Source organism: Ammospiza nelsoni, chromosome Z, assembly GCF_027579445.1.
Source record: "Ammospiza nelsoni isolate bAmmNel1 chromosome Z, bAmmNel1.pri, whole genome shotgun sequence".
Classification (NCBI taxonomy): Eukaryota; Metazoa; Chordata; class Aves; order Passeriformes; family Passerellidae; genus Ammospiza; species Ammospiza nelsoni.
Window position 1 is genome coordinate 37,414,644 of NC_080669.1, and position 284,279 is coordinate 37,698,922.

General features: G+C 37.0%; 1 protein-coding gene across 1 annotated transcript; it reads left to right on the plus strand.

Annotated features, from left to right (window-relative positions):
• Positions 1 to 1,618: 1,618 nt before the first annotated feature.
• Positions 1,619 to 228,923, plus strand: BNC2 (basonuclin zinc finger protein 2). Its single transcript, XM_059492466.1, has 5 exons — positions 1,619 to 1,785; positions 117,460 to 117,562; positions 134,550 to 134,785; positions 205,176 to 207,142; positions 228,074 to 228,923. The coding sequence occupies exons 1-5, from the start codon at positions 1,690 to 1,692 to the stop codon at positions 228,732 to 228,734; spliced, it is 3,063 nt and encodes a 1,020-aa protein (XP_059348449.1). The 5' UTR covers positions 1,619 to 1,689; the 3' UTR covers positions 228,735 to 228,923.
• The last annotated feature ends 55,356 nt before the right edge of the window (positions 228,924 to 284,279 follow it).

Genomic DNA, 284,279 nt, shown 5'->3' on the forward strand with positions numbered 1-284,279 from the left:
CTTTTTTTTTGTACTTAATGGTGCTGAACTGAAGGAAAGTTTAACAGAAAAGCTTTCAGGAGATGTAGGGTCTAGAGGGGAAGGCACATTTGTGTCAACATAGTGTACATCTTCTCATCTTTTCTCATTGCACACTAATGACACAGAGCTGCCACTGAAGCTCTCTTCTGTTTCTTTTGTTGTTTCAGAGAGTGAGGTTTATTGTTATTCCTGAGTTAAGAAAAAAGCAGTGAGTGGTACATTTGTCCTCCTAAATTTGTAGATTTTATTAGAAGATGAATGTTCCTTATGTTGGAAAGGATACCTTTTTTTTTTTTTTTTTTAAACTCTGGACATTTTTTATAAGGTTGCATGAATTTTGTTTTATTTATGAAGTTTTTGCAGAGTTATGATTTCTTTTCTGTATATAAAGGATGAAATGGGTAAGAGAATTTTTCAAATAAGATTAATTTTAGAAAGCCTTTGTAATTAAGAGCAGTATTGCAATAGTATTATTTAACTTGATGTATAGTACTGTACCTTAAGTACAGGAGATCTTAAAGGGAAAACATTGGGTTTTTTGCATTACTTTTTAGCTGTGTGGGACCAGATCTGCTGTGGTTAATTTCTTTGTTCTTTACTATTTGAAAGGTGTATTGTATCTGCTTCAACCAGCTTCTTAAAAAAAAAAAAAAAAAACCAACCAAAAAACTACTTTTGATCTTTTGGGGGAGGGAAAGGAAAGGCTAGCTTTGTCATTTTTTCCACCCTTTCTTGCTCTCGATCCTGCTTAAGACTCTTAGCAGTGGGCAACAAGAGAGAGGGGTGTAAGAGATGAAATGAGTGTGTGACTTTCTAGTTTTATTTCAAAAGAAGTTGGATCATGTCTTTTTTCCCCTCTTGGGTAAGAGTTTCTTTCGGGATAGAAGCTAACTTCTGCAATTCTTTTCTGACTAGTATTTAGAAAATAATCAGGCCAACTTTTATGTTTTATTTGTAAGTTAATATTGAATGCATTTAATTGCTTGCTTTCTCGCTTTTTCTTTTTTTTTTTCTTTTCTTTGGATTTGCTAATCCTGTGTGGTAGGCAAGTGTCAGATATAACATGCTGTACATGACAGCATTGTTGAGAAAAAACAGAGAAAGACAGGGAAAGGGCCACAGCCTTTTTTTTCCTCCCAATTCACTCTAATCATTGTGCTACTTAGAGAGAATGTGCGTGTGTGTGTATCTGTGTATCTGTAGACTGAAGGGTTAGTGCAGGATGTCATTTGGTGCCTGACAGAGGAGCAGTGCAGTTGACTCTTTGCTCTGCTATCCAATGACATCCAGTGGCTGAGAGTTTGAAGCTGATGGTTGGGTCTCCTTAGTGCTGCATGCACACCTGACAGGCAGCTGTTAAACTGAGCAAAGGCGAGCTTGGGGAGTCACAATCTATGCATAAATGATAGGGGTCTCTCTGCTGAAGGTGCGAAAGAAGCTCTGACCCTCTCCCCTGAATCCCCCCTTCCCAAATGAAATGCACAGTGCAGCTAGCTTCTTAACTACACTACACTCCTGCTACTCGCTGCCAAGAGGCTCAAAAAATCCACCTTCACTTTTCAGTCAGAAGAGGCAGAAGTGGATGTGAGAGACAGACACACACAGAGACACAGAGAGCGAAAGAGGGCAAGAGACTTGACTTTAAGAGACTCCTGCACTGACAACTCCATGCAGTTCGGAACAAGAACGGCAGCGACCGACTCTGGTTTCATGGGGACATGGCAGAACACTGACACTAACCTCTTATTCAGAATGTCCCAACAGGTACGTTACTTTCGTTTATTTTAAAACATGGATTTTTTGTGCTTTTTTCCTCCCTCCTTTTTCTCTTTCTTTCCACGTTTCATTTTTGTTTCATTCATCACTACATAGTTAGCCTCTGAACTGTCATAACTATGTCATTGGAATGTGCATGGTTACTTCATTTCTTCCCTAAGGGCTCCTTTTTAAAAGAAGAAAAAAATATTAAAGCCTTAAGTAAAAGCAGAGCATTTGTTTTCAAGTTTCCAAATGGAGCTTTGCTCTGAGTAAGATTGTTTTTTCTTTCTTTCTTTGCTTTTGTTTTGTTCCAGCATTTTCCCCTTTGCTATCCCCCCGTCCCATAAATAAAAGTATCTGCTATCCCAGGAAAACTCCTTTTTCTTCCTGAGTGCATAAGCCCCCAAAATCAAACTGATACTAAATTCAGGGGGCCCCTCAGAACGGCATAATCGACTTCATGTGGCAGAACACAGTTTTATTCGGGGGGAAGGAGCGGCGAGCTGTCCTGCTGGAGCTGCTGCCAGCACGGAGCTGAGGGTCGTTAGAGGAGACAGTTTCAGTGCTCGGGTCTCTCCTCTCCCGCTGCCTCTCCCCGCTCGCTCCCTCTCTCGCTCCCCCTCTCTCTGCCGAGCGGAGCCTTGGCGTCCTCCCCAGAGCTGCTCCTTCACCGGGGGCCGCGTTTAAGGCAGCTTGGTATGCCGGTTCTGACGGGAAAGCGAAAATGTTACTGCAAGGCCAGTTATAACTGATAATTAATCACAGGAGCCAGTGTCTCTGTACCATGCACTTGGTGATACGCGCCTTGTGTGTTACAGTAAATTTTGCACAATTGCTTGGCTCTTCTGGGTGAAGGGGAAGGGAAAAGGGATTAAAAAAAAGGGGGGGGGGGAAGGAGAGAAGAAAAAAAAAAAGAAAAAAGACAGGGACAAACTTTCAGCTTGGATGGGGCTCAAGCAGGGGAGGGAAGTTCAACCTGGAGGTTTTTAACAGGGTGACTCCCTACCAGGAGATGTTTTGCCCTTCTGAAAACTAGTTTCCAATTATGGTCTGACGCTGATGGATAATAATTGAAATATTGTGTTAGCCAGAAGAGGAGTTAATACATTTTTGTAGTAATATTTGACTTTCTTTTAATGCTGGATACAAAATTGAATTAATTAATTTACCTGAGAGGCGTTGTACAGTAAGAAAAGAGAAGGAAAGTAAATAGGTTTTTCTAGTTTAAAGGAACAAAGCATGCCTGAATACTGACCATAAAACAATATTTTAATATTAAAAAAAAAAAAAACAACTTTAAATCCAAGAAAAACTCCAAAGCAGTTAGTTTTTAACCAATAGCGGTTGTCTATGGGTGACCATTTAAGCAGTATAGCTCAGGACAGGATGAAGGCATTTGAATAAGGAATATTTGGATATATCCTGTAGAGGGACCCTGATTACTGCTGATACAGTATGCTGGTATAGAATGTAATCAACGTAAGGCAAATAAGCAACTCTGTTCAATTTCCCATTCTTGAAAGCAAGAAAGTTCATTTCCTGGTAGAGATGCACATTTCAAAAACACTGCTTGGCACTAGGAAGTGTGAATTGCTACAAACACTGCTTACAAACATTATCAGCTCTATGCCTGTCTGTGATACATAACATGTTTGGTTTCACTGATATTAGGCAATGGCATGGCAAGCAGTTATCCTAATTACCTGCTGTATTCTTTTAGCAAGAAGTCGGATTAAATTTTAGGGGTGGAGGATAGGTTATTTACATTTCAGCCACAAAAGAGTTAACATAACTAGATCCAGATAACAATCAATTGATAAATGATGATTGAACCACATAGATAGCACTAGATTGCCTGTTTAGTATTACATCTTTTTCAACAGATTTAGACTGTGTGGTCTTTTAAATACCAGAAAATGTTCAACACTGACAAAGAAAGGAAACAAAACTAAATAGAAGAGCATCACAATGTGTAAGAGGGTAAAATAATTTGAGACAACTAGCTTATTAAACCAGACCAAACATGTATGCACTCAAGCTAGGCTATTTATGGTTGCCATTTTTCTTTTTAAGTAATATTTTTATGTACTAATTCTTGAATATTAACTGGATTTTGTACATTATTGAACATGAATGCTCATATATTCTGTATAGAAAGTAAGTAATGTACTAAGTGACTAAATGTGTGGTGGATGCTGCATCAGTGTGAATTGGCATACATACACAGTAGCACTGAAAAGGTGGTAACATCGAACAGATTTATTTCTTAAAAGTCTGCTCATGACACGTTTGTATACTTGTTAATCTCCTGTCATATTTTGTTTGTTTGTTTATCATGTGCTAAACAGATCCAGTGCAAATATGCTTTCATCATGCTTTTAAAAGGAGGGTAAATTATTTTGCTAAATGCATTTCTCCCCTCTTTAATGATAGCATTTTTGCCTATAATTTCTGATTTGTTGGGACTGTTGTAACTTGCTGTCTTGCACATACAGTGTGCAAGTGCAGTTGCAAATTTGTGTCTAACTGCCAGTGTTTCTTTGTAAATCACTAAAATTTTGAATATTGTTTTCTATTATCTATTTTCATTCATTTGCTAGTCAATTATTTTCAGTCCATCTTCTGGAAACGTAAGTATTTTTTCAACTTTTCCGATGCTTTGACAAAAATTGTTTTCACAAGTACAAATAAGATGAAGTTATGAAATGTGTATAAGTTGCAAGCAAAGTTTGGCATGGTTTGAAAGAACTGTTTAGTGAAACTTTTCCAGCTATACACAGTAATGCTAGGGACATTTGTCTTTAAAATTTCTAAGTGTAATGCTGCTTTTCCACATATTTTTAGAAGCAAACAAACTCTGAGCACCATTACTTTTCCTTGGAACTGTAACTTAATCTCAAGCAGGTTTTTAGTGGAAAAATTGAAGCATAGCAAGAAGACTTATTTAGAATAAAACAAAACCTTTCAATCCCTCCCTCCTCTTACCTCTCAACTCACACTGCATTGCTATTTGCATAATATAGGAGTGAATAACTTTCTTCAGAATAAAATCAACTTCATTGTGATATGTGTCTTAGAAAACTTAGGATGGATTGTACAAGTTTGGGCTATTAAAAACAAGTGTGATGGTACTTACTTTTGGACTATTTTCGTTCGCAAATGAAAGCATAAAAAATGGTATGTCCACATTCCAGAGCAAATTTAGATTTTGGTGGGGTGAGAGGGGAAAAGGAATACTATCCTAAATTACCTGTGAGAAGTTTATGACATGGCCACTTGACTGCATTGTTTTGCCTATGTACCTTTTGTCAATGTAAAAGTCTGTGATTTGCTTGAAAGGGGTCATCCCTTCTGTATACAGAAGAATGTCTGATAACCTCAAAGGGCGTAAATCTTAACTTTTAAAAAGGAGTGCTTCTTTGGGTCACTTTGATCAGTGACAGGTCGAGAATGAGCAGAAACCCTTGGCTCCTTTTCCATGCTCGTCTGGTTAGGTCCAGGGCACGCACTGCCCATTCGAGTTCTGGCAAGGAGTTGTTAACAACAGAAAAGAAGGTCTGGGCTTGATTGATTAAAAAAAGAAAAAACAGGCTTTTGTGATTGTCTGCTTTCATAAATGTTTTGTGCATTGGTCAGAATAAGAAATGCCATTTTTCTTCATCCACTTACCTTAAGGGCTGTAATGTTCTAAAATACTTAAAAGTCATTTCAGAAATGACACTGTAAGAGAAATGGCTGTAACCCACAGTGACACAAAATGCCAGAACCATCCACCTTTTTGTTGAGAAAAAAGTATGCTTAATCCATTTCAGATAAAAAGGTAATAGCCTTTCCAGAAGCTATTTTCAACATGAGAGTGAAAAAGCAGTATACAGAATTATAAATGGATCTGTGCATCATTATGTTGTAATTTAGGATTCACTCAATGATGTAACAAAATTAACAACATAATTTCATTGTGTAACTGTATCTTATTAAAGAACAACTGTCTGACATTCTCTTACAGTTGCTTTATTTAACTTCATGCAAATATTATTAGTAGTGACATTTCTCTATTGTACATTAGATTCTCTCATTAGCATGATGTGTTAGTTATCACCAGAGAAATCACTTCTAGATAGGTGAGCGAGAAGCCAAGAAAACGAAAAATTAAATCAATGATGTATATTAATATAGACGCATCTGTTCACAAGAGATATGGTACAGTAAATTCAGCTTTTTTTCCTTGCATAAATGCATGCTTATTCCAAGGAAAACTAAATAATACTTATAATATTTGGCGTATGCGCTTATATTACTAGAAATATTAAATTGCAGACAACGTGCACTGCCTGTTTTGAGCTGTGCTGTATTCTTGCATCTGATAGTTCCTAGCATTGATGTAGGCATAGGCACATAAACTGTTTATTGAACCTGTATTTAAAAATAGGAGAGTAGTGTAATGTCTAATGAATTGAAGGTGAAAGTTTTTTAAATGTTTCTGGGTTGCTGATCATAGAGGTTGTATGCAATTTTAACATTTATTAAGTAATTAACTGTTTTACTGTAGCATATAACTACGTACATGTGAAAAGAGTTCAAACTTAATTTGACAACAGGCTGTAATACCATACATTGATTTACTATGAAAATTTTGAGAGGAAGATTGGCTTTGGTAAAACGCGTTTCATAGCTTGAAGTAGCTAACAATCACCTGTGTAAATAAGAATCAGCAAATATAATAATGTTATAATTTTATATATATATATATCTCATATCTAAAGAATCTCACATTCTAAAGATTAGCTGAGCCCCGGTGGGGTTTTCTCCTTTTTTATGCTGTTTGTGATTAAGTTCATGTGCTAATATGAATTTAGAAGATTTATCAGTTACATTGTCTTATTTCAGACACTTGCTTTTAATTTTTTTGGGTATTTTGGTAAAGTGTGGTTTAAACATGTACTTGTCCTTTTATCAAATAAAAAATATTTGCCTCAAGAATTTCTTGCTGTTTCCAATGTACCTCAGAATAGAAACATTGGGAGATATTGTACCTGACAAAAATGCAGGATGTTTTGTGTAGCATAGACAACTAGACATACAATTACATGCAATGATAGATACATAGCTATGTGCATGATACATGATCAAAAGTAAAAATCCATTGCAACAGCTTCTCTCACTGTGTTCAGTATTTTAAGGAGAACTAAAATACAGCACATTGTTTCCTATTCTTTTCTATACATGTTAATCTTGAACATATACACATACAGTGTTTGAACATATTTGAGCCATTCTGTATCTGTTGATGTGCTAACACTGTCAGGGCTTTGAGATATGTATGCACAAAACTGTAAAATCTGCATGAATCATTGAAACATATTAAATCACATGCTTAAATATATATTGTGCAATAAGTACCAGTGTTTAACAATTTAAAATACACAATTTCATATTTTTAATTTTTATTTTAGTAGTTATTTATTCATGTATAGTTTTATAGGGATTTGATTAATGTAGTGACGGAACAGATTTGGTATAAAACAGCAGCAGAGTCTCCTGCTCTTGTGTCAGGGTTAAGAGCCAAGGCAAATCTTCCCTAACTAATTAGATGCTGAGTAAGGCATCTTAGTGAAGTTGGGGCAAAAGTGAATGGGTCACAGCTGAGGCAAGATTGCAAGGACTGTAGTGATAGTGAAAGCATTCGCATTTGCCAGGTCATTGTGACACTGTGCTGATTCCTAAGGAACACCCTGTTCACTGATACAGAACTGCCGTCATAAAGTAGAATCAGAAACAAAAGCTTTAAAGAGCATTTGCTTCTTACTAGAAATGCTCAAAACCTGTGCTGTGTGTAGCTTCCTTCGCTCAGTTATTTTTCTTGAACAATAGTGCTTGTGCTATTGTAAGAGGATTTGCTTTGTAGACTAATGTTTCTTCACAGTTTAAAAGAATTTCCAAACTTGGGGCTCCTAGTATACCCAGGAGGTGATGAATCATGCTGGCTCAAACAGGAGAAGACTGAAACAGAGAAGAGGGAGAAAGGGAGAATTCCACTGTTACTGTCTCAATCGTTTAGTTCAGAAAGAGAACCAGTAATGCAGCTTTTTGCTATGATTTAGAGAGTGTAAAGGCAAAATTTCAGCATCTAGAGAAACTCTAATCAAGGGGTTTATTTTATGCCCAGCTCACCTGAAGAAAAGAGTAAACTTAAAAAGTATTTTTATATAATGAATTTCTGTGTGTTTATGTGCAGTTTTTCAGTGAGTTTAAATGTATTCTTTAGTTTAACATCAGTCTGTGTAACAAATGTCCAAGATAAGAGACTGTACATCAGCCAATGGACAGGCATCTGTTGCTTTACTCTTCACCCCACTCATTATCGTAATGCCCTAATACCTCCTTTCCTTTATTGAAATATTTGACAACTGTTTTCTAAATTATTTTTGTTCACTGACAGAGAAAACAGTGCCACTTACATGACTGTGTCACACAATATTTTGTCACAGAAAGGCCGTCTCTTTTGGAGGGTGGGGAGGTGAGCATCTCAGAATTGCTTTGATCAGTGTGAACTTGCCAACAGTATACCATTGATGCTATTCTGACTCTCTCGGGAAGCCACTGCATCCCCATCCTCTACTAATGATGCGTATCTGTGCACTTGTGCAAAGGAAAGGAGAGTGTCATCTGCCACTTAGAGAACATGGGAGTTTAGAAAAGAAAATGTCATGATTACGATCGTGCTGTTCCCTCCCATGCACCACACAGAACTCAGCAATCTGCTCTTACAAAATGAATAATAAGCGGTACCTGGAGAAGTTTTATGGGAAGTGAGAAAATTGATTCTGAGCTTGTCATTGAAGTTGAAATGTTCTGTAACTGGCAGGTAAACTTACTGTACTATTTGAGGTGGTGTTTATCTGAAAATGGACCACAAAACAAATACACTAGTAGAGATTTGTGCTGCAGTCTGCCTACCTGTGGGATCTGGAATATTTCTCTTATAAAAGAATTTGAGTGACATGGTAAATGCCTGTCTATTTTTTGTGATACCTACTGCAATTAATGTTGAAAACAGTGCTTTAATTGTTCTTTTCTTCAGTAATTTTTAACAACCCAGGGAACAGCAAGACACACCTATTGAACACAAATTGTTTATTTGTGGTATTTCTTTTCAAACTTTATTTTACCAGAATTCTAGGGAAAGAGATAGATTATCTGAATCTCATCATGTGTATTTTCTCCATGCATTCTTTAATGTATTCCTTAAAGATTGGTGTCTTTAAAATGCAATCTTCTAGCTTTGAAAAGTTTAGTTCTTTTCATCTGAACAATTCAACACTTGGTGTACTAGTAAGAGGAAATCAGAATATAAAGGATCACATCCTCACTGTGACCCAAGCATGTGTTTTCCATTCATGTCATTGAAGGCTCTGTCATGCATCAAGGACAACATATAGTTTAGGTACAGAATCACAGATAGCAGTGTGCTAGCCTTCAGAGCAAGCTGTAAGTGGAGCTCAATTCTATAAACCTTCTGTACATGTGTAACTTTTATGGAGCTAAATGTGCAGGTATTTTGCAAGACAAGATTCTGTGGTGGTAGAGAAGGTTGCTCTTGTGTATTTAAATCTCTTCTTTTACTTAGACACCAAGGAAAGGAACAAAATTAAAAAAAAAAAAAAAAAGAGCAATTGCACTTTCTTAAGGAAATCTAAACCTGCTTTCCTGGTTTATTAAAATCCAGAAATTAAACAAGGTTCTCTGTTAAAGTTGGGTCAGGTGTGAGCTTTTAGACATTATGGGCTTCTGTATGGCTTTATGTCTCTTACTGAAAGCTTAGGTTCTTTGTGTGTTACCTTGGAAGCTACCAGTGCAAAATTATGGTTGCTCTCTGTTTATCTGTGAACTTTTGCATTTTTCCAACCGGAAATCACAGAATGAAATTTGGGCAGGATAATTCAACATGAAAAAAAATTGGAGAAGAAATGTTTACAGGACTCTTTGCTAACTGAAATTGCAAACTTTTCCAAAGAAAAAATAGCAACAATAAAGGGTGATTTAATCTATAAGGTAGCATTTTGACAGGAATTATTCTAGTTTACATAAAAATTTGGCTTCCCAAAGTGTTCTTTCTTCTCTGTTTTCTCATTAGAAATATATACGTGTAAAAACAAACCAGAAGATGTTATTGTCAGATCTTTTTATGCAGATTGATTTTCTTTTAGCATATTCATTGCCCTTTGCTTGCACAGAATGCAAAACCTTGTGTACTGTACTGCAGTTTTATTGCTGCTTTCAGAGGGATGTCTTGTGAGATGTTACGGCTCCTGCGGAAGTACAACGGCAAAATGTCATTTTATGATAGATCATTATTGATACCCTTTATTTATTTATGTCTTTCCTCATTTTTCTTTCCCTGCAGTTTTTCTTCCTCTGTATCTATATCTGAATATGTATTAAAAGAAGACCTCTTCTTGCTAGTAATTGAATAATTAAAGCAATCTTGATTATAAGGGTCTGTAGGAAGACATAAGGGGCAGAGAGGAGAAGCATCACTTCCAAGGATGGGTTGATGTAAATGCTGACATGGAGAGTTCAGTGTTGTTTTACTTTAGTATGTCTGTATGCAAAAAACATGGTCTAAATGTGTGATGCTGGATTATCACATGGAAGGTGGTGAAAAGCATTTCAATTTGATCTCTACTTTGTACAATTTCTTAGCCAAGGCATTGCTAATGTTTGAAAAAAAAAAAACCTCTTTGTATTTTTATTCTCAATATATCAAATATGTTTATTTTACAAAGAAAATATCAAGAAAAATGGGAAAATTAAACTCATGCAATACTTGAATACTATTTTTTTCCACACAGACCTAGTAGACAAAAATAAATCAGAGTGGACTTCAGTGAGTTATTCAAAAGCAAATTAAGCTGTTCAAATCAAACCTACAAACCTCTATCACTGTGTTCAGACTTAGTTCTTAATTAAAAATGTGCCTTTTCTTTCTTGCAGGAATTCTCTAAAAATTTTATGGCAATCTGTAAAGTGCAATTCATAGGAAAACAGTCTCCTCGGAAGTGGTAGCAGCAGTTTTTCTGAGTAGTGGATGTGTTTTCACACTTCGTATCATAACTTTTTTTAGTAGCTGTTTGTTCCCTGAACAGTTTACTTTTAAAAATACATAAATTTGATAAGAACATCTGAAATAGATGTCTTGGGGAGGGGGGAGGTAAAAACTAATGAAGAGTATGCAAGGAAAAAATAATTGCTTCCAGCTGGCTTTATATAATAAAACTACTATTAAAATGAGGAGCTCCATTAGCAAGGCTTTAATTATATATTTTCTTACATTTCTAAATAAACAGTATAGTCTTTAAAAAAATAACACTTAAATGAGTAAAGTGTGACAGCTCTCGCAGTAGCCAGGGAAAAATATTAAGAAGTACCAACTCATGTACCCTGCCTTAATGCCCCACAGCAGTTGACATTGCTGGAATGCCTCCTGCAGCTGGTGGCATATGACTGTCATTTGCAGGCAGGATATACGGAGAGTTTACACAATGGAGGCATTCATGAAAGTGTTCCTCATCTGGGACTCCTGCAAGCTCTCATTTTATTGACCCTGTCAGAATTTAACTGGTAGGCTGTCAAATTATGTGTTGCTTTATCTAATATTAGTTTTTCTTTTAAATTAGAATGTGCAGAAGAAAGGATTGTGGAAAACAGGTATGAAAAGTAAAACCAGCTTCTGGGTTACTGTGACTAAAACAGGAAAAACATAACTGTGTAAAAACTCTATCATTTGTTCTGAAAATTGTAGGGATTCTGTATCTTGCTCATGATTAAATAATGTTGCTTATTTATACATTTTTTTCAGGATTTGGAGTAGAGTGGGGGTCTTTTACCTTTCAAAGCCTTGAACAGAAATCTGTTTTCTGAATTACTGTTCCTCAAGTGTAACTCAAACATTGGTGTACAAACAGTTTTATGAAACAGCTCATTTTAATTGCTCATGTTCTTAAAGATGGCAGGAAAAGTGCTCTTTCTACAAACTTCTCCAGAAAGAGATTTATTCATATGCTTTTCTGCATCTTCATGCAGAATGGCATAAAGAAATGCCCAGCGAGAGCTACCCATTAGCAGTTTTGATTACGTTCTGTAAACAATGTAATAATCTGAAAGTTGATGGATGATTTTAAATATGTTATTTATATCACAGATTGGCTGCTTATTAATTCAGTGGTGTTGAGACATGACCTCTCCAAAGCCATAATTTGCATAAAAAAAAATAGAATGTATGCACAGCTTCATTGATATCTGGGAGAGAACTAGTTACAGCAGCAGACAGCACACCAAAACATTGGCTTCATGCAGATGGAGCATACTGCAAAGGAAGTACCTTACACAGTGAGTTACTCATTTTAATAGAGCCTCCTATCCGCTAGTCCATTGTTAATGCAATGTTGAAGTTCAGTTTAGGGTGGGGAGGGGAAGAGAGAGAAAGGGAATGAGTGTATGGTCAGATCAGAAGAAAATATATTTTAACCTGGAGTCTCTCAATGACTTGCTTTCTGCTAGGAAAAAAGCCCTCAACTCACCCTATATATATTTTTTTTTTTTCATGTATAGAAATAAGGGACATCTGTCTGTCTGACATGGGATCTCATTATGATACATTTTACTTACAGCATTTTTTTTATAATTGTACTATTTTTTAAAAAAAGTTGGATTTTTACTGTAATAGTGACAGCTGAATAGTAAACACTGTTTTAAATTTGTAAAATGTGTATGACTGGCTGTATTTGCTTCTAGTGTATAATATCCACTGTATTCGTACTTTGATTTCCTCCTCCTATAAAACAAAATAATTTTGTCACAAAAGACAAAAATCATCTAAATAGAATGTTATTATACTATTTCAAAAGACCTCTTAAAATATTGCTTGGGAATCTACTGAGATTTTGATTTTTCTCTGCAGGGATAAATAAGAAATACAACTGAAACATTTCTATTTAGTTGAAAATGTGGGGGGTTTTAACCTTTAGATACAGCATTCTGAAGACATTGTTTCCCCTAAATATTACAAAAAATTGTTTGTATAAGCTGCAATATTAAATTAGTGCTTAGATAATTTATTTACAAGATAATTTATTTACAAGAACTTGACAAATGTATAGTGTCTCTCATGAGTGAATTTTCATTCAAAGGAAAATGGTACTTCTCCAGTTTTGGCATTGTAATTATTGTAAAGTGGCATTTTTTGTTTTCTTTTTGTTAAAAATTGAGAAAAAATAAAGCTGGTACACATGCTAATGTATTTTTTTTAATGAGGGTAGTTTCATTAGTGGCTTTCCAGTCTGATTGTCTAAGAAGTGACGCAAAAGCTGGGGTTTAGAACATGGGTGAGAATATGGAAAATATTCAGACAATAATAAACATGGCTAGTATTTTTTCAACATTGTCAGACCCATCTGAAAATTTATTTAAAATAATTTCTATCTATTATCTTGTGGTGAAAGCTTCATTGAGTTAGTCACCCTGTCAGTACACAATTATAGGTGAAACCCCAGGTATCTCAAAATTTTCTGCTTATGCAAAGGTTTTCTGTGGAAAACCAATTCTTGACAACACTAGAAGATTGTAATTTTAAGTGCCTAGTTCTTTTCTTGTTAAAATCAATTCAAGTATACTTCTATAATCACAGAATTGTTGTGAGGGTTTTGCCCACTGTCTTTCCTCAAGAAAAACATAATTCAGGTTTTGCTTCTTCTGTGATGGAGCATGTTAAATATTGAATGAAGAAATAATTGTAGAAGTAAAATTTGGGGAACAAATTAGAGCATTGTACTCTAGTTTCAGATAATGTGTTATTTGTAAAAGCATGACCTTTAAAGTCTAGATTCTTCAAATTTTTAATTATACACTTACAAGAGACTGTGTGGTATATCTAGTTTAAAAAAACAATCCTCTGATAACTCAGTGCTCAATAGCTCTGATAGTTAATACATTTTAAAAATTTAAAGTGCCATTTTAATCTTGCATAAAAATGTATGGTTTCTTAATCTATTTCTTCATTTATGAAATCTTTCAGAAGGCAGTGGAAGAAAATTATTTAACTCATAGCATAGACAGCAATGATGTTAAAAAGGAAAACATCACAAACCCCCGAAACAAAACTCATCCAAATTTAAATATCTTTAGTTGATATTTATGTAACTGTTGCATGAAAGGACTTAGACATAAAATTATGTCTTTCTCCACATGCTTATTTTATTTTACTAATTTTATTGCTTTGGTTTAATGCTGAGGATAAAAAAAATCAGGTGTGAAAATGTTAAAGCAATTCTATCCATAAGCAGTTTTATAAAGAGGAAGTTGAAATTTGGTTTTCTACAAACAAACCCAAATAAATCATGATTCCTATGATTTTTAAATTTATGTTTTTAATGGCTTTTGTAATGATACCAAACTTAAATAAAACTTTTCTAACATGTAAAGTTAATGAAATACCTAAATTTTTAAATGCATAAGTAACACTTTAAAAAGGGGACAGATTTTAAATGATTGTGTGTTTTGTTTTTTTTCCTGAGCCTGTCCTTTTTATACCACATCCCTATCCCTTCCAAAATTCAGCAGTGGTCAGGTGTGGCATTTTTTTTTTTTTACTGACTTACATATGCATGTTTATACACCTACAAACTGTAAAAAGAAAACTGGCTAAATGTGGCTTCAGGGAAAAGAAAGGAGTGGTGGGCGCAGATACCAGCTGGAGCTTGATGCATGTGTTCTCTTCTGTGGCACCGTTTTGTTGTTGATGTGGGAATGTAGCTAAACAGTGGCTACAGATGCTCCACTAAATAAGGATCCACATAAATTCCAGCTGTGAACTCGTGATTCATCCTTCCCTGCACAAAAGATATGTTTCCATATGTCCCATTATGTTCCATATTTGATTTTTATCACACACTGTGTGCCAGTCTGAATCTCGACTGCATGCTTTTTCTGAATTCTGTAACCCTTTCTTTCTTTCTTTCTTCTTTGAATTAATTATAACACACTCTAGTCTCCATGCAAAAATCCACATTGCAATCATACAGTATCGTTGCAAATATTTTTTTAACTAGTAAAGTATGTAAATAATGTATTCATATAACCACTGTAGCACTGAGACTGGACATATCTAAAAACATTATACTTTCCGCTTGGAAATTTCTCCAGAAGCTAACTCTGCGATGCTTACAACAATCAGAGTTCTAAATAATTCAATCTTAAAAATTGTCTGTATCTTGCTTTACCTACTATAAATGCACTTTTCTTATATTATCTTTAATAATTTCAGGTAGCTAACATACATAGCCTCTTTATATTTTTAAGCATGTAATTGATTCATAAGGAATTTCATGCTCTTTGAGACTCACTGAAAAGAATGGCAAAACCATCAGTGGTGCCACAGAACCAAATAAAATATGTAAATACATAATATTTTAAAAATATTGTTCTTATTCATGATGTACTTCAGATTAGAATTCAGGGTATTTTTTCTTCTGCTACCATATTGTAGATATGGAAATTGGCTTCTAGAAATTTAGGTATCCAGGCCCCAAGAGTATAGAAATTCCTGTAGTTTAAAATACTGAAAAACAAAGTGAGGGTTTGAAAATGCTAGCTGAATTTCAGTGTAGGCTTTTGGGTCAACTTACTATAACTATATAGTTACAGGAAACATGTTCCCAGAATTCTGCTTGGACTGAAATATGTTTGCTGGTCACCTCTATAAGGAACAGTACCGCAAGAGCTTTGCACTAAGTTTTATTTGTGGTAGTCATTGACTACCATGAAACCACTCAAAATGTGAGGCAGAAGTCAGCATTATTTGCTAGATAGATGTGGTCTAGAAAGTCACTATCTTTGTAAGATAAAACCTTGCTGTAATTATTAAAGTCATTATTAAAGCACTAAATTTGGTCATTGGTTTTTGCAAGTTGTCGCAGCCAATGCTTTTAGCTCCAGAAAAATTCTAAAATTACATATCTGGAACTGGATGAAATGATCTCCATCTTCTGAAGTGAAGTTACTGTGCAGATGCTACAGCAGTGCTGTAATTTCCATACAATCAATTACAGCACACTTGCTCATATAGATAGCTGATATTCTGTTGACTGAAGAAAAGTGTTATGAGAGTACAGTTTTCTGAAACAAGGTGTATCAACGCAAATACTGATATATGCTGTGAGCAAGCACCATTTAACGGTGGGCAGAATTTGATGTCCAATGCCTTTTTGTTTATTGTGTTCAGGGAAAGATAAGTTCTGTTCATAATTGAAAATCTTGAGGCAAGCCAGGTATCAGCATTATACCAACTCTTTTAAAAGGAATGGATAGTTAATTAGTTTGTATTTTAAACTGAATTTGTTTGTATTAGAGATTTCAATAGGAATGAAAGGGAGAATATCTAAATAAAATGATGAATAAGTGGGGTCTGTTCTCAGCCTCACTACCTCTGTCTGAGGTACCACTGAGTTGAACCACTGGTCATTGTGAAATTCCAATCAAAATGCAGATAAGTTTAAACATAATAAAGTTTTGCTGTGTTTCCAGAACTGTAAAGAAGACTTTAACTGACAAAGAAGCTGGAGACTATCAGTTTATTTTACAGCTAGTTTAGGAATTTCAAATCAAGTGAGTGGTGCTGCTTGTAACAAAGCATCTGCAAAGTGTGTTGTGTGGAGTTGATATTCTGTGTTCAAGAAGTTTGCTGTCAACACAGCTGTGACTTACAACTTTTAGCAATCTTCTCAACTGGGAATTAGATAAAATACTTTTAATTTGGGCATGAGGTTGGGTGAGAGTACTGGGACAGGAGTATAATTTCAGATGCTATTAATTTTCATAAAATAACATTTGTGTGCTTTGTCTTGCCAGATACTCTACAATGCTTTTCCTCATTTCACGTGCCAGGCTGTTTTTATATTATCATTTCCTTCTCTGCTGTGTTTATCTTTTCTGAAAATGGTGAATGTAAGCTATTACTGACTGGGTGGGTGGCACACATTTTCACAGTAACTTTTAAAACACAGAGCAAGCATTTTATTTGGGTTTTAAAAACCACTGACAGAACTTAATGCAGCTGCTTTCATGGCATCAAAGTGAAACATGTAAAAATCTCACTTTCTATTCTAAATAACCTTAGGGCTGTTGAGTCAGATATTTCTGGGTTGACATGTTTTGCTCAGAAGTGACAGTGGCATTGAGTATATATAGTAAATCCTAGTGTTCCACTGAATCTCTTCATTCTTTCATGAGCTTCACAGGGTACTCATCCTTAACAAAATGTCAAGTTAAAACATGTCACTTTGCCATAGTTGAAATTACTTACTTGTTTTTAATCAAAAAACAACTCTTAATGGGCTGTTTTACTGTAGGCAGTAAGGAAAGGAGCTTTTCAGTTTAGCAGCAAGTAGTTCCTCTGATCCATTATTTGCTGTCATTTCTACTTCTCGTCCAGCAATGTGAAGGAGGTTACATGATTAAAATCTGAGCATGCTGAATCAAGATGCTGGTGCTGCATATCCTACACCAGATAGGATTAATGTTTTTAGGGAATGCTAAGGCTTTTTTTAATGCATGTCTTTCTATGCTATTTAGGAGTAGTCCTGAGTTTCCTAGGAACTTTACTGTATCTGTGATATCTGTTGACAGAAGATACTGCTGATAGTAAAGGTGATTTGTGGTATAGTGCCTCTTTGATTTTAGTTTTCCCAATCTCAGGATGAATTTAAGATGAGAGGTGCCATGTATTCAACATAATCCTTGGATCATATCCTGTGAAGTGGAAGGCTTTCTTAACCAGTGTTAGTCACATGCTCAGGCTGCACAGGTTCAATGAATTTAGTTCATATTATTTTTAAGACTGAAATGGCTCTTCAGTTTCTAGGCTAGCTAATAATCCTCCTCTTAACTATGCTGTACATATCACAGATGGTGCTTGACAGACTAGTCAGTGTCTCAAAGGTCACCACAACACTATTAGCTAGATCACTATGCCCTTTGTTTCTTGAGGATGCTTCTGCTACAGTTCTTGTTTCTTGAAAAAATTATAGGAGTAAACTTTGGGGTTTGTTCTAAAGGGAAACCTTAACCACTTCTCTCCTCACCAAGTGCTTCAAATGTGGAATTGTTTGTTGTCAGTGAGGTGCTCTGAAGTTTAGCATGCTAATCCAGGTATGGTCGGTGGTCTAGTCCTGTTCTTTGCCGTTCTTTTGTGGGAAGATGTAACACTGAGAATGATTGATATTTTATTTTTTTATCATAGTTACCTTTTAGAGCTTTCATTGTGTTTCGAGGGCTTATTACAGCAGCTGACAAAGAGGAACATTTAAAGCCTTCTAGAAATTTTGGTGTCCAAAGCTGTTTGTGTTCATTCAGTGTAGTTTGAAAACACTGAAATGTTTAAAGGGTGTTTTCAAAGCAAATAGGAAAAAGTGAGGCTTAAACACCATTGTTGTTGCTTTATTGAAATATTTACAACCATAGCCATAAAAATCAGCACACCTTTGTCATAGGTGCAGAAACACACAGTGAAAAATCTCATTTCTGTTTTGGATAATGCATGTTTATGAATGTATTTTACAGCAAAAAAAATATATTTCTTCTACTTTGTAACTAAAAGTTTGCACTTGTGTGTTATATTATTGAGGTAATACGACTTTTCAAGACCAGGCTCAGATTCGGAGAGATAACTTGCAAATTCCAAAGCTACGTTTTTTTGATCTGAGATAAAGGCACTTCCTGAGGCAAGTTCATCTATACTGTTAATATAACTCTTACAATTTTTTTGCTTAAACTGATTGTGCAATGTGAGGCTTAATTTTAAAGTTTTCATAGTATATGACTCACATGTTGCTTTTTCTGTTGCATTTAAGAAGTCAAGTGAAAGTATGGTCTCATAGAATTGTCTCCTTGAAATATTTTGTAATCATTTGTGCGTTTTCAGTAATACATGTTCAAGTATTTATATGCTTTGGTTTTTTTGGTGGGCACTTTAATTTATTTTGAATGTCTTGTTTCTGTAGTCTCCTTTTTCCCTAGTTTATTACCTTTCATACCAGCTGAAACTCCATTTTTTATACATTGTTTTAATTTGTTTTGTTTTTATGTTAGCATTATGCAGTATGCATTTGTCTGTTAGTCAACAAATACTCAGGAAGGACTTGAGCTCTTTATGGGATTTCCATTGGTTTTCAGACAGTTAAACTATTATTAGAATTTAAAATTATTTTGCGAAGTGAGGAGTACCATCCTGGATGAAAGAAATTTCCCATATACTAAAAATGAATTGAATACAATGGATGTAATTTCCAAACAGAAACACAAATGTTCTTTTGTAGTACATGATCTTTGTCATACAGGGAAGCATGCTGTAGAAATGATTTTTTTATTTACATGAAATATACATTAAAAAATGCAAATTCACTTAGCAAGCAACTCTGTAAATATTTTTAAACTACTTTTCCAGTGTAGGAAATTTCCATTTTAATTAGATTGCTACAGGTTAATAGAGGGATGTGAGAGATGCTGGAAGTTAATTTGTATCCAGGCAAACTCAGCTAATTTCTTATATCTTTATACTGCTGCATCTCCTTTTCCATCCTCTTACTCCTTTAAATTTCAAGGTTCCAGGAATATCAAGAAAATACTTAATATTTCAAAAAATATTCAGTCTTCACACAACTATTTGAATTGGCATTTCTTAGTGTCCTTGTCCCCACCCCCCGCCACACAGCTGTCACTAACAGAGGAAAAGGACTGGGGGGAGGGAATGAGGGAGCCCTGCTAAAATCGTGTCACGTAGCACTAATTCATCTGCTCTCATTAGAGTGAGCGAGGGACAGCAGTGATGGCCAAGAGCTGCACTCCACACATGACACACGAACAGTTTGGGGAATAGAAAATTGCTTTCTCAGGAAGCCCAGCCAATTAAGGACTTGACCATATTGAATGTCAAGTGTTAATTTAGGTTTTTCTTCATTTTCCCAGTAGTAATGCGGGTCCTGTGATGAGCAAATACATGTCAAGTAAAAGTTGATTGCATGAAGGACCTGGGTATTATATGTCACTGACAAGTCACAAATGTACTCTAGTCTTTTAACCCCTTAGGTGAGTCCAGAAAGGAGGGGAGGGGAGTAGCAGAGGGGGATTAAATGTACTATAATGATAAGAATAGATAGCTTATATTAGGGATAAGTCTGGATGGGACAGACAGGATTAGAAATTTGTGCGAGAGGCTAGGATGCAGACTTTCTGCAATCAGTGCACATATGTGGTACCTTTCTGGGTTATAATTAATAAACAGACCTAAAGACCCCCTCAGGATCTTTTCAGGTTTTAAACAAGCCTGTGAAGCATGCATGTTATATCCTTCATAAGGTTTCATACAAGGAGAAGGAAAAGAGGTACACAGTGCCAAAAATATGAAGTGCTCCTTAAGGGATTTCTGTTTTGCAAGAAAATAATTTTGCATTCTTCATGGAAAGGAAAATATGTATTTCCAAGTTCTTTGTTTAAAAAAAAATAACCAGAAAGAAAAGGCAAAGCACCCATACGAGAGAATGAAATTATGAAACATTTTTCAGTCAAAACTAGATTTATTTTCCAGCTTGTGTACTTCACCAGGTTAATTTCACAATTATCAGAAATCCCCTGAAAGGCCACCTGCCCTTATCTTATGTGGTTCCTGCCTCTACTAAGGAAGCAAGGGATGGCAAAGGCGGTAGTACTGAGGTCCATTTAAGTGAAGTAGCATTTCCATTTACTAGATGTGGCTACTTATGTATCATCTATAGAATCTAATTTCCATTCATCAGCATATTATTTACATATGAATGTTCTAAAATTAAGAGAGTGTCTGTTTCTATTGCAATTATATAATTGACCAAAAAAAAATTCTTACAACAATGTATGTGTTGTGTAGTACCAATATAAGGAAATATAAATGGCAATTATGCAAGCACCTAGAAAGTTGTCCATGACTATTTAATTTAATCTGAAATGGTACAAGCCACTTATGCTTTCCAGGAATTTTTTGAAATTATTTTCGCTGCCTAAATTTTGTTTTGTTTGTTAATATCTAACCTACAGATGGGTAACTGTTTGAAGCTGGTCAGAAAGCACTATATCTTTTTGTAAGATATTACTGAGCTGATCCTAATTAGTACATTTTATCCCTATTGCTCCTTTGGATTTTGCTTCTCTGCATTATGATGAAGATATTTATGTGGCAAGGTACACTGCCACTGTCCATGACATATATGTTCAATTGACATAAACCGGACTTCATTCTCATGCAGGCAGCTTGACACTTTAAATTAATGCAAAGTTTACCAATAAATACATAAATTAAAAAAAAAAAACAAAAAAAACCAACTTGAAACAGACAACCAAAAGCAATTTAGGTTTGATCTGTTTTCTGGGCTGACATTCACTTCTCTCTGCATATCAAATGGTGTTGTCTCTGTAATTGAAACAAACACATCTTTTGTCAAGAAACAGTTTCAAGAACCCGACCTCAAGCAAATCAGTAATACTTTTCTTATGACAGTTCCACTTCAAGATTGCATAGAAACTCCTCATACATACATGCCATCTCAAAATAAACCCAACTTACTTCTCCCTCCCCAGCCTCCTCTCCTTTGTATTTCAGGTAGCATCTGTAGATCTCAGCTGGCATTTAGAACAGCATTTTAATCGTAGCAGCTTCTCTTCTGCTAGGTGTGCAGAGGGATTTTGCCAAGTTTCCTTAAACTAAATTCCGATGATGGCATCTCAGGTTGCTGATTCAAGATTTTGCTGCTCTGTGGTGTCACTTTTGACGGATGGCACCTAATGCAATCAGCCACCACTAAGGCAAGGCCTTCGTTTGACCAAAGGGTCCAAAGGAAAAAAAAGGAAAAAAGAAAAAAAACCCCTCCAGCCGTCCACCCAACAGCAAAATAGGGCAGACTGTTCCTGAATCGCTATTTCCCAATGCTTTAGCAAAAGATGCCTCCCTTTGCGCATGTTTTTGATAAATTTAAGAAGTCAAATCACTGACACAGATGGATAATCCAAGTGTATAGGGTGAAGAGTTATAAATTAACACATTATTCCCTCTTAATGTGAAATACTTGAGAATGCATTTTCTCAGTCCCCTGACATCTACCCAGTGAGGGCTCGCATTGTACTTTTCAAGTGGCATTGATTTGTTAAAGCGCTGAATTAGCATCTCAGGCCAGCTGCCTGTTCCACTGTTGTGTTGTTGGGTTCATTCTCTTTCTCTCTGCCTTGCTTCCCGCTGCCTTGGCCACACACAGGGCTTCAGCCTGCTTACCCCAGCTTTTCCCCTCTGTTATTTTAGCTAATCCACACTCACCAAATGTGCCTTGCCGTGCTAAGTAAATTAACATATTTCTCATTGCATAAAGCTGATAATATGCACGTGTGTGTGTATTTGTGTGCACACGTGTGTAATATTTTTGGTTGGTCTGAGGAAGGAATGAGCAGGGGGCAGAGGGGAGAAGGCTGCAAGGATGAATGTATGCATTTTCCAGCCTAATTCTCTATTGAAGCTACACATTGTTCTTGTATTTAATTTGTGTTGTGACGAGGTCTTCTGTACAGCAGCTGAGTCAAAGGGAAAACAGAGAAGAAGTAATATATGTCAAGTCAGAAAAGCTATTGAAATGCAATATTAAACTGCATACCTTAGGTCTGAATGTAAGAACCTCTATTACTTTGTCTAGTTGATCATTAGTGAAAGCCTGTTTGGATCTAAAGGCAGTTTGTGCTTACATGTTTGTATTAAAATACGTTATTTATAACTGTGGATTTTTTTACTCTGATTGTTATTATCTGGTTTAAAGACTTTCTTATTACCATCCTTCGTTTCCTCTCTCAGCCTGTCCCTATTACTGCTGCCTTGCTATTCACTTTTAATATTTTCAGTGTAACTTCCCATTTTATATTTCTTATGGTGGCACCTGATTTGCAGCTTTAGCGTAATTGACTTAATTGCACCAGTTATATGTATGTTGCAGTAATGGAGATTATGTACATGAAATTAATATTATATTTCATTTAAGATGGCTAATGAAATGCTCATATTTTTATCTGTTGTTCCTTGGCATAGATGAATGAGACTTCTAGAGTTGAGTGGTGAAATGACATTCTTGCACACTGCACATTCATTATTCCTGCATTATTTTGATTATTGTTTCCTTAGAATTTTTTTCTGGTGATAGCTTAAGGTAATTTCCTCACAAAGCTTTGCTTCTGATAATGGGAATTTCAGGAATAATCAACAGAAATTTTCCTTTCTGTCTTTTATAGCACGACAAATTCTGTTTGGAGCACAGTACCTCTGGAAAACATTTTCTTCTTGCAGCAATACATTTCTAGACATTGCAAACAGAGTGTGAGCCAGGTTTGAAGTCTCAAATAAACTGAGTAAGATCCATATGGATCATCTATTTTGTTAATATCCACTAGCATAATCTTCTAATAATTGCATAATATTTAAACTAATTAAGGGCCAAGTTTTGTTAATCTTAATTGCCATTAACCCAAAGAGACATTTCAACTGCATGGAAGTCTGGATTAGGTTTGTTGCCTATTTATCTTTTTTATAGGTTTTGCATCTATTGGGCTTCCAACACAGTCAAACCAGAGTATTTGCTATTTGCAAAACGTATATCATGTTTCAAATATAGATTCAAAAGTGTTTTTTGCCTTGAGGTGCTTACATTTAAAACCTAAACTCAACAGATAAAGATTAAAATAATGTCCTTTCTGAGTAACCAGTCCAGATTCTATAGAGTTATTTTCTGGTTGATGGGGGTATTAGATTTATGGCTTCATAGAGATGAGGGGATTAGACAACTATTGTCTTTTAAACTGTGCTGTCAGATGTGAACTGAAACCACCAATAGAATAGAAACAGAAGACAGTGGGTCTCAGTAGCACGTTATTACTTTCTTCAGAGTAAAGTGCAGCTCCAGTATTGCCACTGTAACTTCGTGCAAGCTGCAGAGGATGAACCAAGTCCTCTGGTTTGTCACTTGACACTTTAAATTAATGCCCTGTGTGCAAACCAAGTGTGCCCTGCTGTATTCACTTTATGTAAATGAGGGGTGCTGTGCTGATGTGCATCTGATACATTCTGGATGCAGACAGATCAATTTCTACTTTTTTAGGCAAAGACGGTCTCTGCACCATTGGAGACTGGTTTAATTGTGCAAGTGGCACGCTCAGCTTAGGCGCCCTGCAAAAATTAATGTTGCGTAAGTGATCTCAGAGCACCTAGTTTCAGTTAAGGCATTATTTAACCTTTAATAAAGGTTTTTGTGGAAGCTTCTGGGTGCTATTTGAGGAAAAGACGAAATAAGAGTAACGATGTACAGAACGACTAATGAAGAAGTGAACAGCTAGAAATAAAGCTACTCACAATGCAGATACCAAAAGCTGAAAGAGATCAGTTTCTCCTTCATTGTCCCAAATTTGGTTCAAATCTGCAATATCTGATCTTTCATATCTGCATGTCATATCATGGGTAAAAATAATGCTGCAAGAAGTACACATACCATCTTGCCATAGAAAAAAGGGTAAGAAGTCTGGCATTTGTAGCAGCCACAGATTTTAAGCAGGCTCTTTCTTGAGGCTGTGGAGCAGTGTCCTGATTGCAGTTTCCTATCTTCACTAGGATTATTCCTTGCACTGGTTGAATCGAAACCTCAGTTGGTGTTCATGCCTTCTGTTGTCATATTAGAAATCTACGCAGTCTTGTCGGACTTTACAATTCAATGGGAGCACAATAAAGGAACAAGAAAATGTGGAGAATGGATGACATCTGTAGATAATATGACTATAAGCAAGGCCGGAGTGGTCATTCTGTACAATTAAAATGAAAATTTTAAAAATTGCAGTTTATAAGAAAGACTTCAATTCAGTCTTGTTATTATTTTTATGAGACACACATTAGAAGCTGGACTTACTGGAATGAGTAGGCTACATGCATTTGACTGGAGATTCATATATATATATATATATGACGCATTTCACTTTTAAGAAAGAAATAGTGTTAAATAAATCTCTGTCATAGTACTTTATTTCTTGTGGAAATAAATAGAGAACTAAGTAGAGAACTAAGTTACTTCCCTGAGTACTATGGGAAAGTAGAAACTGAATTTCTACATGACACACCTGTTTGTAACCAAAGGAACTGATAGGTCTTTGTAGAGAATTTAGTATGAGGTATTGCTATTGCTCCACAATTAAATTCTTCTGGTTTTTAATGTATTTGTGCATCATTTTTTGCCAAAGATGCCAGGATCACTATGAGTTCCCAGTAAGGGGAACAGTTCATAACCAGGGCTGTTAAATAAGAAAAAGTTATGAATGACAGGTTGAACTGCAGCTCTTTTCTCAGACTTTTCTCTACATTTTAATTATTGCACTCCACAAACCTCTTTTCAGTAACAATGATTCTTTACCCGCCTTCTGAAATGAATGTCAGTTGTGTCAGACCGTGATCTGGTTCCACAACCCTTAGTGATTTGAAATAGATGCAGGCATGCTTATTGACTAAGTTTTCAGGTTAAGACCCTGATCTAATGTCATGATAGAAGGACTAAGGAAAGGAGGGCTGGTGGCTAGGCTTCAGAGAGAGTCTTTCGTATGAACTGTCTAATTTCCTGAACACACTGTGTGAATGTCTGTGTAGGAATCAAAGGGGTAGTTGATGGAAATAGCAGAGTTCATGTAGCAGTCTTTCTGTGCCCAAATTCCCTATTCCCAATTTCCAGAGCAGGCAGCCATTTTCTAGCATGTCAAGTAAAAGCTAGTTTCTTCCAGAATTATGCATTTGTATGGATGTTTCTACTAATTTTTCCTGGGAAGAAATCTGTATTGAACCTCTTGGGAGGACTTTTGTGCATATGGTGATGTGGGAGCCCCCAGAGCCAGACCCTGGCAGCTGAATAAGCTGCTTCTTCCAGGTCTTTGGAGGAACAGAAGAGTTGTACTAGTTTGATACCTCAGCATCCAAGCCCTATGAACTCAGTAGAAGACTGTCATTTCAGATGCTTCTCCAGAGATACAGGAACCCGAACAAGCAGCCAGAAAACCTTTAGCTGAAGATGTGAATTCACTCATTTTGCTGCCTTTTCAGGACTCTGCAGCTGTCTCCTCTGGCACTAGCTGCTCCATTGATTCCAAATCCTAAATAGCAAAAGATTCTTATTGTCGTGGAGGAGGAGTCAGACAGGCACCCAGATGTTAAGTCTCTTGCAACTTTCACTGCATTTTTGTTTGTGCTAAATGTCCATCCTCCGTGAAGGCATTAATGTGATTTATATTTCTTAGAGATACTACCTTAGCTTTTCAGTTCCAAGGAGTCTGTTTGCTTTCTTCAGACCACTATCTTACTTTCTCTGATTTTGTGCCAAACTCGCAATACTCAAGGCAACCTCCCTCAGAAAAATGGTTGAACTTTTTTTCCCCCACCCCGTATAGCCCTGCTTTCCCACATATCCTGTATGGGCAGAATTCTGATGGACTAGGTTGATTTTCTGATACTCTAATATCTCTTTTTTACCCTGTCAGCAGAATAAGGGCTAGTGGAGCACAGATATTTCTAGACATTTAGTACCCGCTTGCTAACTTCATTCTGTCATTCAAGGATTCATCAATTAACTTAGAGAAAACATAGCATATAAAATGCAAGGCCAAGAACAGAACTTAGAGAATATGTCAGGATCACAGGATGTTTTCTTTCTCAGTGGAAAGAACAGGATTGTTTGGAACAGCTCAAACCAAACCTTTTGTGAAACATTTAGGAAATAGTAAGATTCTTGGTATGCTGGGGAAGTGTGTACACAATGGGTACCTTTGATGATCTTTCTACAGAGAGGAGCTTCGGTAGATATCTTTCGTCTTTCCCAGATGGACATTTTGTTGCCTGTCAGAATGTGCAGTGAAAAATCGCTTTTTTTCCCCTATCCTACATCATGTTAATTTTAACTCCTTGAGAAATACTGAGGGACCTGAAAAAAATAGATATGGTGCCTCATAGTAACTTTCTAAGCATTTAGTTTTGTTTTGGCTGGCCTAATGGCTTCTTGGCACTTCCTTGTATTACTTCATGATGTCTAGAAGGTCAAGGGCAAATAAACCACTCCTAAAATAGAAAAATCAACTGATTCTGTAATTACACTGAAGTTGTATCTAAGTCAGTCCATAAGAATGTCTGTCTGAAGTGAAGGCAGGAATGTATGACTGAAATTCTTAAGGTATATCACTACCTATAGATGTTCTGAGCTATGACTTAGAGAGCCATCAGCTTGTGCTGTATATACATTCTTAAATTTTTGTTGCAGTACAGGTGTTGATATGATAAAAGTCCTTGTTTCAGTAGTTGCAAACAGACAATTTTTGCATCTTTACTCAAAATTAAATTGTATTCTTCAACTCTGCAGCCCTGAAAGACCTCTTGATCCCTCTGCAGCATAGTTCTCTCCATCTGTAGTCTACATGCTCCTTGAGATTTGTGTCTTAGCTGCCTGTGAAAGAGAATTAAGGGAGGCATATCATATATCCTAGAGAGCAGTCTGTATCTGTTTATACATTCACGTAAGAAAATTTTAGGCATCCATAGGAAAAAAAAATCAGGTTCAGTACTGGTAGTCTAAATTACTTGGATATGTATTACAGCCAAGCGACAGTTTTGTCACAAGCAAAATCTAAACTCTGCTACCTCTCAAGTAAATTTTACTCCAAGGTGTTGTGTAAGCACTGTTTGTTTTGCTGCTTTTTTGAATGGATGCTATACAGCAGAACTGTATGAAGCAGGGGCAAATCTGCTCTGCTGTCTACCCATTACCCTCCTGTCTCTCAATGGATATAGTACAATAAGGAAGCCCCTCTAGCTGACTAGTCTGTGCTATAGTGAACTGTTAACAGAATAATTTAATGGAAGAGCAGGGATATTTCTTTTAGGTGAAAGACCATTATAAAAGACTCAATAGAGCTGTATAAAGCAGAATTTAGTAGAAATTAGCAAGTGCTCATTATCAGAACTGCATGAGAAGAAACCTTTTTTAATGAGAAGTGATTATAGGCACAGACAGGTCATATTGAGCACTAGAAATCCAGGGCTACTTGTCTGTGTATGAGCTTGCAGGTTTGTAGAGTCTACAAGCCTTCTGTATAAATGCTGAATACACTTATTCTAGGCGAAGTTAAAAGTAGGTCTTTTAAAATGATGGCAGGTCTTTTACAGTTCATGGGTTTGGGTCATTTAGCTGTAGAAGATTTTCTGAATTGCAGAGTATACCTCTAAAAGAACAATTATGGATTTCTAGTAGCAAAGCTAGATATTTCAGAACAGAAAAACAGTTTCTGGGAACTCTGTGTTCTGAGTCACTATATTATCAACTATAGACTAAATTTAAAGGATTGTTTACCTTCAGCTGTGGAACAGCTTTGATTGCATATATGCCTGCTTAACTTCTGTCTTTGCTTCAAATGAAATTTCTCATGCTGAACAGTTACATCGCTGTGTTACATATTCACGATAAGCATAAAGCAAACTTGACTCTGTACATCCAAGCATATTGGAAAATACTTTGTGTGTGTAAGGACGTACTTCTTTTACTTCCATATTGCCTAACACAAGTACTAATTGCAATTTAAATGAAGATTCAAGATTATTTGCTGTAATCAGAAGGAAATTCTGCAGACACCAGAACAGTATTTGCAAAGCAGAAGTTTTTCTCCCCAGATTATCTACATCTTCACATCATGCCATAAACTAATCCATAACAGGGTGAAGATTATAAAAATCTGTTCTGGGGGCAACCTAGCCTATGTTTGTCCAATAGTGGATTTCTTTCTGTGAAGTATGTGATACTAACCACTGTTCGCTGTGGTTACTTTGGCATTTATAAAATCTCTGATGTTCTAGAAAACAGCGAATCAAACTTGAATTTCCTGTAAACATACACTTTATTCAGACAAACCTGGAGTCAAGAGGAATTGCTGCTTTCTTTTCTATTCTGGAAACATGATTCTCCATGGAAAATCACAGAAAAAATATTTTAAATGCCAATGACACAAGGCATTCTTCATCAGCAAAGCTGTTAATCTGTTGCAGCACTTGGATGTTGTGAATTGATGGAATATCTTTCTAACCTGTGTTTTTTTCCCCTGACCTCGGTTCCAGATGTTATGATATAGGAATGAGGTACTATCTGACTAAAGCATGTCTCCTGGGCCTTCAGATGTGGTAACCACTTTCTCTTCCTCCTCCTCATCTATATGCACCCTATACTTGGTGCACAAATGCTAATGTCTCATTCCCTTTGTAAACTCCTTGGGCAGAGGGACCTGTCCTCTTGGGTCATTCTGTAAAGCATCTGTGGAACCACAATGGCATGTCAATAATTATGATAACATTATAATCAGTCACGAGGGAGTGCTAGTTGACTCTCATGAGTTACAATCAATGCTGTGTACTGCAGAACTAGGAATGCTTTTATCTCCTTATATGGTTTACAGACATCTGTAATAATGGAAAGACAACTGCATAAGGGACATGACAAGAACATATGGTATTAGTGGTATCAGTTCCCATTTTAGAGCAAGTGCCAAAATGGTTAAAGGTATAGGTCCAGTTTTCTGAGATGTTTCCTTGCTTGTTTGTTCAGTGCACTCTGTCTGCTTAAAGCAAAGGTAGTTCAGCTGCAGAGGAATTAAAGGGAGTAGTGAAGAAGGGTAAGGATCACCAAAATTCTTTTTGGTGAAGTTGTCTCTGCTGCTTGTCACTCAGAAGTAAGTACAATAAAGTAAGTAAATTCAGGTCTTAGAACTCTGTGTTCACTGTTTCAAAATCAAAAACAGGTAAGGAGTTCTTGAGTTTTGCCCTGGTGCCTTACAGTTTTTGAAGCACTAACAAAAGGCAAATGAGATACTCAATGTTTTCCTATTGACATCATCATTGTTTGTAAATCATCAAGGAAATGCTTCTGTCTTTTCTTCTTTTCTTCCGCTTTTCTTGAATTACCAAAAAAAAAAAAAAAAAAAAAAAATAGGCCTAATTATCGCTGGCAATTGGAAAGGTTGGGGGGGGTTTGGGTTTTTGTTGATTTTTAATTTTTTTTTCCTTGGATGGAGAAGGGTGTATAGTTGCTGAAAGGTCTTTGGATTTAAAGAGAAGACATTCAACAGTAACAATAGTGTATATGTTAAAAAAACCTGCTGGAAAATGTAGGAAAAAAGAAGACGGGGGGAAACAACCACCCTCTGGCAGATGTTCAAGTGCGTGTTGAGACAGAGCAGCAAGTCAGTGAAAGGCAGGAGTTGCCTGCTCAGTGTTGTGACTCTGCAGAAGTCCTGAAGTGACACATGCATCACAGGGCTGTCACAGTGCTGACACAGGCCAGGGGTCATGGTTACGAGCTGGGTGTTGCTGGAGAAGGCTGAGGAAGCAGAGGTGGCCCCTCTGTGCTCTGTGTGTGGGTCTGTGTACTCCTTTCCCGTCAACGCTGGCCCAGCACAGCCAAAAAAGCGGTTCCTTGGCAGGGCTTAATGGCAGGATGATGTAGTCTGTTGTGACTAGTGCATTCCTTTCAGGTTAAACTAGGGAAATGGCATTGTGTTAAAATTCCAAGTCGCATGAATGTTTTATTGCCACAAGTGCATTCAGGCCTCAAGGGGAGTGTGTGTGGTGGGGAAAGGAGGAGGGAGGGTGACTTAGTGACTCGAGAACTATCAGAAGAGCACTTCCCCTGGAAAATTTTACCCGGCAGCACGAAGCTTACGGGCTGCAATAGTCACTTAGAAAGGTTTCACTTTTCCTAAGCTGTGGCTGTTTAAAATCTCTCAGTCCAGACAATTAGCAGCTGAAGAAAATATGACAAGACACACGCAAAGAGGTTGGGAGGTAGAGGGAAAGGAATGCACTAGGAGGGAGCTGGGTTGCCTTCTGTAAACTGCCAGACCTCTCCCCCGTCCCCCTCCTGCTCTGCTGCCCCAGCCTATGGCCTGGGACAAGGGGGGGAGGCTTTCCCCTCCTTGTCTGTTGATGGCCAGGAATGATCTGTTAACTGTACACCCCTGGCTGAGAGGCCAAAGCAGCTCATGGTACTGTATGTTACCATTACTACTCCCTCATTCCTTTTTACATTTTTTAAACATCTCTTTGTATTAACGGTTGACATGACTCAGGAGGATTTAATTTTAGACTGCAAAAGGACTAAGTAACAAAACATAACAATACTGCACATTTGTGAGATTTTATTTCTTTAAGGGAATAAGCTTATCCTTCCAACTGGCATTAGTTGTAGTAAAAACTTTTAAGCAAAGTTTTAAACAGGACTGTTTAGTAGAGCAAGAATAGGCAACTTGGAACAACAGTCCTGCAGATACAGTCCTTGGAAAGAAACTTTGTCTTGAGTCATACTTGATTTTTTCAGTGTCTCTGTGTTTTTATATGGTGTCAGGCTACTCAAGTCATGTGCCATGTGTGCTTTTTTTATGGATTTTAAAAAATAAATTACTGTGAAGTCTTCAGAACTCTTTGTGTTATAAAATTATAGTATATGTAGTACATTAATTGGTTTTATGTACAAATTACTGGTGATTAATGTGAAAGTATTCTGTGTGGCTATGTATATGGAAGTGGAGACCTCTGTGACATTTGTGGGTTATCTCAATATCTAAAATTCAGACTATTTTTACAAAATTTAGACATCTGTGTTTGGACAATTTTGCCATGGAATTTGTGTGCATGTGCACACAAATAAGCCAACTCCATTAGGCTTTTTGCATGTACTCTTGAGAAATTGCTGAAGTCAAAGAAGCAGCAAGGATGTAAATAAAGACTTATTAGGTCTCCCATATGACAAAATGTTCTAGATATTTATATATATTTATCTAAACATCTTAGGGTGGAATAATTAATTATGCATATTTTTGTTTACAGAAAAAATGACACAAGTGATGTCATGGGTTTTGGTTTTGCAAGTGAGAAATGGTCACAGAGGTCACAGAGAAGATTTAATGTCTTGCAGTCATTTGCAATAACCATGTCACTTCAAAGGTTGTCTATGGTCTTAAGTTTATTGTTGCTCATGTTAGCATTTTTACTGCTAGATGGCTTCCTTTCTTGCTAGGGTTCATTCAGGCCATGTATTATGTAGATATATAATTGATTTCTGAATGATATGCTGTCAGTGATATCAAACTTTGTATGCAAGAGTAAATGAAAACTAATGATGCTTAATACTGACAGGTTAGCATGAAAGCAGTGAAAGTAAGCCTGTAGTATTAAAATAAGAAAAAAATTAATGAATAAAAATCAGAGGAACTTCTTTCATTTTATGTAAGTATGTATATTGTCTCTCTGTACAGATGTACAATTTATTCTTCCTGAATTTTGGAGGTAAAATTTAGTGTAGTACATTTTAGCAGCAAAGAGAAACACAAGACTTGTTTGAAATATTTCACAGTATAGAGCAGATGCACACCCTGTAATTTCTTATTTTTCCATGTATCTCCCAGACAATCCAGTTATACTGGACATTTTTCCTTTAAAGAATGTAGCACTAGGAAAGAAAAGAAATCTCCAACCAACCTAAAATAAACTATATCCTGTGTTATATATTGCATAAGAGCTGTTAGGACATCTGTATTTGGCTTTACGCTTAATTCTTTTGCTTGCATAAAATGAGAAAGATGTTAATCTGATTACTTCCCATTTATGAAGGTTTAGGGCTGGTGTGTTTAAACAGTTAAACTGACAAAGCTTATGGAAAGTTATAAACTCAACAAGCAGTCAGCCATAAAGGAAAATAATGATTCATAGATAGAATAATTACTTCAAATTTCAGAAACCCTTATTAGCACCTTTCATAAATTCTAAACAATATGCAATTTTAATATAATAGAAGTTTCAAACTATATTCAGTACAAACTCACTAAGAGTTTGCACATGATGGCCTGCAAATTAAAATTTTAAAATTACTCGTATTGAAGATATATGGTCAGTGATCTATGATCATATAATCTATGTAAATATATTTATGCTACTATAGGTAACTGTTAAAAGTAGTTTTCCAAGTCAATTGCAGTGAATGGTAACACACTTCTATAAACTATGGTGCGGAAAATTTTGGAAATTCCCTGCAATCAAATTTCTCATATCATTCTAGAAAGAGGTAATTTGACAGAATGTCAAATTTAGCTACAGGTCTGATGTTAAAAAAAATAAAGTTCTTTGATAGTTTTTAAAATAGAACATGCATTTTCTCTGTATGCAAAACAATGTGAAAGTACAACTAACTTTCTATGTAAAGCGGAGCTAGCACTACATTCATTTTGCAGTCTTGTCTCAGGGTGAAAAATGATAGAGAACCATTTTAATTTTAGTGTTATATTTGTTATAATATGAAGGGAATAATTGCACTACACAACGGTTGGGAATTTCAGAGAATGCTAAGCATTCATTGCTAAGCATTTTTTGGATTTCACAAAACAGTGATACTGGTGTAAAAATGAAGGCATTAAAATATTGCATTTTAGATGAATATTTTTGCCTTTTGATACTTTGAAATACGCTAAGTTCAGACTTTTATACTTTGGCTTGCAAATATAATGTAGAAATTAACCCTGTATTTTACACTGATGCTTCCAGTAGTTGGGTCTTCGTGCCCCTGCCCTGTCAACCCCCAACAAAAAAAAAAACAAAAAAAAAAAACCCAAAAATTCCAAAAACTCAAACCAAAAAGAAAAAGGTAATTTGAGGAATATACATGACCTAGCATCTATCTGTATATACACATCTGTATACAGATTGGTAAGGTCTGTATATCCATGTACATACTCATCTGATTATGCTACTATAAGCTCAAATGTAGACCTACTTGTTTAGACCTGTTTAAATTTTGGTATAACTACATTGAACTAGACCAGTAATTCAATGAACAATGACTCAAAATATGATCTGGTCTTGTAAGTCTGCTGAGACACACAAATTAAGTCCATCTACTTAGCACAACAAAGGTGAAGTAAAACATGTAAGCAAAGCCCCTCTGTCACTGAACTTTAAGTCCACATTTTACGTCAGGATTATAGTGGGTGATAAATGCATGTGCCTTTAGGTATCATTGTTAAGCCAAGATGCAACAAGTTTTTAAACCGTGATAATGTGTATGAACTCAAAACTAGATTTAAACTAACATGAGTAGATCTTATCTAAATATGTCTAAATTATGGTTTTGAACTACTGTAATGATCCATTTTTAGATGAATTCATGTATTTTGATCCAACCTTCCTAATAAAGACAGACCTCAAAAGATGAAAACTTACATTATACCTATATTAACTTATAATCATTACAAATGGTATTATTTCTAATAGTAAGACAGCTTATATTGTCATTTTGAGCATTTTTCTTAAAGGCTCTTGAGATATCATTTAAGGATGAGTTTTTTATCTCTCTCATGTTTGTGGTTTGCATATCATGTCAAGACAAGTTGATCAAAAGAGAAAGGTCTTGAAGGCACAAACCTGAATATTACCAGTTGTAGAGTTATTCCTTTAAGTGGGATTTTAAGTTCAGTCTTCATATACCATGCTCTCACATGACAAAAAAAAATAATTTAAAAATCAATGACTTCTTATCACCTAGGTATATTTTTTTTTCCTGATTGCATCTCTGTTAAAAATGTGGGTTGTTTTTAGTGTTTTCAGTATATTCTTTTACACTTTGGTTAAATTAGTTCCAGCTGGTTTATAATGTCTAAGATTTGCTAATTTTTTTCCCATATTCAATCCCCACAACAACATATAACTTTAAACACTGTTATGTAAATAATTCTTGTTAGCAGGTTTTTTCAAGGCCAAATTTGAAAAAAATTATTTGTATATTTGGACTATGAATAAGCAAAGCATTTATGCATAAAGTGATGTTTCATATGTTTACACTTACATACTTGGTTTATGTATGTAATCTGAATTAGGAAAGAAAATGAGAAATAGACAAAGCAATATGTACGTGTATTTACAGAAAAGTTTGAAATTATTTGTTGTTTCATTGTTGACTTTGTAGCAATATTGTTAGTTTGTTAGCTTTGTTAATTAAAAAAATTACCATCTGACTGTGGCTGCAAAAATCAGTGGCAAAATGAAACAGTTGCAAGGCCTAGAAATAAAATGTAAACCAGGGCAAGCATATATGCTTTAATTTCTTTTAACTCTATTTGTTCTTAACTCATTCAGAAAAAGAAAAAAAAAAGACTGCTTGTAGGTATATTTAGAGTATTAGGAAGATAAAATTTCCACAGTAGTTTTTGAAAGTTTCCTATTATTGCCTTGTAGAATTGTTTCCAAAACTGCCTTAGAATGTAGACTGTTTGCTAGTGAACTATTTTAGTTACTTATTTGGCCTGTTTCTAGGTGTTTTCTTGTAGTTTTAGGTGAGCACATAACCTCAACCAAATAATGGATTTTTAGAACCCCATAGAGGACAACGTGGGCAAACCTCAGTGGTATCCTTTCATACAGGCAATATGTTTTCAGCATATTAGTGCTCTACTTTCTAAGCCTTGGGTGTGAAGTGGAAGACAGAAATACATACATCTGCATCTTCTGAATTTGGACTAAGCTTGATGCTCCTTGGCACTAGCTGACAAACTATTAAGGCCACTTTCAGACACTACTTTTTACCTGCACAAACCCTGACCCCCACCCATTCCTGTTTTATTAAAAGGCCTGTAAAAACATGTTTAAAACAAACAAATAAATAGGTTTCTCCAGGGAGTGGGCTGTCTTTAACAAAGAGAGAGAAGCAAACCAACAGGTTGCTCATTCCTTACAGGGAAATTGAAGAATGGTAATAAAATGCTTAGAAATAAATTCATGTTCTTGTTTTGATCTGTACATGAGATGTTTTTCCACAGCCGAAAGGTTGCATAAGCACTGCCACTTGATTAGTGTTATCTGTGGTGGGATAAGCAGGGGTAAGGACAATAAAACATGTGCCAAGTTGCACTGATTTGCAGAGTAATGTATATTCCTCCCTTTTACAAGTCTAGTGTTATCTAAAGGAATAAATTGCATGTTGAAGGACTCAGGGTATTAATATTTAGATCATTTATCTAGCTAGCCTTCCTCTCCTCTCTGAAAAACAGTGGATGCTTACCTCAGTCTGACATTGAGTTGGTTGACTGGCACAGAACATGGGAGCCACCACATCTATCATGCTAGTAATTTACACTAGCCTCTTTAAGTTCAAATAAATTAAAATAAAATACTTTTATTTTAAATCACTTAATAAATCTTCAAGGATTTTAATTGAAAAGAGCTATGTGTAGAGCTTGGAATAACAGAAACATAGGAAAAATGGAAATACAGAGAAATAAGAAAGAGAAGTGTAATCTAACAGCTTATGTGAAGATTCTGCACAATACTCACAAAAAAAAAAAAAAAAAAAGAGAATCCACTGGCTGTACTGATGTACTGTTGGAGAATTTTCCTGCACTCCATCTGATAGCATTTAATCTCCTCAGCCTGTCCAGGTGTCCCATTAAATTTTGACCAAGAATATAATGACAATTTTAAACAAGTAAAATACTTCTGGTTTTAGGCCTGAAAAGTTTGTATAACAGAGAAGAAAGAGTTTTTATATAAATGGCCATATTCAGTAATCAAGAAGTGTATTGGCAATGTTCTTATTTCTTATAGAGCAAATAATATTCACTCTCTTTTTTCTTCCTTTATCCACAACAAATTCATTCCTCCTTCCTATGGAGTAAACTACCTTAATTTATTGATCTTGTTCTAAGGACTATATTTTCATATTCTGTCACTAATAACTTGTTGATTTAATGTTAGGATTTTACTTATATGCTGCCCATTTCTTAGAAAATTGCACTAGGAAGGAAGTTGGAAAATCATCTATTGAATTTTCTTGCAAAGTATGCTTTAGATAGTAACATTTTGTAATATTTTATATAACACTAACATGTAAAATAGTTGCATATTTGGAACAAGCTGGAAGTATAGCCTTTAACAATATATTTGTCACAGCAGTGTTTCTCGAATCAAAGATTCTCTTTTTTTTTTTTTTTTTTGTCTCCATGCTTTGTCTCATGGGATTTTTCTCTTCCTCCAGGCAGCAACTTCTGTTGTAATTTTCTGGTACCGATGGAAACATTATATACTGCATTCAGTGGCTCTCCATCTCAGTCATTAGTGTGTGGATATCTAAAGTGTCATTGCACTACTGGTGAAATGGTAGTCTTGCCAAAGTCCTTAAGCCTTACTCGTAGTTGTACCTCAGTTCTTTGGTCTGCACAGGTGTCTTTTCTGACTGTGTGTCGTAAATGTCTGAACTAAGTAAAGTAAGTGCTGCAAGCTTTGCCTTCTGCTTCAGAAATCCTCTTCTTGAATTTTTTTTGTGCTACTCACGTGAGTGTATGGACCATCTGCTGATTTATCCTTATATTTGCTCTGTATTTCTGAAGGCATGCATGTCTCTCAAGGGTTCTGTCAGTGCTAATGAGCCACAGCAGAACCTTTAAATGGGGAAAAAAATCCCACTAGCATCAACCTTCATTCTAGCATGTTTTAGGTAAAAGAATAAAAATTGTTAGAGGGAAAGGACAGAAATTGCCTTTCTGAAATAGGGAAAAATATTGAAAAGAAGACTGTACTTCCATCTTTTCCTGAACTTTCATCTGGTTTCAGTATCCTGACTCTTGGCACCATCTCTGGGACTGAAGAACATGCAGTGCTTCCACAAGAGTTTCAGGGTTGCCTTCTGGCAGCCCTCAAGTCCCTTTGAACTACAGAAAAATTTCCACAGTGTCAGTCACATTCCCGCACTGGTGACATGTCTTTGATCTGTCCATTGCCTGTTGCAGATTTTCCCTATGACCTGTTAAAATTCCATAATTCTTAACCTTTCCTTGACAGTCACTGGCTCTGGCCTGAAAAGGCATTCTGAGTCTCATTGTTATTTACAAGAAACATCTGGCTCTGGGCGCTTTCCATTAGCTGCACCAGTCATTGAAGTTCTTTCACGTTCTACCTCTTGTCACTTCTTCTCTCCCTTTGGCCTATCTTTTCAACTCCTGGTCAGAACAGCATCATTCCTATTTATTCCATGTTCTTATTGCCCCTGGACAGCCTTAGTATGGAAAGGCAGTGTGTATATGTGCGTTCATATCAGTGTGAGGAGGGAAGGAGTGAAGGATTTGGCAGATATTTCTCCCATAGCTCAGAATAACTCTTACCTCAAACATCCCTAGTTTACATAAAAGGGCCAGGCCTCTACTTTCCTCTCCCCTTATTTCCTATATGAGTGGGAGGGATAAATGTCAGGAGGGATAGACGGGGCGAAATGCCTTTATGCTTCTTGTATCTTTTGTTTCTGCTGATGATACACAAGGCAAGTTGTAAATAGCTCCTTCAGATAGAGTTGTTATTCCTTTGAGAGAGATTCTACACAGTAGCTGTGCTCTCAGCACTGCTGTGCCCCAGGGATCAGAGAGGGACACTTTAAAGATCTTTTCATTCTTTTTGCATTTTTGACAGAAGGAAATTTAGCTTTTTATCAGACAAATGTCATCCAATCATTAAAGCTTGAACATTATTTCAAAATTTTTAGTAGCAGTCAGCACAATATCAAACAATGTCAAACTATGAATTTGCATGACACTCAGAATCCAAAGCATTTGAATCCTCGTACACTGCCTGCCATGTACAACATAGCACACAAATAAAAAGCACCAAAGAAAAAAAGACAGCTCAGGTACAAATTTTATCAAAATAATAATGGGGTTTTATTCCATTTATTCACCCATCATTCAAATAAGGTTCAGAGACCTGGATAATATTAGAATTCATGAAGTGAAAGACACTAAATGCTTGGCTAATTATACTTGTTCTGAACCTGGTTTTAATATTTTTACCACTTGGGAAAATAGATGACAAAGCAGATTGTAGTGTACATTTCTGTATTACATTTATTAGAGAATACTTTTGTCATTCCTGAGAGATCAACTTTATCTGACAGCTTCTTGTGTGACTTAAAATGTGTTGAGGGAGCTTCTATGTATACAGGTATCTATTTGCTAACATTCAGAGTAATAACATTCTTGTCTTCCTTGTTCTTGAAATATAATGTATATGGTTGTATATTTAAATTTTAAAGTTGAAAATTTAAATCCTCAGCATTCAATATATTTAAAACTGATGCAAAACTTATCATCTGCTACCCTGGAGTTCAGCAGATACCAAGCACCTTTCTGGAAAATTAGGTCTAGTTCAGACTCAAATGGAATGGATCATTGCATATAATAATCTGGAGTGGAGGGAATCCACTGAGCCTGGAGAGCTAAGGTGAAGAACAGGTTCTAGAAATTACTTTGTGCTCTCATTTGTTGTATTGCTGTTTATATTGATTTGAACAGTTACGGTGATGATCATGAGCAGAAAAGTAAGATGGAGTAGCTTCCAGAGTCATTAATTTTTGATGATCTGTGGAGCACTTGCTGCTGGCTTACAGAGATCTGACTAGTTCTGTGGTGTTGGCTTCCTTCTTTGATTTCTGCTGCTGCATTGCATGCACATTTTCCTGCTTGTAGTCTTCTAGGTATACAACCACTCTGGAACATTAAGTAACAGCAGGTGAGAGGGGATCCACATGACCACGAATGGGAGGAAAAGTTGTCCCACACAGCATTTTGTCTCTTAAGATGTTGTCCAAGCTCTTAAGCAGCAAAAGAATCCTTGAAGCATAGGAGAAGAAAAAGCTTGACTATAAATGCAGACGTTTACATAGGATACTGCAGTTATGGAAAAACAGAAAGATGCAGAAATGGAAAATAAAAAGTCACTGAGGTTGAACTGGCCACACAGAAGAGGAAAGAAAAAACTGAGACCTGGAGAAAGCTGATTTAATGGCTTGAAAAAGAGTGAAGAAAGTCCTGCATTCATAGAACAATGAAAGTAGAAGGATAAAAGGACAAATAAAAGAAGTCAGGACTAAGACCATGCTATTTGCTGTTTGCACTGTGTTAAAATACATTGTCAAAATGAGTCATTGGAGTAATTTCAGGTCCCTGGAAATTCAGATTTCTGCCTCCATGAAGACATTTGAAAACTAGGATGGCAATTTCAAATCAGATATAGGTCAAAAACAGAAACTGAGAACAATGATGCAATATTAATCTGCTTTCTGTTTGGGATTCAGTGTTTTGGTCCTTATTAGATCAGAATGCATTGAGCTAGACTGTGACTCCAAAAGTGGGCAGGATGATAACCAAGATAACCTAAGATTTAAGACTCAGAAATAAATCTGTGTCATATCAGAGATTGAACTGACTGTGGGATGATAAGGTACAGGAGCTAATCGTCGTGCTAAAACCCACAATAGTCTCATTCTGAAGAGAGCACTGCTTATGACTCTGAGGCTGTGAGAGTTGACTAGACAAGAAAAATAACAACATCATATAAAAGTCTGTTGCTTATTTAGGAAAAAAAGAAAGCAACTCAATTTACTTTTTACAATTAATAGTGGATCTAAAATCTTCTGAAGGTCTTGGAAAAGATATTTTTTAAAATAATCTATGAGGAAATTTTAAATTCCCCAAATGCTTAATTTCAAACCTGGAATTTTGTCTGTGCAGTATTTTTCTGGAAATTAAATACATTTTCTAGATTAAAGAGGTCAGTTTTAGTTGCCACATTTGCACTTAATGGTGAGCTGCCATTGTCAATGTTTCAGACATGTGACTCCATTCTGTGATATGTTCTTGGATTTCAATTGGTAGACTGCCCAAAATGGAAGGGCTTTCATGTGAATGATGGATTCTCTATCCTTTTAGATGAGTCCTGAAATGAATTTTTTTAAGCTGTGAAATGGAATAAATGGTGGAGAGGGCAGGTGTTTCACACCATTTATGCAGAATAACATTTCATCCATAACAAAGGAAGCTGACTTCTAAGGCTGGAATATTGCAACGGTTTATCAGGTCACTACTACTTTTATGTCCTTCTGAGGTTAAGAGTTCAATGTAAACCAATGTTTTATGCAGAGAAAGCATAAACATTCAGATAGGACCTGGTACTTTGTTTTAGCCTTCTTATCAAACTGCATTTCTGCTTTCATTTCATTGTGATAGCTCTGGAATTCCTTTATGTCCTTGCCATCTCTGTGTAGTTTTCTGTCCGTGTCTCTGCTGTATAAAATCTCCAAAGCTGATTGAGACATGTTATCCTTGTGTAAGTGCCTTCCTAAAAAGCTTACAAACTCAAAGAAACCCCCAAAATTATCACTACATGAGAATGCAGAAGGAAGTTGCCTGAAGATATTCTCACTTCAGTTTCACAGTGTAAATTGTCTTTGGCTATTTTTCTTCCAGACTTTAAAATTTTTTTGACATGACAGTGTCTTGCACAGTTGATACTTGACAAAAAAATGACAGTGAGAAAAAAAGCTATCTTGCTTTCAATATTTTGTTTTATTTTTCTTTTAAAAAGGTGTAACATTTCAACTAAATTTGGTTCTAACTTTATTTTCCAAAGTAAGGACTCCCCAGTCTGGCTCTTTTATTTCAATCTTCTGCTTACAGGTGGAACTAAGATTATGTTCAGACCATCACTTTTTTCTCTTGTAACATCTGCCCAATAATCCTGCTGCTAAGGACAGAAGATTGTTCTGCTTTGATTGTTCTATATTTGATTCTAAATCTCTTAAAAATCCTAAACAGCACAGTTTTCTGATTCTTGAGAATATTTCAGCATAAATATTATCTTGTGAAGGCATCATTTACATTTAAAATTATTTTAACTTCTACAAAAAATATAAAAATGTATAGTAGCAGCCAATGATAGAAAGATTTATTTGTAGAAAAAGGATTTAAAGCATTAATGATGATTTTAAAAGAGTGTTTTATTGAAGGGTAGTTAGTATACCTAGCACTGTGTGAAAGAGCAGCAGTAGATGGCCCACTCTTGCAAACATTCATAACTGAAACTGATGTTCAGAGTGGTCCAAGTGCGAAACACTGGCCCCAGGTGAATGTCTCTCTGAGCTCCGCAGTTCACATTTTATGTAAGACACAGGCAACTTTTCTATGTGGCTTAAAGTCTTTGTGCTTTACATAAGAAATCAGGTGTTTTAAAGGATGAGTGGATTGCAGGAGAAGAGGATTGCTGTACAGGTGTGAAAAATGACATGGAAGACAAGAGGTAGCTAAATAGGCAAGAGAGGAGGAAGGCTATTGGCTGCAGGGAGTAGAGTGAAAATAATATGATGCAGAACAGAAACATAGCCAGAAGCAGAGTTGTTCACAGCCTTGAAGTTTAGGATGAAGAGCCTGGACTTGAATAAGTTTCCTTTACCTTCCACATCAAAGAAGGGAGTGACATGATCCAGGCAATAGGTGAGAAAGCTCTTATATTACAAGTTTTCATGCTACATTAATAAGAAACATACTTAAAAACTGAGGCATTTAAGAGAGAGGGGGAAATAAAAGAGTATTAACAAAATTGTCTATAGGTGAGAAATATTAATTTGACAATCAAAATGCAGTTTAGTTAGTATCCATCTTTTGTTTAGCACTACTTTTGTGGCAAAAGCAGGCCTGCACAGTAATGTTAACTACTGTACTGAGTGTACAGTGGAGAAACAGATCCACAAGACATTGATTTTATGAGGTGAAAAAGCATGCAATGCACTGGCTTTGGGAACATGGTGTGTTTCCTGTGTTGTTATATGCTCAGAACCAGAAAGAGTAAATCATTAAAAAATGGACACAGCCTTCAGTTTTGTTTTAGCAGCCACTGGCTTTTAGCAGGTCACCAGCTTTTTGTTTGTTTGTTTGAAAGCAGCTTGAATAGTGCAAGGTGTTTAAGTTTGCTTGTGTGGTAGTGTGCCTTGTAGTGGAGTGATTCAAAATAGCTCACAGCCCAAAAAACAGCCCAACAGCAAGTTCACAAAGCTCTGTGTGGGCTGCTTTTCTCTAGAGCAAAATTAAGGAACATATTCTGCCATTAGAAGGCAGAACTCATGGCTTCAGAGTCATTCAAGATGTTTTCTTTGCCCAAGTTCATTTCTGTCTTAGCTCTACTATCCCTGCATGGCAACTTGCAGTGTAGTGAACGCCAACAATAACTTTAAAATATGATTTGAGATGATAAAAAGAAAATTACTGCTTGGGACACACATGGTTTGAATTTTGGCAAAATCTGTATGTTTCATTATTTCATTCAATGGAGAGGGTTTGTGCTGGACATTTGGAAGGATCTCTCAAGCAGAATCAGAGCTGGCAGTTTTGAGTGGGTCGGAAAGGAAAGCAGTGGGTTAGAACCTTATTTTCTCAGAATCTGTGTTGGTGTTGCCCAGTGAACATTGTGAGCTGGGTCTGCAATTGTTGGAAGCTGGCATTCTTTCCACTAAAAATAACAAAATATTTTTAGCACTAATGCAGATGAATGTTTCCCTTGATCCAAAAGTCACCATAGTTTAAAGGCTAGGTTTTGTCCAGCCCTCTCCTTGCCCTATTTGATACTTTTATGAAGAAAAAAACCAACGCAAATAAAGCAAGGGGAAAAAACCAAACACCACATCAACTAATAGGCACATATTCAGTTAACTGGAGACTATTTGATTTTGTGAACCTCCTCAGGTAAGAGAATGCCATCTCTCTGTTCTCAAGCACTGATCGAGAAAGAGTATGTTCATAATGGACCTGAGACTTTCAATAAAGATGCCACGTTTACTAAAATAAATGTTTGTGTGGGTGGACTTAGAGAGTGTGCTCCAGGCCTTATTTGTTTTCCTTAGTGGCTTAGGAGAGCTTGGAGATGATGCCATGATAGCTAGTGGCGTTTCTTCCTGCTTAGAGAATACACAGGACAGCAGAGAGCAGAGTAAGAACCACAGAATCATTGAATGGTTTGGGCTGTACAGGATCTTAAAGACCATCCAGTTCCAACCCCCCTGCCATGGGAAGGGACACATTCCACTAGATCAGGTTGCTCAGAGGCGTATCCAACCTGTCCTTGAACTCTTCCAGTGATGAAGCATCCACCACTTTGAGAAACCTGTTCTAGCGCCTCACCACCCTCACAGTAAAGAATTTGGAAAAAGTGTATCTTCATTATCTTAGTATGTCAGTGATTGCCTGTATAATGTTTTATTAGTGTATAAAAGCAAACATAATCCCAAAGTGCAAGCAGAATGGCAGACTTGCAACAGTCATTAAAGTTTGCTTCCAGCTTAAATAGTAACCCTGCTGTCTTTACAGGACATATCTGGTAGAACAGTTGTTTATTAATGTTTAGACAGTTTTTTGAAGATGGAATGCTTTTGTTAAGTGTTGAATATTGTCAGTGTTACTTATCTCTTACTGTTATGTGTGGCTTTATGTACAGCTAGACAGGGTGATCTACCAGCAAAAAATAATTATTCCATTTGTATTTCTTACAATCTTAATAGTGAACTTTTCGGTGTAATGTATTTCTAATGCTTTATTCCTGCTTGCTGTGAAATTTTCAGAATTTTCTCTGATAGAAAACACATATTTTCTCCATCCTGGCTTCTGTATGGTGTAACACCTTTGCTCAATCACCATTCCATTGCTACTAACACATTTGTTCATTGGTCTATGCTGCAAACTTGATCTGTAGAATGATCTGAGGTGAAATCACCTTCTTTGATGTTTTGGGAAACCATTTCAGGCTAACTCATCCCTGGAGTTATCTTTTGTCATATTTTGTGATATTGAAGTATTAGAACAAAGTTAAACCTGTTTTTGAAGCTCCCTATATTGCCAGGAATAATGATTCATGTAAATTTACACTCTGAGGCCTATATTTGCAATTGTAGTGAGAGTGAGATGATAGCTCAGAGCATAAATGGGATGGGTACAACCACCATCTGATATATAGCTAATTGGTGGAGGAACACTGAACGAAAGCTAAATCAGCAGATTTGTTTATACACACATAGAAAGTAAAAGAGAAAAAAAAAAAAAAAGAACCTCTGTGCCCCAATGCTTAGTAAACTGTGTATTTCCCTACCCATACCCACATGTGTGGAAGCATTTTCTTCCATACTGAGGAGCTCCCTGAAAGCACCTCCATTTCTCTGGCCCTCTTTTCTCACTGTCTGCAAGTTTGGAGCTTGAAACTCCATTGCACTGTGGAGGGTATCAAGGAGAACATGAGCCAGTTGTAAAGGGTGGGTTCAGTTTGTGCAACAACATGCACAAAAATACATATGTACATGTTTTAGATGAACATATTTATCTGTCTATCTCTTTGTCTGCCTATATCTTTATAGCCACAGGTTTGAGGTTTTTTTCTTTTTCAATCAAAATACATTTAATAGCATTTTGCTGATATTTACAACCCCTATGAATAAACTAAAAAGAGAACAACATTTCATGGCAGTTTAACTCAGTAAATATAATTATGGCTATGTCTTGATCTAAATATCAAGGCAAAATTTTTCTTCCAGTTTGTAGGTATAGCATCTTGAGTGTTTCAGATCTTTGAGGTCCTTCCTCGTGTGACTGGAGTTCTTTTCCCAGGCATACTGAAGTACAAGTGCAAATTTCCATAAAATTTAAATAAGGTATTTCCTGTAATAATGAATAATTGTGGCTGCTCTCTGGTCTGCATTGTAATTAACCATGATCAGACTTGTTAGGCAGAGATATTGCTCCTGTTATAATTTGGCAGGCTACTGTGATTTTGCCAGCTTAAACAAACTGCAGCTTTTACTTGCAGAATCACAGGGACAAGATGTGCTTCTGCTGCAGCAGTTTCTCCTTAAAAGCAGAGGAATAAAGTGATAGCTAGGTATGAGAAGCCACCAGTGGTACCAGTAGCTATTCAATTTTTGTAATGATGGTTTCCCTAGGAGTATTTGTAATATTGTATGGTGTGATTGCTGTGAGTTAGTTAAATCTGGCATTGTGGTTCAGGAAAGAGAAAGTGACCCTTTTATGTTTTATTTAGCAGATATTTCTGCAGGGTAAATCTCTATGGACAAAAAACAAGGGGGCAGGGGAAGGTAGGGGAGGAAGCACAAACAAAATCAAACCCAGAACTATGGAAGAATCATAAAAATAGCCCTAAACAATTTTTTTTTTTTTTTTTAAAGAAACAGCAAGTGACCTTGTGCTCAAATACACAAGGTCTGCTGCTTGCGCTAGAATGATCTCTGTGGACTAAGTAGCACTGCAGCTGGACACTTGGTCAGCCTCTGTTTCTCTGTCTTTCTCTTTTTGTGTTAAGAACTGTTTGAAACATTACTGTCTAGTTACTGCGGTGTCTTTCATTTAGATTCTGCTTATTGACTAAACCACAAGGATTCCTGCCCAAAGTACCAGGCAGCCTACGCTTGAATGATTTTGATTTTCTAACATCAGCCCTGGGGTTTATTTGAAAAATGTACATACACTGCAGCTTTAACAAGTCAAGTGACTGCATGATTTTGACCATGGATTAAAGTATATCTGAAGATCATTAAATTAAAAAAAAAAAAGGTGGTGCAGGGAAATAAATGTAGTAGTCATTGTACTAGTACTGTGCATGTGTGACACATGTTTTTCGTCTTTTCATCTTCTACAAGAGCCAGAAAGTTTCCTGCCGTTCTCTTTCCAGCTATTGACAAATGATTGCCAGATGTGAGATCTTTGCTGTGCTCTTTCCCCTTCACAAACCTGCAGTGATGGGATATTCAATTCTCCCTTGCCCATTTCATCTCCTTTCCACATCTGCCAAAGATACACAGGCTATACATCCCTACATGAGAGTTTAAAGTTTATTCAGCTCCTCCGCTTCCCCCAGTAAAACATTTAGAGACAACAGAATGAAGTCCGTGTGACTCTCCATAAATCTCAATGCATTTCAGGGTAGGTTGGTTTTTTGTACATATCTAGGCAACTTTGCTTTATTTTTGGCCTGTATTTCACATATAAACTTACACCAACATATGTATATAAATGCACATATTTATGTGGAAAAAGTAATGCCAGTTTAAGACTCCTCAGGAGTTCCTGCCATTGTCACATTATATGACTCTCTCCTCCTCCTGAAGCTGAAGCTAAAGTGTAAAATTTACAGGATTGTCTGATGAAGTTATTGAAATAAGCAACTAAAAGAAACTCATTATGATAGCTGTGCTGTGAAAGATTTTAAAACACTGAAAAACGTAGATGGAAAAAAGTATGTCTGTTACAGACTGTAAGATGATGCGTTAGCTCTCACTTTCCTCCAGTTTTACTACTGGATTTCTAGGAAAATTCTGAGGAGACTTTCCTTCAAAGTAACTTTTTGTAATCTAAGGAATGAACTAATTTTTATCTTAGCAAAAATAATTCTGGGGTGACCACACACATAATCAGACTCACATACAAAAGTTTTCTGGCACTGATGTCTACTGTTTGTATTGATGGGGGTTATTTTTCCCTTCCAAGTCTGCTTTTACAAATGTCTAGTGAAAGGGGAAAAAAAGAAAAAAAAAAAAAAGAAAAAAAAGAAAAAAAAAAAAGAAAAAACTCAAAGCAAACATGCCCCACCCCCAAACAAACAAACAAAGGAATGGAAACAGGGAGAGAGACAGAGGGACAGGCTTTCCAGCTCCTGACCTTGCTATCAGGTGGGCCAATGCAGGTGTCCTTTCTGTTTTAAGACTGTGCTTTCTGGCAAACTGAGCAGATCTTCAGTCCCTGAGACAGATCAGCAATTTCTTTTTAATTAGAAAAAAAAGTCAGTAGAATGTCTGCCATATGTGCTCAAAATAGTGGATGGAACTTCAGGAACAGAGCAGACTTACTTGGGTTTTAATCTTAAAAATGCAAGATACTTGCAGTTTTGTTATTCCAAAGATTGTTGTTGTACAGTTGTTACCATTTCTGCCTATGCCTGTTGAGAAATGATGGTGTATCCTCATCTTTAGCATGTCCAGACTCACTATTTCACTTTTGCCCCTTCTAAGATCTTTAGATACCTCCCATAGAGAAAAATACCTGAACTTATGAGAAGAAACCTGTAAGGGAAAATCATCTTCCCACTGAGCAAAAGAGAACCCAAAACCTAAGCTGAATGTGACTAAAACTTTTCTAAGACTCCAAGTTTTTTGCATTCTGCTTTTGAAGATGATTTGATAGTGAGATAACATTGTTGGTTAGAGATCATTTGCCATGTGGTTACCATTTAAATTTCTCCTTTATTTTTTTCCCCCATTAAAGAAAGGAAAAGTTATTTTTGAAGGAACGCAGAAAACTTCACACCTTGAAGATCAAGACAAACAGTTGTCTGTCTTTTCACGAAACAATCAGGATTGAAACTCCAGTAGGAGGAGATGAGATACATCAAGTTCAGAACGCTTCACTTAATTTGTCCTTACTAATGTGCTGACTGGTTTCTCATGTCTTCCTTCTTCTTTCACCATGGTTACTTGGGGAGGTGGAGAGGTGCTAAGCAATGGAGGTGTCATCCGGCCTGTGTGCTGAGGGAACGTCCTTCAGAGGACGACTTGTCACTAGCCGTCAGAGAAGAGAGTGGCTTTGTGGTCTCTGAACATCTGGCAGCGCTGCACAGGAAGCTGAGGGGGTGTCATTAATTGTGATGAAATAATTTAAACCATCAGGAATAAATGAGGCTGTTAAACTAAGTTCAGATTCCATTTGCTGTGCACATGTGTCTAGCAGCCTGTGTGCAGTTAAGAAAAAGAAATGAGTTATATTAGCTTGTGAGTAGAAGTGAAACAGATACTGTAAATGAAGTGAGTTACAGTGTGATGACATCATGTTGAACAACATTCAGAGAGTGAGTTTTGTAAAATCAGCATGCAGGAAGGTGGCATGTTACTTTGATAAAGTTTTGCTTAAGATCTCACCTGATGATGATAATGGGTAAAGCAAGCAATGGTTTGGTGCATGATTTGCAAAACTTACCTTGTAGTTTCCAAACAGAAGCCTATCTTGTGAACAGAACTTTTGCCTACAGATTTCAGCACAACTTACCCATTATTCTGTACATATCAGTCAGATACATTTAGAACTGGGCCATAGCAGAGATATTTACCAATAAGGGCTTGGGACCTCTGTATGAAGGGGTGCTTTTAAAATTTTGTCAGCTTCATTTTGCTGGAGGTAGAAGGGGCATTTACTGACATGATATTTTCTTCACTTTTTGGCAACTGTCCTAATAAATGAAGAAATTATACTGCACCAGATTTCAGAGAAGTTAGAAAACACATAATCTTGAACTTGTTGAAAAATGAGTAAAAGCATATTGGGTGAAAGGTCTCAATTTCCTTTTTACTTGAATGTTCCTCAAATAAAGAACATTCAGCATTCATAAAAATGTAGAGAAAATGTCTGTACAAAGCCAAGTTATTTCAAATAGATGTTAAATTCAAATGCAATTGTTTCTAAAAATGGGCAGATACAAACTGACTTTTGCTGAGCAGTGGCCTGAGAAAGCAGAAATAGTTGAAAGTGATAGTTGTGGGCATCTCCAAAGTTAAGAAAGTTCACAAATTTACATATTCATCCCAGGCAGATTTTTGGCATCTGGAATAATTCTGCAAGACTCTAGCTGAAGGTAGGACACCCAGCCAGAGGTCACAGCCCATGCTTTTACTACCGTCAGCATATGTACTGGTAGGCTGCTTGCAGTGATACAGCTGGAAGGCTGCTTTAAATTCTGACAGTTACCAGCAAATTATTGTTGGGCTTTCTTCCTGTGAGCAGAAGAGACCATGGATGCATGATTGGGACTTTCTTCTGCCTGTATTACAGTCAGCTTGTAAAATTGTGCTCACTTTTGTTCCATTGTCCAGTTGCCTTTTTGGGAATTCCAGTTTTCTTTGGTCAGTTCCTGTTTGGAACAGAGACTACTATAATATCTGAGTACATGAATTTGCAGTGGATGACTTTTGGTTAGATACGTCTGGCATCCCTGGTAAATTTTTCCATTTCCCTTGAAGGAGTCAGTGTCAAAAATAGTAATTAGAAAATAGACCTTTTTAAAAAAAATTAAAATTGGTTATTTTTTTGGTCTTTAAAACTATTTTCATTGCTAAAATTGGAAGTATTTCGTGTTAGTATTTTGTGTCTAAGGGTGCCAAAACAGCATGCAATGGTACAGCAGTTGGTGAAAAATAATATTTGGTGACAGGAAAGACCGTGTATGGAGCACCAGTGTTTCTGGAGTATAAACCTCTCCTTGCATACCCTGTAGGTGAAGTAACTGTTTATTTTAGTATAGAAATACTAAGGAAACACTTGTGATAAAAAAGTTATATACATACAGCTTTGACTCAAAAGATTTTAAAATTTTCAGCCGGGAGTTCTGTACCAGTCCTTCCTTCTGCCTGTAACAAGAAATCTGTGTTTTGTTTATCAGCAAATTTAGGCTCATATCAGGGCAGTCTGTAGAATGCTGGGGAGCTGTTTAAGTGTGTAGGAGCAGGAGTCAGAAAGTGAGTGCCTGGGCCCTGTAAGGAAACTGGCAGAACACTGGGACCTGGAGGTGCTCAGCACTTTCAATCCCTGCTGAGACTTCAGGTAAGATGGAAAAATGGTGCATGTCAGATTAAGGGATTTTAATATGTCTGTAGGTGCTGAACTGCTGGTCAGTGAATTTGAAAAGTTTGGTTTTGGACAGTTAAAATATTACCATTATTTCTAAATTAAAAGCATGTTAAATGTTTTTTCCTTAGAGTGCTTTATTAGCACAGAATGTACCCCACTTTAAATATATTTGAAATGATTTTGCAGTATATTTTGGTCATGTAGTTTGCTGACATGAAGTTGCAGAAAAAATGAAAAGTTTTGTTTTTAGATGATTCTGCCATATCTGAGATACTGGAATTCTCTACTCATCCTTTTAAAAGAACTTTTTCCTTTTGCAAGGCCTTTGCAACCTCTGCAATTTACTTGCTGGCCTTCTAGACTGTCACTTTCTTTCTGCCTAATCCCGGTCATACATCAACCACATTTGTTTTCATCCTGCATGAAGCTATGAAGAAACAATTCTTTAGTGATGTCACTAGAAAATGAATAAATAAAAGCTTTCTGTTCCCCAGACTAGTTTCTTTGAGCTAATATACACCGAGAGATATTTCTGTGAAACACTCTGTGTGTGTATTTTAGATTACTTAAATAATTGGGTTAAAATATGACACAGTAGAGGAGGAGTAAGAAGGAACAAAATAACTACAGAATGAACAGATAGTGCTCCAGACATTGTTAAAACTTAGGCTAAATCTGAAAGTAAACCCTGAGAACAGGAGGCAAGAGTGGCTGTACTAGATGGGTGTAAATGTTAGTGGGCTAGCTGCAGTGTAATGGAAACTGCTCAAATTACTTTAATATTTATAAAAAAATATTTTAAGGACCCTGTTTTCTCTGACAGAAATAAACAAGCCACCCCCTCATTCTAGAATCATGTTAGGTTAAAAATATTCAGAGATTTAAATTGAACCCATTTTGAAAATGGAATATAAATGTGCTTTTAAGACAACTTACCTTGTTTTGTAAAGCTCTTGGATGAGGTTTTTGATATTATAGCACAACTGTTGTGATTATCAAACAAGTTTTCGTGCTATATTTTTGTGATCTGTTAGGATCTTTTTTTTGCCACTTCTTATAACAGAACTCCGAACAAAGTTTCTCAAACTTTTGGGTAAAACAGCTACATGCTCTACTCAACTACAGTTAAGTTTGTTTTTATTTTTCTATCCTAGGATGGGAATTGTACTCTTTTAACCCATTGTCCCCTGCCTCATTAAGTACAAATACCCTCCAGACACTGCTTTCTCAAGGCACTTCAAAGTTTATTATAAATGCAGCTCAACCTTTGTGGGCAGTGCTGTTTTGTGCTGCTTTGGTACAAAAAATATTTCACTGGCATGTTAAGTTTATTAGATATTCCTTATGTAAACCAAAGAGGTGTTCTTTGATGTTTAGACAAATCATGGTTTTAGCAACTAACCGTAAAATCACTAGTTGTACAAGAAACTTCCCTCAAATGCCCCATTAGTTGATTACAGAGTTCTTTTCATTGCTGGAAAAAACAATAAGTAGAAAACAAAATACATTAATTTGGGTAACTGAGAGGTTCACAGAACATCTCTACATTTGGCACCAACATTTAGGCTCGCTCAATTACAGGTTGGGAGCTCTGCAAGGATTGGGGCCTGACTTTAAACTGGAGAACTAATGGGTGCTACGTGGGTCCTGAGTTTCCTGCACAAGACTGATTAATTTCACTGAAATTTTGGAAGCCAGGAATTTATGAGAACCAGACCAGTAGGGTTAATCCACATTAAAAATAATGAAAATTTTTCTGAGTGTCATTTCAGTGGCAGCTAGTAGACAATAAACAGTGCCACATTTTTCTACATCCCTCTATGCATATTTTGTGCGTCTGATGACATCCTCCCAGTGCTTTCCTACCATGTGTATATATTTTCTTTTGAGAAACTGGTTTGAAACGTGCTGTTTTCTATGGCATCAACAGGTATCACAAAATCCATGTAATATACTCACAAATATTATTTTTATGAATTGAGCAATTAGTGTCTGATGTAGCAGGCACTTGCTAGACTTGTCCTTGATTGTATTTGATTTATTCCAATTTACAGTGATCTGATGCAGTAGAAATCCGTACATAACATGAAGGGTTCTTTTAAATTTATTCCGTGCTAAGAAATAAAAAAAAATGGCTAAACTAATGCTATTAAAAAAATAAAAAGTAGTTACTGGAAAATTTAAGCATTGAGGCTATTGCATCTGTGTCTAGATTTTCTTCAATGAAGCAACATTTTAGTAATGATCTCTTGCAGAGCACCATCTTTATTATTAAGAGTATGTCTCATTTGTGTTTGTGAATCAGGATGAAGATTTCTGAATAAAATATCCGTGAGTTATTTGTTCAATGTTTTCCTAATGAAAAGAAGAGGATAATAAAACCACATTACAATAAGGGTACAAATTAATTGTGGCATTATACCTGGACTTCCGTTGAAATACCTTAAGCATGCCAGTGAAAAAAAGCATACATTTTTCATTTGAGACATGTAGACAAATCTGAATTAGATTTCATCTGCTTTCTAGAAGTTGGTGAGTCTAGCTGTTATTTTGCCTTTCCTGAAATTGAAATATATATATATATATATATATCTACTAGAGCTGAGGTTTGTAGTGGAAAATAGAATGGCATAAACAAGAAAGTGGGATTGGCAAAGTGGTTTTTGTTAGATCTGTGATTAAAAGTTAAGCAAATAATTGGATAGATATCACTGCTAGAACTGGGAAAAATAATCATTACTATAATATTTTTTTTAAGAAGGAGTGAAAAAAAAAAAGGGAAAGAAGTCAGTCATTTGCCCACATAAGCCAGTGTCTTTTCTTTGAATCTACTGATTCCCACCTGGTTTTCAATTTTTTTACATGTTTTCAAAGCTGAATAGATGTAGATGCTTGATCTGTATGGTGCATGAGTTCTCTTCCTTAGGTATGCTTTCTCACACATGTAGGTGTGTTTTGTTGCCTGGAAGGGAGGTTTGAGGGAGCAGGTAAACCAGGATGGATAGGTATCAAAATTATTTTCTAAAGAAGTGGCTGTCACTCTGTCACAGCGCGGCAACAACCATGTTGTATCTCTCCATTATTCTGAGACTTGTAAGTTACCACCAGTAAGAGACAGAGGCTCATTTAAGCTGAAATTGTCTGAGGACAAGATTTTCTCTTCATAGAATCATAAAATGTCTCATGACTGAAGGGACCTATCAGGATCATCTAATCTAACTCTCTTTTTGCAAGTGGGGATGCTGGAGACTGGTAAATAACCTGGGATGTTCTACTTGGGGCATGCTTTTGGGATCATACGGTAGCTAGCTGAAGGGGATCTGCATATGATTTTGCATTTCAGAGGTGGGTGATAGCTGCTAAATTTTGCAAATGTCTGACTTTGAAGATGGAATTATGTAAACACTCTTCATGAATTATAAGGGGAGTGAGGCAACATGATTTTTTTGTGGTTTATTTTTTGTTGCTTATTTTATTGATTTCATAGTGGAATACTTTTATTTATGCATTTATTTTCATAAATTAACAGGTAAGAGACAGTGGATAAGCAGATGAAACAAGATCAAAGATTAAGTCAGAAGGCCTTAGGGTGAAACTAAATTCTTTAATGCTGTATTCACTTGTGTAGCTGCAGAAACCACACAGTGCTTTTTCTGCTCTTTTCTGTGCTGTACAAGGAGCAATAAGGAGTAGCCCAGAGTCTCCAAAACTGGAAACAAAATGTCAGTGCTGGATGCTGTCATCAGCTTGAATAACTGAGAGCACTAGTATAGAAATAAGTTCAGCTGCTTTATAAAAATGTTATTTTTCTTTATTGTTATAACTGTGTTCATTATTTGTATTACAGTGGTGCATAGAAGTTCCAGCTATGGGCCAGGAGTCTGGGTATTGTACAAGCATAGAACAAACCTTATTTTTACAATTAGTCAGTTCTAGGGTGGGATGCTGCAAGTACTGTAAATCTTCATCCCAACAATTTGTGATGATTTATCAGGGACTTTATATGCTCACTGATCTAGAAATAAGGAGAAGACTTCAAAAGAAGTGGAGCAACATTGGCTAAAATTGCATGTGCTTGATTCAATTTTCATTTTGCTATGCACATTATTTGGAAATTTCTTCTGTCATGTCAATGATAGCCAAGCAGGAAGATGCTGAGGAAGGAAACTAGATAGGAGACAATATAGCTGAGTTTTTGGATGTGTTTGGGAGTTTTCTGGTTGTCAGTAGTAGTATATGGTGGTTCTGTTTGTTTTATTCACACTGAAATTTAGTAAGTATTTAGAAGATCTATGAGAGCTATTTCTTATCAGATAACAGAGTCTGGCAGCAGAACCAAATACTGGTAAGAAGACATAATAAAATGGCATCAGAGGCTTGTGATACAACTTTGTCAGCAAAAGCTTCTGCAGACAAAATAGAATCTGATGTGCACTTGGGAGGAGTAAGACACTTCCTGGCTTCAAGTGTACTGTGGGGAGATGAGATTGAAGTTTCCTTTGAAAATTGTTGACTCTCAGGTTTAAAAAAGTGAAATCTGTAGCTTAATGTTTGCTTTGTATCTTGTTCTCTGCCATCCTTTATCTAGTAATAATGACTTACCATATTCAATCAATCCAGTCAATATATGAAGCATTTTATATACATCATAATTACTATATGACCTAAAAACGTGAAATGTGGTTTTTGAAGATCTGATAAATTTGAAAGTCTTTTAAGTACTGAACATGTTGATACTGTGACTAATTCTATTCCCTTCAGCACAGTCAGATATTTTCCTTTGTATGAAAATTCTGGGAGAGGTTGGAGAGATACTACAATACCATAAGCCACTAGTTCAAGTTATTTAGATCCAGATTTCATCCATGGTCATATATTTTTCATTCATATGGTTGTGAAGTATCAAATCATTTTGGCAGAGACCTGCTCTGATTTAAAGTAATTTTTAAAATCTGAGAATCTATCAAAACCATATTTCTAGCTGTAGAAAAATGTATATTTACATTACAGTCTGTCCAACATGAGTAATGTCAACAATATTACAGTGTACATTTTATTCCAGCTAACAACAGTAGCTTTATCCAAGTTCCAATCAGAGGTACAGTGTAAACACAAACCTAAGTTTTATGTCTTTCAGTGGTAAGCCAGTCATATTTTGTTGTTTTTTTTTTTTTTTTTTTAAGTTGGAAGTATGTGTGTATATAACTATTACAATGCTTCTTGCAGATGCATTTTAGTTTAATTTTTTGTAGCCAATGACTTACTGTCAAATCTTTCTGCATTTTAGTTGTAAGCATAGAAAGTGTGGGTTTTTGTAGTCTGCTCCTTTTTGAAACTACCTGTGAAAAGACCCTAATCAAGAGAAAGAGTGGAACACTTTTTGATAGCCCTCTGTAGTCCATTCCACAGCAGGACATAGACTTGGCTCAGGGCAGTACACAGAAAGATAGCTGTAATGATTGTAGCATAACCTAACTTTCTAGTAATAGCATTAGCAAAATTTAATAGGATGTGATAATTTTGCTCACTGGTTATTGACTAAAAACTCATAATTGGGCTAAAATTATGTGGTATTGCAAGTCAGTTATATCCCCTTTGGCTAGCAGCTGCTAGAAATGTCTTCACTCCTTAACTTTCTTAGTGCTTACTTGCTAAAGGTTATGTTTCTTAGAGAAGCAACAATGCTCCTTGCATGTCTTAGACTGAAAATCATTATGACATTAGACAAATATAAGCAAACTGTCTAGCCCGGGTAAAATAGTTTTCTGAAGATTTGTGGCTTGATGTAGATGATTCTTCTGTATTTTTTAATATCAATTTTGTTCTCATCTAGTTGGGACAATTTTACAAAGCTCAAGTTCTCGTTCCATCATGAAAAAGTCCTTTTGAGGATGTTTCTGTGTGGACTCTGGAATCTTGGTGCATGATCTGACTGACTTAGTGTTTCTCTGAGCCTGGTAAACTTGGGTTCTACTTATGATTTACACTGTAACAGTAGATCTAAAGTGAGCCTAGAATTAGTATTTTAGCAATACATAATATCTGTGCAAATTTAGCCAGTGGAATATTATAAAAATGCATAATGTCAAGTTTAGTGAATTAGGAGCTTTTGATTTAAAAAGGAAATAAAAAAAAAAGAAGACTGGGAAAAGCGTCATTGCTGAAAATATTTTTGAGAAGTCTGCTTGGGTTAGATGAGAAATGTTGTTCAGGATGAAAGGTTACCAATGATATTTGGAAGAAATACAAATTTGATATCTACTATGGTAACATCTTTGATTGTCAATATAGCACATACAAATTCAAATGATCTGTTAATCTTACCATGTGTGTAATTATTTTCTTATGTTTTGAGATCTGTTACATAGTAATTATATCTTTTTAGTATTTTTGATTTGCAGCTAATAGGAAGTATGTCCCCATGACATGGCACACACGTACATGCACACAGATTAAGAGAAGGAGGGGTGGAAAGAGAGAAAGAGAGGGAATTTCAGTAAGCGACATAAGATCAAGGGGATGCCAAAATTACTGGAAGGAAGGAAAGCAGAAAGCAGAGAATTGAAGATGAGATAAAAATTAGGGTAACATGTAGAAATCAGAGCCCAAGAGGAAAAGTACATCTTCTGATGCAAGTGTCCAAGAACACTATAGTGATTTAATATCTAACTTAAAATGAAATGAAATAAAATAGAATCCAATAAAAGCAAAAATGAATATGTAAAAGAAATGTGAATCTCTTAATTCTAAAAAGTGGAATAATATATCCCTGAAGTAGAAAATAAAGTGAAGTGAAATCCATAGTAATTATGAGGTTACCAAGTGATACAAATAAATCTATAGTAATTAAGGTTTCCACATACTAAAAATACACACATATATTTCTGTTTCTGAGAAGCATTACTCATACAGAAGACTAAGGTCCTTATCATAGACAAAAATTCATAATAAGAATGCATAGAGCCTTGAGACCTGTACTGTTATCTTAGTGTATAAAGTTAAATATGTTTTTAAAGCTTCACAGTATTGAGGCCTGGGCATGTAAAAAACAAAGTATAGCAAGAAAAATACCATAACAGATTTGCCAATTACATCAGAATAACCTGTATTAAAATAGTTTATTCCAAATTTATTGTTCAATTTCAATATAAAATAAGTTTGGATCCTGACTACTATTTTTTTTTACAGATTTACAACTATCTGTGGTGTTATGGTTTGGGGTACTATCTGCCAGATATCACTGGTGCTAATTGTAGAACAATATGCTGTGGAAAAACAACATGCATGAAAAACGGTTACAGATTAACGCCTACTGGGATTTAAAGCATGTGAGTTACAAATAGCTAGAGATGTGCTTGTGCATATGTTTTCTGCAAACCAAGAAAGTCTGCTGCTGTATGAAATGTGAGTTGAATTTGCAGCATGCATGTATGGCACATTTTGAAAAGCCAGTATAAAGCCTCTACAAGTTTAGAGACACTGTACAAAGTGCTGTTGCAGTTTTATTGCACATTGTGTGATGCACATTTCTACTGCCAGTCTCTAGACCCTCAAGGTCCCCTTAAGCTGAATTTTGATTGAGGTGCATTGTTATCAAAGACTTTAAATGGGGGAGAAGTATTACTCATTTCAATCTGTAAATTGGCTTATTTCCTAGGAAGACCATGAATGGTTTGGACAAATTATGGAAAACCTTCTTCATTTTTCATGTAGTATTTGTCTTCTGAAAATCAAAAGCAATACACTGATAGTTAGGAAGAGCAAGATAGAAAAGTCCTTCACCGGACTTTAATTGGCAACCAGTGAGTTCCATCTATTTCAATGAAAAAGAGCATGTGGGCTATTTTGGTATATTCTTTGTGAAGTATCATACTTATGACTTCCATGGGACTTTATGATAACTAAAGTAAAAGAATGTGAGAATTCTTGTTTTGGATCATTTTTATTTGTTTATTTGGAGGACAACCATATGGCAAATACAGTTCTTTCCCAGTAGACAACTCCAATTGTGTACAGATTCACAAAGCTTGAGGAAAGAATTGGATCCGTTGTTGAAAGGGTCACAGTGTGTAGCTAGTTAGCCAGATTTCTGAAGAGTAAGGGAATCATTAGGAGTTTGACATTCAGGGCTCTAATTGTGGTTTTGAGTATTAAGTTAAAGGATCAAAAAGTGATATTCTCCTTGGACCATCTGGAGTTATTCAGGCCAGCAGTAAATGTTCAGCAGATTTAGGATTGTTGTTAACTTTCTAACATTGTTTTCTGTGGAGTGGTTTGGGGTTTTGGGTTTTTTTTTTTTTTTTTTTTTTTTTTTTTTTTTTTTTGTTTTTTTCCTCTGTTTATTCAGGGGTGGTCTTCAGGTCAGTAATAGTAGGTGCTTCATAGAAATATTGGTGTTTTGGGACAGTGACATCATTTCTGTTGTGTGTGGGCAAGCAAGAGTGATAGTCCTGTGCTTTCCTCAGTGGGAGAAATCAGCAAGTATGGTATGGGCAGAAGGTCAGTTGTTCCTGGTAAGAAAGTGCTGACCCTTTGCAAGCTCATCAACATGACTTTCATTTGTAATGACTGTGCTTAAATAAGTCTTTGTTCATTAAAATATGCAAGCAAAGCTGCTTGTTCTTTCTGTGAATAGTGAGATGCTGATTTAATAAGGAGCAGCAAAAGGATGTATGTGGAAGCTTGCCACCGTTCAAAATGGTGGGAAAGTGCCAAGGTGAACAATGCATAGAGCAGATGTGGTGATCTCACTTCTCCAAAACCAGTATGAATTAAAAACATTTGCTCCAGAGTGTGCCTAATCCTTGATTGTCTTTCCTTCCCCCTTATCCTGGGCTTCTTCCCAATCAGATCTCATCCCCCAGCATTAAATCCAGCATAGAGGCTTTGATCTTGTGACCCAGCCAATCTAAAATGTATTTTGCATGCAGACATGTTTCAATCCCTCACACAATGATTGGTGGCTAACTGTTGTTAAACCACAATTATTGATCCACTGCTTTTGCATTATGTGGATGAGGATTGGCCTCTTTGTTGCTGACTGGATTGGAAGGAAATTTGGAGCTTCTCTAACCAGTGTTCTTTTCATGATGTCTTTACAGTGATGAGTTACTCACCCTGCATTACAAGGTGTTTGGTTTGACTGAAATGGCTAAATTAACATGAATGGATGCATTTAATGTACTCAGAATGGGTAATAATTGTCCATTGCACTTGTATCTGAGTTGGCTAACAGGTTAACTGCTGAGAAGTACCTGGAAGAACAAGCCTGGTGTAAAACTCCTTCCAAGGCAAATATACCTGTGTGGTATATGTTAAATTTTACTGAGGAAATGTTTCCACACAAATGATGCTGTTAGACAAAACAAATACATACTGCATAAACCTTGATTAGTTCAAGACTGTCCAATTAATTTTGTTCAAATTATATTCAGTTAACTGTTTTGTTAGTTCTGGTTTTGCTTTTGGGTCATATTTATAGTTTTAACAGAACTAGCCCTGTAATTGACATTCAGAAATTGAGGAATTAATACTGGCACTGACTGTGGGTGACAGTGACCCACAGAATAAAATACACTGTTATTCTTTTATCCAAGAAAAAGGGGGAAAAAAAAAAAAAAAAAATATATATATATATATACATATCTATATATCTATATCTATATCTATATCTATATCTATATCTAGTATATGTGCTTATATATAGTGTATATATTTATATATAATTTTTTAAAAAATAGATCTAGAGATAGGCAGATAGATAGATAGATAGATAGATTAGATAGATAGACAGACAAAAATAGGTCATCTCCCCAAACTTTGTGTTTTAGCTTGGAAGGATGATGAACAAGAGAATCTAAGATGGAAAATTTGTTAAAAATGAAACCTGAAGGACTGAAACAAAACTGCAATTCTAATAACATTTTATTAGTGCCTGGGAGCCCGTGCCTTTGCTACAACCCCCTGAATGTTTTATTTTTGTTATAATTACAGTATCTTGCCTGCACTTTGTCCCTCTGATCCTTTGTTAAAGCCCAGATCACTATGTGCAGACTGTGCTTGTAGGTGTGATTTATTGAGTGACAAGTAGCTGTAGGGTAGAACACACGCCTCTGTACCTGAGTAAAGTATTAGACATCACAGAGCTGGGGGGGGTGAGAGAGAGAAGAAAAGCACAGAGCAGTAACACAGCAGCTCCTGGATACAGATCAGACAAGAGGTTCTGCCACAAATCACCTAGAAACATGTCAGACGCTGCATGTTTGTTGTTTTACACTGAGGGCACAGCCGTAGTCCAAAAGTATTGATTCTTTTCTTTGTACAGAGACAGAAACTGTCAGCTCTAGCAGGCTGACCTTGGTATGGCTCAGACAACTATTCCCCACCCTGCCTACCATATGAACCCCACAGGAAAAGTCCAGGCAAGATATGCCAATGTCCGTTTCACATAAACAGAGAGAAACCCAAGCCTGCCGAAACAGCTCCCGTCTCACCCTCCAGAGGTCCATGGTAGCAGTTCTGCACCACATTCCCTATGACAGAGAATTTGATTTTTTCCACTTTTTCCAACACTTTTTTTTCCAACATTCAAGAAACATTAATTCTACTTAATAATTCAGGAATTCAAGAACTGTCTACAGAAAATAACAACAACAACAACAATAATACTAATAACAACAACAATAACACCTACTTCTTACAAAGAAAAAGCACTGGCATTGTTTTTATGGGCCTGTTGTGAAGAGTGAGAAACAAGCCCACTTTGCACTAATCACAGGCAGAAATGTTTGAATAGAATTATAATTTTTTTGTTAGTATAGTAAAATCACCTAGACATATTGTACATATAAAAACATCACTGTACTTCTGGGTAATATTTGAGTTGACTTTAAACATTCTTTTGCATTTTCTTACAATGTATGTCAGTTCAGTAGAGTTATGTGGTGTCTTTATCAAGGCTTCACTGTTTTATCGATATTATTTTTCTCCTTTAAAACATCTTTTTGTTCCCTGCCCCAGCCCTAACACCCTCATTCATTTCTTGATGAACAGAAATCAATATTAAGGAATACTATCCCTATGCAAAAGGCTAAATTGAGTAACAAATTTGATTCCAAGTATATGTGGTTTGGTATCTGTGAAAGTAGGAAAGCTTTGTAAAGCCTTAATCTATCTGTAGTAAACCTTCTTCATCTGAGTTTTAATGCAGATCCATGTTCTGACATTACACATCACCAGGTTCCATCATCCTTTGCTTAATAATTTTTTGCTGTGGGAGCATATAGAGTATAAAACTCACTGTAGATATCTTGGTTAATGCTATTTTTATTTAAAATCCCACCTTAAAACAAAATGCAGTTGGTCCTTGGACTATTTCATAACTTGAGCAGTATTTGCTATCTATATTTAAGGTGTTTTATAGAATGGAGAGAAAGTACTGTGTACGAGCATTTTACTTAAATTTACTTAAATGGTTTACTTGTGTTTTAGTTAAACCAGAAAGTTAATGTAGTTAACAGACAAAGAAAATCCAAAAGGATAAATGAAGAAAGGAGCATATAGAGCTTATATGTTATTAGAGACTTGCTTTACTCTATAAGAGTTGCTTATTTTCATATGGCTGTTGTTTAGTTATTTTTTTAACTTGAAGGTACATTCCATATTTTTGCAGCTTTCCAAGAAAGAGTCTTCATCCAAACAGAGATTAATTCAGCTTTGTATTGTAAACTGTAAACTACCTAAATCCATGTTTCTGCTGAAGTCTGTCTTAACCATACTATGTGATACAGAAGCATTAAATCACCAAGTTAGAGTGGTTTTGTCATGTTGGAAAAAGGTGAAGGAGATTGGTAATAGAAGTCCCTTAAGGATCTGAGCATATTACAACTTTTTGTAAGTCCTGCTAAACAAAATAACTTTTGAAACTTGTGAGTTTTAAAAATTCATACTATGTTGTACACTTAACTGAAACCCCACAGATTTTGGGAAATGCTATCTGACATTTTGTGAGCATACTACCACATTAGTATGGCTCTTCATTCGAAAAATACGTTATTTACACAGAAAAAACCTCCTTGCCTCCAAGAGACATAGGGCCTCATCATCACTGTCATTGATCTGTCAAATGCTAGCTATTGCAGTAATGAAAATATATTGGCAGAAAATAGTTTTCTTCTTTTGGTATTATTTGCTTTGTGCTTTTTATAGTGGTTTTTCCATGTTTATTCCCATTTATAGTTATTTTCCCTTTTTCACTCAGTAACTGCAAAGAAGACATTTTAAACAGTTTAAAATTGATTGAAATTTATGTAATTGCCTAGGTTTTTGAGAGAAGGATGCAAATGAACCTTCCAAATTAGCTGTCTTGCAGACTGTGTCATTTCAATGCTTTATGTAGCATTCTGAAAACCTTCCAATCTTAAAGGAAATTTTCAAGAATTCTTCCATACCAAATTACTTCCTGTCACCAGGAAAATGGATAATATTGAAGTGGAACCTATGCTTTCTCCTCTTTAAACTGTTTCTATTTATTACAAAAAGCATAATTAAACTGGAGAGATACCTTTTCTATTCCTTATGCCCTCTCTAGTGCTACTGTAATTAAATTTATTTTTCCATATTCTAAACTGGCATTTAAATAAATCTGTTTTCACTGTAATAAAAAACAAAAAAAAGGTGATAAATAATTTGTAAGTTTTTGTGCCTATAGAATAATAAAATTATGTTATTTTCAACTTGTTTCCAGGTGGAAGAAAAAATTATTTAAAAACATATGGGGTTTTTTATTATTCCATGACAAAACATTGAGTGGGGGTAGTATTCAGAGATGTAAATGATTCCTAGATAAAACAATTTCTTTATGGTGACATGGATTCACAGGCTGGGTATGCAATAAGAACAGTGTATAACTCAAGTATTACAGCATAGACATAAAAGGAGCAGAGACTATATTTAATTTTTCTGGAAGACCAGTGATGCAAAACTAAAAATGGTAGTGCACTGGATATTGCCAAGTCTTGTGAAACCCGTGTTACACTCAAGAACAAGGTAGTCTTCTCTTCGTGTACATCACAGTCGCATGATGTATTTCGCTTTTCAGTACTGTCGACTGGGTTATGCTTTTCCTTGTTAGTATGGTATCAGGACAGGATCTATAAATCACTAAGTAATATGCAGGTCTTTTGAAAATGCACCAAAGGTTTATTGCCAGTAACAGACCAGTGGCCTTATGTGGACTTTACATGAATAAAACAGATTGATGAGCCATTTTATAGCATTACAAGCTGTATTACAAATATATCACCCTTTTCAGTAAATTAACGTGAAAAACAGTCTAATGAGCTACCAGTTGTAATCTCCCAGAGAACTGAAAACGCCACTAAGCTCATAGACCAAGTGATTCAATTTTAATTAAAGGCTAGAAATGTAGAAGTTTCAAAACGCTTTTCCTTGTTTTGTGAGGTTTTTTTTTTTCCTTCATTTTTGAATACTATATTAAACAGGATAGAAATACAATACTATCACAAAACTGTGTATAACATCTTGTAAAATCTGGCAGGTGTGGGGTAATGAGAGAGGATATAAGGAAAGGTTTCATCTTTGTTATAACTATGAAATAGATTAAGTTTTTTGTTATATTTGACAAAATTTGCCAAAAGTCCTCAAGACTTATGTTGAAATATATGGAGTCAAGCTATTAATATTTAATAAAATCATAAGACAAAGGGAAAAAAGGAATTAATAAAAGGAGAAAAACCAATGAAAAATAGCGAGTTTCTATGATTTTTTTTTTTTTTTGGAGTATGGCTAGCAAACACACTTCTGCATGAGTGCATTTTTTACTGATTTCTGCTTTGTCCAGATTTGTGTAGTAAGAGCAGGAATTTCTGCAGAAATATATAAAATCAGGACTTTGTTTTTGTAGTGACTGTTCGTAGGCATAATAATTTTGGGCAAATGAGTATTCATACAGTGCATGGGAGAAATTGCTTAACAGCAAACCTCTGACAATAGGAGCATACCACATACCAGGTGTTTATTTTCGTGTATGGAAAATGCCAGTGAAAGGAAGTAGAAAAATTGTGAGTGAAGGAGAAAGGACAAAAACAAATTGGCAAGACCCTTCCACACTTGTTCTGTAAATTCTTTGTTGTTAACAATCTTTCTGTCCTGCTGGAATTGTTAAGTAATATGATCTTTCCAAACCTTTTTTTTTAACTTCTCTTGATCTCTAACTTTGCTGTCAAAGATCTGGTATCAAATCTTGATTATATCAAAGTGACAACAAAAGAAAACTTCAGTGGAGTTAGTTGGTTTCAAAACTTATGCACAAATGTTTATCTGTAGGAATGATTTGCTTAGATCATATTATTTTAAACACAACTTTAAACTCAGAATTTAAACTTAATCTTTAAATAAAGAGATAAATTAATAATCCTACATCTATTAGTTTAAGAGGTCCTTGAGAATTTTTGAAATTGGACTGCTGTTTGAAAACTTTACTTTTATGGCTTAAAACCAGTTTAGAAACTAGTGTACCATTAAGAACTCACAGGTAGATTTTTTTTTTTAATGTGAAGCAGACAGGCAAGCAAGCAGTTCAGCAGTTCACACATAAAAAAAAGTCTTGGTTACATAGTCTAAAAGGCAAAGCTCTGAAAACACTCTTTATAGAATTTATAACAGAATTTTGCATGAAAAGCCTAAACATTTGAGCAATGGCCAAATCCATAAGGGTCTTTGCCAAGGACTTATATACTGTGGATCCATATTCTTCACATAATTCAAAGGAGATGCCTCATTAATATCCTATTTACCCCTTTAAAAGTGGTTGAAAAGTAAACTCCCTTTTTTACAACAAATCCGTGCATATCATTTATGTTTTGGATTTAAGACAACCTTCCAGTTTTTATCTCAATACATATTTTGTATTCCAGTCTGGTTTACAGTACAACTACACAGGGTATATGAAGGGTAAGGATAGTTTTCAGGTCTAAGTAAATAGGGCAGATCCTGAAGCTCTGTGACAAACCCCATGTTGCAGATTCCAATTGAAACAATGGGACCATTACCTGAGCAGGAAAGCTGAGACTGGGAAACTAGGTTCAAGTCTCTCAACAAATAGTCTATTTAGTCCTTCAGACTACTGTTTGAAATGAGGACTTCAGGAGATCTTTAAATTAGTCAAGATGTTTTCTGTTATCCATAAATATAAGGGTCTTCAATCTATATTTATAAAAATCTTGTGCCTGCTTATAGTAGCTCTGTTGGCCTGAGCTACTCACCTTGCAAAAACCATTAAAATACAAAAATCTCTATTAGTACTTTGGACAGGTCAGAGTCCTATAAAATTTTACACTAATCCTGTGTGTATTAGAGGAAATTACAAGTCTTAGCACGATGTATCAACATTTCAATGTTATGAATATATAGGGTGGTTGTGAAAAGTTTCAAGATGGCACTAAAATGGGGGCAGTGGCTGATCCACCTGAAAGCTCTGCTGCCATTCAATGGGACCTTGATCAGCTGGAGGGTTGGGCAGAGAGAAACCTGGTGAGGCTCAACAAGGGCAAGTGCCAGGTCCTGCACCTGGGCAGGAACAGCCCCAAGTGCCAGCACAGCCTGGGGCTGACCTCCTACAGAGCAGCTCTGTGGAAAAGGACCTGGGACTCCTGGTGCATCACAAGCTGCCCATGAGCCACCAGTGCCCCTGTGGCCAGGAGGGCCAATGTCATCCTGGGCTGCATTGGCAAGAGTGTGGCCAGCAGGTCAGGGAGGTGATCCTCCCCCTCCACTCAGCCCTGGTGAGGCCATTCCTGGAGTGCTGTGTCCAGTTCTGGGCTCCTCAGCACAAGGGAGACAAGGAGCTACTGGAGAGGGTCCAGTGGAGAGCCACAAGGATGATCAGGGGTCTGGAGCTTCTCTCTCATGAGGAGACACTCTGGGAGCTGGGATTGTTTGGTCTGGAGAAGAGAAGACTGAGAGGGGATCTCACCTAAACATAGAAATATCTCAAAGGTGGGTGTCAGGAGGATGGTGCCAGACTCTTTTCAGTGGTGCCCAACAGCAAGATGAGGTGAAATGACCATAAACTAAAGCATAAGACATTCTACCTCAAGGTAGAACTTCTTTACACTGAGGGTGGCAGAACACTGGAACAGCTGCCTGGGGAGGCTGCAGAGTCTCCCTTTCTGGAGACGCTCCAAAGCCACCTGGACAAGTTCCTGGGTCACCTTCTCTAGGTGACCCTGTCCTGGCAGGGGGCTGAGAGTAGGAGATCTACAGAGGTCCTAACAATTCCATGATTCGGTGACACTTTGCAGTAAAGGGCATTACTCTTTTCACATTGTGTTTTTTCTTATTTCTTCAATATTTATTTGGCTGAAATCATAGGAATCTTCTTTGTGATGTATCTAGACTGTGTAAATAGGGAAACTTTAACAGACTTGTATGGAAAAGGCACAGAGCTGCTATACTTTAGAAACTTAATAACCTGTTACAATCACATTTCCTTGTGATGTCATATTTTTCCTGCAATGATTCCTGCAAGTGTAGATTCCTGCATTCTCGGAAGTTGTTCCTAGAAAGCTGCCCCTTAAGTTTGTTGTTTCTGCAGACCTTGATGGCAGAAAACAGTCTTCAGAAAGTTAATACAAAGGAGACATGAACAGACAGAGAGAATGTTCAGAACCATTTTGAGTACCTGTTCATAAAAACCTGTTAATAGATACCCATCTAGTTTTGTTAAAGAGGATTTTGAAAAATGCAGTGCTGAGGGACATGATCCTCCCTAAGAATTACTGTGTTGCTTGGACAGTTCACAGATAGCAATATCCACAATATTTAGTGGAAGTATTTCTTTCAACTTTTTTTCTGGTCATTAGTTCTAGTAAAGTGTTACTACTGATATTGTGAAGTGCTATTATAACCCATTTGTGTTCAATGACTGTTTACCTCGTGACATATGATCCTAATCCTTACATTTCTAGAAAAATAAATTGTTTCTGTGTTACTGTTTGTGGTGGAAACAAACAAATGAAACCCCTGTAAATCCCAAATTAAATAGCTGTTTGACTGGATGAGGAAAAATAATTTAATGTGAACATCTCTCTAGAGCACTTATTAGGGTATGTTTGTCTTTCTGAGCAATGGAGGATGAGGAAGAAGCCATGTCTCCATATCCAAAGAAGGCTTGGAACAGTTTTTATCTGGAACTGTGCACATAGGGGACTGCAGATTCCCCTGCCCATGACATCCCTTTGTGAAATGGAGATGCTTTTTAACTCTGTCACTGGTTGTCCAGAATGAGATTATTATCTCAGACTTCCAGTGCTCATTTTTTCCCTTTCCCTTTTTTCTTTAAATTAATCTTCTTATTTCCCACTCACTTTATGCCATCTTTGCTTCTTTCTGTTGTGACATCATTATTCTTTCCATTGCTGTACCATTTCTTGTTACCCCGTTGGCCACTGTTTTATGGCAAAAACCAAAAAAAATTTAAAATTTAGGAAAAAAAATCAAAACAAGTCTGATCTAGGCAATCAGCACAAGAGAGCAACCAGTTTCCAGCACAGTAGTACTGCCTATGTTCCTGAAGACTTATAATGTCTGTTTTTCTCCTTGACTTAGGTTTTCTCTCTTCCTAGCTGAGACGCGAGACTGTGCTTCCTTTGTGTTCATGCAGTATTTTCTCAGTATGAGGCCAGGGTCCTCTTTGGGTAGGTTCTGTGAGATTTCACTGCCTTGTTTGCTACTACCCAGGTACTACCCAGGTTAAAGAATAATAGTGACAATTTTCTTTTTACCTCTGCCTTCTTGCCCAGCCGTGCGCCTATCACCGAAGTGATGACAGAAGTGATGGTTATGCAGAGGGGCATAGTATTTAGCAGAGCTGTAATTTACTTCAGTCATTTATTTCCACTACTGTGAATCAAAGAGGCATCTTGGTTTTGTTTCAGAAGCATCAAGACGGCTAAGGGATGGCTTAGAAATAGGGGGAAATGTTAAGAAAACATTTCAGTCATGCTGATTGCCTAATTTCAACATGTTTATCCCAGTTACTGAGTTCTCACTTCAATAATGTTTTTACAAGAGTTCTTAGGACCTTAAGTTCTTAGGACCTTAACAAAATCTACTCCTTTTTCTTTCCTCTTTAAAGCACCTGAGGAGATGGTAGAAAACATAACCTAAACCATAATGTTTTCTAATCATTGTCATCACTAGTAAATTTTAACAGAATTTATTTGTGAACAGCTTGCTCTCTTTTTCATTTTGATATTTAAGTGTCTAAACAATGATAATTAATCACTTCAGTTTTTCGATTCACACATTACTGTGCATAGGTCTGATTGTTTGTGTGTCCACTTGCTTTTAATCAAAACTTGTTTTGTAGAAATGACCAGAGAAGCAGAAAAGTTAAAACTACTATGCTAAGAATATAATACAATGTAGAAGTGATCAATGCCCTTCTGCTGACTGTAACTGTGAGAAGAGTGCTGGCTGGGGGGTCAGTGGTTTTTTTTGGCTTACGAAACAATTAAGATAAATCTTAACTGCGAAAAGCAGGTTTAAGCCAAATGCTAGATGTTGCTAAGCAACGTGTTGCTTTTAATGTTTGCTTATGGCACGAGAATACTTGGCAAATACGGGAAAGTTCTCTTTCTTTCTTTCTCCCATATCTTTGAATTTTAGTAAAGGCTATATTTTTGCTTAAAACAGAAGCAGGATGTTGCTATGGGGCTAAATGCAGTTGGGTGTACAGGTAATAATTTAATGAATTAAACAAAGGTTTAGATTGTACCTGGTGTTTTTATAGTATGGGTAGATTTCCTAATTCCATTACTTTGTAAGATCTAAGTCTCAGTCTTCAAGGCAGTATCTATGGATAGTTTTCTGCAACCGTATTCATCCTGATGTCCCAGCCCATCTGAGAAGAATGGGTAAAGGATAGGCTGGAAAAGGAAGTTGTGGGAGTGGGAGGGGCATATATATATATATATATATATATATATATATATATATATATATATATATATATATATGTATATGTATATGTATATGTATATGTATATAAACATCTTCAAGTATATAGAGGTTCACCACTTTTTACGGCTGAGGTGTCAATGGCTTCCATGTAGTCACTCTCTAGATGTACTGAATCCCCCAAATGAACTTCAGCACTCAAAGGAGAGATTTCTTGAGGATTTTTTTGTCTCTATACATTTTGGGGTCGAAAAGAATGCTTCCCTTCTTACTATCCAGCCAGAGACATTGACAGAGAGAATAACTTCAGTCACAGTTTTTGGAGTGTTCGAAAGTTAATTTCCAAGTATCTGTGTTAAATCTCTTTCTTCATGGGGGAAAAAATAGCTGAGTTGTTTTATTTGTTTGTTTGTTTGTTTGTTTTTTATAAAAGGCTGCAATTTAAAAATATTTCTTTTGATTCACAGGATAGTTTCTGTAGAAGGGAATGCTGACAGTACAACAGTTAATAATGCTTAAATACCACACAGATTATAACATGTAGTATTTGCTTAAATGTTTAAATGTTTTAGATTTTTTCTTATCTGAAAATATTTTTAATATGCTAAGAATTAACAAGGCTATTTAGAAATATTTAAAATTGCTTTTCAGATTGGTACAATCAACAGAAATTGTAGCACTGGATTATTTCACATGGAAAAGATCTCCCAAGGAGGTGCTTTTCAGTAGAACAAAGGTATCATTATCATGTGGGTAACCACTCAGTTATTGTAACTAGTCCTGTTTATTCTACATAATTCTCATCATGAGGACAAATAATCCATCAGCAAGCAAGCAGATTTCTGATTGCCTCGTTGAAAGGCTGATGTGGTGTGTAACTATGCCCATTGTATTTTTGCCTAGGATTTCCTGGACATAAAAATGTCTTCACATTCTCTGCAGCACATGCTCAATGAGTCTCACGCTTCCAAGAAATGCCAGGCCTACTGCACGTGCATTGAGTCTCTGCAAAGTGAGGAGGGACAGTGCCTGTGGGACCTGTTGGGATTAGTGCACGTGAATAGACCACCTGTGCTACTGGCCCTTCCTGAAAAGTCAGAGCAACTATGTATGAGTTGTGCAGTGGTTTTTGAAAGCTTGCCAGAGAGATAAATTGTCCTAAAAGCCATCTGTGAAGTACGTGTAGAATTGGGTTGATCCTACCTGGAGGTGCAGGACATGGTTATGATTTATAGGTAACCAGGTGGCCTAGCTGAAGCGCAGAGGTAACCAACTGACTTTGGATTTATCACAGATAAAATGGGATTGCAGGTGTTATGGTGCTTGTAACTCCCAAGTTCTTATAGTGATACCTTTGAATAAATCTCTTAAGGGTGACAATATCGACAAATAGGGGGTAAAAACAAAGCAAGATCAGAAAATGGCTGCTGTCTTCCAGTGGCCTTTGTGTAGCTGGTGGGAATGTGCAGCTGCAGTAGCTTTACTCTAGTCAAGCAAAAAGTAGGTCAGGGAATGTGAATCAGGAGAGTAATATGGAGAATTTCAGAAAATGGCCTTCATAGTACGCAAGCATACAGGAGACTTAGTTTAGGCAGCTGCCTTCTGAAGTCCCACATTACTTCCAGAGTAATATAGGTAACAATTAATTCTTGGAACTTTCTAATGCTTCTGTGCTTTTGAGGATTAGACTGTTCAGTATTGAACTGAATAATTTTAGGAGGTACTGTAAAGGGAATGGCCTCATACATCTGTAAGTGATTTACCTGCTCTCCTTTCATGTACTGCCACAGACTAGTGGAACTGAGGGGTGCTGGATATGAAAACTATCCCACCCCATTTTAATTGTGAGTTTGACATCAGTGCATAGCTGCTTTCCTGTGCTGTTTCTGTAGAACTTCTGCATTATGATATGAGGAGAAAACACTTTACAACAGCACATGTGAATGCTAGCTTACAAATATGGCTAGGAGAGACTGAAGTAAGGGTGCAAAGCCTGTGATGGTTTTTCTTTTATGGGTTGAGTTTATGTTAACAATTTCACATTTCTGTTACCCTAACAGCTAATCTCAGCTTCTGCAAAAACGGTGCAATTCTGAACTTCATAAAACAACAATACATTTACCCCATTTTATAGCCATATGTTATTGAGTATGTAGAAACTGGAATGTAATAATTACTATTTTATTTGCTTGAAAGAATTATATTACAGTAGAGTGACTAAGTGCCTAAGAGTGACTAAGTGACTAAGAATTGACTTAAATCTGCAGGTTTGACATTTGTTAAAATACAGTTTTCTAATGTAACAAAACATTGTGCTGACTGAAAGGGGAGATCATCATTGTAGTTTCCCACTCTGTAATGTTCAGTTAATGCACATATTAAATTATCTCCCATACTAGTTTTACATCTCTCACACAGGTAACTACTTCTGTTGCCCCTTTGCAATTTTTAAAAATTGACCAAATTAGACATTTTGAACAGAAGTAGATAGATGTCTATACATCTCTTTCAGAAGATTTCATATAGAGAACACATTATTTCTATCTGTCTTGAGAATTAGACTTTATTTTATGGTAACCACTTGATGACATGCTATTCATCAAAGCAGGTTTATATTCATGGCTTTTTTTGTCCCTGACTATTCTAGACTCCTGGATTTTTCCTTTATACTGTATGTAAGTGTAAAATTAATTGGAATGCATGCCAAATTAAGATTTTGGTTTTAACTGTACTTTGTCCAGTAATGAACATGCTAATCTGAAAAGAATCAATAATCAACAGCCCAGTTTTGGCCATCTCTTTGGTTTTCATCACCTTGAAATCATTAATGAACTCTGTGTGTTTGACATCTGTGTGCAGAAGTCAATGAGCCAAGCAGTGAGCTTTTGTTCTGGTTTTGACATTAGTAATTAGTAGCAGAACACTGAAATTAGAAGTTAGAAAAGTATGAACATACTTAAATTTTATGCCAGTAGTAACAGACTCACACAATAACAGTGAGAAGTCTGCCAGGTTTTCTGTATTAAATATATCTGACCCAAACTGTACTTAATTATCTGTGAAAACAACACGATTTTATTCAGAATTTAGTAATAGCTACACAAGGAAAAAATATTATTGTTTATTGATATTAGATATGTAGTCTCTGTGAATAGGAACTCGCAAGAATTCAGATTGCTATCTGAAAAATAAGTAATCCCTGTCAGTGATAACACCTGGTTTTATAAAACAGAATGAGGTTTTCATCTGGAAACTAAATATTTTTTGAGACATTTGCCTGAACTGTCCATGTAAATTGCCCATGCTAAGTAGCTTTCTATGTACTGCTCATGCTAAGCAGCTTTCTGAATATAAGGAATCTCAACATATTATGAATAGCTGGATTCAAAGCATCAGTAAAACAGGAACCAAAATTTTGTGAAGTTTTGGATGAGAAATTCTTAGAAATTTCACAGGATGCTTGATTTAATTTACTCAACCCAGAAATTTAGAGCAGTTTAGCTTTAGATAGAGATAATTTGTATATGTTTATATAGTGTGAGGATCATTTTCTACTTGTTATATTAGAATTATAAACCCATTGCAATGCTGTTCATAGGTCTTTTCGCCACCTGTGTATAAAAGAAATTTGTTGAGTAAAAGGATCCACAAGAATGAGTAGTACCATTTGGTTTCTGGCTGTTCTCTCTCACTGATTTCTGAGTTTTCTAAATCTATGTAGTTGAACTTTTTTAATGGGACTTTGGTTAATTACTTCCAATTTCCATTTGGTATGTCAAATCTGTAAATTATGTTTGTTTTTGGAGCATTTTCAAGCTTTGAGTGATGCATGCTGTCTAACTGTAATTTGTTGACATAATACTTTATCCTGTTCATGAGATTTCTCATTTAAGAAAATGTATTCTTTTATAAGAAATTTTGAAAAGTGCCCTTAAAGAGTAATTTCATTGTCTTCAAGCTGTCAGCACTTTTCTTGCTATTCCTCCCTACATTTTTAGAATAAATGCTGCTGTTGGTATTTACCAGCTCCCTTTTGCCTTGCTGGAGTGCAGATTTCTTAATGGCCCTCAAAACATGAGGCTGATGACACAGCCCGTGTTTGGGGAAGCTGTCGGTCTTTGATAGATAATAGTCATGTCAGAAGGCAGGTTTTGAGTAGTACCTGGATTCTACACCCACCAAGTATTGTCTAGTCGCTCATTAGGTTTGTGAAACAGCTCCGTCCTCAGGAAGTGGCCAAACAACTCTGGCTGTCCCAAACTGTGGAGCACACATCAAAGTATTCTGTGCACCTGATGGCAGATAACTGTTCAGTCTGCTTAAACAGGGATTCTGCTTTTGGTGAATCAGTTGGTCTGGAGAGAAATGCTGCCTCTGAATTATGATAGTATAAATCACTAAGGCAATACAGTAATGTTTGGGCAACTGAAAGTCTGTTTTGTTTTCATAAACATCACCACCTCATCTGCACCTAGGAGAGGTGTTGTTCATGTCAGTGTTGGCTGTCCCTTGTCCTTCAAAACCTTCCTCTTCATACTGAAGTGTCTGTGTTCAGGCAGTGTGAAGTAAGCCCTACAATTAAAAAAAAATTTGTGCAAGTATTTATATAGTGGTCAGTAATTCAGTTATTAATCCTTGTTGGTCAGAAAAGTAGGCATAAAAATATCCCCATTTCTGGAGTCTGTGAAAGTGAGGCAGCTGGGAATTCTTGACTTACCAGAAATCTTAGATAGTCCACAAATTTGGAATTGGAACAGGAATTCCTGGCTCTCCCTCATGTTCTCAGGCAAATAGATTGCATCTCACTGAGAAGTGTGCGAAAGCTGATAACATTATAGTCCAACTGATAACTCTCTGGGGAGAAGGAGAGCTCTGCCTTGAAGTTCACCAGATGTTTGGAAGTTTACATTGTATGTGAACTATGAAAAATTGTATCCTTAATACAAGCTTTCTGAGTTGTATGGAATTATGTTATAGGTAGGAATTATGATATACATATTTATACACAGAAAGACTAAGTTTAAGATTTTAGCAATTTTGTAATTTTCTATGAAATTAATTCTGGCTTTCTAAGAAGATTTCATCTAAGTTGGCAAGCACTACCTTAAAATAGCATTTCTTTTTTAATTTCCTTTTAACATTTGTTTTTCTTAGTTCATGGTTTTCATTAGAGTTCTCTGACTAGCTTATTAAGGTAAAATCCTTAAGCTTTTTTCTTATATCTTAAAGATTTAAATAAAGAACAGAAGAATGGGGTAGGCCTGGTCTTGCTGTAATAGTTTTTTTTTTTTTTATTTTTCTGGAAGTGCTTTTGTTAGAACTTGCTTTTTCTTCCTGCTAACTGATATATTAAACACTTTATAAACTTGAGAGTTTAATCTGGGCACAGCAAAAGAATAAAGTTGCCATGAACTTCAAAAGGATCAGAATTGCAGCCTAAAATTTTACAGACCTGATAGAAAAATTATCTCTTTTGCCCTTAGCTTGGTAGAGAAATCTAAGTAAGCTTGAAATGTGCAAGAAGGCATTTATGCCTATCATTAGTATATAGTCCTCCATGTTTTCTGCTTTATGAATACCTTTTATCATGTCTAATGAAATGTAGAAGGTACCATCATTTTTAAACAATAACACTGAAATGCTACAGAGGTACACAAAGTTATGATTAAATGTTGGACCATTTTGTGATTGTATTTCTTTGTGATCAGTTGGTTAATTAATTTTATATGATCGGAGTAAAGAGACTTATCATAAAGTAAACAATTAAAAGTCATTAATAACTTAGATAAATAATGGTGTTCATGCAGTGAATTGTTGTTATCAGCCTACGTTTGAAAAAACTTTTAGATGAGGATAATTTAGTGTACTAAATTCCAAAGAGGCCAGTCATCTTGTTACCAATATGGCATGGGATAAAATTAATCCCTTTTTAACTGCAGTGTGAATATTCAAATTGCTTGTTTCATGAGCTAAGTATCTTATTAAATCACAGGAATTGCACAGCCAGAGAGAGGCGAGAAAGAGCCTGCCTGTGTGAGAGCAGGGCAGAGTGTTCATTATTAAACACTGGTTGCTGCTAAAATATGGTTTCCATATGGAGCAGACTACATGTAATTTATGTAAACCACATTGGTAATAGTTTTTATCAAGTGGTGCTAAACACGAGCTAAATCCAGCATAACTGTTTATGTAGACTATGTGTAAGTAAATTGTGGGTATTACTAGGACTGGTGAGATATTTCAGGAAAATATTTCCTTTGCTGTCCCCATTATATAATAGCACAACTCACATCTGCAGCAATGCCTGCTTTGAATAAGATGATTTTGGAGCTTAGACAGGAAGTGAAAGAAACTGATTTGTAATAAACCACCAATAGCACTGATCTAAAATATAAAATACCCAAACAACCCATTGAAAAAAATAGCAAAAACACAAACCAAAATAAACTGAAAAAACCCCACCTCCCAAAACTAATGGTGTATATATGTTACCTAGTTCTGTTCTTGGGCAAAAGCACAAATTTCTTCCTGAAAACTTGTATTTACGCATTTACAATTAGGAAGAAAAATCTTCAGGGTTGATTTTTTTGGGTTTTTTTTTTTTTTCATTTAACTGTGAAGGAGCCATCAAAGTATATACATAGGAACACACACACACACAAAAAATCCCAATTGTATATTTCATAGCATTCTATGGCTACTGTTTGCATGCCTCATTTTGAGCTGCCCATTCTGCTCCCTTACTAACATGTCCAGAGCACTGCTATGTCTGGGTCATGTTGAAGAAGAGATAGCCTCCAAGCATTCTCTACAGCCTTGGCTTCTTACTCCTCTGGGAGAGAAGGATAATTATTTCCAAAGAAACTCAAGGTAGACCTGAAGGTAGATTGGTTGGTGATTTTGATAAAAATCTGCCCCTCAGAGAAGCAATGAGTAGTACTGTTGTTTCCAAATCTACAATGATTATACTTATTTTTCTTAGAAAAAATAATATGATTTTCATGTATTGAGTATTATCTAAGTACCAAAGGCAGCTACCACATTTTTGTAATTGCTGCTCTTGATTATACTCTGGCTTAGTCAAACTGGTAAATTGTACTATAAATTCATTCCTTCCTTTCTATATAAAGGGCATTAATGATTTGCAATTTGTATAAATCATGCAATTGCTGGGGAAAAAAAAACCCCAAAACTGTAGTTTTCACTTCAAACAGTCTGACCGTCTCTGGAAATTACAGAATGAATTTTGCAAATGACTAAGTTGCATGATACTGTAGTTGAATCACAGTTGATTGGATTGATGATTCAAAACTTTTTGTCGAGAAAAATATTTGGTTCTTCAGTTTAATTCTCAGAAATTCCTCTCCTGTAATTTTTTAAACATCTGAATGTAGAAAAGTGGACCATTAGTTATAGGGTAGGACAAACAAATAAAAGGAACCATTAATTGAATTAGGGCAAACAGATTCAGATTTTTGTTCAGGGAAGTGTGCATGAATACATTTTGCTCTTCTCAGGAAATTATAGTGAGGTGAGCTGACATATAGGGTATTGTACATTGTACTGTTATTTTTGAAATAATTTTATATTAATTCTTATTTCCATAATATATAAATTTCAGAAAAAGAATGAAAATAAAAATATTAACTGAAAAGGTGAATTGTATGTTTAGTCAGTTCTTATTGTAGTAAAATGTAATAGGGAATTAGAATCAGCTGTACAATTGTACATGAAATTATAAGACACTAAGCAAAAGGGATTCCTCCTGTGTTGATGCTGGATATTTCTAGTTGTCCTCTCCCAGCTCTTTCTTTGCTGCTTGACTGATTTTGTATTCTTTTAAATTTTTTAAAATGAATGAGTCTCATTTTTGTACTCAAAGAAAAATGAGGCTTGCATTAGAAAGTAATGTAAATAGTAGAGCTAATTCAGTGATAGCTGCTTATTATTGTTATGACTATTCTTCTTTGGACTCTCCAAAGACCTCCTGAAGACCTTTTCCATTTTAAGAGGAAACATATTTTATTAGTTTTTAATTTGAGGTAAACCAGTAAATCATTAAAACAAAACCACCTTCTGCCCTAGAGTTAAAAAAGGTGATTTTTAAGTGTGTAAAGAGCTCAAGTTTGTTATTTCCTTTTAGTTTATGTTCACTAAAAGGATTAACAATTGATTGCTGCTGTTGCAGGGCTGATGTTAGGCTAATACACAGGATACCTTAAAGAATTTTTCTATTCTTTTCATAACCTGCTATACCTATCCCACCCAATAACACCCCTTACTATGCAGACCATCCAGTGTACCTCTTTGAAGGGCATATGTCTGAGCTGTCTTCAGTCTATCTTATCAAGAAGGAGAGGATGGAGATGAATTTCAGCATCCTTTGATCACTCCTCCCCATTCCACTGCTGGTGAGAGCTTCAGTTGTAAAGAACAGCATCAGGATTATATTGGATACAGGAAACTTGACTACAAATAGATCCACAGGCTGATACACATATAGCAGAAAGGGATGAATACAAATATCATGAAGGGGATTTGTATACCCTCTGAAAATGGAGTAAGTTCATGTTTCCTTGTTGAATACATGGCTCACCTAGGAGTGAACAGTCGGAGCAGTTCTTAAAATCATGAAGCTGTTTGGTATGTAAAAGCTGACTTGAATAATTTTTCATCACTTCTTAGTACTGTGAGTTGAAATTCTTTTTAGTTGTTTAGCTCCCTGATTACTGAAGCAAGTCTGTATAATTTGACTTGCAGTTCACGCATTACTCTTTGTATGTCAGCGTGATATCACAGGTGCATTCCATAGGGAGAGATCACAGTCTGTGTATTTGTATACTTCAAATGTATATTTAAGTACACATATTTTATATTATATTTGTACTATAAAAAGTATATGTGTTTGTAAACTTAAAATAGTTTTCCTACAAAGTATGTGTATACAAAATATGTAATATCATACTGCATTGAAGTGTTGTTTGCTCTTGATTGGGAGTCTGAATAGCTCACTTAATGTCTTTACTGCTTGGGGAAATATGACCATCCCCAGTGTGAAACAAAAACCTGAAAGCTGCTAAACATGCTCACAGTGCTTGTGTGCACATGTAGGCTCTGTCAAAAAACCAGTCACCACAGGTAGACAGACTGCTGTGGGTTTTGGCCTTTCTTACCTGCTTCCCAATGTGTATGAAAGGGGGGATGTCTCTGTCTGCTGGAAAATCCTGTGATAGATGTGTGATGTACTGATTGCACTGTTCTCAAAAATCCATCATGAGACAATTACTTAAATCTAATTTCTTTCCAAAATTCTGAAAATTTGTGGTTAATTTAAAATGTATTCCTTTAAAAATTTCACCTTTTGCTTTGTGGATACTCTCTAAAATGCATACCTATGTGAGCTGTAAGATAAAAAAATACCAGTCCTCCACAGAACGCTTGAAATTTTAAAGAATATTAGGATTTATATCATGCATTTCTGCAGGCATGGAAACATGAACTAGGTTTTTGTTGAATGTGATAGGGGAGAAACAGGCTTCCCAATGTGATGTTCAGTACTTTTTTTTTAATCCTGGGCTGGGAACACCAGACTTGCATTTCATAACATTTCTACTTCTTATGTAAAGGAAAGCTACTCTAAGCCAATTATTTCTTGTTTTGGGTTTTTTTTTTTAATTGCTTCATTTTTTCTCCAACCTCTCTCAGTCAGCTACAGTAAGTTTATATTAATTTTCTTACCTGGGCTTTCACAAAGAAGAATCAAAAAATTGTCACTCTGAAAACTTGTAAAAATCTCTGAAACGCTGCTGGAAAGTATTCAGTAAAGTATGTGGCACTTTCAGCACATAAGATAGTTTAGTGGGCAATAGCTTTTACTGGTTTTCCTGTCGGGGTGATGTATGCAATTAGAGATTAATGAAATAATTTGTTAGTTTTGTGACCTTCCAGGATTTAATCTGATGAAACCTGAAGATCTCAAGCAGCATTCTTCCCCAGATCCCTCTACATTTGTGCAGAGAATTCTGTGCTTTTAAGTGCAAACACAAATTTGTGGACATCGTGTGTTTTAAGTATACACGTGTCTTTTTCTGTGCTTTAAGCTGTTGTACAAGCAGAGCAGACGGGTAGATGCATACTCTGTCTCTTTAAATTTCCTGACTCGGGCTGGTTTGACAAAGACCTCCTTATCATTTTCTTGAAACGCAGTTTCCTGAATCAGCGGATTTTTTCCCCCCCTTGAAACTTCTGAAACTCTGAACTCTGTCAAAACAACATGGCTGGCAAGTTTTAGGGACAGAGCAGAGACATAGACAGAGACAAAGAAGCCCCTGAGAAGGCAGACGGACTTAAATTGCTTGTGGTTTTTCAGTACAGCTGGTTTCAGATGTGTCGGCCTTGTTCTGCACTGGTTCCACTGCCAAAGCAAGACTGTCACAGCTGGTAGTACTTACTGCACTTGCGGGAAAGTATGTGATTCATTAGTTGGAACCGTATGTTTTTCACCAGTTCTGGTCATGTTTTTGTTAGGATGTGGTAAAAGCATAAGCAGGGGGTGAAGGGACAATGGAAATATGTGACTTGTTAAAGATTGGCCCCAACCAGTTATTAGCTAAATTGTATGCTGTAATAAAAAAAAAAAAAAAAAAAAAGAAAAAAAAAACCACCAAAAAGCAAAACAGCAAAACCAAAACAGAAAAAAAAACAACAAAAAAGAAAACAAACAAACAAACAAAAAAAAACCCCAAACCAACACTAAAACCAAAAAACCCCAAACAACAAAAAGCTGTTGCTCTTATGACAAATGATTTCATTTTTTACTGAGAGTCACTTAGTCGTATATAGTAAAGAGAAAAAAGTATTGTCACCATCAAATTCATTTTCTCACCTTTTCTGTGGAGTACCACAAACTTTTTAAATGAAAACTGTAGTACAGGATGAAGACATGCAAGCAAAAAACACTAATTTAGTAAAAAACACAAACAAACAGGCCAAAAAATTTGTAATTTTTGAGAGAAGGTAGTTGCTTCTACTGGCATGAAGGCTTGTGGCAAATGTCTGGTGTATTGAACTATTTGGTGAAAGGAGAGCTGTAAGTGGCTGTTGCTGTGCCCACAAATGATAAAACTGACCAGAATTGTAGGTGAGATGTAATAAGCTCTTTTGTTTATTTTTTTTACTGAGGTACCATTTACACTATTTTTGACTGCTGGAGAGGGTTTTTGTACTGATGTTTATTTTATCGCTGTTTGAATCTAAACATAACTGATGAAAGGAGAAAAAAAAAGAGGGTTGTGGGAAAAACAGTTAATTTGAAACAAATGTTATTTTATCATCAAGCTGTTAATACAGCTCCCCCCACCTTCATAGCACCAATAACATGAAGACTTCAATTCCATGTATTTTAGAAAGTACTTTCACACTTTCCCACTCCCCCCATCCCATTTTCCCTCCCAGCCTCTTTATATGTATACACAACCACTGGACTTTATAGAACTAGAACCAGGTCTGTCTCTGATAATTAGCTCAGCTGGCTGCAGCATAAATAAAGAAATGCACTTAGGGGCTGTAGTCTGTGACATGGTTTAACAGAGCATAAAAAGGTGCATCTGTTAACATGCCTGAATTCAGTCACCTTACTGTCACCCACAGAAAGATACCACCTCTGAAATCTGCCAATGCTATTTTGCAAACAAGAGGCCACTGTTGTATTAAATTAACCAGACTGTGAACGTGCAAAGTGCTGCCTCTTAAAAATCGTGCTGTCTTGGCTTACAGTGGTGTTGCAATGAGTCCCTCCAGTATCTATTAGGATGACCTGTGGCACTGAATACTTCAACACTCTTCTGGCTAGTATTGTTGACCTTTGTCAGGTTGATAAAAAAGCAGAGCCCAGAAATGTGCTTGTCATTTTTAGTGAACCAGGAGGCTGGAAAGTATGGGGAAGGGGAGGGGGCTGCAGGGAAGCACAGAGACGCCAACAGCCTGTTTTTGCTTAAATTAGGATGCTGAATCCCGGACGAAATTGCAGTCTGCTTCCCTTCTCTTCCCCAGCAGCCCCATGTCTCTCACCCCTTTCTTCCCCTGACTGTTGCTACTTGATTTGAGGTCTGAAATAATGAGGAATGTCTGCGTGATCAAAGTTACTGTCTGCCTCCTGATCTCCAAAGAAGCCCTGCTATATGTATTTGGTAGGCGACAAACAGCTTGTTGTAATGTATTTGAAGGTAATACAATCACACTTTTGTTATGTTCTTTAAACGTTTATTTGCTTTTTAGTTTAGTAATCCTAATGAAGAAAAAATTAAAACTATGTAGGGTTTGCTTTTATTTAGCTGTATAAAGATTTTCAAATTATTTGCAGGGAAAATATAACTTCAACAGGGGATACAGGCAAGCATACTTCACTGAATTGATAAGTTCTTAATTTCACAGACATGTAATTCCTTTGAAAATGTTGATTAAAATCTAGTTAGCTTTGTCCAGATACTTTACAAGATAATAAGGTATCTGTTTTCAGTACACATTTGTGCTATACATACTTTGATTTTCTATTAGTATGTATTTTATATATATATATATATATATACATTATATACATACACACACACACACACACACACACATATATGTGTATATATATATATATATATATATATATATATATATATATATATACTAAAACGTATTATTCAGATGCTCCAACTGTGTGTCTTATCCATTAGAAAGTGATGTAATGCCAGTGGGAGCTAGTCCCACACAGCTTGAATCAAAATTTATTCCACTTGGCAGTAACAAAATGTGAATGACCAGGAGGGGTGATGCATTCTCTACTGTATTTTGAAGTTGTTACACTGGAAATATCCCACCCAGTTGTGCTTGGCCCTTTAGTCCTGACATTGGGCCACACCTGCATTCCTGCTGTCCAGACCCATCTTTGTTTTTGCCAACTGTCTTTACCAAGGAATATCTCCATGGAAAAAACCTAAAAGTCTGAAATAAAAGAACCCAGAAAACCCACACATTAGCATTTACCTTACTGCTTGTAGAGAGAGAGACTGGGGAGGGAATGAAGTTGCTATCAAAAGAAATGATAGTGCTGCAAAATCCCTTATCTGAGCGCTGTGAAGTTATAATAAGCCAGCTGTAAAGCAGAAGAAAAAAAAGTCACTAAGTTCTCTTCAGTTCTCTTGATTTTTTTTCCGCAGTTATGACTTTTCCCTCTTTTTTTTTTTTTTTTCTCCTCTCTTTTTAAGCTCTAGGGAATTTTGAGAGAAGCAAACCTAAAGAAAAAAAAAAGCTGAGGTTTATGTAAGAAGAAATTAAGGTTAATGATCATTGGCTCATTTTCCTAGTCCGTGGGCGTGGATGGAGGAGTAATCAGTGCAGGTGGCCTTGCCAGTTGGGAGTTTTTCTTTGTCATCAAGAAAATAAGGAGAGTGCAGGGATTGAATTACCACAACTATTTCAGGGCTAACTGTATTTTGTTTCCCCATTGGCTCAGATTTAAGGACAGAAAGCTGACATTAATTTTATCTGAAAGAAAACACAGTTAATGTTCCATATATTCTGAGATAATTTGACTGGATATGTAAGAATCTGCTTGTTCAAATGCATATCTAGTGTAGTCTTACAAATAATTTTGCATATAACACACTGAAAAGCAAAGTACTTTTCTTAATTTGCTCAGACAATTTATTCTTCTGTACCCAATTATCACTCACTTTATTGAATTTTTTAGAGCTGCTTATTAAAAAATGTGCTCCAACTGCTTCTGTTGGCTTCCCAGGTGCCTGTTATTACATGTCAAGATGCTCCCTTCTAACTTCTAGAGGATGTACAGAATTGAAGGAGTTCTAAAGAAGTGTGTGCCCTGAAACAATATCTAGTGGGCATTCATATCTTCTCAATGGAAGAGCAGTTCTTTTAAAAAAAAAATTATTGAAAAAGAATGAAATGACAGATAATTCAGGCAAACACTTCCTTGATAAATCCCACTTGGACATCTTCTACATCAAGGATGTTTTGTGTACGCTGTTGCAAAAGGTAATGGTCAAGAGATTTCAATTTCAAATACAGGAAAATGAGAAATAAAAGTCAAGGGGAGCCCAAAAAAGTTATTGAGCAGAGAAAACAGTAGTCAGAATGTTTTGATACGTTTGTGTGTGCTTATAACACATGCAGTTGCCTATCCATGCCCATCCATGCATGTTTGACTAGAAGGGGATTGTAACTACCAAATAGATAGTCTCACTTTCAGGACATGATGTAGCAACTTGCAGGACGTCAGTAGCAACTGCTATTTTAGTGCAAAATCTGTGTGAATTTTACATTACAAGTAACGTTGTTCCAGTTTAAAATAAAGACTTAAAACTGCTATGTGTTTTCATTGTTATGGGGATTTTGGTTTTAGTTAATAAAGCTGATAGCAATCCCCCATTCACACCGTTAGAGGAACACCAGTGTTACAAAGTTAGTTGCTATTATTCACAATGAATTACAGCATGAGGAGGATTAGCTTCAAGAATAGGGGTCCAGATTTTGGTTCCCTTGGTCCTCTGAGGTAAGTGTCAACATATAGCTGAATATTCATGAGACATTCATTAATATGAGTAGTTGGTCTCCTGCTGCACCTTACCATGGTTTATTAATAACTTATGGACAGACCACTCCCAGGCATACAGAGGGCAAGAATACTTTAATGATTGAAGCATCCCTTCAGTAAAAAAGAAAGAATGTTTTATTTCAGCAGCATCATTTGAAAAGCTGTAGTTAAGATGTGTGTCATACACTGTGATTTAGGTTGTATCAGTAACACTTGAACTACATATCCCAATTTTTTTTCAGTGTTTAAAGTTGTATATAAAATTTTCTTCCAGGCTGAAAGATGACATAAAGAAATATTTGCCCTTAAGGAACTATTTTTTTGGCCAAATATTTTATCTTTTTTCTTTTTTTTTTTTTTTTTAACTCCATGAATGGAGGGGAAATGAAATGAATGTTACCATTTCAAGGCTTTCTTCCTCTTTACTGATGAAAGTCAAAGGAAATTAAATTAAAAGCAAAAATGTTGGCATATAGTCCATAGCAAGGCCTAGTGTTTCTGGCACTGAAAAACAATGTTTCTTATTCATGCAAAAAGAAGTTTTTAAAAACTCACCTTGTGTTAAGTCATCCTGCTGTTGATAGATGATTGCAGTTATGATGCGTAGATAATCTCACTATAGAAGGAGAAAAAGGTAGCAAAGATGGTGAATTTATAAATTGTTTTTTAAAATTTTCTGCTCTTGAAAGCATTTAACCTTGGGCATATAATTTCTTAAGGTTTTTGAGATACTCGTAGCATACTACTCAATAAGACTATGTAGTCGTATTTTGTAAATAGTATCTACAGAATAAGCATTTCATGCTTTCTTTCATCATTTCCTAGTCAGTTAGAAGCTTAGCCATTTCTCAAGTAAAAGTACATGCTGGGATTCTTGATTGTTATCCAGAATAATACAACTTCTGTCACTTCAGAGAAGTAGTCAATTTTATTTTCCGTGTTACACTTTTACTCTAAGTTAGTAAGTGCAAAGCTGTGTTGTGAACCCTCCATTAAACTGAGAGTTGACAATGTTGACATCACTGTTCTTACATCTTCAGTGCACATAATTACATTCCACAGCTTGTACTAAGACTACTCAGCCTTTTTCCCTTTTCCCCATTTTTCCTTTTCCCCTTTCTCCCTTTCTCTTCTCCTTCTCCTTCTCCTTCTCCTTCTCCTTCTCCTTCTCCTTCTCCTTCTCCTTCTCCTTCTCCTTCTCCTTCTCCTTCTCCTTCTCCTTTGCTCTCTCTCCCTTTTGTTTCTGTGTGTCTTTTAAAATTATAATCCTGAAAGACCACTGAGTAAATAAAAACTGAGTCATGAAGTGGAACTGAAGAAATTTCATCCATGAATTTTTATCCAACAACAGTGGGGAAAATATTCAAGAATTATTAAAAAGGTTCTTTTGTTTGGTGTTTCTCCCCCTAACTTTTGGCCTTGATAAAGTTAAAAGAGGATCATTTGGTGGAAGAAACTGCATGTTTTTTCATAAGCTTTTAATTTTTTTTTTAGTATATAGCATGCTACCTTCCAATGAAATCTCTTCTGGTACTGTAATGTTTCTTTTTTGATTAAAAGCACTGAAGTACCCTGGATCAGGGGATTACTAGTTAGATACAGATTCTTGCTGCTTTAGGTCACCAGTTTGAATTCAGTCCAGGCCATCATCAGACTGCTGTTAACATCTGAGAGCATCATGGCATTCTCAGACCAATTCCCAGTAGGCACTTTTTCTCCCTTCTTCCATTCTCTAGTCTTTCTCTCCTGGGTTGAATTCCTTGTGTTGGGAAATCATCCTGCCAAGTTTAAGTGAGTTCTGTCATCCATGCTTGGATCCAGTTTTCTTTCACCTGTGAATAGTTCATCCACAGTCACTTCTTTTATATTACTTACTTGGGCATGACATTACCATCATCACCATCATTGATGTGTCCTTTTAATGTTTTAAGACAGTGTGAAGTAGGCAGATACTTGCTGCAGAAAACTGAAAAGGAAATAAACAAAAAAATGCCCTAAAATAAACAGTTCTTCCCTCCCCTCACTCCCCCCCTCCCTGAAACACAGCTGTGCTGTGTAGGGTTTTATGGATTAAATGCTTGGCAGAGGTGCTGGAGTTGATAGGATTTCTGTTTACAGTACGACAGCCTCATCCATGGAACTCACTTAATTACATTTGGCTGCCAGACTCTGGGCTGGCTACCCTTCTGATCATTCTTATCACTCAGGAAAGATGAGAGGGTAAAGTTAATATTAATATCTCAAGGGGAAGAGGCAATGGGGTAAAGTTAAAATTACCAGTTTTTTTTTTTGTATAGGGCATGGGAATATTTCTCTTTGGATGCTTTTACAATCATAGAAATTTACAGAGAATTTTTTACTGTATCTTTGAGGAAGAAGTAAGCACAAAGACTTCTGGGTGATATTTGTGTAGGGCCACCCACTGCAGCCTTTTTATCGATATGACCATTATATTATGTGCCTGTATCTCTGTATTTGGGTACAGAAAAGAAATAAAAATAAATAAATACATTGGCTAAGTTGTCAGTAATCACAACAGGAGGCTGAAGGATGAAATGAGCCATGGAGGCTAAGCTACTTTTTCAGCCGTGAAATTGACCTTCTTAGGTCAGGGTTATGACATGCTGGTAGACCAAAGAGTGTATAGAAGCTGTACTGCTGCTACCTGTGGTGGTAGAAAAAAGGGGACTTGTAGTTCTGAGGTTACCTGTTCACCTCTTATTCAACCATTACATTTGCCCTTTACAGGCCGATTTTTTTAATGCTAATGTTATTCTGAGCATTGAAGACATCAGCAGATTATTATTGGAAATGTTTTGTACAGGGCTAGGAAATATTAGGGAAATAGCCCAGTTTGGCAGCAGGAAGGCAGGGTGGTATAATTGTCCATTCCTTTCTAGCATTTATATGATAGATTTTATAATTACTGGGTATACTTCCCCCCCCTCCCTTCCTCCCCTTGAAAAAAAGAAAAAGTTACACCCTTTAGCATTAAAATAAATAATTTAGAGCAAGACATAATTGTGCTCTTAGATCTGCAAAGCAGAAGTCGGGTCCATTACTCTGCTCTGCCTATGTGTATGTTAACAGTGATGCCTAGACAGGATGGTGGGATGATGGAGAGTGGGAGACAAGTCTTTGCCCTGCAGGTTTAAGAAGAGTGCATTTCCTTTTATGCAGAGTTTATTCACATCACCTATAAGCAAAGGTAAAGGGCATATGGGATAGGTAAAGTTCTGAGGTTCCTGAAGTGTGACCATAATTTGAGTCTTAGATATCTACTTATTTTCTGGTACATATTTTGAAGCTTCCTAAGTAAGTACATACTGCCTACCATTTATTCTAAGAGTACGAGAAGACAGAGGCTGTCCATAGTATGTTTGTCATACAAGATTTGTACCTGACTTCTTTGTCATGAATGCATATAAAAACCTCATATTTTTCCAAGCCCTTCCACTATCGAGAACTGGAAGTTATCACACATTTTTCTGTAAAATTTGTCGTTTCATGTCCCTAAGTGTTGCACAAATATTTTGTCATATACACTCTATTCTCTGATACTCTGATACGTAGTCAGACTCTTAGGGGTCAGAAGTGGGAGTATAGTAGTTTTACTTAAAATAACTAGTCTTAGAATTGCACTTGCACCACTGCAGGAGTAAATTACATATCTAAATAGATACTTACACAATTAAGCAACTGCACATTTAACAGTAATTTGCATAGGTAATGAGCTTTTTTTGTAAGCAAACAGAGTAAGAGAAAGAGGATGAAGGGGCTCATGTCTGGTGCCCATCTTTAAAAATTGCTGCCAGAAATGTCTCAGTTTGCTTAGTGAGTAAGATTTAGCAGGATTTGTTTGGAATACTTGAGAGACTGTAAACATACTACAAAACGATGTTAACACAAGATTATCTTATTAGACAAACCTCTTCAATTGCTTTGGAATGCTTAGTTTGCTAATACAAGCCAAAGTCTCAGTTTATTTATTTTTTTTTTTTTGCTTTCCATCTTTTTTTTTTTTTTCTCCCTCTTGATACTGTTTTAGTGAAAGAGTGATTGAGGAAGGGGGAACCTCTTTTTTTCCTTAGGAAGAGGAATCTTGTCCTATTCCCTAACCACAAACAATGTTACAGACAATACTTTGTGAGTAGATAAAATTGCTCTCATGCTTTCTTTTTGAGGGTAAAGGCAATTGTGCATGGAGTTGGCCAGCCTGTGGCTGTCCACCATCTGTGTAAGGAATTCACAATCCCAGACAAAAGAAATTGGCAAAGTCTTCTTTCTGTCTGTTCTCCAGAGCCTCGAGATAGCCATAAAACACCTGGACAAAATCAGCAGGTGATGGCAGGGGAAAGAGAATGATCAGTCACAGGCATTGTTGAATCCTTTGAACATTACTTATAGCTTGGACACTGCTGTCACCAGACACAGTTTGATCTTTGGTGAGCTTTCTGGAAGTGTTTTTTTCCCTGGCTTTATGACAACAGGGGGAACCAGATAATACTGTGGAGGCAAAGCAGAATTTCCCCATCTTGCAATTTTTGCCTCACCTTGTAACTTCATTTTTTTTGTTACCTGTATTTGTGCTTAAAAAATCTTGCAGGAAAAAAGGCAGATTTTTATATGCAGAAAAAAAATGTATCATATCTTTTTACCTGTGTTTTCATCCTGACAAGCAATGTTTATCTGTGACCTGAAATGTAAATTTAAAAATGTCTTAAAAATTGACGTACATTACTGTCTTTTTTTTCCCTTTTATGTTGATTTACGCAAAATTGGAAATAATGACAATTTTAAATTTTCTTTCAATGTTCTTCTGTTATCATACAGAAAACTTACTTTCTTATTTATGATTTCTTAGAACTTTTTGTTGATCATTAATTATGATCTTTATGTAACTTCATATTTCACAGTATGAAGTTTGTGAAAAATCTCTGCTTTCATTCACTTAATGTTTTCTTGTACTCTTTCCACACCATGGGTATGTTTTTTGACCTGTGCAGACCTGTGCAAGCATAATAAAATTAGTCTTGAATTTAAGAAGAGGTTGAAGTGTGGTGACAGGTTAATATCTATAGAAGAGCATCTATACATGAAAAAAATACAGCCACAAGAACATGCCCCTTTTAGCAGGAAAGGAAGAAGCTTCCTGCCCTTTAACTTGTTGAATTGGAGTCAGAATTTCAGTGCAGGGGTACTTAGCATTGAGACTGACTGTCTTCCCAGTGTCATGGGCTAAGTTTCTATCTGTTGTTTTGTTGCATTTCCAAAGTGAAGTCTAAACCATATCAAAAAACTTGGATCACTTCACACTTCAGCTGTCCCCTGCATCCTTTTCACTCCTGGTGTTTTCTCTCTGTTGTCCCCTCTCTGTGCTCCTGCAAATGCAACCCTTCTTCACAGAGCTGGCGTCAAGCTTCAGTGAATATAGCTCTGTCTTGCTAAGTATATTAATGCTGCACTCTGCTTCAGACATGAACCTCATTGCTCACCATAAAGCCTCTGTGTGGGTTTGTGTGTGTATATGTGCAGGCGTGAGTTGAGGTTGTTTGTTAAGGGAGGGACTGAATGCTGCAATTGTTTCACTGTTTCTGTAGCCCATATTACATGTTTTAAACAGTGTGTACGAACCTTAGGGAAATAAGGGCCAAGATTTAAGGTTAAAAAAAGTTAATTAGAGAAGATTCTGTTATTTAACTGCAAGACAATTTGTGGGTAACTAAAACTAAGAAAACTTTGTATTCGTTCTGCTTTCTCAATGTGGATAGCATCTGTAGAATGAGTTACCAAAAAGTGTTAATATCTTTTAAAAGCAGTAATAATAATCCTTTCACTTTAGTTAATCATGTGCTAATCTCTTGGTAAGTCAAAAGTATTAGACCATTTTAAATTCATTGTGTCAGCTCAACTGAAGTAACTGGAGCAGTGGTGTAAACATTTGGAAGAAACATCCTTCAAATTAAAATAATGTCATAAAGTAAAGAATTTGCTAGTTCTGCACAGGAATTCTAAAGATGTCATTAGTTTCAGGTGCTGGACAAAAGTATTTGAGTTTATACTGAAACAAAATACTGCTATTTTTTCCTAATGTGTACTATTTCTGAATTGAATTCACCATTTACTACTTCTTACTAAGCATAATTATTATCTGAAAGATTTCTCTACTTGTAATGTTTTTTCCTGTAAATGTATTACTGATGTTTTCATGAAGCTACTTGTTCATGAGATTTTTTAAGTTTGTAACTAATGAGGGAATTTAGCATCCATTATTTTCTTTTAAAATTTGTCTTGGTTGTGTAGCCTAAAAAAGCCAATACCTAAGCTCTTATCATAGAATCATAGACTTTTAAGGCTTGGAAGGGACCTTAAAGATCATCAAGACTCAACCCCCCTGCCATGGGCAGGGACACTTCCCACTGGAACAGGTTGCTCAAGGCCTTACCCAAGCCAGTTTTGAGCACTTGCCAGAGTTGGGGCATCTGCAACTTCCCTGGGCAACCTGTTCCAGTATAATGTGCCAGTTCACCACCCTCCTAATAAAGAATTCTTTCTCAATATCTAGCCTAGATTTCCCCTCTTTCAATTTGTACCTATTCCCCCTTTTCCTATCACTACAATTCCTGATGAGGAGTACCTCTCCAGCTTCCCTGTAGGCCGCCATCAGATAGGGGAAGGCTGCTGTGGGGTCTCCACACAACCTTCTGTTCTCCTGACCAGCCCCAGCTGTCTCGGCCTGATTTCATAGGGCAGGTGCTGCAGTCCTCTCAGCAGCTCTGTGGCTCTTCTCTGGGCTTGCTCCAACACTTCCATGTCCTTGTTTAGTTTGGGACCACAGAGCTGGATGAAGCACTCCAGAGAGGAGGAGAGGAGGAAAATCACCTTCTCCAACCTGGTGGCCACACCACTTAGGATGCAGCCCGGGATTCCATCCTTTTGCTCAAGCTTATCTCCTTACAAATTGTGTTTGGATTTGGTTTTGTCCCATCTACCGCTCTTCTTTACAGTATTCTTGAAATCACTCTCTGAAAAGCTAAATCAATTATTCAAAACCTTCATAATTAGTCTATTCAGTTTAGACTCAAATATAAATAGTGATAAAAGTTAGTAATTTAAGAATAATTTTTGCTCCCACTATGTCTTACATTAAAAATGGCAATATATTCTGTTTTATGTGGTTTTGCCTTTTGTGAAAGACTTCAGTGATTACCCATGTAGCAGTGAAAATTTCCTTTTTGATAGGTATCAGAATTGTTTATACACAGGCTCTTTTCTACCGGTCTAAAACATTTTCAATTAAAATGCACATTCTGAGAAGAGAAATTGTGTTTCATATTGAAAATGTGAGTATATTATCAGAATACTGGAAATCTCAATAGACCTGTTACTATGAAGTTATTTCTATGTTTGAAAAATTGGTTTTATATAATAAAATTGAAAATTCATTTTTTAAATTTTAAGTCATAAATTTGAAAATATAATTTTAATTTCTTTTTATGTTCACCTAGATTTCTTACTTCTCTGTTGAAATCATTCATATCATGTGCACAAATGAAGTTTGTGTATGACTGTAAAGATTTAGTGATCTTTTAATTTCTATTTTGTGGGAAGCATTTTGTTTTGTTGGGGTTTTTTTTGTTTTTTTGTTTTTTTTTTTTTTTTTTTTTGTTTTGTTTTGGTTTTTTTTTGTGTCCTGAGTATGTCTGAAGGGGCCACAAGTTAAAGCTGACCTCAAGAAAAGAATAGATAATCATCTTACTGCTACTTGACTTAGCACGGGTGTGTACTCTGAGTATACCACAACAGATAGTTGTATGTTTTGATTAGGTTTGATTGCTGAAAGCAAATAGAACCCACAGCTTGGACATGGTGCTTTATGTCTGTCAGGTCTGAAGCACTCTAGGAATGAAGTCACTTTAGTTATTCTAATTTCTAGATGGGAAAATTGAGTGAAGGAAAGTAAGTGACTTGCCCAATGTAATCATGGTGGAGCGTATCAGGCATTATCCTTTGTGAAGCCTACAGTCAAATAAAATAATTGTAAACTTTCAGGTTTCTCTGTTTGCTGATCAGAGGTACTGTTTCGATCTGGAGGTTGTAGGTGTAGTGACAAATGCAGAAGATCCTCGGAATCCATTTTGCTATGATAATACTGTACATGAGTGTTCTAATTCAGACAGAGAGTAGCCTGAAGTATTTTTCTGTTTCCTTTAATGTCTAGAGTTGCATTCTCCCATCTCTCATCATTGCTCATTCATTTGGCCGAAAGAGACTGTTGATGGAGCCTGATCACTCCTGCCTCAGTGTGCATATCTCAGCTCTCTCAGTTGTGTGAGAGGTTGACAGACAGAGATACCCTTTCAGCTTAGGCATGTTATGTTGCTCAAATTATCCATTTATTTTTAAAAGCAGCATTTATTTAAGGGGTATGGAATTATGTATTTACACAAGAATGTGAGTTTAAACCAGTGGATATCTAAGAAAGAAAGAGAATCCCCTAAGCTAGGTACTTGGGTGACTTGTGCAAAGGTTACCTGGATTGTAAACTTCTGTGTATGTGAAGTAATGGAAAATTATTAGTGACAGAATTACTCTTTGCAGTGTTTACCAGGAGGTGAATGTTTGTAGTATGAGGGCTTCAGTTCGTAAAACATTAAATAAATGTACTCTGGTATATAAATATTTTTCAGTAGCTGTTATTCCCAGTTGATTCATGCTGCTGTTCAAGTGTCCTGTAAACAGCTCTAAATGGAGTGATAGTCAGTGTAGGATGAGCATGGAGGTTCAGGCACTTCCCCTACCAGCTGTCTCTCCCGACAGCTTCCCCAGAGCCACTGCAGCCAAGTGGCAGAGGGAAATTAAACTCATTGATCAGCGGCTTCTGTTCATGTCTTGGTGAAAAGTGGGACACATTTCTCCATCCTCAACTCTTTACTAGGACAGTAAATTATGGGAAAGTAAAAATGGCAAAATACGGGTGGTGGCAATATTGTGTCACAGCCTTTAACTAGTGAATGTGAGATGGATTTCTATAAAGCTGTATTTACCTTTACTGAGCGGAAATTATATTATGTAATATATTATAATAATTATTATAATAATATTATGTAATATAATAATAAATTATATTATGTAATATATGTTCAAGCAAAGCTGTATCACAAAAAAAATCTACAGGTAACATTTTTGAGACTAAAAGATGAGCTGAAAATTTTTTTCACAAAGCTTTCTTTACCTGACAGCAGGTAACACATAAAAAATAAGTGGTATGGAAAGAGCAAGCAGTGTTTTAGTATGATCTTTTGGTCAGAAGTGGTAACCAGGATTTGTTAAGTAGCCGATATCTAGCAGACATGTAACCTGCCAAATTGAATATTAATCATATTGAACAATTTTTCTAAGTCAGACCTCTGCACTGTAGAGTTTGTTTTTCCACCCTGCATTGGATGGTCAAATTACAATATATTACAAATGGTCATAACTTCAGATATCTTCATTTGTAATTCAGAGACACAATCACAAAATAATACAACCTAGATTTGAAGTGTGAAGTGTGGTCCAGACAGTGATTTTTGGTGATTAAGGTGCAATAATTCTTTAGTTGTCCTACTCTTCTTTTGTTTTGCAAATATATTTATTTTTAAAGTGGAATCATTTTTTCTTCACCTTTGATTCCTAGTTAAATTAAACATGAATGGATATGCTTTAAAAAAACCCCTTATATATCTGTAAAAAGAACAGCACTACCATTAATGTGGGCACTGCATCATGGAACAGCTACTTAATTTCAGGAAACAGTCTAATGAATATGAACACTTTAGAAATTAGTTGCCCATTTCATTAATTGTTTATCTGTGAATGAAAAGAGCTAGTCAAGCAAAGATACTGTTTGGTTTCTGGAAATTGCTCCACCAAACTATCTCCAGATGTTGGGGGAGGTGGGGAAGGAGGAAACTTCATCCACGTTTTAATACATTAAACTTAAGTAGCATGCTCACAATTCATGATCTGTGTTTGGATGCCATTTTTGCTTTGTTTTCTGTGAAATAAAGAAGGCCTTCTCTTTTTCCAACCTTTTCCCAGCAAAACAAAGTTTATAGCAAGGAGTCTACAGCAATATGTTCTGCCGAATAGGAAGCATTAGCTGGAGAAAAGAAACTGGTTGTTACATTTTCAGTTTAAATCATATAAAATTTGAACTTTTCTCTTACCATAAATAATTGAAAAAATAATTAAACTTTATAAATGATATTGTAGTGGAAATGGTACACACCTAACAAGAAAGGACAGATATTAAAATAATGAATTTCAGCAAAATACATGGTAGCAAATGTATTTCTGGAGTGCCAGTATGCTTTAAGATGGTCCCCTTCCAACTTCTTATTCAAGTGACTTCACTCTTAAAATAGATTTCTTTCTGAATATATGTAGGTGAACAAACAAGTCTGTGTTCTGTTTTCGATATTTCATTTATTTTTTCTCTTCCTTTTAAAAACGGAATTTTTCTGGACTGCAGGCTTAGATTTTTTGTTACAATTTGTTTGCTCTTTTTTTCTGAGCAGTATCTCACTCCTTACACACTTTACTCTTCCCAAAAGAAGGAATACAGCTTCTCACAATTTTTTCTATTAAATATTAGGGGAACTTATTTCTGAGTGATAACCAGCTAAAAATAACACAGGATTTATGTTCAGGGCTGAATTTTTCATATCTGTTAAAAAAAGCAACTGTGACACAGTTCACTTTACAGTTATTTTCCAGATTACTTTAAATAATTGAACATTAGAAGAATCTGTCTATTCCCACAGGAAAAACTGTCCAATAAGCCTCTCCCTTCATCTAAGGGTCACAGAGGAAACCCTGGCTAGACGTTTTGGTGACTAATTTAAACTATCTGGCAAGACAATTGATAGCACCCTTCCTTTGTGTTGTGACAAATATATTTCGACTGCAGTTTATTAACATAATCCAGCACAACCACAGACATATTGTATGTATTATAGCATAGAATTAGAAACATTTTTTGCACATCACAGTCTTTATTCTCTCTCTTTTTTGACAAGGATCTGGATAATTGCCTCAGCAAATGAACTGCTGTGTTCAGTCTGTTTCTGTAATTCCATAAATTGTTTTCCATGCTAAAACTAAGCAAGCTTTTACTGAGTAAGTATAAAGAACCACAGTGCAATTACAGAGGCAATATTATTAAAAAGTGTGACAGAAATGGCATTTTAACTGACAACTACTTTTTCTTTGCTTTATTACTACAAATCAAATATATTATGAAGTGCCAGTTAGTGAGCAACAGTGTCTTCTGTCTCTCTCTGTGTCTCTCTCCCTTTCATGCACACATGCACACATATACACAGGCTTTGAACTGAGATTTACCATAGAAGATTACCACGTAATGTGGATCATAAATTGCTAGGTGAAGTTCCCACCATTCCAGGAAGTTTTATTTAAAATTTAAAGTAAGAATGTTTGTCTCACACTTACATAAGTTGAATATTTAGCTTTTGAGCTTTTGTCGGAATGTATTGGTTCCCTTTATTGGTAAATGGAATTAGAATTATTCCCATTACATGGATGGAAAAAGTGAGATGCAAGAAGTGATTAACTTCCCCCAGACTCAGACGCAGTGAATGACCAGGCTAAGAATGAAACTTAAATTTGCTGTCTTAATCATTGAACCATACTGCCTGCAATCAATATGGCCTTGATCCAGAGCCCACTGAAATCAATGAAAAGGAAGGGTTTGACCAGGTCCTGCATGTAATGTAAAGTCCTTCCTTTAGTTTATTTTCCTTCTAATGATGTGGTTATTAAAGTGCAGTTTTTCCATACAATACTTTTGTAGGGAGTAATTAAATCAATCAGTGACAGTGATAGAATTTGAATTAGGAGTAGTGGCCAGCTTCCCTATTTCTGACTCCTGTTGTCTTAACTTATTTTACGTGGGACACCTTTTTATACATGAAATGTTTATATATTTAAAATCCATTCATTTTATTTAAATATTTAAATATGTGTGTATATAAATGCACGTGTTTATATACATATATACATACACACACAGACACACACACACACACACATACATATATAAGTAATCTGGTCTGCATTTCTTTATGGTTTCCAGGGCTCTGTATTCAGTCCTTTGCATTTCATAGTCCTCAAATAAGCACACATGCTGGTATGAACAACCCTATGTGAAACACTAGCATGTATCATTGAGTTTATAAAGTGTATGCAGGCTGGAGCAATGTGGGTTGTGGAGTTAACTTTACTAAGGAAAAAGTAAAAGGAAAAAAAATAAAGAGTTTTGAGAAAATATTTAAGTAAAAGCATGATGTAAAATTGTTTTTACTGATCTTCTGATACCTTAGAACATAATTATAGTTGTGAAGTCTATAGCAAGTGTAATTTTTTCAATATTTTTCATAGCCTTTTTTTACTGTCTTTGGTGTGATATGTCCATAGGTTTTTATTAGATTAATAGAAATGCTGCAAAAATGAGTGAGATTGTCATGAAGGAAAAAGGCCATTTCATTTAAGTTTTGTAGTTCTGAGAATAGGGAAAAATGAGAACAGCTGCAGTACGTATTGAACTGAAACATAGTAATGGTATTTAGTTAATCCCCTCACAAAAATTAACTGCATGAACACTTGCCTTGATTCATGTACTGGTCATTTGTGATCTTTAAAATTGGTTCACCTAACAGCTCAAGGTCTCTGAAAACCTGAAATGATTGATCCTGTCTCATTGGTGAGTTCTGAGTTCTAGTGGCAGTACTAAGGAAAGAGTTTAAACAGGTGTTGCTTCCAAGGAGCCTCCTGGTGAAATATTTTTAAACAATTTTTTTTGAAAATAACCTTTGAAACTTATATAAACATCTCATATACAAGTCCATAAATCTCTCTGTTTTCTAGTAGGCTGCTTCAAATGTGGTTTTAACATGTCTGATTTTACAGTTATATTTACCTTTTTTTGCACAGTACTCAGAAACATATCTGAGTGCTCCACATCTTGTTCATGTCTGGCAAAGGACCTGTACAATATCATGTACTCAGGTAGTTTATTTTAGCATTTTTCTTAGATGAAGTTTGAGGTATTCTGAGTTCTTAGATGTACAATAATTCTTAGTTCCAGGCTTGGCATGATTAAAGGGATTTTTCTTTTCCAGAGTCGGAATTGAAATTTGAATTACCTGTATCAGGCATACTGTTGAGTGAACAGCAGTGTTAGTGAAACCAAATCTACCGCTTTATTATTGTGCTGAAACTTATTACAGATCTCTGATCTCCCCCAAAGCTTCTCTCCAGCCCACCTTCAGCAGCACTTGTCATCCAGAGCTACCTTTGCTTGGTTAAGGAAGATGTGCGGTGTGTCTAGGCAGGAGCTGCTGGTTGATCCGCTGCTATCTCCCCACTGTTAAGTAAGTGCAGTGGAATTCCCTGGCTGGAAGTACCTGTCAGGCCAAAACAAAAGGGTCTAGGGACTGCATGTAGCTTCTGGGCTATGTTTTGTGCTACTGTATTATAAGAATTAGGTACATTTACAAAGCCTACTTTTCTACCAAGGACAGCGAAAACACATTCAGAGATTCAGAAATTGTGGAAGAGTAGAAGGATTGACTCATGGGCTCTGTGACTGCTTAACTAGTGTTTCCCTTGAAGACATAGATAGGTTGACAAGCCTTTTTACTAAATCATACTATAATTATTTTCTTAATTTAGTAGGACAAACATTTTCCACTTTTTGTCATACCCTGGGCACAAATGGGAGTTAAAGTATCCCTCTGTCTGGCTTCCTTTCACCAGCATGCAAGCTGGAGTCCAAGGGTCTTCTGGCTGAATCTAGTGGTTCATGGGGTATATTTGTCCCATCTGCACTGCATGCTGAGGTTTCATGCATGTGGAGTTTTGAGGAGTGTTTCCTATACCAGTTCATTATTTGTTGAGAACCTACTGTTCTGTGAAAAGCAATTCCTCAGAAAGCTGCTGATGTTGCTCCATTTTTTATATTCATATTTTGTGTTCTTGAAAAGATCAGGAGCCTTTTAGTTTATAAAAGGAATAATGTTTTATGAAGTAAAGATAAAGAATAAAAACAAAATACTTCTGACCTTTATATATTTTTTTCACAAAATGTGAGTGTTTTTTTGACCTGGCAAGTTACAAGCCTTTTTGAAAAATTGTCCATCAGTGATGCAGATAAATTTTCAGTAGTTAAACTCTTCTTGTTCAGAGCTGCACAGGTGTACCTCAAGAACTTGCAGGTGCTTTACAAAATAGTCTAAATTAATTTGAGCTCCTAACATTTTGCTATAACCATTAGCTATCAAGGTAACATATGTACATGGAAAACGCTAGTAAAAGGTATTTGAAAGGGGTGTGTGTGTTTGGGGTATTTAGTCTAGAAGTCATTAAAGTGAGTTTCAAACTTCCTCTTTTGGTGATTAATGTCTGTCTGGATTTCAATAGGATGGATACACATGATGTGCAATGGCATGTTTTCACATGTGAGCTTTGCAGGGCTGTGGCAAACTGATCAGTTTGTTATTATGCCCGTTACTCCCAAAAATGTAGTACTTAACCTTTAACATACCAAATTTAAAATTCTTCTAAATCTGAGGTCAGTATTTCTGTCTAATTTTCTTCTAATATATTTTTTTCATTTTTTCATATTTGCATCTTTGTCCTAGTTATTTTGATTATTTCTGTCTCCCTCCACTTCTGCCTTTGTCCCTCCCTCCATGTTTTTTCTCTGAATCTGAACCATTGCTTTCCTTCATGTTTTATTTCCTTCACTGTTGCTGGTCAGGTAGGTGTTCTGCTTCTCTCCACATATTTTTCACTTCCTTGAATTTTTACAAGGCAGTGGAACAGCTTTGCAACTTCTCCTTGTATAAAGTAAACAATCGAAAATTCATCCCTTGCTCATAAGCAGTGATTTTCCAAAGCATGTCAAATATTTAAGATTTGGGCAAAAAGGAACAACTCAGCAAAGATGCAAAATCTCATTTGACTTTAAAAATTGTGCCTGGCCAAAACCCCCTGAAAACATTAGAAAAAATCACAGAAGTAGCAATTTTGTTTTGGGAAAATTATGTGAAAGTCTGTTCTCATCTGCCAGGATTCCCTTCAACAGTATTGAATTTGGATGCTGACTCTAATGAAGTTTACAGGGCTCCCAGAATTACAGGTTTCTTTCAGTGGCATTTAATAATATTACTATCTAATCACTATTAGATACTGTCCTACTCAGTAATTGGGTGAGTGAGATGCCTTCTGAGTTAACAGTTTTGCCAGTCTCCTAGGGAGCATCTGCTTTTCATCTTTCAGTCCTTACTCAATGGGGCCACTGTTTTAGAGAAGGGAAGAAATTTTTAAATGAGGTGAAGAACATTACCATATATGCTTACAACTGAAAGGTGTATTTTAAACTGCTATACCAACAGACTTGAATGATAATTTTGAGAAGTAATACATCTGCATGAATGTATGGATATCTGCCAGTCACGGCCTCCAATGGTTTCAGAGAAGTAGTTTTACAGAAGAGACCTCCTTTCTGCTGTTTAGTCAAAAATGGTTCTAAGCTTGCTTCTTTACCCTGCCACTGCCACTCACCCTCTAATGCTGCAGTGTTTCTCCGGTTCCTCAGTCCTGGTCCTCAGTTACCCTTTAAGCCAAGCCTAGCAGTTTTTACTGATGACTGCTGCTACACCTGATTTATTCTTTCTTTTAGCTAGGCAAAATCCTAGCCTGAGAATTTCTCCTAAATCACATGAAAAAAGCTTTCAATCAAGGGTTCTGCTAGCTCTCCTTGTCTAATGAGCTCCTCCTTCAAACCCTGCCTCCTGGGAACAATCCACACTCTCCGGTCCCTTATCTTGTTCTTCTCCCTGCTCAAAGGAGCCTCACGTCCAGAGTCCTGACACCAGCCCTAGGGCTGACCAGCCTGCCCTGCTCTCCTGGGCAGGGTGGGATGTGCTCTGGGCAAGTTCAGTTTCCCAAAAGATGAGGTGTTTGAGAAAGAGGAGATGCCCTTAATGTAGCCAGAGAGATTGCCTTTGGAATGTAGCCCACTGTAGCCCATGGTCCCCCTCGCCTTGTGTTCCCCTGCCTTCTGGCACAAGGTAAATCTCAAGATACCAGGGAAGGACAGAACTTGCATGTGGTGGGGAAAATGGGATAAGAGTGGAAGAACAGCATACACAGCAATGCCCTAGATGTAGCTTTTCAGACTTTGGTCTCCAGGGTGTACATGGCTGCTTTTCTGCTGTCTCCTAATTTGAGAATTTCTGCTTTCTAGATTTAATTCTCAGTCTCTCTTCCTGAGCTGGTAATTGTCATTGAAAGGTAGAGGAACTGAAGAAAAGATGCATTAAGTCACTCAGGAAGTCAGTGAAATTGTTCTAGAAGCAACACCTTCATGCAGTCATGTGAGGGCCTATTCCTTGTATTCATGTTTGGCTTCAGAAACATGAATTGGCCTTTGTTTTTTTAGTCACTGCAATTAGTAGGTGGAATTCAAACATGAGTAACAGAGGCTTCCAGTTTCTGTGTTGAGGACAGACCTGCTGGACTGATATTTTGTGCTGTGTGTGACGATGGCATCTCAATGCACTGGTCCTGTGCTGCTGGGAAATACCTGCCCTGCTTTTATAAAAAATTCTTGGGTGCCAGAAGCAATGTGGCCAAATGTGTGTGGTGTGCTGCTTTTGCAAATCTCTGCAGAAGAGCTTTAGGAATTTCTGTATGGCATTCATTCCACTCTGCAATATGGACATCACTGCCCCCCTTCCTGCCTCTGGCCCAGCCAGGCAATGAATCAGTGTTTTCATTTCTCAGAAGTATGCTAACACCATGCTAAAGGCCACTGCCATCTTCTTGTGTAGTTCAGTCTTTGCCTAGGAAAACTGAGGTTATTCTCTGTACTTGGTGTTCTCACTCATTTCAAATATGTGCAGATATATATACACACAAAGAAAATAAGTGGGAAGGGAAAATAATATTAAATATCATTAATTTATAATTTTTTGGTAACAAACAGATCAAGTTCTTTGACTCAAAGACAAGAAAAAATGTATCTAACATAAGTTGGTAGGTCTTCTGTGACAATATACTTCACTTAAACTGTTTAATGTACACTTTAGCATTGAAAAAAGACTAAAACTCTGAAGTGCTTATGTTTTCCTTATGTTTTATGTGGGGTTTTTTTTTTTCAAATTGAAAAGGATTTACATTGATTTAAAGACATTTTTCTAGATTTTGCTTTGAAAACAAATCATGTCATAGAGCTTTGCCAAAATAAACTTGGCAGCTTACATTTTCTTTCCCTTTTTTTTTTGAGTGTTGGCATGTAATGAATATTAATGGAGCATCACTTCCTGGTTTTTGGAATGATACTTTCTTCATGTAAATACTGCTTTTTGAAACACCAAAAGCCCATGTACAGTTTAAGTCTTCAATTAAATTTAGATGAATTTATGAAGGATGTTGATTTTTTAAATTGTGAATGTGTTGAAAATTTGTACTAATTTTGTTGAAAATTTAGGGGAAGGCAATTTCATTAGTTTGAATTCCTTAGCTACTTAGCACATCTTGTTCCTCTATGTTTGTGTTTAAACTCCTGAATTTAAACTCCTTTTCTTTTTGAGGATTTCACAGCAGCAGGCACATTTTCAGTAACCAAATAATAATACTGAGAAGTGAATCAGTCTGAATAAAATGGAACTGACCTGAATTTGATCCTCAAACTGAAGCTAACCACAACTATTTTTTTTTTTTTTAGAAATTACTGTCACACACCTCTGCACCATCTGGCTTTTCCTAGGAGGTGAAACAGACTTATCAACATACTGCAACAGACTGTTTTTGTGTTGTGTCTGGCAGAACTGTTACCCAAAAACTCTGGAATTCTCACCAGAAGGGTGGCTTTTAAGCAATTTCCAGACTAGTTTTCACACCAAAGAGTATTAGGTGGTAAGCAGAGTGGAGAAAAGAGCCTGTGGCTTGCTTAACATTATCATGTAGGTCTATCATGTAGGTTACCCAAGGTCTACACAGAGGAACGCATTCCATCTGGCCTTTGCTTTTGTCCCACAGGAGAAAAAAGTTGCAGTTAAGGGTGGTGATCTAACTCCTTCTGCACACAGACAGGCATTTACAGTGCAGCTAATAATGCTGTACATGTATGTGTAGGTAGATGACAGCAGGAAATGGCATTTGTGATGGTGCGGATGGCAGCAAGAGCTCAACAGAACTGCTGCTGAGTTTGTCTGGGGAGGAAGGGCACTAGGGAGCAGCTACAGCGGTGTCTGCAAATAAAGAGTACCAGCCATTTATACCTGCTATGATTACCACAGGTTTAAGCATCCCTATGCAGCCTTCCTGCCCTACAAGCAAGCATTAAAATGCTGAGAGCAGGATTTGTCCCCTCAGTTAAATAGTTAGGCTGATAGCTTTGTGCTTTACTCTCTTAGGCTGATAAATTTAAAGAGAGTTTAAATTTAAAGTTTCAATTTAAACTCTCAATTTTAAACTATAAAATTGAGAGTTTAAATTTAAACTCTCAATTTTATAGTTTGGGAGAGGGTAGGTTGTTACTGACGCATTTTCCAGTCACTATGTTTTCTCTTATTTCATAAAACAATGAAAAAAACTATAAAGGGCTTACTTGCCCTTCAGTGAAACAGGAGAAAACGTCTCATATTGATTGCAGTAGGAAGAGACTCTGGGTCAGTGTTTTGCATACACCAAGCCATTTCACTTTCTACCAGCCTGGTCTGCTTTTTCCACAGATGTGCACAGTATGTATATGTATTTTCTGAAAAGCGTTTGCATATTACACGGTCACCAAAGTAACTTTTGTCCTCTGATTAACTGGAGGGTGCTATGACAGGAGCAAATACAGGGCTTAGCATGAGCACAGCATGTTCTCATAAGTATACATGCTGGATTAGAGCCTACAGGCTGGACTTTGCATAGGGAGTGAGAACATTCCTCTTTCTGCCGACTACACTTTGCGCTTGTGTAGCAGCAGGATTGCTGTAGCTGTGTTGCACTTGGCGAGGTCTAACACCAGCATGACAGAAGGCAAATGAAGGAAATATTAAACATGCAAAGAATATTGTATTCCTCTGGATGAAGGTGGGAGAGAGCTTGTAAAAGAAGCTGGGGATGCACTTAATTCACTTGACTTTGTCTATGAGGATATGAGTAGATTTTTAGATGTGCTGAACACTGACAAATCAAAATGGACAGTCAGGATTTGATAAATATAAGGTGCAAATGAGCACACTGTTTGCTTCTTTTATTAAAATAAACTAGAAGATAATTGAGTTCAAATACAACATATGCTGCCAAGTGGCAAAACTTGCTGTTACTTTAATGCAGCATATTAGAATACATTCTTTTGGATGGGGTAGCCTGATGGTTGCTGGGATATCTGTATAGCTGTTGTAATTTTTGGCTGAATGCGTGTGTCCAAATAGATAAGTTTTATTTAATAAAATAGCTGATGTTCAATTAAGAAGAAAAAAAAAAAAGAAAAAAAACAAAGAAAATGTTCTTCATTAGTTTGTTTACTTTTTCTGCAGAATTTTCAAGGTTTAGATATGCTGGGAGTACAATTTTCCTTATTCCAAATCTGAGATACAGGAACAGATTGTCAAAACCAAGTCATAACTCCCATTGCCTAATCTGTCTTAGATTTGTAGATAAATGACACTTCAGGGTCCAGAGATAATATTTTAACATGCATTTCAAGGTATAAATTCACTATTGGTGAAGAACAAAAATGGATAACATCCAAGTCAGACTAGTGACCACTCCTGTCACTATATAATACACAAAAGCAATGGAAAATATAAGCAAAACAACTATGATTCTTTTCCTTTGGTCCAGTGTAATATCTGAGTTCTCAACTGATTTCAAATAAATATATGAAATTGCTAAGCTATTATAAGAAAATATATTAGAAGAAAAACTGATTCTGTATTTAAATGTAAAATGTCCTGTGTGTTTATATGAAGATGCCTTCCTAATTGCAAAACCAGGAGAGAGCACATTGATCTTTCAAAAACAATTTGACATTCATTTGGCCCAATTCAGGTACAATAACTGTGATCTGTGCAAGACAGTAATACTAAGGAGTTCCAGAAGCATTTGGACAATGCTCTCAGGTACATGATGTGACTCTTGGGGGTGGTGCTGTGCAGGGCCAGAATTGGATTCCATGATCCTTGTAGGGCGTTCAGGATGTTCTCTGATTAAGTGACAAATTTGTAAGGTCAGAAGCAAGAAGTGTAGCATCTCTTGACTACCGACTTTGGTGCTCAGGGCACGTTACTGTTACAGAAACTGTGGTAGCAGGCTAGCATGTCTTACGTAACACAGCAATAAATATGCAGGTGTAAAACAGGAGGCAATGGTATTTGTAGGACTGATGACAAATATGAAAAGCATTGCAACACTGTAGGCTTTGTTGTTCATCTTCCTGGAATTGTGCTTAAAAATGTGTTTCTCCTTGCTTACTGCTTCTTCTACTTTAAACAGATACAGAATTTTCAGACTGCCATCAGTTAAAAAAAATAAGAAAGAAAGAGTTTCCATTCTCCCTCCAACACTGCTCCTAACATAAAATTTATTCTAGCTTCATTGTCAGCAAATTACTTCATGTTGTCTCAGGTATCACTCAGGACTATTGCCTTAAACTGCAGCCACCTGATTCTAATTAGTTTTATTTTCTGCATACGTCATCAACTGTTACACATAACATTATAAAAAGGAGGAGTGATAAGGAGAACGAAAGTTACTTAAGATCAACATCCTCAGAACTTCTGCATGTATTGAAGGTCCTTTACACTTCCCAAAACTGAGTCCCAAATCAAACCGGATACTAAAAATTGGGAAGCATCGAGAAATAAATAATGAGGGTCGCTGACAATGATCTGGAATGTTTTCATTAGATAAAGCCTTTATCTCTAATTGTCTCACATATAATCTTTTTGCACCCATTTAGTACAACCAATTTTAGTTTTCTAATTTTTTCTTTTTATGGAAAGTTGTTAAAAAGAGACATTGCTCACATTTGCACGTGACCCGACATTAAAAGGAAGCACTGTCTTTTTCAAATTGCTTGGCATTTCCTTTCTGTGACTCTTTAGAAATTAAATGAAGGTTGTAGGTCAGGAAGAGGAAAGCTGCATTGCTGCATATTCATTGCAAAGATACTGTTTCTTCCATTTAGAATTATGACTGGGTCTGTTGTCTTCTACAGAAAAAGCGTCATAATCTGGGATATTTTGTCTTTTGTTCCTCCTCACACTGCTTCTGAAATCTAGAAATAAAGTGATGTTTTAGCATAAGTTATGGATTTCAAGTCAAGACTGAGCTTCTGTGTATCTTCTCTGCCCACCCTGAGACAGACAAAAATCACTGTGACAATTATGATGTACAGTGGTGAAGGTAATTTCTGAACATGAGTTTGTGTTACCTCCCATGTGCTTTCAACAAAGACTTGCTGGCTGAGCGCATCCTAAGGATTGCGTCAGCCAGGGCCACATGTCATATGGAATGTAACTCCTATTCTGTGAAAATTACTTTTGTTACTGTGAAAAATGTTTACACTCAAAGGTCGGCTGGCACACGTGTTTCTCACTCTCCTAGCAGTTTGTGGATTTTAGAGTTAGTAAAATGTCTACCATGCATACACACATCAAGTTCTGTGCCTTTCATTAGTGTAGCACCCTTCCTCAGTCTGATCTTACCAAACCTCCTAATTCTGAATGAGAAGGAATCTCTTCACATTTAGTCAAGATCAGATTTCTTTGATTTAAAAAAGAAAAAAAATTAGGTAATTCCACAGTCATTAACAACTCCCTTTTAAATGAAGTTATTTCACTGCTGAAAAAACACCTCTATAGAGAAGATGGCTACCTCTGTGAGAAAGCTACTCTCCAGCAATAAGGGAAATTAAAATTTCCAGCTCATGTGAAATTCCATGAGTTTTAAGTAAGACCTCCATGGAAGGTATCTTTAAAGGTCTTACAGGAGAGACCTTCACCATGGTTTTCATTTGGCCTATGATCCTTTTCACAGGTAGATTGTGTGTCCACCAAGCTAGGTGGTGCAACCTGGTAAAAATGCAGCTCAAAGAAATGCCAGGTAGTGTGGCTTGCTCTTCTGGCAGTTTTCAAGATGTGTGTTTTTACAGAACTCCAGAAATGGGAATTCTTAGCTGATTTTTTGTGTGTTGTTCTTAGTGCACACAATGGTTTATTTAAAGAATTGTGGGATATTTTTTCCTACCTGTATAGAATGTCAATATGAGAATATGTAGAGAGAGATGGTGCAAGTATTTGCAGAATCAAGTGGTGTGGTTTGTTGATAGACATTAAGAAATAGTGGTGCAAACCATAAAAGACCTGGAAATATGGGGTTTTTTGCAAACCCTTACTTGTACTTTGTTCTTGTTTGTTTGTTTGCTTGTTCAGATATTTTAACATATAGCTGTATCATATCATTATTGTATTAAAGATAAATGTTGTTGTATGTATGACTTGGCAGTAGATCTTTGATTTCACATGTCCACAGAATAAATTAAATCTCCCTTTGTGTACACTACAAACATGTTTTGCCTGACAAAGCATGTCCTATCTTATATAAGCTGGACATTGTATGTTGTAAATCTGTGGAATTAAAATAGTGCTTTTAAATGTATGTCACAATGATTTAATGAGACATGAACTTGATGATCAAAATTGTTTAAATTTTAAGGTTGTGTAGAGGGGAGGCCTGGGAGAATAAAGATCTTCTGAATTCATACATGATAGTGTAGGATGGAAACCAGCTTTGTACCAGTAGGTACATTAGGAAAACAACAACATCAACAACAAAAACAAAACAAAAGACCCTACCTTACTTGAAAAAAAGGACAGCCTGATAAAGGTTCTGCTTCAGATTGCAAAAGCAAATAAATATATGTATGTTATATTGTATTATATCTATTTCTTTAGTATAGCTAAAGGACAAGTTCCCATGAAATAGTGCATTCCTTTAGAATTGCAGATTTTCATAATTTTTTTTAAACATTCCTATTGTAACCTACATCAAAAGGGCAGCTATGTTTCTTGTGTCTGACTATACATATGCATTATAAAAAAGTGAGTCTACTGTAATTACCAGTTTGCAGAGCGAATTCCTGCAGGGTTTGTACTCTCCCCATTAGTAAAAGAGATAAGTTGAAATGTATTAAAATTTCACTGTACAACTGGGAGTTTTTGTTCACAGTAAATGTGGTAATGTTTCTTCATTGCTTGACTGTTTGTGTTTAAATTTAGGCAGTGTGCCCAACAGGGACAAAATTATAGGATAAATCTATGTATAAAAGAAAATCCTTCTGAGAAAACCAATAACATTTCTCCCTCCACTGCCTGCCCCCCTTCTTCCTCTTTTCTTTCTCTCTCTCTCTGGTTTTATTACATGTATGTATATATGTATGTATATATATATATCTATATTTTTTTTAATGTTCCATTCTGGCCAAAGAGACACATATTTCACACTTACTGGAAATCTTCCTCTCCTAAATAAGGTGAAGGGATAGAATGTACTTTAGCAAATATTTTTGAAAAAATATCCATTGCTTTGTTTTCAGGAAATACCAAAGAAGCAAAATTTAAAAGTTACAATAATAAAAGAAATGCATATTTAAGTAATTAATTACTTCATTCATCTAATGAGGAGAAAATATTTTCACCTATTAGTCTGGCTTTTTGGGGACAAGACAAAAAGATTGGGTGTTTTTTTCTTATTATTATTTGCTTATAGTATCAGGTTAGTGGCTGACAGGGTTGGTCACTGAAGGAACAGTGCAGGATTGACTATTTTATTAATGTAAATAAGAAGTTATTGCTTTAGGGTATAACTTAAGAACAAGATACATAGTATGGAGTTTTGACCTTGAAGAGAGAGAAAAGATTATTTTCTTTTTGGAATTATTTTCAAAATAATCTTTCATCATAATTCTTTTATTTAACTTTTGTAGAGCCCATATTTATCTTCCGTGGCTAAAATGCAGAACAGTGCGGTGCAAATCCACATAATTCTTTTTGTCAAATTGAAAACCCATCATTTAGAATCCAGAAAGCAGTAACATCTGAGAAAGAAAAAGAATCCTGAAAGGAAAACCTTCCTGAAGAGCAGATTAGACAGTAAACAATTTATTTGTGATATTATTTAAGGAGAATTCCTGAATACACGGACAGAAAGAAATAGCTACTCCATGGGCCATGCTGCATTTTACTTTGTTTATATCAGATCTTGCTTATTCTTTAAATTAATGGAAAAAAAAAAAGGCGGAAAATAAAAAATCTAACAGATTTTGCTAACATAATTTTGTGTGTACATTTACATTTTTTTTAAGGTTCCCTATTTACTTGTTAGAAGTGATATATTCACTTGTAATTTTTACTGGACAGACTAACTGAGATTGATTAAAACTAGTCTAGAGATTATGAGTCATCTGATCACCTTTAAGACTTTTAACATTCTCATCATCTTCTGATTGATTTGTGGAGAAACAATAGATGAATAATAGGTATTAGTCTTAATAGATTTGTTATTTGATTTAATAGATTGAAGTAACTCCTTTTCAACCACTTAGTAATTACTGAAAAAAATCCTCTTTTGAGGATTAATGACACAATAGTCCACATAATGTTAAGAATTGTTGACAATTTCCTTCCATGTTCACGCTAGATCCACAGGTTCTATGTCTTTTTGAAGATACTAGAGGTAAAAAAAAAAATTTTTTTGAGCATATTTATTTCCAATTTTTACATCACAAGTTTTTAATTATTGGTTCACATACTTTATTCTGAAACATCTCCTATAAGGTAGTTGAAGTTTGTTTTGAATGGCACGGCTGATACCACACTATAAGAATATATATATGTAATACATATATATAATATTACTTTACAGTAATCTATATAAAAGAATATATATACTTTATAGTATATATATATTCTTATAATGAGAATATACTTTCTACAATTTAGTTGCCAGAAAGATCCACTTGTTTTCTGGAAAACTATCACCTGGACTTTTCATCGAATCATGGGCTGATGGAGAGGTTAGGGGTGGAAGGAATTTTTAAATATCACCTAGTCCAATCCTCTGCCATGGGCAGGAGCATCTTCAACTAGATCAGGTAGCTCAGAGCCATGTCCAGCCTGACCTAGAATGTGCCCAGGGATGAGGCATCCACCACCTTTCTGGGCAACATGTGCCAGTGTTTCACCACCCTCCTCAAAAAAATTTCTTCCTTGTATGTAATCTAAACCTACCCTCTTTCAGTTTAAAGCTGTTTCTCCTTGTCCTGTCACTGCATGCCCCTGTTAAAAGTCCCTCCCCAGCCTTCTTCCAAGCCCCTCTAGGTAGTAGAAAGCTGTTATATGTACTCTGTGGGGCTTTCTCTTCCCCTGTCTGAACTACCCCAATTCTGTCAATCTTCCCTCATAGGAGAGGCATTCCAGCCCTTTGATCATTGTGGTCTTATTTGGACTAGCTCCAACAGGTTCATGTCCTTCCTTTGCCGAGGATTCCAGAGGCAAATGCAGTACTCCAGGTGCAGTCTCACCAGGGCAGAGTATGTCACAGGTCCAGGACAGGCCAGTAAAGCCAGGGAAAGCAACTTGCCTCCTGTGGTCTCCAAAGGAGACAGTGAGTTGTGGTTACTCAAGATGAGTGCTTGGGCCTAGCTTGCAGTGTCATTCTCTAGAAGAGTCGTGGTTAGAGAAGGGTTTGTGAAACATCCGTGCATGGATACCTATCTGACACTGACTGCTGCCTTGGCAACATATGTGGCTGAACTCCAGTGACCGACAATGTTAGTTTCATAGCAGAAACTTGGTTTTCATCTATGAGAACAAATATCTGTATTTGCTAACAGGCTCTTGGGCACAGGGAATCTCATTCTTAAATCAACTGTGTTTTTTCTTCAAATTTTAAGTAAAGAAACTCTTGTCAGCCTTAATTTTTTTCAGTGCAAATAATTTTGATGCTTGTGATGCTCAGGCTAGTTTTGCACGCTATAGAAACGTAGGGTGATACTTACCTGTAGTCTTTGTATAGTATCTGTAGGCAGCCCTGTGAGAAGCAGCATAAAAGCTCTACAGACGCTTCCTGAAAAACAAAACATATATTCTGAGTTATATTTCTCTAGAAAAGTCCAGGTAGCATTCCTTAACACAGGTTTCTACTTTTTCTGGTGTGTGGGGTAGAAATGAAGAGCAGCTCCTAAATTAATGCAAGATTGCAAACAATTTTTTTTCTCCTATTCTTATTCCCCATTCACTTAACCGTTCTTTCTCAAGAAGACTTGAAAACAGTTTTTAGCATGCTTAGAGACTGGGTTTTCTTTACTCCAGGAAAAGCTGTTTTATCCTATTAACAGCTTTCTCTCTTGTTAGCATGCTTGCCTTCATATTATATTAGTAACTGTTTTCTTGAATGCTACAGAGAAATATAACAATATTATTACCTTTCAAATTGTATTTACTGAAAGTAAATACAAGTAAGAAACAATACTAATGTAATGTGATGTGAAATTGCTAATAAAATACTGCAATGCAGTGAATAACTCAGAAGATATTGGAGTATCACTAAATGGGAGAGAGATTAAAAATATTATAGCATTACATGAATGTTTCAGACCATTCAAATGCAAAGTTAATCCCCCCTTACTGTTTTTTGTTTTGGGCAAAGCATTGTTAGGCTAGTAGTATTGAAGTATTGAAGTTAGTAATGGTCATGTATCACTTATTGTCTCTAGGTGAGTCCTATGCATAAAATCATTCATTTCCTAATCATAAATCAAAGTGAACTTTTATTATAAAAAAATCTGTAACATTTTTGTGCCAACAGAAGAAATAATAATGCTGAATGTTTCTGCCTTACCTGCTTCGTCATTTTCTCACCATGTTGTGTGAGCAGCTTATTAGCCTTATCCCAGGAAAGGTATATATTAGCATTATCCATTATTTTCAGATTGGGCAGTTATAGGTTGAGTGTTTAAGTGCATCTATTGGAGTGACAGACCTGGGTCGGTATCGGGGCATTCCCCCTCTACCAGTCCAGTGTTTTGGCATTTTAACTGAGTTTCAAAATTGTTATTTTTGTACCAGAATTGCATGATGGAGGAATAGTCATCCTGCATCATTCTGTCATCCTGCAGAGACTGAAATACTTCTGCATATTTCTGCTACATTCTGGAGAAAGTGCAGCAAGCTCTTCCACCCCAATTTTCCCTCTTTCTTAGAAGTTAAAATGTAGGTGAGAAGCGGGATAATGAATCCCTTGTTTAATTTTGCTTGTGGGCTTTTTGCTTTACTTACCAAACTGTCTTTATCTCAACCCACCAAGTTTTTCACTCCTACTGTTCTGATTTCTCTCCCCTATCCCACTGTGAGCAAAGTGAGCAAATGTCTGTGTGGGGCTTAGATTTCTTAGATAGCTGGGTTTAAACCAAAACAGTTCCCTGTAATATAATATTAGTCTTATTACAGGAAGGTGACATAGTGCATTTCCTAAATGTCAGTATACAAATGATCCTCCTTTTGGTGTTCATTTGAAAATAAATTGTATCTGCCCTTGATTTGCCAGCTATTAAAAATCGTGTAATTTCATTTGGATCTTTTTGCTATCTCTACAGCAGAATTTTTGCTGTGATCTTTTAAATAACTACTTGATTGGCAGGAAAAAATGTTTATTTAGATTCATAAAGTAGTAAAGAAGAGGAGTGATAGATCTTATAGGAGCTTTTTAAAGAACATATATGTGCTCTGAAAAAAAAAAGAAAGAACTCTGAACCTAAAACAGTGGTATGGTACAGTCCTGTCATATAGATATTATCTTCTTAGCTTTATAACAAAGAAGCAGAATGAAAAAATTAATGGCATAGGAGACTTTTTGTTAATAAAGTTTTGGAACATTTGAAGAACTTTTCTGTTGTCCTCTGCTTCATAACTTTTTCTGTCATGAGTCTACATACAGCAAAACAAGTGTGGACCTCTGTCATACTCATTAACTTTGATTATTTTGGTGTGCCATCATGTATCAAGACCATCTACTTTATTTAAAAGCTTAAAATTGTTCTTCTAATGACAGTGTTATTTACTTTCAATAAAATGTTAGTTCAAAATTATGTAATTTTTTTATTTGCAATAGAGAGTAAAACTGTTTGACAATGGATAGAAAATGTTGATATACCATGTTGTGTTTGGGTTTCTCTTAAAGTTGAGACATAAGCTGCAAAAAGTGCTTTTTGCTTCTAACACTAATCATAATTTCATGCAAATATTTCATTCATTGGTATACAATGCCCGAACTGTTATTAGTTTTAAAAACATAAATGAGATTATTTGCTCTGTCAATTAAATGCGGAAAGCTCTTGCCTGTATTATAAAAATACATAGAACTTTGAATTGTCTTTATACAAAATCTTTATTGTACAAAATCTAAATTTCAAGTATACATATGTGTATATGTATGTGTGTGTAAAACCCATGGCATCTTTGCTAACTAACACATTTCTGTAGACTTCATACTCTCTTACTCTTACAGATTTTAATGCAGCTGCCAAGAACTGCACTTATGCACCAGTTTGCTTGTTTGCAATCTCACAAAAAAATTTCACAGGACTAAATTATCTTCAATCCTGATGCTTCTGTGGCTGATAACAGTGGATTTAGATTAGGTGAGCTCTGTGGTGTAAATCTACAGGAGATGCATTAGAAAGGTAGATGGAACATCAGTGTGGAGAATGAGTATACTTTACTCCATTATGTATTCAGGTGCACAGTGATGTAGATGTAGAAAGAAGACATTTTTAAATACCTTTTTAAAGGCATTTGAGAAAGGTGAGGCAAAGACACTAGGAATAAGACTCTTTAACCCTGCCACTGCATAGAAAGATGTAGTTGAGACTTGAGTAAGATGCTATTCAACCTCAGAGAACTCTTGAAGCCTCACCATGAGTTACATTACAAAGCTTTGTTGCAAAACTTACCCATCTCTCCATAATGTTGCATCCCTTAAAACAGCCTCCATCTATTGAGTTGTAAGTAATCCAGAGAAGGAATCATATCTGTTCTTTACATGTTCTCCTTCTTCTCCCACACTGTCATTCCTTTCATGGCAGCTTATTGACTCTCAACTCTTGGAAGCTCTGCAGAACAGCCAGAAGGATTGATTCTTCCATTACTGCTGTAGGCTATTTCTATTAAGATGTGAATAATAATTATTTTTTAGAAATAATAAAATCACCCAAACTATGTTAAATTAATATCCTTGGTCTGGGAGAAACCCAGAGAAGTCAGATCTTTTAATAGCCATACAAACTTATGCATAGGTATACTGACATCATGCTTTAATATTAGTAAAATTTCCTTTCTTTTTACATTATGCTTTACAGGAAGAGCATCTCAAAGAGAGCTGCAGGATATTTCTCAATGTCAATTTTAAAATTTTAGGATTTAGTCAGCAATATAAACTATTTTAAGTTATTCTACTGAAGTCAAGCCCATTTCCTGCATAGGTCCTCAAGGACCATTGTAGTTTTGATACAAATACAAGAAGCAATATGTTAGGAACTCAGTGAAAGATATGTACTCCTGCTAACTGCAGGCCATGACATGGTAAAATATAACAGCATGTATGTTTCAAGGAGGTGTATGTATGAAACCATGTTTTGTGGCATACTTAAGGTGTTAACCTGCAAATTGTCATCTAAATACACGACTGCCTATCAGCTAATACACAGGAGACTGTGTCTTCTGATTTTAGTATTCCTTTCACTATTCACTGGTTTCTTTTCCTTTTGTTTTCTTTCTGGCTTTCTTGGGGAAGCTCCTGAGGAAAATCTCAGTCAGGGAAAATTTCTGTTTCTTTTCCTAGAAAATAGTGTAGTATGGAAAGTCCAATTGCATAAACTTTTTTATAAAAATCGTGGGAAGGAAGAATTACAGTGCACGACTTGTGGAACGCCTAGCTAAACTCTTTCAGAAGCATTTTCTGGCAAAATTCTAACATTGGTACACCCTTGGATTTTTATACCTACACTTTAACAGGCTAGCACAATGATTGCAATATTCAGCTGCTACATCGAAGATCTTTTTATCATCCCCACTTCCCACCCCATCCCTTTGAAATTGAGCAGTACCAAATGTCCAACCACAGTTACACCAACACACTCAGCTACCTACAGGAACACCAGCTAGTGTACCTTAAAATCCTGCTGCTGAGGAATGGAGGTCTGCATGCAGACTTTGGTTTCTTACATTAATCTATGCCATATTCAGATTCAGCTGCCCTTCTGGCCTTCCTGAGCCTGTTGCCATCAGTGACTTGTATTCCCAAGTTAAGTCGTATTGAAAAACAGGTGAAAACACTGTTCATAATGGTGGTGCATATGTTTGTAAGGCTCAGTGAATTTGCTAGTTGCATTGTGAAGGTCTTAAAGCACAATAATTTCTTTCATGTTAATGAATGTTAGCGTTCAGATGCTGTGTGTACAATCACACACTGTTTTTGGCATCTTGAATCTTCCTGTCGCTGAGTTCCATTGGCTTCATGTTGGGTATTGTAGAGATCTCAGGTAGTTACAGTAATTCTGAATTAACTAAGCAAAGTGAAAAAATAATCTCTGAAATAAAGAAAAAATTCTATTTGAGAGTTTCAGTAGCCTCTACTAGGTGTAAACAACTCTAGTTGTTGTTTAGGGAATGTGGGCATCACAAAAACAAAATAATTTGTCCAAGATCATGCCAGAACGTAGGTTAGAATGAGTATCTCTGGTCCTAAATGAGCATCTTCCAGCTTGAGGGGTAATCCTTGTCATTCAGAAGTATGCATGGGATTCTCTGTAGTGGATTGGGAAACTACTGAAACCAAATTACATCCTGGCATCAATATACACCCTTGGAAGAAAAAGCAGCCAAGTAAGGCCAGGCTGAATACTTTGGCCATGCTAATTATGTTTTGATTTTTTCATACCAATTGATATGAATTTATAAAAATGCATAGCTCTTTTTGAAGACTTTCTAATTTATTTATTGGAGGAAATAAAAATAAAAAACGTGGGTGAATATTTTCAGCAATATGTATAAAAGATAGAAATCATACCAATTAATTAGTTCAACACATTACATCATCAATACTCTCTTTAATTCAGAGAAGAGGAAAAGATATATGTAACCTCTAAACTTCCCCCCCCCCCAAGTTTATAATCTATAGTGGCTAAATGGGTAATTTTTGAATGGGTGTAATGAAACTTACTCTTAAGCTTCAACACTATATTTCAGGTCCAAACTGAATCAAATTTTTACAGGCAACCTGTTGACCTCTAGGCCAAAAGTGGATAGGGTTGTAATAGAAATGCTGATGAGCCTTAATAAAGCAACTCTTCCAAATGTCAGAGTTTGATCTAGTACATGTAATGCACTATATTACACCTTTTGCATGTAGTGCAAATGACACATGAAGAAATCAAAATATCATCAAATACAACCAGTGTTTGTCATGTCGGTGCAGAGATCTGAAAAAAGTGGTGATTGTGAGAAAATCTTCTATGGTAAAATAAAAATATCATTTTGAAAGACCTCCTTTTGCAGTACAATTAATTACTGAGTTCATTAATTAATGAACATATTAGCAAAAGAACACCATTACTGACCAGTGTAGTCTTGATATATTACCAGGTCAATACACTATTGAACATGAAACAGGACCTTCCAGGAGATTTTTTTTCTCATAACCCACAAACACATATATTATTCCTGCACGGTCAGCACTTCTCTGGTACCCTTATATTTCGTATTACTAATTCTTTTAATCACGCATCCATAGAGCAATGTTTTATAACCTGGCTAATGAGTAATTGGACAGGTGACATTGGGACTGAGGCCCTGAAGTTCAGGCATAATAGAGCAGGATTTTTTTCCCTCACTAGATTTTTGAGAGTAAAAGGTTGTAAAGGAGCAGACAGGATAAGAGGAATAAAGGACTCTTTAACAGAAACTTGTCAGAGAAATACAGATATTAAATGTATCCATGAACTATAAATGTCTTTACATATATTCTGATGCAGATAAATAAGTGAAGGGATCAAATATTTAAAATAATTCTGAGGCTTTTTCATTTTCAGCAGCCAAGGAGCTTAGCCAGGCCAAGCTAATGCTGAATGTAATTTATTTAAAGTCACTACAGTTAAGATAATATTTTTTGTATGGAAAATATGTGTATTAATTCTTCGTAAAAGGCAAGAGTCTTCATAATTCTTTGGTTTCTCTGCGGCAATGCGTACCAAGCACCCTTCCCCCACCTTAGCCCCCAAGTAATCATTGATTGCATCTAAATCTATAGAGATATCTTTTCCTGGCAGCTCTGGTAGTTACAGTAGATTGTTAATCTGTGAATGATCAGAATAAGCCTCTCTGTCTCAGAAATCTCCATGCAAATTACATCTAAATGCATGCCATAAATTTATTAGTAGCAGTTTGAAGTGCACAGGTCATCTTCTACACTATTTAAAAACATATGTTACATTAGAAAGAGTCTCATTCAATTTATATTCACTTTTCTGTGGCTGTAGCTAGCCCTTGTCAAAGTAAATCTGTGTAATTTTTGAAATAATTCTAAAAAGGAAGATGAGAAAGTCTGTTATTAAGGAAAGTGTCTTATTAAGCATATTTGAGATCTCTGCATGGGACTGGAGTTTCACTATTCCTACTTTAAAACAGAGAAATTCTTGTTTAACAAATGAGGAGTTTTAAGAGGTAAAAGGCTATTCCTAGATATTGGAGAAAGTGAGAGATGTAAAGGCAAGTTACAGGATGTTTTTTGAACCAGTCCTATTCTTGTACCTTGATCAGTTTATTGTTTTGGGAACACATAAAATCCATGACTTCTTTTTGCAGAGTTATGTGTTAGGTGAACCCAAAAAGGAAATTCAAAAATAACCTTTGGATTCCATGAAGGGGAAATATATTTGTAGATTTCCTTTCCATATGTTTTTGTTTCCTAATTTTTATCTGGATTTCAAACTGGTATGCTCCTATGGTACAACATCCCTAGTTACTTTCTTTCTTTATGAAGTCAATAAAAAATATTTATGGAACTCCTACAGCATCCTCCTGCTCATGCTACCAACTTTTTTTTTTTTCCTAAAGAAAATAGAACAATTTTTTTAAATATTTCAGGAATTTATTCATCTCCATGGGACATACTGACATATGTTTTTGAAAGAAAATTAATTTCTACTTCAAATAGGAGCTAGGCTTTAAATGTTAGAAAGCTGGGGTTTTCTGTGTAGCTCATATCATTCTAACTATCACAGCAAATTTGTACACGCAGGAAGAAATACATTAACATGTGTCTTCTGTTTCTTTTCCCAGGCCATCCGCTGTACACTGGTAAATTGCACATGTGAATGTTTTCAGCCAGGGAAGATTAACCTGAGAACCTGCGATCAGTGCAAACATGGCTGGGTGGCACATGGTAAGAAATATCTGTTCTGGGTTTGTTTTTTCAATCCTTTCCATCCTTACCAGTATCTTTAAATAATAACTGGATTGATACATACAATAGTGGTACCTATTTGTCTACATATGCATGTGTGCACTATCTGTGTTTATCCTTATGTATGCATGCACATGCTTTTTTTTAGAGCAATTTGTAGGATGTAAGAGTCTGTTATTCTGGCGACAGTTCCAAGTGCCACTTTCAAAAGCTTGTGTACAATTCAAAAGAATATTCTAGCCTCCAGAAAATAATGTATTTCCTGTAGGACTTAACAGAAAGGCAAAAAGTTTACAGTGTGGTTGCACAGCAGCCAATAAGTCATGTGGCCAAATGGAAATTTAAATTTACCAGTGTCAAACATTCAGATCTCACATGTTGAGAGTGTATCCTATATCACAAAGAAAGTCTGCATATGTGATTTGTGAGCTGTACCTCTCTTCCCATGTTTAAGTATCTTAATAAAGATAGGAAGGATTAGAATTCCCAGATCAGGCATGAAAGGCATAATAGGCATAAAAATTCACAGAAAACCTTCTATTTTATTTATCCTTTTCTACTTAATGTTCTTGGAAGGGTTTTATTCTTGATAGTCATTATTAAATTAGCGTGAGAGAGCAGGAGAGAGCTATATACACCATTAGAAAGCAAATAAGGAGGATACCTAAGATGATTTAATAAAAGAAAAATAGGGAGGGTTTGGGAGTGGTAGAAAGAAAGATTACTATGTGTGGTAGAAATTGCTGTTGAAGTTTTCTTCTCATGATGTGGAATATTGGTACCAAAGCAAGCACAGCCCTCATCCCCTATTTCTGCCAGACATTCAGGGGCTTATATTCTGTGAATTTGATTTTATTTTGATGAGAACTTGAGTGAAAGGTTAGTACTTTCCTCCTAAGATACATTTGATCTCTATTTATTTGGTTCATATCTGTGTGGTTTTGTGCTTGAATATGCTAACATACGGCAAGTATGAATGCTCAAAAAATTCAACAGCATAGATTAACATAGAAGTTTTTATTCACCTGTATGGAAAGAAAAACAGGTATGCAAGTACCATGGAGTCCCGTGTCACTGCCTAACATTGCCTCCAGACTGCCTAGAAATGCCCTTATCTGGTAGCTGGTTAAAAGTTTATTGTATACAAGATTATCTAGGGACATGGTATATATTTGTTACTCTTATTTTCCAGAAAATGATATTCAGTCACTGTATAACCAGATTGAACTTTCTTAGAAGAATCACTAAACCTCACAAAATTTGTATAGTTCAGGCACTCTTCAGGTTTTGTGTAGAACCAGCATCTGAGGTTTTGGTGATTGGAAAATAGGGAAGCACTGTCTAGGTATTTTCCAGGGTGTCCTCCTGATGAGCAATAGAAACTGAGAGTCTAGCACTTAGATTCTGGCTCATGGCCATCCTGAATTTTCTTTTTAAGGAGTACATTTTGGAAGAGTTTGGAAGAGAATAATCAGATTTTCCTCTGTGCGACGTGATTCTTCTCTGTGAAGTGATTGAATTCAAAATCAGAATATTATGACAGCAATCTGAGATTACCACTGTGTATATAATGGAAATGTCTCTGTTTTACAAATCCAGAAAGTTGAAAGTGGAACATGATGATTTGGGATACACCACCTGCTCCCATGCCTAAATGCTTAACATAACAAAAAGAAAAATTAACACAGCTATACATTATTAGGAAGTGTTTATTTTGCTATTGTGCCAAGTGAATAATGCTCTTCCTTTTTATTTTTTTTTCCTTTTTTTCTTTTAGTGCACTTTGTGTACAATCATCTGGAGTACTTACATTTTATGGCAGAGTGAGACAAGTCAGATATATGTTTCACATCCGTCAAGCATGGTCTTGTAAATTATTTTCTGGATACAATTATGTATCTACTTAAATTCTTGATCTTAGCTGTTTTTGAGGATTATGAGGGCAGCATTCTGGAGACAGGTCAATTCACTGCACTCTAGTACCTGGATTTCAAAATTACTAAAATCAGGTTGCAGCTCAAAAGCCCTTTACGTTAAAAATGGTAGCACAGTACTTTCAGAATTTGTTTCTTGAATGCAAAAAAAGTATTTCCTGCTGCTTTAATTAAAGGGTTTCCATATAATTTTTATTAATGAATTTCAACTCAGCTCCTTGACACATGATGTAGTGCTTTACTGAATGCAATTAACAAAGAATAGGTGTTTCCAAGAGGAAGCACTGTGCTTATTCCGTTCTGATAACCTAGAATCATAATTAACTGTATAGATCAAAAAATACCTTAGAACTGCATTCTACTCATGCTGTACCTGACTAATCTGTGTGGAGTTAATTCATTTTAATAGCTGCCATTTAAAACTTTGGAATTTTTAGAGGGAGGAGGAAAGGGCATACAGCCACCACTGTACTATTGCACTTAGCAACTGATGGCCTGTTTTTTTCTCTCCTGCTTCCATTGGCTTTCTCACATTTTCCCTCACTCATCTAAAATAAGCTGCACACGTCTTGACAGAAAAGGTTTCCTACAAGTTCAGATACACCTGTCTGGAGTTGCCAAACCAAGAATTGCAATTATATGAACAATATTACATTGGAAAGTACTTTTGTGGCCAGATAAATGCTGCAGTTGTTGAAAGTTCAGCTTAACAAGTTTTGACTCCTTTACTACAGTAGCAATTCTAGCATCAGTGTTTTTATCACCAAAGCCAAAATTGCACAGAGCTTTACAGCATTATCAAGTACTGCTGTGCATCGTGGAGAGTGGGTTAGTCCCAGGAAGAATCTCTGAGTATTTTAAGGGATTTGGGTGACTACACTGTTTTAATTTGTTTTCAGCTAAAGTGGAAACAGTGTTTTCACACAGTGTTTCACCCATAAAGTGTTTTCAGCTGTCTTTCATATTGTCAGGTTGGGTGGGAGTTTATTTTCCAAACCAAAAATTAAATGTTTTAAATTTGATAAGCCATTCTTAAACTTTAAGAAGTCAAACAGATAAGTGTGTGACTTCTTTTTTTTTAGTGGTAAAGATAGTTTGTATATTCCATATGGAAAATAAAATCTCATTAAAATCTTAATAGTCATTTTTTAACCCAGGCAATTGGGTATTTTGTGGCTTTTAAATAATATGGCACTTAGGTGACTACAAAAAAATAATACTCAAGTGCTTGATTTTTTCTCCTGCTATTTTTTTTTATTAAAAGAAGCATACTATCCTGTGAAGATAGTAATAAAATTTTACTCTCTTTATTGGAAATAATGAAAAAGCCTCACTCTATTTGCCATGTATTTCCTCTAGCTGAAGTATCTTAGCCTATGAGAAAAGAAATTAAGCAAGTCTGCAGTAAAAAGACATTAATTTCATTGACTTAGCATTTTGTCTTTTGTATTTGTCATTGATGTCAGAATAACAATTACCATACTGCTAGCAGGAACACACTTATTATATCTTGTCCAACAGATCAAAAGACACAGTGTAGTATTAATCAAGTAAAATCTTACCTACTCTCATAACTCTTTTGCTCCAAAAAGATGTGTTAAGGTGACATAAGTTATAGTGGACTAAAGCTATTATGTCTGATATTTATTCCACTTATTTTAGTTTCAATACCCTCACAAAACCCCCAAACAAACAAAAGAAAGCAAAACAACCCCCCAGAGTATAATAATAGTACTAAGTTTGTGTGAAATCATTGTAATCTTGTTTCAGATACAATCAGAAAATTAGAAATGACAAGTTTTTTCTTACCCTGAAATGGGTCACTGGTAAATCTCAGAGATCAACAGCATGTTTCTGGTATACTGTGCATACTTGGACCAACTGAATTTTACATTAATCAATCTACTCTAGGAAACTTAGCATCCTCTAAACATTTTTGCTCTCCCCCTTCTTTAGTTCTTTCTTTTTTGTTTTCCCCTCATAGAAAAATGTAGTCTTTAGTCTTCTAATGATCTTGGATGTCTTTTCATTTGCATCATGCCAATCAGCTCAGGTCAGGGCTCAGCTACTCATTCAAGTAAAGTTTAACACCTTTATAAAGTATGGTGAGGCCATATACAGTCCCAAATAAGATTTGGTCAGATGTTCTCTCCAGTAACTTTGAGATTAAGTTCTGTTTGGTTGTAATAAAAAAAAGATGAAAGAACATTAACTAGTAGATTTTGGCACATAGGGCCCATCCATTATTTTTCTGATTAAAAGCTGCCATGCAGTGAAGAGTAGTAGTCGGAGACTTGCCATGTGAGTTACAATTTCACCTTGTAAAGGAATTTTTCTGGTGGTAGTACTTATATAAAGCAGGTGCTAGCTTGCTGTTAATGAGACTAAGAATTAGTCTCCACTAAAACTAACCTCCATTAGAAAATGGAGAATGTTGTAAATGCATTACATGACTGTGCATTACATGATGCATTACATGACTGTGACTACTTCATTTAGAATGGTTGAGTTTTCTGAATTTCTGCATGTTAGATCATGGAATTGTCAGTTAAAAGGAACCTGAAATGAAAACAGAAGGAAGGATAGGTGGAAATAAATAAAGAAAAGAAACAGAAGAATGCTGTGGAAATTTTAGAAATCACATCTCTCCCTCACCCTGAAATTTGGACTTGATATAGGACTTGATCTAGGAAGAAGGTTTAGAATTTAAATGTGAGTTGCATAGGAATGAGATGGGAATGAGTGCTGTGTTGAAATAAAATTAATCTGAATTCCTATATTTGTATCAGTCCAAAGATGTTAAGTGAAAGAAAGGTTTGCAAAGTCAAAGATCATCTCTAGCAAAGTAAAACAAAATGAAAAGATGTCACTTATCCTAGAGTCTCTCTAAAAGCTGGCAGAACTGCCATGTTGTTCTTTACTTAAAAATGGAGATTTTTAAGCAGAGAATAAAATTTTTGAAAGGGGGGAGGAAGGAAATAAGAGAGAAACGTAATTATAGTTGACTAGTAAAATAATTGGGTCATATCTGCATCATCTGGTAGGATATAAAAAAATTGTCACCATTTATAATATCAAATACAGTTGTTTCCTTCTATAAAATTCAATTATTTAAAATTACTTGAGAAATTTTAATAGTTATTTTTAGATTATTAACAAATTTATTTTTAGATTTTTTAAAAATCTAAAAAAAGTTATTTTTAGCAAGGCAGTTCTCTGCAGCTCATTGATAATGAAAGCTAGCCTTTCATTGCTTTTAAAGTAAAACTGTTTTAGATGTAGTCTGGATTTTCCTGTCTTTTACTGACAAGATCATTTTAATCCACCTGTTATAACTTTCTTTTGACCCTGAAGGTAGAGGCATAATTTTCATTACTGAGTTGCTTCCAGGATCCTTACAAGATTAGCCTTCACTAGTGGTAAATACTCTCTAAAGTGCCCCCCTCCTGCCTATGCAATTTCCTTCAGCAGGATTTTCCAAAGCAGCCAATGCAGGACAGAGAAAATACACTCTGTTATCTTGTGGGCACTCTGACCCAGCATCTGGTTTTAAAGCCTGTCACATTGATAGGAATGATGGGACATAGTATTTGCTTTGTTTTATTCTGGTATCACCCTTAGTGTTAAACAAGCTGAGGTGAAACCAAATCCAGATATTAGGGCATCCAAGATAAATAATATTGTTTCAAAAGTTTATGAGACAGAAGTGACGGAAAGGAAATAATGCTTACATGCCTCAAGAACAAATAAGAAGCCTTCCTTTTCCATCCTTGTATTTAGCTGCTACTTACATAACCATGTGGTCAAGAGTCTTAATACTCATGCAAATTTGACACCCTCAGGTGTCAAGTAATCTTTTCCTGAGGGAAAGCACAGGCACTACTCTACATGTGCTCACACTTGCACCTCCTTGCATTTCCTCAGGAATCTGTTCAGTTTAAAATACTTTTTTCTCTTCTTCCCTGCCACCCCCAGGACATCTTAACTCAGTCAGGAAGAAGTTAGACCTTTCCTTTTTTACCCAACTTCATTGGTTTACATTCCTAGGTTTGAATAAGCCAATGTCTTTTGGAGATGGCCAGGTGAGACTTTAGCTGACCAGGCCCTAAGCATTCAGCTAAGGAATGAGTGAGTGTCTGCTAAGCCCTAAACAGGCCATGACCCATTCTGAAGCACAGTGCCTGTTTCTGCTGGGTTGCCCTATATTCACAAGTAAAAGTGAAATCTTTTCTCACTGTGAACATTTCATATTCTGAAAAACTTTTAAATTGAATCAGATACTCATTGGCAATCTGAAATACATTTACAAAATTATTGTTGCCTTTGCAAAACTGTAAAATGCCCACCGACATTTAGACTAAAAGTATTTCAAAACTGCAAGATATTCTTATTTTGGTGCCCATCATTATTGAATTGACATTTTACAGAGAAGGCTAATTTTCACTTAATACACCCAATACCATGGGACAGAATTCTAGGAGATGTCTCAGGTGGTGATGTTTTACCCTTTCTTCTTAAGGAGAGAGTCCAGAAGGAAACAAATAGACTTGCTATGTGTAAGATGGAAAAAAGGCTAAAACAATGATTTAAAATTGGCACCTGGAATTCTTCTTTCCAGTTGCAGTAGAGGCTGCCTTTTGGAAAGGTACTTAGTGAAATCCGTTATTTTGAGCCCCTTAAGTGTGATGGTAAAAAGTTTGCCACATGGTGAAGCTTCAGATGGGAGCAAAAGAGTGTCTGGTGATTGCTGTTTGATTCCCAAATGAGCAGGATAAATTCTGTGAGACGTGGGAGTTCAAATCACCAGCAGGTTTGTGGGGAAGCAGTGGTGGACTTCTGCAACTCCAGGACATTTGGGTGACAGTACCTGCGTACTTGTCTCTTTCAACACCTATGCTACTGCACATGAATTGCTGTGATGTGCTAACCACTTTATCATTTTATTACAGTTTATTACATCATAAATTTTTATATCTTCTTAACGATCCTACAAGAAGCTTAATTGTTTATAGGAACGTCCTAATTAACTAGAGTTCACTAGGTTAAGCAGAACACAAATTGAAACAGCTCTAAATGAAACAAACCCTACTACTTCATTCCATACAGCTTCATAAGGTTAAAATGTGATTTGACTGCAAGAATAAAAAATTCATACTGCTTTCAGATGTTTAAATTATAATACCGTGGGTAACTTTACCTCAGCTTTCCCTTCTGCAAATGTGAAATTGAAAGGAAAAAAAATTTTACCTACTAGGAGGAATTTTATTTTGAGCTGTAGCATTTTGAGGACACTTGCCCCAGCAGACAATAGTGTTACTCAATTATCCCATTTCTATCTGGATTTTAGAAAGAGAACAGATTATACAAGAAATGTACAGCGTGAGTCTCTGAAACTTTTCTAATTCTATCCTAATTGATTACAGTCAATTTTTCTGAAGTATATTTAACAGGAACTTTGTGAAATGGCAGAGTACATGAATTGGAATGGGTAAGACTGATGTATGTGCATGGTAGAACTAGTTTTAAGAACCAGTCTTCCCAGGGTCTGAACACCTTCAGCTGTTAGCAACCTTAAGACAGCAGATTTTCCTGAAAAACTGAGGTGCTTTAGTACATGTGGGAGAGCATTTAATATGCTTTTACCAGCGTTACCCCCTAAAGTGAAACACCACCATGGTCTTGACTTACCTTTGTGAAATACGTCTATGACATGATTCAAACAGAATGATAGTAACAGGTGGGCAGTGCATATTGCATTTTCATCACAGTTTTCAAGGCCGCATAGAAGATGGAATAGGTTGTCTGAGAAGAGGTGGAATTTCCCCTCCCCCTGTCACAGGTTTACATATAAAAGACACATCTTGGCAGAACCAACTAGTCTAAGGCCCTGCTTTCATTAGAAGACTGCACCAGATTTTCTGTAGAAATCCCTTCCTGCTTAGAATTTCTGCAAAACTGTGAATCACAATTAATGGAATCTTAAGATTAAGATGGAAATCCTCCAAATCCAGACCACAGGCCAGGACTCCCAAATGTGCTTATGTCTTACTGTGTATAATATGTCAACCAAATGATGTTAGGATGATTAAGATACATATTAAACCCCATCTTACCATAATTAAGGGACAGAATAGTTTTAAGAAGGTGTTAATGGTTGATAGGAAGGGGACATTTAGCTTTGGAGGCAAGAGACTGGAAAGTTCAAAGTTGAATGATTAATCAAAGTAATAGAAAGAGATTACTTAGCATCTTCCATTATAGATGATAGATTTCAACAATGACATAATTAATCTATGTTTCAAGGAGCAGCAAAAGTGAACTGTCCAACCAAAGGTTCTAAGCCAGTAGTCAAAGGCGATGAGAGCACTGGCCATGCCTGCACCATGAGCACAATTCCTTAAAGTCTGACCATGGTAGACTGAATGAGAAGCTGGTAGTTGTGTCCATTGACAGTCTCAGGCCTGGCAAAGGAATATAGTCAGGTCAAGGGTCCATCTACAGGCTTCAATCAGGAGCAAAAGAAGGGGGGCCAAAGGTGGGATAGAAGACCAGGCTGTAACATGAATGTGAGGGTAATCTAGAGGACAGGACTACAGCCAGACACACCTACAATGCAGTTTAGGAGGGGAGCGAAGCTCCAGGCCTGGGCTTTAGCAGGGGCTCTGTACGCCGGGACTTGGATTCCAAGCTGGCGGGCAAAATTGGTGCACTGAGGACTGTGACACCATGATCCACAGCTGCTGTCTTCAGCAGAGGAGACTGCTGATACCAAGACACACAAACGCAGCTGTTTGTTGGAATGCTCACGTGATTAATCTACATGTGTTTCTCCATCACTAATCATCAGACTAATCAGCTGAAGTCCTCTTTTGTGTAGGCACCAATGCACATACTGATGGAGAGTACTACAAGGTCCAAAGCCCACACAAGTGTCTCTGTCTCATCTTCTTTACCCTGGTCCCAATAGTTAGGTGTCTTCATTCCTGCTGTATGCCTATGTAGGAAACTTCTAGCCCAGATATTTTTCTGAGAACTTGGTATGAAGGTTCTTTTCAGCATGTTCCTCTGAATATATTAGTTGTGAAAAAGAAGGGGGGAGAAAAAGCCTTCTATTTTATTTTTATTATTAATTTAGATGGGCAATTCTGGATCAAAGACATGCTTTTGAGGTACCACTACATAAATTTAGATATAACGTGAATTTCAGGGGAAAAGCATTTGGGGCTCTTTTTTGTCCCTTTATTTTTTTTTCTCTTTGCAATCATGTTTTCTACTATCAAAGAAAAATGTTTTTCTACAGAAAGAAAGCATAGAGGAAGACACCTGTTTGGCTTGCAGGAATTGGCCAGGGAGGCTGTTTTCCTGACAGGCCAAAAGCAACTAGCATAGGGCCCCTTTAAAAAAAAAAGGTCAGGATACTTCCCCCCCCCCCCATCCATCCATTTCATGTGAGCATTGGCAGAAGCTCTGACAAGCAGTTCTTCATATTTTATTATGTTCTTGTCTGGCAGAATCTCTGTCAGGCAAAAACCTTGTCAGCGGAAAACCTGTCGTAGGATCAGAGGAGACAAAAACAGGTGTCACAGAGGCAGTCAAAACTGAAGAAAAAAAAAGATTAGGCTAAAGAGAGAAAGGCAGACAATTACATTAATGCCATTGCTTTTATCTTATAGATGTGTGTTATTATCTCGGGGTGCTGAGTGCGCAATTGCCTCAAAGAAAAGTAGACAGGAGACAAGGGGAAACTTGATAGTTATTAACTGAAGAGGCAGTGTGTCAAAGCTGGATGGGGTTCAAAGTTTTGTAAAGGGATAAAAAAATTGCAGACAGCAAGCAACGTCTGTGAACAAACTGTGGTTCTGCTTTCGGCTACATAAACCTAGTAGCATTCTAGATATTTTAACTTGGAATCAGATCATAGGCAGAAAAATTAATGAAAGTTTTCATTCAGTCTTTTTTTAATAACATTTATTTTGTGTTCATGCAACTGAAGTGCTGGGGGGGTTTTTGTTAGAGCATGAGGCATGGTGAGGCATGAAAACATATCAGTTTAGTTGCTGTGTTGTTTGGGTTTGGAACACCTATTATCAACACATGTTTAATTTTAAAATGCTATTAAGAAGCCTTTTACTAAGTGTGAACATCTGTACATGCAAGCTGTAAATTAGCAGATCACATATGTGTCCCCCAGTCAGAGACTCAGTGTGTTTGGCAAATGGTTTCTGTTATTAGTTTTTAAATACAGAAAACGACGTTACCCCAAAAAATTTATTTTGCCTATGAACTGGAATTTCTTTACTTGCTCTTCTTCAATGATTTTTGTCTTAGTGAACATTTATCTTCTATATGGAATTAATTATGAAAGCAATGAAAAGAGAGGTGAAAAAGAGATTACGAAAGGATGCTATGTTGTAGCTGGAATTTGTACTGAGGATTCAGGATGTTAACACACTGATGTAAGTGTTCATGTCCCCCACTCTCTGGCTCCAGGAATGAACGGGATCATTTCATACACCATGAAAATATTGGAGTCCTTCAATAGATGTGGAAAATTTTTCTTATCCTTAGTCACTTTCTAAGCATGATATTTTTGAGGAGCAATTTTTTTCTGCCTTCAAAATGCACCACATTGCACCATGTGGGAGGTGGTATTAAATCTACGTATTGAGGGAAGCTACTTTAGACCACCTCTTATGGTTGTGATAAGTGGTCCCTACAGTGTTTTAGTCATTACTAAGGATTTGTTGATTTTTTTTGTGTGGTTGATGAAAAAGAAGAAAATCTTGAACTCTGAAAATGTGATGCTGTTCATCTTCACCACTAAAATCAAAAGTAAACTGCATTGCTCAACATTGCCATTAATAATACTGCACCTGTTTTACCACACTCAACATAATATTGTTGCAATGATATTATGGAATAATTTTATATTGGTATTATATCTTTCATCTGTCTTCTAATTTTAGTTTCTTTTGCTGCAAAAAGTGACCCAGTTATTTAGGTTTTTAAAATGTCTGGTAAGGTTTTTGTTATTGTCTAGACACAAACTACTTTTCTTTTTTTTCATCTTCTTGTTCTTGACCAGATCTAGTAATCTAGAAAGAAGATGATGGTTGATAAATTTTGTATCATCATTTGTATGTGTTTGTGTACTCCAACAGTATTCAACAATATCCAACTTTGGCAAGCTGGTAAACTGGCTAGCCAGTATGTCAGAAAATCCAGAGTGGATATATTGGAGAGCTCAAAACTAAAACTGAAATGGAATGAGATCCATAATGCCCTCTTGCAACCTATAGACTCTTCTCTGTGGTCTTCTGAGATACACAGACCGGCAAATCAGCCAAGACCTTTCACTAGATCTTTTCATCCCTCTCAGGTTAATAAAATATTTATCTAGGATCAGGAAATTAGCAAGAGGTAAGTGTATTTGCAACTCCAGTTGCATTAAAACTAGGATATTTTAAATTCTTTTCTATTTAGTAAAGACAAAATGTCATGCTTTCATTGTAGCTGTTCAAAAAAAAAAAATCAGACTTCTAAAGTGCAAAATTCATCACTGCATATTTGTATTTCTTTTACTTAGCAAAAATGGAATCTGCTCAGAGGCATGGCTTTTAATTTGGTTGACCTTTTTCACTGCATATTGGGAAGAAAGGGGTCTATGGGCAATGAGTAAATTTGCAGAGCTGAGCCTGTAAACTGGACACAGTACAGATGAAAATAAAAAGTCTCTTCTTTGTTTTCTGTCTTTTGATAAATTGAAAAAAAAGTTGTGCCTTATTTTAATGTATCCTTTGTACTTAAATTCATTTGAATTACACAGTCTCAAAATTCCAGTAAAATATAAATAAGGTACATTTCCCCTCCTTACTTTACAACATTAAAAAACACTGAACAAACCAACCAACAAAAAACCCCCAAAACTCTACAAATGGAAAATAAAAGTTTGTTCATTGATTTATTGCAAAGATGTCTGAAGCTTTTTTTTCTGAACTATTGCATAATAAGAATGCTGAAGGCCTTAATATTAATATTGACATTGAAACAATTCCAAAGTTTTTTTTGACATTTGAGATTATACTGAGCAGAATCTCAGTAAAAAAAATCTGAGGGATTTTTTTTCTGTTTAAGAAGCTAAAAAGTGAATAAGCAAACGGGGAGGTTCAGGCTTGACATTAGGAAACACTTCTTTAATGAGGGGGTGGTCAAGCCACAGACTTCCTAAGGAGGGGGTCAATGCTCCAAGCCACTCCATGTTCCAGAGTCATTTGGGTAATGCCCTCAATATGGTTTAACTGATGATCAGCCCTAGAGTGCTCAGGTAGCTGGATTAGATGGTCATTTTTGGCCTCTTACAGTTAAAATGTTCTCAGTTATTATGGTGCATACTTGATACTTCAGAGTTGGAAAAACTGTTGAAAGGTTCCTAATTCCTGTGCTAATTATCCAGTTAGTGATTTTTCATTGTTAAAGGCAATCTTTAATGTCCTCTACACAATCCTTGCTACTCCCCCCCTTTAAAACAGTTTTAATTTCTGAAGTACTTGAAATTGGGAATTCACCACAGAAATGTTACTTGACTGAGTGTTGTCAGAGTAAAACACAGGGGTATTTTTAGGCCACTCCATGAAAATGTTGATTGCTCAGCAACTATGTAATTTTAAGATTACTTAGATCTCTTCTTCCTGTATCAGAGAACACCTTTTCACATAAACTGAATTAAAGAATATTAGTCTATCAGGGCAGTGCTAACAATTAAATTGCATTGTTAAAAAAAGGTACCTGTCTTAGTTTAAATACTGATCTCAGTCATGGTTTTGGAAAAGATTGTGCAGGTTACAACTAAAATGTCTCAAACATGCAGAGGTGAACTTTTGATCCCGCTGGAACTGTACAAAGGGTCAGTAATACCTCATGCTGCACCAGGACGGGACTTCTTATGTGTGCTTTGTGGTATTCAGTCACTGATAACTTCTTAATAAAGACACATCTGTTTATGTCATTTTCAGGTGGGATAGAGCACATTCTTTTGTTTAGCATATTTAATCTTTAAACCTTCTTAGTGCTTATGAAACCATAAACTCCTGCAGATATTGTTGAATGTACTCACCTTTAAAACAGTTCACTGTTTACTAGCCTGTATAAATTAAACCAATGGTTTAGAGCAGAAAGTGATGAGGAATGCATGATCCACATGAAATTATGTGGGCAATTCAGGGCATTAGAATATAGCTGTTTATGCAGAGATTTGACAAGAATCAGAAATTTGTTGAGAAGGCTAAAGCTAATACTCCTTTCTTTACAGAAAACCAACAAGATAGATACTTCCTTACCTCTTACCTGAAAAAGAGTCTATCAACATAAATGGCCTCTTGAATCCACCTAGAACACTGGCATTAGTTCACTAAGGGTATCAGAAGAGAAATGAGAAATACTACAAAAATTCTGTCAACTACATTCGTAGCAATCTTTTAAAGAAACACAAAAATGTTTATAAATTGCAAATTAGAGAGAGAATTTTCATTCTGACAATTTGAAGGGATATCAATAGTTATTTTTCTGAAAGAATTTCAGAATTTTACAGTAATTTCCCATATGAACACAACTCTGTTTCCTTTCATTTAATATACAACCTTTTTATTTTCATGTACCAGGAGGTTTGTCTTTAGCTTGCAAATGTTCTTATGTACCCATGCAATAATGTATGCTTTGTTGTGTTATAAATTCCACATTTTAATGCATATCCTGACCTGTACTTGAAAAGGATAAAATTTGCTGCTTGTTTATTATTTAATACATATAATAAGGCCACAAATCAAAATTGGAGATAATATCACTGTCACTTGGAATGTTGTTCCAATATTATGCTAATTAGTATTTGTGTGCGTGTGTGTGTGTGTGTGTGTGTGTGTGTGTTGAGAAGCAGGTGTCTATGGATAATGCTGCTAAAAAATTAATATTGCAGTTTAACGGAATAGTACAGGTTAGATTGCAAAAATTTCTATCAGCTGGTCAAAGAGTATGCTTAGTTATTTAAAAAAGACTTTATTGGTTTTTCCCCTCTTCCATTCCACCTCAACCTTTCCAAAGCTATTATATGGTCACCTTAAATGAAGTCCACAGAGTTTTGTAATCCTATTGTTAGAGAAATTAAAAGCTGTTAGATCTTTCATCCACCTGAGAATCCTTAGATAAAGATGTCTTATAGTCATTCTCACTTGGAGCACAGTAGAATAATGATCTTAACATCCTCAGCATGACAAGTCTTCTTTAAATGGAAGAACTTCTTTTTCCTCACTGCAGGCGTGGTATTTGCTGTTAAGAAGAGAGAAACAAAAACAAATATTTGGATACATTAGAAATACAGTATGATTCAGTCATTAAAAAACATAAAGTGTTCAGAAAATGTCCATTCATGTCTTGGTTCTAGTCTAAATTTGCATAAACTTGGAGAAGCCAGTTAATATCTTTGGGCCCTTTTCTGTAAGACTGAAGTTGAAAAGCTCAGGGTGATCCAGAGCAAATTATCTGCTCAATAATTTCAATAGTCTATTAGAAGATGTTCTTACAGAGTATCTATTGGAAACTCCAAACTATTTACACCTTTCCTACTGTGAGCAATGCTAGTATTAGAAAAAAAAAAATCCTTATTTTATTGCTTCTAAATGGTTGATTAGTCCCTCAGATACACATATATACATATCACCACACATCCTGCTCAACCTGCAGAATAAAAATATCAATTTTCTTGGCTTTTCTAGCCAAGAGCTTTCATTACACATCCATTATGACAGTAGCAAAATAACCATCTTAGCATCTTAGAAGAAGATAGTACGTAAAATGGGGTGGGAAGAAAGCAGAACAGTATTTAACCTGCTTAAGCTTCAGTCAAATCTCATTAATTAGACCTTGTAAAAAAATTAGTCCTACATCATGAAGCCTACATAGGTGTAGTAGTTTGGAAGAAGAGCTTTTGGAAGAAAAGATTCTGTTCTTCATGTTCTGCAGTGTAAATGTCCTGTGGAGAGACATAGGACTGAAGTCCTAGGCTTGCCAATTTCTTATCTTGTTTGAATGTGAAATTAATTTTTAAAACTATTTATTCAAAATTGACTTAGCCAGTAGAATAGGAAAGATCAGACAATTCAGTTGCAAGAAATGAAGTATGAGGAAACTGGAACTCTTTGACAATGTAGTCCTTGGAGTAAACGTGGTGAATGAAGCCAGCAAGTAAATGATAAGGGCCTTTGCGCTCTGGATGTAAGAAGGCAATTTATCAACAGTACATGAACTCTCTAGTGACCCTAAGACAAGAAGAAACCAAGTACAGGAGAAGTCCCTATGAGATTGTTTTAAATGCTCAGAAATTTTGTGTGGAGAAGAAGAGAAGCTTAGGTGCTGCAACATAGTTCATAAAGTAGAAATAAAATGGAATATAAACATTGATACATCATAGAATGCATGATGTCATATGCAATTCCATCTTTTTTAACTTCACGAGGGGATAAGAATTACCTTCCTCCTGCAAATTTCCCTTATCGCTGAATTATTCAAATCACAGTGAATAACATGGAATTCATAAAGCCAGGTGAAAAGAACTATCCAGCTCTAGTAGCAGTGAATTAATGATCAAATTTTTGGTAAATCAGAAGCCTTAGTTTTAACATGTTTAAGAGACTGGAGTTAAGGGAGTATCTGTTTTATTTTTTTCCTCTAGAGATTAAGTATCAAATCTTTAACAGTCCCATTCAATTTGGCATTGCTTCGGTCTTGGTCATTAGTTAATCATAAATTTCTCTTGAACTATGAGTACTGTAGTTTCTGAGTCTCACCTGAGAACCCTTCTGCCATAGCAATTAAAATTACGTGTGACCTTTGGAAACTAGGGCTGTTTTGGACTGCGTCTGTGAAAAAGGATCCCTTAGTGATGACTGGCATCCATCAGGAGTCCATACCGGGACCAGTACTGTTTAATATCTTCATCAATGACATAGTGAGGCCATCAGCAAATTTGCAGATGACACCAAGCTGAGTTGTGTAGTTGACGCAGCAGGATGCCATACAGAGGGACCTGGACAAGCCTGAGGTAGTGGACCCATATCAACCTCATGAGGTTCAACAAGGTCAAGGTGTTGCATCTGTGTCAGGGCAATCACAAGCCCAAGTACACAATGAGAGATGAACTCCTGGAGAGTAGCACTTCAGGGAAGGACCTGGGAAGCTTCAGTGGGTGAAAAGCTGACCATGACTCAACAATGTGCTCCTGCAGCCCAGAAAGCCGACCATACCCTGCGCTGCAACAAAAGCAGCATTGCCAGCGGGGTGTGGTAGATGATCCTGCCCCTCTGCTCCCCTCTGGTGAAATGCCACCTGGAGTAGCAGTGCCCTACTGCTAGTAGTAGTCTGGGGTTCTGAGCAAAGGAAAGACATACACCTGTTGGAGCAAGTCCAGGGGAGACCACCAAGATGATCAAAGGGATGGAGGCCCTGTCCTTTGAGGAAAGGCTGGGAGAGTTGGAATCCTTCAGCCAGGGGAGAAGTTGAAAAAAAAGCTTAGGCAAGGCTCCTTGATGACCTTATTAGGCTTTCAAAAGAAAGGGGGCCTACCAAAAAGCTGGGAAGATACTTTTGGCAAGGGCATGTAGTGGTTGGACAATAGGTAATGGCTTTAAGCTGGAAAGAGGAGAGTAGATTTAGATTACATATAAAAGAGATTTTTCCAGAAATGTTGAGGCATTAAGGCAGTTGCCCAATGAAGCTGTAGATGCCCCATCCATGAAAATATTCAGGTAGCATGAGGCTTTGAGCAACCTGATCTAGTTGAAGAAGTCCCCATGGCAGAGGAGTGGATTAGCTGATCTTTAAATCTCCCTTCCAACACAAGCTATTCTGTGACTCTATGCTTCTATGAATCATCCAGGTGATATTTCTCTGGAAAATAAGTGTATCTGCCACATGACTCTTTGGAGTTGTTTTCTTGTCTTTTTTTTTCTTTGCTCTTTCCTTATACTTGACCCCTTTTCTTTCAGCCTTGGACAAACTTAGTACTCAGCACCTCTACCACCCAACCCAAGTGGAGATTGTGCAGTCCAATGTTGTGTTTGACATCAGCAGCCTGATGCTCTACGGTACTCAGGCTGTGCCTGTGAGGCTGAAGATACTGCTTGACCGACTCTTCAGTGTACTGAAGCAAGAGGAGGTGTTGCATATTCTACATGGCTTAGGCTGGACACTGCGAGACTACGTTCGAGGCTACATTCTTCAGGTAGGAAATAAAGCAAAGCATGCTTTCAAACCCAGTAAATTGATTTTGTTGTTGTTGATGTATGGATGTAGTGATGGTGCACCCAAGGTGGAAAGTAGAATATGAAGTGAATTTAGTCTGGCATGTTGAAGCCTAATGATGGTGCTGGCAAAATAAAATATTCAATTTTTCCTGAGCTAAAAAAATACAGGTGCCTTCATACCATAGTATTTATTTGTACTTGCTTATGTTTATTGTAGGAAATGCCTTAAATACTGCAAATACTGAGGTTAGCTACCTGCAAGCATGATCTAGCCATCAAAGGCAGCTGGCAAGTTTTCAAGGGCTACTGTTTGACTTGGGAAACTAAGATGCAAGTCAGCAGCTCTGTCATCTTTTCTTTCCGTCTTTAGAAAGATACCTAAAAATGTATAGATGAAATTGGGGTTGTGACCATGACTATATTGGAAAGTATCCTTATGTATAAACAGGAAAATCCTTTTAATAAGGCCATTTTTAAAGTATAGCTTTAAATAAAGTATTGCATGCATTTTAGTTGAAATAGACAATCAGAAGAAAAATATGTTCAACAAAAAGCTGGACAGGCTTGTTTTATGGGTATGGTCATAAATATACATATAGCTGCTTATATGAAAAATTTCATAATCTATTAAATTCCATAGTAAATTTTTACATTTTGTAGGACTATTTCTGATTAGTAACCTAATACTACATAATTCTGAATTCTCTTAATTGCTGTTGACTTTGTAGGAGCTCTTCATTATCTAGAATGCATCCAGTTATTGAAGTGGACATGCCTAAAGAATTTTGAAAATTTTAGTTGCTGATTTATTTCTTTATTTTGTAGGCAATGATAGCATGCTTAGAACTTTATTGAAAATATGGGATTTATACCTGCTCTGAGAAACCCTGACTCTATTTCTTAATTTGTCTTCTGGTTTCTGTTCTTTGTGTATAAGAAGTAAATTAGCTGTATGTGGATTCCATGGAAAACTTCACCTTCTGTGCTTGTAAATATTTTCTTAAATGCCCTATATTTTGGATTTTTGCAGAAAAATATAATGAATTTTAAAACAGCCCTAGAGAAAGAGAACTAAAAAAGTTTACACTTTAATAGTGAAATTGTTTTATTCTTGTTAGGGCATATATGGAATGGAGATCTTTAATTGTTTCAGGGTTCTCTCAGGCATCTGTTTTGTAAAGGCTAAGTGTTACACCTATTGAAATAGAACAGAATCCTTTTTTTCCATTACCAATTTAAAATTAACATATAAGGATATATCCATCATATATGTACAGCAGATATCTATGATGTTTGTATGATATAAATGTATGATCTTATGTATTTATACATTTTACATATGATATATAATTAAGATGCATACATGAGGGATATCTACAGAGATATGTACTGTTATAATGTGCATATTGCATCATATTTTAGATTCCTGGATTCTGAATGCTACTGATCTGGAGAGCTGAAGAAATTTGATTTGTAAAGGAATTAATGTAAAAAATACATCATTTTTAAAATATAATACTAGAAATCTGGTTACTAAATGTGATTAATAATTAGGGTTAATATATTCCAAGCATGGAATGTAATTCTTTGTTTCTTACAGACAAGAAGACAGACTGAAATCAGTAGCTTTCTTGTTTTAAAGGCCGTTGAATCATGCTCATATTGATTTTTTTTTAACTATCTTTTGGAATGACTCAATGTATGCAAGAATGGCTTGTGATATAATTACATAGATGTTTATACAGACTGAGACTGTGACCTATGAATCTGAAGGTGTAAAGGCCTGTAATCCCCCATTAGGTCACAGTTCAGTTTATCCAGCTAAAAGTCAGTCACACTGTAGCCCCCAAGGCATGAATTTTGCCATTACTATATTCAACAACAGTATATTGAATATTATGCCATTTAAATGAGAACAATTACCAGTGAAAGTTAAAGGCAGCTGTTACAGGCTTGCCACATATTAACTTCATTAGCACTCGACTGTGGATTTTCCTAATGAGTGAATGAAGACCTATGATAGGTGTGTAGTCGAGCATCCCTGTTAATTTAGCTGTCTAATTTCAAAAAATCACACACTGCTCAAGGTTAGAAGGGAGGTCATCTTGTCCAAACCTTCTGTCCAAGCAGAGCCACCTAGAACTGTTTGTCCAGGACCTTGTCCAGATGGCTTTTGAATGTCTCCACAGGGTCTCTAGGCAAAAAGTGTTTTGTTGTTTCCATTAAAGCTAGAAAACTCAGTATACAGCAGAAAAGGAAAATTCTTAGTAAAACATACATGCAGAGAAATGTTGGAAAAATGAATTAAATCAATGATAATAAAAATGTCTTCTTTAAAAATAGCTCTATTGAAAGTATCTGTTATAAAGGAGAAAGAGCTGTGCAGGGAAATTTGAAAGGAAATGTGTAGTAACACAAGCACAGTAAAAGTGCATACAGGTAATGTCTTCTTTGGGCAAAAGACATTGTTCCATGAAGCTTATCATTATAGACTGAAACTTTTCAGACTTGTTTGAGGCTTTCAGACTCAGCTTTTGCATACAGAAAACTGAATAAAATGTTGTAAGCATCGTACAGGAGTTTCAAAAACATCAAGTACCAAAACAAATTATCCAGAGTATCACAAACTATGGGACTGTTGATAGGCTATCATGCAGTGAACTGAGGAACATTTGACTCTCAGTCAGGAATTACAGTTCTTTTTACCTTGTCTGTCCAAACCCACCTAAGTTATCACCTAATTGCAGTCAATTCTAGTAAATTTACCATACATTCATACATTCTCATTGTACACCAAATGCAGAAATATATATGTGTAGGAAAAGGTTTACTATGGTAGTGTAGTTAGAGAAGCGCAATCTAGTAAAAATATTATTTTTCACTTGTAATTTTACAGAATCACTGTTTTCCTGTTTTTTTCCTCAGGGTAAGAAAAACAGGAAGCTTAGTAGCAAGGACTGAGAGAAGTAATAGATTAGAAAAAGGTAATGGTTGTAACAGATTCCAGAATACTTTGTCCAGGTTTGAGTTCCAGTGTTTATTGACCACCATGCAAGAGATTTGTTAAACTGGCCCAAAACTTGAGTTTTATGCTTTGGGATGGTCTAAGACATCCACTTGTGCTGAATGTGCCCTCAGTAGGATGAAAGTGTTAAAATATTTTAACATTTTCTCTAAATGGAGGCGTTTTGAGGAGTAGGGTAGATGTATCCACTCAAAGTCAATTACTGTTGTCTGATGATTTCCACAACCAACCAACCATCCAACCAACCAATGAAAAAGACCTTGATAACCAACAAAATGAGCAACCACCCTGCAAACCTCACAACTTTTTCCATGTAACTTTAGAGAAAAAGCTCATGGTTTGCTCCACTGGAGAAACAAGAGAAAAACAGTTGTTTATTAATGCTGCACAGTGGATCGGATTATTTTTAATACCTTCATTTTGACTAATAATGTTTCCAAATAGCAAATTAAAAAACAATGGGCAGAGAAAAAACCAGTATTTATGCCTTCATTCAGTGGATGCGTTTATAGAGCACAGGACGTCAAGGAACCCTGAAGCCACAGAGGTAATTTGATAACGCCTTTCACGTTTGGGCACAGTCACAATATTGCCAGTAATGGCTGAAAGGCATTAAGACCTGGCAAGATTCTCTGGCCTCCATGCAATAAATTGAGTTTCTAGTGAATAGATGCCTATCAATGAAGTGTTAGTGACAATTTGGTCACCAATCTCATCAGACCGTCACAGGATTAATGTCTTGGCAGAGGAGCTGTTCTCTCATCTTTATAACTGATCCTCAGAAAAACTTTATGGCATAAAGGAACATTCTGGATTGTGTTTGCTCCATAGGAATTCAGAGTGCCTCAGATTTTAGAGTTGCTTTTTTCTACCTCAAGGAACTAATTTACTGTATTTGGTATTGACGCGTATGCAGTCGATAGTGAGCCTGTAAGTTTCCTCTTTTGGGAAAACCTAACTTCCCATGTCTTTTACATGACAACAAATTTTGTCAAAATCAGTGGGTGTTTTGGGTCAGATACTGCACATGATACTCAAAGAGATGTATATGACTAGTCTGTCTGTTGATTTGAATGATGTTACATTTTCTGTAAAGAGCAGCTCAACTGTGAGTCTCCGTCCCTGGTTTAATTCCAGCTAAGCTGCGAGAAGAGGTAACTTTGCCAGCTGTTGTGTGATCCACCAGAGATCACAGGGCTGGGGAGAATGCTCTACCCCATCCATGTGCTAGTGTAGCTACATGTGTAATTGCTCTCTAGCCAGGTTCTCTTTAAACAAACCAGGTTAGAAAAATCCTCCTTCTAAACATGTGTAAGTTAATGCTCATTATTCCAAGAGGAGAGGGCTAGAGAGCAATTGTGCCACTAGCAGTGAGCAGCTGGGGCACTCAGCTTTTACACTGGTCCAGCTGCAGAAGACAGGACATGTGATTACAACTTAGAGGCCATAAACTGACTCAGTGCAAATAGTGATTCAGTGTTTGAGTAACAGCTCAACACTTTTTTAACTGTTTTGTGGTCAAATAATTGTACTCTCTTAGTGAAAAAGATGAAAATACATATTTTCTTTACAATACAAAGAAGGAAGCAGAGACACAGAATAGAACATTGGCAAAATTAGCAAAAATGGTCTAGAAGTCCCATTCTTATCATCATGTCCTTGAAAAAAGTAGATTAGTCAGTAGCTCATAGGCAATGTTTTAGCTGCCAGACTCTCTGGTGCCACCCACAGCTATGAGAAATTTTTAAAAATAAAAAACACAGAACAAAGTCAAAACTAAAGCCAGCTGGAAGACTGTGGATATTTTACAGATCCAAAAGGAGACTCACTCACAAAAGTTCATTTACTGGACATTGCATGGGGAATCGCTAATGCTAAATGAAGGTCTTATCTGTAGCAAAATCAATTCTGAAAAACGGCAAAATTCAAATTTATGAGTTTGCTTTAGGAAAATTAGTCTAGTCTTTTATTGTTGTGCTTGTTCTGTAGTCCTAAAGCAACTGTACAGCAAGAAGTCAGCTAAGAAGGCATGCTCTCAGAAGGTATAATGGTTCCGGGCAGAGAGTGGGGAGGTGCAGGCAGTTTAAGACATCTTTTCAAAAAACCAAAATCCCATTAAGTAAAACAAACTCATTGAAATTATTAAATAAATAGCAGTGTTTAAGTAATTCAGTTCTGAGATTTTAAAGTAAAAATTAGCTAATTGCATATTCAAACTACCTGCTCACATATATTGATATATATATATATCAGCATATATATACCAGCATATATATAACTAATATTGTCAGTTATATTTGGCAGTTTCTCAAATTTTTTTAAAACGTTTTTTCTCTTGGCAGTATAGGTAATTTTGTTTCTGTACTAGTTTACCACCACTTGTTCATGCATACTATTTTTACATCCAGATTAAATGAAGATATTTGGGTAGAGACCAAAGATGGAAACTTCAGCATCTTCAATGCTATCATTCCTAATTTCTTTTCTTTTCTTTCTCAAAGTAATCCCTTAGCACTTCACCTTTTAAATATTAGCCATTTGCACAGACAGAAATTGCTTTACTGTTCCTAAACTTAAATATTGCCCACCATTGGCTTGTCTGTGGAGGATTTCAGAAAAGGATGGGTTCTGTTGCTCTCTAGCCTCTTTTAGAGACTTTATAGAGTCTTAGTTTTTCTGTCTGAAATAATTTAAGATCTTTGAACTTTTGCTGTAGAACCCAATCGCAAGGACTATTTCATTTAACATCTTGTCAAACAGCCTCCAATGCTTAAACATAAAGAACATTAGAAGGAAAACAAATAAGAAGAAGCTCTAATATGAGCTTTTGCAATGTAGATGTGGAGTGTCAGGCTGCTGCAGTGATGATATCATGCTTTCAGTTCAATGTAGTCTGCTATCTATAATCATGAGTCATGAAAATTTTTTTCAGTTTTTTTTCCCCAAGTACTGTCAAGTTATTTTATTGTTTTTGTCTCTCACAACAGAAACACCATTAAAAGGTTGGTATGCTATATTATTTGTTAAAGAAAATTAAGAGAAATAGGCAACTAAATTACAAAAAAAAAAAAAAAGTTGACTGTTGTAACCCCGCAAATATTAATTGACAGTTACACATATGAATAATAAAAAAAGAAAATTTATTTGTGAAGGTTTTGTATCTATTTTATTGGCATTGCTTCCTCATTGGTCTATTTGCCAATACCTTACTTAATACTTTACACTCTTTTAGCTGTGGCCACTGGAGGATTTCCATGTGTTTTAAAGAAGTAGTCACTTTTTCTTTCCATGCCTCTATGAGTAGCATGCCTTTTTTTATTAAAAAACCCCATACTTGTAAAAGTGATGCAGATAAAGATTAAGAAGTTTATCTGGTAAAGATTTTAATGATGCCAAAGTACAATCTACGATACATACAAAATTGTCTTACCCTTAATAACTGCCACCCACATTTAATTACTTGATAATGAAGAGAGCTGCCTTTTACGGATTAATACGGGTTTTTTTCATTTTTGTTAGATACAATTCTGTCTTGTGTTTTCTTTTCTTCCTTGTAGATATTGTTAGCACTCATGTGTGTTCTTTAGTTCTGATGTTTTTCAACCGGGGCCTCAGAGCCACCAAGACTCAAAGCTGGGTAACATTTATCCAGACATGTAGTCCTGCAGTACACACGGGATTTAAAAGTGTCTCTTTTGTTGATGCTCTGACTGTTTCTTTTTCTTTGAGCCTCTCTCTTCCTTTGTTCCTCTTTTTCCACTTCAACTTCCTTATCTTTTCTTTTGTCATTGCCTCCCATTTCCCTCTCTTTTTTAGTTCTTCCCATCTTGAGCCTCACCATAGTTTCACTTCCTCTTGTTCTCTGATTTTGCCTCTTTAGCACAAGAAGATGAAAAGGATCTGTTAGATGTCCATCTCCTGAGTGTTCTATTCCTCCCATGGCATCACTGTATGCTAATATTTGACACTCTGGAAGAGTTTCTCTTCTCCCCTGTGTGTCAGTTCAGTATGATTCCCCTACACTTCTGTGGAGAGAGATTCTCTTCCATGCCCCTTCCTCTTCAGTATTCTTCTTAGCTGCTCTAATCTAGGTGTGACTATTCTATCTTTACCCTAAACAGAAGGTGGAAAAAGCTCAGATAAACCTTAAAAGACTAAAAAGAGAGATAGGAAGCACTGTTGTGTGTTTGAGCAAAGCAATGCCACTTCTTCTGCAGTGTGGAGTACTTTCAGATTTTTTCTGTATCTGCAGTATCTTGCCTAACACCTCTCTGATGCTTTTGGTGCTGTACCTCTAATAGTAACACTACTGATCACACTAGTACCACATCAGGATATTTATCATGATTCACACTTTAACTAAGCAACAACAAAAATAAAGTCCAGTTTGATGGCTGGATCACTTCTGAATGCCAGCAGAACAAGTTACATGACAACAGATGTCTGAGTACATGCCAAGATCATTGGGTTTTCCAGAATATGTGCAGCCGGAGAGCTGTGCTATTGCTGCTCTGTGTCTTGCATCTTGCAAGGGTAATGAAGCAGAGGGCTGTATAACCCCTGGTAATCAACAGCAGTATGCATCATGCTAGTTCCTAATGACTACTCTGCAATAGTTAGCCTTTATAGCCATAGTGCTTCACATTGCTCAGAAATGTAAAGGTGGCTGTTTAATGGAAAACATTTATGGCTGTCAGTCAAAAAAAAAAAAGGGGGGGGGGGGGAGAAAGAAAGAGAGGGACTTCTGTGTAGGTGTGTTTGTTCTATCTGGAATGTGTACTGACTAGGGTGATCCTACTAGCTGTGATCCTACTGATGTACTTTTTGCACAGCTAATAGACTGCAGAGCATGGAAATGTCTGTTACTGAAGGTCTGTCAGGCATGTGCCAGGACCATGTGTGCTTGCTTTTTAAAATGGAGCTGAAAATCTCTTCACCTGCCAAGGCCTGAGTTCATGATCCTGTGTCTCTCTTGTGATAGTTGATGAAATCACAAACACCCAAAGCAGAGTGAAGAATGAAGGAGGTGGGAGGAATAGTTCATTCCCTAGGCTGTTTTAGGTGTGAGTGATGCCATCAAGCATTTCAGAAGAAACAGAGCCCTGAACTTGGGTCTTGGCAGGTAACCCAAGGAGGAAACTATTTCCAGCTTTCTTGCTTCAGAATGTGGTTGAATTTCTATTAACCATTTACAATCACATTTTCCTTCAAATATGTATGAGTGTCTATATGTGTGTGTGTGTTTGTGCATATATATGTATATTTGTGCATATATACATGTACTTTCACAATCTATAAATTGTATTTATATTTTTAATTGTTTGTGTTTGTGTGTCTTTGACAAAAATCTCTGGGTTTGAGATTGATTCTCTGTGGATGAAGGGAGGGGAGAGAAGGGCTTTCTGGGTAGCCTGGAAAATCACTTTTCTTACTCACAATGCCATGTTGAAGCCTCTACCAGAACATATCCTGCGCTATGTCAAACAAATATCACCACTGAGTTGAGGACAGGATCTTGGGGTTACTGTTCACCTCAGTTTTCTTGTAGGAAATGCAGTGACCTGTTACAAAATAAAGACACCCACTCCCCTCCTGCCTGTGGAGGGGAGTGGGTTGTGCCAAGAATCCGAGGAATTAACATAATTCTTCTCACAAAAAGCAGCTCAGAGATTAGAACTTCTTCTTTTTATAGGCTACTTGCTTTGCAGAGAACCTTGGGCTGAATTCAAATCATGGTCCTGGAGGTGATAAGGTTGTGATATTAACCATTCAGCTACACATCAATGGAGATTAACTCAATCAGAGAGTATGGAGTCCAGACCATGACACTTAAATGGATCTAATATTTTTCCAGTTTAGAAACCTCTTGCTTCGAGTTTAGATGTGGTTTTGATTGTCTGTGTGTCAGCCCTGACTTCAGGCACTTAGGAAATTCAGGTCCACAGACATTTAGGAATCAAGAAGGGCCACAGAGAATCAGACTTGTCATCTGTCCAGCATCAGTTGATTTACTGTTTTTCTTGAAGTCCAAGGGATCTCAAGGGGACTTTTTTCCCTTGCAGCACTGATCTTTCAATGAGGTGCTAGTGCCTGTCCTGAGCAATAACAAGGAATAACAGTGAAGTGTGAGTGACTCTTATTAGGAGGGGTAAATGTCATGAACACTTACTGTTGCCTTCTAGGCAGTAAGAGGACAGCATTGAATGTAGACAGACAACCCCCTTTTACTTATCAAGGTACATTTTGATTCTAATGAAGATGAACTCCCATATTTTAATTAAGAAATTCACTTTTCTTTCCTGTGCGGAAAAATCTTCTCTGATTCGCCTGTAATTTTGCACCATGTTCTAGAATTTTGAATACTTAGCTTGAATCCAAGAAGTGTGTATTATTCTACTGGCTCTGATATATTAACTTGCTGCACAAGTCCTTTGTGCTTCAGTTTGATTTTTTTTCTCCTCCCCCACAGCTTTAACAAAATGTTCTAATCATCCCAATTTATACTTGGATGTTGTTAATTAATGTTTATGAAGTGCTTTGAGATCCTCTAATGAAATGGAATGTGTAATTATGATTATTCTTTAGTAAAATTCTAAAACATCACCATCACTGGAACAGTAATTTCAGGAAATTTTTTAAATAATTTTTTTATCAAATAGAAGAGAAAGATTCCATGTCATTAGTTCATTTTTATCTTTTATAGTAGGGCAAGGTATGTCTTTTTCTATCCAGTCTTAGTGGCTTCTTCATGATGAATCTTGCCAGAATTGCACCCTGAAGTCTTGCATTCCATCTACTGGAAAGGGTGTGGAAAAAGGTTGTGGAAACCTCTGTTACTGAGTGGCAGTTGTCTGCACAAAAGGAAGTAATTTGTAGCACAAGTAGATTTTTGAAACTGCTGGCCCAGTATATGTCAGCTTGCTTGGTTTGTTTGTATCTCTGTAGCTTGAGTAGTGATGTAGATATGGTCGTAGAATTAACATAATTACACTTTTATCCATGCATTCTGGATTTTGAATGTCCGTAAGTTGTGTCCAAGTTGACATACGGTGCTGAAAACAGGAATAGGAGAAATAAGGCCACTCATCTGGTTGCTTTTAATGTAGCTTATGTTGCACCAGGCTTTCCATTAAAAGCTCTCAGACTGTTCAGAAGTAGATAGGGCAATGCCTGGGAAAACTTGCTCTGTTCATGCTGAGTATGTAGTGTTGTGACCTACACAAATGCTTTTGTCCAACCCATCTCTTTTAGAAAGGATTTCATAAAATAAAACTAAATTTGGGGTGAGAGAATTTAACTAGTACTAATTTGGTTGCTTTCCATGTGGGAACTGGTTTCCTATTGATAGGAGCATTTCAAACTGTACCACAGCATGCAAAACAGAGCTCTTCTCTCTCATTTGTAGGTTCAAAGGGTTGTGAGGTAATGCATATAAGACCCATGACATTAATTTTCTCCCACAGCTGGAGGCAGAGATATGTTTCTTGGTACAAAAAGAGTGAGAAATTAATAAGGTCTGTAGAAGATTGCTCACAGTATTGTATTTGTTGTGAGGCTGCAGAGAACCTGGATGTTAGAGAATGCAAGAAGCTCTTCTGGGACAGCAGACATGGGGCTGTCCAGAGATAGAACAGCAGCCCATTATGGCGTTTATGCAATCTCAGACCTAGTCATTTCCAGTCTTCATTTGGGGGCTGAGGCATGAGAAGCATGTGTTCCCCCAGCCACGTATGGCTACGAAATTGATTGTACAGGATGAGCCAAAGCTTTTTAGTTTCTTTGGTTTGTTGTTTTTTGGTGAATATTACCCTGCAGGATAAAATAGTTCAATGAAAATATAATACCTTAGCATAGAACTGATTATTGTATCAATAATAACTGATAATAATAATGAGATTTGTTGGGAGTGCGAGAGAAGTGCATTGGAAAATTTTATAGGCTTTGAAGCACATTTGAAAAATTTTAATGTCAAACCAGTTTGAGGTGCTTAAGTCCCTCAACCTGACAATTCAAAATTAAATTATACATATGCTCACATGCCTGAATAATAACTTCAGAAAAACAGTAAGAATTTCCAGTACTAGTTATATCAGTCTTTAGGTGTGTGTCTGTGAGGCTTTTCCCCACCACCAGTCTGCTTTATGCTGTAGCACTCTGTAAGTTCTTGACAAAGGTACCCATTTTTACTTCAGCACAGTGTTTACCTTCAGTTCATACAAGATAATTGCATTAGAATTTCAGCAGCTACTGCGCTGTAGAAAGTTTTTTCTTTTTCTTTCTTTCTTTCTTTCTTTCTCTTTCTTTCTTTTTCTTTCTTTCTTTCTTTCTTTCTTTCTTTCTTTCTTTCTTTCTTTCTTTCTTTCTTTCTTTCTTTCTTTCTTTCTTTCTTTCTTTCTTTCTTTCTTTCTTTCTTTCTTTCTTTCTTTCTTTCTTTCTTTCTTTCTTTCTTTCTTTCTTTCTTTCTTTCTTTCTTTCTTTCTTTCTTTCTTTCTTTCTTTCTTTCTTTCTTTCTTTCTTTCTTTCTTTCTCTCTTTTCTTTTCTTTTCTTTTCTTTTCTTTTCTTTTCTTTTCTTTTCTTTTCTTTTCTTTTCTTTTCTTTTCTTTTCTTTTCTTTTCTTTTCTTTTCTTTTCTTTTCTTTTCTTTTCTTTTCTTTTCTTTTCTTTTCTTTTCTTTTCTTTTCTTTTCTTTTCTTTTCTTTTCTTTTCTTTTCTTTTCTTTTCTTTTCTTTTCTTTTCTTTTCTTTTCTTTTCTTTTCTTTTCTTTTCTTTTCTTTTCTTTTCTTTTCTTTTCTTTTCTTTTCTTTTCTTTTCTTTTCTTTTCTTTTCTTTCTGTCTTTCCTGCCCTAAGCTGGGATTCTCCAGGGTGAGTGCAAAAACGAAGTTGAGCACAAGGTCCTTTCCCACCCTGCCACCCCCTCCCCAGTGTCTGTTGGTCAGCTATGGATAGCTGCTGCATCCCCAATTCATTTCCCTCTAGCTGGGTGGCTCTAGGCCACCCTAGAGCACAACTCTTTTACTCTGGCTGCACAGTGAACCAAGACTGTGACCAGCCTGCTAACCTGATTACGTAGTACATACAAGTTAAGGTATGAGTTTCTGTTCCCTTTGAAACATGTGGACATCATTTACCAAATACCTTCTGTGGAAAAGGGGACTTGCTTGCAAGTACTTGTTAATACATGATGAACTGGGGTAGCATGAGGAGTACAGCACATCTAGAATCAGATACAGGGAAGGGAAAAGTCCTTGAATCTTACATTTCCAACAAACTTTGGCATGTTTAGAAACCAGCTCTCCTTCCTAGTATCCTAGGTTTTATTTCTGTTGGCAGCTTGTCCTTTGTGTCACACAAGAACTTATAATGAATCCATAAAAAACCAAATAGTACTGCATTAGGTTGGGAGGAGAAAAAGGAGACCTTCTTTGGTGGACGGACCAAGTGTGTGGAGGTGAAAAAAATACAGTGTTCTGTACAATCCTTAGAGCATTAATTTTGACCCAATAACATGGTAAATAATGTAGACTGAAAAAAACCCCCATACTTATGGTTTGCACCATAAGCATTGCAGTAATCCTTGTGACTTTGTTGGTTTGTTTGGTTTTGGTTTGTTTTTGCTGAAAGGTAGACAACAAAATCTTGAAGTTATTCTTTTTGCATTTACAGTTTTTAAAAATAAGTTTGTTTTCCTTTTTGGTGCATAATAGCAACAGGCACTGATATCTTCATGCAAACTTGGGTATCAAAACACAGGCTTCTAAATTCAGAGGCCTACCCCTAAAGAGAAATTAAAGAAATTGATGTTTCAATTTCTATCTATGAATACAAGAAAGAAAATTCTCATTCAGAGGCAAACTGCTTGTAACAAATGGAAAAAAACTTGTGCAGTAAGACACTGTTTAATTGAAATGTAGGGATCAAAACTAAGCTCACCTTGCTCACTGTAAATTCCATGCTTTTTGACAGTAAAGCTTTGGGAATTAACTTTTCAAATTTCACTCTCTGAAATTTGACTTGGGTTTCCTATGCCTTTAGACTAGGTTCTCTAGCATGCAACTTTTAAATATTAAAAAAAAAATTAAAAGTAGGATGGAAAAGAAACAAAGATTTAATCAATATCTAGGGAAATAAATGTAGTATTTTCAGAATTATACTAATGGAAAATTCAACTAACGTTCAGTTCCCGAATCTCTTACTAAACTTTTAAAAAGGATGTCGTGTTTCTTTTATGCTCAAAAGTTGTGTGAAAAGCAGTTTCCACAAAGCATAGTATTTAATAAAAATAATGATCAATTGTAAAGATAAAATGTAACTATCTCACTTGCTTTGATAATATATTTAAGTATTGATTCACAGTGTGAGTTCAGACACTGAGGAATCATAGCAGCTTTCCATAAGAACCAGAATGAAACAGAGAAGGAGAGATATTTAAATATTATGAATATCAGGAAGAAAGTAATGAGTAAGTTTTACTAACGTCACATGCACCCCCAATACACACATGTAGAGGACTATTTGCCTTTTAGTGATGTTCATTTTGGAATGCTAAAACTGAAAGATTTGGACTAAATCCTGAAACCAGTTACAATGCAGAATCAGTTTCTGCCTTTATATTTTAAAGCCTTAGAAGCTTCTTGAAGTGTGAACCTTTTCTGGCTCGCATATCTCCCTCCTCTAGAGCCTACAAGAGCACAGTGTCCCTGTGGTATAGAAATGAGAAGAGGCAGTAACCATAGATAAAAACAGTTTTCTCCCTCTACCTTGGAGGAACCCAGGTGTCACTGACTAGCCTTCTTTTTTTCTTACTTTTCTTATTTTAGAGTGTGTGTGAGACGCTATTTCAAGAAAAACTGAATTTTAAAGTTTTAAGCTTAAGCATTTAGATTGTTAATGCTTTTCCTAATTTTCCCCCCTTTTTTTTCTTTTTTTTTTTCTTTTTTTTTAAGATTAGTCATTTGGCACATTTTGTTGCAGGGAAAAGTTGTCTCTGTTCAGATATCTAGTGGGTGATTTCCAGCCTGTGCTTTGTGCAAACCTAGAAGTCAGTGAACCACCTGCTTATTGTCTTGGAACCTGGCTGATCTTGCAGGTATTTAACTCCTCTACTGCGTTAAAAGCCCACAAGAAAAGCTATCAAATTATTTCTTAGGTTTTTTCCTTGCATGTAAGCAGTTACTGCAGAGACACATCTTTGCAGTGGAATAGGAAAGGACTCAAAAACAGTTTCTTTCATGATCATGTTCACATTATGAAAACATTTCCAAATTCCTAATGGGGGGAGGTGTGTTTGTGTGTATGGGGGTTTTTGGGTGTTTTGGGGTTTTATTTGGTTTGTATTCTCTGCTTCTTTTGGTTCAGAATTGTACTAGAGAAATAGTTTATTAAGGTTTTTGTTCAGGCCACTCATAATATACTCACTACTACAATGCTTCATTCCTTTGGGAAAAAACTAGGTGACTATATTATTGTAGGCATTGTAAGAATGTTATATTATAAGCTTAACAATGTGTCTTTCAAACCTGGGAGGGGGCCGGAGATAGAAGAAATTATCTCCACAATAGAAATATATTACTTCTCATTTCAAAAGAAAACTTCTTTGAAAATATTTCTTTTGCATATTATATTTTCCCCCCATTTATTCATGTCAGTACAGGACATATTCAGCATCTGTTCTCTTCCAGAAGCCCTCAGGAAAAATTAAAAAGCTGTTCTTGTAAATTCATCATTATTATTAAGAACCATATTTCACCTCATGGTTACCTCAGCCCTTCTCTTGCTCTTATCTGCACTCTGTGATGACATTGCCTACTTGAGCAAGGCAACATTCCAGCCTCGTCTCGTCTCTCCCACCTTAATTTGTACCGATGCGTTGCAGTTTGGTGACAGGCAGTTGTTCGTGCTTGAATAACCCAAGATTTGAATTCTACAGTTTGTGGCATCCATGTAATGCTTAGCAGTGGGTACAGCTGTTAACTATTCGCTTATAAATAATCTTTTTCCCCTCTCAACCTGTCTCCCAGGTAGTGTACCTGTCACCATTAATAACTCATCGGTAACTCCCCAGTGATTTGGCCCATCACTTGTCATTCACAGTGGAGCACTGCTCCTGCCTGCTATTGAAGCTCACACAAGCTCCTTCAGCTATTCACTCATCCCAGCAGCTGTGCTGTTTCATATTCCTGACTTGCGGGAAATTGCGCTGATGGTTCCAGCGCTAGGCAGCTCAATTGTCCCCTCTCATCGCTGACTGCACGCCAGGCCTTGCCTTCAGGAAGTGTAATGTTGTCTGCTGCACACACTGAGACACCTTACAAACTGTCTTAAGTCAAGTCTCACTCAGCCATGTTGATTTCACTGAAAGTGTAACCCTGGAATTATTTTGAACTATTATATGTAGTAAGTATGTGCACACCTCCATTTAATGCTAAAAGATTGATCTTACTCTTTCTTTTTACTGTGGTAGTAAAAACACCCTCAATAATGTCCATCCTCCAGAAATCTGTACAAAAAGAGAGCTGAGACTGTACCACCTACCTATATAGTGGAAGGGGAGGGAAGGTAGAATTGAGTTTGGTTGACACCTTATTATAAAAGGTTATGTTTTTACTCCATTACTCTACATAACAGAATATTAAACCCTTTGAGAATAATATGCTTCCTTTCCTAAGAAGCTCTGACTGGGGAATTTACTGTTACCTGATCTTCTTCTGTAGAAGAAGCTTAACTGTAAGCATGGTGCAGTCTGTGAACAGGAAATCATTAGGGTCAAGGCAAAAAAGTGTCAGGTCCCATGATCAAGGGTAGTGCTTTGGAGAGGTGCTCTGAAGTGATATGTAGGTTGCCACATTATTTTTTTAGGTGTTGAATAAATACAGTTTCTGCTTTACTTATTTCTTAAATAAGGAAACTGACAGAAAGCAACTTGCACCATTTAACAGCATTAACATGGTGATATTTGGAATACTGAACTTTAATTATTTGCTAATGTAAAGTTACTTGCAAATACTTGCCATAAGTGGGGACATCTTTCACTTGAACAGGTTGTCCAGGGTCTGATCCAACCTGGCCTTCTAATAAATCAATAAAAAACAGAGTTTTTCCTCAGGAATGGCTCTGGAGGATTGCCTTGAGCAAAGCATTATTAGGAGAAAGTGCCTGTATTGAGTTCATTTGGATGGTGATTAAATGACAACTCTTAGAGGGAGGCGTCCCATGCAAAGAGACCTGAAGGTGGAATACTCTTTCAAACTCTTTGTAGTAGTCAAAATCACTGATTCTATGGAGGCACATTATTAATCAATGAGCACCACTGATTCTTCACATGTGTACTTAAGACTTTTCATCTGGGTTACAAATTGAGTGATAATATCCAGTGAGGAACACTAACTTAGCAGAATTAACTTCCCTAAAGTAGCACTTCAGTGAGGTGAACCAGCAGTGGACTATTTGACCCCTAGTTATGGCATCTTTTAATACTCATTATCCTACTAGATAAATTAGATTGCTGACTTTATTGGTTTAGGTGCAGAGCTCACTGAAGTCGCTGGGAGCAATTCCACTGCAGGCAGGAAATCACCACAGAAGGCAGGTATCAGACGTTACTTGAGGATGCAATGCAGGCAGTGCGTTGAAGTGATCCTGACCAAGTATGAAAGGCGAACTTCACCTTGTGAAGAACTGGCATGGTTCTGTTGGGCATCAGTATAGTGGACTGTTCCACTCTCATGGGGCTGCTGGTTAGGAGCCTTTCTCTTTGTTGAAATAAAAGCTTCTTCCTCACAATTAATTATTAAGTGTTCCAGGGCTCTATTATATATTTATATGTTCTTGAGAGCTCTTCTCTTACATGTGTTCTCTCTCATTGGTGTTATAATGTCACTCTGATAGCTGTTCACTCGCTTCATTTCTTTCTGTCAGTTTCTGGTCCTGTCACACAAAAGAGAAGGATGCTGTATTGCAGAGAAAATCACTAGACCAACAAGGGCTGGAGGCTCATAGATAAATAGAACACTCTTTTTTTTTTCTAAAAAAATCAAATTCTATGTTGATTTGGAATATTTAGGTTCCACTTTAAATTTTAGAAATATTTTACCTTACTGCAGACCAGCTATCCTGTATTGTTTTGTGGATCCCTTTAGGTACAAAATGTCTTCCTAAGTTTCTGGCTCCAGTTGTTGTTTGTCAAAGAAAGAAGCATCTGTATCTAATTTTATTACCAATATATTTTCTTTTTTACTTTTCTCTCTGTCACACCTTTATTTTTTCTTGAACCTCTGTTTGTGTGAGGAGTCATTCATCAAAGAAATCTTTAAATGTACACACATCCACATGAAATCACATTGACTCACAGTCTCCCCTATCTCTTCAGAGGTTGCTCTTAAAAAAACAGGCATGATTTCTCAGTTATGCACATTACTGGTTTGCTCTATTGCTCTCTTTCTTTGGTTTGAAGTACTTGCTTTCTGCCGGACACAGTGGGGTTAAAAAAAAAAAAGTTAGTGGTTTGGCACTTTCCAGCTGCTTCTCAGGAGAATATAAAGTGCTAGTGGATCAGGTCCAAACCAGTGGATGTTTAAGAGAAGGAGAAAAAAAACCTAGCTGAAGAGCAACATTCTTGTGCGACGTCGTTACCTTCTGTTGTGTTATAAAAAATTGTTTTGCTTTACAGTTTTAAATGCTCAAAAAAGTTAGAAACACCAAATGACCTCTAGGCCCATTGGCTCTCCAGACTCAGTTTATCAAGTCTCCTCCACCTTTTTGCCTGTAAAAATCCAAAGTGAAGTGTGAAAAGCATCAGAAAGTCTCATTTGTGCCAGTGCAGCCTTTTAGTCGCTTGCCAGCACCTTCATTTCTTCATATGTTTCTAGCTAAGGTCTAACATGGAACAAAAACCCGACAGCAATAGAGACCAGATGCCAGTATTTCTTCTCTGTCACTTGGCTGCTGAGCAGATGGAATTTATATCAATCGGGCATGCTAGGAGGAAGAGGCCGTGGCAGCCAACATGTGGAACTGGGGCTGAGTGACATTTTTGCTAATGTTTTGTCCTTGTAGAACATTATGCTTCCTCTTTGCTTATGAGCTGTGGTTTTCCTGACTCAGACGAGGTTCCAAGCCCAGCTGGAATGGTTGTCTGCCCACTGCCCCCCCTTTTAAGGGAGTGCTGGGAGCGATGGAGGAGTGGTGGGGCCCTGCACAATGGAGCTCTTTATAAAAATACCTGACATCTGCATGCAATGCACCAAATCATCTTAGCTGAGCACAGAAATTCACTGGGCATTACCAGTCACTTTTTGTCTGTTTTTGTATGCTTGTTTGATTAATATAATGAGTGAATGCCTCTGGCAAAGGAGTACTTTGAGCATGTTATTGGACAGGAGCAATTTTCCACGAGGTATTGTCATACATGGTCTCAGAGTAAGAGTATTAAAGGAGGGAAAAAAAAAAAGAAAAGAGAAGAAAAAAAAGGAAAACCAGGCTTTTCCTTTCTGTTTTCAATCACCTCTTGTAAGAAAACACCCAAAAAGCAAAACCTTGAGAAAACTTCGTAAAACATAAACTACTCCAGTATCCACTTGCTTAGAGTGTTCTGCAAGCAGAGATTGTGTACTGCAAGAGCCATAGAATGCACATTGGCACTGAAGGTTTGGAAATTGATATGAAGGCTATGTATGCACAAAAATTAAGTTCCCAATGAGACTTCCAAAATGAGCAAAGAAACAAAGCAACAGGAGGCAGTTCGTTTCAGAAACAGGAGAAACAAAAAAGTTGTGGAGGGTTTGCCACAGTGTTGTGGTTTCTGTTCTAGCTCTGAAACTCTTGCTCCTCCACATGAATGGTGTTGGTATTAGTAGAAAGATTCTTGTGGGTAAGGATCTGCACAATCAGACTTCAGTGCCAGGAATTTATGGTTGTGCCCAAGTTAAATGGTTTATAATCGCTTGTGCAATTAATTCTAAATCAGGTTTAGATTTACATCTCATAAAAGTGAAATAAATGAAAGTATTTGAGCTCTTTAATTTGACAGAATTCGTTGCAAACTTTAAAGGAGGAGTGGCGCAGGAAACATGAGCTTTTGAATCCCTGAAGATTTTTGTTTGACCTGTGTGTCTCATCCTAAACTCTCCAGGCAGCCAGCTTCCCTTCATCTGAGAATGCCGCTGTAGCTTGTCAATTTCTCTTCTGATTCATCTGGAGGAGTCACTAGAGAGTTGGTGTGAGGTGGAACCTCCTCTGTCATGGTGTGAGTGAGCTGTCTGAAGGCAGCTTTGGACTGGTTTAGAAGTGAAGGGCTGAAGGCATCTTTGAACTGCAGCCTTGTAAGTGCTATAAAGCATTTGCTTTCTGATTGAACTGCTATTTCATCCTGGAATTTTGCACATGTCTGATACTTTGCATACCAGCCCTGCCAGTCACATGGAATCTAAGACATTTAGCAAATCAAGTCAGGTAACAAGTCATCATGTTTTACATTTTTTGTGAATATGAATTAAAATTGCTTCCTTTTTTAAGGCAAAGTGCTGTATTTCATTAATAGACCACCAAAGCAGTGTCTAAGTGTTAGATGCTGGTAAGATGAACTGAATGTTGGTGTAGTCAATGCAATGTGACAGGTGGAGGCCACATGCATTTTAGGCACAGTCATATCATATTTCACTTGTCACCAGGTCAGTTATATTCATTGTAGTATAAGCATGAAGCCCACCACCTAGAACCAATTTTTTTTTTTCTTTTTCTTCTCTTAAGATGGCTGTCCTCTTTATCTAGTCAAACTAAGACCATAATAGGTACATATCCATTTGTGACCAGGAAAGTGTTTGGTGGAGTTTTTTTGGTTGGTTGGTTGCTTGCTTGCTTGCTTTTGGGGGTTCTTTTTTGGTCTTTTTTAGTCATTACATGCAAGAACATGGAATCAATAAAACACTTTTAAATCTGATCCATAAAATGAAGCTGGCATAAATATATTACAGAATTCTCTTATGCTTTTTGTTAAGGGAATGCTCTGATAAGTAACATTTTCACACTGATTCTGATTTTATCACTTTGAAATGTGGAAGCCAAAAAAAAATTGCTTGCAGTAAAACCATATTAATGATTAGAATGACTTCTCGTTACTTTTATCCTGTGGTGTTTGAAAGTCATGTGAGAGTAAAGAGGGGGATTTTATGATAGACTTTGCCAGTAAGCATAGAATTATTCAATTGCAGAAGGGAAGCAGACTGGATGGATAACTCTGATTTTTTCCTTGAAAAATCCAAGGCATATCTTGACTCTCACCTCCTGAACTCTTGCATATACTGAGGTAAACAACTGCCATTGCAGTAAAATCCATAGTTCTTCACAAGGCTTAAGGAAATACTTTTTTTTTTTTAATCAATTAACCCGTGTTTATGACAGTATGTTAGTAACAGTTTCCTGGTACTGATTTTAATTTTTTCTGGTTGAAATTAAGAGATTAGTGCACAAGGATATAAGACAAATTTGAGTCCCTCACATCCTTTTAAGTATCATTGGGGCTGCAGATCTTAGCTATTATTTAATTTTATTTTGCTTACATACAGTATAAGAGAAAAATTGCCATATAGGGGTATGTAAATTGCTGATGTTTCATAACCCAGCTGAATTAGCCTTCTTTTCCCTCCCATATACATGAACACTCGTACCACTGTAGAACACTACATAAATTTCATAAATCTGAATCTTATCTGAATCTGCAGCATTTGAGAGAATTGCAGAAAAGACTGTCAACATAAACAGCCTGTGAAACTTCATACAGATTTGGAATACTGCTCTCAGATTTTCCAGCAGTGACATTGTAGTTCAATTTACACTCACTCTTAAGCTCTGTGTTTTTTATACGAGATGTCACATCTCTGCTTTAGTCATGTCAGGATGTCTCTGATCAGTTTGAGCCACAGAAACAAACAGGTCATATTAATACCAAAGGTGGTGGAGTTGTCTTTAGTTTTCTCATTGGGGAATGGTTGCTAGTATTGTTTTTGACTCTGAGGGAACATAACCTGGCCTTTTTATCTGGAGAAGAAAGTAAACCTTGTGGGTAATATGAAATTATGAAAAAGAACATTTTAGAAAAACATCCAGAAAGGCAAAATGCTTGAGTACTCCTAAAATGACTGTTTGCAGTTGCTGCTGTTCCAGCTGTTCATTCTTCACGTAAAAATGCTAGATATTTAAATTTCAAAATAGGGCTAAATTCTGAAGATGCATTTTTAGAGACTTTTTCAAAGTTAGTTCTAATTTTTTCTAGTTGTACCAAGCAAATAAGTCTCTGCATCAATGTGTCTATTTTCTTCATATAGCCTTGGAAAGAGCTTCATTATTAATTGTAATGCTCCCTTGCTGTGAATAAGGAAAAGAAAATTAGGCTGTATATTGTGTTAGGATTGTTCAAATGCAGCCTTTTATCTGTGTTAGTATAGCTGGCATAGCATAAGAAAGCAGTAGCATGAATGTGTCAGAGAACAAAAGTTAACAGTTTTCACAGATTTTTAGCAAATGGTATATGCAGCACTCTGTGTCTAGAAAGAAATCGATGCAAGAAAAACAGTGTAGTTTTTCTATCAAGAAATCCAAGCAGTATGAAAATAAATGGGATATTTGTATATTTCATGGCTATATATGAAACAGAGGGATAGTGCAAAAAAACCCTACAATAAATAACAAGCTTTTTGCGCTGGATTCACAATTCTCTTTGTAGCCTGACTGGGTGAAAAAATTTTAAAATCATGCTCACAGTGTTGAATATTTAACAGAAATTTGTGGCAGAGGACTGTAAAATACAGAAGAGCTCTTGTATTTACCAGGCCACCCCGAAAGGCAAGAGGGCATAAGGCACTTATAAACAGTGGCAGAGCACAAGCAATGTTGTCTTTGAAAAGTTTCATTTTTCCCTTGAATCAGCTACAGTCTCTTGCTTGAGGTCACCACAGTTTGCAATCTTTGGCAGAAGGCTTCTTCCATTTTTGGTAGTGGCAGTCTGAATTTTTTGGAAGTGTTTTCTTCTCAAACTGCCATTATCTTCCAAACCTGTTTCATGTTATCATTGTCAGATGCTTCTTCCCTGAGTTTCTCAGAACAAAATGTTGTGTTTTCCAGGGATTGGGTTGTGGGGCTTTTTAAGCTTGGAATTGAGAGTCATATGGTTATGATTTGAGAATGTCAAGCCTGATTTTTTTTTTAAAGCAGTACCTTTCTCTCTGGGCAGTGAACTCACTGCAAAAACATCAAAGGGAATGTGTGCTGTTGGATCAAGGTGATTTTTTTTCCTCGACCACATCATTGCCAGCTGTGGTGTTTATGATTAGAGGCAGGCGTTCCAGACACCTCTGAGTCCTTGCTAAGCGTCAGATCTTTAACGGGATCCATCCCAGCTGAGTGACACTAAACAGACAGCCGGGGGGAGTTGGTGGGATAGAGCAACAGAGGAGGGGGCCTTTGGTGCTCAGCGCACTCACCAGCCAAGCTTATAACAAACCTAGCTAATGCTAGGCTTTAGGCTGCCTAGAGGCCCTGCATTATGCCTTTCAGGACTGCTTTCATTAGCAGAGGGGATGACTAGAGCCCAGCAAATGCTGTCATTGATCCTCTCACACTGAGTGCATGGACGTGCAGCATTCAGGTCACAGCCTACTCAGCTTTGAAGCAGCTCCATTTCACACTCCTGACAGCCACATACTGCCGACATGCCAGAGCTGACACAATTCCCTCTCCGATCTGATTCTTTGCTCTGTGCAGCTAACTACATTGAATTCCCTATGGATGTACCTTCCACTAGAAATATTAACACTTGTTTACTGGTCCTGTTGACATAAGAATTCTGCAAATAGCTAGCATTTCTGATAGCAATACTCCATTTCATGCATTCTTGGTTTTGCTGCTCCTTACTATACAGTTCTAGAGAGTATTTTAACTGCGTCAATGCTAAATTGTCTCCCGGAGCAGAAAACAGGCTGTAACATTTTCCTCAGAATAAAAGTTAGATACCCAGATTAGATCCAGAGTCCCTACTCTAAATACTTGGCTCTTAATTGGAACTTTTTAGAGGAAAGGAAGTTTCAAATGCAGCAATTAGCACAGAAGTCAGCTGGCTTGTAGTTGAGCTAGTGGTGTGGAAGCAGCTATTGTATATAGTGCCCTGGAGGGCATCCAGAATAAAGGTCACATAATAAAGGTGCTGGTTAGAGCAAAATCTAAAAGAATGTAAATCAGTCAAATGTCACTGTAACAGAATTTCAAGACAGTATATTGTGCTGAAATTTCTGAATATTTTCCAGTGCCATTGTAGCAGATTTTAAGAAATCCACTTCAAAAAATCTTTAAAATTCTGTTGTGTGGAAAATCTTTCTTCCAACAATAAGTTCCTTTTACATTTCACTGTCTTTTAATGTTCCTGAGCTTATGCTAAAGCAATGGACATCCGAATCAGTATAGAGGAACTGCATTACTTTGTTGCATATAGTAGGAGTCAAGTCAGCCATCTCAATGTAAGAATTTTTTGGTTTTGCTTTGAGTCAGAATAAACAATAGTAGCTGTTCCAGTGTGAAAGAGAAGAGTTCCTGAAATCAATCAAGTTCCATTAATCACTGCAAGATGAGGATGAAGTTTATTTGGCCACATGGTGAGGTAGTTAGGCTTTGCACATGACTTTTTGTTTCAGTCTTTCCTAGTGGTGGTAAATGACCCTCAAAAAAGTTAGATACTTTGATTCAGAAAAAAGTTTCCTGCAGTGTCTGGAATTAAAGGTTTTTTTTCTTTTTTTTTTCTTTTTTTTTTTTTTTTTCTTTTACATGAGCACAGAAAATTTGACTTTTGAAAACAAAGTCTTGATTATAAAATTGTGTTTGTTTTCAGAACTGAAAACCTTGGAGCTCTATTTCAAAAATACAAGTGGCTTCTGCTAAGTCTAGCCAAGTCTGGACCTCATGAGTCAACCACTTCTCTGCAAGAATTTCAGCCCAACATATAAAATTGAAAAAATTGAGATTATGGGGGCCATGACACCATTTCTTAGATGATTCCCCACTACCACTTTTTAGTCTTTTTTCTTTTCTTTGATTAGCTTTTGTCACTAACTCATCTCTTTTCAGTCCCTGGTAAAGCATTTCTGTATTTTCCCCTTATTGCCTGTAATCATCAACCTGCACAGTCCATTTTTCCTACTTTAACAACTTTTTTTTTCTTTTTTTATTTTAATAATACTATTCTGTGAGGAAGGACATTGAAAAAGAGAGGTTTGTTCTGTTGGTCTGCCTTCCTTCCTGAAAGAGAAGACAATAAGCAAACAGGGTGCAGTTCTTTTACTTGATACCATACGTCCAGTCTTGTCTTAGTCACTTATGCAACAATCTAGAAATGACTACCTGGGGTGCTGGCAACTGTTTTCACTGTCAGGAAGCATTGGTTGGGATGCCTGGAACTTCATTTGGTAAGGAGCTGAGCTATCAAGTGACCCACATATAAAACCTGAAGAAGTGAAATGGTTTTATTGATTAACTAATCTTTCAATTCAACTCAAGAGTGTCAACTGCCTGTCCAGCATAATTATTCAGTAAAAAGGGGAAGGGAGAGGAAAAGAGTGAAATGGAAAGAGTAATTGGTTTTGCAATTGGCATTATTTTATTAAACGATTTGCACCTTTCTGATGCACTAGCAGCCCCATGTCCCTTTGCAGAAGACTTTGTAGTCTTTTTCCTTTTCACGGTTAATGATATATATGGAGAACTACCAGAATGCAAGAATAAATTTAATAGTTCTTCAATGGAGTAAGTTCTCAGTGGGACACACAAATTTGTAAAGACTGAGTGAAAACATTAGTGAAAATATTCTCTTTTTACTTAGACTTGGGGCCAAGACTCCTCATCAAGCCTTGAAAAGGAGTTTAATATGTCCAAAGATGCCTGTTCGCCAAAATTACCTTTCCCCTTAAGAATTAAAGGTCTTCTTCTGCTTAAGGAGAGCCACTGCCTGAATCCACATTTTTTTTACCACCATTCTTTTGGACATTCAAAGATATTTCTTCAATAGATATTTCATCTGCAGTTCTTGCTTTTGGAAAAGACAGTTCAGAGGGGAAAAGAGATATTAGATTACAGCTTTGGCTAAGAAAGGGAAAGGGAGGTATAAGATTTTTAAAGGGTTTTTTTTGATAAATGAAATAGTCAACTCACAAAAACATAGCAGCAGTGTGGTGAACATCACAAGATAATTGAAAAAAAGGTAGAATTTAAAATACAAAAAGACTATGAAGAAGTTTAAAATAATTATTACTCTGCAGTGGAGACTAAAAAATTGGGATTTCTTATTTATTTGTACCTAACAAAAAACATTTATCCTCACCTTATCCTTGTGACTAAACTTGAGAGAATAGAAACATCTATGAAAATATGACTGTCCTAAGAAAGCAGGTGTTTGAGAGAATAATGAAGTTTCCTTCTCTTTCCTTTCAGATTTCCTTATCTGAAAATAATTTCAGATCAATGTATTTAATGATAATTTAATTTTCAGTGATTGTATTCAACAAACCAGAAGATTAGGAATTTTTCTTAGGAGAAAAAAGCAGGTAAAGAGGAAGTAGCATAAAATATTTAATATAAAGGAATTTTGGTAGCAGGAGAAAGGGATGTATTCTTTGTTGACACAATTGTGTTTTAAAAGGGTTGAGGATGAACTTCTATTTTTAGAAATCTGATGAAACACCTAGCTATTGCATGTTCTAATTATTTTCCTCTCAGAAGTGATTGAATGTAGAAGACAAAGGGAATAGGCAAAGCATTTGGAAAGCTGCACGTGTTGACTTCTGAAAAAGAGAATGTTTAATACTGGCATTAAGTCTCACAAACATGCCATAGAAGTATCCCCATGTGTTAACATTTCATACACTAAGTGAGTTCTTTTGCTTCAATAGTATACAGGCTGATGGAGATGCCATAAATAACACCAGAGAAAGAACCACAGGCAATACTTTGAAGTTACTTGGCAAAAAAATTTGTTTGGGCTGCTAATGTCTCTTTCTTGAAATTTTTGAGCTTCATATTTCATTTAAAACCTGCAACCTATCTTTGAAAGTTATACAAAATATATATATACATGTAGCCTGTTTGGTGTGTGAGTATCACACAAAGCACAATTAGAGTATATTCAAATTGTTTTCCAGTAGCGAGGAAACTCTGTACCTGAGATTGCATCTTAGCTTCAGTGCCCTTTCCTTGGGCACATAAATGCATGATATGTTTCTTGATTCCATGAGCACATACTGGTGGTAGAGGATGGTGGTGGTGTTTGTAATTTGTTTGTTTGTTCATTTACTTTTTAGGAAGTAGATTTTCCTTTCTTTGTTAGTTTTCCTGTCAACAGTGGCCATTCAGTATTTGTTTTGTCCTTTTAATGGATGGTTCTGGGAGTTCCTTGGCTTCATAATTGAATTAACCTCTGGAGCAGAAGTACAGGTTCACTTTTGGTCTTTTCTGTGTTGATCATTAAAATAGGTAGCAAGCAAATAGATAGCTCCAAAACTATGATGATATATTTTTTTCTTACTTCCTTAGATTGGTGGTTTTATTTCCACTCTGTAAGATACTGAAAAGACTTCTAAAACATGTCTTAGAAAAGAGAAATTTTTTGCCCCTTCTTTTGATGTTCATTTTGCCAGATCTTCAGGAAACATAAAGTGGTGTAACATTTGGTCCATTAAGAGTTTGTTTGATGTCAGTTGTGAGCATTTTGCAGACCTTCCCATTCTGTTCTAAAGAGTGCAGTTCAGCTTGCCGAGCTCTGGAGGTTTATGTGACAGTCCTTCCACATGAGCTGATCATGCAGATTTTTCTTCCCGTCAGGGAAAATAACCTTGTCCTTCTGTAATGAGATTTCTGTTATCCTGCAGCAAATCTATAAAATTATAGTTTGAATTGTGATCTAGGAATTCCACATTTTCTGTAGGGACATGAGCAGGAGTCTATCCCACCAAGTTGCTACCTAATACCTTGCAGGTATTAGGAGAAAAGAAAGCTACTCTAAATACTTCACTTCATCCCTGCCACTATTTACCTGAATCACAGAGAAAGAAGCAGTCACAACAACCTAAAGTTCTACCAAGAGCCTTACAAGGGAGGAAATGCCATGACTGAGTATATGCTTGTGATGAATTAACATCCCTGTAATAAAGAGGTTGCCATTCTTAAAGGAACATACAGGAAATTCTTATCCTCATGACTTATGTGTATAGAGGAACCTTCAGAGACACAATGCAGTTTTGTTACATCTGAGCTTTGTCCCTGTCTTGTCTTTGGCATCTTCTCTCTCTTGCTCATTGTGCAAGCCACTTACTGAATCTCCCATTGAATTTACTGTCCTCACCACTAGTGCTCTTTTCCAGTCCTATTTTTTCCCTGACAGTGATGTAAGTCCAAAGTCCTGGTCTCTGTATTTGCCATAAATCTCATCTGTCTTGCCGTCATCAGTTTTCATTTCCTGGCTGTGAGACCAAACATTTGCAAACAACTCAGCCACATCAGGCTGGTGCAGCTTCTATTCAGACTGAAGTTTTAGGGAACATAGGTCTGGAGTTCTAACATTGCTGCAAACTGCTTTATGTCCTGGCTTGACAATGCTGGAGCTGGTTTTCACGGGTACCACAAGGAACATACTGGCAACATTCATATAAATTGTTCAGTAGATAAAAAGAAATAAATTAGCTATTGATACTGAACCTCTATTACTGCTTCCACTGCTGCAGTAGTTATTATTAATTGTCCTGAAACTGACACTTGGCACAGGCCAGAAACTCAGCACAAACATGCTCAAGGCAGGCAAAATGAAACAGGTGTTTGTAACAGGAAGTTTTCAAGATCTTTAATATGATCACCTCTAAAGTCATAGCTAGTGCTCCTGGTATCAGTGAGGGTCAGAGATAGCATTTTAATTTTTCAATATTGTGAGAAAAATTTCTGAGAACTACTTACTTTGGGAGTTGTGGGGGAGTTTAGGAGAGCAATAAGAGAGCAGTGCAGTAGAAATATTACAACAAAAGAAGCTGTGTGTTCCTTACTTTGTATAAATAATAGGATTTGTGGTGTCTACACTTTAATTTTACTTCAAGACAGTCTAGCATGTGTGGCTGATACTTACTGACTTGATCACCAGAAGTCTCAATGACCTTTGCAGCCTTATATGACTTGTACTTTCACATGGATGAACTATTCATGAACAGTGACTTCCAAAATACTGGGCACAAGCAGTCCTTTTACTTTACTTCAGGTGCTATTTCTGCTTTTCTGCTGATTCTTTTCTATTTTCTCTCTTTAGACTTTTTTTAATTCCTTTTTTTTTTTTTTTTTGGTCAGGCTGTGGTTTCTTTTGGGTGTCCATTAATGTCCATTAATTTTTTACCTTAACGGACAGCAGAAGGAGGTTTCATTTTCATTCCCTCTGCAGAACTAAATATCAATATTCTGTTTGTGTGGAAGTCTGTCCTATCAAAACATACCTTAATTCCTTAATTTTATATCTGAGAGCAATATCACTTGTCACTAAAATATTTTTTTTAAATAGTAGCAAATTTATCAGATGCCGAGGTAGGGGTTTTTTTAGTGCTGAGGCTTCACTAAATTTAAATTGTTACACCTGAAATTGTATGTGGTCTTTGGCTTTCTAACAGCTTTTTGGGGTTTGCAGGGTTTAGTAAAAATGGAATACAGGTTTTTTGACGTACCAAATCTTAGAAGCAAAGGAAGTTCTCGCAATTAAAAAAGTTTGCACTTGGTTATTTGGAGCAGCATATCAACTTCATGAAGAAATCCTGGTTTATAATTTTTCCTACATCAAAACTGTGTTATAGAGGCTTTACATGTAGGTTCTGCATTTAATAGTTATATTAAATTATAAATCCATAGAATTATAAATCCATAGAAGATAGGTTTTTAATTATATAATAGCTTGTATGGCATTGTTTTGATTTTGTGGTCATACATCTTGATCATCCTGTGCTACTGAAAGAACTGGTTTCTGCTTGTTTCAAATTTAATAATTTAGTAAACCTTACTGTAACATCTGTGTTCATGTACTGAAATAAATTCATGGGTTTTGGCTATGTTGGCTTATTAAAGATTACAAAGAATCTTTATAATTAGATTGTTAGATTGTAAAGAATGTGTTAGATTATAAAGAACTGAGAAATTGTCATGCCTTGCTGACTGCTGAACTTCTGTGGTGTACTCAACCAGTTATATATGTTGAAGGGGACAGATAATTTTGAAAATAATGTATTTGGTTTCGATTCTTTCAAAAAACCTTACAACAGTGAAAGAAATACCCTGTCTCAAAAAGAAGGGAATTTATATGTAGGGTTACATTAAATTTCAATGAGTAACTGCCATGTGTAGGCACTCAGATAACTAACAGGAATAGTTTTTTAAAGGAAGATACTATATTCAGGTGGCCAAGTTTTATAATGAAAAATTTGGTCACTTTAGTCGGTCAAAAATTGGCAAGCAGTTTTTAGCAGTTTGAATATTAATGATCATTAAAATAATGTTCTAAAATATGAACAATTTGTATTTAAAATTCTATGAATAAAAAATCTCAGAACTTACTAGTGAACTATAGGCAACACTGTAAAATAGTGCCACTGAGGCCAACATACTAGCTTTGCATTCCTGGTCTGACATGGCTCAAGATTGCAATGACTTGTCCATCTGCAACAGGCTTGTAGTAAGTGAAAAGGAAGCTCATCTTGGAATTTCTTTCACCACCTCTCCTTTGAAATCATATTTGGGAAAGAACTATGTCTTGAGTGGAGCCTATTACATTTTTGATCATTATGGAAAGCTTGCAAAAATAGGAGCCTGTGCCCTCTCTGTGCCTAGGACCCTTTCTAGTGTTACAGAAGAAATTGCTAAGCATAGGTATAGTAGGAACTCGAACTGTGAAATAGGCCTTGTAGAAATTATAGGTTTTGGGGGTGATTTCTAGTCTTGATATCTGATCTCACTGGAAAAATGCTTAATTTTCACAGATTTAATAACACAGAAAGTTTTCTGAGATGCCTTCAAATTTTCATAGACCTAAAGTGGATTTAATTAAGATTGTACTTTGTGTGCAAGCATATTTGCATTTGGGAACTAGGATGTTGTAATTCAACGACCTAAGTTATGTGGATTTTTGTCTTGCTGGAGTTTGATGGCCTGAAAATTCATAGTTCCATTTCTGGAATGTAACTGATTCTGTGGCACTGTTTATTAACTATCCTTCCAAGTCCTTTTTTTCCTTTCAAGCATGGTCCACAAGTCCCAATTTATGAATGTATAAGCTATCTCACAGCTCTTATGAGTACAGATCTATCTGTCAGCTAATAAGACAGTTAGACTGCAAAAAGAATTGTCCAACACCAGTTTCACATACTAAGACAGTAGCAGGACTGTACATTTTGACCAGGACCACTGGTCAAAAAGTCACATGAATTCTGTGAGCAAGAGTGTACTTATCCAGTACTGGGGGTAGAGTTGAAAATCAAATAACATTGTTTATTAAGTGGTTATTCATATATGCAAATGTATAACTGTCTTCTGCATTTAGGAGCTCTTTGGAAAAGGGTTGCAGCAGTTCTCAGGGCTGCTTGCTATTAAATATTAACAATTGAATTAACTATTGGAAATACTGTATGGAAGAACTGAAAGTCTTTTCAATCTGCCTGAGGACCAGAGTCTCTCAGGACTTGTATACACAAGATATGACTGACACCAAAGGCCATGTATCATGTTGTATCTGGCATCATAAGTTTTGCAAGATAAATATTCATTATTTTTTCAAGCCCATTTATTTCTGTGTAAACAAAAAAAGAATTGATCTTAAATGGTTTTGTTTTTCATATGTTCTTTTTGAAGTCCTGTGTTCAGTACAAAAAAATTAATCAGGAAAAGTTCTTGCATGTAGTATATTTGAAATTCAGATTTAAGGTGATTTTCTGATAACAAAAGTAACATCTTAGCCACTACAGTTTTTCTTTAAAAAATTCTTTTTAAGTGTTTCTTTTTTTTTTCTTTTACATGCCTTTTTTTCACAGGCCTTTGTGTGGTGCAGATTTTCATGATTCAAGGGTTAAAAAGCCAACTTAAGGTCTATAAATCAGAAGACAGTTTTACTTATCAGAGTGCTGTTTTTTACCTCAATAGACTGCTGGCTCTGTCATTCGTGCCAGGCTCTGCCTTATCACAAAGCCATCAGCCCTGCATAGTGGAATGTTCTTTGTTTGGATTATTTACTTCTACTATAAACAAAGATTAGAGCAAAAAATTTCAACTACGGGGCCCATGCACTGTCAGACTTGCTGGAAAATCACTGTCGTGTGTTGCATAAAGCTGCTTGCGTTTCAAAAACACAACTGGCAATAGAACATTTGTTTTTTAACACCAGCATATTTCACACATGGTGAGAATTATGACAGAATAGCCAAGACTTTTATAACTGTAGAACCACTCTTTTCCTTTCTTTTCTTCAATTGTCAGATGTGAAACACTGACATGTTATATATATAAAAAGGGAACTGCCCAAAACTGGGATTTTTTTACTTGATGAATTAGCCATTATTTGAACTGAGATTCTTTATACTACGTATCATATGAGATTTCAAGGCAAATTTTAGTTCCAATAGATTGATAATATTCCATTGTGTTTCAGTGTCTCCTTCTCTGATGTAAATCAGCAAATATTCAGAAAAACTAATGCTGAGAAGTCAAAATATTTTCAGTCTTGAAAATAAGCTGATGTGTGTTACAGTAGCAGTTAATTCCAATATTACTTACTGAGTTCATGAATGTGGATTAACCATTTATGGGTTTGAATTTTTAAGTGACATAGCAATCTATCCCTGAAGATATCTGTTCATGATTGAAGCCAAAGACATGAGAATCTTCACCTCTTCAGCTCATTTTTGGTAACACTCTTGGCTTGAAATTCAGTAGTGAGTTTTCTGCTGTGAAATGTGACTAAAGCAGCAAAGAGTGTGCGAATTCCCTTTCAGTTTTTTCTGCTTTTCTCAGAAGAGTAAGATCTTTTTTGTATTATCTTGGAGGTTGGATTTTTCAAAGTGTGAGAAGTTTTGCTTTCCAGAGATGCCTTTTCTAAATTTGGCACAGAATTGTTAATCAGAAATGTGGTTGGGTTTAAATGACCTTTGCACTATTTAGAAAAGTGTTCAGAAAAACTAAAAGGATTTTCCTATTCATAGGCTATTGGAAAAGTTCCTTCTATGCTTCCTAATTGAATCTTCTGTACATCCCTTTCTTGAAAGCTCAATTTGAAACTGTTGAATTCTCTTTCTAGATAAAACCCACAGAAATTAATAAGCTTCTTTCTAAATGTATTTTATGGGTTTACTGACATATTAAAAATTACAGAACATATTATTGGCACATAGATTGGCCAGTTTAATTGACTAATAGTGATACATAAGTATTTATAAACACAGTACTGTGTTGATGTATATACAGACACATCATTGTAGTGTCAAAATACATTATTAAATTAACCATTTGCTATTTTTGAGGTTAATAGAAATTATATATTTTTATATTCTGTACATATGATGTATGATATATTACCAATACAAATATTACCAAATTGTGCATATATAATTTATTGACTGCTAAGGGATTTAGCTGTATTGTGATAAGATTCCCCTATCAATATTGCTCAGGGAGCCATGTAAACATCAAGAATGTGACCGCCTGTCTTTTTTGTCATTGAAGTGATGTGTTCTATCATGTTTTAAAAATTCCTTTGGAAAAGGTGTGTTGTGATGGATATGTATTTCATTAACTATTCCAGTGACCAGATTTTAAGTCTGAGGGAGATTTTTTGACTGTGTCGAAGTGTGAAGTTAAAAAAAAAAACATACTACATCTGCTTAAAACAACTTTATTTTGCTACTGAATCCCTCATTTTGTTGCTGCCATTTTGTAATTACCAATGCATTTTGCCTTGAGACTAGAGAAGACCATCTCCTTCCTCTGGGTAAACCATGAGAGAAATGGGCTCTATTGTGTGGAATGCCAGATTAGCAAGTTACAGCAAATCCTTCTGAGCACAGAATGCATTAGGGCTTGTGCTTCTGTCTCACCTTCATCACCATAGCCTTTGCAACTGGAGACAACAGTTTTTTAAGCATGCTGCAGGATGTACATTTCCATTGGTGGAAGCCTGTGTAGCAATCAATTTATTTTTCCTAAAAATATGTGATGAAGAGTAACTGTCTTGCAAAATGATTGGGGAGATACTCTGGTTGCCTGTAAATATATGATAAAATTATAAAGTTGGCAGAAGTTACAAATTGAGTGGTACAAAAAATGGATCAGTAGAAGAAAAAAACCCAGTTAAAATACATGTTTTTCTTTCGTTTGGTCAGTGTATATAAACAACCTGTTGTTTTTGGGTTACCACATTCAACCCACAGAGGGGAAGTGGTTATATAGGCAACTGGGTAATTTCACAGATTTTTTTTTTCTTTTGAGAAATTATATATTTCTCACACATCAAGGTACCTTTTTCTATTTGCAAATGTTTTATTCTGTCAATAAAATGGTGTAGAACTAAGGAAAAATGCATTTTTACAGACTAACTTACTCTCAGTGTGATGCTCCTGGTACCTCTGTATTCCCAATTACCCCTCCCATGCCTTAATAATTATCATATTCTCTTGGCTGATACAGTGAACAAAATTGTGGGATTTGGGGGTGGGGGGTTCACTTTAGGTTTTTAAATTAATGCTTTAAATATAATACACCTGGAAACACTGCAGAACATAAAATTCTGACTTTGTTACCGAGGGTGAATGGCTTGCCTGCATGCCAGTGGTGTGTATAAGGCCTTCTCATCCTCATTTTGTCAAGTTCTGCTTCAATTTGGAAAGAGATATCAAGAATCATGTGCCTTCTGGAAGGACTGCCAGACTGTACTCCAAAAGTTCTAATAAAACATGGAGAGTTGTCATGTCTGTCTGGCTAAGCAGAGAACTTGATATTGGATCTTAGAAAGATTTTGAAGGAATTAAGCAACCAAATTCCAATGAAATTAGATAGCTATGATGGTGAGTCATGGGATGTTCACATTGCTCGCTTCAGACACCTGACACAGATGCTACAGCTGGAGCTCTGACTGCCTAAATTGTGGAGAGACAGCAGCAATCACCTGAGTTAGGTGCCCCCAGTTATGTAATAGCCTGATTTCTCTAAGGTTGTTTTGTCTAATGATGGTAGAGGTTTTTTGTAGACCTGATAAATTCCTTTCAAAGCCCCACATTTCCCTTGGCAGAGCAGCTAAATACTAAGTCCTTTCTTAATACTTTTTCTACTTCTTCTAAGAAATGGGGAGAAAATTCTAAACCATAACTTTACCAAGTTTCTCCCACCTAATTTTGTGCTCCCACAATTGTTGAACTGGACAGAATGGCATATTTTTGGTGGGAATTTTAACTACCCATGGGAATTTTAACTGGGGAAAAAATAGTTGAAAAGGATTAAATAATTAAATAATTTAAATAATTAAATGATTTTGCAGATGTTTTAGATATTTAAACAGCATGAGCAATAATAACAAAGCGCCATCCAAAGGAAGACTCTTGTCATGCTCAGTGGCACAGTGGATTATTTTGGGTTATTTAAATAACAGTCTTTGTGCCTTACTGGTAGTAATAGTTACCCAGGTCTGTCCAAATTTTCCTGAAAGTTGACTTGAGCTAAGATTTACCATATTCTCCTGGGAAATTCTGAAGCTCTTGTGGAGCAAACCTGCACAGTGACATTAAATCCTCAGACAATGCTGTGTGGTAATGCTATCATTTTAAAACTGGAATGCCTGAGAAATGCCTCTTTAGCCTACTCTCTTCTCCCACAAGTCTTAAGATTGTCATATTTCAGTAAAAATTAAATATTAATCTTGCATTTATTTTGTACGCTTACCTTTGATCAATAACTGTGACTTTTGAAGAGTTTGTAATTATTTTTTTTTCTTTGAAATCTAGGCCAGGACAAAGTTCTTAGAACTTAAAACACATCAGGGGATAGTTTATGGCTGGTTTCTGATTCCATGCAAAAAGGACAGATTGCCGGTGGCACTATAGGCAAAAATGCGCAGTTAAATAAAAGAATATTGTAGCTGAACCATACTGAGAATACTGGATGACAGAGCAAATGGGACTTAAAACTAATAAGATTTAGTGTGAAGATTTTACCCTGTAAAGTGTTCCATGTATGGAAACAGCCAAGTGGGCCATGTATACCAATCACTTAATAAAAAGAATAAATGAATGACATTAAATTAATGAAATGAAACAAAAAAAGATGACAGGAAAAGCAATCTTACACAATGTCAGGATTTTATTTTGATGTATTAGAAAAGGAAAACTGAATCACAGTAGATGATGTAGCTTTTCCACACAGATTAGAGAGATCTGTATTCTGCAGAAGTTGACTTAGCCTAAGCCCTTATTTTCTTCTCCTTTTAAGTTTGTTCTATCTCCACAATTACCAGAAGAGCTTAAGAAGACATATCAATTTTTGGGGTGGAAATTTCTGTAGGACTTAGATGGGCAATGAGATACTACAGGCAGTGGAAAGCACATGCCTGTATGTTGTTTTGTCATTTTGTTTCACAGGACCACGTATATGGGGAAGCAGTTCCCATTTTCATTGAGTCAGCTGGGACAAACCTTCAATACACAAATTTCCTGTTTTGGAGAAGAGGGCAGAAGTATAGGTGCAAATCAATTCTGAGCTCACTGAAAAGAAGACAAGGCTTGAGAAATGTTGGTGCTCCATGCTCCCAACCTTCCCACAGCTAGAAGGATTAGATGATGTCATGGCAGGGGGTACACAGAAATGGAATTCATTTTGGCTATATCTAGGGTATAGTGTAAGGCTATAATTTGGTCATATAATTTCAATTTCTCATAGTAGTATGCCCCAACCATTTAACTTACTGCTAGGATATACTCAAGCAGTTGCAGACGAGTTTTGTAAAGTTGTCAATATCCTCATTACAGGCCCCAAACAAAAGACTAGTCTGTCAAAAATGAAGAATATCAATATACACAATGCATTTTATAGTTGTGTGGTGGCCTTCAGCAAGAAGTGAATTCAGCTGCAGAACAATAAATAAATAGTATAGTAGCCTACCTATCAATAAAGCACAACTGTTCTTCTTCAAGATAGCTTGAAGTAATACTTGTGGTGTTTTTTGGTTTTTTTTTTAAAGGTCTCTGTTGAGTTTCAGAGCTCTCTTTGGTCTTATTTAAATTATATTTTATCAGTCAGAAAAAATAGTATAAGCTATAATATAGTTCTGCTAAAACAGATTAGAATAAAGATTTAATATGCATTTCTCTGTGAAATATCTGATACCCACCATGTAGTGCTGTAATAAAACAGAAACAAATGAGCCAACTCGAAGTTATGACTCTCCATGGTTTTTAGGTCTCTCATACATTTTTATAAAACATATATGAGAATTTCTGAATTGTTAAATTGTGTGGGGTTTTTAAAATGAATTTGTGCTCCAACATATGTCTAAAACAAAATTCTGTTTGCAGTTCTGTGTGCATTGTAAAATACTAGTACTTCACCATTAATTCTCTGTCTGCTGAGCAAAATTTAAAACCAAATAACTACTTAAGTAAATATATGCTAAGATAACGATGTGTTCTTTAATCAGGAAGTTGCTGATCTTGCAGGCTAAATATTCTGTCCAAAAGTGAGGTTTTTTTTAGACATTGCTTTGTAGGGGTTTTTTCGGTTGGTTGATTGGTTGGTTGGTTTTTTTTGTAAATACTTATTTATGTGAACACTAGTAAAATCTTTGTGTAGACAGGCATATCTGAAACAAGCTAAGTGTAGCTCCTAGTGTTCACAGAAGGGTAAACAGGATGGCTTATGAGTAGTAAACATACAGCTCACGTGAGTAATAATGGCAATGACTCACCTCTGGTTTCATGCATCAAACTGGAAGTGGATTGCCATCATCTTCTCCCATAAAATTATTATTTTTGTCTTCATGTAAGGCTATTGCAGGCTTGGGGATTTTGCTGTTTTTTTAAAGTGATGGAATGTTCATCATTACACTCTTACTAAATGTCTTTTCCTCTGAGACACAAAAAGCTGTCTAAAGAGAAGGTTATTAAGGAATGACTACCAACTCTGGTAATTTAAGTTTAGCATTTGGCATTCTTTGCCTTCCAACAGCATTATAAATGCTGGTAGTTTATTTTTACTCGTAAGTTAGCTTCGCATCAGAACAAACATCCCTAAAATGCATTAGCCTTAGAGCAAAGGAATGGAAACCTATGAAGCAGGAAGCCTTACAAAGTCTTCAGGGAAATCTTGAGTGCTTTTGAGAATGATTTATTTTCAAAGGGCTTAAGCAAAATCATCTCCAGAAAAGATACGAATGTTTCAGGCAATGTGCAGGGAAAAGACATTGTGGCTCCAGCATGGACTATGCCTTCTACAAATTATTTCACTACAGCTGCAGAACCTTTGTATTTTTACAGGCAGTCATTCACAGAAGAGCACAGGTTATCAAGGGTGTGACAGATTTACAAGCCGTTAGATAACGCGTTAGAAACTGTTAAGTCAAGGCAGTCTGTGAATACATTAGGCATCTGACTGGATGAAACAGGTATTATAAGTGTACCCACAGTGTTTTTAGGTCAGAAATCTAAAAATTTCAGAGCAGCGGATTCTGTTTCACAGACCAAAGGTAGCACCAGTAAACATGGGTAGGGGTGATGCTGCATCAGGGCTCCCAGAAACAAGATTGTCTCAGCAGGGCAAATGTTCCCAGCGAAATAATAGGGGAAACTGATTGTTAATTAGGAGTGATACCTGAAGAAACCAATATCACATAGCTAAAGAGAAAATGACAAAAAGCGTATGTGTGGCTTGCAGTCAACATGTGAGCATAAATATTTCTACTCTGTGAGTTAGTCTGAAAAGTAGGAATTCTTTCAGAGTTCTCAGATCTACTCTGCCTTTTTTTCTCTCTTTTCTTTCCATTGAAAGAAGTAATTTTAGCCTAAAAACTATAGAAATTTTTACCCTTCAATTTTTAATTCACAAGTAAAATCTACAAGTTCTAGATGAGAGCTTATATGGATGGTTATGCAAATGAGTCCTTTTATTTTTTTCTAAAAGGGAAGTGGGAGCTTCATTGAGTTTCATTTTTGAGAGTGTTTTAGACATTTGAAAGGTAAAGTCCTGTTCACTGTTGGTGAGGGTTAGATTCCTAAATTAAGGCCCTTTATTGCCTTTTTTATGGTTTTCTTCCATATAATATCTAATAATCTTGAGATAAACATTTTAGTTCTTGATAAGCCAGTCCCTTCATTCTTTTCTTCCTCTTTTCAGTAGCAGCTGTTTAGACAGTAACTTAACTTGCCCAAATTCCTTGTGGCAACCCTGAGGTCATCTAGGTATTTCTTTGTACTTGCAACTGAAGCAGAATATGTTCTCTGGACCAAATGCGTTGCTACTACAGTAAAGCTTGTTGACAGTACTGGCATTTTTAAGTTTTGAAGAATGACATTAAAATTACTGAGCTTCTAATTTAGATTATTATTACTCCCTAAAAGTAAAATTCGAAAACCATTAGCTGGGGAGTATAGGTAGCAGGTGTTGTAAAGCATAATGTAGGTCTATCCCTCTGAAAGCTCCTTAAGTTCTTCTGTTACCACTTTCCCTAATCAGATCTGTATATTTACTGCTACTTAAGAGTACAATGTGGAGTTTCTTCCTTGAAGAAAATTGTGAGGGACGACATGAGACCAGTGCATCTAGTTCTGATCTATTGGCTCAAAAGCTCTATGCAAAGATTTTGAAAGAGTAGTAAACATTACTTGATAACTAGAAAGATTTTACCTTGAAATGTAGAGGAAGTGCAATTCAGTATCTTTAAACAGGACTTATCACTTATAAGGAAAGGTGAAGGCATTCACAGATTATTTACAAATAGTCTTTTTTCCAGCTCCTGTATGGAAATACATCTATGTATGGGTGTGTGTGCATGTGTATGTTTACAAACACAAGAAAATATATGTTTTCCTTCTATAAAATTGCAATTACCAGGTTAGGAAACTCGGGAGTTGGAAATTATTGAGATTCCTGAAAACTACTTGATAGCTTACTGTAAAACCACAGTCTACATTTTTTTAAGTAGTTAACTAAAATAATTGTAAGATATTCCAGACAACTAACTCATTCAGCTCTACTGTTCATGATGGAATGAGAGCTGTATGGCCTGGATTCTTTTGAAGTACACACGGATGACAAATAGTAGGATGCTTCTCACTGTTGGTGGATGAATACAAAGTTCTGCAGTATACATGGAGTTCTGCATCCTAGCATTCAGTCCTAGTATCTTCACTTTCAAATGTTTGTATTTAGATTAATTTGTAATAAAAAATAAACTGGGAAGTATTGACTTGCATATGCTTTTGGCATTGTGACCACAGTCCTTTAACAGCACCAATTAAGACAGATGAAATTTCCCACTTAATTTTGAAGTAGCAACATTGATGATTTTTTTCCTGTAGATTTCTTTAAGTTTTGTTGATAGAAACTGGTGAACTCTCAATTGCTTTCTACTGTCTGACCAAATTACTGCTTTAGGGTTTGGTTTTCTTGAAAGGACCTTAAAAAAAATAAGAGAAATAAAATGTAATGCTAATTGCAACAAGTGATATGACTGTGTTCATCCTTCAGTAGATCATGTGAGAATGTACAATACAATTTTACTAGATAAATATCACCCTATAGTTTCCCTCATTAGACAAGCGTTGAGCACACAGATTTCTTACGGTGTGTTGAAATAATATCTAAATTTCTAAAATGAAAATATTTGTCTCATAAAAGTTAGGGGGCCTTGAAAATATTCTCTATGGAGTTCACCAAGTTGAAAATACAGTATCTTCCAACCTGAGCAAAGGCTGGCAGAAATTTTAAGAGCCCTTCAAGATGTCAAATAAGTTTTACAGCCCTCTTTCTATTGAAATCCACTCCTTAGAAATGAAGGCTTTTCCAAAACAATTTCTTCTGGAGAGTTTACAAACTTCATTTGTTTTTTTGCAAATATACCATACTTCTCTACAAGTTAATAACTTTAAACTTTCAAATATTTAACCCATTACCATAGAGATACCTGATCATTTTCATTATGGAATGACAGGATTATTGTCTGTCATGATACTTTTCACAATAGCATAATAATTTTCAAAAAAGTCATGAAATGAAACATTTTAAGGTGCCTAGGTCATTATTTCATTAATAGCAAGAAATGTCTGAAAGTTAAACAGATAATTTCAGTGGTAACAGTTTACTTTCTCTCATCTTCAAAGAATGCAAAAGAAATTACTCAACAGTTTAAAGATTTTGCTCAAGAGAGCAGAAGGCTTTGTGGAGGAAAATGTCTGTTTCTTCTCTACAAGTAGTTACATGGATGTAAAACTGTGATTTTTTTATTAATGCTGTTTTAACTTAGAACTAGTGGAGTTGAATAGATGTTCTGTCAACAGAATGTTCACCCGAGAAATCTCTCAAAATGTTGCGATTGCAAGTAATTAATGATGGTGAAGTTTCAGAAGACATGATAAAGGAAAAAACCCCACAATTAATTCTCTAGATTTAATATATAGATGTTTACATTTGATGTATATATTTAACTGTATAGATTTAATTGCAACCACTATAGATGAAGATATTCCTCTAAAGTATGAGTCCTAGTTTACAGTTATAATCCTTCCAAAAAATATGGACAGTTTAAAATAGGTGTAAGATACAGAATATTATCATGCTATAGGGATGTAGTCACCCATTTCAAACATATTGGGAGTATATGCTTTTTTCCTTTGTGGGCAACTTCTGTACCTCTACTGTACTACCTGGACCACAAACTGTGTCTTTAAAAGAAGAAGAAATTAAGAAAAAAGGACAGCATACTGTATATGCCAGCTAACTCTTGTTTTTTTAACACATGATTATTTTATTGGGGTGTACATTAATTAATCCTGAAATAAGATCCTGTGTGACATTCAAAGTTGTGTTGAGTAGTGCAGAGTTTAAATATTTTAGTTTTACAACTCTGTTATGCTGGCAGCAAACAATAGTATCTCAGTGAAGTCAGCATATGAACACTGCTTGTGATGACATCTGGAAGGCATGTTTTATCTATAAGCACAGTTGTAGACAAATGAAAGCAGACAGATGTAAGGCTGGTGTGGCATCTTCGCCTCAAGCATTCTCTGGCTGTACATTTTCCAGTGTGTCAAAAACAGGGAGCTTTTTTCTAGAATAAAAACATTCTGTCACATCTGTACACCAACTACTGTGCTGCCTTCTCTGAGCTCTGAGGTGTAAAATGGTAGATATTATTCAAAATTTAACACAAAGCCAAATTTCAAAATGCTGAGAACTACCTGGGTATTTGGAGTATGAGACACCAAGGGACAATAAAACCCACAAATTATGAGCTTGCATTCCTAGTCTTTTCAATACTGCCTAGTAGGGAGATAGTTTTGGTGTTTATGGCAAGGATACGCAGATATTTCTAAAAGCGCCTTTCACACTGGCATTTCATTTAAGTAACAAATGCATTTGAGGGAGGATGAGAAAAAAAATCTGTCTGTGTTGCAAGGTCTATAAATGCCTCATTCTTTGAAAAGTGTAGTCTGAATCTTAGCACAAGTCATATTTGTTGGGTGTAGTGACACTTTAACAGTCCTGATGTTCTGCTGTGTAGAATTAATTTTCTGAAGAGAAAAGTACTATGTGTTTGCTGAAGATAAGCAGGAAAAAAGTGTAGACATTATTGTGTGGGAGTTTTTATTTTTAATTTTTTTTTTTTTTAATGAGTGCTTTCCCGTAGTTTTCACCAGGGATCTGAGCTGATACAAGCAGTAAAATGCACTGCACCTGCTATGGTGCATGCAATTTAGTCACAAGTCTCTGGAGGTTTGTGGATGAAATCCTACATCCAGTGTATGTGTCACCTAAGCTTTTTCTAATTACATTTAAGTGTATTTTTTTAAGGAACTGGAAACTCTGGATAGAATCCAGCCTTTTCTAGAAAGGTCTAATTTATTGTACTATATTGTAAACTAAGCAAAAATAAAACAAAAAACTAAAAACAAACAAAACCCCAAAACAAACAAATAAAAACAACAACAACAAAAAAAAACCACAACAAGAAAATTCTTACAAAGAAAGAAAAAAAATTGTGCATTGGTACATTTAAGTCAACAGTAGCAGAATCTGCAAAGTTACAACAGCAATCAGAAGAGACGTCCAGAATCACTCACCAACAATTTTTACTTTTGTGGCATCCTTTGCCTAAATAGAATCTGTCTGCTTTCCATTATAGCATATCTTTCTACTCTGGAAAAATCAGTAGCAAAAGGTGGTGAAGTGCACAAGTTTTTTAGTAATAGAGAATCATTACGCTATTAACCTGGGAAATACAGTTGTCCATTTCCTGTTTGTCCCCACCGCAGTACCATCAATCTATTCAGAGTGCTTTGTATTCAGAGCCCAAGGGCCCCTGATAAGTGCCTTTGTGTACATAAAATGGCACTTTTTTGTTTTACATGCTGTTAGCATAGGGCAAAGGAAGTGAGTGTGTAATCGCATATGTACAGCAAATAGCCATTTGTACCTGCAAGGAGCAAATGGGCCCACTCAGATGGATTGGTTGGCCTTTAATAGCACTTGAGTGAGCTGATAGGCAGACACAGATGTACCTGTTACACCAGAGACCTGAGGCCCTTGTACCTTTGCATGACTTTTCACTTAAAAACTACTGTTTGTGGTTCAGTGGCTCCATCACTCTATTTGTGTTCCTTTGCTTGTAAGACCATGGACTGCTCCTGAGAGTCCTGGCTTCTAAAATTTTAATGCTGTAATGCTGACCCCTTGGAAATGTTCCTATATTGGAAAGCACATTAGCCTTAACTTGAAGGATGTTTTTTAACAGCCAGCAGTAAATATTTTACTTTGTTCTTCTCAGCATGTTTTTGTATAGGTTTTTGGGCTTTTTAGTGTCCAAACTGTAACAGAAGTAGCAAATCCTATAGTTTGACCACAGACCATCATTTCACAGCCACTAAAAATTTGTGTCTCATCACCTAGTTGATTGAACAAAGCAGTGATGATATAGAGACTGCAAAAGATGTAGGTACTCTGTACACTGACACATCATCAATCACCTACACAAAAGTAAGGAATTAATTCAATATTCTGTGATTTGTTGGTTGTGTTGTTACTACAATAATTTTATTGCATTATGGTAGCAAACATTTTCACTCTTTCAGCTTAGTACTTCTGGTCTTTTAAGCATATCTAGGGTAAGAATAGCCTTTACCTGTGTACAGTACATTGCAAACTTACTGAAAACCCATCTGAGACCAGGAATACTGTAATTTCCTTACAATTGGGTGATCTTTTACTTCCAATACAACAAATCCACCTTTTCCTGCCTGCTACATTAACTGGTTTTTGTGGTTTAGAAAACATTTTGGAAGTCTCTTTTCTGTAGCTCCTTTTTTTTCTTTTAGTGTTCCACGCAACTAACTGGCAACAGATTTTAATTGCAAAACTTGCTGGGGATTTTTTTTCATAGCTGTATGTAAATTTATAATTTAAATTGTGGTAAAATTCAGAGGTCCAAGCTCAGAGTTTATGCATGCCGATGCTAAAAGCAATGCAGATATAGAGTCAATACAGGTCTACCTACATATGTCAGAAGTAAGTACTTTGATAAGTTTATTTACATATATGTTAATATGTATAAGTGCAAGAAATTCTACTCCAGTAGAATCCAAATGGTGGACTGCAGTCAGTGGTGTTCCCCAAGGGGTCTATACTGCGTCCAATGTCATTGAATTTGTTATCAATGATCTGGAGGAAGGGATCAAAGGCACCCTCAGCAGGTTTGCTGGTGACTCCAAACAGGGGCAGTGGCTGATGCACCTGAAAGCTCTGCTGCCATTCAATGGGACCTTGATCAGCTGGAGGGTTGGGCAGAGAGAAACCTGGTGAGGCTCAACAAGGGCAAGTGCCAGGTCCTGCACCTGGGCAGGAACAGCCCCAAGTGCCAGCACAGCCTGGGGCTGACCTCCTACAGAGCAGCTCTGTGGAAAAGGACCTGGGACTCCTGGTGCATCACAAGCTGCCCATGAGCCACCAGTGCCCCTGTGGCCAGGAGGGCCAATGTCATCCTGGGCTGCATTGGCAAGAGTGTGGCCAGCAGGTCAGGGAGGTGATCCTCCCCCTCCACTCAGCCCTGGTGAGGCCATTCCTGGAGTGCTGTGTCCAGTTCTGGGCTCCTCAGCACAAGGGAGACAAGGAGCTACTGGAGAGGGTCCAGTGGAGAGCCACAAGGATGATCAGGGGTCTGGAGCTTCTCTCTCATGAGGAGACACTCTGGGAGCTGGGATTGTTTGGTCTGGAGAAGAGAAGACTGAGAGGGGATCTCACCAATACACAGAAATATCTCAAAGGTGGGTGTCAGGAGGATGGTGCCAGACTCTTTTCAGTGGTGCCTAAAGCCAGAATTTGGAATAATAGCCCTAAGCTAAAACACAAGACTTTTTAGCTCAACATGAAGAAGAATTTCTGTACACTAAAGGTAGCAGAGCACTGGAACAGGCTGCCAAGGGAGCTTATGGAATCTTCCTCTCTGGAGACATTCAAAACCCACTCGGACAGTTTCCTGTGGCAGCAGATTGGACTAGATGATCTCCAAAAGTTCCTTCCAGCCCTAAAAATTCTGTGTTTCTGTGAAATTAATATCATAATTAAACAGATATTGCAGTCTTCATTGACTATTATGGAGATGTGAGTTTTACCCTTTTTTCTCATTTTGTAATGACAGCTAATTTTAATTCATGTCTATTTTTGTTGGACTTATCGGAGATTATCTAAAAAGCACAGTTTTCTACAAAAGCAGAATACGGACTTGCTATTTTGTGTAGTAGCTAGTATTAAAGCTAGTATACTAGCATAAACTAACAATAAAATATACACTGATAAGAGCTTAGTGCTGAACTGTCTTTTCTTTGCATGTTGACTGTAATTTTTTGCTGTCTTATTATAAAGTCGTGGGGATTTTATTTCTTCTCAATAGAAGAAACAGTGTACACCTACAAAGATGATCCTTAAAGGTAGGGGTGTTTTTTTGTGTTCATCAGCATGATCCAGTGGCCTAGCATAATTGATTCTAATTGGCAACATATTTTGACAGTAGAACCTCAAAGCTGAGTGGATACTACAGGTCATCCCAGGCAAATTTTCAGTACAGCTGACAGTGCCACAATTAGTACCCACCCATGCTTTGGGTCTCATTCTTGCCAGACAGGTTGCTGCTTCTTGCATTGCCATGGCATTGAGCACAGCACAGATGATACAGGCCCTGAGACTCTGATTCCAATCAATTTCCCTCTAGTTAGTTTGGGCTTTCCCTTTCTGCTAACTTGGACTGACACCAAACATTCACATACTCATTGGGACTTGGATTCTGGGAACTTGCAATGGAAAAATGGTCTTAGACCATGTAAGAAAAGTGTTGGGTTTTTTTAAAATTCCCTTTTGTCATCACCAAACACCATGAATAATTTCCCCCCCCCCTTTTTTTTTTCCTCAACAAAAAACCAATTCAGTATACGGCTTTAACTTTATAGATGGACTGCCAGGAGAGTTGAAAATCTGCTGTACCCTCATGTATTATACTAAGTTCTTCTTCTAATATATAAAGATGTATAAAACTTACACATACACATGACTAATAGTAGAGTGTCATGCTTTTATGTTCCCCATAGTGGAATGAAACTAACCTGTGTCTTCATCTATGTACTCAGTTCGTTTTGCTTAGCTCAGCTGATAGCTGTCAATAGTCCAGAAATGATATTTTTTCTCCTTTACACTAAGTGACAAGCTCTCCTTTCTTAATGCAAAAGCAGATTTATTTTAATACATAATGTTATCATCTTGGTGGTACGAAACCATGCTTGCATACTTAAAATGTGCTCTTGTGCAGTACACCAGCATCCATGTGGCTAATTTAGGTCTTGTGCTTCCTCAGCTAAAAATCACCTGTACAGGAGATGATCTGCACTTATTACATCCAACAATTCTTTCATCTTATAATTTGCATTAAAGGATGTTTTTAGGCAGAAAATTCTGTGTTCACCGAAGGATAAAAACAGAGATTAAGTAATAGACCATCCAGGAAAAAGGTCACAATTTAAACTCTTTCTGCCTGAGTGTTCTAAGTTTAGGTATTTTTCCTTTCTTGTCTTCCACTGTTTCCATTCTTATTCATTTCTCCTTTGTGTTGCTATGAAACAGTAACAACTTACATGTCTGCAAGTGAGATGCACCTCAGCCTCAGTAGTTCCCATGGCTTGCAGAATTTTAAACAAGTTCCCATGGCTTGTTATTTTAAACAAAATGCAAGCAGTCTCTTTAAGGAAATCCATGTTGGCTGGAAGCAACCCATAATGTAATCTGGTAATCACTCTGGTGACCCTCCATTTTATGAATGAATGCACAATTTTTATTGGTTTTGGCACATCTCTGTGGTTATCCTGGCAACTTCAGAAAGAGCATCTCTCACATCAAGATACTTTTTGTGTTGAAAGGTGTGGTCAGTTTTTCTACTAGAAGTGAATAGGTGGCCAAAACATAGTGAAGCAGTGTGATGTAAGGAAAGTGCAGCAGCAGGATCAAAAATAAGGAATGAAGAATAAAAAGTTTATAAATAACAGTATTGCTATTACATTTATTCTTTATCTAATGAGACACTTCTAGGATTCAATTAGTCCACTGCGGTTCAGAGATAACTGGGGTTGCAGCTTAGGAAGAGTATTACACTATTGAATTGTACTTATCTCCTGTTAATTAATCTATTATTTATCTGCATTGCCATTCACTTTGCCAGTGTGAGAGGGTTTTTTTTTGCCTGTAGGAAATCTCAAGATATTTAGACATTATTTTTGTCAGGGAGGAGCTGGATGACTTTTTCTTTGCCTTTCCTGTAGCAGTAGGTATGGATGTGCCCATAGCTCAGGTACAGCAGCTCACTCCACACAGACCTGCCTCTCCTTCAGACACAAGGTGTGGTTAGACTGGACCTGATTAATGTAGTCTGATTCACTCAGAGGGGGTAAGAAAGAATATTAGGTGAGTCAGATGAAACATGACTTTGAAATAAATCTCTCTTGTTTGCTGTATTGATGAGGGTATTTCATTCCATATCTCACACTCATTTTTTCTTCATTGCTTTCCTTTTCATTGCTTTACTTTTAAAATGTTTACTAGCCATATTGCCAGCCAGTGGGTACAGACTCACTGGGACCAGAGGATGCTTTTGATCCTTTAAGAATTCCTAATTGGTTTTGTATGATACATTTGGCAGAAGATTTATCCAAACGCATTAATTCAATACTGGTAAGGAAATGGACTGTAATGATGGTAAAGATTGTTATCAGAGAAAGGGTCATACATCCTTGTACTCATTATTTGCACACAAGTATCAGTAGGACTTGGACAAGGAGCATAGAAGAACTTGACATCATGTGTCCTTGTAGGCAAAATGACATTCTTTTGAATCTTCAATAAGGACTTCAAACGTCAGAAGATTTTTATACTTACAAAGCCCAGCAGTCTCTACATATGGGATATTGCAATCAAAATATGCAGTATGAATCCTATTCCAATCCCTTATAATTCTGAAAAAAAGAAAAGTAATAATTTGAAAATAGTAATTTTTTCCCCAGAACGCATGAGCTGAAAAATTTCCGAATTTTGAGTGTTTTTGAACAAGAGATCTGAACCTAATCAGATTAGATTTTTTTAATGGTTAAGACCAGAAAATTCTAGTTTTGAAACTAAGTGAAAATAAAGTATTATATGTAGACCTTTTACTTCGAGATATTTAAATAAAATGTGAGCTAGTAGGGAAAGCATTCCAGCCCTTGTGCACAGCACAAGAAAACTAAAACTTTGAAGCTCTGTATTTGGTGACACAACAGCAGGTGAAAACACAATGATTTCCATTAAAATTGAGTGCACTTGATGTTGAACCCTTTTTGGAAGAGGCCCAGAAGGGCCATTTCTACCTACTTTGTCCCATGCAAAATTGCCACATATGCTCTCTAGTTGTTTGCTCAGGACGAAAAACAGAATGTCACTTAGGCAGAAGAAAAGTGTTTATGTTTATGTTTATGTAGAAAAGTGTGTATTTGGGCCTGAACTCAGGAAAGCACCGGTTCAGGTTTGCTCTTCTGTGTTAATCCAAAGTCTGAGGTTACGAAATTTTTGCCAATGGCTTCATTAATACCAGGTTTCACTCCTAATATTTTTTCATGTCATTACTAAGTAAATCTTTAGCAAAGCATATAGTCATGGCTCAAGAACTCTTCCTGGAGATCTAAGGGCTAACTGTGTGTGAATACTGATAAACTATATCTTCAATGTTTGTTTCCCTTACCTTCCTCATACAAGCTTGAATTAAATATACATGTCTTGTCAGATATTTTTTACCAAAAAATTTTCTCATTTATATTAACTTTTCCTATGATTTGCCAGTGTTTGCAGTAATATTTACACACAAAAACCCCATCTAGAAGTCAACTCCAAATTACTTGGCTTCTATCAGGCTTGATTGGTAGTAGTAAGTATATTTGCATGCTACATAGTAGTATTTCAGTTAAGAAATTTTCAGTTCAACTGCAGCAGAAAAAAATCCTCAGAATAATGGACTCTACAGCTCTGATGCTTATGAGGATGAGGTGAAATGATCTTTATTTTGGATACATAAGATAGCAAGATTTTTTGAGATGATATATCGTTTGAGTCAGCATTTTGTCAGTCTACCTAGACTCCCATTGCTGAAAAATGACAGATAAGCTGCAGCAAAACATCTAATTGTTTAAGAGATCTCAAATTTTAGAATATTAAGTCTTCAGATTTTGCTTAGTTACAAAATAGTCCAGTTATCTAATATACAGGTTTTAAGTTGTCTTTAAAATTATGGTTGTACCATATGCAGTTGCCTTGCTTAAAGGACTGAGTAGTGATAAGCTTTAAAACAATTATTAACACTGAAGAGTAGTTAAAATGCATTGTTTTAGCTTTGACTTTGAATTCATAATCAGTTGCTATTAAAATATATATTCTACTGTTTATATAAAATCCAGGTGCCAGTATATGTTTGTACTCTTGACACTTGTCTCTATAAATCTGTACATTTGCATCTGTAATTTGAAACCTAAGCTTTAGGATTCAACTTTTTTTACTTTTTTGTATCACGTAAGTAAAGATTTGAGCCAATGGTGAAACTTATTATCAGGAAATTTTAAATATGCCCGAACTGTCATTTTTTTCTGTCCTTTTTACACCACTCACTGATTTTTTAAAAAAAAAAATGAAATGTAGTGGGCTTGACATTTTTTTCCACAAGCAGAATGAAATTTGTAAACCTTTTCTGCTGCCACCTGCACTATCAACATTTGACTGTACAGTAAAAAAGCTGCACTTATGTCTACTGTTCCTGGAAAGATCTGGGGAAAAAATAAGAGCTAGAAAAATGTGAATGCAATTTCCCTTGGCATACATTGCTGCTAAACTGGGATGAAAACTTCTAGCTTCCTAGCCAGTGAGTTGTCCTGAGTTATTTATAATGTCACATTTTGACACTGAAATTGTGAACACAGGCAGACAGTAGAGTATGGATGCAGTATACCTTAAGTCTTGTTAGAAGACCTATCTGTGTATTTAGGAGAAATTGTGCACTGTGATGACTGGGCTGATCTGCAACATGAACTAATTAGTGAATTTGCTTAGGACAAGCACTACTCTCAATTTAGTTTGCAAGCTCTACATTCAAAAGTTGTGCGATTATTCAAAATCAAAGCCACCCATAACTTTCCTCTTCTTAAGTGACCACAGAAAGCTAACAATGAAAAATTGTAAGAACTTACAGGAATATGACTTTGAGAAACATCTCCTAGTGTAACTTCAGGAATTGTGAGGCTGTCAGTATCGTGCCATCCTTTAGGTTCTCACAGCAGTACATTACAGGTTTTAGACACTGTTCTTTCCTTTTGAGCAGTGACTCTCAGTGTAGTTCTGTTGCATTGTAAAATATTCCCAACATGAATCCTGAGTTGCACTGAGGAATGAGGATAAAAGACAATGTTTGGTTTATTAATTTCTAGTGGATTAGAACTACAAATGTTTGCTATGTTTTTAATTTGAGAAGTAGAGAGAATCACATCAGCTTTTAATTATGCATTTTGTGTAATGCAGCCCTGAATAGAGCAGAGCAAAATTAAAATTGTGGATCAAATGCTAAATCTGAGTAGTGACTGAAGTGAGCTGTAGTGTAATGCTAATGGTTTTGCGTCTTCTGGCATTATGTCAATAATAGCTCTAATCACATTAAAGAGAGAGCCCATTAGCTTATTCTCTTCGGCAGCATGCACCATAGCAACATATTGTGAGCCTTGAAATAACTGGAAATTTCTTTCAAAAGGATTGCTGTCTATGACCTAAGGAGGGTGTGGTATTAAGCCTCATAATAAAAAATCCCTAAACCTAGGGGAGCTTCCTCTGTATCTACTTAATTAAGCCTCTGTTAGCTTCCATTTAATTTAAGAACTTTAATTTCTGCTTATTGCCTGATTTAGGTGGTTTTAGTGAGAATCCATGACGGTTTTGTGAGACAGAGTGATTCTTTGACTGACTGTACCTGAAAAATTAGCTTTTACAGAATTTGAACTTCAGGGCGGGGACTTTTTCAGTCACATTTATGAAATTATTTTTCTGCCAACCTGTTCCAGCATATATCATTGCTTTTATGTTATTACATGTGCATTGAAAAACTACAATCAAATTGATCAATCTTCCCTTTTTATCCATTTTGCATTCCCTTCAAAATATACCATAGACTAGATGGTTATTCATAAAACCAACCCAAACCAAACAAATCCAGAACAACAGTAAAACATGCCTTTATTCAGTCAGATTGACCCACAAAATTCAGTTTTTAGATCCAGTTTAACAGGAAAAATATTTTGAGATCCTGTGAAGATGGCAGAATTGTTGACAGTCTATACCAGAGAATAAGCTGAATTCTGAGGACAGAGACAAATTCTGGCCTTGCATGTTCACATGTATGTCTTGTCTACTTCAGTAGAAACTGTAAGTCTTTATATGTGCTGGGGAAATTTGACCACTGCATTCCTTCCTTCTTTCTCAGCTGGCTCAGCTCAACAGTGAATGATTTCCTCTATCTCCCACCACAGGCTGCTTGTCATGGCTCATGCAACCTCTTCTTCTCTAGCTTTTGCTATTAGATATAGTCTATGCTTTGTTGGCATCTCTGTTTCTTCTCAGTTCTCAGTTGAAAACACTCCTTTTACCTGTGACTTAATTTCTCCCTCTGCTGTTATTTACAATTTCAGTGTAACACTAGAATATAAGTCTGTGCAGAATTTTAGGATACAGCTTGTTTGTAAGAGTCTATACTAAATAAAACTCTTTTTTATGTCTGCACAGAGAACTATATCCTCCATATCTCCCTAATATATCTATAAATCATTTGCCACATAAATGACTGATTCCATTTGATACCAATTTTAGTTTCACTTACTGGGTTTGTAGAGTGTTTTATTTCTTTTGCATCACAAATAGTATTCTACCAGGAAAAAATAGATACTTGAAATGAATTCTAGTTACAGCAAGAAATTGTTGTAGGGAGACCAGTCTTCCAAATCAGGTTTAGGCATTCTCATTAACTTGCTTTAGCCACTGGAAGGAAATAAGTTTATTTAGCCATATTTGGTGAAATTCACATTCAGACAGATAGCAGAAGAAACAAAAACAAGATCTGAAGGGTCCAATCCAGAATGCATTTGCACACATGGACTGCCTCCGTGAATACAGTTGTATTCAGAAATACAACAGGCATGTTGTACCTCAGAAATATTCATGGACACAGAACATGGCTCAGCTATGGCTTAAGTCACATACATTTTGATTATTTGAAACTTTTTATCCATTTGCATTCATCTAACAATTAAGGTGCAGAACAAAAGACAATAATATATTTAATATTCAGATTAAATATGCAGTGTTTAACGTGGTACTCGAAGTCTCATTTTTCTTCTTTTACTTGTGAAGAAATCATATCTTGATTATTTATTTAAACCAAAAGAAATGTAATTTTTAACAAAGAAGTTATTGAAAAAATATATAGGTATAGTTTCTAGGGAAGAGAATTTTATCCAGTTCAGCTAAAATTTACAAAAAGCGTATGAGTGTAATAGTGTTCTTATTTTCTGTTGACACGCATAAAAAATGTAAATAATGCTTATGCATCCTGAGTGGGCAGCTCTGAAATAATGGATATCAAGGTTCACACTTTCAAAGGGATCTCACCATGAGAGGGAAGAGTAAAGGGGTTGTTTTACTTTGTAGGCATATATGAAACTGATTCCCACTGCCTACTCATAATACAAAATGTATTCCTACGTGTTTAAACTCTGGATGTGCTTTCAAAAAACTCCTATTCGCCATTTTAGATTTCTAACATGAGTATGTATGTGTTTGAATGACTCTGAGACCTCCCTAATTCCTTCCATGTAGACCTGATAGAAAGGAGAGCTCCTGCTTCTCTGCACGCTTGTAACTCTAATGCTGTCATATGCTACATGCAGTCACTAGTGAATAATGAGAAAGGCATCTGTGCCCTCAAGACTGTGGTCAGTATCACTCATAAAGCCCATACAAAATTCTTTTGTGTTACATCATTTTGACAGTAGATTGTTACTTTCCTTTTCTTTTGTTTTCAAAGTGTTGAATTTTTAACTGCTGTGTCTCTTGCCACATAACATTTCTAATGATAAGCATTTATGATCGCCTCCGTATTTCCACACTTAGGTCTTGGTGTGTATGCATAAGGGCCAATACTAAAATACTTAATTCCTATTGTATTGCTAAGCATTCCAGATTCCTACACTACTACCAAGTTATCTGTATCGATACTGGAAATATCGTGCAATTTTGTGAGACTTGTACAGTGTTTGCAAAAAGTTGCATTGTTTCTTAACTGTTGCATGATTTGAAGTGACTAAATGTGTGAGGACTGTTTTACAGCTATTGCTTGGAAGTAGGACTTATTTTTTGTGATTTTATTATATTTATGATCTTCCCATCATAAATAATAACAGCAAAGTCAATATGCTTGAATGTTTCATTGTATCAGTATCTGATAAGGTTTGGTCATCTGGGTGGAGTGTTAATGACAAAAAGTATATTTTTGGCTAGATAATCTTATTCCATATTAATTTTATCTCATAGATATATAGTGATTTTAAGAAAAAAAAAATAGAACATCTCTAAACAAGACACTTGGATAGTCTTTGTTCCTGACAGTACTATCAGAATTAAACCTGCAGAAAAAGAAGAGACTGTAACACAGTGTAAACTCTATGTATTAATTTATCAGTCAGTATTGGGTAAAGGACATTGTACACCACTAAAGCCATTAGCATGTTTTTTATTGATACCCAGCCTCACTATGCAAAGTATACAGAAATCTAATGTGATCCCAGAACTCCTGCCTTTCCTAACTTATGTCTGTATTTTATGTCTGCAGCTAAAAATTAACTGATTTGGGTCATAGTTGCTTAAGCTACTGTGGGCGGTTTTACCTCAGAGCATATAATATTTGTGCAGTTTTACATCAGAAAGTAGTTGCATTGGATGCTTACATAATGCGCAAAAAATTGAATTTTTGATTTTTGAAATTTTTAATATGTTGTCTTTTAAACAAAAGAGGAAAGGCAGTGTATGGGTCAAGCACCGTGATAGATAGCTAGTTTTCTATCCTTCCAGCACTTCTAAAACAGTGTTTGGACAAATATTGTTAGGTATGTAAGTGGATTTATTCTTAGAGCACTAGATAAAATAGAGATGGAAAGGCAAGTCTAGAAGAGTGTCCTCTCCCTCTCCCCTTTCTCTTATTTTCACTCTAATTCTCCCTGGTTTTCTTTTCCTTCCTCCCTCCTTTCTCTCCATCTTTTCCCCTTCTCTTTTTCTTTCATTTCTTCTGTCTGCTTTTTTCTCCCTCCCCCTCCCAACATATAAAATACCAGCAGTCATGCACTGTGGATTCATAAAAGGTGGGAATATTTCTAGCTCTCTGGCAGGTAGAAGACATTGTTATGGGCTGAATACACTTATATCTGAATAAATTCCCAGGGAGGCTGAGAACCACTGACATGGTAGGTATGTAAAACCATGTAACTGACATCAAGGCCTGTTGCACTTGTGTAGCCTTATTGAATCAGTGGAGCGCTCAGTCCCTAGTGAGGCAGATGTCACTAGCATCTGCATTCCTGACAAGCAGCTGCACCTGAGGTTCAGGGGACACTTACGTAGTTATGCTGAGCTGTGCGTCACTGAGACTTCATCACCAGCTTTGAGAAGTGTATTTTTTGAAAACTAAGACAACAGCTTTTATATGTTGATTGAGTGTAGAGGAAGGAGTCATTAGAGAGCGAGTTCTGGGTTGTCTGTTCAAGTGTCAGGAGTTCTGTGCTCATGCTCCAAATGAGACTGGTTCTTCTTATGATAGCATCATGCCAACACTAATTAATTTCTAAATACATGAAGTCGATTGTGACTCTTGTGTTTTCAGTTTATCTTAAGCATGGCCCTAATACTAATCGCTCCTTCTCTCTTCCTTCTTTTGTCCATTAGTTTTGTCTTGTTTCAAAGCTATGTATGGCACAAGACAGGAGAAGGACTTTTTCTACTCCAGTGTAATAGCAGACAAGTTACAAGACAAAATGCAAGCCAGATATGGCTTGAAGAGTTGAAGTGATGGAAGAGCACTATCAAAAGCCACTGTATTACCTACAAACACACACCAAGACATCCATACATAATAAAGTCCAAGAAAAAAATTACAATTCTTTCAGGGAATTCTGCCTCACATTCTTCGACTAGACAGCTTTACCTGGATAGTGAAGATGATGTGATGATCAAAAAACTTTAAATAATAGGTAGCGTTGTCTAGAAAATGTAGGCAAAATGCATGAAATGTGTGTATATGCATATATGTGCAATTACTTTAAAGCTAGACACTTTGTTGTCTAAGTTTATTGCTCTTTGATTCTGTGGCTGACCTAACACTGTGTCTTGCAGTACATGCCTGTATTCCTTAAGCCCTGGCTAATACATGGGCTTCTTGTGGTGAGTCTGAAATTCCACTGCAGGATTTTGAGTGGAGAAACTCTTGTGGTTTATGGCATCATCAGTATCTTGAGATGGAAATGAGGCTTTATGGAAATCAATCTTCCTAAAGGGCTCTGTACAATACAAAGTGCTTAAAAAATAAAAAGTGAGTGCTGCTTTTACTGTTTTGGCATCAGCCCAGTCTGTGTTCACTTATGGATAGTTATACTATAGATGGGTGCTCTTCAGCCACAGTGCTTGTTGCTGTGGTTGAAAAATAGGAAAAAAACCCTGATTGCAAAGAGGGTTTGCTGTTGCTTTATCCTCTCTCCAAATTCTCACACACAGCTTTTTACTTCTTTTTCCAAACCTCACCTGTCCTGTTTCTATAAAAAACACAGCTTAATTCTATGTCTGCTTATGTCTGTCTAAGTTATTTTTGACAACTGCACTTAAGGAAAAATGGCTTTTACTTGATTTGACAACATCTTGTGTTTAAAGGTTGTTCATAAGTCATGCAGAACCAATAGTGCCTTTTTGTGTAAATTTAGTGCTTTTCACTTCCTCAGATCAGTAAAAGGACAAGTGTAAGCCACTGAATTTATGCATGTTCTGGCCTACTGCTGCTGCTGTTGGCTATGTCCTTGCTGCTATGAGTGTACCACAATGTAATTGTCTAAACATGCTCACACTGCTGTGATGTGCCTATGGTGAATCCTGCATAGTAATTTGATTTGATTAATGGACTTTTGAAGGTATAGTCCCCTCCTTAAAACTCATGTGGTTTGAGACAACCATGTTATAGGTAACCTTGCTTGTTTAGCTCCACAAAATTGAATTAATTACTGTAGTTCACCTAAGAAAAAAATTAAGAAAAAAATTCCGGGAGTTGATCACATAACAATGCGATGTTGCATTTCTAATGACTTGGCAGCAATTATGCAGTGCTGAGAGGAGTGCAAGACATACAGGTATGCTTTTAAATGCTTATAAATTATAACTGTTTATTGTGAGTTTTGCAAATCCCTATAGATGTCTAACCTTATTGTCCTATGTGGGCAAAATTGACATTGGCTTGTAGTCTTCAGTTTCCATTTGCCTCTTTTAAAGACTGCAGGAATATGGACTGAATATACAAAATCTTCTGTGTTATTGTCATGCTTGAGCCAAGCTCAGTTGGTCTGCCTGAAAACAATGAAACAGAGAATCGTACATCCCTCACAAAACTGTTTAAACAATTTCTTTTCAAACTTTGTCATCACTTAGGAACAGCTGAGGGAGACTGTGATTGCTGAGATATTTGCTTGGTTCTTCTGTACACCATGGCACTTTCTCTTCACTCTGTAGTGTAATTTACGATGCATTTGACTCCATGTAAGTGCTTACAGTGGTTGGCATGTTGCTATAAAGACTATTCCTTGTTTTATTTTAAAATGGACATTTTAGATCTGAAGTGCAATCTGTTAATTTTCTGGGTTTCAGAATGCATATTCAGGATTGTGTTTTATATATATATGTGTGTGTGTGTGTGTGTGTGTGTGTGTGTGTCTGTTTATGTGTGTATGAGAGAATTAATTTTAATAATTTATTTCACTCTTGCTGTAAAATGCAGTAAATAAATGGGATATAAAATATTTGCATCATCATGGCTGTGGCCTGAACTTCATATACCGCCATAACCTTGCCATCTTTTGGTTTTGATATAAAAAATCAAAACCAAGAGACTTGTAATCCTCCATATATTGATTTTTTTATTATTAAAAAGTGAAAGTTGAAAGGCAAGTCTAAGCCTGCTTTATCAACCACACTTGGATTGACTTTGGATGCCATTTCTAAGAGCTGTAGATGTGCCAAAGACATTAAAATTAACTTTCTGCTTGCATTTTGCCAAGGTAACCTACTTCTCTTTTTTAATGAAAATAATTCATTTTATTTGCTTTGCAACAAATATTTTTGTTCGGGGGATCTCTTCTGCATTAGGCAGAGTCTGCTCCCTGGGGTAAGAGGGCAGCTTGTAAAGTTATCAAAAGAAACTTGTAGGTATGAGCATGGTTATTTCCTTTAGAATTTGCTGTGCTAGAAGTACTCTAATGACAGTTCATTGATGTCCATTTGGGGAAGAGGGATTGGTATTTTTATTTGAGAATTATTTCACTTGGGAAGCCTTGAAAATAATAGGCATGAATGAAACAATTGCAACAAAGTGTAATAAAGGTTGTTCTCTGAGAGGATGAACTAGAAAAGGTGTTCACTGGCTGATGCAAGCTTACCTATCATAGAAGTGAATCCTTACAGCCATGTCCCCGTCCTCCACTGGAAGAAGGAGTGTGAATGTTACTGAAATTGTCTAGTAACATTTTCTATGTCTTCATTTCCCTTCAATTCTTCTGTAGCTTAGTTTGCTTTTAACCTTGATGTGGGGCAGAGTTTTTTGAATACTCATGGAGACAGGTCCAGTTCACAATATAGAATTTTACTGAGGTTACCTTGAATCACACAATCAAAGAATCAGTTTGGTTAGGAAAAACCTTTGAGATCATCAAGTCCAGCCTTTGACTGATCACCACCACTTTGTTAACATCACATCAAATGCCAGATCCATTTATATCTTGAACACTTCCAGGTATGGTGACTCTACCACTTTCCTGGCCATTCCAATGCCTGACACCTCTTACACCTCTTCTCCTCTTGCCCACCTGAACCTTCCCTGGTGCAGCTTGAGGATATGACCTTTTGTCCTGTCCCTGATTGTCTGGGAGAAGAGACAGAAGACCACCCAGCTGCAACCTTCCAGGAGTTAGAGAGTGATAAGGTCACCTCTGAGCCTCCTCCTCTCCAGGCTAAGCAACCCCAGCTCCCTCAGCCACTTCACATACTGGGGAGACCACACCCTTCACCAACTCTGTTGACCTTCTCCAGACACACTCCAGCACTCAGTCAGAATTTCCACTATGTTTTGAAAAAAGATGTTTTACACGTATACAAGGTTAGGCATACAAATGGTGCTTGTTTATTTCCAACACTTAGCATTCTCTTGCTTTTTCTTCCATTCAACCCACACTGTCAACATGTGTCATTAAGTTCATTTTATGACAAGGTAACCCACCTAGATGAACAAGAAAAACCAACTGATATAATCTTTTTGATTTTCAGTAATGTTTTTGACAATTTCTCTGCTATTGACAAAAGTCAGAGGCCAAAGCAGCTTAAAATTCAAAGAGAAATATAGATAATTTAGAAACTTTTTTTTCCCAAATAAGATTGTACATGGAAGTAACAGCATTCTGTGTCCTTAAGTTTTTTTAAACCATGTGTTGCACTTTAACATCTACCACATTATTGTTTTGGTTTTTTTTCCTTCAGCATAGAGAGAAAATAATATACTTAGAGGGAGGGTGGAGGGTTACTACAGCACTTTTATTTATTTTTGCAGTGGATACCCTGCTGAAAGTTGCATTGACTGAGCACAGGAGAGACACAAAGATCAATCCTAGTGGGACCAAAACCCTTGAGGTAGTGCTTACTCAAAATCGATCAGTCTTTTCAGTTGTCCCTGGCAGTGATGGCTGTTACATTTTCTTACCATTTCACTACAGCTTTTTCTTCCAAGTTATATTGAGAGCATGGTCAAAGGTGCCGCCCTCATCTCTGTTCCATTCAAACCGCAGTGATTTCCTGTAATATCAGTAATTTTGCTACATTTCAGTCTGCCCATTCTTTCTGCATGTGACACTATCGTAATACAACAAAAGAAATTTACACTTTACATTGATAAAAGGGTTTTCAGTGTTGGTATAACCTCCTGAATTGCAGTAAATAATCACCATATTTGGAGAGCTCTGACATTTTCTTTTTCATGTACAGGGGCTTAAAATATCTTATATTGCTACCATTCAGGAATCATAATTCTGCTCCGATTTCCATGTTGTCTTCCTTACTTCAGATTTTTTTTTTGTACCACATTGGTCAGGAGCTGGTGCTGGGGATATTTTAGTACATGTGTAGAATGACAAGGTTTACTACAGGAGGAGCTATACAAAATATAAGGCAAAATCACAAATAAATTTCAAATCTCATATAAATTTCAAATTTCAAAAATTGTAGCATTATGCTATTTGTGGCTGTGTTGTATAAGTGCATAAAGTGTATCCCCAAATATGATAAAATGTATAATGTGTAATCTCATTACTAACACTGTGCAATTACCACGTTTGCCAGCAATACAAGCCAGCACTAAAAGGCTTTCTCTGACTCAAGGAGGACCTTCCCAAGACAGAGTGGAGCTGCCTAATCTTTATTGTACTGTTTGCAAAGGACTGTGTTTCCTAAGACTATGAATAGGGTACCCTCCCAAGACCAATATAGGAAGAGGCATTATTTTTAAAAGTAGCTCCTGTTTTAATGTTCTTCAACATAGGCTAATTTTATCTCTGAGCACTTACTATGTAGGCACTTCTGGTTGAAGACATTGAGATGTCTTTAATTAGAGAAGGGATCAAGCACAATAACGAGTTCAACCTTCTTTCTCAGAGAGGAATATAACGATCACAGCAATGTCCTACCAATAGAGTACTCTTAACTGTGTCATCAAAGTTGCCTCAGACAAATGGAATATACAAGGAAGTTGGTATTTGCCAACTCTCCGTTCCTTTCCTGATGCAGATATTGTTCTGAAATGCATGCATTAAATTAGCATTGTTTGTGGTTTTATGAATGCTACTTCTCTTCCAAATTTATTTGGATTTTTCAGCTAAAAAAGTATCCCATGTGGCTGTGGTCAGAAACAATAGAAATAGAAATTGTGTAATTCAGCACAGCCCTGAATATGAGATTGTTTGAAAAACATCACAGGCTCATCTATCAACTGTTAAATTAACAGAAGAGTTCTCAGGAGATAATCATCAAATTACTACTAGTGTAGCTTTCCATAGTTCTTCTGTTTTAGTGCTTTTAGACTTAGCACTTCAGAACCTTCCACCGCAGTGTCCCATCCATGTCTTAATATATCTCCCAAAACATTCAATATGTGTTTACTAATTGTGATCAGGGTAAAATTCAAGTGCTATGCTTGTGGGACATTTTTTTTATCAGAAGCTGTATTTAAGTGATGATACACAGTAATTTGTTCATTCTTCTGTCAGTGTAATTTACAAGGCAACGACAGATAAACATAGCTATACAAGATTCATTTACAGTGACACAATGGCAGATACACAGAGCAGAACCCTGCCTATGAGATAAAGTGGACTGAGTGACTTATGCAGTAATTAGGGGATAATTGTCATTAACCTCGCAAACAGTAGTTTACCCATATTGTTTAAAAGGCTCCAGGATGCATAATGACAAGGTAATCTGTCAAAGCGCTAGGGGGAAATATTAATAAGATTTGTGCAAGCCTGGATAGAAAATATGCAGAAAGCAGCCACATTAAGCTAATTGGTGGATGAATATACACTTGTAAAAGTGCTTCTAATGGCACGTTTGCTGCTCTCCAAATGACTACTGTTAATGTGGAGAAGTGGGCTGCCTAGAAAGTCAGGACTGCTGGGACAAGAGGGTATTAAGACATGAAGGCACAGTTATTATTACTTTGTACACTGTAATATAATTTCCCCACTTTCTCTTGCATTTCACTGCCTCTAATAGGTTCAAACTGATAGCTCGCTTCATGCCCTTTTATATTCCAGTGACCTTTGCCGTTTTGTTGTCACTTTGCACCCTGCTGCCTCCCTTTTGCATCACATTGTCACCTATGACACACCTGTGTTTTATTGGTGTAAATTTTTTCTGTAAGCAATAAAAGAGAAAAAGCCTCATTAAGGTCTTGTAGTATATATTGCAAGTAATAATGCATAGTCCCCTAATGAATAGTAAAGATGGAAATCAATCTCCTGATTCTGCTGCCATTCATATATCCTGCATATAGTACAGCTGAATCCCCTTATTGAGACACAATTTGGGTTCAATCAGAAAACCAAGCATGTAATGAAATCCAGTTTATGAGTATAACTCATTGGCACTTTCATTCCAGTGTTTATGGCCTTGGACAACTTCTCAATTCCTTGCAATGCTCCTGGTTAGGCAAATTTCTTACTGACTTAGCTGGAAGTTTTATTGACAAGCCCAGAAAGATTCAACTTTCTTGGTTATGTTTTCCAGTTAGGGTTTTGGCTTTAGTCAGTTTAGATTTAAAGTGAGGAAAGGACCGACTGATAATTTGATTTGACTTGACTGGTTAGATTTCTTGCCGTGCATTTGGTGCAGTCTATGTTAGTAGAGCAAGAATATCAGACACGATTTGTTTATATTATCACATAGCTCACTGGGAAAAGTCTCAGCTGAAAAGAGGCTGGGTGTCTCTTGTGGCTGTGTGTATTGCAAATACAATACCTTATGAGTGCTCTTTGTGAATATTTCCTGTTTCTCATAAAAACAATGTGTCATTCTTTCAGTGTTAGTGAAACTGAGGCTAGGAGAGTGCTTAGTACACTTACTGAAAGACTGCCAGAGCACAGAAAACCAGAGAAAATATAATTTTACTTCTCAATGAGTTTTGCAAAAAGTAAAAGCACAAGTGATTTTTAGTGAATGATAGTATCAAGGCAAAATTTTTTATATACCATACCAAAATGGTCAAATATATATGCAAAAATTGTAGAAAGTGAGAATTAAAATCAATCAGTATTACATATGCTATTGTTATATGAATGATGATTCTTTCCAATGCATTTACATGCAAAACTGTGTTCTAAAATTATTTTGTAGCTGAAATTATTTCAGTGGCTTGCCATGTTCGTGTCTCTGTTTACATGGTATCTGAAAAGTGCCCGTAGCACCTCATGCACTTTAAATTTTACGCACATACACCATGTGCTTGGTGATTTAATTACCTCTAGTAGCCATGTTGGCCTAAGGACAAACACGCTGTGACTTGCCACAAATTAGTGGCAAAGCTTCTTCAGATACTTCAATGAATTTTCCACTCTAGCAAGTTGTAGAGAAGCAAAGGCATCAAAATACTCTTTGTACTTTGGGTCCAAAGTTATGGACTCCAAAGCCATTTAAGAAATTTAAATAAACAACTCAATAATTCAAGAATGTTGAGAACAAATGCTTACCCTTAGTGTGCATTAAAAGTATTTTAATATTTTGAGCAGATTTCATAAAGTATCTATATTCACCTCACATTAGTTTCCCATTTACAAAAGTCTTTTGGACATCGCAACCAGAACAGATGGTAAAGGGAATAAATGTTGGCATTTGAAATTTTGTTCAGTTCTTGGGGTTAGAAGGACAAAATACTTGGGAAATGTCCCTGGTTCTTCAAAATAAATGAGATTAGGAGAACTGCTAAAAAATTGCTTTGGATCTTCTTAAAGCTCAAAGTGTCAATTTATATCCATGCTAACAGGAGTTCTTATGTCATCACATAGTGGGATCTTCTGCCTTTTAACACTTGTCATCAACACAACAGCTGTAAATCAAAGCAAATGTTGTTGACATCACAGTACCTTGTCCTGTACCTTTGGCTGGGATAGAGTTAACTGTCTTAGTACTGGTGCAGTGCTCTTTTTTGGATTTAGGAGGAGAATCTTTTGAACAACAGCGATTTCTATTTGTTGCTAAGTAGTGCTTACCCTAAACCAAAAGCTTTCTCAGTGCACTGCCAGCAACCAGGTGCCCAAGAAGCTGTGAGGGAGCATGGCCAGGACAGGTGGCCTGAACTGGCCAAAGCTACATTCCATACCCTTGAACATCATGCCCAATATATAAATTGGGGGAGTAGGCTGGGAGGAGCCAGTCCCTGCCTGGGGACAGTCTGGGTATCAGGCAGCAGGCAGGGAGAAATTGTATTGTGGATCACTTCTTCCTCTTGGGCTTTATTCCTCTTTCCTTTTCATTTCCAGTAATATTAGTATGTTTTATTTTATTCACTCACAGAGGGAATAGTGAGTGAGCAGCTGTGTGGTGTTGTGTGGGGCAGCTGGGGTTAAACCACAGCAGTTTTACCACTGTGAAAACTAGTAAATGCAAGAAGAGTATCAGACTCTGGTTGTGCTTAGATTTTTTTCCTCTAAGTATGGACAGACATCTGCTGTGAAAAAAAAGTTGTCTGGCACCCAAATATAAAGAGACTTGATGTATTTCCTATGATTAAATAAAGCTCAAGCTGTTGTGATTAAATACGTTGTAGCCCCACAGTGATCTATTATAATTTTAAAAATAAAAATACTGTGTGCAGTGTTACTCAGGAAAAAAAATACTCCCTGTCTTGTGAATTATACATATATACATATTATCTGGTCCATAATCATCCATAACAAAGAGAATATTTTATCACAAGTCAAACAATATATTTTGAAAATCAGAGCAAACGTTTAAAACTAGTGTCCTTGCATCCTAATAATTTCACTGGAGTTGCAGAGGTGAATGAAGAGGGGAAAGAGTTCAAATTACTGGGTTTTTCTGGAATCAGTAAGAGACATTACCCCCAATCCATGTGGCTAGTTTACAGCTGGCAAATGAGAGTCTCATCCTCTTTCAGGGCAATGATTTCAAGGGCATTTTAAGGTTGATGAACCCAAAAAATGAAAAGGCATCCTGGGATTGGGGTACACTGTGAGTAAGCTCAGTCCCTAAAAGGAATCAGGTGTTCAGGATCTGGTGTTTTCATACCATTCCAGGCAGCTTAGTCCAGAACCAGCACCCCAGCAGGTTGCTTGTGCAGGGAGGGATCTGCACTCCTGGCATGCGTCTTTGGGATAAGATATGAAACAGAAGACCTGCATACTTTTGGTCAATAAGGACCCTGAAGGCCATTAAGTGAGAGTGTGGGTGGTTAACGGCGGTGTCCTGGCCAGGTTTCCCCTGCGGTTATTGCATTCCACTGCCTTATGTTTCATCTGCAGTTTCAGCAGGACATGGTGTTCCTCACTTTCACTCCAAAACCGTTGAGCAGTGCTCCTGTGCGTTGTTACACAGCTGTTGTGCTCCACCATGGTGGTACGCCCCCATTATGTATTCACACAGATTTGGCTCCACATACTGTTTCAGGGCTAAGTTAGGTCAAAATTACTTTCCAGCATGGTCTGTGGAATTACTCCAGGTTTATGGTGCAATTATTCTTGATCTAAAGCGCAGCCAGATTTGCCCCAGTGTCTAAAATATCAGTTCATAAAGTTTGCAAAGGTCTTTAGGGGTCCTTTTGATGAAAACACAAAGTGTTTTGCTGCTGAATGCATAAAGAGATGTAGCCAAGAAAGAGGAACCAGGGCATGTACTGTTACAAACCTGGCACCAAAGTAAGCATATATGGTGTGAATGTATATATGGGTGTGTGTGTATGTATGTATATGTATGTATGTATGTATGTAAGTAAATAAAGTCTCCTTCATGCTACTCTTCGTTTGAACGCACACTGCCACTGTCATTCTTAGTGAAACTCTGGGGAGACACAGACACCTTCTCTTCTCCTGTACATGCAGGAGATATCCTTATGCCTACCCTGTGCCTTTGTGGCAAGGCAAAAAAGTGGTAAGAGAAAGGGAGTGCCAGAAGGGAAGAATATCTATCAGTTCTAGCAAAATGGAGGCTGCAGTGAAGTCAAAAGATAAAGATTTCCATTATTGACTGAGAACTCAGTAGTGCTGCACTGTTTGTTCCTGCTGCAGCAGTATAACTCAAGGAAAGGACTGCTGACACTTAAACATTCATTTTTTCATACGGTTCCTGTTGGTGAAGGGAGGCTGGTGGGAGGTGGATGAAAAGTGACAGCTGAGGGGAAAAATTTCAACCATGCCTCTTTGCAGACTTAGTGTGTTAAATCTTATATTAGTTGCACATGTGAAATCACAGTGAGCAAGTATGCACATCTTTTCTTCATGTTTACAGGAGCAAAGGTGAGGGAGATTCAGCATGGTAAAAAATCCTATCAAGAAAATGTGTATCTGATTGCCTGTGTGAGTGTATATTTCCATGGAAAACTAGATAGAGGGCTTACTTTGGTCCTACTGAGATCAGTGGGAGTTAGTCAAATGAGTTAGAAATGTTGTACTCTGTCCCATCTGTACTAATGTGAGTTGGTGTGGTGCTGCACAGTTTTGGTAACTCTTACCCCAGGAGTAGTAGGACTACCCAGAGTGTAGCAGCTTGAAATTTAATTGTGAGGCAAAGAGATGCTTCTGGGAAATTCAGCCAAACAAAAAACAACAAACCCTAAATCATGGAAATTATGAAGGCTTTTCTTTATTAGAAACAAATGTGGATTTTTTTTTTTTTGGTCTACACACTAATTAAAACCATCCTGTGCAATTATAGTATGACCAAATTAATATATTTCAGTCTGCTTTTCAACTGTTACAGCTGCATTCAAAATGTTTCTTTGAGATCAGCTAGAAAATACACATATCCTTAGAAGAAAAATTGAAAAATTCAGGCTATACCCTGAGCTAGCCTAATAATTTAATCAAACATGTATTTATGCAATATTTTGTAACAAGGAAACTTGATTGTCATGCATCAAAATCCACTGTTTAGGTGCATATGCAAACTTACTAAAATATGAAGCCTAGCAATTATTTCTTTTTTCTGAACAACTTTGAGTGGTTCTCAGAAGTTATCACAGTAGGGCCTGAAAATAATCCTTGAGTGTCTCCCAGAACATAAAACTTGTTTTAGGAGCCATTTATTTTTTAACCTTTCTATTAATCTCAACCTTGTATGGGCATCTCTCACTGTGTATCCAGTCAGATGTATATATCAGTTTTTTCCTATTCTAAGTGAATCAGTAAGATAGCATAGAATTGCAAAAAGTCAGTGTTGTATATGTGCACCAATGTGTTTCTCTGTGTGTAAACATATAAAATTTCTGCCTGTAATGCAGTCATGGGAGCTTCTCACACAAAATTAAATTTAAAACAACTGTTTTCATAATAGAAGTTCCACGTTTACAGTGTATGTTTATGGCGTATGCTTGTGTAGACTGCCCTTATTTTCTAAATAGGCAGTTTTTAAACTGGGAGGTTTTAAAGCTCAGTTGAAAGATTTAAAGGCTGAAGGCCTTCAAGAAAAGAAAATTCACTTTGACAACCCTTCCCAGTTAAGCTCCTAAAAATTAGAATTATCTTTGTGTCCATCCTCTCTTGTAGTTTCTGTCATTCAAGATAATCATCTTGATCCCACCATGTGTTCTTCTAGACACAGAAGTCTAAGCCAAAATATACCCTATCATATCCTGACACACACCTTTCCTCCTAACATATGGTCACCAAACTTGAGGAGGCAGGTTCAGGGTGATAAACCATGGCATTACTTTACAGATCTAATGTCGCATGTGTATATGTGGATCTGTTTATTCAAATAGGCTTGGGTGTGTGGTTAGAGTTAGAAAAGGTTATGGGTTATGCCCTGGATCTTTGGAGGTCAGTTTAATATAGTTTAAAGATTAAAAGATTTTCTCCCACTGAAATTGTGAGAAAGAGATCTAAACAGTAAAATAAAATTTAATAGATAAATAAATAAATAAAACAAAATCAAATGTGTTAAATTAAAAATCAAAGCAAGGCTGTTTGGACAAGTAGGAAGAACATTAGTGTATGCTGTACAGATTTGGCTTACTTGTCTCCTGCCTGACTTAGAGCTGTATGCATGCAGTGATATCTCAGTACTCACTGAGTTCCTTGTACACATTGTCACTGGAGGCTTGGCTTAATCAGTTGTGAGCTGAAAAAAGTAATATAAATTGGAACCTTTTGTCATGAAGCATTTAAATGTTGATATGCTTTAATGGCTTAGGGGAGAAAATTTAGCATGAGAGATTGTAAGAAACAAGAAATCGATTACATGTAAGAAAGGACTTGAACCTCTAATCAAGTATTACCATATACAGAAAGATCCCTAGCTAGTTATAGCTAAATTCAAATGGGATAATGGTTAGGTTTTGTTTTTTTTTTTTTTTGTTAATTTTAAGTTTTATCAAAAAATGACATTCCTATTCACTCTTTATCTAGTTTTGCATAATACATGCTTACAATGATTTATGGAAAGTTTTCACTGTGTAAATATTGAAGCATATGCTAGACAGTATCCATAAGCAGTGAGGGTTTTATGAAATACAGGCATCTGCATATTTCTCTCTGTTTTTGTTGGGTAAAAAAGGCCAGAAAACTTCTTGCTGAAAATTAAAAAGATAAAGCTTGATATAGCTAGTAGGAGTAGACAAGGAGTATTTAAGAGCAACTTGCTCGTTCCCTGCTTTTTCTGTGACAGCAAGGGTACCCCCATGACTGTCACACCCTTAACTGCCAGTTTCTCTGATCAGTGGGACTGAGCAGCTGCTGAAGGTCTGGTGCTCCTCCTTGTAAATTCTTAAACAAAGTGAAACAAAGGGTGATGGTGTCTCATGAAGAGGTAACTCATCTAGCTAAGTGCCAGCTTTGGGCAGTGAAGATGTGGAGTAATTCCCTGAAAGCACAAAGGGAACCCCTGCGTTTATAGGCTTGCCTGCCTGTTCTGTGTATGCAGAGAGCTGGCAGAGAGCTGCCATCAGGGAGAGACTGTGTGACACCACCTTCCCCTTACGTGTGGGAGTCTGTTACAGGATCTCTACCTACTATTCTCATGAGTTATTGATGTGCTAGCTGTGATTAACTTTTAATTACTTATATATCGCTTTTTGTAAAGCATCCATCTGTTATATAAGCTTGATTTACAAATGAAAACAAAACCAACGTAAAATGTGGCAGTAGTACATTACAAAGCAGCCTGCCGCCGCTGGCAGACAGGAATCCTAATTCAATGCGCTGTAAATTAGACAATGTTATTTCCTTCTTTAAACTATGGGAGTTATAGTTAGAAGGAATTAATATTTGTCATTTGGGATGGGAAATGTGTGCAGATAGATGAGGTCAGATATGACAGTGAAGGCCTGGAGATCAAAATCTGATTCAAATCTGGTTTTGCAGCTCCTTGTAGGAATTACCCGTATGTTGAACTGCTATGGTTGGTTGGAAGTTGTTGAATTAGTTTTAAGAAACTTTAGATCTTACCCAAGGGGAAAGTAGCTAAAGTTATTTAGGTGGGAAAAAGCAAATATAATTTTGGAGCTTTAAAATATGAACCTGTCCTTTAATTTTTTTTATGGCATTGGTGGTTTTTTCCTCCCACCCCTCACCTTATTTAGGTTTGGTTTTGTTTCACTTATTTTTCTTGTTGGGGGTGATATTTGATGTTCCAGATGATTTCTGTTAGATAGTACCGGCTGCCTGTAAAATACTGCTACATCAAGAACTGTAAGGACATAGAAATCAGACATGTCCACTGTGCTTAGGGGTGTTCAAAGGTGAACACATTTCCATACTAATGCGGCAAACCAAAACCAGCATCTGCATCATGATGTTTTGTTCATCACCATAAATACAGAATGAACATTTTCTACACATAGATGGGTTTTGGGGCTTTCCGTCTGGGTTAACTGGGTAAAATTTTCCAAGTTAATTGCTGTTGAGGGTTTTACTGTCTTTCAGTGTTTGACTGTAAAAGTTCATGTGTGAAGCATTTATAAAGATTTTGTAGTTATTTCTAAGGTACTGAAACATACATCAGCCAGAGAGGTGAACTGAACTGAACATTTTCAAACTGAAATAATAAAACCAACTCTTATCAATTAAATACATGCTTTATTATTTGACATTGCAAAATTATATTTTTGGTACTCTAGGAAATGTGAGGGAAGAGAACTATCAATCACCTGAAGACTGAAAATAATTAATTAATTTAATAAATAAAAAAATAAATCCAGGGGGTGAAGGGGCTGGAGGGGAAGAAAGGTACTTCAGACTTCATAATCAAACAAGAGTTAATGATTTTTGCACCAGTGTGTAATCCAAAGTCTTCAGGTAAGATTCTGAACCTGAGATTCAAGATGTAAAAATATCAGAGGCAGTATGGTGGTGTGTCTTCTAAGGCTTTCAAACTGTCTAATGCATGAGGAAGCATTGGAATAATTCTGGTCTGATGGTCTTCCACATTTCTTGTTGGTTATAGTTACTGTGCTAATTTTATGTCCAGCATTTGCCCAAAAGGAAAGATGCCAATAAAATGATGCATTCATTATATAAGTATTTTAATATGTTTTTATCAATACTTGCTTGAATGGATTGCCTGACATTACATTGCAGAATTTTTAAGTCCTACCTTCAGGCAAATCTCATGCTTACTAGCAAAAATGAAAGTGTGAAATGCTTTTTAATGTATATTTAACAACAGATAGTCTTGTGATTACTGATGTGTATTCTCTCTGGATTTTTCCCTTGCTATCAGAAGGCAATGTTAAGAGACAACATTTTTACACATTTATGCTATTTACATCCATCAGATCCTTACTTTTTTAACCTATTTTTAACTGTCATTTATAAGAAGGTAACAAAAAAAGTAATCTTTCAAGTCTAAACCATACCAAGGTTGCAAGTTTGCAAGCAATCAATTGGCAGTAATAGTCCAGGAAAAAAGGCATTAAGGTGCTAGTGTTAAGTGCTGTTTCCAAGACATTTTCACTTGCATCAAAGTTTCTTATGAAATGGTTCAGTCTTATATCTGCTCATATTTAAGGAGCAACTCTATCAATTGTATTCATCTAGCTCTTCCTAATAGTGTTACCATTTAATAATGATTAAGGTACAATTTTCTGTATTTTAGAGTGGTGTGCACAACAGTTCATGTTTTACTAATTTATTCTAACAGTAGCATTCTACAGAGATCGCTGTTTTTAAAATAAAAGTACTGAAAGTATTTTAGATCACAGAGTCCCAGGGTCTAACAGTACTCTGACACTGTTAAACTCAATCTGGTTTTCTAACTGTGACTCTAATTACAGTATTTGCATGGATGGAAAGTTTGTGTTGTTTGGTCAAGTTCTATTAACACTGTTTGCATCTTGTTTTTTGAGCTTAGTGTTTCATGTTCAGGCTGCAGAGCACCTTCTTCAATAATTATGCAGAATCAATAAGCTTTTCTTTGTGTTTTGTCTTTGTTGTTTCTTTGATATGGCCTCTAGGATGCTGCAGGCAAGGTGCTGGACCGCTGGGCCATCATGTCCAGGGAAGAAGAGATCATTACCCTTCAGCAGTTCCTGAGATTTGGAGAAACGAAATCTATCGTGGAGCTGATGGCAATTCAAGAAAAAGAAGGGCAGGCTGTGGCTGTGCCATCTTCAAAGACAGATTCAGATATAAGGACTTTTATTGAAAGCAATAATCGCACCAGGAGCCCAAGTCTCCTTGCTCACCTGGAGAATAGCAACCCTTCCAGCATTCATCATTTTGAAAACATCCCAAACAGCCTTGCATTCCTACTTCCATTCCAGTACATAAATCCAGTCTCTGCTCCACTTCTGGGGCTGCCTCCAAATGGCCTCCTGCTGGAACAGCCAGCAATGAGGCTCCGTGAACCAAGCCTTACAACCCAAAATGAATATAATGAGAGCAGTGAATCTGAAGTTTCCCCTACACCTTTCAAGAATGAGCAAGCATCCAGCAGGAATGCTTTGACCAGCATCACAAATGTGGAGCCCAAAACTGAGCCAGCCTGTGTCTCTCCTGTTCAAACACCTACACCAGTTAATGATTTATCGAAAACGGAGCACACAAAAAGCTCATTCCGAATTCACAGAATGAGGAGAATGGGGTCAGCCTCCAGGAAAGGAAGAGTGTTTTGCAATGCATGTGGCAAAACTTTCTACGACAAAGGTACTCTTAAAATCCACTACAATGCTGTGCACCTGAAAATCAAGCATCGATGCACTATTGAAGGCTGCAATATGGTCTTCAGCTCTCTCAGAAGCCGCAATCGCCACAGTGCTAACCCAAATCCCCGCCTCCACATGCCTATGCTAAGGAATAACCGTGACAAAGATCTAATTCGTGCTACATCAGGTGCTGCCACTCCTGTCATAGCAAGTACAAAGTCCAACCTAACTTTAACAAGCCCTGGGCGTCCACCGATGGGGTTTACCACTCCCCCTCTAGACCCAGTACTACAGAACCCTCTTCCCAGTCAGCTGGTCTTCCCGGCTTTAAAGACTGTCCAACCTGTTCCTCCATTTTACAGAAATTTGCTTACTCCTGGAGAGATGGTGAGTCCTCCAACCTCACTCCCGACCAGTCCCATAATACCAGCTGTGAGTGGCATGGAGCAGCATCCCCCTCCTCCTTCAGAGTCATCCGTACCTTCAGTGTTGATGCCCACCCCAGAGCCCAATGCAGATCTTGCCCCCAAGAAGAAGCCAAGGAAGTCAAGCATGCCAGTAAAAATTGAAAAGGAAGTTATTGACACTGCTGATGAGTTTGATGATGAAGATGAAGAGGTGAATGACAGGAGCGCAATGGTGAATGACATTGGTCATGACAATCACTGCCATTCTCAGGAGGAAATGAGCCCAGGCCTGTCTGTTAAAGACTTTTCCAAAAGTGATAGAGGCAGATGTATGTCCAGACCAGACATAAGAAGGGCAGACAGCATGACATCAGAAGACCAGGAGCATGAGAGAGACTACGAAAATGAGTCAGAGTCATCAGAGCCCAAATTGTGTGAAGAATCCCTGGAAAGCGATGATCGCCTCCATGAACCTGGTGAAAAATCTATGATGCACAGTGACCGACCTGATGAAAACCACAATGACTCTTCCAACCAGGATGTCATTAAGGTGAAGGAAGAGTATACAGACCCTACATATGATATGTTCTATATGAGCCAATATGGACTGTACAATGGAAGCAGTGCCAGTATGGCTGCTCTTCATGAAAGTTTTGCTTCTACATTCAACTACAGCAGCCCTCAGAAGTTCTCGCCAGAAGGTGAAATGTGCTCCAGTCCAGACCCCAAGATCTGCTATGTTTGCAAGAAAAGTTTCAAGAGTTCCTACAGTGTGAAGCTTCACTACCGAAATGTTCATTTAAAAGAGATGCATGTCTGCACAGTTGCTGGCTGTAACGCCGCGTTCCCATCACGGAGAAGCAGAGACAGGTCAGTAAATATTAATTGATTTTCTGCATTATTAAATGTGTTGAATTATGGAAGAATAGGCAGTTTAGGCTATATGAAGAAATAGAGAGATGCACAGTAATGACAAGTGACAATTGTGTTCCCATGACATTGAAAGAGATTTATCACTTTAAGATTTTCATTGTTCCTTGGCATTCAGAATGGTATATATTGGGCAATCGTCTTAAGTGACTGCCTAGATAATAAATGTCATTATACTTTCTATATTCCTGTGAACATGTGTATTGTACTTCTGTTTATAAGCTACAGCCCTCATTACATTTATTTTCCTTTCTGTAACATTTAAAACAAGAAAATCTTCTATTAGAAGTAAATATAGTAAATTATATACAATATAAATATCTCCATTGCATGCATATCAAACCATAGAACTGGGAAGGAGGGTGAAGGTGGATGGGTGGTTGAATGAAAAGATGGAGAGAGGTAATAAAGGAGTGGAATTATTTCCATCCTCATAGGGTCATACAAAAGCAAACAAGAAGCGTTAGAAGGTTGTTCTTTACTATTTTTAAGTTTTAAAACTAGGCGCTATGTTGTAGTGAGAACAAGTAAATATTAAGAATTAAGAAAATCATTGTCTGTTTCTTTAGTAGAACCTACACACATCTCTATCCACTATGGCAATTTAGATTACATTACTATTTTCTGCCTGTGAGCAACTGCCTTCTCCACCAGTGGAACTTATGCTCATTCAGAGAGAAAAGACTCCCCTACATATTTTTAAGATCAATTAAGGTATATTCTGCTGGCCCTTCAGATGACAGCATGCCTGAGCTATGCTGCATCAATACAAAAGCAGTTGGGCTTAAACAGAAGCAGCTGATTCATAAACTCTTTGGTTTAGGGTTTGTTGTTTTGTTGTTTTGTTTTGGAGGTTTTTTGGTTGGTTTTTTTATAGACTGTTCTTTTTGATTCCTGAGGAGAATGTAATACAATTGGAATTTGTCAAAGTGATAGGATAACACAGGTATTTCATACTTGTGGATAACAACTCTCTCATTTGATAATCATACTGTCACATAACAAAATCTCTCCGGTTCATGGAGTAATGGCGAAATTAGGTCACCTCTTTTCTTGTACTTACATTTCATATTTTTTCATTAGGCTGTAAAAATTCAGCAGACACAGGAAGGAAATTAAAACTAGCTATACATTTCATACACAGCTCCTGTTTTGTTTTTGTTTTTTTCATTGAAATTGATGTGTTTGAAAGGGAATGTTTCTCATCCTTTAAAATGAAAGCAAGTTAGTGTTAAGGATACTGAGGAGCCAAAATTCACTATTTTGATGAAGAATACTGTCCCTAAATATCTCATGTCTTCTCTTATCGTTTATGAAATCCATTAAACAGAAAAATATGAACAAATATAAGAATACAAGTTCAAAACACCTAAGAGGCACAATCTAGGAAGCTTGCATTTCAGTAGGTTAAACTACTGGATACAAAGCAGGTAGATCTAAATTAAGACTCAATTTCTTGCTGTGTGCTGATAAGTTTTATGAGTCTTGAATTTGACAAGGGAAGTATTTGAATCAGTGGCAAAATCTATGCTAAGCTTAGATGTGTGAAACCCCTTTCAGTTCCTGAAATTATAATCTTTGTTAGTCAACAATTTGGTTTAGTCCGTCTGTTTCCTTAAATGAATTATGAAAAATCAGTCATGTACTCCACAAAACAGCTTTGAATTGAGCATGTGATACAAGAGTTGATTAGCTTTAGGATGTGGAACTTTATGCAGTGTATTAAATTTCAACTGTAATACACTGAAAGATCAAGGTAGTAATAAAGTTAGCATAGTAAAGTTTTAGATATTCTAAGAGTGACTGTGATGACATGCGTAAAATTTTTCCAAGACAAGAACCTGTATATAGGGCACATTTTGAATTTTTTTGTGATATACATAGGATACTAGTATTAAGCTTATTGAAAGAAACATGAAATAAAAAAATGATTTAGTGTCTTAAATTGCAGGCTGCTAATTTAAAGATAAAATTATTATTTGCATATCATTTTGACTTGTGTAATGGACAAGTCCCTCTTCTTACATCATTCCATTAGTAACATTCAGAATATGATTCAGTTATGTGCTGCACCTGGGACAAAAGACATTTTTTTGCATATTATATTCTTTAATGGTTCTGTAATTCAAAAAATTCAAAGGTAATGCAAAAATTCAAAGACAAAACTTTTAATTTTGTCTGTCTGCTATTTAAGTAGGATTATTCATTACTCAGGTTTGTCTTTTAGGTTTAAGTTTCCTCAAAACTGAGCATGCATGGTACAATTTGTGTGCCCTACTAGTTTTTATTAGTTGTGTATCAGTTTTAATTCATAACAGTAGTCAGGAAATACCATTAAAGAACCAGGAAATTCTCTCATGGTTCATGATAATTCTTTTAGATACTTGAGCAAGAAACATATACAAAACTTCCCTGGGCTATCCGTTTTTATCTAGAAGTGCAATGTCTAGAAATGTGCAGAAATGAAAGTATATGTACAGTATGTCAAAGAAGGCAAATGAAAGATTTAAGTAACATTTTCTAATACTTTGTCCAAAAACTGACAGTTTTGTTAAAAAAAAACCTAGGAAGTAAAAATTAAATCAATGTATTCTCTCCCCCTGCCCCCTTTTTTAGGGGGTGTTTGGGTTGGGTATTTTTGTTTTTGTTGTGGGAGTGATTTTTTGTTTGTTTGCTTCTTTGTTTTGTTTGTTTGTTTGTTTGGAGGTCTTTTGCAATCTGTTTAATTACCCCCAAAATTTTTCCATTAAACTTGTTTTAGATTTTTTTCTCATCATCCTTTTGAGTATATATATTTCTCTCTTTTTTTTTTTTTTTTTCTTAAGAGGGAGTATATGCAGTTGTCAGCTTTTCAGATTATGGAGACCACCAAAAAGATAACTAGATAATTAGATTAATAGGATTGCAAAGTGAGAACTTCTTCTGGCCTCTTAAATCAATTTCACTTAAAAACTCAGGAGTGTTTTGCTAATAGTTGCTGTATGAGAAATAAGGGTTAGCTACCTACAGCACACAATAATAACTCATGGATAATACTTGAAATGGATTTGTGTCCCATTTTGCACTCATTACAAAAGTCTCTGTGATTTGCTTGTGCTATGAGTCATATAATCTTTGATTAGCTCGAGTGTCTTTGCTTTAAAAATTAAAATGAATTTTTTTTTCAGTACTTCCAGTACTATCTCTGTAATGAAATCAGAGTTCTAGCTATTCCATAGCTTACAGTCTTGTGAAGTTTTTATCCTTTTTTTTTTGTCATTTTATGAAGCCTATGACTAGCATTATATTAGTTACATTGTTTATCCCAGTATAACTAGTTAGATATCTAAAACTCACAACTCCAGCTATGTTCTATAATAAAATACAAGTTTAAGTAGAGATAGATAACATTGGCTGATTATTTTTGTTTCCTTTAGAGGCATCTGATTTGTCTGAAGTCCTTTACCAATGCAACTCTAGTTAATCAAAGGTTAATCAAATATTCCCCCTTGTACATACACAAACCCCCAAATTGTTTACAGCAGGTGTAGCTGCTGTAAAAGGGGCTTTGGAAAGCAGGAATTGTGATACAGACTGCTTGTTACCAGAGGTAGCATATCACATCAGGAGAAAAAGCAGTGCTGCTTGGACAACAGAGGGGTTTTATCTGTGTCAGAGCTGCAAACCCTGCCTTTGCAGAAAGCATCATGTAGCGATTTGTGCTAAGGTTGACCAAATCTATCTTTATCATTCCTGCATCATTCCTGCCAAGGTCAACACATGCATCAATATCCTTCTGCCTGCAGTGTTGGAATATCCACTTTTTTTTAACCAGTGCTAATCTTTGCAAATTATGGTCAAGATCACCAGAAGATTTTAGAGTCCCACTTTGCATGTGTATTTTTTTTTTTTCAATTCAGGAGGAAGGCAAGCAAAGTAAGACTTCTTTTCCTTACTATCAAAGACCTAGAAATTCTGTTATCCCTTCTAAAAATTAAACAGTATTGTCTTCCAATAGTCAAGCTCTGTTTAGCCTAGATATTTTTAAAAGCACCTATTTTCATCATTCTTCTGAGTTACAAGTAGCATCACTCATTAAATCACCCCTAATGCCTAGATTTTTTGGTCTTTTCCTCAGAATAGTCTTTCTGACTTCTTTACCTGGAAGCACTAGACTTGAGTAAACCACTTTTTCTTCCATACTTCAGCAACCACTTCCTGAATAGCTGTTCATCCATTTCTGTTCCTGTATTTACTTCAGATGTCCTTTCTTCTGAAGACATGACGTTCAGGCTAAGTCTTGTTGCAAAAAGACAATAAATAGGAAAAGAGACAATATTAAAAATTTTGTTAGAAACAATGTCATAAGCCTCCTTTTGAGTGGGAAGACATCTTTTCAAGCAACGTTTTAAACAGAAAAGAGATGGGAAGAAGATACAGTCCCTTGAGGACTGACCATTTGAATGGAATGATTTGCCATTGTGGATTGAATTCTCTCTGGAGTCAGAGAAGATCTTGCCTGCAAGTGAGAAGAAAGGGCCAGTGGCCACAGTCAGATTCCCCTGGGATCTCTTTCCCAGCCTCATGTATGAGTTTTATCCCAGCACGCACTGAGTTTTCCTTACAAAGAGATGGGTGTAGATAATCCTTGAAGTCAGCACAGGGTACAACTGCTCAGAGAATGATCCTGAACAGTGGATGGCACTTGTGGATGGGAGGAGGGAAGAATTATTTCCTGACCAAAGGGGACAGCAATGCCAGAGTTTCATCTAAGTCTGAAGTACAGGTGTGAAAGGTGCAACTTAGAGTGGTTGGCTTCATTTTGGTCTCTCACCTATGAAAGCCAAGAATTTTATGGTCAAAAACAGTGATGAAACAGGTGGTAGGTGGACCTTTTGCCTTCATTAGGTCTTGCTGAGAAACTTTTTTTTCTTTGGAGGAGAAATAGAGCCATCTTCTCAGCTGGACTTAATGCATGCTAAATCCTCATTGCACATCAATATTGACACTATTAAAATCAGTTTAAATAAGCGGTTTAAGCTAGGATACAACATTAATAACAATAGGTGACTATGTTTTCCTTTCTCTCAAAGTATGGAAAATAAATTAATTCTCAGTGTACATGTTCAGAAGAACAAACCAAAACTTTTTATTTTGTCTGTCTGCTACTTAAGTAGGACTATTCATTACTCAGGTTTGTCATTTAGGTTTAAGTTTTCTCAAAAATTGAGCATGCATGCATATGCACGTGCATGTGTGTGTGCGTGCATGTGTGTGTGTTCCACAAGATAGGAAAGGTAATTGAGCCCCATGAATAAATTTTAAAACAAAATAATATCTGCTCAGGGTGACTTATAAATAAATATGAGGCAACTATTGATGCCAAGTGTGATCATGCCATTTGATTGCAAGTTAAATCAGTCCAGATTTAGAAACGTAAACTCCTTGATTTGTATGGAGCAAGACATCTGTAGGTGGTTTATTAAAATCTGCTGATGTTTCCAGAACTAAATTTGTGCAGATATGGGCCTCTGGGTAGCTGTATGGAAAAAGCAGAGAGATACTTTTTGTCTGGTTACCTGACTTCCGGCCCTTGTACAGGTGTGCTTGAATAAATTAACATCAGTTACCTACGATGAGCCACTGCAAACATTATCAAGGGAGGTGAAGATGTGAGAAATCTGTTACCTGCCTCCTGTTATCACCTCCTTGACACAATCTTCCTACTGGGCTTGGAATCTTCTGCCAATAACTTTTTAGAGAACTGTTTTCTATAAATGCTCTCAATTCTAGCTCCAAGAAATATAAGACTTTGCATCTGTCCATGATAATTATTACTGAATTCCCCAAATATAATTAGCTGTCACATACAACTTGAATTTCCTCCAATTAGAACAAGAAAATCCAGTTTTAAGGCACTGGGTATTTGATGAACCATCTGTGAAGAGACAAAAATTGTATCTGATACATTTTAAAAAATATAAACACATTTTATACCTGTACTATTGTTTCTGGTTGTGATGCAGTTCACAAAGAGACTAGCTGCATATCCAATACAATTGAATGAACCATTAGGTTTTCTCTTGCAGAGACACTAAGATATGTGTCATTGCTAATGTTCACATAACTCTTCCTTACCCAAGAGAAGCTGTATCATAAAGAAACATTTTGTGCCACCCCTAACAGAGATCTACTGATCTAACCTCTTCCATGAGTAGTCATGTTGAACACAGACTGCCTGTCATATTGCATACTCACCAATGTGAACAGAAGAAGCAGAATTAAAACTAGAATGCATATAAAAATGTCTTGAAAAGATGTTTAAGTCAATTTTAAATAAGATTTTTAAATTTAAAAGAAAATAAAAAATTTGAAGCACGAGTCTGCTTATGTGAGCAAATATTGAAGCATCAGTTCTGGTGTGGAGGGAGTTTTTTCCAACTACATACAGTCATTTATTTGGGATTTGAATTGGAGGTGGTGGTTGTTTTTTAAAACAACTTGCTGTCTACATTTTCTTGTGCTGCTTTGGTATACAAAATTATGTCACTAAGAGAGGGAGAATACCGTTTTTTATGCAGTTCAAGAAGCCTCATTTTTATATGAACTGCAAATGAGCCAAGATATTTTCAGTGACCTGAAAAGTTTGTTTAAACACACTGCTACACCAGGATTAACATAGGTGGGAAGCATAAGTAAAATATTGAAAAGACTAGCCAAAAGCAGAACATGCATTGAGCAATATTTTTGCCTGGTATTTATTGTGACAAATAGTGTAAATGTTTAATGTGTTTTGTCCAAGTTTCCTGCATAAATTCTGTGTGTTTTCTGTTTGGTGAATGAGGTTATCTGGGAAGACAGGACAGGGAACATGACAGCCTATCATAATATCCTGGTTGCCCCTAGGTTCCTAGAAAATAGTGAAAGAACCACAAATTTTCCAGAGAGTGGGAGACAATTATTTTCCATTTATCTGAGTAAATCTAAAGCTGTTTCCCATTTATGAAGATGTCCCATCTTCCCTAGAGTCTTTTGGAAGTGGGTTAAATGAAACATCTACCTACATAAGTTCCTGCAGGGAAAGCCTCTAGCTGTTCTTTTATACTTAAGAGCAGAAGGTTGTAAGATTTCTGCTGCAGTGAAAGAAGCTGTAGTTTACAGATAGAAGATAACACCAGGACGCTGTATCCAAAAGTCTGGGTGGAACAAGACACTGCACACTCTCAGGTGCAGGAGTCTGGGGAGAAATAATGAACAGTGAGGGAAACAAATTTATTACTGCCCTTTGGATTTACAGCTTTCAGTGAAGGACAGAGACAGGCAGGTAAATGCTGTCATACATACAATCATGATCCATTCATTTGTCAGCTGTGCATGTCTGTTTGAAAAGAGAAACTATCAATTCAAGAGGTAAACTTTTCATCAGCTCTTATACCCTGACCAAAGTTTATTAATAGCTGAGACCATTTTCTTTTCCCCATAATGACAATGCTGCTCTCTCCCCTAGATTTGAGCTGTTTCATTCATTGGAACATGAACTGAGTGACTGTGTTGGGACATATACGAATTAATGTGAGTAAGAAAATTGGTGAGGCAAGTCTTATGAATGAAAACAAACAAGCAAACAAGCAAGCACACACACACACACAAAAAAAAAAAAACCTGAAAGAGGGAAAATTTACCATGTGTAGATGCCTCAAAATAGTTATAACACTTTGTTGAATGATAGTGTGCCAGTTATATCAGTATATCTAGATAGAGGTTGACATTTCAAAATGTATTTAGAAGTAGAATTACGTAGCAGGTGATCAGTATGTTAAAACAAAGATCATTTGGATTTCTATTCCATTGCTTTTTGACAAAATACATCTTAGCCACTGAGGCAGGTGAGACAGGAGAATTTTCCACTGAAATACATCATAGTAAAATATGTTACTCAAAAACAGTTGTCAATTTATGGGCTCTGGGGAAAGAAAACTCAAAATCCAACTTTTCTAAACCTGGAACATTTTTTTATGATTATACAAGCTGCTAGTCATTAGCAAATATGACAGGGAGTAAAAGCAAATTTGTGAAGTAGAGCCTATAGTTTCAGAAATATACTGTTCAACTGAAAAATATTAATGGTAAAGCTAAAAACACTGCCCACTGCTTATCTCAGAATGATCCTGAAGGAAGACACACAGAGTTATGAAAGAGAATTAAGTGCTCCACAGTGTCAAGGAAGAGAGCACTGTGTAGGTACTGCAAGTGCACTGCAAGACACTGTGCACAGCTTTTTCTACCCCTTAATCCTGACTAGCAGTGCTAGAAGTTTGCTATCCTTTGTCTCGTCAGGCAAGCAGTGCCACACATCATGTATCAGTATTTGTGATGCTATGCTGTAGTACCTCAGTAGAAACCACTTATTCACGTCCAGCACGTACGCATAAAATGTTCTCTAATGGTACCTCTAGAGGTACCTCAGATGGTCTTTTGGGACCTGAGGTAACATAGGAATATCTCAGGTGAGATACCTCTTATCGCTCATCGCAAGTTAAAATTTTAATGGCAAACACTGGATATTTCCTGACAACAGGTTTAAGCCCACTGCTTCTAAAAAAAAATCCAAGGCTTTTTGTAGTGTTTCCTGCTTTCCAGCAACATCTTCTAAATGAGCAGTTTACCATGTGCTAAGAAAACTATTTTTTAAATTATTTTTTTAATTAAGAGTCTATTTCATATTTAAGCTTGCCCTGAATAGCATTGCTTTAAAAGATCTGTCTAAGAAATAATTTAACATTCTTGCCATGAGGCACCTTCAAGCTTCATATAAATGGACCTGGAAGAGAAATGAAAGGGTTTTAGATTTGCCAGAAATGTATGCTCCCATAAAGGAGAAAGAATTGCAGGACTTTGTTGGCATTGTGAATAAATGTAAAATGGTTTGTTTTGTGTGGGGAAAGCAGAGGAAGAGAAGGAAAGAATAAGATTGTAATAAGAAGATATTTTTTGATGTCACTTTGGTTTTCTTTTTTTTTTTTCTTTTGAACAAAGAGGGGTAAGAAAGTCCCAAGCTGTATGTCTGTGTCAAACTATAAGTCTAAAACACCAAATGTAAATTATAGGATTTATAAGTTGTTATTTCCAATGTTACTGAATTTTTTTTCAGTGCTTTACAAACTTTATTGCTTATTTTATTAACTAGGGAAAAGTGTTTCACATTTCCAGTTCAATACATTTTTTCCCCTTTCTTTCCCTCTTCCTCCCTCTCTCCTTTTCTTTGTTATGCCGGAATAAAGAAAGTAATTACAGTTACTTACAACAGAAAATACAAATGGGACATAGTTAATTTTGCTGCCTGTAAACCTTAGGTTGTAGTTTTGTGTTTTACACACAATATGCGGAAATAAAAATAAACCAAAGGTATGTGTGCCTGTGGATGCGCGTACTGAAAGAAAGACATACATTATGTTATTAGATAAGGATGTAAAAGTACAATGGATAGAAAGAGAACTTGGATTCCCTCTCAGATGGTAAATGAGCCCTTGTTTCAAGATGAAGATGCACACAGATATATCTACAATATATATATTATGTATTATGCAAGACTGAGAAGCAAGATTTCATGAGGAGGGGCCCTGGCAGGAATGATAACAGATCCTGCACTGGATATCTCTCGGGTCTGATAGCCAGATAGGGGAACAGCTCTAATTCTGCAGCCTTTTTAGTCTGTTCTGTCACAGAAGGGGCACTGCTGGGTCAGTCAGCTCACTAGTAATTGTGTTTTACAGACTTCTAAAGCAATTGGCTCAGTCAGTCCCAATTCAATAAAAGTGTAGAGCGAGAGTGAGAGCACTTTTGTTCTATTTTTTACTTGAAATTATTTCATTCAGCAGTCTGTCTTTTTTATTACCAGGATTTGACATTAGCACTCCAAGCTATATTAGCATCCATTTCAGCAGTTCAGTAATGGTATTAAAAAAACACTTAACTTCAACGGTGAATGGTTGTATGACAGTACCATAAAAATCCACATTAAAAAAAAACTTATGTATTTGTCCCTGCAAATTATTTTTCACTCGTTTAACCACTTCAAAACTACACTCTCTTGACTGGTGTTTGCAGGAGCTTTAGCAGCAAGGAAGGCTTGTAAAGGGGCTGCAACTGCAGCAACAATGGCATAAAGAGAAAAATTAAGACATTTGAAGAAGAAGAAAAATGTGATAGGAACATGCAAGCATACATACATATACAACAAAGACCTTTCATTTTGAGTGGGTGCCTGTCATTCATCAACCGAACTAAGATTTTTAAACTCAAATCTCTCAAGGTAAAATCTTTGGCATCTTCCAGATTTCTGGGATTTAATTTTGAACCCAGCACTCTCCAAGCTTGGGACGGCAGCCTAACTATCTTGGCACTGCAGCGCGTTCATAAATGACTGCATTAGGTTCTAAATTTTGATTAAACATTCCGTAATTAATCAATGGTAGACATGAAGCAGTTGGCAAGGTCCAGAGCTGCAAAATGTTTAAGACATAAAACATTACAAAGTAATTAGAATGTGCTCCTTCAAGAGAAGGATTGCCTTCAATAAAGAGGTAAATGATAGCATCATGTTTATTGTGGACGTAGGCAGCCAGTAGGCAGCAATATGATAAACTGCAGGAGATACACGTATCAGTAATCATCCGCATTATTAGTGTCATTAATCATAATTCTAAAAATATGACAGCAGCAGCCAACTTTTTGACCAATTTTGCCTCTGCCTGTTGGCCGTTATAACTTCACTAATAGACTGCAGAGCTCCTGTGCGTGGCAGTTTGCATTGAGAATGGAAGGTTAATTATATTTGAGCTGCTGATTCCTTCTCTCCTCGGAAAAGACTGAGCACTTTGACAATCCCAGGAGCTCACTGCTGTTAAACCAGTAAAAGTACTTTATTGAAATTTTTTTTGTTGGTCAGGAATGAGTAGATGTTTCAAATGAGATATAAGCGCCAGGCTGGGACAGCTGCTAATGTTTCTTCCAAAATAATCCTTGGACAGCAAGCTGAACTTAGATATCTTTGCACATTCTCCTGTGGATGAGTAAAAAGTTGAGAATTTAATAAATGCTGACAATAACATGTATGGAAAGATCTCAGAGGACTGAAATTATTGAGAAGTTGAGGCATCAATGAAAGGAGGTTTTAGGATAATCAGCTATCTGTGGACCTGATAGCGGTCCTTATTTAGTAATTTAAAATTACTAATAGAGGAACCCAATTGAAATGCCACATCATATTTTGTTTTATAGTTCCTCTGGTATTATATAAATAAAAACAGCATTTTTAGACAAACAAACATTGGGAATGAGAATTACTATTGTATTTTCATCAAAATAAATGGTTTACAGATTTGCTGTGGCACCTGAAATTGTACAAAACTATCCCTCGACCTCAGGTTTTATTATTATTATTTTGAACTTGAGGTTCAATCAATAAAGAATCTGTAAATCTCCTAAGCAAACCATGAGATAATGTGTTGCTGTGCATCAACATCTAGAGAAAATATTTGGTTTGAAATCAAAGCTATGGGAAAACTAGGAAATCTATCTGAATTTTTTCTTTATTTCTGCATAAACTGAAACTTGGAGTTCAGTAAAATTCATGATTGGCATGCTGAACTTTAGGGTGTGTTTGTCAAAAACTTGCAAAATTATCACTTTTGGCTCTAGCAGTAAAATTAAATGAAGGATGAAAACTTCTGATTGCAAAACTGGGTTGATGTAAAATTTAGATCATTTAGGTTTGAAAAGAAATGTTAATGCATGTATTCTTCATCCCTTCAGTATTTCTGAAGGGAAAATGCATCTTGTGTCAAGGACTAGCAAATACTTCCACAGAGTGGATATGAGCACTTCATGCAGGACTGCAGTACACTGCACCAGCTAAACTTCTCTGTAGAGCTTGTGTAAATTGTAGAAAAAGCTTTTGAGTGATAGACAGCAGTGCTAAGCACCTGTTATGCCCATCAAAGGACCTTGTCATATGTATAACGACTTCTTGTGCCTGTAACATTGTGACACTGCGTTAGTTCACTTAGAAAATATTCTGTCAGATAAATCCTCTTATTCTAAACTTTCTCAGCCCGTCCAAGAGTGCTGGCTATTTTGTAATGAGTCTGTTTTGCTTCCAGGCAGCTAGTAAAGTGAGAGGTTGAAGTGTTGCAACACAGTTCTGATCGTTTCTCAGCAACTTTGGCAAGTATGCCAGTCATTGTGCTTTTAGTTTTTAACATCTTTTGATCTTTAATGGACAACAATAGTAATATATTAAAGAGTTCACCATAACCTCAATGCTTCTGAGCATGCACAACTGTTGTGAATGCATAATTCTGTTCACACCATAAGGACCATTTCATTAAACACCTCAACAGGCGTGTACTGAATTATTGCACGTTTCAAAAGTCCCCAGCCTGACAGATTGGGGTTTTTTAATTATTTGGTAGCAAAAATTGCCAACAAATATCAGTTTCATATTTAACCTATTTGCCCACACAATCAACTATCCTGCCTTCCTAAATGCTATCACTGCATTAACATTTTTTATGCATTCCATGGTGATGATAAATTGTTTTCTGACTCTAACTGTGGATTAAGTATGCAAAAGGCATGTTTGCCACTGCCAACAAACCAATAATTCTCACTAACATCTTCAGAGTTACAACATTTATAAAGTTGCAAAGTGGAGTAAACAAACCATCTGTTTGGCTTTACCATATATGTCATGCTCTCTTATTAACATATTACAATTCATTTAGTAAACAAATTTGGTGATTTTGTTCATGTCAAAGTTAGAGGGAGCTTGAAGATGATTAACATTCCTGGGACAGGCACATTAATACATTGCTTCCTCTGCAAAGTTAAATGGCTTCTCAGGAGAATCACCCCTTGTTGACAAGATGAGACTGTCAATTTTGTTTGCCTGCCACATTAGGGGCCGTAAGGGGATGGGAAGCTCTGAGAAAGAGGAGCAGTGTAGGCAGCATAATTCACTGTGAATTGAAAAAAGAAGTCTAATTCTGATAAATGGTCGACCCCAATACATCCTACCTGTTATTACAACAGACGTGCCGTATCTGTGCAGTAAATTAGTTAAACCCCTAAAGAGTTTGATAGGAGCTTATCTTCAAGTGAATAATTTGAGTGTAGAGGGAGCTGTCTTCGTGACCAGTGTGAGTGATTTGTTTCATATTGAAAGGGATTGAAATGACTGGGCTCCACATCTTTAATTTGCAAGAACTTGCTTGTCCTTTATTTCCTGTATTTAATAAGCACTGGGGGTTTTTTTTACTTTTTAAAATAGGTGCTGAACTGTATTTTACCTTTTGAATTTTCTTCCTATGAAAGGTTAATATTTTTCAGATTCTGTGCAATTTTAGGCCTTAAGAGCTGATGCTATTACCTTTTTCATGTAGAAATGCCATGGTTTTATCAGGTAGTATAGTATTTTTGCTTTGACTCTTTCTGAAGTGTAGCCTCTATACCTACTTGTCCCCTAACACTCAGAGGCAAATTAAATATGATCAAATACATGGAAGCACTAATGTACAGACTTAAACTTTGTCCTTGTGCAGATGAATGTGAATTTTATAATTTAGGTCAGATCAGGATCTCAAACTGTTACAATCTTTGCTTAGATTTATGAATTTTTTTTTCTTTTTAATTAAAAGAACTCAAAACAAAACAAACCCTGTATCAAAGACTGCTGATAGAGTGCCAAAATTAGAACAGTAAGTGAGACAATAATTTCTTTAACAGTTTCTGCTACTAATTAAATTCCAGGAACTGTTTTATTGTTGGTTCTTGTAATCAAATGGGAGAAATGATTGCTGCTTCTTTCTTGAAGAAGTATCAGAATTGAGGCCATTTCTTTCTCATAAATATGTACACTGTTATATTTAGCCAGAGTCTTACTTTCTGGTTCTTTGATTTTAGCTGCATGAAACTCAGCACTTTCAGTCTGCAGAGATTCTGAGAAAGCATAAAATTCTGGGTTTACTTTCCATAGTGTTCGCCTATTCTGGGCCTTTCTATGACTTGCAGGCTTAAACAAGCAGGAAAGGGACATGAAATTGAGGTAAGAACATATTACTAAATTGTGTTAGAAACTAAAATCATGCGAAAATTTAAAACAAAACCAAAAGTCTTAATTCTCTTTGCCTTTGAGGTGAAGCGAAACAAAGAAAACTTTCCTTTAACATTTCATTAAAGGTAAAAATGTAGGCTGAATACTGAGCTGAAGAAAAAAATCTCACAGCAGGGGTAATGAAAATTTCATTGTTTATATTTTAAACCAGATTGATAGAGCTTAGTTGTAAACTAAGTATAGCAGGAGGGTAGCTTTTATGGGGCCTGTACAACTAGAGCAGTAACTTCCATATCTAGCTTTAATCAGAGGTTCATCAGTTTATACATAAATCACCAGCCAATTGTGTTCTGGCCTTTGATTTTCTAACAAAATCTTCTCAAACCACTGAAGATTTTGCGTTTTCAGGTTTTACAACCCAATAGTAGCTTCTGTCTTCTTTAAAAAAAACAAATCTACTGTCACTGAGAAAAAACATAATTAGACAAAAATTAATTTTATGCTGTCTTTACATGCATTAAGTCTCAAAATATAATTTTATAGTGTTACTTAATGCTGGGATCGCTTATTGATCTTGAAACAAAGCCGACCAAAGACAGATGGCCTCCTGCTGTCACGTTCTGTTTGTGATTTCTTTGCAGTGTAAGAATGGTAGGGCTAGGTGGTGTTAACTTATCAAATCATGTGTTTGCCAGAGAAGTCACATTCAGAATATCTGAAATGTAAGAAATTGGGATGGTGGCTTTCTTGGAAATATAGGAAGAATGGTTGTGGCTGGATACAACTAGAAATGTGGGAATAGTTTCAGAATTTTAATGAACAATACCGTTTACTTTGGTGATTGACTGAGATTTTCATCAGGGAGCTTTGTCATTTACAGTCAGACAAGAAGTAGTAGCTAGGACATTTAACTGGGACATCAGTTGTCTTGGCTTTTCTGTCTCACTGCATGAAGCAGTGGAAAATGGGTTTACACAGTCCCTAACAAATGTGCATCTCTTTCATTCTCACTCCTTTTCTCTCCCTCATCCCATAATATTTAAGTATAATCATACTTTCTTCATGCTAAAATAATTAATAAAATAATACCATATGCTTAATTTTCAACAGCCTGTCCTGTTCTGAGCTGTGAACACATTCAACCTAATTTTTCATGCAGTTGATTTTGTGACCTCTATAATGCTCACATCTAAATAAACAGCTCTAAAATGCTCACATCTAAAAAAACCAGCTCTCTTAATCTGAATTCTCTCTCTCTGCTCTGTGCATCAGAGATGAGGTTTGCCGTGGTGAAGATAGGACTGCAGCTATGGGCACATCCAAATTTGGCCTTGAGTCATCCATAGGACTCATGCCAATTTCTATATCAGGACAAATTCTACTCTGATAAGTTCCTTCTCCCTCACTTCAGAATGAAATTAAAAGACTGACTAAATAAAAAAACTAAACTAAAGTGGCCACTACATTTTTTCTTTCCAACAAATGGACAGTAAATTAACAAAATCAGATTCCTTGACAAATATAGAAGGAAACTGCTAAAGAGATCCCAGTCAGGATTTATGATCTGTGTAAATAGAATGTACGTTTAATTGACCATATTTCCTAGGCTTATAATCCCCTTCCTTCGGTTGGTGCACAGTGCATTTGTCACTAAAAATTTGCAAGTAGTAGGTGGGGTGTAACCAACAGTGAATTCTGGTAAAGAAAGAATACTTTCATGAACTGCTCAAGAGGAGGAAAATAGTACCACAAGTGAGATCATGCCCAGAATCAGGGAGCTTCTGTAACTGTTGAGGGATTCTGCATTGCATTGCTGCTGAAGTTCCTGTCTGAAAAGGCAGCGGTGAACTCAGAGGTTGACATTTCACCACAACCACACATCTTATGTGTATGATCATTATCATTATTATCCTCATGGCAGAACTGCTCCACTCTTATGGCCAAATTCACTCTAGCGAGAGCTTTGCATACACTTTTGCCTTCCATCTAAGTAATTAATTAACAGTAACTTGGAAAGTGTGGTATTTATGTTAAAAAAAATCAGATATTCTGGGTCCTAGAATTTGCTCAAACTTCCTTGCCACACCAAGCTACAATTCAAAGCATCTTGGAAAAAATACCCTCCTCATTTTTATAGTTTCTGACATGTAGTACAGACCTCAACAGGTATTTGGAAATTCTCTGCCCCAGATGGTATTTTCAGAACCAACCCTCTTCACCATCCCTTGTTGCCTAGGAACTGATAGGTATAGTAACTGAAGCAGAGTGAGATATGCCTTTAGTTAAACTCATTTGATGGCATATTTCTGTCTGGAAGACTTCAATCACCAGTTCTCTCTACACAACATTTCCACTGTGAGGATCAACTGCCATTCTGGTAGTTGATGCGCAAATGAACAATCTAGGAAGTCCAGAGGCTTTCAAAGGATTTAATAAGGTCAAATATTTTGTTTCATACACATATATTTATTTCTCCCAATCATTTATGTTCTTTAAGTTCTTTTCCCTGCAGATACAGCAGCAGTTGAAGTGTTGCAAATGACACCAATGATGGCCCTAAATTAGCTAGCTGAGGTAGGAGAAGTAATGAAGCCATGGCAAGATGAAGCTCAGCAGGTTTTGGCATATTTTGCTTCAAGATTTTCTGTCTGTTTGATGGCAGTATTCATGTATTGGCACAAATCACTCTGCCCAAGCAGTGCCTCGGCTTACTTTGGGACCACTGTTTACACATATCTGGGAGCAGAGGAGGAAGACGTAAGGAGCTCTGTAAATCACATCAGGGAACAGAATAGCTGAAGCAAGAAACTTTAGGTGTCATGGGGAGGAGCAGATGAACAAGATGACAGGTGGTTAGCATTGGCTGAGGGCTCATAGGGGTCTCCTAGGGTTTGGGAGTGACAAAGCAGAGGAGAAAGGGTTGGATTAGGATGGAAAATGTCTGTTTGGTATGCAAAAGGGGGTCTGAGACTTTGGGGTTTTTAATAAGATCTCAAAACTTCAGTATCTAAATAAATGAATTTTTTTCACAACTCATACCTCCTTCTCCACTAGAATATTTTCACATATGATATTTAGGGACAGTATTAAGCACAAGTGAAATAGATTAAGAAATGAATGTAAAAGAATCAATTCTTTTGAACTGTGGTTGCATAATGGAAATCGACTGCCATGAATGAACCTATGTTCAGAAGTTATGAACAGCAGAGCTAATGCACTGCCATGAGTTCATCTTTATTATTGCATTACACCTGAATCAATTGATAAAGTAGCTTCTTTTTAAGGCTAGGAATGGCACTTAATTGAATAAAAGTCAATGTAATTATATTAGGAGAATCCAACAGTACTGCTGACAGCGGAAAAGGGACACTACTGAGCAGGGTGCCAGAACTGGCCCGCACATTTCTGCACATCGTTTGCCTGACAGATATTATGGGCTGGTACATACTTTAACTAGATTACTGATTGTTACTGCTGTAAGTGAGAATTTAATAAGGGAGGCATCTCTGCTTATCAGAGCATCAGCAGAGTTTGCATCCCTCCACTGGTCTTTCTCAGAATGGCCTTTGTCTATCTGAGGCTTGGTGCCCCCTCTTTAACATGGCAGTTTATTCTTATCTCTTCATTTAGTGAATGCTGAAGTTTTTTTCACTGCATGCCTGACTGTTGTTTTTCTCAGCAGAAAACCAAGGAAATAGAAAGTACAAATGCATGGAAGCAACAATTACAGTTATCCTAACTAGCTTGTATGCTGAAACAAATTCCCATAACACAGGAGTGAAGAGGGGAGAGAAGGCGAGAAATTATAAGTACACACATGAGTACTTTATGAATAGTTTGCAGTTGGCCTTATGATGATAAGCACAAATATGCTTTTACAGTCATTTAATAACTCTGGTCAGTGTGGACAGGCCTTCACAGTAAGCGTTTCCTGTACTGCACTTAGCAACTTTACACAGAGCTATATTCCATCTGAAACCAGGAAGGCAAGGGACCATCAGGACTACTGTTTATCATTCATGTATGTGCACTGCATGCATCTGTTCAGAACTCATTTGTGGATAATAATCGGTATGGTGTGAATATACTTTGATTAATTTGCATTATGTTTTCTGTATTGTGTGATTGAGTCAGTATCCATCAGGACAACAGTATAAATGATATTACAGCTGACAAAAACCAGGTTCACAATCAAGACTTTTTTTTAAGTCTGTGTTTTATTGGTTTCAGATTTTTTTTTTAACCAGATATGTCTGGATTGGAATGTGAATTTGTTCTCTCTCTCTCTTTCTCTCTCTCTCTCTATCTCTCCTCCCCCTCCCCTTTCTTTCTCTTTTCTCCGCTCCTCTCTCTCTTTTGTGATCTCAATTTAGCAAAAGATTAGAAAGCTGATCTTATCACAAGGTAAGCTCAGCCTTCCTAAGTGCAGTGTGGGGATATGCATAATTACACTTCTATGCCTCAAAAAAGCAATGGTGCTATATTTGCTTGTGTGAAAAGAGTATTTCCCATGTGGGACAAAACCAAGAAATACTCTCCACTTTTTTTCCACCCTTGCCCATACCTCTCAACTGTCTCTCATTAGGAGAGAAATCCTCTGTTCTAGACCACCCCCTTACTGGAATAATTGCATCCCAAGCACACACAATTCAATTAAACTACATTTTAGTATCAGTTTTATGTCAGAGAACAGTTACTTGCATTTGCAGATGAATGGGACATATTAGTTCTATTGCTGTTTGTTTATTCCCTTAAGTTACATGCAATAGATAAATTAATCACAAAGTGTTAGAAAATTACAGAGATTTACTCCACATCAATTTAATCTTCCTACATTTGCATTTGTTTTATTTATTTGCATTGCATTGCTGTACCATGTTTGCGACTTCAGTTGGTTGAGAGGTATGTTTTAAAGGGTTTCTTAAAATAAAAGCTTCCAATAAGGACGTATTGCTAATAGCTATTGTTCCTCTTCTCCCTTTTTTGTTAATGAAGGACCTGAATGTCTGTAAAATATTTGATCATTGTTGTGTCTTCCCTTGCCAATTTTGTACCTAGTGCTTTTTGCAAATTAAGCTATTCCTATGTTAAAATTCTCTCTTTCTCTCTCTCTTTCCCCACCCTCCTCCCGCTCCCCACCCCTCTCTTCTTTTCCCTCCTACATTTGGGCTCTGATCTGCAATTTATAATGGGCAGACAGACTGGTGAGTCTGCATGTTGTAAATTGCGGGTTTGGGTCCTTAGCTTGCAAAGAATGTTATGCAGTAGAACTTCGCTAATTCTTTTTTTGCTGACTCAAAATTCAAGTCACCCTCCAAAGAAGCTGAATAAATATTTGTCATTTCCTTAGCATTGCTGCACATTCTGAAAACTGAACCCTAAAGTTTTCTATTACTGGAAACTTTGCACTGATATCCTATACTTAAGCACTTCAGCAAAATGAGCATGTTCTGTGTTCTGAGGTTTTGATGTCCGTCATGTTTGTTGGTTGCATCATTAATTCAGAAAATGCAGTTTTTAGAAGAGGGTTTCCTGACACTACTGCAAATCAGTGAGGTTCTACTGCAGTGGATGAATAAAGCCAATGCCAAAAGTGGAGAGTAGAATGCAGTTTCAAATAATAGGCTATTTTACACACTTACTAACCAAAAGGCTTACATTGTTTGCAAATGTAGAGCTTTATTTCTTGAGAGCAAAGGCCCAGATCCTATAAAACACTTTAGAGTTTTTTAATTTGCAGCTCTTGGGATCTAGTTTAAAATCCACCTCCATCAGTGACAGTTTTCCATTGCCTTGAATATCTGCAGTAACTTCAGCAAATACCTAAACCAAACCATGCTTAAGGTTTTTGATTGATTTGAGGCAAAATTCTCACTGCCAATAATGGGTTTTTTTACTGGACATTACACTGCTTGAATCAATCAGCACTGCATGCAGACAGTGCAGGGAAAAGGACAAGGAGGAGTGGCAGTGACAACTTAGAAGGATGAAATCACTAACTTTGACTAAGATTTTCAGAAACTTACATGTAGATTTCAAAGACTTGTTCTCTTAAACCCCTCAAGTCTTCTTCATCTTGGTTTGGCCTGATTCTGAATCCCTTTATACAAGAATTAAATTACCAGAATCAGGACCTCTGACAATGTCTTATTTGGTTACCTTTATTTTACTTTGCTCAGATATTTCACGTACAGAGTTATGTGAGTATATAAATATAAATATAAATATAAATATAAATATAAATATAAATATAAATATAAATATAAATATAAATATAAATATAAATATAAATATAAATATAAATATAAATATAAATATAAATATAAATATAAACACCTTTTTATGTATGTATGTATGAATAAGTATATAAAAACATGGCTAGACACACATTCCATATATTAATATTTTTGCCTCTTGAAGAGAAAGAAAGTCAGCAGGGATTCAGGAATCAAGAAGATAATTTTGTACTTTTTGCTAGTACAATTTGTTATTTTTTAAATTTCAAATAAAAGGGCTGTAGCTGCTGTTGGAGACTAATGTTGAGGAGCAGCAGCTAAAAAGAAAAGCAATAAGGGGGGGAATTTGCTTGTTTTGTTTAGTTTTTATGTTGCAATTTGCCCACTTATAAAAAGACTGAAATTTCCAAGCAACGTGGATAGAGGATATTTTTATGAGAAATTATCGGTAAATCATAATTTGGATTTGGTGTTTGTTGACTGTATGTTTAATCAAAAATACTGTACATTTTTCCTTTTCTCCCTTCCCTCTTCCTTTCCCAGACACAGTGCTAACATAAACCTGCACCGTAAACTGTTGACCAAAGAACTGGATGACATGGGCTTGGACACTTCACAGCCTTCCCTTAGTAAGGACCTCCGCGATGAATTTTTGGTGAAGATATATGGCGCTCAGCATCAGATGGGGCTTGACATAAGGGAAGACACCTCCTCACCTGCTGGCACTGAGGATTCCCATATGAATGGGTACGGCAGGGGCATGGCAGAAGACTATATGGTACTAGACCTGAGCACCACCTCCAGCATCCAGTCCAGCAGCAGTATCCATTCCTCAAGAGAATCCGATGCAGGAAGCGATGAGGGTATTCTCCTGGACGACGTCGATGGGGCAAGTGACAGCGGGGAATCTGCCCACAAAGCAGATGCCCCTGCCTTAGCTGTAGGTATGGGCACCGATGTCCCAGGATCCCTCATGTTCAACAGTGTTTCGGTGAGCAACGGTGGGATAATGTGTAACATTTGCCACAAAATGTACAGTAACAAGGGAACCCTCAGAGTGCACTACAAAACAGTGCACTTGCGAGAAATGCACAAGTGCAAAGTCCCTGGGTGCAACATGATGTTCTCCTCTGTCCGTAGCCGAAACCGGCACAGCCAGAACCCCAATCTGCATAAAAACATTCCTTTCACTTCGGTAGATTAGGTCAAGGATGGACACAGCATAATGCCAGCTCTCAGAGAGGGCCCACTACATCTGAACTGCCATATACAGTCTCCCTTCATATATATGCATATATGTATATGTATATGTATACACACACTCATAAATATACATATATATATATATATATATATATATATATATAATTTTTTCTTTTCTTTTTTAGCAAAAGAAAAAAACACCAGGTGCTTTTTCCCCTTTCTTGGTTGTTGGGGTTTTTTTCTTTTTTTTTTTTTTTTTTTAGTAGAAACAAAAACGTAGGACCTTTAATTTGGGGGAAGAGATTCTTGATAAAAAAACAAACAAACAAAAACAAACAAACAAATAGAAAAACTGCAGTTGTCCCTAGTTCTGTTAGAATGTTTTTGGTCATCTCCAAAGAGCCAGTTTGTTCTTCCCATAATTTTTGCCTGAAAAAAAAAGAACAAAAAAAGAACAAAAAAAACCAAACCCAAAATGAAACAAAAAAAAGAACAAAAAAACACACAAAAAATCCCCCCAAAAACACAAAAAAATTGCAAACAAACAAAAAGAGAAAGAAAAAACAATCTACTTAGTTGTCTTTGTGTCTTCTAAGCATTGGGGATAACGTTCTACTAAGCATGGCTGTTACACTTGTATATATATATTGAGCCTTGACAGGCCTATGATGTAAAACAATTGTATTGATGGTGGTTTAACTCTAATTTTTTTGCTTAATTTTTACAGTTACCTTCAGCTGTTAGATAAGCTGGAAAAATAGTTTGCTGCCTAGTTTTACTCATTTATGTTAGCTTTAATGCACATTTTTAAAAGAACCACGGTCTTGTTTTAACTACCTGCTAGATATAAGTAATACAGAGGTGCTGGCATGCTTTACAGTACCTGATTTGATACAGTTTTTTTGTCTTGTACTATTACATAAATCCAGTCATGCACTTTTTCGTACACTACAAGGGGATGTGTAATAATATCCATGCTTTTTTTTTTCTTAAACTATTGCCATATTTTCAGTAAGTGTCTTTAAAAAAATACACTTAGATAAAAGTGATCTGGTCAGTATGAGGGCATGAATGCCAAACAAAGAGTATTAGTGTTTAGTGTTAATACAAAAGTGCCAACTTTGCACACATTTTGAAAAAAGAAAATGTAGTTGTTCACCATAACCACAGTTGTAGTTTTTGGACTACACACAGGAAAATACTGGGGAGGGAACAGAGGTAAAGTGAAATACAGAATTCTTGGTGCTTTTTTCAAGTGCCAATTATTCCTAGAAATAATAGTGCATCCTTATTCCTTATATACTACATTGCATAAAAGTGAAAAAAAAAACCCCAGAATTTTGTCATGTGAACCAGTAGAAATTTTGTTTTGTCAAACATGCATAATATTTGGGGATACAAATGCTGATACTACTTGTCACAGAACAAAGATGAATATAATTTTGTGTGCTTCTTATTATAGCCTGGATTTTTGTGGTGTTTTAAAAAAAAATCAAAATGAACAGGGAAATAATGTTAACTATGTTGTTCTGTAAAGTTGTCTTTTTTGCAATGGAAAGTGCTGTAGTATGATTAAGGCATGTTTCATAGAAACAATCAAAAGAAATTAATGACAGAAGCACTTAGTAGCTCTGAAAATATATGCTGGACTTTTTATTGGGTAACTTTCCCTTTGGATAAAATTAGAAGACAGAGAAAAAGGATGTCTAGTTGTGTTAATGTTTTGTGTTTCACTCGCATGATTTGTCAGAAAATAACAAAAGTCCAAGAAATATAGTGAGCAAGAGAGTGAGCCCAACCAGGAGACAGAGAAGGAGCAAGCAGTTATGAAAGGCAGAGAGAAAGGAGGCTGCCCTCTGAATTTTTTTGTTTCCTGTGTTTACACATGTTGCTTGAGCTGGTAAACCACACTGGCAGCCTTAGTTACCACAACATACTGACAGAGGGATGGTATTTACTTAAGCCCAATCTACAGCCAAAGCCATTAGGATGTGTGTTGTAGACTCTTTTCTTTACAAAACGAATAACAATAACAAAATCAAAAACAAACAAACAAAGCAACCCCTAAGGGATATTTCAGCATACAATAAAATATTCCTTCAGTGAGAATGTGTTCCTTTTCTGTATTTACTGACCCAGAACATTATTCTTAGCAAAGAGTCAGAAATGCTCCATTGTTTCAGCTTGTTGCTGTATTGTTTTGCTGTGCATTTTGATTATTCTTACTTTTTAGGTCCACTTGAGTACTTAACTCCTATTACATTTTCTAGAGGAAACTCTTAATATAGATTTCCTCTTTTTTAGTACGTTTTATGCATTTCAGTATTTTTGTTTCCAAAAGTAAGAATCAGTATCTAATAAATCAGTATTTCCAGTTGTAGAAAATAAAAGAAAAATATTTCTCTACGAATTCTCATTATGTTCCTATGAGTTACAAGCCTCTGATCATTTTTTTATTTTGTGCACTCATGAAGCCCTGAAAACATTTGTGAATTCCACAGAAACTATAAGAAAAATTTACCTTCTGGTTTATCAAAAAGAAACTTTATAGCAAAAAAGTAAGCTGTTTCACTGACATTTTTCTTTCATCTTTTTTATTTTCTTCAAAACCTCGACTACTTTGCCTTGTTAAATTGAGTGATATGTTTGTTTTGTTTTATATTGTGCAAGCTCAGTGTGTTTGTGAGAAAGGTAAATTAGAACAGTAAGGGTGCATTTTTCCAAAACACATGAACCTTTGTAGTGTTACCTGTACTGCACTCTCATCTCTCCTCCCAGGCTAATAGGAACAAGTAATACAGAAAGTCCAAAAAGTAAAAGAAAAAAATGGAATTATATATACAGGAAAAAAACCCACTCTTTTGTAGTATGCACGGTATAAATAAATATAATTTTTTAATGAAAAATGCATTTGAGGTATATAAAGAATTCCTCACTGAATGAATCACTGTTCAGCATTCTTATTTCACTATGGTTCTGTTAGAGGTCAAATGGGTTTGATAAGCTTGTTTGAAAATTTACACATCACCTGTAGATAAATTCAGAAGATCATTGATACAGAAGAAAAAAAAAATCTGCTTATTACATAAAATTGAACAGCACATAATAAAAAGTAAGGAAGAAGGGACAAACCTCCAAAAAACTGTTAGGAGCTCACAAGTCCTATTTTTAATTTCATTCAGATTTTGCTTAATCTATGTAGAAGATATAATTTCTGTCTTGTGGACAGAACACTACTTACTGTTATTTTTAGGCAAATCTAGGCAAAAATAGTTCCTTCAGTGTTAGTGATACTAATGTCAGAACAGTGACACTCTCTTTTTTAGAAGGGCACTTACACTTACTTTGAATTGAATGGCATTTCCCTCCTTTCACCTTAGCATGCATCTCTATGAGAATCTGTATTTATCAGAATTGTTCTTGTGGTGGAATTTATGTCATCTGACATTATCTGAAAGATTCATAAAGGGGCTCTGGCATAGCAGCTTGGTTTTACTGAAAGTAGCATTTCTGGGTGATCTCAGCAGAGACCCAGAGTGCAGTAATAAGGACCAAACATCTCATCTCTTCAGAATATGGCCTGTAATGGAGTGATGACATGATAAGTATTGTGCAGTTGCTTATGTTATGACAAATCTGTGGCTATCCCTTTGGTTTCCAAACCTGTCAGTCTAAACCATTTTGCAAGAACTAGACCAGCTTTGAAGAAGATCCTCTTTCCTTTACATGGAGTTTGTTCCTTCTTTTTTCGTTCCTGTAGTTATTATATATACTTTTCCCATATTGTTTCACTGTTTTTTTCAAGGTAGTTGTATTTTTCTGTAAATATCAAAAAACCTTGTCTGCAATTAGAAAATAACTGTACTGAACCTCCTTTAGAAACTGAATTATTTGTCTGGAAGTTGTTTAGGATTTTTCTTTTCATTGTGAGGGTTGGAGGGTATGGTGGGTCAGGAAAGCAGATGTTAATGGTTAATCACTAGGTATCTTTTGAAAAGCTGTATGAAAATTTGGAAGGAAAACAGCACAATCAAAGCACAAGAATGGAAACCATGAGTTTTAATACCCCTGGTAGCCCCTTCTAACTTTTTAGCCTCATACATATCATATCACTTACCCACTTGTGTTTCAGTCTGTTAGGCTATCACTAATACTAATACGATTTTGCCCATAAGTGTGCTCCTGTGAGGACCAATTAGCTGGTATTAGTAAAGAGCTAATTTAACTCATAAATATTTTTGCACACCGTAAAATATTTAGTCAATTTTTCTGAGCTATATTTCAATCAGGTACATTTTATTTTGTAGATGAGATTTTAACCTTGCCTTTTAAATTGTAGCTGATGCTGTGGTGACACTGTAGACATGCACACAAGGTATAAGCACTGTCACCAAGTCACAACTCAATTTGACAAAATGTGAAAGGTATAGGTTAAAAACTTTAATAGCACATGGACACTGCTCTTAAAGATCTCTCAAAGGCTTTTCATGTCTGAGCTCATAAAATTTGTATGTTTCCTAGGGATCTGTAGATATTTTACACAGAAGAAATTCTGTAGCATGTTTGCCATGGGTAAACTTCAGTGTATCTTCCTTCCTTCCTTCCTTCCTTCCTTCCTTCCTTCCTTCCTTCCTTCCTTCCTTCCTTCCTTCCTTCCTTCCTTCCTTCCTTCCTTCCTTCCTTCCTTCCTTCCTTCCTTCCTTCCTTCCTTCCTTCCTGCCTGCCTGCCTGCCTGCCTGCCTGCCTGCCTTCTTCAGTCTCTCCCTCCCTTCTTCACTTTTAACTTCCCTTCTGCCCTCTCTGTCTCCCTTCTTCCCTGTCTCCCTTCCTCCTGTTGTGGAACTGAAAGTGTACTTTTTCTGCCTGTTCCGCAAGTTTATATATTTTCCATCACCTGTACGTTTCCTATTCCATCCCCAAAAAAGGAACTGTTTAGGAAAAATTAGTCGAGTCAGGTTCTGTGAAGTAGCTGCCAGCAGTGGTCAGTACCTCAGTTGATTTGGTCTAGTACATTTAATAGGAAGTGGGGCTCCCAGGATGCACTTGAGTTTTCCCTGAGTTTTGGCCTTTTCCACCCAGCTGAGGATCTAACATAGCTAAATATATGGGGTAGGAATGTAAAAGCAACAAGACAAAGAGCTGTGTGGGTATCATGTAAGATGATAATTCAAGGTCTGATCTGTTCCAGAGATAGGAACCATTTTCAGGACCAGGGATTTAATTCCAAAAATTTCTCCTTCAATGTGTATGATATTTTGTAATCAAAATGCTTGATGTGGACCCATTTTTCACATGGTGGTCATTAAGGATGTCAGCTGCTGTCAGAAAATAGGACATATTTTTACAAATGTATTTGTACTCAAATTCTGCAGGACATTTTCACAGCAACATTGGTGGCAGAGTAAATTATAAGGAAGGGAAAGTGTGTGGTCAAGGAGTGGACGCATGCTCCTCTTAAGTTTTTATGACACATATGTGAACAGAACTGTTCTTCAGTCACCAGAATGTTTTTGTCACTTTTCTCTTTGGGTCAACAGAATCACTCTTTTTATTTGAAAGGAAAAGCAAAGGTGTCTGTACTGAGGGCAAGAAGGCAGCAGGGGTTCTCTGTGGGGAAAAGGTGAGTGGCAGACACATGATGGCAGCTGGTATATTTCAGTTCTTTCTTAGTTTTGTCTTTTTTCTTATGTAGTGACATAAGGAAAAGACTTTGCTGCTATAGTAACTCAACAAAACAGTGACTGTAGTGCTACTTTGCTAGATAAGCATCAGCATATCCTGCTGTTGCCACATGATGAGTTTGGCTTTTTTCTCCCGTTCTGTAGGGACATAAAAGGAACTCTTTTCCATGCCCATTTCTACTTCAGGAACAGAGCAACATCATATGATGGACTGAACCTTTCACCCACATGTTTGCCCAAATACATGTCTGTTCCAGTCTCATGGTTTCTGTCTCTTCCTGCCAACACTGCAACATTATCACTGCCTTTAAAATGGCTATAACAGAGTGAAGTAGCAACTATTTTACATAAGTAGTGTTATCTTGAGTCTGTAGTTAACCAGTCTTGTGTGGCTTGTTTTCTCTGTTCAAGTCATGATATTGAATGACAGCTTTGATTTTTTTGATCAAGGTATATTGATCATGTATATCCCAATACTGTTGCTGTTATGTTTGGCACTGACACTTAAATGAAAACGGTTCTGGACCACCAAAGGGTTAAAAAATGGACATGTTTTTGACAAGTCCTCTGACTTTTGCCAGTATTATTGTTCATTATGATGACACTGTGTTTTTTTAAATAGCAGCTGTAGTTGTCATGAAACTATTTTCCCATTCCTCTCCTTTAAAGTGTGATGTTGTAAATTCATGTGACCTTTCCTGCAAAGAATAAATATTTCTTTTTTTATATAAGATCTCAAGACAAGGCTTGTTTTGTAACAAATAGTGGCCCATTACAAAGCAGGAAAAAAACTGAGCTGAGCAGAAAGAAGCTTCAGTTCAATTTCACCTCATATCTTTCTAATAACTTACTTGTCACTTTATTACCTTCCAGTAATGTGAATGCTGCTGACAAGACTGTCACACTAACAGCAGACAACACCCTCTCTTCCTTAGCCCCAGCTCTCCTGGCTACTTATTGCACTGGCCCTGAAGGGACACAAACTAATAGTGTGCTTTCAAGTTCAGCACTTGGCCATCAAATATAAAAGGATGTGTAATTGCCTGTTTATCCCCTGTGAAGGCGAAATTGAGTATAAGAACCAGGCTTTCCCTCCCCATTTCCTAACACACACACACACACACGCAGACACACACACACACACCAACATCCACACACATCTGCAGTGAGTGAAGGGAAGTCCCATCTGGAGCACTTTGATTTGTCTTTGGGAAGCCCAAGGCTGCCACTGGCTGCTCTATCGAGCTATCAGGTAGACAGTAACAAGATGGCTTCTTAGCAAAAGGTCAGCTGAGAAATACTGTCTGTAATGGCACTTTTGTCTGCTTATGTAGCAACTAATTGCTTTGTATTGGCATAAGCCATACTGTGCCTGCTAGAAATAGTTGTTTGAATTTGCTACATGTCTTGCTGCATAGGTTCAGTGTCAAACAAGATGCACAGTCTATTTTTTTAACTGGTTTAGCCCATCCCTGGGTAAATTTCAGATCAATCTCATCCTCTTGGGTTCCTATCATGAATGCAAATTCCCTATATCCCATTCTATTGTCATAAGAGAATCTCCTGCTGAGGTCACCATGAAATTCAGTAAAGTTTATCTTCGATAAAAGTATCTGAGACACAATCTGCTGATCTCATGAAAAGAGGAATTTTTTTTCTCATTTATACCTTCATTTGCAAGAACGCTGCTAAAAGTACAGGTTCCAGAAGTGCTTCTCAGATGGACCATCAGAAGAGAGAGTTATATAGTGAAGTAACTTGAGAGCACATGCTGTGTTTTAAGAAATTTTAAGTGCATGAAGGCCAGTGCACATGGCTGCATTCACTCCCCTTCCATTTTATTGTGTGCTTTCTGACTGCTGAATAGCAGTTAAAAATTCAGGTAGGCAGAGGAGCTGCTGAAGCATGCTTTCCTTGTAGGGTCTGCAGCATTCCCATGCCAAGATCATAATGCCAGTCCTGCGTGTACCTGTGAGCATTGGGCACTGTGGGTTGAACAGTGCTGGCAGCCAGTGCAGCACCAAAAAGTCAAACACAGGTTTCAGACAAAGCCCAAGACCAAGAGATCTAAACACAGCCATTTTGGGATCAATTAATGGCATTGGTTGGCTGCAGCACCTCTTTGCTGGTTCCAGATGCTAAGGCTGTCAACAGAGCTGTGCCGTAATTTGATGTTTGCTGCAACAGAGGTGATGGTGCCCACCGTAAATATGCTAAGGTCCTTTACCAGTCAAAGGTCACTGATCTTTTCCCTCCTTTTCCTTCCGAGTTCATCAGAAGCTACAAGGGTGAAACCAGCAGACAAATTCCTGAGGCCTGTTTGTATCAGAAGTCTAAAGGCTGAGCCCAGACTCTGCTCCCCTGTCAACTCCATGTGTGCATGGCACTGACGGAGGTTGAAGCAGCCGGATGAGCTGACCTGCGATGATGAGCCTGGGTAGCCTTTCTCGCTGTACCATTTCCAAGGCTCTTTGTGAAAACTGAGGACTTTCAGATTGAAGAAATAATTTGTGTCCTTTGTGTGTGTTTTTGAATATGTGTGTGTGAGTGTGAATGTGACAGAGGGGAAACAGACACAGTGTCAGAACAAGGAGCCTTAAAATTAAGACTACAAGTGAGCAAAATTTTATAATTTCCATCACACTTACATAGGCGTATATATATATATTTCCTCATGCATTTAAAAGAACAGGAAGAGTCAGGCAGCAAATATCTAATGTGTAGAGAGATTTTTCTGGTGCTCTACAGATTTTTTACATTGCTTCCTTCAAACGTTTGGAGACAAATATTTTAGGAAGATTAAGAAAAGCATCCAGGACAATTATATTTCTAGAGAAGAAAGAGAGAGTAAGACTAGCTAAGTGATGCATAAAGATTTTATAAGGCATCCATTGTCAAACAAAAGGTTGAAAATGATCAGAGGATAATGTACAGTTAGGATGGCAAACTCATCAATAGTTAATTACAACCTGTCCAATTCTGCCACGAAATGCAAGAAGCTATGAACAGCAGCTCTGGGGCACCAGTGGCGGTTGTGCATGCATGTGTTCATACCCGAGTGTGGGACCATTATGCAGTCGTCACATCCAGATCAAGACATTTTCACATCCCCATGCCCCCACCACCTCCTGTACTGATGGGGCAGAATGCATTCCGCCCCAGTTACACCTGTGAAATGGTACGGTAGCCACATGAACTGTGATTCTGAAGATGTTCTTCTTAGTTTACCCCATGACCTACAAAATAAATAGGGACACCTAAGCTGTACACAGGCAGATTTATTCATTATTTTTCAATTATACTTTTACATTTTGGATTTTTTTTTTAAGTATTATTTTTAACAAGTACTTGTACAACCTTCAGCCATTGTCTTTAATTTTCCCATATTCTTTACCAACTCTTTTCTTTCATTCCAGGAGAGTGTCACATTAAAATTCTCTCAGAAAAGTAACACATCCTCCTAGTGTTCTTCATTTTGGAAGGTTTTATGCATTCCATCTGTAAAAATGGTCACTGTTTGTAAAGTGGCAAGTTAATAAAATGGCCACTATTATGTGTGTGTGTTTCATTTGGCTATTTAAAAATACAAAATTCAGCATGCTGCTTTTTCTTGTGCAAACTTTGGTTCCTATATCATATGGGGTTCCTTTCCCAGAACATAGCTTGTCTCTGATGGGCAGCATTGGTGTTCTCAGTTCATGCCTCCTGCCTCCAGTTTATAAGAGTGATCTGCATTCCAGAGCAATGTATGTGCAACAGGTGTGCAAGTAAGTTGATCTGAATCTGAGCACAATCTAAATTTACCCTGGCTGAAATTCCACACACTTTTACTTACCACAGACAGCTCACTGCAACCTGTTTGTACCTATAAAAATAACATGTTGTAGAGATGGCTGAAGCGATTTGAAGTTTCATTGTTTGACTGAAGTCTCTTGCTCACTGTCACAGTTGACATTCTAACAGCTTTTAACATGGAAGGTCAAGCACAGTGATTTCCTCTATAGCTGTCTGCTGTGTTTCAGTTCTCCTGAACTGGAAAGATGGGAACCTGACTGGGGGATTCATGTGAAGATGTAAACTGAGATAAACTGGATTTGAACCTTCATGTATTTGGAAGTTCTTAGTGGTCTGGCAGTGCGTTCAGTCACAGAGGCATAAAGCCTGGAAACCCCTCTCTCAGCAGGCATGGGAGGGCTCTCACAGCCTGGCTGCAGCCCCCTGTGCCAACCAGCGATGCAGCAGCAGCAGCAAGGGGGCTGCTGTGTAGGGAATGGAGAGCTTGCTGAGGGCTGGCAAAGCTGGGCTTGTTCCAGTGGACTTTGTCAAGACGTGCTCCTGGGGTACTCCAGCCAGGCACAGGAAAGAGTGGAGTCAAGGCCTGATGGACATTTTTTACAAAGGTCTTTCTCTGTTTGGAGTAGAGGAAGCTTTTAATTTTCACTGTTTGATCTCAATGTGAGCAAAAAGTGAATGCTCTGCTGTCCTGCCTGCAGAACCAAAGCATGCACTATGGAATATAGCTGTACAAGGGGATACAAAAATTTGCATCATGTTGATCTAATAATCGTGACATTAGTAGCTTCATAAATATTGTATGTAGTCTAAACAAGTTTTTTCCATTAGTAATCTGAGGGAATTAAAAGTCCTGTTTTAATTTGACATTTCTTTTCTTGTATTTTCTGTACTGTAACAGTCCTACAATATGTCTTTTGCATAAAATGCATAAGGTTTTGGGGATATAAATGGAGTTTTACTCATACTTTGTCCAAATACCTCTTGTAATTTGTATCAAAATTCTTGTACAATTTTTATATTAAAGATTTATCACTCACTGATCTTTTTGTCTGTCTTTTATTTTTTTTTTTTTCATTTTTTACTGATTCAAGCAATGCAGATTTCCATGGAAAGACAGATGGTCACAGAAGGATGCTCACCTGCAAAGTTTGCACATGGCCTCCTGTAGTTTGAAAGCTGCACACTACATTTGAGAGTTTTGCATACTTCCCAGAAATTGAATAGGTTAAGGCTTTTTGGAAAGGAGATAATTGTTTTACCCCCTAGCTTGTACATATTTCCTTAGAAATGTCATACTTAGTGTGTCATCCAGAAACCTACAGCCTCATTAATTTAGTCATCTGACTGTCTGCAAAAAACCCCTTAAGATGGACATTGCTCACACTTAAATATGTCTGATGAAGTGAAAGGTGTTGACAAGCTCTGATTTGGTGTCCTAGCTCAGTCCTGGTTTTTGCTTTTGAAAGCAGAGGTACACAGCTCACAAATCTCACTGTTTGGGTAAGAATTCTCTCATACTTTAAAATGGTGAGAACACTGGCCAAATGTATCACCCCACCAAACTTTATCTGTAAATCTAGGGCAGTAACATAAAAATTTATCACCAAAGGATTCAGCTTTGAGTCCTTGGGAATGGCTTGTGCTCCATGCTGACTAGAAGAGGGTGCATGTGGGGAGATGTTTCAAAAACCCATTTGCATGGCTGAATACTTCCTTTGGCTAAGAAGTCTTTGTTTTCTTCTAAGGGACATCTGTGTCATCTAGGAAAATGTGAGCAAGGTTCTTCTGGGATAAACGCTTTTGGTTTGGCTTCACCTCTTATGGTGCTAGTAAATTTCTACATACTGTACCTCTTATCAATAAAGGCAACAAAGTAGCCTCATAAGAGGATAGTTTTGTCCATTGCTCTGCACTCTTAGAGACAAAAAGGCCATGTTACAAGCATGTTGAAGACAACATGTTGCAATAAGATTCATATTCATTCATTTTACAAGGGAAGACCGAAATAAAACTCAGCTTGTTAAGTGCCACAAAATGCTGAGCACTGGGTGGTGATACCTCAAAGCATACCATGTGCTGAAATTCAAGCAGTCCTGTTAGACACGATGGGAACAGATATCTGCTTGCAAATGAGCCCCTCTTCAAACAGCCTCTAAAGAGCCCAGTCAGTTCTTGGCTAGAGTCAACCACATTTTTTTGGTTGTCTCACATTTCCTGATCAGCAAAATGGAGGAAACTGGACCCACCAGCTGAATGTGAGGTTGGGGAAAGAGGGTGATGTGAAAGCCAAATAACCAGAATTTGCTAAGCACTGTGAATTGTGAAAAGTTATTGGTGAGTAATACATACTCATATGTATGAGTATACATTTAGGAATTTCCTAAGGTGTTTTCTATTCAGAACCCCATCCCTCCCCAAGAGGCATTTTTCTGCAAAATATCTAGCTCTAAAACCAGGACTTCACCTTCTGATCCTGCTACTTCACAGCTTAAATTTAGTTTATGTGTTGAGTCATCAGCTATGATGATACAAGACGTCTGCCGCAGGTACACTAAATAAAGTCTTGAGAATGTTTATTTAATTTGCCTGGTTTTAATCAGCCTGACATAAACAGCTCAATAACAAGGTGAATGCCTTTAATCTATTACTGACTTGCAGTTGTCAGCTTCATGTCACTAAATTACATGCCACCTTCCCTTCCCTTCCCTTCCCTTCCCTTCCCTTCCCTTCCCTTCCCTTCCCTTCCCTTCCCTTCCCTTCCCTTCCCTTCCCTTCCCTTCCCTTCCCTTCCCTTCCCTTCCCTTCCCTTCCCTTCCCTTCCCTTCCCTTCCCTTCCCTTCCCTTCCCTTCCCTTCCCTTCCCTTCCCTTCCCTTCCCTTCCCTTCCCTTCCCTTCCCTTCCCTTCCCTTCCCTTCCCTTCCCTTCCCTTCCCTTCCTTTCCCAGAACTTCCCAGAACTTCCCTTCCCAGAACTTCCCTTCCCAGAACTTCCCTTCCCTTCCCAGAACTTCCCATCCCAGAACTTCCCTTCCCAGAACTTCCCTTCAACTCCCCTTCCCTTCCCAGAACTTCCCTTCCCAGAACTTCCCAGAACTTCCCAGAACTTCCCAGAACTTCCCTTCCCAGAATTTCTCAGAACTTCCCTTCTTGAAACTTCCCTTAACTTCCCTTCCTGGAACTTTCCTTCCCAGAACTTCCCTTCCCAGAACTTCCCAGAACTTCATTTCCTTGCTCCTTGCTTCTTGCTCCTTCCCCTTCTCCTCTAACACATTCTTTCTCCCCATATTTTTTGTCTTTTTACCCCCTTTCTTTTCTTCCTTACTTTTCCTTTATTTCTCCTTTTTTTTTTTTTTTTTTTTTTCCAAAATACTGCAAGAACATGCAGCTCCTTATTTCAGCAGGCAGGAAAAAGAGGGAAGAAGGGAGAAAAAAAAGTTGAGCAACTTTGGGTGAAAGTCAACCTTTGTTGAGGCATGTGGTTATCCTCCCGTGTTATTAAATGTCAAAGATGTGTTATTGTGGTTCTGCATGGAAGCCAAGCATAATTATAATATTTTAATCTGTCATAACACATCTATAATTGTCATGAATTCCCCTAAACCAATTTTTTTCCTAGCATAGGGTTTTCATACTCAGAGAAGAGATATTACCAGGCACCCAGAAAGGCTTCTTTTGGCAAGCTCTGAACTGACTGCTTGGGTAAGAGCCCTTTGAAGTACACTGGGCCACTTGAAACTTGCAGTCTGCTTGTTCACTCCCTGCAAGCCAACAGAATGACAGTAGATTAAGTGCTACTAATTTTAAAAAGCCACTCCTGCACTGATGTTGATATACCAACAATGAGCAAGGGGTGGTAAGAGGAGAGGAGGATAAAAGGTATATTATTTTGTCTGAAGTGATACTGGGGAAAAAAAAAAAAACTCCTTCTATTGATCTTATGTGAGGTACAGTTATTTTTAAGTCACCTGACTCATGCTTATCCAATCCTTACCCATATTCATCAGAGACAGTATAATGAACAGATATTGATTAACTGGGGTAGCTGGAGATATTTCCCAACAGTGCTAGTTCACATTGATAGGTCTCCAATGGGAATACATAGAAGTGCAGCCCTGAACATAACTTACTGTGTTCTAGGTCCTTCAATTGATTTTATTTGAAGAAAAAATATACAGTGGCTCTCCCGTGACCTTTAGCAGAAACCTCTCTGTAAAGAACACGAAATGACAGTCAGACAAAATAAGCATTGCTGCTTACACTCCTGTCTGTTGTGGCAGAGCCAAGGTAGCTAGGTACTGCATGTTTGCTGTGGGTTCCATGGGACCCCAGTATATGGAATAGCCCTGCATTCAGATGGCATCTTCCAGTAATTAGCAAAATAATAAAAATCGTATAGCCTTTTAGTTGCTCGAGTGCTTCAGCTACATTTCCATTCTGTCAGCAATTTTCTGCTGATCATCCCACAACAACCAACACAGAGTTCAGCAAAATATCCTGTGAATGTAATGCCATTGAACTGGTAATGCACCCCAGTGCAGTATTAGTCCCGAATGCTGGCTTCCCAAGAAGTTTGAGCAATCTGAGCATTATGCCACATGGAACTCATTGAATGCCTCTTTTGACATTTCCTGAACTGCTCTGGATTGCTTTCTCAAGGCAAGTTCTTGAGTGCAGGGTGCTACTGATGTAGGGTCTAGATCCCCATTTTCAGCTCCATTCCTAAACACTGTAGCAGTAGCTAGAGAAAATATCACCTACCAGTATGTGTCAAAAGGAATGCTAGTAATAAGAAAAAAAACCTAAAAGAAATTTACAAAGAAGACCAAAACTGGCAAGCCCAAAATGCACATTTTAGAAACCTTAGGAACTTGCCAGAAGTCAAACTGACTTGAGCTTTGCAAAATTAAAGCAAATAGCAAAATGCTCTTTCACTGGATAAATGAAGTGAGACCAAGCAACACCATGAAGATTCTTTCTGATGAGGTGCAAAGGATTTCTTGGTCAAATGTGATTCCAGAATTTATCAGAGAAGTCATTTTGATGAGAGTCTGGACAGCACCAGGACAGCTTCCCCAAACTCAGTTAGAGCACTGCATATAGTTTAGTTGCCCATGGACAAAAAAGAAAAATTCAAAGAAAGTCTGTGTGTGCTTCAAGAGAACAAAAGAGGCACTTTTACAATGGTAACTTAAGAGAACTTGCTTTCCATATCCAAATAAATGAGAGCTGAAAGAGAGGAACGACTGTGCTGTAGAAACATATAACAATGGATCAGGGTGTAAACACTAAAGACCTATGTATGCTAACCAGAACAAATAGTTATGTATAGTGTTATGCTGGAAAGTGGAAACAAGTTTAAGTGCTGGAGCACAGACATTCTGGACCAGCACTCCAATATCAGCAGAAGAGGCCAAAATGAGAACTAGCTAGATGATAGAGAATCAGTTTCTCAGGAGATTTAAAATATGGTTATCTGCAAAAGCAGGGCTTGGACTTCCTTTCAGTCTTATTTTATTTATACCCAGCGGTGTTTAACTAAGTAACCAGACTGTTACAAGGATAAGTTCAAGGCCCTTTGGTATTCCCATCTGTACCACCGTGCACACTAAATGCATGCATCTTGCCAATTCATGTCTAAAAGAAATATCTACATTTCTACTATATCTGATGGTGATTTCTGCTCCTTATCAGCACTTTCTTGGGTCAGTAAAAGTATTCTTGCTATATGAGATCTTTTTCTCCATCTTTCCTAGATGATATTTTATGCAGCTCTCTCTCCTTCCTATCTTTACCTTTTTAATAGTACATTTTAAGATCACTGAAAGGTTTTTTGGTTAGAACATTTGATTCAATTTGTCCCATATGTTTTAATCCTCTGTAAAAGAATTGCGGAATTTTGCTGCACCATAGTTTTGTGAAATTTTAGAATTAAGATATCTAAGGCAAAGGACTTCCACGTAGACTGTACTCCTCTAGAAGTCCTGTCCTCAGTGTTTCACAGGAGCTTCTTGCAGTGGAATATACTTTAGATAGATTATCTCTCATTGGAGATGAATAAAATTAACAACATACCTTTTCCAGTGATTTGGAAAAGATGCTGAGAGGTATCAAATCAGACATTCGATATTACATGTTGTCTGATCTATCTTCCTTGACTTGAGAAAAGACAAAGTTTGTCTTGAAATTTGTATTTTAAAAAAAAATCTTTTTCTAGCTGCTCTGTTATTTTGCATTATATAAAACATTACAGTTGCTGTATAAATTTTTCCATCCTGTTCCCATGACCTCTGGAATCTATTCACATAATTTTACACTCACTGAGCTCCATTTTGGCCTGGGTGTGTTCAACACAGCCTGATGAAGAAAGGCTCTAATCAGTTTGACATGCCTGGAGTTGGTAGGAAACTGTACTCAGTATCCTAGCTCTGGTCTTGTAATTCAGATCAAAATAACAATGGTCAAACCCCTAATGTGCTACAGCAGTCAATGTCCACTAATTCCAGTGAGAAATGCTACATGAATTAAATGCGAACTGCAACTGAAGAATTTCATTATGGTATATATGCTTTGCATATTGGTTTACAAGCATTCAGGCCAGGAAGTTTACAGTCTTTCAAGTTTCTCTACAAATCTACTTTGTTCTGAGAACTTGATGTTTCCTTAAGCTGGCCACAGCCCAGAAAAAGCTTCACAATAATTTTTTCCTTTTTTTTTTTTCTTCTTAATGTCTAAGACCCCAAAGCAGATATTTCTAAAAGACGGTAAATTGCAAAAATGCAGGTGAACCTTTTGTTACACTATTGCAAGGTCCAAGAGCTAAGTCATAGAGAAAAGCCAGACAAAGCTGTTAAGTCACAAAGAGGATGTCAGGGATGCCAATTTTATGAACATATTTGAAATTAATAAGCTATAGCAAGAATTTGCATGATTAAAAATGCTAGGTCACAAGAAAACAGTGTCAACAAGCACAAGAGAGACTCATGGACTCTGTAAAAGAATTAATTCACTGAGATCAAAGGGTCAACTATAGCTAATAAAACAAAAATAATGCATGACTAAAGAACTTGCAAAATACAATCATATATCATGTTAAGACAAGTTCTCAGGAGGAATTTTTGTACACACTGAACTCCTGTATTCTAGAATGGCTCTTTCTGTGAAACATAAAATGAGAGAACTTCTCATCTTAATTCAAAGTAACACATCAGTGCTGACTTTAGTGAAATAGCTTTAGTCTAACACTAAGTAATCACAATCCAAATATAATCAGCTTCAGATCTAGAAGAAAGTTGTTGGAGAAGAAAAAAAGATCATTTACAGTTAAGTTTTAAATCAGGAGATCGTTTAGAAGCATTATCCAACAAAAGCATAACATGAACATTTCTAGATATTGCATGGAAACTATTTAAGCTACCATAGCTTTCAAAAGTAGGAGAAACTGAGAACAGGAAGGCCTGGAAAAGAAAACTGCAATTTTATTTCTGACCTAGTCAGATGAGTTACACCATCTGACTGCATGCATCTGGATCTGCCTGGGTGAGTGCATTTCTTCTCCCCGATACTATGAATGGATACACTTATTTCAACCAAATTTAGTAAAAAGCTAGAAACTCCAAGATAGTAGGTGTAGTAGTAAAGGACGGGACAAGAAAGAGAGTCTTTTACTCTTCGGAATCACTACAGGAAGGGGAACAACGTTCCTTTATGCTACTCTCCAATCCAGGAATAACATCTTGGAGAAAATAGACTTTGAGTTAATTCTCACAGAGCTATTTGCCTGATAGAAAATGACTTGGGCAATAGAAATAATTTTTTCTGGGTTGTTTTGTTTTGTTTAGGGTTTGTTTTGGGGGTTTTTGTTTGTTTGTTTGAGGGTTTTTTGTTGGTTGATTGGTTGGCTGTTTTCTTTTGGTCTTTTTTGTTTCTGTGTTAAGGCTCAGGCCTTCTTTTCTGAGGAGTGGTGTGGCGAGGTTGCTTAGTTAGGGCTTGGGCAGCCATCCACAGATCCAGAAAGCCTGGGAAGCTCTGGGCACCATCGTTTCAGCACAGTGGACATCTGGGGCCAGCTACATCAGAGTCATTCAACTGGTTCCCACCTTTCTCAAGAAGGAATTGAAAGCTCCTTAGGCTATCGTGGCTGGCTATTGAAATGTTTTGATCCCTGCTTATCGTCCAAAAGCTGAGGACAGCACTCACACCCAAGACCCACTGCGGTGAGCTGGGGCAAGCAGGGGGCAGAGGAACGAGGGACACCTGCCTTTTCTACCACCACCTCCCTCCAAATCTCACAGCTTTCTGAGCAGCTCTGAGCCACCAAATCCAGCTCAGCTGAGCTCTGGTGGAGTAGCATATTGCCATCCACCAAGCCTGACCCTTTCAAGGTTTCCCAACTGCTAGCTCACCCAGCCCAGCATCCTGTGGCTGACAGGCTTCCATCAGGGAAGACTGGCACTTTCCCAACATTGGCTGGCGTCAATTGCTGCTAATGCTCCCCCAGAGGTTTTGTTGTTATTGGGTTGGTTTCTTTTCTACTCATTATTGAGTCCATTATTGACACTGCTAGCTGTTACTGAATCTATATGGCCACAGTTCTGCATGGAGAGTAGATCCCATGAAGGAGTTTTAACCAACAACCTGAAAACCAACAAAATGCAGGTCCACCTTCCCTAGTCAGCACTACATGGTATTACAGCATCAGGCAGCTTGTTTACTGTTGCATCCCTATGCAAGCCACATAGTCTCAGCAACAATTTCAAGAATCAAGGCCTGTATGTGTTAAGTCATTAAAGCTAAATATATTTTAATCTATAATTGTGCAAGATTTATTTAATTTAGGTGTTTTTAATTTATAGTTCTATTAGAATTGTAATGTATTTTCAGCTTCCTATATGAAGATTTGTCAATTTTTACTGCATCTTTTAACTATGTTCTTCCAGTCCAAGTGCCAGCAGTTTCCCAAAGCAGGTGCTGGAGGAAAAAATTGTTTCCAGCTTTTACCTGAATTACTTGATAAGATAGCTCATGCTTTTACTCATGGGCGTATGCTCCATACACAGCATTACTGAGGCTGGCCCATTGAACCCTGAATGCAGCAACTGTTGTATCAACTGTACTGGTCTTCAAAAAGAAGGTTTTATGTTGTTTTTTCCAACCCAGATTTGCTGCAGCAGCTTAGCCCTCTCTCAGTCCTGCTTATGACCCTTATCTCTCTCCTAGCTGCTCTTTGCTGTAGCTCTGTCCCTGCTCCCCTTCTCCCAAGCTCATCCTCCACGGGAACCTGGGCAGGAATGCAGCAGGCTGACATTTCAGCTTTCCTTGCAGTATACCCACCTCTGGTGTCCTTGACCACCTGTGTCTCATCAACCTTCCTGTGTGCAGCCCCTTGTGTGTTATCCTCTCTCTGGCTATCAGGGATTGGCTTCCCAAAAAGCATGGTACAGCCCTGCCCTTTCCTTTTGAAGCAGGCAGGGTTCAGGGAGGTCTGGATCCTGGCCCTGATCCCATCCCTACAGGCAGAAGGATGGCAGAGCCCCAGGTTAAACCTCCTGGGAGGTTTGTCAGTGTGCTTAGTGCTAGCAGGACAGAGAGGCTCAAGTTTGGTCTGCCATGATGTGGGAACCTCATTATAAGTCTATCAGAACAAAAAATGCCAGCACAAACAAAACAAGACAAAACATAAAATTAAAATCTGACGGTGACCACCGTGGGAGCGATGTGATATTAAATGTTATAATGCAGCCTCTGTGTGAAGGAATGACTCTGAGGGACTTACTGGCTCAGCAGCTTCACTGTGTCTATCCAGGAGTTCAGAAAGTAATGGAGTGAACATCCTTTTCTCATAACTTTTAATAAGACAGCTCATCAGCTGCGTTCACTGCATCCAGAGCAGGAAACTTGACAAGGTGCTTTGTACCAGGAAAGCACATCCAGTAAGCTCAGTGTCAGGTCCCAGTAAAGGCAGCTGTGAAGTATTATACAGATTTACCTTCTGTGTAGTTAAGAGGGCAAGCTGGGAATTCCAGGGGACAGAAAAAGCCACCCCAACTGAATAGCTGTCAAAGTGATAATCCTTTTAAGAGAGTATGTTTGCTGTGTGCTGCTTATTTATACAGAGCCTGTGTGCCTGGTGAAACTTTTCAGTCCTCATGAATTCAAAGAGGTAAAGTTTCCATTAACACAAATGAGAATGATATATACCAAGATCCTGGGGCTCTGAGAGTAGAATATTCCCTTGAATCACTATAAATGTTGGAATCTTTAAAAAAATTGACTGTTCTTTTTTTTTTTTTTACTTTAATAAACCATTTAAATTAATGTCACAGTATTAATATTCCATAGCAGGATTTCCATTTAAAAAAATATAAAAGATCTAACTGACTTTATGTTTAGAATCAAAATTAGGCTAAAAGCCCCTTCATTTTCTTCATGCTGGACCAAAAAGGACAATCACAAAACACACAGATCCTAGGGTAATTTTTCCAGATTTTTTTTCGTTGGGTCTTATTTTTGTCAATCAACATTACTGGGAACTTAGAGGTGAATTCTGCAACAGAGAAACTACTTCAGTATGGGTGTGCCCTTGACGCTGACTCCTGGGGATGAAGAACTTATCTTGTCTGTGCCCATTGCTGTAGATCTCCATTTTGACTGAAACCCATAGTTACTATTCTAATATTAAAAATCCAGAACAATGTGCCCCCTGTGATGAAATTAGTAGAGAGTCTCCATGTATGTCTCCATATATGACTCAGAGGGAGGAAATGAGACAAAATTTGGCAGTGTGGCTGCTCACTGCTAGTGAGAGTATTGCATGGACTGGTAACGCTGAGAGTGAAGGTGTACCACTGCCCAGAAGGTAACCAGGTTTGTCACATCCAACCGATGCGTTTAAATACCACAGACTGGTCAGTGAGCATCAAGGCTCTCCTGGCAGTGGCAGAAAAGCTTTAAGCAAATTTTCTGTTCCTGTCCTCGTGTCCAGTCTGTAAAGGCCTCTATGCCATTGGTTCTTTAACTTCCTCTGATTGTGTATCCAATTTAAACAGGCACTTTAAATGTTTCAAGATTTTTAAATTTTTTAAGAGAATTTCCTAGCTATTTCATTCTAACAGAGTGGGATGGGAGTAGTTAACATGTCCATTTGCCCATTCACAAACAAGCTATTTTACTCCAAAATGCAATTACTTTCTTTTACCTGTTAGGAAATAACACTGCTGAAGTATCTCTGATGTAGGCGGGAGGTTGCCTCCAAAAAAATGGCTGAGGCATGGGCCTATTAACCTGACCATGCTGCACTAATGATTTCACTAATGCTTTACCTTCACATGATTGAACAGGGTTTCCCTCAGATGACTGGACAAATGAGAACAGATGATCAGCCGAGTTCATAAAAGTGAAATATCTTATAGCTGCACCCCTGTTGGTCTCGTGTTATGGGTGAATCTGCATGCAGAGGGGTGAGCAGGAAGAGAAAGGGAGTTGATTGTAAAACAGCTCCATAATTACCACATAGATGAAGCTATGCATCAGTGAGGAACTTGTTTTAAAATATGTACATTGCCATAGGCATGACTGCCAAAGTCTGTTTTCACTTACGCTGATAGAAACCTGGAAAAATCCTATTTTCAGTTAAGTGTCTTCAATTTGTACAAGTAAAAGTAAGAGGTGCCTCTGCCCCTTCAGAGAAAAAAAAAAAAAAAAGAGAGTGAGAAAACCAAATGCAACACAGCCAGACAAAGGGCATGAATCCTTTTGTCCAAGTCCTTAAACTAATTGTATTTCCTAGTGAGATAGCTTCCCTTACACATTGCAAAATACCCTATAAAGATTATTTTCATCTTCTAAGGAAAATGTGGGTGGTGTTTTCAGAGTCCATTCTTTATTCTTCTTTTAATATTCATCTGAATTATTATTTTGCTATTACCCGTGTAAGTAATGGCTGTGCTAATAAAACAAGAAACAATAAATCTTTGTCAAGTGTTCTTGGTGTGGAGTGAATAACCAGTGCTGATGCTGATTCCTTAAGAAAACTCATTTCTTGTAACATAAGCTCTGCTGAAGATGGTCATGTCAACTGATTAGACTTTTTACTTGGCCATATTGATTCTGTTCTACACCAATGCAGCCCATAATGCTGGCTAATGTTATTGACGAGCCATCAGTCCTGCAGAGACGTGTGGGGCATGCAGCTTTCTCCGAACCACAAAAACCTATCCGTGAACAATGATGGAGAGGAAGAGGAAGATGCAAGCAAAGCACTCAAGCTGGCTTCATTCAGCCTTTAATACATTAATGAAAGACATACACTCTGTTGGAAGAGACAGATGTGGCTCTCCAGAAGCCATTTATTTATAAAATAATTATGAATGCATGGTCAAGTCATGGATTTTCATTACAGTGTGCACATCTAACACTCCTTCTTTGTTCACATTGTGCTCTACATGAAATATAAAAGGAGAGGGATAGCAGCAGAAGCCTAAGAGAAATTACTCTGTCTTTCCCTTTACTACCTTTTTTTAAACATTGAGGACAGGTGATACCTGGCTTTGTCAAAGTAATGCAAAGCTGTTTCTGGAAGGCACACTTCCATTGCAACCAGAGAGGCGGCCTCCGCAGAACTGCAGCAGAAGGCAGCATCCCAGCTCCCTAAATGCTGGAACTTGTTTTAACAATGCAAGATCATTGATACCAGCTGCTGCATGGAGAGGAGTGAGTTTGATCTTGAGGACTGCTGAGCACAAGGCCTAACCACTTAAATCTCCATTTCATTTCCTTTTTGTTTCCTTTTCTATTCTTCCTTTCATGCTCTGTCTTTTTGAAAGCCCAGGGTAGGGGCTTTGAAAGTTAGTCTGCCTTTTTCTGTCTCAAAATGAGAAAAGCAGAATAGAGTTATGACCTAGTCATTCAATGAGTTCTGTTCCTTGAAGAGGAGGAAGACTGTGAAACTGGTAAAGAAGGCAATTATTGTACCATACCATTCAATTTCTGGCATAATAGTTCCATTGTAAGCTGTACTATAGTAATAGGGAGATAGGTAAACATTAAGAACTTAGAGCTAAGAGTTTGCTCTGTGTACCTTTCCAGGGAGAAGCCATAGGATCAGGCCATAGAAAGCATACAAGAAGAGGCTCTTCTGCTCAAAATTTTGCTGTAAATTCAAGTCATCTTTATAGTCTTCCATTTGCTTTTCAATGTATCTGTACTGCACCAACTGTTTAAAAAACCCATTTCCTTCTTTAGGCTGTTTGGATTTTAAAGTACAAATATTACTGAGTTTACATCATGTCTATGGAAAACCATGCCACTTAGCATGCTCCTGTAAGTTTGTGAAACAACGTGTCAAATACACTGATAGCCCTTCCAGTGTTCATCAATTATTAGCACCACTGATTCCAGGACAGGGAGCTGTATGTTAGCAAGACAGGAAAAGTGCTATGTAAGAGTATAGATACCAATATTATTGCTGGCAATCTACCTAGCAAGTGACAGAACAGTTCAGGCAAAGTGTGATGACCTGCTGCACATGTCACACATGTCAAAGGTAATGCATGCAACAGAAAATTAACAATAGGAACAAACAAAGCAGAGGAGCTGAAGTAACCAACTCCTCTTAAAAAAAAAAAAAAAAAAGCTGGCAATTATTCTTGAGTGAAAAGACAAAAACTACATTGGCTGTGGGGTTACATCAGAAACATGATAGTCCACTCTTAATGAAAGTTTTGCTTACAATTTAAATGAGAGACAAGGCTGGGAAAGTGGGTCAGTAATGCTAAAACACTTGAAGAATTTTTTTAAATTTTTTTTGCAAAGTTCAAAACATGGATGAATTTTGCAGAGCGCAGCTGCAGTGATCTATATATATTATTACAAACAAGATAATAGTGTTCATAAGCAGAGATGAAAGTGAACAGGAGCTGGCAAAATAAATGTTAGCTGAAACTGAATCCCACTAACCTCCTGTGGAACATTTGTGATATTAACCCCCTGCACACCCACAGCAGAACAGTCACAGGGGGAGGCTGAGCACAAAGCTTGGTGATGTTTAATTTTAATTTAACACAGCTTATCCAAGAGAGACCACACTGCTCTGTGGCATGGCTATAAGGCTGTTGAAGAGAATATGAGTGCATGTGTGTGGGTACATGCATGCACAGTTGCAGTCAAAACTAGGTGTCAAAACAAAATGATCTGGTTTTAGGCTTATGATAAAACAAATGGTTACACTTTGGGTCAGTGTAAATCCACAGAAAATTTATTTCATAGTACAGGGTATGTTCTGTACTCAGAGATCAGAATTTGTGTATTTCTCATGCTTTTCTTTTTATCTATTACCAAGGTCTTCCTTTTGAACATTATAGTTCCCAGGACATTAAAAATTGGTTTTAAGCAATTTTTAAAATAATAATAATAATAAAAACCTATAATGACAAAAAAAAAAAAAAGCCAAAGAAAATCTTAAAACCAAATCAAACACCAAAACCCAAAAAGGAATTTTAAAAAAATCCCAGCCCTCAATCAATTATTACTATATTCAGCCTTTTATATTGTTTCCATTTGACTAGTTGAGAGTTGTAGCTCCGTGTACATTAGCAGATGGAATTGACCTCAGTGTGCTGTCCTCTTCTAGGATGCTAACAGTAGCCTGAATCAACACATTCAATCATGATCTTCAGTTTACAGCTAACATGAGTGAAATCTTGACCCTACTGAAGCCATTGGAAATGCACTGGCACCAGAAATTCACTGCACAACTGTCAAATATTCTGACTGAAGCATATTCCCTATTAATTTAACCAATCCTAGGCATCACTGAAGCCTAATTTCTTGTGAATCTCTGAGGTAATTAAATTACTCTCTTTTGACTCTCATGAGTATTTCCTCTGGAAGCTCAGGAGATTAAAATGTAGCCTATTCTTATGCAAACGGAAGTAGATTCAGCACACAGATTTTTTAATTTCTTCGGCTGCCCTTTACACTTCCCCTTTGTGACAAACTGGTGATTTCTGACATGAGAGAGCTTAGAAATAAAGTGTAAGTAGACACCATTTGCTGAAAATTGTCTTACATGCAGAGTTTGAATTAGTTTTCTTTTTTCAAGCATAGATTTCTTCTTTCAGAAAGAAGGAAAAATTGCAGCCTATTTCATAACTGGCTATCAGCACCATATATAGTGTAAGGTCTACAGTTCCTTCAGCTGCAGATGTGAAAATCCAGTTTACTAATTTGATCCTTGCAGGTGGAGTTGTAAACATGGGTTCTCATCTGAGTAATTACTCTGAAGTCTGTGGTATTTCTCACATCCTTCACTATCATACCTGTACTTCAAAAGAAGAGTACATTTCTATCTCTGTGCTACAATGAGAACTGAAACTCTTCATGTATACTAAATAGTCTATTCCTGACTATTCCTATAACTTTACCCTCTGTATATAAAATTAATAACCTGTCAAGCATTTTTCTTTTAATTCTTGCTCTAATTTCTCTTATAGGTTCCCCTGGGACTGAAGAGACCTCCAACCTTGTTCTGTGATTTGGGGAAACTGATAATCACCAGCATTAGCCCAAGTAAAATTTTTCATTGTGGAAGAAAAGAAGCCATCCTAAGAGTAGTATTTTCTCTGGACTGGTGACTCAGAGACTTCTCATTATTTGTGTAAAACTCATGCAACGCAAATACATTGATAAATATAGTTTACTTTCGTTTGTTGCCCACTTCTGTCTGAGCTCCTCTTAGGCCTTTATGTACCCAGTGAATAATCCTCAGCACAGTATATTGCAGCTCAGGAATTCCCCAGAAGTCTTATGCCAGCATGTTGTATAGTATTACCTGGGTTACTATTCAGGCACCTTTCACCTTCTGCCCTGTAGTCATAAGTCTGAAACAGTGGAGTCCTGTGCTGATGCTACTCAGAACATCTTTAGCGAACTTTTTGTTGGAGGCAGGGGGGGAATAGCACAAAAGAAGTCACAAGCTGAAAACAATAATCAGATATTCTCATTATATTGTAAGGGTGTAGAGAGTTCGATTTCTAGTATGTGGCAATACAGGAAGAACTCCTGGGCACTCCCTACAGAACCTAAATCAAGGGTATTTTAATTTGTAGTCCCTGTTTCCTTTCCCACAATGAGACACAGGACAATAACAGGGAACATATTTCTCTTGCAAGTTAACTCAACATGCAATATGCAGAAGATTAGTCAAGCTTACTCAGTGCTAGCAATCCACAGTTTATTGATCTTACCCTATCACTGCTTACATTTTTTATTCTTTAATTTTCTTTCCTTATTTGCTCATTAGTGCACGGGATAGAGGGATGGGGGTGGGAGTGTTAGAAGATCTAATCATTTTTAAGTTGCATTGGAAAAAGAAAAATCAAACAGAGGAATTGTCAAATAGCAATCCCTGAGTAAGCACTAACTGTCCAAACTTGTTCTAGGTTATTTGTCCCAGCCCACACAGCACAGCAGCATCTGGCCAGCCTTGCAGCACTCTACAGAGGTTATATTTCTAACCTATGTTGTTCTTGCTGTGAAGGGATCATTCCTGCTTCTTAGACAGGCATAACCAAGTTACTAAAGAGGTACTTGAGAAACAATCCCCACTGAGTGATTTAAGAAATGGATCTTTCTTTGCTGTTTCCAAGACAAATGTCATTACATCTTTTTTCAACTTACAGTATCTGTTAGCAGTACACAGCAACAGCTTCTGAGGAATTACAGATGTGTAATTGTTCTGATTAGTGGTTAACAGTAAAAAGCAGTTGCTTTCCCCTTACACTATTAAAAGCAGCTAACAAGGGTGGGAACTGTGAGAATTAAGACTTGTGGGGGAGAGGGAAAGCAACAATATCTTTTTCACAGATCTGTTTCATTCCTCTTTTTTACCATTTCTCAAAACTCCTCACCTTCTTGTTATTGTTTACTCTATTTTTTCAGGGTTTGCAAAGCTTGGCAGAGGATAGTGCTGAGAAATCTACACAGAGTAAACATCTGATTTTCAACATAATAAGTAAATGAACACAAATTTAACTTCATGCCATTCAATATTAACTATTTTCTAATGCTGAAATAATGGCCTCCAGCCATCTCTGAAGTGTGCAGAGAATAGTTAGTCAGCAGCTAAGCACAGCTTTCTTTAACCACTATGCTATCAAAGGGAAAGTGGGCAAAGATTGGGAATTTTAATGAACAAATGGCATTCCTAAAGTTTGCAGTTCAAAGCTAAGTAAATAATGAATAGCTTAAATGCAAATTACCCCTAATTAACTTTGCTAAGTCTGTTTTTAATAAGGATAGATATGAAAGAATCACTAAGACTATAATATATTACATGCACCACAAACATTGAAGCAGTGATTTTTTTTGGAGGGTGGTAAGTGGATGGGATGAGAGTTTTTCAGCATCTTGGATAGCAGTGTATAGGTTGTTGGAGAAACAAACACTAGTGCCTACTGTGTTCAGGAAACAGATGTGCCCATGATAGTTGCACATGCAACATCTTACTTAGATGCCACCCAAAAAAAGGGGGGAGGCTGGGGGGAATGGGGAGGGAGTGAGAGAGAGGAAAGAGGGTGCTGAACTCAGAAAGAGGAGCTACACTTCACTTGGAAAACACAGCGGAGCCCACACAGGAGGCATAATTAGGAGAAAGCTCAGTAGATCCCAGCACAATATATAGGCCTGCCTTTTGTACCTCCATCAACTAAGTGAATGTTGGGTGTGCAAGGAATGCGAGATAAGGCCCTGAAGGCACAACTCATTACAAACAAAACAATTTAAGGAAGAACACCCACAGAGCGGGAGTAGTCCAGCACCTGGCATGCCTCACAGAAAGGTGGGTTTTCAGAAGTTTTCTGAAGCAGGGGAAGGGTGTATATCCAAACACATTAAAAGGACTGCATGAAAGAGAATAGCTTGAATCTAAGTAGATTATATCTATGCTAGAAATAAAATTAATGTTGTATCTCTACAGACTTTATTTACTGAGAAATGGGCAGTAAGCCCCTGCATTTTTAGGGACTGGTGCACACATTAGGCTCCAGATATTCTTGCTGATTTTAATGAAAACATAAATACACTGGCATAGGAAAATAGTCCAGACAAGAAGTACTTTGGAGTAGCTATTCAAGCATTTGTCTGCACTCTGGAGCCCCAAGAGCACAGATGGTTCTGAGTGTTACACAAGTCTGATCTCTCTGTTCTTTATTCAGGAATTACCACTTGAACTCTGAGCACACGGCAAGTATGTTTGTAGAGAATTGTGATTATGTACAGCTCTGCATGAGTGCTAGCTATGAAACTGACGATTACTATTGTATTTATGGTGTGCACTAACAACAGATATAATCCATTAAAATATATGTTTCACAATGAAATTGTGAATCAAAAATAGATACACAATATGGTTGTATAAATCTTGCAGAAAAAAAAATCTGTTTATGAAATTTACTGACTTTTGAGTGCTTGGTTTCAATACCTTTGCCTTGCAATAATAATAATAGTGATTATGATATTCCTTTAGGAACCTTGTTACAGTTTCTTGGTTTAAAACAGAGCAAAATATTTCACATCTAGATGGTATTTTCTATGCAACAAGTAATCCAGGAGCTCTATCTTGAATTACAACACCAAATTCTGGGTTCAGACCTGCCTGTTGAACACGACTCATGTTGTTCTTACATACTTGAATTCTTTTCAAACCCACTTCTCCAAAGGGACACAAGCATGTAATTCCCTTTATTGTAACTTCTGTAAAATATCCCTACATTTTGACAATATCCTTCTTTTTTCAGATTAATATCACATTGCAGATAGAGTGCTTGGTTTTCCACATTCTATTTTTTGGGCTCCAGATATTATTCCATCTTTTTCTTTTCTTTAGTAAGACAGAATTTTCTTTTTCCTTTTTTTATTTTTTTTTTGCATTTATCTGCTGTATGCTATAGGTCCGCAATCTGTAGTCATTTGTTTTGTTCTCCAAAATGCAAACAAGACCCCCAAACAAAAACCAAGCCAGTCAGGTTTGATGGCTGTGTGGAAATATTCTCAGATCTGAGTGGTCAAGCCAAAAGCCTGGACTCCACATTTTCTCTTTAGTCTGTAATACAGGACAAAAAGAGCCAATGAAAGTTCTTTGGACTGGGAAAGATACTACCTCATGTTTGCTCTACAACGACCCCTCCAAGTGATCAAGAAGGGTCCCACGCTTAGTTACGCTCAGCCAGCACAGAACATTTTCATGTATTGGAGAACACATCCAAAGGAACCTAAAATGTAAGCACTGACATATTGGAGGATCCCTTCTCATCTTTAAGGACAAAAGTCAAACTAAAGGCCCCAGAGAGTCCAGAAGACCAGTTAAAAACAAAAAAAGAAGGAAAGAAGGAAAGAAAGAAGGAAAGAAAGAAGGAAAGAAAGAAGGAAAGAAGGAAGGAAAGAAAAGAAAGAAGAAAGAAAGAAAGAAAGAAAGAAAGAAAGAAAGAAAGAAAGAAAGAAAGAAAGAAAGAAAGAAAGAAAGAAAGAAAGAAAGAAAGAAAGAAAGAAAGAAAGAAAGAAAGAAAGAAAGAAAGAAAGAAAGAAAGAAAGAAAGAAAGAAAGAAAGAAAGAAAGAAAGAAAGAAAGAAAGAAAGAAAGAAAGAAAGAAAGAAAGAAAGAAAGAAAGAAAGAAAGAAAGAAAGAAAGAAAGAAAGAAAGAAAGAAAGAAAGAGAAAGAAAGAAAGAAAGAAAGAAAGAAAGAAAGAAAGAAAGAAAGAAAGAAAGAAAGAAAGAAAGAAAGAAAGAAAGAAAGAAAGAAAGAAAGAAAGAAAGAAAGAAAGAAAGAAAGAAAGAAAGAAAGAAAGAAAGAAAGAAACCCAACAAAAACTAAATAAAAGCAATGGCTTTGAAAAAGGACTTCAGAGAGATTTGCTCAGAGAGAGGAGAACATCTGGCTTAGGGTGAAAAGAGAAGTGGTGTCATCTGGGCAAAAACTAAAACCATTCTCCTCAAATGTGTCCTTAAAAAAGGAGGGAGAAAAAAATTTAAAAAAAACCTAATCATGAAGGAAGAGAAAGCAAGTTCAGGGAAAGCCAAAATCTTGTAATCTTTTAGGAGGGCTTATTAGAGTGAAAATTAAGTGTCATGCAGAGCTTTGCTTCAGTCCTGATGTCTTTTATTCAAAGATCCAGCACCCTGTAAACCTACTTTAACAACTCCCTTCAGATGAAATATAAAAATTAAAGACATTTACAACACAGCTTAGTAGCAGATGTAGTCTTACTGTGGGGGTTTAGATCAAATGGTGATGTAACCCCACCAAAAGGGGTTATAACTCTAATGAAAATCTCTCACCAGAAAAAAAACTTGGATATCTGACAAAATATGGGCTTCTATTTTTGCCTTGAATCCCATTTCCCATTGTCAAATGGGCTTGACTTTTTATTTACCTCTGGAAGATGGAAAAAAATTTGCAATTTTGTTCCTGGATAGATTCCCTGTTTCATAATCTTTATCCTCGGTGTTAGGGTGTAGCATAAACAGCAGGTCCTCTGCTGGGTCAAATGGAGGTAGGCAGGAGTTTACAGGAAACTTGTAACAGAGACAAACTTTAGGCAGGTTTGCCTTAGACTGTGTTCAGGCAAGATTACCCTAAGTGGTCAGAAAATTTAGCAAATTAAAACAGTCCCTGTGGTTTTTTCTCATTTTCCTCATAGTGAAGTCTCTTCAGTAAAAGCTGTAGGAAAAAAGCAAAACAAAATTAAGGACAGAAAGTAAAAGGAGATCTTGGTACTCTCTACAACTACCTGAAAGGAGGCTCTAGCAAGGTAGGATTGATCTCTTCTCACAAGTAACAAGGTAGGTTCCTTGTGTACCCCTCACTTGCAGGAGATGAGGAAAAAGTCTCAGCTTGAAGGGGACTTTTAGATTAGATATTAGGAAAAAATTCTTTACAAAAATGGTTCCCAAGCAGTGGCAGAGGTTGCCCAGCAAAGTGGTTGAATCACCATCCCTGAAGGTATTTAAAAGACCCAGACATGCAACTTAGGGATATGGTTTAGTGGTGGACAAGCAGTGTTAGGTCAATGGCTGGACTCAATTATTTTAGAAGCCTTTCCAGCCTCAACATTCCTATGATTCTACTATCATTCTGTATTAGTCTCTGTTAAGTCAGGTAATTTGAAGTTCTGCTCTCTGACATGGTCCTTTGATGTAATGGCCCATGACACTCTTCTTTTCAAACTAATGTGCTTAGTGCTGTCTGTATACAGTGTCTGGTACCCCAAGTTTGCATATGTCTAATTTTCCTTTTTGGTCTCCCATTCTTGGTTGAGCTAAGGCATAGGTGTTAGATACAAATTATTTTTCATGGCAATATGGTAACTCATATGGGAAAGAGAGGACTTTAGAAACCTGGGCAATCACTCTGTTCTGATTGTTGACTTGTGATGGTGAAACTGGGCTTTCTGCTTATGACATTCCATCCTATGGCATGGTTAAAATTCTGGCTGACTGGTATCTGCATATGCAGCAAAACACACTGGTAGGCTTTCTGCTGAATGGATTTGTTTTTACATTATATGTCCTCCCACAAAGGTTAAAAGGAAGAGGAGTGGACATGGTATTGGGGAGACATGCCACACAAGTATCCCTGTACAAAATCCTAGTGTGGTCTAGATTTATTCTCTTGCAAAATGTAGAGCCTGTGAAAAAATTATTTTCTCAAAAATTATTTCACAAATAGCTCCCCAAAATGAAGTAAAAGATGATGACAAAAAACACTATCTGGGAGAATAGTGCTGAAAATTCTAGGTCTGGTGTGATTTCTCTCTTTGTGTAATACAAAAACTTGTTTCTTTTTTATACGTAATTAACACATCCTTACATACACCAGTTATAAAATATTAAGTGATCTTATTTCTCCTACTGTTTATTTCTATTTTGCTGTGGAAAGTGCACATGTGGACACCCACATTAGAATTTTATGTGTATGTGTGTGTATGTATATGTGCGCTCACTTATCAAGGGACGTAAGTTATGAAAATGAGATATTTGGGTTTGCTTGGTTGGTAGCTCTCCCAGGGCTGAGCTAGAATCCACCAGCACAACACAGCACAAAAGCTCTGCTGCAAGAATGAGATGGGAGGCTGACTCGTGCACCCAGGCTTTCTGTGTGGAACTGTGCTTTCTGCAGCTGGCAGGAGGAGGAAAGAAAAGTACCTCTGCCATATTTGTAGTTCTCACACCCCAGCAGCTGGTTAGGAGCCAATTCAGCCCACAACACAATTAAGGGGAACCTTGGGGCTGTTTTAACAAACAATAGCCTCAAGGATTATGCCACAGTTCACACCCCTTTCCTCCCTGCCTCCTGGACATATCCCTGAGATGTCTCCTATGCCAAGAGCTGGGAAAATTCTCCAGAGAAATTCTCAGCTTGCTTGTTGAGCTAGTTTTATGGAACCTTTGCTATCCTGATACCATTGTTGATTATTTTCCTATTGAAAATATACTATTTTGCCATTCAAATTGCTCAGCAAGTTTAAAGAAGATGACAGATGTGTTTGTATAGGAGTGATATGAGCAGAAGAGTGAAAATGTGTTTAGTTCAGGAATGACTACCATCTGTGCAACTGGGACAATGGCTATTTGTCTACCAGAGACAAATATAATTTGGCCTATTGTTGTGCGATTTTTGTACCTGAAAGGGATATGTTTAAAACTAACAGGACTCCAAGTCCTTTTAAGTATTCATATCCTTACTCTCCCTCCACAACAAGGTAAGGATAGTTGTGGGGAAAGACACCCAGCAAAAAATCCTGCAGTTCTTGTGGATGGAGTCATCCATTTAGCCCCCCCTTACCTGAGAGATATTTCACACTGTTCTGACTTCCATCTGATCAAATTCCTCCTCCTATGACCTGATCAAGCCTGTGTCCCAAGAAATTCTAATCCACTCACTCAAAGAGTGAAAGCACAGAATTTCTAATAAGCCCCACAAATGATAAATCTCAGTCCAGGTGTGAAGGTTTATGTTATCATGCATGGTACCAGAGAAACTAAAAAAGCAATCTAGGAAAATAAGACTTTTTCTTAGTCTTTAATTTAGGATCATGCTTGAACATGTTGTTTTAGGTTGATTTAGACTGCATCTTCTCACCTGTTCTAGACCAGCATTTAACACAACCAGTCTTTATCAGCAACAACAGAGCAATGAGTCTTAGCCAAACCCAGAAAATAAGCAGCTTTGGTAAACATATGCCGAAAAATAACAGTGATCATAAAGCATCTTGTTCCAAAGATGAAAATTCTCCCTTACCTTAGAGGAAAAAGTGTGAGAGGAAGAATTTCCATGAGTCTAAGTGTTCTTTGTTCCCAAAACATGAGAGAGGAAAGATTTACCTGCTGATCTTCATTGATCTTGACTAATACCTCATGGACTTGCTCTCACTTAATGGCAGAAAAATACATGCTGAAGACCAAAATAAGGGTGGAAGAGCAGAATTTATTTGCAGGGTCTACCTCTGGCTCCTATTAAAATACCATGACGTATGTCCTCAGTTTCCACATCCTTATAGGGATGATAGCCTCCACAGCTCACAGAGCTTAGCCTCTAATGTCTATGAATATTGTCATAGTCTCAAGTGAAAGACTCTGAAGCACAAAAGAAAATGGATTTCTGTTCCAGGTTTCAAAAATAAGAAGCTCTGTGGGCAGCTTCTGCACATCATAGTGGGGACTCTGCATAGTTCCTCTGCTACGTGGTGGGAAGGGACATAGCTAGAATGAGTTCACAGTTATTTAAATGCTCTACTTTATCTCCCAGCTTGCTCATATGAGCAGCCTGGCTGCTTTCTGTGGGCAAATGTACTCAAAAATCAAGGACGAATGAGGAAGGGGTTTTAATGTGTTTGTGTATTACACCATGACAGGCACAACATTCGTCTCCCCCAGTCCAAACTTCACCAGATTTAAGATTATGCACCAGTGGCAAGTGCTGTGTTTTCATTCTTCTTGTATTTGGACAAATGTGCTTTGTTGATGAAGCATACCTCACTCACCCCATCTGTTTCAATAAGCTGTGCTGTGCAGGGGTCTCTGGGGGCCATCACAGGAGCGTGCTTTACTCAGTATCCCAAGAAGCAGCAGCTGCAGCTCCTCTGTGCAGCATGGCAGGATTTGTAATTGTAAAAATGGCAGCATTCAACTAACCACAGCGCTGAGAAGAGAGAATGCATATCACCTTTCAAGCCCTATAAATGCAAAGACTCTGGGAGTCTGCACAGATCAAGCCTTTGACAAATTAATTTGGTTACCTGCCTGCTGGTGGGATCAGCTTTTCAGCCCCTGGGAGAAGTTTTTAAAAAGTAGCCAAAACAATTAGCTGTATATCTAGTCATTTCTGGCCCCAAGGCAACTTGCCTTTTCTCCCATTTCTTACCCAGATTTTAATTGTTACCCAAAAAAAAAAAAAAAAAAAAAAAAAAAAAAAAAAAAAAAAAATTAGAAATAAAAAATAAAAGTAGAGGCATGTAAATAAAATGGCATTAACTGGAGAAATCTGGGCCTTGAAGCCCACCTGAACACTTACAGTCTGTGAAGGAGTAGACAGACAGAATGTTCCCTGCAATGTAGGCTATTTTGTCCTCAGAGTTCCTTGCTACATGGTTTGGATATTTTGAGTAAAGTTAAGAAAGAAAGAAGGAAAGAAGGAAAGAAAGAAAGAAAGAAAGAAAGAAAAAGAAAGAAAGAAAGAAAGAAAGAAAGAAAGAAAGAAAGAAAGAAAGAAAGAAAGAAAGAAAGAAAGAAAGAAAGAACAAAAAAATTGGAGAAAATTTCAAGACAAGAACTGTTGCTTTAGTTTTAAAGATCTATCTTTTAATTTTAAAGGAGATCTTCACAGCACCTAAAGCTGAAATAGGAAATGAATATCCTTTTGGACAGGAAAGGATACACCAAGGTCAGACTAGGTACCTGATGGCATGAAAATTGAATAGTGGGTTTTGTTTTGCCTATACAGACACACATGTCTGTAATATGCAGACACTCTAACTAAAGCAACATTTGCAGGGTTTTTCTTCTAAATTCTCTAGAACATCTGGGTCATTTCAAAATTCCAGGGACCTGAGACTGGATTGTTTTGCTTTCTCATCACTAAGAAATTAAGTCTGATTAAGTTACCAAGGGTTATGTTGAACAAGGGGTGTCAATGTATTTTGTGTCAACTGCAAGAACTTAAGAGATGCTCTTACCAAGTATTTCAGCAGTGCTTGTCACTGCAGATCTGTAATCTTCAAAGCAGTAGCCAAAGTTTGAACTCTATGTAAGAGCTGACACTGTCACTCTAAACTATTTAATTTTCCAGACTTATTTCTCCTCATTTTGTTCATTAAAACAGAAAGGGGCAGTTAATACATTTACTCTCCAAGCAGAGAATACATATTTTACTGACTGGGCATTAAGGTGAAGCAAATGGATGTCACTGCATATCTTAAAATGGAAAAGATAGATTTCATTGCACCATAAAATCTTAAAATTTTCTGAGTTACAAGGGACCCACAAGGACCATCAACCCCTGGCCCTTCACAGGACAACAATCACACTGTGTGCCTAAGAGCATTGTCCAAAAACTTCTTGGATTCTGTCCAGCTGATGCTAAGATCACTTCCCTGGGGAACTGTTCTGGTGCCCAACCACCCTTTGGGTGAAGAAACTTTTCCTGATATCCAACCTAAACCACCTCTGACTCAGCTTCATGTTGTTCCTTCAGGTCTTGTCACTAGTTACTGAGATCAGCGTCTTCTCTCCCCATTGTGAGGAAGCCATAAACTACATGAGGTTTCCTCTCATTCTTCTCCAAGCTGAGCAGACCAAGTGACCTCAGCCACTCCTCAAACATCTTCCCCTCAAGGCCATTCATCGTCTTCATGGCCCTTCTTTGTACGCACTCTAACAGCTTAATATTGTTTTATATGTGGCATCCAAAACTACCCCAGCACTGAAGGTGAGGCTGTCCCAGCTCAGAGCAGAGCAGGACAATCCCCTCCCTTGCCCAGCTGTGATGCTGTGCCTGATGCCCCCCAGGGCAGGGTTGTCCCTCCTGGCTGCCAGGGCACTGCTGACCCATGTTCAACTTGCCAGGACCCCCAGGTCCCTTTCCATGGCACTGCTTACAGCACCTCATTCCCAGTCTGTCCATACATTCAGGACTGGCATCCAGGACATGGAGGTTCCAGGACTGGCTCTATGTTAAATTTCATACAATTGGTATCTGCATTTCAGTCACTGCCATGACTAGAGAGAATGAAGGAAAGCAAGGGAAAGAAATATGTAGAGAGGAATGAGAGGAGGGAAAACAGCCCTACTCCCCCAGATCAGATACCAATGTGTTAATGTATTCTCTCTGAACATATGATACCAAATGGAGGTGCATGAATCTCAATCCTGAAAACTCAGTGGATAGAAAAAAAGCTGACTGCTTCAGCCTGCAACAACTTCAGTGCATCTCTAGACACAGCCTGGAGCAACAAAGTATGAAAGAATTTTCATTTATTTATTTATTTATTTTAAGATTAGATATGTATTCTACTATTTAGCACATTATTTTTAGCATTTGGAGACTCTAACTTGTACAGTTAGTAGGCTTTAAAAGGCAGACATATCAGCCACAAGAAGAAAAATTGCATTCACAGAAGAAACTGAATAGACCTCAAAGATATGTGAAAAGGGCACAAAGAATGAGGCGTATGCCCTGGGAACCCTATCAAGTGGAGCACAAAATGGAAGCATGTATGTTGGACGGACTGTAGTTCTTACTTTTGCCCCACAGGAGAAGTTCTTCCCTGGGGATGAGGGTAGGGAAATGTAATAAGGAGGAAGCAGCCACAAAGTAGGGTTGGAAAGTAGGAGACAGTTGCTTTAGGCTATGAACTGGCTTTCTGGGGGGTCTGAGATGCCACAGAAAATCTTTCAGGTTTGTATGTGTGTATGGGTGGATGCACATCAACCAACCCTGCATCTAAACTTAAAGAGTATCTTCTTTCATGACTGATCCCAGGCCTCCTGAAATGGGACACCCTCTCAATGTGCTATTGCAGTACAAAAAAATAAACAATATCTGCAACTCCGGAGCTGGACACTGCACAGATAAGAGACACGAGTCCAACAAGAGGATTTTTTGGTGGTTTTGGGTCATTTTGTTTGCTTTTTGGAGGTTTTTGTTCGTTGGTTGGTTGGTTTGGGGAGGGGGGGTGTGTTTGCTTTTTGTTTGCTTGTTTTTTGGGGGTGTTTTTTGTTTTGTTGGGTTTTTGTTTGGTTTTGGTTGGTTGGTTGGTTGGTTTGTTATTGGTTTTGGGTTTTTTTTTTGTTTTGTTTTGTTTTCTAATTTGGTTTGGTTTGGTTTGGTTTGGTTTGGTTTGGTTTGGTTTGGTTTGGTTTGGTTTGGTTTGGTTTGATTTGTTGGGGGTTTTTTGTAGGAGTAGAAGCAAAGGTTCCATATTTGTGGCTGAAAATGTGATCTGCATGTGCAAAACAACTCAACCATCACCTGAAGACTCTTCCACTGATTTTGGAGGTGGCATCCAAGGGGGACAGGACGATGAGACTGACCTATTCAGAAATGTGTTTCTAGTGTGGGCAAAAACCAGCTGAAAAACCATGAAGTGATGCTTGTGAAGCAGAAGCTTCCCTAGGTTTTACCAGGATATGATTCCAGTGAAGACATGGTGATCAGCAGTATGCTATGCAGGACTAAGTTCCCACATGCCTTACCCCATGTGATACTGCTCTTTGCCAACCCCCTTTTCCCCATTTGCACCAGAGCTAAATATTTGCCGACCTCTAACAAAATAAAAGCACACACAAAAATGAGGTAAGTGGAGCTGTTAGTTCAGATGCTGCTATTTGAGAGCTCACATAACTCTGGGGAAATAAGTACTCAGTATGTAATCCCAGCAATGACACTAAAGGTAAATGGATTTGGGGATTTTTGTCATGTACTGTGGTAGCAATAACAGCAGTGACAGGGCATTTGTATCCTCACATCACATCTGGTGAAAATATTTCATCTGGGAAACACAGCTTTTACCACATAATTTGCTCCCATTATTTTAGTGGCTAAGGTTTCACACTGCTGGTGATCCTCACCTGAATGGTGGCTGCAGGGTGTCACTTCCATTCCACTCCAGATTTGGGAAGCTTGGGATATAAATTGAAGTCAATACATCCACTATTGGAGAAACATGTATTATTATTAAAGCTCATTCATCACACACTGAAGTAAATACCTTGCATGGGGGAATTGGAATCATTTTCAGTGAACTAGATCCATCACCTTCTAAATCAGGTACATCAGCTAGTGAATCAAATGCATCACCTTTGAATTACATGGAATCCCAGTTGAATTAGATGCATCACCTATTGAATCAAATACATTACTATTGAATCAAAAACTGTACGTCACCCAGTAAATCATGTAAATGTTACCCATACTGCACGTTGAACAGCTGCATCACCAGTAAGTTTAACAGATGACATGTTAAAGCTTCTATAACATTTAAACAATTACCATAAGAGCCAAATTCAATATGTCAGTTACCAGTCATGAAAGATCAACTTTTCAGAGCCAGTAAAAACACTATAAAGAAGATTTTCTCTTTTTTTCTGATATGTTAAGCCTATGAGTAGGCAAAATCAGAAGGACTAAGAGCGAAACCAAGATGCAATTCAATAATATTGCCATGAGATGCTGACAAAATCAAGGCATAAGGTATGATGGTTGTTCCATAATGTCTTTAACGGCTATACCACATGACTCAGAGAGGGCTAAGCCCATTGCTTAATACAGTGACTACCTTCCATCTTTCACAAGATTCTCAGTCTCACCAACACCATAGAGGTTGAAGCAGAGACTATTAAATTTTTTTTTTTCTTTAGCATGAGATTTATCCCTGGGATAGGCAAAGTTTCTAAGAGTAGCAAAAAACAAAAATGGACAACACAGCTCTGAGCACAGAGGTATGCTCTGGAATGTAGTTTGAGTCAAGCTCAGATCTCAGAAGATATAATCTTTTATGAGCTATTATGAGCTTACAAATGTTTTGTAAGCTTTAAAAACAGCCTTATTATCAGACATTTTTATTAATTTTTATTGCTTCTTATCTGGAATTGTAAGCAGTTGGAAGAAATCAAAATATTACTCTTTCTGACTCCTGACCCTCTGATAAAAACATGGACAATCCCATTTTAGAGACTGGCAAAATGAAGAAGGCAGCCTTTTAGTGAATCCATAATTTCCATCCTCTTTTATGTTGCACCAATCATACAATGAAAGCACCATATTTAGATGGAGGAGGTTTTGACTTTGTGACTGACTGACACATTTTTGGCAGAAGAACATACTTACCTGCCTTAGTTTTCTGGAGTGCTGGAACTCTAGTTAGCCTCTGCAATAACATGATTAAGATGCAGTCAAAGTTTTGTCTGAAAGGGGGAAGCACAGAGGACATATATGCTCAAGAGCACTGCAGCAGGATTGCTGCAAATGAATGAGAGCTGAGTCTGTGCTCCAATTTTAGAGGAATTTCTTGATGTTTTCCTTTTGCTGAGGAACCCACATAGGAGAAGCACAGAAGACCAGAATGAGGAGGGAGAATAGATAAAGGTCTGGTGCAGGCTGGGTTAGTAAAAAGGTGCGGGGGAAAAAAAAGGAGGGCAGTTCAGTAAGGATATAAATATGCAGAATTACTAGAATAATAAAATGCTCTGGTAACGGTGACCAAAATAAGCAGCTCCTTTGTTTATGATCTGGGAGAGGATGAAGCAAATGTAAATGAAAGAAGTGTGCTGAGCTGAGGAGAAGCTGACCTGTAAGATTAACTGCATATTTTCTGTAATCGTCATTTTAGCACAAGAACATCACTATCAATTCAGACTTACTGACACTGAGGTTATGTAAGCATTCCCTTTTCACTGCAAGCAACACCCAGGATAATGATAGAAGGATTTCTTGACTTAGATGCATTTGTGCACACCGAGAATGTTTTTTGAACATGCACAACATTTAAGATCCTTCAGACAGTTTAAGCTAAGCATACTGTACCTTGCTTTTTCAAGCATTTTCATATTCTAGAAAAAAAGGAAGTGTAACACTCAATTCACAAAAACCCCCTTTAAAAGTACCCAAAGAGAATGGCTTGTCTTTCCCATCCTTTGTTATCCTTGTGATAATCATAGTATGGAAGTATTAGGAACAAGACATCCAAATTTCAATGCCCAGTCGTCCGTAACAGACAGAAGTTTCATGCTCTACTCCTTAACCTTTTAAATAGACTGGGGTTTTTTGAGTGGCTGGTTGTTCCACATTTTTTCTCCCAGGTTTCCAGGGCTACACAAGGGGAGAACAGGAATCAGCCAGCCAGTCAGTCCAATTACAGCACATGGAGACTACTGCTGTCTTTCATGAAGGGCATGAGTGAGGAATGAAAAAAACCCCATTTGTGTGACAAGAGTTTCAGAGAGAAAAGACAATGAGACTGTATCAGCAGGTGCCTCTGAAGGTGGCCCACACAAGAAGCAGGTGAGCCTCTATCTATTATTTCCACTGTATGAGGGAAAAGCACATCTTTATATTCCTCTTTTGATGTATGTTATGCAAATATCTTTCTTGAATAAAAATTTCTGCTCTTTGTACCCAAGGATCCTGAAAGGCCTTCCCTGGCAAATCAAATTCTATCTGCTAAGTGTGATACAGGCCTCACTATCTGTGCCTCACTATCCCTGCCACTGGGGATACTCTCACTGCAGGGTCAGCAAAATGGACAAAACAGCAGGTGTGCCGATGCCTCAGCTGATGCTGTTCACAGCTTGGTGGCTGCAATCAATACACCAGACATGGACTGGAACACCTGATGTATGGGCACACATCCCTGCAGCTGGAGGGGGTGATTATCTGTAAAACTACTGCAAATAGGTTTATGAGAGAATATGTGTCAGAGCAGTTATCATAGGTCTTGTTGAGCTTCTCATTGTCTTCGCAAGCAGGCCATCAACCTAACTCAAGAAGGGAGACATCTGTTTCAAAGGGTAACTTAGAGCGCTGGAGTCAGTAGATGATGTCTCTGATTTAGATGGCAACTTGGACACTTCAGTATGAAATACTACATGTCCATTGCAATTCCTTGTGCAAAGCATTTCCTTCCATGCAGGAGGTATATGTGTGCCCTGGGGTGGGTGTGAAGGTGAGAGTTTGAATAGTTAACAGGCACAGCAGCCTTTATGGCTGTTGCTCTGTATAGAGTCTTTGCTGGGGAAAGCAAACTGGCAAGCATGGCACTGAAAGGACATGGAGGATTAGTCCAGGCTTGGGGAAAGAATTTTCTGGTTCAGGTTTCTGTTAGCAGGGCCTGACACCACTTGATGCAGACATCACATTGGAAAGAGCTTCAGAAAGATGTTGACTTCAACCTGACTACTTCATCCATATCATCCAGACAAAGGTAGGCATGCCTTTCAGCTCCAACACCACAAAACTCAGCTGTATCCAAAGATAATGCTCTCAGTGAGCACAGGCTCTTGAACAAAGCTGATCAGTAGGAGCAATTCCCATTTCCAAGATCATATGCATGCTGCATGCTGTTTCTGGGTGGGTCACATGCTGCTGATGATTTGCATGCAGAAGATAGTTAAGTACAGCTTGTAGAGACACGCTCTCCCAACAGCAATATAGTGGGTTTTGATGAACGTTCAGGAAAGGAGAAGCCACAAGATTTTTCCACCAGTGCACATCTCAGCTAGACTTTGAAATGGGAGATCAAGAAAAGAATAGTATAAACATGATTTTTAGGAACTGGCAGGTTCTGACAGATGATAATTTTTCTTGTGACTGTGGGCAACTCATTTTTTTACATAGACTCTTTGTTGTTTCTGTTTCATATATAGTACAGAACGTATTTTACTGGGCCTTCATGGTAGGTTATGGACCAAAGACATTCTAATAATGTCATAATTCAGTGTCATGGAAAAGCCAAAGCTAACAATGGTGGAAATAGTTATGCAAATTAAGCAGAATTTGGCCTCCAGCAAAACATCTGTAAATGATGTGGTAAGATGTGCAAGCTAATCACTTTTTACGAATAAGAACTGTGTACTTAGTTCAGCTAAGGGGAAAATTTGGAGAAATCATTCTTTTAGCTGAGCTTCTCTGAGCTTATCTCAGGAGAGTTAGGTACAGACCATGACCATGCACATGCTGTGGACAGCCTCCATACTAAAGGAGAAAGGCAAACTTCCCATAATTGGCCTACAGAATTTTTCACTCTTTCATCCTCCCTTGTTGCTACACGTCTTTCTTGCTTTTATTGAGTCGTTACGTGATTTATAGAACAAATGCAACTGCATTTGCAGCACTGTACTAAGTGATGTAAAAAAAAAAAAAAGTAAGTAAATATTTACTTTTCCTGCCTCCTTCTTCTTTATCTGTAGGCGCCCCCAGGAGAAGAGATGTGGAAATCTAAAAGTCCTCCTGATATTATACTGCTTGTTGCTTCTTAAATGGGATCAGCCATCACTTCCTATTAGTACAACCAGCCTTTTCAGTGATGACATTACACAACGGGCAAGACTGTGATTACTTAGAGTCATAAGACTAGTCTTGTGAATATACTCCTGTGTCCTACTGCATTCTGAGGGGAGAGTGCTTTGCTTTGCAAAACTGCTGCAAAGATTTGAAATCTCAAGTGGATGTAGAATGCTATACAGCCACTCAGCTCTTTGCTATCCTCTCAGGTATTGTGCTCCGTATCTTAATCTCTTCCATGTCTATTTTTCATAGACACTATCTAGCTGGCCTTCTCATTTTGCCTTCTCAATAGAGATTGCCACACTGCTGTGAAGACTAATAAGAGTTTTTCAGAGGAAACATATTAGGGCAGTGGGGAGAGGTTGTAAATTTCAGTATCATTCCACTGGCAAGGGAGTGAACTAAAGGTTAGACCATATGTGTTTGGTCTGTGGTACTCCTTCTCAATGCTTTCCACAGTTCACCCTTTCTAAAATCCTAGCAAGGTCTTTGTCACTCAAAAATCCCTACCTGATGTAGTGCTTCCAGATGGGTGTGTCTTTGTGAGGTGTATGAGAGAATATATTGCTCATAAATGACTGGAAAAGTAACAGGACATCCAGCTAGGTAGATAAGGCAGCGATGGACATTAACCACAGAAAAATAAATCAGCAAGCACTGGATCTAGGACTGAGAGAAAAAAGTAACTGCCCTCTCTCAGGGGCTTACTGTGGCATGGGTCACCTCTTTTCTGAAAGGCCACAAGGAGATAGGGTATTTTATCTATGCTTACCCTCTTATATTAACTCCTTGAGAAAGTGGCTGACTTCCATGCAGCTGTTCAGAGGTTAGATACCCATCTACCCTTCCTCTATCGCATACGAAATGTATTTCTTGTAGTCACACTGGAGCTGTGGTAAGAAGAAGACAAGGCACTGCTAGTGAAAGATCACCTTCAAAATTTGGATTGTTCCTACACCAAATGTTGGGAAAACTGCAGACAAGGGGGGAGTTCAGGCTGAAGCCTGAATTATATTTAGCAGCATTCATTTTAAAACTTTGGATCAGAGCAAAGCATTAGCTGGGGCAGAAGTTTCTTAAAATTCTGATGTGCCTGAGCTGTTTTAGTGGATTAATGGTGAGGTATTATCGGTGAAGCAGATGCCCTCAGTTTGACTGGTTTTGTCTGGTCTCCTTTTCTTCCAGCTGGATGGAAATATGGAATGCTACCTAGGCAGAAACAATATGCTTGATGCCTTTTATGGAAAAATGGGTACAGATCTGCAAGTCACAAAAAAGTATTTATCCTCCTGTGGCATTTGAGTGCAGTCTCACATTGTGCTTGCTCTTTGCCCTGAGGAGAATTTTGTTCTTTGCAGAGGTATAGCAGAGGATTTCAGCAAGTCCTTCAACAGTGAAACTGTGTAAGTGACAAGCTCTGGTAAGAAAGGGTCCACTAACTAGGCTCATAGCTGCCACAAAGTAATAACTTTGTCAAGAAAATGGAAGAATTACCCCAGGAAAAGAAACCCAAGTGTCTAAATTCTTATCTCATAATGAAACTTAACTATTACAGTTTTAAATTGCAAGACCAGTGTTCTGATTTTGCTGTGGGCTCCTCCTGCTGTATAGGCCTTATTGAAAAATGAAAAACCAGCCCCCTCCAGAATAGCCCCATTCTAATCTCACTATACAAGCTGGGGAGAGTTCCAAGGACCTCAGTGACCTAATGTGGATGTAAATTCAGAGTGAAATAACAGTCCAGCAGTAGCTAACCTGGCTCTGTGGATGCCTGGGTACACAATCACTATAGCGACCCCAAAAGGAAATATGCTTGAGGAGATCACTTCACAGAATATATGTGAAACCTTTCTCATAAAAGTTTAAATTCAGCATTGTGGTACAGTCGCTTCAGCTAAACCAGTGCATTAGCAGAGAAGAGAGCAGCTCGTAAAAGAGGTAGAGTATTCCCTCCTCCCCCTTGTTCTTGTCCACTCGCATGGTTGTGATAACCCTTCGCCCCTTCAATCCTTTCATGCTAATTTCTTTTTTAAGGGCACCAAGGAAAATAAACAGTTGGTTTTAAGTTAACAACAACAACAAGAAAGTGGAAAATAAACTCTTGGGATATTGCTTAAAACCCAGAGGTCATAAGCCCCAAGGCAATGGCTTTTGGTGCACCTGGAGTAGGAGAGTACACATCTCAGTAGCAAATTTGTGAGTTCTGTGTGGGGCCAAGATGAGAATGATGGTGGTAGAGGAGGCAGGGAGCCCTCAGTCCAATTGCTGCAGAATTCATCCCATGATCTGAATCTGTCTGCAGAAACTCCAGATTTAAAGGTGGCCACTGTGGCTGTGAATTAGTTCCATTTCCAGGTGAACCTGTAAACCGCACAGAGCATCTCCAGGCTGCTGCTGCCCAGAATATCAGAAAGCCCCTCTGTGCTAGTGTGGGCCTGCAGATGTGTTCCCCAGAGTGTTACTGCCTCAGGTCTTCAAAGTAGGATAATTATATTTTAAAAAATAAACCTTGCCTCTAAGTATAACGTACTAGTTTGAGCTGAGTAACCCACAGATCTAGCTTTACTATTTTCCATTCTGGAGCTAGGTAAGGCTGCAATAACTTGAAGATCCCTCCACTGTCTCCCACCTCGTATTTTTCTGTGTACAAAGAAACAACTCTTATCTGGTTTGTTTCCTGAAAAGCCTTTTTTGACTAGCATGAGTGGAATTGATACACAGAAAATTACTTGGGCTGTAATAACAGAGTAAACATAGATGCTTTTGGATTAAAAAAAGTTTTGTGCTGTGTTGTTAACTATATCATTAAATGGCTCAGACTCTGGAATGAGTACACTCTCTTTGCATGACAATGTAGGTAATCCTAAAGAAATATCCTAGATAATTGTGTAAGAATGGGCACAAGAGTCCTTGAGCTAATATTTCAAAAATGGTTACATATCCCTCATGACTTTGGGGTGGGATCAGGATCTTTGTGCAGCAGGTAATATTGTGCAACAGTTCCTACAGCTTCTCAGGGAAGCAACATTGAAGTATGTATGGAACACCTATGCTGCCAGATGGGGACATCTAGCGCCATTTCAGCCACTGCCTGGCTTGCACCTGCAGGTTTAGATGGTCCCAGGTTCTCCATAGGCCCTGTGTCAGATCTGCCAGCTCCCTGCTGATGTCATGGGTTGCACAGATTCCAGAATGGATTACACAGCACCACAGAAAGTCCTGTGTTAAGCAACTGAAATGTGCCAGGGGTGCTGGGGCTGCTGAGGTGACAAGAAACTGGTGATACCTCCAGCAAAATTAGAAGAAAGTATAAATGACAAATGCGAGAATGAGGAAGGAGCTGGGGCTTCAGGTGTTGGGTTAAGAGTTGGGTGGCCTACATCCAGTACCCTGTCACAAGCTTTTGAATAATAGGAGAGTAATTAAATTATTAAATAATATTTAAATAATCTTTCTTCATCTTCTTTTGCCATGTGTTTAACAACAGGTGATACTTGTCATTTTTTTCCAAGATATTTAGAAGATATTTCGTTTGGGGCTCCAGCTGTTACTGCATGTCTGCAAAGTACAACATGGATTCTTTTACAGTTCTTACAAATAAGAGAGGGAGGACAGAGGGAACAATTCCTTCTTCAAGTTCCATCTCTTTCCTCTTCATCTGACTCTCTGACTCTCTTTCTTTTCTAGTTAGAAAGAAGGCATGCCTGTCCTCCATAACCCTTATTTCTGCAGTTTGCACTAAAAGCTTTAGGATAGGTACTTATATCAAAACCACAGAGTCTCACTTTTTAATTTCTCTCTTGATTATCTGATTTTTTTTTTTAACTAGAACACCCCTCCCTCCTTCTCTGATATGTTTTTCCCCTTTTAAAAGTGTATCTGTTGCCCTAAGTGCAGCTGAAATGAGTGAACATGTTATGTGGTGCTTCAGGGAATTCCTGAAGGATTGATTCAATTCTTCTGGGATCTGCATTCTGAGAACTGAGAGCACAAGTGCTGCAAAACCTGTTTGTGATTCAAACCCAAACATTAATATATATTAATGCGTGTGTGCATGTGTGTGTGTTAAGGGAAAAAATAAAGGTGGACTCAAAGAAAGAAAATCAGAGGCAGAAAAAAAGACCTGGTTCCTGAGGGTTTTGGGGTATGTTTTTTTTAAGTGAAAGCTAATGGAATCCAATATAACTGCTGAAACCTTGTCATCCTTGCTATCAGTGAGAGCCTTTGAATAAGCTAAATCCTTAATCAGTATAGCCTAAGACCCCAATGACTATGTGTAGAAGTGTTAGTCCAGATAAATCCTTGAAGGTTTCAAAGATTTGAAGAGCACTGGCACTTTTCTGTGTAGTGCCTGCCCTTTGTCCTTTTCTCCATGATGTCATTATTGAAGTTTTACACTCACTATGCATGGTGTAAGTTGACATTGACAGTTTCAACACTTTCACACTGACTCTGGAGGATTGTTAGCTTTGAAGCTATTTGGCCTTGAGCAGTGAATTCTTTTTTTGAGCTCATACTGGCTTATAATATCTGAGAAGGTTTGCATCAGTATAGCCCCAGCTTGAATTATGAGAGAAGGCTGTTTCCAACTTGGAACTGATACCCACATGATAGAAATAGCGAACGTTATACCATTTCAGATGGGCAGCAAAGTCAATGTTCCTGAATCCCCCCGGGACGCAACAATGAGTTTTCATTTTAACATCACAGTTAAAGCAACATCGGCAGCATGGCTTTTCTTGTAATCAGAACTCTGAAATGCAGCTAGGCTTGGAAATGACTGTAAGAATATGCGATCTTCTGCCCTGTGATCTGTTTGTTATTAGGCTTTTTGGAAACATCTGCATGGGGCCAGAGGCATATTTCATATCAGTGTAATTTAATTCAAGTATTTTATGAAAATAAAAATAAAATGCTGTGTGGTGATTTAGACACATGGAATATCAAAGCACACAAGCACTAACAAGCAACACAAAGAAAGTGAGCTGTTCAGACACTTACTCATATGAGTTGTCCCATGGAACTTTATCAACATGACACACATAAAGCTTTAATGGCTGAGTCCAAAGCCTAAGGCATTGGTGACCAGTTGGTGGTAGGTTTTGAGACTCCGCCAGCTGCAAGCAAAGAGACTTCTCTACATGTTAAAGAACCTTTGAGGCACAAGGCCCCAGCACCTTCAAGGATAAAGTTCTCTTGTAATAGGAGAGCTATGGGAGAGAGAATCTTCCAGGAGTTGCGAACTGAGTCTGTATCTGTCCTTAACAAAATTTCTAGGTTTTTCATGCATTTCCTGGTAAGAATAAAATATGATAGTAGGAAATTCAGCTACCTGAAAATTTTTAGCTCAAGAGGTGAAATGCCATCAGCTACCATCCTTGAATACAAATGATATCTAGAGGTTTAAAATACAGTGTTCCTTTTGAAGTTCTCAACAGACTATATCAAGACAAACCCAGCTGAAATACCAAAAGAGCAGGAATGGAATTCCTGAAACAGTACACCTGTTTCTGTCTTTTAACTAAGGATGCAAACAAAGACACTAAATCAGGACAAAAGTTTTTTATGCACCTGTATGCATATTCAGCTTCAATCCTTTAGTCAGATATTGTGAGTAGTCACAGAGCTTATTTAAACAGCCTTGCATCTCCTGTATTGTCAGAAGCATAGCTATCTTGATCCCTTCTCCCAAAATATCTTGAATCAATGAAAAGTTTTTTTGTATTTTCTAACTGGCAATATCTGGCCATTGCTAATCCCAGAGCTACGCATGGAACACATAAAATTTTAGGGTTTGAGAAGGTACCAAAACCTCAACACAGAAACAGTTGTATGAATAATAGATACCTCTTCCGCTGAACTTTTGGCTGTGGCTCCTGCTCTCTGCCCTCACATCCCAGCTGTTGCCTTCTCCCTTGCCATCTGGATTCAGGCAGGCAAAGTCTTGGAGCTCACTTGGTCCCTGTGGCTGACCCAGGGTGTGTCACTCAGCAGCGACACAAGTCTGCCTTGGGACTCCCCCACTTGAGCTGGGGTCAAGTTCAACCAGTGTAATCACAGGGATGACCACATTGGGTTAACACTGATTAACAGTTTTCAGGGAGAAGTGCAATCGGGAGTCTTCTCAGTAAGTAGAGAGATAGTAGGAGTTGCCAAAACATGCATTTCAGCCCACTAAAAGAAAAGGTTCTTTCATTTTCTGTGGTCAGTTCTACTAGCAGAAGCTATGCAGGATTCATTCTCAGACGAAGCAACTTCTGTAACCTGCTCACCAAGATGTGTGGGCAGAGCTTCTTGAGCTCCTGAGCTTCAGTCTCTAGAGTTTTCACATCCTTCTTTTTTGTCTGGAGGTCAAACTTCCCATATATTATTTATACTTATAATTTAGGAGATTCAAATTTAACAACCAGTCTTAAAAGCCAACTCTATTTTCTGAGTTCTGGATGTCAAAAAAAAGCATTTTCAAATATGTTTCTCATGCTGTCTTGCAAGGACAAATAAATGAATAATATTAACAAACACTTGAGTAAAGGTATTTTACTTATTTTGGCCACAGAAATCCACATGAAAGGCAATAATCTTACATTAATATATAATCTCTGTAAGATATGAAAAGCTCATCAATAGTATTATAACTTTAATCACAATCAATTTCATCTCTGAAATTGCTTAAAACTTCCGTCAGTGAAAGAATGAGGAGAACTTAATTTACTCATTTTGCTGGGTTCTTTTCTACTTGAGCTGTAAACTTATGTGTAAGGTAATGGGTGGGCTTTCTGAAGGACAGATGGAATTTTAAGAATTTTGAGTACAAGTAGGTACAAAGAAAAATTACAGTCTTACCAAGTACAGTCTTATTCTTATTAAAATCGTGTAATGTGATAACCTGCATTTTATTTAATTCTTATTAAAATGGTGTAAAATTATAACCTGCATTTTATTTAACTCTTTCACTTTCATACCAGAAAAAAATTAACTGAAGTCTATTGCTGAAAGTGCTTCAACCCAGTTCCTCAGTCAGTATAAAATGCCCTAAGCCATTGAAATTAGGGGGCTAGTACTGAATTTCACCCACATAGGTATGGTGGAGCAATTGCGCTGAATTATTCTTGAATTGTGTACAACCTGTGGCACTTCTGTACTAGTGCTCTGGAGACTGCTGGTGTTACTGTATTTATAAATTGCTTCTGGCTACCTACTCAGTAAGTCACCAGAAATGTAACAAAAATCAATATAAGAAAAAAAAACTGTTGCCGCTATGATTTTCTTCTACTTACATACAGCCTAAAAGGTTCACAGGAAAACTACTTCTGAAGCTTCAAATCATAATTTTTATTTTCTGTTACCTAGTTTCTTGACACATGGACTCACTTTACTTTGAAGTAGAATCATTCTAAGACATGGTTTTAGTCTGCTTGGTTTACTGGTGCTTTTGTGGGCACAAAATATTCACATCTCTGTTCTGATGAGAGCCATTGTTCTCACGTAGTAAGTGACAGTTCTTTGAGTGGTTGGGTTAAAACTTGTCTTAAAGCGTACTGACTTGGCCCTATATGATTCTGATCCAGGGTCTAGCTGCTGATTGGTAAAGTTTACATAAGGCAGGGTAGTGTGTCAAAATCCCTAGTCAGGGTGAATATTTTCCTCTTGGTAGGTCAAAAATTAAAGTATTTGCTGGATGAGGACTTACTAATATATATATATGTTGCTGTTGAGAGCTACAATAAGAATTCCTATTGACTTTCCATGACAGCTACTGTATCATTTACTACCAAAGCTCTCACTCAGTTGCTCAGTGATTTCTCTCCTCTCCTGGTTAACATTTTGGTACAGAACAACAGTCCCCTACAACTATTTAATGCAGCATTCCCACAGATGGAGTGTGGGCAAATGGGTAAAAATGAACAGTAGTGAACATTTCTCAGCTATCAGTGTGGATTGGCACCACCCCAGAATTGAAAAAAAAAGCTTTTTCCCCAAAGTCCCAACCCTTCCTCAAAAGAGAGAGGATTGTTTACTTATTTAATTTTTCCCCACAATACATTTGTGAATGGCAAAGTAACATGAAAAACAGAATGGAACAGACACTGACTTATGCAGGGTTCTGAGGGGCTTGTATCAGGATTATTTGAGTTCTGGTGCATCTTTGGGAGGCAGAAGAGCAACTTAAAGTGGGTGTTTAGCAATCAGCTACCATTGACTCTAAGCACAAAGAAATGAATGAAAATTAATTACCTTAGAGCCAGAAAATGATGTGGATTAAATTGAGTTTTTCATCGTCTTGCCATTTTTTACAGCCAAGTGGTGCAGGAGTGGGGCAGAAGACATCTGAAATATTTACAGAGTTTGGGAATAGCAAAGGGAGCAAGACAGGATAGAAGGTTAATGTCATCTTTAATATGGAAAAACTGCTCTCTTCCTGTGACATATGCCTTTGGGATAATCTTGATAAATGCATGAGTATGATCAAAATGTCAGCCAGACTTTCATTAGTTTCTATCTCCCCCTTGAATGCTCTTCTACAGTCTAGAAGTTACCTGCAAGAGTCTAGAAGTGGAGATTATCCAGAATTGCACAGCTACAAGGACAGCTTTTGGAGAGGAGCAAAAGATATTTCTAAGATTCTAATTCCCTTTCACCCCTGTAACACTAATGAGAACTGTGAGGTTCTCACTGTGTGTGCACATATATTGTCTGACACCCATTTTGGGATCATGCTACATGGGATACACATTGCACCAACCTAATGACTTGGCAGAGTTCAGCTTGGCAGAGATGAACTTTTGGCTAGCAGGATATTTTGGGGTGTTTAATAGCCCAAAATTATGGTAAATTATGCCTCTAATTTTTCTTCTTTCACTGTTTCTAGTTAAGAATCCTGCTGGTTTATTCCATTTTGCAGCATGATTGCAAAAGAATATTTAACCATTTTTTAAAGTACTAGAAGCCACATAGTAAGAGGAAAGCTTACCTAGGATCTTTGCAGAGAGTCCTCGGTGGCCCTTAGTTGACAGTCTCCAAATATTAGGGACTTCCCTGAGAGAGGATCTTCCCCTCCTGAGAGAAAACAGCCTCTTACATTATTTGTCCTGAAAGGTCTCTCTGTGTTCTACTCTGACAATCCACCTGTATTGTCTGGACAGGTTTATCTCATCATACACTGATTTCATTGAACTCTTAGGTTATACTTGAAGGGCATTAAACCCCCTCCCCCCCCCAAAAAAAAAAAAAAAAAAAAAAACCAAACAAATACCAACCAAAAAAACCCCAAGGAGTAAGCTTTTAAAGCAAGCTCCTTGTTAATACCATAGCAGTGGAATTGATTTGCATCTGTCTGCTGAACACTGATAGATCACATACAGCCTTGCTGGGATGCCTGAGAAGACATTCCCATTCCTTTCCTCTACCTGCATGGAAACCTTCTGAAGGACCTTGTGTCCTTCAGATAAAAAAATATCCTAAGACTCTTTGTAAAAGTTTTGTGATATTTATAGTGCCAAATTCTTGAGTCTGCCTTATCCCAGACCTGTACAGCCAGTTCCTGAAAAATAAGGATCTCTTGATGTTTTTCTTATTCCAGATCCTGGTCTCCCCTTACAATCCACATTGCAAAAATTTTACATATCAATGGAGGAATGAAGCACACTTAGAATTGCCTAGCCACTGCCCTCAGCTATTAGTGCAAATTGTGTGGATGCCTTATAAAGATTATATTTTTAAGTAATAATTATATTTTTTTTATTATAGAGTTATTTGTTAGTGTTTTGCATTATAGGTCAGCTGGCCCCTGGATCAATGGGTGCACTGTATCACTTACATGATAGAGAGATTTTTCTAAACAAAATTTGGATTCTTCTCACAACAAAGAGAGTCAGAGTGTGTCCAATTGGAGTTCCCTGGAACACAGATGAAAGCACAAAGGAATTACAGGACCAAAGGAAAGGGAGAAGATATCTGAGAAAGAACACAGAAGCTGAGTTAGCTGCAAATCCATGGAGCAGTATTTTGGCATTACAGAAGATGGATAGGAAGACAAGAAGCTTAGAAAAAAGTTGTGGCAATGAATCTTGGAGCAAAGTGCAGAAAAGGGGGCCAAATATAAGCAAAGTGTTGATAGTAAAAGTGACCAAAACACAGTGGAATAGTCATTTCTGGAGGAAGATGAGAAATAGGGGACTGAAAACAAGAAATTTTGCTTTGAGAGAAACAAAGTGGATACCTGCATATGTCAAACAAAGGAGTGTACCTCTTCCTTATCTGTATACACACAAAAGCCAACAGTCCAAGCCAGAGTTTCTGTCAACATAGTTATTATATACAAGAAGGGATGGGTAGCTGGGAGAGTGGGATGAGAGAGTTACAATGCATTAGAACAGAAATATAGAGGGAATTTCTAAAGCCTGGGATCACATACTTCTCACAATAAAGCAAACAAGGCAACTGGCAGAGTTCTATAGGGAAAATGACATCACTGCAGATTTTTAGGGATAATCATTTAACTGGATTAGCCCCAAAGTGCTGTGTCTAAAATCAGCATCCCTGTCTCTTTATGTACTCCAGATGAAACACATTAGCAGAAATATGGCAAGGGACATTCACAATGCACTGTTCTACATTATCAGCATTTTTTACAAATCTGCAATTAGTCTAAAGGGCCTGGGTAAATTAGGCCTCTTGATAAATGAAGCACCTAGACAGGTCTCAGATTTATTGGATCTAGCTGTCCTGCTGTCCAGAGCCTGTCAGCTAGGCTGTGGAACAGAGATGGTACAGTGGGAAAGTATACGAAGCCAACATACCTGCGAACTGCTGAGCAAATGGTGAAAAGCCCTGACTAGTGCTGCTGACTGACTAGATTTGAAAGTTTTTGCCAGGAATAGTGTAATTTTAGGGAAAATGAATGGATAAGTTAAGAGATTCTGTTTAAAATTTGGTATATATGTGTGAACTCCTCTGATATTATAGTGACAGGGACACTTATTACCTGAGACAGAGGTGAAGAAATATGTACAATCAGAGAGAATTAGAGAGAGAAAGGCAGGGGGGGAGGCAAGGGTGTGGGGGGGGCACCAGGGGAAGAGAGAGAAATAGCAACACTTAGTGAAGAAAAAGCTAGTATTTTCTTATTGTACAAATTCTGGAGAAAAAAGGATGCAACATTATTAACTCTTCTTCTTCTTCTTCCCCTGATCCTAAATAAGTTCATCTGAGGGGTGAATATTTGCACTCCTGAAGGGAGGACTGGTAGTTTTTGTTACTTTTCACCGCCCCCCCCCCCCCCCCCCCCCGAGTAATTTTAAAGGAAACAGTATATACTCTGATAGGGTATCTTTGATACATGCAGCTATTTGCTTACATGCACAGCCTGCTCTTAGCTATTTTAATACCTCCCCAGAGCTAACTATCACACAACAAAGTTGCTGTCACTGAGAAGCAAAAAAGTCTGGAGGGAATGAGGTATAGGGAATGTCCAGAACATTCTGATTTATATCTTGAGATCATCTGCAGTGATTTCCATCTACAGCATGGTGACACCTGCCAACTCCTCTGCTTTTGCTCTTGCTGAACTCAGCTGAACAAGCCAGTTAGGATTTTCCAGCAGATGTTCAGATGCTTCTCTTCTCCCACTCTCTGTCTTTGCTGCCTTCTGTCTTTAAAAGCCCTGTAGGACCCCAGGCTTGCAACTGTACCTAGCTTCTGAGAAACAGACGACATCTGAAGTTTCACTTATTGCAGTGCTCAGATCAGCAGAGCTAATAATTGAGCATAAAGACACTTTATATTGGTTGTGAAAAGCGGGAAGAGCAGTAGAAGAAACTGCAATGTCTGGATCTGTTTGTTTCCGAAGGAAGTGCAGAGGGCTGCCACTCCTGTCTGGCTGCTTCTTTGCTCCCTGATCACTCAGTGTTCTTTAGTAAACCCACATTGATTTCCCTGTCGATAGTGTTCCCTCCAATCACAAAGAAACCATCAGTGCCAAATAAATGGCCAAGTGTTTTCCAGCAGCACACTTAGCTAATCCACCTTATAAAAAGCTTACTTTGCTGCTGCATCTCTCTCCTTTCAAATGAGTACACTCTATGTGATCTTAGAAGAAAGAAAGAAATCACATGTGCCTACCAGGGACCCAAATTCACACTGGAAGTGCACAGTGTATCCAATTACACTACAGTTTGATCCTGCTACTTTTCAAGACCTTCTAAATTATGGAATTAAAATGGTTTAGTGGAAAAAAGCACTGGTGACACTAGCAGTGTTAAGAATTTAGAATGTGCCTTCTCATATATTAAAAAAGGCTCTTTGAATGTCATCAAAGAGATTTAAGAATTTTTATTCCTTTTAAAGTTGTTTTAAAACTGATTAGGCTTTTTAGAATGTGTCTGTCTCTCGCTCTCTTCTTCCCACTGCCTTTTCTCACAAGTATTCCCTCCTGCTGATTAATCAAACTTTTCTTTGTTAACATAGGGCACTTCTGCCAAAATATTGTAATTTTGCCAAAGAATGAAGCAGGCAGCCCAGCACTGAGACCTGGCACTGTTTTGTGTTAAGGTCTCCTAAAAGCTGTAGGTGTAAAATGACTAGAGAGAATCAGCACTTTTCCAACTACTTAGTCTTTCCAACAACAACAAAAGCGCCTGACACTATTCTCATAAGAATAAAAAATAAATTAAAAAAAAAAGTAGGGTTTTTTTTTTTAATGGGGAAAAATACAGAGGGAAGCTAAGAGTTCTGATGTCCTGTGCAGTTGAAAATCATAAAAGAACTTCCTTGGAAATGTCTGTGAGTTTTTCAGTGAGGAGGTGAGGTGAGATGTATGTCTGTTTGTCCATTTGTGAATGAATGTGCACTTATCTATGTTGAGGCTGAGGGCTTCTGCATCCATGCATCCTAGCCTATGCTGCACCACTGTGAAAATGTTGATATTCACCATTTGAAAGTAATTAGTGGGGCTGTTGTCTTTAATGTATTCCCTATATTGAAAATGCTTACAATAATAAATACTAATTGCTTTCAAAAGGCAAACTGGAGCCACTGCATCTGGGTGGTGTTCCACAAGTGAGCACGAAGGCACATGCATCTGTGGGTGTAGAGATATATATCTGTATATCTGGATGTGTGTATGCATGTTTGTGTGAGCATATGTGTAGATGTGAGTCTAACATAAAACACACAGCCATACTTGCCAGAAACAGAAAAGTTCTGCATATGTTATTCCTGTCCAGGAAAGAAAATCAGAGATAAGATGACGTACAAAGGGCTAAAGAGAGAGGAAAGCTGACAGGATATCCTGCAGTATCTGAAGGAAGAAAGCACAGTCTTGTGGTTCAGGCACAGAACTGCATATGGCCAGCTCTACATGCTGGAACCAGCCTTCCAGACCAAGTCCCCTGCTGGAGACCATCTGGCTGTCAGGGACATTTACCAATACACTGGGACTATGACAGAAAGGTTTTCAGCAGCCTTGATCACCATCAGGAGGAAAGCTGAAGAGATGCCTGATTTTTTTCCCAACCTAGGATGTG

What these genes read in the sequence shown, in the direction of transcription:
- BNC2 (XM_059492466.1), top strand. Translation starts at nt 1,690, where the DNA reads ATGCAGTTCGGAACAAGAACGGCAGCGACCGACTCTGGTTTCATGGGG. An exon ending in ACATGGCTGGGTGGCACATG is followed by an intron (nt 117,563 to 134,549) that starts GTAAGAAATATC and finishes CTTTTCTTTCAG; the next exon opens with CCTTGGACAAACTTAGTACT. An exon ending in TTCGAGGCTACATTCTTCAG is followed by an intron (nt 134,786 to 205,175) that starts GTAGGAAATAAA and finishes TATGGCCTCTAG; the next exon opens with GATGCTGCAGGCAAGGTGCT.